Raw genomic sequence first — 288,358 nt, forward strand, 5'->3', positions numbered from 1 at the left:
GATGCCTCAAAGTTTTGGAGGATGGTACATATGTCTGACATCCATGTCCACTCCTGAGGTCTTGTGTGGAGTCTGAACTGAATACCGACAGCCTTGTTAGTGCGGTTAGTCAACAACTGCCCTCTTCTGCTCACAAATCCTTCCCAACATCTGCAGTGTAGAGTTCCAATGCGTGGGGATATCACACACCAGTCTGAGCAGGAAGCTGCAAATGCTGCTGAAGCACGGCAAGAGCGGCAGAAGCTGTTGCTGACTCTCTAAAATGCGTGCACAGGTGGCGTACTTTAACAAGCAGATCTGGTAGCTCTGGGTAGGTTTTGAGACACCACTGAACCATGAGGTTAAGCACATGGGCCAGGCATGGTACGTGTGTGAGCTTGCCTCGCCTCAGAGCCACCACCAAGTTCTGGCCATTGTCACACATGACCATGCCTGGCTGTAGGTTCAGCGGTGTCGGCCACAGATCTGGCTGCTCTTTCAGAGCTGTCCACAACTCTTCAGCATTGCAGCATTGTGCGGATTGTCACCTAAGCATGTTAGCTTCAGTACAGCCTGTTGCCGCTTGGCTGAGGCAGTGCTTCCAGCTTGTGACTGATGTGGTCATTTCAGAGATGGAGACTGAACAGGAGGAGGATGAGGTGCAGGAGCTGTAGACTGTGGGGGCAACCCTGATTGACCAAGGGCCTGCAATCCTCAGTGTTGGGAGGATGTGTTCCATCCCAAGGTCCGACTGGGTCCCGGTTTCCACTATGTTAACTGTTATGACCTGGTGGTCAGGACAATAATGGACCTGGTGGTTAAGAGTACACAGAATGACCTGGTAGTTACTGATAATTAAGGACGAGCTCTGCGACGTGGGAACTCTGCTGACCGCAATCCCTGATCCTATCACACACACTAGAAATAGCCGTGGATTGCTCCTAACGCTCCCTATGCAACTCGGCACAGCCTAAGAAACTAGCTAGCCCTGAAGATAGAAAAATAAAGCCTACCTTGCCTCAGAGAAATTCCCCAAAGGAAAAGGCAGCCCCCCACATATAATGACTGTGAGTAAAGATGAAAATACAAACACAGAGATGAAATAGATTTAGCAAAGTGAGGCCCGACTTACTGAACAGACCGAGGATAGGAAAGGTAGCTTTGCGGTCAGCACAAAAACCTACAAAAAGACCACGCAGAGGGCGCAAAAAGACCCTCCGCACCGACTCACGGTGCGGAGGCGCTCCCTCTGCGTCCCAGAGCTTCCAGCAAGCAAGACAACAACAAAATAGCAAGCTGGACAGAAAAATAGCAAACCAGAGAAAAACAAGCAGGACTTAGCTTCTACTGGGAAGACAGGTCACAAGAACGATCCAGGAGTGAACAAGACCAATACTGGAACACTGACAGGTGGCATGGAGCAAAGATCTAAGTGGAGTTAAATAGAGCAGCCAGCTAACGAATTAACCTCGTCACCTGTGAAAGGAAACTCAGAAACACCCACAGCCTGATCTAATAGAAGGGTGTCACTACTAGGCTTGCCTGGATGCTGTGCATCTCCATTGTGTGAACAGCGCCACATACAAGTCTTTTATGTGCAGCATTGTGCCAAGCAGCCACCCCCTCCATTAGTTTGGTAGGTTGAGAGTGGCTGCCTCATCGGTTATGCTGCACCTGTGTAGTCTCCATCTTAACCACATGGGTCCACTGCATCCTGACGTACTGCACATTTTTTTGGAATGTCCTAAATTAGGAACATTTTGGAAAGAGGCATCCTCTTTTATTAATCAGCTACTAAAGCGAGACAGAACTATAACTCCCCAAATGGTCCTTCTTTCATTAGCTATGGATTGTCTCAGGCACGTTGGGTCCTAGTGCCCTCTGTGCATTAAACTGGACACTTCCTGGTCCTGCCTCAGTCACTGCCTGCAAACTTCATGGGTAAGTAGGGAATGAAATTTATGAGATTGTCTCAGCACAGGATCTTTTTTTTAACAAATCCAATTGTGGAACTTATTATTGAAAGATCTTTTAATTAAAATGTACTTTGTTGGTGGAAAACCCATTTAATCTTGCAGAGAAAACTTCAGCTTCTGAGAAGACCTTTTTGGCGTCTGGAGGAGAATATCAGTGATATCTTTGTGTTCACACTTTGTAACCTGGATTCTGCACAGGGATCACCAGTAATGGAGGAATTCTTTATACTGAGCGCACACACATGAGCGACTCCTGTGAGTCTGGTATCGGGCACACTACTACATTACCAGGACACATCCTTCCATATTACAGTCAATATATTCACATTTTTCTCAAGCTTAAAGGAGTTGGCCATAGTGATGGGTGCTGGCGACCCAGTGAGAGCTGCTTGCAGTCTCATGGGGACAAAAACAGCTGTTGTCCGTGACTGATGAAACTGAATGTTAGACATCCATACTGAATAATTGTGCTATTGGCTGACTGTAGGTGGACGGGGTTTCATCCACATTTGATTCTGTTGATTTTACCATAATTTGTATACACAGGTTAGCATATAATAAATTGGGATCCGTTTGGAATCCAAATGATCCATCTCTCCAAAAAATGGCCAGACTGCCCAATACTAGTTGTCCAATACTTCACAAGTCTCTGTCATGAGAACCACCTGCCCCAGAGAAGCTCCTGTGGACTTACCTTGCTTCCTCTCATCCCTCTGTTATCTGAGCTGCTGTCCTGGTCACTTGGACTCTGTGTTCTGACTTCCTGTGATGTCACATCTCCTTATCTCTGAGTTCCAGGGTCTGGAGTCTATTGTGACATCACAATGACGTGACATCATACCGTGTTGTGTGGTTCCATCCGCCAGCTCCTGTGCAGTATGTACACCCCTGCTATATACCTATATAATATATATATACACCCTGCTGTATACCCATTTAATGTACAGTATATATATGTACACCCCTGCTATATACCATAGTAATATATACACACCATTCTGTATACCCCTATAATGTGTACATACTCTATATGTACACCCCTGCTATATACCTGAGTAATATATACACACCCTGCTGCATACCACTATATTGTACAGTACATATATGTACACCCCTGCTATATACCTGACTAATATATACATACCCTGCTGTATACCCATATAATGTGCAGTACATACAGTATATGTACACCCCTGCTATATACCTATAATATATATATATTTACACCCTGCTGTATACCCATGTAATCTACAGTATATATATGTACACCCCTGCTATATACCTATATAATATATATACACCCTGCTGTATACCCATGTAATGTACAGTATATATATGTACACCCCTGCTATATACCTGAGTAATATACACACCCTGCTATATACCACTATAATGTACAGTATATATATGTACACCCCCTGCTATATACCTGAGTAATATATACAGACCCTGCTGTATACCCCTATAATGTACAGTATATATATGTACACCTCCTGCTATATACCTGAGTAATATATATACACCCTGTTGTATACCCCTATAAGGTATATATATGTACACCTCCTGCTGTATACATGTGTAATATATACACCCTGCTGTATACCCCTATACTGTGTGTATATATACGTATGCCCCATGCAATATATACACACTCTGCTGTATATCCCTATAAATATATATATATGAGTGATGAGTGTCGGCGACCAAGTAACAGCCGCTTGCAGTCTCATGGGAATTAAAATGGCTGTTGTCGGCAGCTGATAACACTGACTTCCAGAAACCCACACTGCCCATCACTAGTTGTCCAATACGTCACCAGTCCCTGTCATGAGAACCACCTGCCCCAGAGAAGCTCCTGTGGACTTACCTTGCTTCCTCTCATTCCTCTGTTACCTGAGCTGCTGTCCTGGTCACTTGGACTCTGTGTTCTGGATTCCTGTGATGTCACATCTCCTTATCTCTGTGTTCTGGTCTCTGGAGTCTATTGTGACCTCACAGTGACGTGACATCATGCCGTGTTGTGTGTGGGGTTCCATCCACCAGCTCCTGTGCAGTATGTACACCCCTGCTATATACCTATATAATATATATACACCCTGCTATATACCCATATAATGTACAATATACAGTGGCGTATCTAGGGGGGGGGGCAGCCGGGGCATTTGCCCCGGGCGCAGCCGGCAGGGGGGCGCAGTCGGGCCGCCTAATTCGGCAGTCTGCAGTGTCTCCCCCGGCGGCGGTATTCTGCCGCCCCCCCGCACTGGGAATCAGCTGTTCTGTGCCGACTGTCAAGCTGACAGCCGGCACAGAGAAGCTGCAGAGTGCCGGCTCCCAGTGTGTGCAGAGGGGGAGGGGAGCCCCTGCAGAGTGGCTGCGGCGGGCAGGGAGAAATCCCTGCAGCTCCACTGCCCAGCCGCACGATCTGTCTTCTTCCTGCTTCCTCTCACACAGACGGATGACGTCATCATTCAGCGGCCGGCTGTGTCAGAGGAAGGCGATGGAGCTGCTGCGCAGAGCGCAAGGAGAGATGAGAGGAGTGTGTGTATGTGTGTGTGAATGTGAGTGTGTATGTGTGTGAATGTATGAATGTGTGTGTGAATGTATGTGTGTGAGTGTGTGTATTGTGTGTGTGTGTGTATGTGAGTGTGTGCGTATGTGTGTGTCTCAGTATTGTGTGTGTGTGTGTGTGTGTGTGTATCGCGCTGCAGGGGAATGTGCAGAGAAGTGAATGGTGTGTGTGGGGGGGGGAGGAGAGGGCAATGATGGGGCTGACGGGGGGCATATGCCCTTGGAGAGGGGGGGGTGCCAAAATGAATTCTTGCCCCGGGTGCCAGAAACGCTAGATACACCTCTGACAATATATATACTGTATGTAGACCCCTGCTAAATACCTATATAATATATATATACACCCTGCTGTATAACCATGTAACGCACAGAATATATATGCACACCCCTACTATATACAGTACCTGTGTATTATATTCAATTCAATTCAATGAATCTTTAATGGCAGGACCAAATAATAATAAATAATAATAATTTTTATTTATATAGCGCCAACATATTCCGCAGTACTTTACAATTAAGCTGGGACATGTACAGACAATAAATTCAGTACAAGTTAAGACAATTTAAACAGTGACATTAGGGGTGAGGTCCCTACTCGCAAGCTTACAATCTACAAGGAAATGGGGGGACACAATAGGTGAAAAGTGCTTGTTATTTCAGGTCTGGCAATTATAATAAATAGGGATTTTCATATAAAGCTGCATGATCCGGTCATCAGCCCGTGTGTTTAAGTGCAATAGCCAAGTATCAAGTGCAGTTATCGAGTGCATGGAGGGTGTGGAGACAGATGAATAGTAGGGGGCAGATTCACATGCAGATAATATTTGGAAGGAGGGAACAGGGCAAAGTTAGTTTACTGAGTAGTTGATGTGGTAGGCTTGTTTGAAGAGATAGGTTTTTAAAGTGCGCTTGAATAGGTCGGGCCTAGGTATCGGTCTGATCGTCTGGGGAAGTGCATTCCAGAGAGCTGGCGCAGCACGAGAGAAGTCTTGGAGATGGAGGTGCGAGGTTCGGATTACCGGGGATGTTAGTCTTAGGTCATTTGTAGAACGGAGGGCACGTGTAGGGCGATAGATGGAGATGAGAGAGGAGATATAAGGTGGTGCAGAACTGTGGAGAGCTTTGTGGGTGAGAGAGATGAGTTTATACTGGACCCTGTAGCGAATAGGTAGCCAGTGTAATGACTGGCACAAGATGGAGGCATCGGTGAAGCGGCTGGACAGAAATATGACCCTGGCTGCCGCTTTCAAGATGGATTGGAGAGGAGAAAGTTTGGAAAGAGGGAGACCGATCAGAAGACAGTTGCAGTAGTCCAGACGAGAATGAATAAGAGCAACAGTAAGAGTCTTAGCAGTTTCAAAGGTGAGAAAAGGTCGGATTCTGGAGATGTTTTTAAGATGCAGGTGACAGGAATGAGTGATCAGGTATAGGGAGATATAGGGAGTAAAGGAAAGTTTGGTGTCAAATATGACCCCAAGACAGCGGGCATGCTGCTTGGGAGTTATGGTTGAACCCTCCAGGGTAATTTCGATGTTGGGTAGAGTGAGGTTAGGAGAAGGGAGAAAAACAAGTAGTTCAGTTTTGGAGAGATTTAGTTTCAGATAGAGGGAGGACATGATGTTAGAGATAGCAGACAGACAATCCTTGGTATTTTGAATTAGGGTAGGGGTGATGTCGGGGGAAGAAGTGTATAATTGGGTGTCATCAGCATAGAGATGATACTGGAACCAAAATCTGCTGATTGTTTGTCCAATAGGGGCCGTGTAAAGAGAGAAGAGGAGGGAGCCTAGGACTGAGCCTTGCGGAACTCCGATAGTAAGGGGACGAGGAGAGGAAGAGGAGCCGGCAAAAGATACAGTGAAGGAGCGGTCAGAGAGGTAGGAGGAGAACCAGGAGAGGGCTGTGTCCTTGAGACCTATGGAGCGGAGCATAGTGAGAAGGAGCTAGTGTCCTAGGAAGGCGCTTCAGTACTGTTAAGTCCTGAGTCTGTTGGGGAATTGAACACAGGAGCGGCACTCCCGTGCCCTGCTCGAGTGCCGCTCCTACGTCCAATTCCCCAACAGACTCAGGACTTAACAGTACTCCGGGTTCAGCAATCACACTTGGGGCTAGGAGATCCATCATCCCCCGTCACCCTAGTGCATCATGCCATACTTCGCACAGGTGTGCCTTGTCTCCAGGACATTTCAGGTCCATCACATTTAGTCCTGCCATACCATTGAGGGTGTGTGGACCCGCTACCTTCCCCCTTTTCTAGTGCACCTTATTGAATATAACACGGAGGTACTACAGCTCCAGGACTTAACAGGCACATTATATGTGATACAACGCTACCCCTGCCAACTCAAATATTTGCCATCTGCCTTCAATACTATGCACTTTATCATTTTGATACTGAAGCGCCTTCCTAGGACACCATAGTGACAGGATTTACATTAGAAAGATTACCCTCCTGCTTTCCTTTTCTGCCATTTGTGTACGCATTTCTGGAAACCAAATAACCCCATGAATAAGACCCTGGTGGGTCGAAACGTTGGGCCCGGTCTAATTTGAATATGTTTTGCTTCTACTTATCCTATGGCAACCCCTTTTGTAATAAATTTGTTGAACACATTTTGCATTACATCGAGTCTGAGTGTGCGGTAATTTTTTGGATATATGACTTTTCGGGCCTCCGGGCCTGTCTTACTAGCACCTCGAATTGTTTTGATCAGAGTGCATACCATTATTCTCCCTACAGTGTAGGCACAGTCTGTCTTCTCTGGGCATGCAGCTCTGTCTGAGCCGGCCGACCTCGATGGCCAGATTGTGGGCACTGAGTCTATACCGGCTTAGGATCTGGCGGTCTCTGGGATCTGAGAGTTTCTCCAGATATGGAGCCAGTCTGTAGTCTCTCTGTAGACTCTGGTACACGGTTCAGTTTCTGTGAGCTGCTGATCTCGTTCCACCAGATACTGACGTACCTCTCTTGCCCCTCCTCTTCCATCTTCCTGATTGTGACTTTTGTCAGGTTGTTTTGGTTGACGGTTCGGTTAGGTTGGGTTTGGGTGAGTTGTTTTGGGGGTCCTGGTTTGTGGGGACCACCTATATGTAGCATGGCTTTATGGTGATGGGAGCTTGGGTTCCTAATCTGTAGGTGACCTTGGAAGGATAGCACCCTCTTCAGGACTGCTAGGTTCAGTGAGAATCTGCCCAGCTCAGCCCGACAGGCACTGTATATACCGGAGCGTGCGGGGAGCGGAACGTGGACAACGGCCGTTTCATGCTGAGTGCACTTCAACGGGTCCAGGTGCATGATTATCATTTGTCATTTCCTTTTAAAGGTTTTAGACTTGTGTACAGAAATATTCATCAGTGAAGATAATAAAACATTAACAAATGTGCATATTAAAACAAGTAATCATCATTTAAATGCAGACCAATAACCTTAATTAACATTTTTATACGTTTTATAAAAATACTGATAAGTCTAGTCTGTCTTTCAGACCAGTCGGACCTTGGGTGTTAGTTTTTATTATCTATCTGGCTTCATTTTGCATTAGCAATCCATTATGATCACCTCCTTGCGGAGGGTATTTTACAATTTCCAGACCCGCAAATGTTAATAAATCAGGATTGGAATTGTGACATGGTCGACAGCTCAAATACATGGATGCAGTCGAAAATTATGTCCAAGGCAGCACACTATAAGTCCGTCTGCATCATTACAGTCAAAGGCCAAGCGCAACTGTCCGAAAACAGTAATTAGACCTACCGGTAACTGTATTTCCAGAATCCATCCTGACAGCACCATTGGAGGATGCCCTTCTTACCCTCAGTAGGACAGGAACAACAAACGGTTAAAAGGACCCTCCCCACTCCACCCACCAGTGATTTTCTAAGTACCACATCTGGAAGGATGCAAAAAGAGAGTTTATTAACAGTCATAAACCAATGTTACATCACATTAGTCAATAATACAAACTTGCAGTGGGAGGGAACTAGTACTGCTGTCAGGATGGATTCCTGGAAATACAATTACCGGTAGGTCTAATTACCGTTTTCGAGTTCACCACCTGACAGCACCATTGGAGGAATACCAAAAGGATGGTAAACTAGGGTGGGACTACTGCATGCAATACTTTTCTACCAAAAGCTAACTGATCTGATGAGACATCTAATTTATAGTGTCAGGCAAAGGTAGAAAGACTGGTCCAAGTCGCCGCCCTACAAATTTGCTCTGCTGAGGCTCCCCCCTTCTCTGCCCATGATGTAGAGATAGCTCGAGTTGACTGGGCTCTAAGAATATCCGGGGGATCTTTCCCTTGGTCTGTGCTCAGGAAGGATATAATGGAACTAGAGAGAGTACAAAGGAGGGCAACAAAATTAATAAAAGGGATGGGAGAACTACAATACCCAGATAGATTAGCGAAATTAGGATTATTTAGTCTAGAAAAAAGACGACTGAGGGGCGATCTAATAACCATGTATAAGTATATAAGGGGACAATACAAATATCTCGCTGAGGATCTGTTTATACCAAGGAAGGTGACGGGCACAAGGGGGCATTCTTTGCGTCTGGAGGAGAGAAGGTTTTTCCACCAACATAGAAGAGGATTCTTTACTGTTAGGGCAGTGAGAATCTGGAATTGCTTGCCTGAGGAGGTGGTGATGGCGAACTCAGTCGAGGGGTTCAAGAGAGGCCTGGATGTCTTCCTGGAGCAGAACAATATTGTATCATACAATTATTAGGTTCTGTAGAAGGACGTAGATCTGGGTATTTATTATGATGGAATATAGGCTGAACTGGATGGACAAATGTCTTTTTTCGGCCTTACTAACTATGTTACTATGTTACTATGTTACTATGTATACGCTAGGTTTATCATGGTTTTGATCCACTTAGCAATGGTTGATTTTGCTGCCTTACAACCTCTATTTGGACCCCCATACTGTATGAACACGTTAGTGTCCCGTCTCTAACCTTCCGTCGCCTCCAGGTATTCTAGAACAGTCTCCCTAACGTCAAGGTTATGGTAGACCCCTTCCTTTGTGCTTCTAGGGTGTTGGCAGAATGAGGGAAGGATTATCTCCTGATTTATATTTGTTGAGGACACTACCTTGGGGAGGAAGGCTGTTTTAAAGGGAACCTGTCACCCCAAAATTCGCGGGTGAGGTAAGCCCACCGGCATCAGGGGCTTATCTGCAGCATTCTGTAATGCCTCAGGTGTTCTGGTGAGCTCGTTAACTGCTTCGTTACTTAACTCCGCCTGATGCTGCTATCCCTGCTCCTTGTCAATGGTGGGTCTTTTTTGCCCCCTTTGCGTGGTTTTTGCTTTAGGGTTTTTTGTAGACTGCAAAGTTCGCTTTACTATCCTCGCTCTGTCTAAGATTATCGGGCCCCACTTTGCTGAATCTATTTCATCCCTACGTTTTGTCTTTTCATCTTACTCACAGTCATTATATGTGGGGGGCTGCCTTTTCCTTTGGGGTATTTCTCTGGGGGCAAGTCAGGCCTATTTTTCTATCTTCAGGCTAGCTAGTTTCTTAGGCTGTGCCGAGTTGCATAGGTATTTGCTAGGCGCAATCCACAGCCGCTATTAGTTGTGTTTAGGATAGGATCAGGTGTGCAGTCTACAGAGTTTCCACGTCTCAGAGCTCGTTCTTTTGTTTTTTGGGTATTTGTCAGATCACTGTGTGCGCTCGGATCGCTAGGCACACTGTGTCTCTGGATTGCCTTCATTACACCTTTCATTAGCAGACATAACAGTACAAGGAGCCGTCTAATGATTCTCAATAGAGGGAAAGAAAAAGTTCTGACACCATTTTTTTTTTTCTCTGCTCTGTGTTCACTTTTTTTTTTTTTTCCCCCTAGACATTTGGGTGATTCTGGACACAGGTGTGGACATGGATATTCAGAGTCTGTGCTCTTCAATGGATAATCTCGTTATAAATGTACAAAAGATTCAAGATACTATTGATCAGAAATCTATGTTAGAAACTTAGTTCTATCTCCAAAAAACAAATCAGGAATAGGAATTCTTGGTTCTAAGTTTCAAAAATAATTGTAAGCTATTTCTGGCCTTGAAACCTCATTCTTCTGGTAATCCTATTCAACAGGTTTTGATTATTATTTCTTTTTTGCGCGGCGACCCTCAAGACTGGGCATTTTCTCTTGCGCCAGGAGACCCTGCATTGAGTAGTGTCGATGCGTTTTTCCTGGCGCTCGGATTACTGTACGATGAGCCTAATTCAGTGGATCAGGCTGAGAAAAATTTGCTGGCTTTGTGCCAGGGTCAGGATGATATAGAAGTATATTGTCAGAAATTTAGGAAATGGTCAGTACTCACTCAGTGGAATGAATCTGCGCTGGCAGCTTTGTTCAGAAAGGGTCTCTCTGAGGCTCTTAAGGATGTCATGGTGGGATTTCCTATGCCTGCTGGTTTGAATGAGTCTTTGTCTTTGGCCATTCAGATCGGTCGACGCTTGCGCGAGCGTAAATCTGTGCACCATTTGGCGGTATTGCCTGAGGGTAAACCTGAGCCTATGCAGTGCAATAGGACTATGACCAGAGTTGAACGGCAAGAATACAGACGTCTGAACGGGCTGTGTTTCTACTGTGGTGATTCCACTCATGCTATTTCTGATTGTCCTAAGCGCACTAAGCGGTCCGCTAGGTCTGCCGTCATTGGTACTGTACAGTCCAAATTCCTTCTGTCCATTACCCTGATATGCTCTTTGTCGTCGTTTTCTGTCATGGCGTTTGTGGATTCAGGCGCTGCCCTGAATCTGATGGATTTGGATTATGCTAAACGTTGTGGGTTTTTCTTGGAGCCTTTGCGGTGTCCTATTCCATTGAGAGGAATTGATGCTACACCTTTGGCCAAGAATAAACCTCAGTACTGGGCCCAGCTGACCATGTGCATGGCTCCTGCACATCAGGAAGTTATTCGCTTTCTGGTGTTGCATAATCTGCATGATGTGGTCGTGTTGGGGTTGCCATGGCTACAAACCCATAATCCAGTATTGGATTGGAATTCCATGTCGGTGTCCAGCTGGGGTTGTCAGGGGGTACATGGTGATGTTCCATTTTTGTCGATTTCGTCATCCACCCCTTCTGAGGTCCCAGAGTTCTTGTCTGATTATCAGGATGTATTTGAAGAGCCCAAGTCCGATGCCCTACCTCCGCATAGGGATTGTGATTGTGCTATCAATTTGATTCCAGGTAGTAAATTCCCTAAAGGTCGATTATTTAATTTATCCGTGCCCGAACACGCCGCTATGCGCAGTTATGTGAAGGAATCCCTGGAGAAGGGACATATTCGCCCATCGTCATCACCACTGGGAGCAGGGTTCTTCTTTGTAGCCAAGAAGGATGGTTCGCTGAGACCGTGTATTGATTACCGCCTTCTTAATAAGATCACTGTTAAATTTCAGTATCCCTTGCCATTGTTATCTGACTTGTTTGCTCGGATTAAGGGGGCTAGTTGGTTCACTAAGATAGATCTTCGTGGTGCGTATAATCTGGTGAGAATCAGGCAAGGAGATGAATGGAAAACTGCATTCAATACGCCCGAGGGTCATTTTGAGTATCTAGTGATGCCGTTCGGACTTGCCAATGCTCCATCTGTGTTTCAGTCTTTTATGCATGACATCTTTCGTGAGTATCTGGATAAATTCCTGATTGTTTACTTGGATGACATTTTGATCTTCTCAGATGATTGGGAGTCTCATGTGAAGCAGGTCAGAATGGTTTTTCAGGTCCTGCGTGCTAATTCTTTGTTTGTGAAGGGATCAAAGTGTCTCTTCGGTGTGCAGAAAGTTTCATTTTTGGGGTTCATCTTTACCCCTTCTACTATCGAGATGGATCCAGTTAAGGTCCAAGCCATCCAGGATTGGATTCAGCCGACATCTCTGAAAAGTCTGCAAAAGTTCCTGGGCTTTGCTAATTTTTATCGTCGCTTCATCTGTAATTTTTCTAGCATTGCCAAACCATTGACCGATTTGACCAAGAAGGGTGCTGATTTGGTTAATTGGTCTTCTGCTGCTGTGGAAGCTTTTCAGGAGTTGAAGCGTCGTTTTTGTTCTGCCCCTGTGTTGTGTCAGCCAGATGTTTCTCTTCCGTTCCAGGTCGAGGTTGATGCTTCTGAGATTGGAGCAGGGGCGGTTTTGTCACAGAGAGGTTCTGATTGCTCAGTGACGAAACCATGTGCTTTCTTTTCCAGGAAGTTTTCGCCCGCTGAGCGTAATTATGATGTGGGCAACCGAGAGTTGCTGGCCATGAAGTGGGCATTCGAGGAATGGCGCCATTGGCTTGAAGGAGCCAAGCATCGTGTGGTGGTATTGACTGATCATAAGAACTTGACTTATCTCGAGTCTGCCAAGAACTTGAATCCTAGACAGGCCCGTTGGTCGTTATTTTTTGCCCGCTTCGACTTTGTGATTTCGTACCTTCCGGGCTCTAAAAATGTGAAGGCGGATGCTCTGTCTAGGAGTTTTGTGCCCGACTCTCCGGGTTTATCTGAGCCAGCGGGTATCCTCAAGGAAGGAGTCATTGTGTCTGCCATCTCCCCTGATTTGCGGCGGGTGCTGCAAAAATTTCAGGCGAATAAACCTGATCGTTGTCCAGCGGAGAAACTGTTCGTCCCTGATAGGTGGACTAATAAACTTATCTCTGAACTTCATTGTTCGGTATTGGCTGGTCACCCTGGAATCTTTGGTACCAGAGAGTTAGTGGCTAGATCCTTCTGGTGGCCATCTCTGTCACGGGATGTACGTACTTTTGTGCAGTCCTGTGGGATTTGTGCTAGGGCTAAGCCCTGCTGTTCTCGTGCCAGTGGGTTGCTTTTGCCCTTGCCGGTCCCAAAGAGGCCTTGGACACATATTTCGATGGATTTCATTTCTGACCTTCCCGTTTCTCAAAAGATGTCAGTCATTTGGGTGGTCTGTGATCGCTTTTCTAAAATGGTCCATCTGGTGCCCTTGGCTAAATTGCCTTCCTCCTCTGATTTGGTGCCTTTGTTCTTTCAGCATGTGGTTCGGTTGCATGGCATTCCTGAGAATATTGTTTCTGACAGAGGTTCCCAGTTTGTTTCAAGGTTTTGGCGAGCCTTTTGTGGTAGGATGGGCATTGACCTATCCTTTTCCTCGGCTTTCCATCCTCAGACTAATGGCCAGACCGAACGAACCAATCAGACCTTGGAAACATATCTGAGATGTTTTGTTTCTGCTGACCAGGATGATTGGGTGTCCTTTTTGCCGTTGGCTGAGTTCGCCCTTAATGATCGGGCCAGCTCGGCTACCTTGGTTTCTCCATTTTTTTGCAATTCTGGGTTCCATCCTCGTTTCTCTTCAGGACAGGTTGAGTCTTCGGACTGTCCTGGTGTGGATTCTGTGGTGGACAGGTTGCAGCAGATCTGGACTCAGGTAGTGGACAATTTGACCTTGTCCCAGGAAAAGGCTCAACTTTTCGCTAATCGCAGACGCCGTGTGGGTCCCCGACTTCGTGTTGGGAATCTGGTTTGGTTATCTTCTCGTCATATTCCTATGAAGGTTTCCTCTCCTAAATTTAAACCTCGTTTTATTGGTCCGTATAGGATTTCTGAGGTTCTCAATCCTGTGTCTTTTCGTTTGACCCTCCCAGACTCCTTTTCCATACATAATGTATTCCATAGGTCGTTGTTGTGGAGATACGTGGCACCTATGGTTCCATCTGTTGAGCCTCCTGCCCCGGTTTTGGTGGAGGGGGAATTGGAGTATATTGTGGAGAAGATTTTGGATTCTCATGTTTCTAGACGGAAACTCCAGTATCTGGTTAAATGGAAGGGTTATGCTCAGGAAGATAATTCCTGGGTTTTTGCCTCTGATGTTCATGCTCCCGATCTTGTTCGTGCCTTTCATGCGGCTCATCCTGGTCGGCCTGGGGGCTCTGGTGAGGGTTCGGTGACCCCTCCTCAAGGGGGGGGTACTGTTGTGAATTCTGTGGCTGAATTCACTCCTGTGGTCACAAGTGGTACTGCAGCTTCTGAGCTTCCTTCCTCAGGTGTTCTGGTGAGCTCGTTAACTGCTTCGTTACTTAACTCCGCCTGATGCTGCTATCCCTGCTCCTTGTCAATGTTCCAGTGTTGGATCTGAGCTTCTCCTGATTGTTCCTGTGACCTGCTGCTCTGTATAGCTAAGTGCTTTTTTGCTATTTTGTTGCTTTTTTTCTGTCCAGCTTGTCTTTTGTTTTGCTGGTAGCTCTGAGAAGCAAAGGGTGTACCGCCGTGCCGTTAGTTCGGCACAGTGGGTCTTTTTTGCCCCCTTTGCGTGGTTTTTGCTTTAGGGTTTTTTGTAGACTGCAAAGTTCGCTTTACTATCCTCGCTCTGTCTAAGATTATCGGGCCCCACTTTGCTGAATCTATTTCATCCCTACGTTTTGTCTTTTCATCTTACTCACAGTCATTATATGTGGGGGGCTGCCTTTTCCTTTGGGGTATTTCTCTGGGGGCAAGTCAGGCCTATTTTTCTATCTTCAGGCTAGCTAGTTTCTTAGGCTGTGCCGAGTTGCATAGGTATTTGCTAGGCGCAATTCACAGCCGCTATTAGTTGTGTTTAGGATAGGATCAGGTGTGCAGTCTACAGAGTTTCCACGTCTCAGAGCTCGTTCTTTTGTTTTTTGGGTATTTGTCAGATCACTGTGTGCGCTCGGATCGCTAGGCACACTGTGTCTCTGGATTGCCTTCATTGCACCTTTCATTAGCAGACATAACAGCCCAGAATCCTCATTGCCTCTCTTATGGAGGGAATACTCTTTCTGAATTGGTATGCGCCTGATCAAAGCCTTCTGTCTGTCTTCTGGTAAAAAAGATGATCTGGCATTGGAATCTAATATGACCCCCAAAAATTTCATTCTGGAATTTGGGACCAGGCATGATTTCTTCCAATTCACAATCCACCCCAGGTCCTGTAGAATGGAGAGTGTGAAGCTGCAGTCTATTTTGAGAAGTTTCTCTGATCTCACCATTATCAGAAAGTTGTCCAGATATGGCACTATGGCAATATTCTGGTTCCTTAGATAGGCTACTATCTTTGACATTAGTTTGGTAAATATTCTGGGTGCTGAAGCAATACCGAAGGTGAGACATCTGAACTGGAAGTGATACATTACTCCTTTGTTCATCAGGGTGAATCTCAGAAACCTTTGGTAGGAAGCGTGTATTTGGACATGGTAGTATGCATTGCTTAGATCTAAGGTGCACATCACCATATCTTTGTCTATGAGAGGCGTTGTGGACATTATAGATTCCATCCTGAATCTTTTGTAACTTACCCACCTGTTCAAAGGTATTAAATTTATGATTGTTCGGGAGTCTCCCGAAGGTTTTTTTTTTTATTGAGAGCAAGTGAGAATAATGGCCCTTGCTTCTTTCCCAGATGGGTAACAGGATGATTGCCTCTAACTCTAACAACTCCTGGATGTTTGTCCATGTAGAGGAGTCTAAGAGCGGACAGGGTCTGGTTACTATGAATCTTTCTGGGGGATGGTTGGAGAACTCTAGTTTGTACCCCTGAGCAATTACCTGCAGAATCCAAGGATTTGGGGATATTTTCTGCCAACCCCCTAGAAATTTCTGTAACCAACCTCCCACCTTGATGTCATTTATTTGGCTTTGCTGCACCTGTACTTGGGAAAATGGAGTCTCTACCCTTTCCACCCTTGGAATAAGACCACCTCCCTGATTTCCCTTTCCCTTTGTAGCCTGTCTTCTGACTCGGTCGGGATCTACGAAAGGGCTGGAATTTTTTTGTGTTCTCCTCAGGGAACCCTTTCTTTTTATCTGAGGCTTTTTTTTAAATGTCATCTAGAATAGGCTCAAATACTTTATTCCCTGAGAATGGGATTCCGCACAGTTTATTTTTTGATTGGATATCCCCTGACCAAGTTTTTAGCCAGATAGCCCTTCTGGCCGCCTTGGACAAAGACTCGCTTCTGGCGGCAAAGTGTACAGCTTCTGCTGACGAGTCCGCCATAAAGCCTGTTGCGAGTTTAAGTAACGGAAGAGATTTGAGAATAACATCTCTGGAAGTCTTAGCTTTGAGATGTTCCTCGAAATCTTCTATCCATAAGTGCATGGACCGGGCTACTGATGTTGCCGCTATATTGGCCGGTATTATTGCTGCTGAGGATTCCCAAGTTCTCCTGAGCAGTCCATCTGCTTTGCGATCCATTGGATCCTTTAAAGTGGAGGAATCTTCAAATGGAATTGATGTCTTCTTTGCCAATGGAACATCAATCTTGGGAACTTCATCCCACACTTTAATATCCTCCGGATTATAAGGTAAACGGAGTCTGAAGTCTCAAGATACTACTAGTCTCTTCTTACTGCCATTCTTCCAGAATCATGGAACGAATATGATTGTTGTCTGGAAATACTTTTGTGACTTGAGCATGTAAACTGCCAAACATTTCATCCTGGATCGAGGTTTCCTCTGGCGTGTCCTGCAACTGCATGGTGTTACGAACTGCATGAAGAAGCTCATCTCTATCTGCCGCCGAGAAGAGATATCTTTTCCCTCTGCCCAACAATTCGTCTCTCTTTGACTGACTTGTCTGGGGAAGATTCAGGCTTGAGATGGATGCCTGAACCTCCTGACGAATCATTGTTCTCATACTGGTTAATAACGTAGTCTGTTCATCACCCACAATCTTAGATGTGCACGACTTGCATAGTGGCTTTCGCCAATTTTTCGGTAATTTAGCAGCACAAAAAGGGCATTTACTTTTCCCGGATAATTCTGCCGCTTCCTGACCCTGACACAGGGCCAACAGGGTTTTTTCTGCATGATCCACAGAATTAGGCTCGTCATACAATAATCCGAGCGCTTGAAAAAATGCGTCTACATTCAGCAATGCCGGATCCCCTGATTCAAGGGAGAATGCCCAGTCCTGAGGGTCACCACGCAGCAGAGAGATGACAATTTTAACCTGCTGAATGGGATCACCAGAGGAACGGGGTTTCAAAGCAAAAAACAATTTGCAGTTATTTTTAAAGTTCAAAAACTTGGATCTGTCCCCAAATAACAAATCAGGAGTAGGAATTTTAGGCTCTAAAGCCAGAGTCTGGACAACATAATCTTGGATACTCTGTACTCTTGCAGCAAGTTGATCCACACGAGAAAACAAACCCTGAACATCCATGCCAGCGCCAAAATCTTGCACTACCCAGAGATTAAGAGGAAAAAAAAAGACAAAACAAACTGCAGAGAAAAAAAAAATTGCTCAAAACTTCTTTTTTTTCCCCTTCTTTTCAGATGCATTTAATTGATTTCTGGCCACTTGTACTGTTACCACAGAGTTTACAAAAATCTCCACACCCGACTAAAGGTGTGGAGGGTAAATCTGCTTCCCAGAGCTTCCAGCTTAACTGAATAAATCCATACTGACAAGCTGGACAAAAAACATAGAATGTACAGAACAATTAAGTCCACAGCATGTGGACAGAAAAGAGCAAAGGAAGGACTTATCTTTGCTGAACTGGTCAGGATATCAGGGAAATCCAAGCAGAGATGTGAATCCAACCAGGAACCATTGACAAGTGGCACAAGCTGAAGGAAAGAGCCAGGCTAAATAGCCGAGCAGAATAGACAATCAGTGGAAGCAGCTGCTGACTGCTAAATCCAAGGAGCAGCCATTCCACTTAAAACCACCAGAGGGAGCCCAAGAGCAGAACTTACAAAAGTGCCACTTAGAACCACCGGAGGGAGCCCAAGAGCGGAATTCACAACACCATCCCAACCGCCCCACCCACCAAAAGAACTGCTGCATTAGGCTCTGGGGCCTTGGCAGGGGGGTTCCTCTGCTTCTTCAGACAGTTGGTGCTGATATGATCAGTCCGCTTGCAGAAAAAACACTGGCGAGGGTCGGTGGTATGTCTGATGTTGTTGGCAACGGGGACAGGGCCTCTGGTGTGTTGGCTGGCAGGGGAACTGACGTTGGTTGAGGGCTTACCCCCTCTCCAGCTGGCGGTGACTGGCTTCCGCACTTCCGATCTACGGTTGGCCTCATAGCCATCATCAATCTGCGCTGCTTTAGTTACATCTTTGAGCTCTCTGTCCATCACAAACTGTCGCACCTCAGCTGGGCAAAGATGTAAGAACTGGTCTTTTGATCATCAGGTCCCGCAGCTGTGCAAAGGTGGTCACTGACAGTCCTTGGGTCCACTGGTCAAAGTGGGTCCCGAGTCCATGCAGCACATCGCTGTAGCTTTCTTGTGGGCCACGTTGGAGGTTCCGTAACTTTCTACGCTAAACCTCAGGTGTAAGCTGGTACTTGGTTATCAGGGCCTGCTTGATAGCCTCATAGTCACCATCTTGTTCTTGAGGGATAGCAGCAAACTCCTCCAGAGCTTTGCCTCTTAGCCCTGGGGTCAGGTATTGGGCGCATTGGTCCCCAGGCAGCCGGTGCTGTCTGCAGGCTTTCTCAAATGCCTGCAGAAAAGTTACCAAGTCCCTGTCCTTTTCCATCACAGGAAAGTGCTCTGGCTAGAGTTTGGGGGTCTGAGCGCTGTTGGGCTTGCTGCAGGACTGGGATGACCTCTGCACCTGGAGTTGGGCTAACTGAAACTGGTAATCCCGCTCCGCTTGCTGCTCGGCTCTCTCCTGGTATTGCTGGATCAGCTGTAGACATCCATCCCGGTCATCAGCTGGAAGTTGTTCTAAGGCCGCCTGCAGGTTGGGGTCCAATCTGCCCTGGTTGCAAGTAGGGCTGGCATTAAGTGGTAGCATTTTCACTGGTGCTGGCTTCTGCGGCCACTTGACTCTGAGACCTGGATTGGTCTGCTTCAAAGTACACCAGTTCAGTGGCCATTTGAGCCTTGGTTTTGCCCATGGCATCAATCTGCATCAACCCGCTAAGGGCAATAAAAGTGTCCTTCTTTTGCTGGGTGTACAAGCTTTCTCCTTTTGCGGCCAACATTGCCAAATTTAAGATAGGATAGAAAAACAAAGAAAAAGGGAGGGGGTAATCGCAAGTACACACGGAATCGTCTCAGGACTAGTAAACAGTGAGCTGTTCTCCCAAACTTTTTGGCGCCAAGTCCTCACAAGAACTGTGCAAGTTTTTAGTGAGAGGAATGATCACTCAAACCAGATCACTAATGCTCTATGATCCCACCACTGTGACACCAATATGTCACGGTTCACACCGTGCTGTACACAATATGTCACGAATCCCAGCAATATGTCAGGGATCCCAGGGAGGATACCTTTATTGGCCCCACTACTCACACCAATTTGCCACGAACCACTGATTCCTTCTGAAGGGGATTTATCTATATCCCACTTCTGACACCAAAAAAGATTGCCTTGTGCAGGCATGTACTACGGAGGACAGAGAATGAACTTCAATCCAATATTGCAGCCAGCATGCAGCCAGCGGGTAAGGAAAGGGTGAATCAAACACCTGAAAACCCCGCCTCCATGGCTGAAGATTGTTCCCTCCAAATTCAGGTGACAGTGTCCCTTTAACGTGGAAAAGAGAACACTTACAGGTCATTATGTCATGGTATCATCTTGGCTGGCCTGTGGCTTAGGAGGATAAATACATCCAGATGCATAGAACAGCTTTGCCGAGCTGTGGTTAGCTCGCTTTCTGGGCCATGACTAACTTCAACAGGGGTAAAGATATGCCCTATTGTTGTGACATCACTAAGTGGGCTGAGTAATGATATGCACTCTTTTCCCAGTTATTTAAGTTTTTGGAAGCCCCCAGACAAAGGCATTCCTGGTCAAGGGGAGGGGAAAACGAGTGGCTTTAAGGGATTGGTCACCTGCAGTTTAAAAGCCAACCCTGCTCACACATTAGTATCAAGTTGCACAGCATCACTGCCATTGGGCTTTGTTTGTGGTATGAGCTAATGCAGGGGGCGAGAAAGGGGGGTCGAAGCTGCATAGTGTGCGTAGAAAGCCATGTAACCTTCTGAAACTAAACACACAATATGACATTTTTCAACAATGGTGTCCTCCTTGGTCATCTTCCATTAAGTCCACTTTGGCTCATACAACATCGGATTATGCCATCAGGCACTGATGTTCTTTGAGCTTGAAGTTTGCATTTAATCTGTTTAGAAGTTTTTCTGGGTTCTTTTATTACCATTCGTATTTTCCTCCTGCGGTCACGTCCAGGGAGGTTGGCTACAGTTCCATGGATCTTAAGTTTCTGAATAATATGTGCAACCGTACTCACAGGAACATCAAGCTGCTTGGAGATGGTATTATAACTTTTACCTTTAACATGTTTGTCTATAGCGTGTTCCAAATTATTATGCAAATTGGATTTAAGTGTAATAAAGATTTCATTGTTTTGTTGTTCAAATAAACTCATGGATGGTGTTGTGTCTCTGGGCTCAATGGATTGCTGAAATCAGTCTTAAACACATGTGATAATTAGTTTTCCAGGTGATTCTAATTAAAGGAAAACTACTTAAAAATGATGTTCCACAATATTAAGCAGGCCACAGTTTTCAAGTAACATGGGAAAGAAAAAGGATTTTTCTGATGCCGAAAAGCATCAAATAGTGCAATGCCTTGGCCAAGGGATGAAAACATTAGATATTTCACGAAAACGTAAGAGTGATCATCATACTGTGAAGAGATTTGTGACTGAAACAGAGCACAGACAGAGTTCATGCAGATAAAGACATAATGAGGAAGGTTTCTGCGAGACAAATTCATTGGATTAACCCCTTTACCCCCTAGGGTGGTTTGCACGTTAATGACCAAGCCAATTTTTACAATTCTGATCTCTGTCCTTTTATGAGGTTATAACTCTGGAACGCTTCAACGGATCCTGATGATTCTGAGATTCTTTTCTCGTGACATATTGTGCTTCATGATAGTGGTAAAATTTATTTGATATTGCCTGCATTTATTTGTGAAAAAATAGAAATTTGGCAAAAATTTTGAAAATTTCACAATTTTACAACTTTGAATTTTTATGCCCTTAAATCACAGAGATATGTCACACAAAAAACGTAATAAGTAACATTTCCCACATATCTACTTTACATCAGCACAATTTTGGAACCAAATTTTTTTTTTGTTAGGGAGTTATAAGGGTTAAATTGACAAGCAATTTCTCATTTTTGCAACACCATTTGTTTTAGGGACTACATCACATTTGAAGTCACTTTGAGGGGTCTATATGATAGAAAATACCCAAGTGTGACACCATTCTAAAAACTGTACCCCTCAAGGTGCTCAAAACCACATTCAAGAAGTTTATTAACCCTTCAGGTATTTTATAGGAAGTTTTGGAATGTTTTTAAAAAAATTAACATTTAACTTTTTTTCACAAAAAGTTTCCTTCAGTTCTGATTTGTTTAATTTTACCAAGGGTAACAGGAGAAAATGGACCCCAAAAGTTGTTGTACAATTTGTTCTGAGTATGCTGATACCCCATATGTGGGGGTAAACCACTGCGATTGGTGGAGCAGCTTAACATACTTTTTTTTGCAAAAAAAACGTATTAACTAAATACCCTGTTTTTGATTTTTTGACTAGCACTTGCTTATTTACTGTGACTTTTTTACAACAGAGTATTTTTTGACCTCTCTGTGCGCTTTTGTGTCATCAAGTTCTTTGGTGGTGTGAACAGGTTTCTACAGACTTGTTCACTGTGCAAGTAGCCCATGTGTTTTTCGTTTTTTAATTGTTCTCTTGTTTCTACAAGACTGGGGAGTCCACCACTCCTCTGTGGGTCATTTGCATTGTAGCTGTTCCATCCTGCATGTTCTACATGGATATTTTTTTTCTCTCTCTGAACCCTGCTCATACAGGTACTATACAGATGATCAGGTTTTTAAATACATCAGATAGGGATTATATACATTAAATAGGACTGCTCTATTATCGGTATACCTTGGCGATTGGTGGAGCAGCTTAACATACTTTTTTTTTTTGCAAAAAAACGTATTAACTAAATACCCTGTTTTTCATTTTTTGACTAGCACTTGCTTATTTACTGTGACTTTTTTACAACAGAGTACTTTTTTACCTCTCTGTGTGCTTTTGTGTCATCTTGTTTGAAATAAAGGACTAAGGTTTCTGTCACTGGAATTTGAGGTGTTGCTGCATTTTTTTCTTCTTTCCATTGGATTTCTTCATGTGCATTTCATGGCATGCACCTTCAATACCGCGACCAGGATTCCTGCATTGTTGCCTGTGATTCAGAGTCCACGTTACCATACCAGTGAGTAAAGCATGCCACTCAGTGCCGTTCGTATTTCCTTTTATTTTTTCCATGGTTATTTATATCCGTGTTTTTGATTGCGTGTTATTCCACTTTTTGTTCGGCGGTATGATAATAAAGCGTCGCTTTTTGCCTCATTTTTTTTTTTTTTTTACGGTGATCACTGAAGGGGTTAACTAGTGGGACAGTTTTATAGGTCGGGTCGTTACAGAAACGGCGATACTAAATATGTGTACTTTTATTGTTTTTTTATTTAGATAAAGAAATGTATTTATTGGAACAATAATTATTTTTTTCATTATTTAGGAATTTTTAATTTTTTTTACACATATAAATATTTTTTTTTTAACTTTTTTACTTTGTCCCAGGGGGGACATCACAGTATAGTGTCAGATCGCTGATCTGACACTTTGCAATGCAATGTGTCAGATCAGCGATCAGACAGGCAGTGCTCCAGGCTTGCCGACATCTGCTCTGAGCATGTGCTTGCAAGCCACCTACCTGCGGGTCCCGGAAGGAGCCGTGCGGCCATTTTGGATCTGGGGCCTGCAGGGAGGAGGACGTAGAAGACCCTCTGAACAACGCAATCGCATTGCGTTGCTCCGAGGGTCTCAGGGAAGCACGCAGGGAGCCCCCTCTCTGTGCGATGCTTCCCTATGCCGACGGAACGCTTTGATCATGTTTGATCACAGTGCTTCAGGGGTTAATGTTCCGGGAGCGGTCCGTGAGAACTCCTGGCACATAGTGCCTAATGTCAGCTGTAATAATCAGCCGACATCCGGCGTGCGCGGCCTATCACCTATGATGTACTATTCCGTCCATGGGAAGTAGGGCCCGGGTCACATGGATGGAATAGTACATCTAATGGCAGAAAGGGATTAGTGTGGTTCCTAAACCTACTATTCGACCACTCCTAGACAGTGTTTACAAGCAGAAACGGTTGCATTGGGTTCAGACATACATGAAGACTAATTTTCAAACAGTCTTGTTTACTGATGAGTGTCGAGCAACCATGGATGGTCCAGATGGATGGAGTAGCGGATGGTTGGTGGATGGCCACCATGTCCCAACAAGGCTGCGATGTCAGCAAGGAGGTGGAGTCATGTTTTGGGCTGGAATCATGGGGAAACAGCTGGTAGGGCCCCTTAAGGTTCCTGAAGGTGTGAAACTGTCCTCTGTAAAGTATATAGAGTTTCTGACTGACAATTTTCTTCCATCGTATAAAAAGTAGAAACATGCCTTCAGGAGCAAAATCATCTTCATGCATGACAATGCACCATCTCATGCTGCAAAGAATACCTCTGAGTCATTGGCTGCTATGGGTATAAATGGAGATAAGCTCATGGTGTGGCCTCCATCTTCCCCTGACCTCAACCCTATAGAGAACCTTTGGAGTATCATCAAGCAAAAGATCTATGAGGGTTGGAGGCAGTTCACATCAAAACAGCAACTCTGGGAGGCTATTCTGACTTCATGCAAAGAAATACAAGCAGAAACTCTCCAAAAACTCACAAGTTCAATGGATGCAAGAATTGTGAAGGTGATATCAAAGAAGGGGTCCTATGTTAACATGCAACTTGGCCTGTTAGGATGTTTTGGAGTTAAATAGCTTTTTTGCTCAGTGAATGTGACCTCCTAACGCTGTAAATTCCACAAATGAGCATTTTCAGTTCTTTAAAACATATCAAATGTTTAGAAATTCTCCTGTGCCTAATAATTTGGAACAGTGTATTTTGAGTTTTTATTCTTTTTGGAGATTATACTGTTATCATTGGGAGGTTTCTTCAATAAAATTTGATGTATACTCTAACGGGTGATGACTTTTTTAAGACTGACTGTCATTTGCAGGGACCATGTAGGAAAATCCGAGAAAAATATAATTTGCATAATAATTTGGAACACGTTGTATAATTTTCTTTCTAATTTTCTGAGACAACTCTTTCCTTCACTTCCTCTGGTCCATGTTGAGTTTGGTATACACCATGTCACCAAACAGCACAGTGAGTATCTGTAGCCCTATATATAGTCCCACTCTCTGATTCCAAGATTGTAGACACCAGTGATGCTAGTTAGTGGACTTTCATTTACTCATTTTCATAGATTTTTTAGTTATTACTTTTGTCAGATTCAAGTTATTTCTGTGACCATTGTGGGTTTCTCTGTCATTAACCCCTTTCTGCCATTGGACGTACTATTCCGTCCATGTGGGGTGGGCCTTAATTCCCATGGCCGGGTGTCAGCTGCCTATCGCAGCTCACATCCGGCGCTATGTGCCAGGAGCAGTCACAAACTGCTCCCGGCACATTAACCCCCGGCACACGCGATCAAACATGATCACGGTGTGCCGGCGGTATAGGGAAGCGTCGCGCAGGGAGGGGGCTCCCTGCGGGCTTCCCTGAGACCCCCGCAGCAACGCGATGTGATCGTGTTGCTGCGAGGGTCTCTTACCTTCTTCCTCGCTGCAGGCCCCGTATCCAAGATGGCCACGGCATCCGGGTCCTGCAGGGAGGGAGGTGGCTTACCAAGTGCCTGCTCAGAGCAGGCGCTTGGTAAGCCTGGAGTGCTCTAAGTCATATCGCTGATCTGACAGAGTGCTGTGCAATCTGTCAGATCAACGATCTGTGATGTCCACCCTGGGACAAAGTAAAAAAGTTTTTTTTTTAAATTTCCACATGTGTAAAAAATAAATAAATTCCTAAATAAAGGAAAAAAATATATATATATTATTCCCATAAATACATTTCTTTTTCTAAAATAAAAAAAAACAATAAAAGTACACATATTTAGTATCGCCGCGTCCGTAACGACCTAACCTATAAAACTGTCCCACTAGTTAACCCCTTCAGTAAACAAAAGAAATTCATGAATAGCTGGTTTTTGGTCATTCTGCCTCACAAAAATCGGAATGAAAAGCGATCAAAATATGTCACGTACCCGGAAATGTTACCAATAAAAACATCAACTTGTCCCGCAAAAAACAAGACCTCACATGCCTCTGTGCACCCAAATATGGAAAAATTATAGCTCTCAAAATGTGGTAACGCAAAAAATATTTTTTGCAATAAAAAGGGTCTTTCAGTGTGTGGCGGCTGCCAATCATAAAAATCCGTTAAAAGACCTGCTATAAAAGTAAATCAAACCCCCCTCCACCACCCCCTTAGCTAGGGAAAAATTTAAAAATAAAAGAAATGTATTTATTTCCATTTTCCCATTAGGGTTAGGTTTAGGGCTAGGGTTAGGGCTAGGGTTAGGGCTAGGGTTGGGGTTAGGGCTAGGATTAGGGCTAGGGTTAGGGTTAGGGCTAGGGTTAGGGCAAGGGCTAGGGTTAGGGCTAGGGTTAGGGCTAGGGTTAGGGTTGGGGCTAGGGTTAAAGCTACAGTTAGGGTTGGGGCTAAAGTTAGGGTTAGGGTTTGGATTACATTTACGGTTGGGAATAGGGTTGGGATTAGGGTTAGGGGTGTGTCTGGGTTAGAGGTGTGGTTAGGGTTACCATTGGGATTAGGGTTAGGGGTGTGTTTGGATTAGGGGTTCAGTTATAATTGGGGGGTTTCCACTGTTTAGGCACATCAGGGGCTCTCCAAACGCGACATGGCGTCCGATCTCAATTCCAGCCAATTCTGCGTTGAAAAAGTGAAACAGTGCTCCTTCCCTTCCGAGCTCTCCCGTGTGCCCAAAAAGGGGTTTACCCCAACATATGGGGTATCAGCGTACTCAGGACAAATTGGACAACAACTTTTGGGGTCCAATTTCTCCTGTTACCCTTGGGAAAATACAAAACTGGGGGCTAAAAAAATACTTTTTGTGGGAAAAAAAAAGATTTTTATTTTCACGGCTCTGCGTTATAAACTGTAGTGGAACACTTGGGGGCTCAAAGTTCTCACTTGCGCCCAAACGGTGGTTCCCCCCACATATGGGGTATCAGCGCACTCAGGACAAATTGGACAACAACTTTTGGGGTCTAATTTCTCCTGTTACCCTCGGGAAAATTCAAAACTGGGGGCTAAAAAATGATTTTTTTACAGCTCTGCATTATAAACTTCTGTGAAGCCCTTGGTGGGTCAAATTGCTCACCACACATCTAGATAAGTTCCTTAGGGGGTCTACTTTCCAAAATGGTGTCACTTGTGGGGGGTTTCAATGTTTAGGCACATCAGTGGCTCTCCAAACGCAACATGGCGTCCCATCTCAATTCCTGTCAATTTTGCATTGAAAAGTCAAGCGGCGCTCCTTCCCTTCCAAGCTCCCTTATGCGCCCATACAGTGGTTTACCCCCACATATGGGGTATCAGCGTACTCAGGACAAATTGTACAACAACTTTTAGGGTCCAATTTCTTTTCTTACCCTTGTGAAAATAAAAAATTGGGGGCGAAACGATAATTTTTGTGAAAAAATATGATTTTTTATTTTTACGGTTCTGCATTATAAACTTCTGTGAAGCACTTGGTGGGTCAAAGTGCTCACCACACCTCTAGATAAGTTCCTTAGGGGGTCTACTTTCCAAAATGGTGTCACTTGTGGGGGGTTTCAATGTTTAGGCACATCAGTGGCTCTCCAAACGCAACATGGCGTCCCATCTCAATTCCTGTCAATTTTGCATTGAAAAGTCAAACGGCGCTCCTTCCCTTCCGAGCTCTCCCATGCGCCCAAACAGTGGTTTACCCCCACATATGGGGTATCAGCGTACTCAAGACAAATTGTACAACAACGTTTGGGGTCCAATTTCTTTTCTTACCCTTGTGAAAATAAAAAATTGGGGGCGAAACGATAATTTTTGTGAAAAAATATGATTTTTTATTTTTACTGTTCTGCATTATAAACTTCTGTGAAGCACTTGGTGGGTCAAAGTGCTCACCACACCTCTAGATAAGTTCCTTAGGGGGTCTACTTTCCAAAATGGTGTCATTTGTGGGGGGTTTCAATGTTTAGGCACATCAGTGGCTCTCCAAACGCAACATGGCGTCCCATCTCAATTCCTGTCAATTTTGCATTGAAAAGTCAAACGGTGCTCCTTCCCTTCCGAGCTCTCCCATGCGCCCAAACAGTGGTTTACCCCCACATATGGGGTATCAGCGTACTCAAGACAAATTGTACAACAACTTTTGTGGTCCATTTTCTCCTGTTACCCTTGGTAAAATAAAACAAATTGGAGCTGAATTAAATTTTTTGTGAAAAAAAGTTAAATGTTCATTTTTATTTAAACATTCCAAAAATTCCTGTGAAACACCTGAAGGGTTAATAAACTTCTTGAATGTGGTTTTGAGCACCTTGAGAGGTGCAGTTTTTAGAATGGTGTCACACTTGGGTATTTTCTATCATATAGACCACTCAAAATGACTTCAAATGAGATGTGGTCCCTAAAAAAAAATGGTGTTGTAAAAATGAGAAATTGCTGGTCAACTTTTAACCCTTATAACTCCCTAACAAAAAAAAATTTTGGTTCCAAAATTGTGCTGCTGTAAAGTAGACATGTGGGAAATGTTACTTATTAAGTATTTTGTGTGACATATCTCTGTGATTTAATTGCATAAAAATTCAGTTGGAAAATTGCGAAATTTTTTAAATTTTCGCCAAATTTCCATTTTTTTCACAAATAAACGCAGGTAATATCAAAGAAATTTTACCACTATCATGAAGAACGATATGTCACGAGAAAACAGTGTCAGAATCACTGGGATCCGTTGAAGCGTTCCAGAGTTATAACCTCATAAAGGGACAGTGGTCAGAATTGTAAAAATTGGCCTGGTCACTAACGTGCAAACCACCCTTATTGGTAAAGGGGTTAAATAAGGGGTACCAACAATTTTGACCACGTGTGTAAGTGGGTATAGGTGTCTACATCTTACTAGGTATAGGAAAAATCAGCCGCACTCAAATGGTTGAAAGTTCAGCAAACTGTGTAGTTTCTTTATTAACATATACAATAAACATCACCAGGTGCTTTTTTAGGAGGTAAATGGGTGGCGGACTATTCAATTCGGGTAACGTTTCGACCCCAGCGGGTCTTTATCAAAACCTCACTGTAAAACAGATACAAACATATAAGTGAACTGTACATATATACATGTAATATATTAAAAAGAACCGAAAAAAAGGGAAAACAAGAAAAACAATAACAAAAACAACAATAACATCAGGTCCAAAATTCATAATGGTACTAATTGACAGCTGTAACAACAGTACTCTGTCCCATACAATTACAAGAACATGCTGTGGAGACCCTATCATAGGGGTGGGGAGTCCCCAATTTTTGCAGGTAGGAGCAAGGCTATTCCGGAGGAACAGTCACATAGAGCACATATACAAGTCTAAAACAGGAAAACCAGGTGCAGCGATCCGGTCGCTAATGAAATGCACTGACCTTATGCCAAAGAGGTAGAGGAGAGGAGAAAAAGCCGAGTTCCCATAGGGCTAAGGGGAAGTAGAGAGAAGGGAGTTATTGTTTTTCGTGTTTTCCCTTTTTTTCGGTTCTTTTTAATATATTACATGTATATATGTACAGTTCACTTATATGTTTGTATCTGTTTTACAGTGAGGTTTTGATAAAGACCCGCTGGGGTCGAAACGTTACCCGAATTGAATAGTCCGCCACCCATTTACCTCCTAAAAAAGCACCTGGTGGTGATGTTTATTGTATATGTTAATAAAGAAACTACACAGTTTGCTGAACTTTCAACCATTTGAGTGCGGCTGATTTTTCCTATACTTGGACTATTTTGTTCATGCCTGCACCAACCCAGTGACAGTGTGCACATCTTTTTCCTGGATTTGCATGATCTCGTTGATGATTGCACCTGTCTTCCAATGTCTACTCAAACATTCGCATTTGACGATGTAACAGCTTCAACTATTCTCTCCAAAATCACTAAGTCTGGTGATTTCTTACGGACACCAGCGCAGGATATTAGAAGCAAGGACAATGAAAGAGAACGCAGAAGATTGATGTCTTACAATCTTCATTCTATCATCTTGGCAGAATACTACAAACTGGGCCATATTCCGAGGGGTTTGCGATGTAATCTGCTTTTCAAAAACCTGACCGGCACATCCAAACATAGACTCAGTGTGAACAGGTGCTGAACCTAGAGTCGCTAACTCGTATGTAGTTAAGTAAATAAGGCAGCACACTGCAGCGCTAGAACATGCGAACTTGAAATACGAAATTTGAACTGCATTACTGCACTAGAAATATGAAAAATGAGAGCGTTCAGCGCATAAAAATGGCCAATTTTATGTGTACCTGGTAGCCCCTTTACGGCATCTCTCTTATACCAGGTCCTACACTTGCCTTACCTTGCTGAGAGTAAACGTCTCCATCTGAATGGGTACATGTGAAACCTCTTCTTAGACTAAAATTCTCTTTCTCTATGGAGGGGTATTGGACCTGCTGTAATTAAAACACCTGTGGCTAGGAGGCGGAGTGCACGATCAGAAGGCTAGAGAATACATTTCAAAAACCTGACCGGCACATCCAAACATAGACTCAGTGTGAACAGGTGCTGAACCTAGAGTCGCCAACTCGTATGTAGTTAAGTAAATAAGGCAGCACACTGCAGCGCTAGAACATGCGAACTTGAAATACGAAATTTGAACTGCATTACTGCACTAGAAATAGGAAAAATGAGAGCGTTTAGCGCATAAAAATGGCCAATTTTATGTGTACCTGGTAGCCCCTTTACGGCATCTCTCTTATACCAGGTCCTACGCTTGCCTTACCTTGCTGAGAATAAACGTCTCCATCTGAATGGGTACATGTGAAACCTCTTCTTAGACTAAAATTCTCTTTCCCTATGGAGGGGTATTGGACCTGCTGTAATTAAAACACCTGTGGCTAGGAGGCGGAGTGCACGATCAGAAGGCTAGAGAATACATTTCAAAAACCTGACCGGCACATCCAAACATAGACTCAGTGTGAACAGGTGCTGAACCTAGAGTCGCCAACTCATATGTAGTTAAGTAAATAAGGCAGCACACTGCAGCGCTAGAACATGCGAACTTGAAATACGAAATTTGAACTGCATTACTGCACTAGAAATATGAAAAATGAGAGCGTTTAGCACATAAAAATGGCCAATTTTATGTGTACCTGGTAGCCCCTTTACGGCATCTCTCTTATACCAGGTCCTACACTTGCCTTACCTCGCTGAGAATAAACATCTCCATCTGAATGGGTACATGTGAAACCTCTTCTTAGACTAAAATTCTCCTTCTCTATGGAGGGGTATTGGACCTGCTGTAATTAAAACATCTGTGGCTAGAAGGCAGAGTGCACGATCAGAAGGCTAGAGAATACATTTCAAAAACCTGACCGGCACATCCAAACATAGACTCAGTGTGAACAGGTGCTGAAACTAGAGTCGCCAACTCGTATGTAGTTAAGTAAATAAGGCAGCACACTGCAGCGCTAGAACATGCAAACTTGAAATACAAAATTTGAACTGCATTACTGCACTAGAAATATGGAAAATTAGAGCGTTTAGCGCATAAAAATGGCCAAGTTTATGTGTACCTGGTAGCCCCTTTACGGCATCTCTCTTATACCAGGTCAAGTTCGCATGTTCTAGCACTGCAGTGTGCTGCCTTATTTACTTAACCTCATACGAGTTGGCGACTCTAGGTTCAGCACCTGTTCACACTGAGTCTATGTTTGGATGTGCCGGTCAGGTTTTTGAAATGTATTCTCTAGCCTTCTGATCGTGCACTCCGCCTCCTAGCCACAGGTGTTTTAATTACAGCAGGTCCAATACCCCTCCATAGAGAAAGAGAATTTTAGTCTAAGAAGAGGTTTCACATGTACCCATTCAGATGGAGACGTTTATTCTCAGCGAGGTAAGGCAAGCGTAGGACCTGGTATAAGAGAGATGCCGTAAAGGGGCTACCAGGTACACATAAAATTGGCCATTTTTATGCGCTAAACGCTCTCATTTTTCATATTTCTAGCGCAGTAATGCAGTTCAAATTTCGTATTTCAAGTTCGCATGTTCTAGCGCTGCAGTGTGCTGCCTTATTTACTTAACTGCGATGTAATCTGCGTCCAACACTTTTTTCGGACAGACCCGCTTATTGTGAGAAGTACAAGCAGATCTTAAATAAGTGTTCCTTGGACATAATTCTCCTGACTATAGAAACCCTCCATACGGCCATAGAAGAAACAGAAGCCAAAGTTAAATCCATTGAAGAACAACTTTGCTCAACTACCTCTTCCTTGGATTGGCAGAACTTAAAGTCTAAAATTGACAAAATTATTGAAGACAACCGCAGATCATTACAAGAAAAGAAAAGGAGTAAATTCTATAGGGACTCAGAAGACTACAGACTGGAACGTGTTTACAGATGGAACGAATCAACAAATTATGGACGAGGACAATTCTCTACAAGTCGCCCTGGCTCATTCAGTTCAGACAGCAGTGGTTCTTCCCACAATTACTATCAGAGACATTTTTTAGGCAAGGCACTTCCTCCGAGGGGCAACTCACGACAACAAGGAGGAGACCAACCAGGAGATCGTACCGTAAATTCAACAGATCGCATGGTGACGAGGTCGCAGGTAGGGATACCAAATCCGTCATAAACATCTCCTCTTATACCCTGAGCCCCTCTGAGCTTTCTGTTTTACAATGTGGTCTTTCTTTTTGCCCAACCCCCCCATGGGATAGCTTTAAACTTGAGCAGGACCTCCAACATTTTTTTCGCAATATTAGATTAAAAACACACTTTGGCCTACAGAATGATCGTGTCCGGGATAGACCTCCCTTTAACTCAGGGAGCCCCATCCCCAAATTATCCATCTCATCCTTAGGTTTATTTAACAAGAGCTCGTTCCATCCGCCACGTACATACCATGCAGCAAAAACTTGTATTGATTTAATACATAGAGATGTACAAAATATTCTCGTTAAACAACAACAAAAGGGGTTGTTCCCAACTAAAAACAACGTTACACCCTTAGAAAGACAAGCCTTAGAATCTCTACGCCATAACAAAAATATAGTAATCAAGCTGGCAGACAAGGGTGGGGCCATAGTCATCATGAATAAAAACGATTACCTGAGAGAAATCAACAATCAATTGGCAGACTCATCTACTTATCTAAAAATCTCCCATGATCCCACCCCTGTGATTAGGTCCAAGATCAACACTATTCTCAGTAAGTACCTCGCCCTTGAATGCATTGACCAAAAAACAGCTACCTTTCTATCTAACCCACACCCCACAATACCCGTCTTTTATGTTCTCCCCAAAATTCATAAATCCCTCACAAATCTCCCGGGCCGCCCCATAGTCACATCAACAGACTCCATCCTAGCACCTCTGTCCATTTTTTTTTAGGAAAGTATTTGACCCCATTGGTTAAAAATACGAAATCTTTTATCCCGGATACAGGCCACTTTATCAGGACAATCAAGCAGTTTTCCACGGTCACATCAAATTGCCTTTTGACTACTCTTGATGTCAAGAGTTTATACACATCCATCAAGCACAAACTAGGCTTTGAGGCGGTTGATAACCTACTACAGACCCTAGATCTTAGCCCACAATCCCAGCAGTTTATTTTAGACCTTCTCTCTGTAGTCCTCAAGGACAATTTTTTTATGTTTGGGGATCAGTTCTACCTTCAAACCTGTGGGACTGCCATGGGCTCTAATGTGGCGCCAGCATACGCGAACATCTATATGGACACATTTGAGAACAAACACATTTACAACAACACACTGTTCCGGAAACACTCTAAATGCTGGCTCCGATACATTGATGATGTGTTCTGCCTATGGGATGGAACACCAGATACTTTTTCTTCTTCTGTTTCACAGATCAACAGCATCAGACCAGAGCTGCAGTTCACCCCTAGCTGTGACACCCAGAAAATCCCATTTTTGGACACCTTGGTGACCAAAAATGACAAAGGGGGTTTGGACACGGATATTTTTGTAAAACCCACTAACTCTAATAATTTACTTCTTTTCACAAGCTGTCGTCCTAGATCTACCCGTGAGAGTCTCCCACGCTCCCAATTCCTGAGGGTCACCAACATTGTCTCTGATACAGACTTGGTTGGTTCACGGTTGGACGACATGGCCCAAAAATTCAGGAGCAGGAAATACCCAGAAAAAATTCTTACAATGGAAAAACAGAGGGCACTTGAAAGCCCTCCTTGCATATCCCGCGTTTCTAAACCCGAACGGGTTCCTTTCGTATATACACATCACCCGATCATGCCACTGATCTATAAAACCATCAACAAGCACTGGCCTCTCCTTTCAGAAGCCTACCCACAAATAGCATCCTTCCAAACACCTGCACTGATGTGCAAACGCAGACCTAGGAACTACAAAGACTCCCTGGTCAGGGCCGACATTGGCAGTCTCACTAAACAACCTAAACAACAATTCCTGAACTCGCAGCGAATGGGTACATTCCCATGCTTGAATTGCGCATGTTGTGCCAATGTAATTAGATCCAGTGAATTCCTACATCCGCACACAGGCAAGAGATTTAAGATTAATGGATTTTATACTTGTGAAACCAACTTTGTGGTGTACCTTATTAAATGCCCGTGTGGCCTCCTGTATATAGGGGAGTCCACACAGCATGTGCGGGACAGAATTTCGAGCCACAAATCTACAATTAGACTGAAAAAAACTTGGCTCCCACTCCCACACCACTTTGCTCTGGCCAACCACTCCGTTTCCCAACTCCGCTACCAGGTGATAGAAAGGGTAGAAAAACCCAGACGTGGGGGTGATCACGTTAAACTTCTGAAGGAAAGAGAATCCTTTTGGATTTATACGCTACAGACTATGGCCCCCAAAGGCCTCAACAGGGAATTAGATTTGATCTTTTAGTTGAGTGGATTGTTCTATACATAACTTTGATATGTTGTAACTATATCTGCCGCAGGTTCTCCAGGTTCTCCGGTCAAGGTCGCCCCCATTTCTAACCTATGTCATTCTTTTTGTCTCCACCCTTCCTTCCCATATCAGACCTCTTGAGCAAGCATTATAAGAAAAATATGTATTTGGTTTTCTTTTCCTCTATTCGGCTGATCTGGGTAAGTCCCCTTTATTTTCTCTTTTTAGTTTTTTCATTTTTTAAAAAAAACTTTTTTCCTAATTTTTCCTTTTTTCTTTTCTTTTTTTTATTTTTATTTTTTTACTTTTTATTTGCTTTTTTGACATCCCTTTTTTCATTATTTGTGTACTTGTTTTTTTCTTTTATTTTTTCCTTTTTGTTTTTTTTTCTTGTAGCGCTCTTGTTTTTCCTCGTTTGTGATTTCTCCTCTTTTTCCTTTTTTTCTTAGTATATTCTTTCCAGTTTTGGTTTAGTCGTTTTTTATTCCTTTATTCTTAGTTTAATTTTTTTATTTTTTCATCTTCTATTTTATTTTACTTTATTTTATTCTATTTTATTACTTTTTGAGTTTTTTATTTTTTTATTTTTTTTAAAAAATTTTTTATTTTTGTACAACTCTCTATTTTTTCCTCCCAACTAGAGGGAGTATATACCCCCATTTTAGCTTGCTTACCGAGATTAGGCATAACTCTGCTTACTTTAAGCATACATGACTTCCTCTCTTCTCTTTTTCTTCATTACTATTTTTTATTCTTTTATTCATATCTTTTTATTTTTTCCTTTTTCATCTTCTTTCGCTGTCTCTGTGACACTTCCATCTATACCTCCAATACACATACACCCGGTTCCCAGCCTCTTGCTCTCATGTTCTCTCTGTTTTCTCTTTATACACACTCCCTAACTTCTCCCTTTACATACATGCTCCCTTAGCCCTCCACGCTGGTTACTTAGACTCCACTCTTACCTGCAGTAGCTTTAGCCAGAGGCTCTGCATATCTCCCTGAGCACACTACGCAGGCGCCGTACTATCACGCTGTTGGCGTCTACTCTGCAGCCACAGCGCAGACTCAGTCTGAATACACAGCGTTCCTAGCCTCTTTCCCAATCTGAGCCACTGCGCAGACCCGAATATGACCATATGGGTCCTGTGTATAAATACTCGCAGCCTTACACATTTGCTCCTACATCACCCACCAAGCGGACGCGCTTCCACACAACTCCACCAGAGCTGGTAATTATTAAGTCTTTCTCCTCTTGCTTACAGTGGCTTACTTGTTTTACTGGTCATTTGCTTATTCCCTGTTGTTTTCTCTCCCTTCTCTCTACTGCCCTATGGGAACTCGGCTTTTTCTCCTCTCCTCTACCTCTTTGGCATAAGGTCAGTGCATTTCATTAGCGACCGGATCGCTGCACCTGGTTTTCCTGTTTTAGACTTGTATATGTGCTCTATGTGACTATGTGTCTCCGGAATAGCCTTGCTCCTACCTGCAAAAATTGAGGACTCCCCACCCCTATGATAGGGTCTCCACAGCATGTTCTTGTAATTGTATGGGACAGAGTACTGTTGTTACAGCTGTCAATTAGTACCATTATGAATTTTGGACTTGATGTTATTGTTGTTTTTGTTATTGTTTTTCTTGTTTTCCCTTTTTTTCGGTTCTTTTTAATATATTACATGTATATATGTACAGTTCACTTATATGTTTGTATCTGTTTTACAGTGAGGTTTTGATAAAGACCCGCTGGGGTCGAAACGTTACCCGAATTGAATAGTCCGCCACCCATTTACCTCCTAAAAAAGCACCTGGTGGTGATGTTTATTGTATACGTTAATAAAGAAACTACACAGTTTGCTGAACTTTCAACCATTTGAGTGCGGCTGATTTTTCCCATACTTGGACTATTTTGTTCATGCCTGCACCAACCCAGTGACAGTGTGCACATCTTTTTCCTGGATTTACATCTTACTAGGAACTTTCTATTGGATTCAGGGCAGGTGATAAGCTGGGCCATTTTATCAGCTTTATTTTTGTAACCTGAAACCAATGGAAAGTTTCCTTGACTGTGTGTTTGAGATCATTGTCTTGCTGAAGTGTTCACTCTTGTTTCAACTTCTTCATCCTGGTAGATGGCAGTAGATTTTTATCAAGAATGTCTTGGTGCCTCAGTCTCGCTTTTAGTTTGTGTCAAAATCAGTGTCTTTCATAATTACCCTAATTTGTGACCCTATGAAAATTCCTTCCTTGATCTTGGCCTCGCTTATTTGTGGAAACTTTATCCTGAAGTATGCTAAATCCTCACCATCACGATACATCACCTTCACCAAGTCTAACTTTTATGTGGAGTGGTGGAAGGAAAACTTTTTCTGTATCTACCAGAGCCTGATGCAGGACATTCTTTCTTCCTGGATTCAAACTTTTTCTTGGTGGTCACTGTTTTTTGTTAAATGGTTATGCGGTCTCTTCTGTCTCTGCTGTCCCATTTGTAGAGATAACAACAAAACTTTGCATAGCCGAGCTGCAACCCAAAGCAACAAGGCTACAAATATTCCACTCATAGATTTTGTAATGTATTTTTGACAGCACAAAGCGCATTATTTTTATATGTTCTTTCAGACTTACTGCATAAGTAAGAGAAACAGATGGATTGTTGTTGCTATTATGCAGAAGTACCGCTTTTAACCCCTTAGGGACCGCCGATACACCTTTTAACGGCGGCCGCTAAGGGTACTTAAACCACAGCGCCGTTAATTAACGGCGCTGTGGAAAATGTGAATAGCGCCCCCCAGAGGCCGATTTTCTCCGGGGTCTCGGCTGCTGGGGGTAGCCGAGACCCCAGAGAACATGATTCGGGGGGGTTTTAACCCACCCCGCATTTGCGACTGCCGGTAATTAACCGTTTACCGGCGATCGCAAAAAAAAAACAAAAAAAAAACGCGATCTCTTTTTAATTTCTCTGTCCTCCGATGTGATCGCACATCGGAGGACAGAGAAAAGGGGTCCCAGGTGGCCCCCCAATACTCACCTATCTCCCCCGATGCGCCTCGTGTCTCCCGGTGGGCGCCGCCATCTTCAAAATGACGGGCGCATGCGCAGTGCGCCCGCCGGCCGGCCCCGCGGGAATCTTTGGGGTCTCGGCTGCCGGGGGTAGCCGAGACCCCAAAGAGCATGATCGGGGTCGGTTTTACCGACCCCTGTTTTGCGGTCGCCGGTAATTAACTGTTTACCGGCGACCGCAAAAAAAAAAAAAAAAAGTAAAGTGTAATTCTCTGTCCTCTGATGTGATCGCACATCAGAGGACAGAGAAATAGGGGGATTCGGGGACCCTACAATACTCACCTGTGTCCCTGGATCCTGTTGCTGCTCCTCCTGGCCGCCAGCAGAAGAAAATGGCGGGCGCATGCGCAGTGCGCCCGCCATCTGTCTCCATCTGCCGGCCGGAAGGAGAACAGCAGTTGGGGCTAAAATTAGGGTTAGGGGTAGGGTTAGGGGTAGGGTTAGGGGTAGGGGTAGGGTTAGGGGTAGGGTTAGGGGTAGGGGTAGGGTTAGGGGTAGGGTTAGGGTTAGGGCTAGGGTTAGGGCTAGGGCTAGGGTTAGGGTTAGGGCTAGGGTTGGGGCTAAATTTAGGGTTAGGGTTGGGGCTAAATTTAGGGTTAGGGTTGGGGCTAAATTTAGGGTTAGGCTTCTTTCACACTTACGTCGGTACGGGGCCGTCGCAATGCGTCGGCCCGACATACGGACGCACGTTGTGAAAATTGTGCACAACGTGGGCAGCAGCTGTAGTTTTTCAACGCATCCGCTGCCCAATCTATGTCCTGGGGAGGAGGGGGCGGAGTTACGGCTATGCATGCGCGGTCAGAAATGGCGGATGCGACGTACAAAAAAACGTTTCATTGAACGTTTTTTTGTGCCGACGGTCCGCCAAAACACAACTGATCCAGTGCACGACGGACGCGACGTGTGGCCATCCGTCACGATCCGTCGGCAATACAAGTCTATGGGCAAAAAACGCATCCTGCGGGCACATTTGCAGGATCCGTTTCTTGTCCAAAACGACGGATTGCGACGGAATGCCAAACGACGCAAGTGTGAAAGTAGCCTTAGGGCTAGGGTTAGGATTGGGGCTAAAGTTAGGGCTAGGGTTGGGGCTAAAGTTAGGGTTAGAGCTGGGATTAGGGTTAGGGTTTGGATTAGGGTTGGTATTAGGATTAGGGTTGGCATTAGGGTTACGCTTGGGATTAGGGTTAGGTTTGGGATTAGGGTTAAGGTTAGGGTTGTGATTAGGGGTGTATTGGGATTAGGGTTAGGTTTGAGGTTAGGGTTGAGATTAGGATTAGGGGTGTGTTGGATTTAGGGTTTTGATTAGGGTTATGGTTAGGGTTGACATTAGGGTTATTTTGGGGTAAGGGTTGTGATTATGGTTAGGGTTAGTGATTAGGATTATGGATCAGGTTGGGATTAGGGTTAGGGGTGTGTTGGGGTTAGGGTTGGAGCTAGAATTGGGGGGTTTCCACTGTTTAGGTACATCAGGGGGTCTCCAAACACGACAGCCAATTTTGCGCTCAAAAAGTCAAATGGTGCTCCCTCCCTTCTGAGCTCTGCCGTGCGCCCAAACAGTGGGTTACCCCCACATATGGGGCATCAGCGTTCTCTGGATAAATTGGACAACAACTTCTGGGGTCCAATTTCTCTTGTTACCCTTGTGAAAATAAAAACTTGGGGGCTACAATATCTTTTTTGTGAAAAAAAAAATATTTTTTATTTTCACGACTCTGCATTCTAAACTTCTGTGAAGCACTTGGGCATTCAAAGTTCTCACCACACATCTAGATAAGTTCCTTGGGGGTCTAGTTTCCAAAATTGGGTCACTTGTGGAGGGTTTCTACTGGTTAGGTACATCAGGGGCTCTGCAAACGCAACATAATACCCGCAGACCATTCTATCAAAGTCTGCATTCCAAAACGGCGCTCCTTCCTTCCGAGCTCTGCCGTGCGCCCAAACAGTGGTTTACCCCCACATATGGGGTACCAGCATACTCAGGACAAATTGGACAACAACTTTTGGTGTCCAATTTCTCTTGTTACCCTTGTGAAAATAAAAACTTGGGGGCTAAAATATCTTTTTTGTGGAAAAAAAAATATATTTTTTATTTTCACGGCTCTGCATTATAAACTTCGGTGAAGCACTTGGGCATTCAAGGTTCTCACCACACATCTAGATAAGTTCCATGGGGGGTCTAGTTTCCAAAATGGGGTCACTTGTGGGGGATTTCTACTGTTTAGGCACATCAGGGGCTCTCCAAACGCGACATGGCGTCCGATCTCAATTCCAGCCAATTCTACATTGAAAAAGTAAAACGGCACTCTTTCTCTCCCAAGCTCTGCGGTGCGCCCAAACAGTGGTTTACCCCCACATATTGGGTATCGACGTACTCAGGAGAAATTGCACAACAACTTTAGTGGTCTAATTTCTCCCGTTACCCTTGTGAAAATAAAAATTTGTGGGCAAAAAGATCATTTTTGTATCAAAAATGCAATTTTTTTTTTTTACGGCTCTACGTTATAAACTTCTGTGAAGCACATGAGGGTTCAAAGTGCTCGCCACACATCTAGATAAGTTCCTTAAGGGGTCTAGTTTCCAAAATGGTGTCACTTGTGGGGGGTTTCCTCTATTTAGGCACATCAGGGGCTCTCCAAACGCGACATGGCGTCCAATCTCAATTCCAGCCAATCTACATTGAAAAAGTAAAACGGCACTCCTTCTCTTCCAAGCTCTGCGGTGCGCCCTAACAGTGGTTTACCCCCACATATTGGGTATCAGCATACTCAGGAGAAATTGCACAACAACTTTTGTGGTCTAATTTCTCCTGTTACCCTTGTGAAAATAAAAATTTGTGGGCAAAAAGATCATTTTTGTAGAAAAAATGCGATTTTTTTTTTCACGGCTCTACATTATAAACTTCTGTGAAGCACATGGGGGTTCAAAGTGCTCACCACACATCTAGATATGTTCCTTAAGGGGTCTGGTTTCCAAAATGGGGTCACTTGGGGGTTTCCACTGTTTAGGCACATCAGAGGCTCTCCAAACGCGACATGGCATCCAATCTCAATTCCAGCCAATTCTACATTGAAAAAGTAAAACGGCGTTCCTTTACTTCCATGCTCTGTGGTGCGCCCAAACAGTGGTTTACCCTCACATATGGGGTATCGACGTATTCAGGAGAATTCGCACAACAACTTTTGTGGTCTAATTTCTCCTGTTACCCTTGTGAAAATAAGAATTTGTGGGCAAAAAGATCATTTTTGTGTAAACAAAAGCGATTTTTTATTTTCACGGCTCTACGTTATAAACTTCTGTGAAGCACTTGGGGGTTCAAAGTGCTCACCACACATCTAGATAAGTTCCTTAAGGGGTCTATTTTCCAAAATGGTGTCACTTGTGGGGAGTTTCCACTGTTTAGGCACACCAGGGGCTCTCTAAACGTGACATGGCGTCCGATCTCAATTCCAGCCAATTCTGCATTGAAAAAGTCAAACGGCACTCCTTCTCTTCTAAGTTCTGCGGTGCGCCCAAAAAGTGGTTTACCCCCACATATGGGGTATTGGCGTATTCAGGAGAAATTGCATAACAAAATTTATGGTTACATTTCTGTTTTTACACTTGTGAAAATAAAAAAATGGTTCTGAATTACCGTAAGATGTTTGCAAAAAAAAGTTAAATGTTCATTTTTTCCTTCCACATTGTTTCAGTTCCTGTGAAGCACGTAAAGGGTTAATAAACTTCTTGAATGTGGTTTTGAGAACCTTGAGGGGTGTAGTTTTTAGAATGGTGTCACACTTCATTATTTTCTATCATATAGACCCCTCAAAATGACTTCAAATGTGATGTGGTCCCTAAAAAAAATGGTGTTGTAAAAATGAGAAATTGCTGGTCAACTTTTAACCCTTATAACTCCCTAACAAAAAAAAATTTTGTTTCCAAAATTGTGCTGATGTATAGTAGACATGTGGGAAATGTTATTTATTAACTATTTTTCATGACATATCTCTCTGATTTAAGCGCATAAAAATACAAAGTTTGAAAATTGCAAAATTTTAAAAATTTTCACCATATTTCCGTTTTTTCATAAATAATCGCAAGTAATATCAAAGAAGTGTTACGACTAACATGAAGTACAATATGTCACGAAAAAACAATCTCAGAATCAGCGGGATCCGTTGAAGCGTTCCAGAGTTATAACCTCATAAAGTGACAGTGGTCAGAATTGCAAAAATTGGCCTGGTCATTAAGTACCAAATTGGCTCTGTCACTAAGGGGTTAAACTGGCTATCGAAGAGTCTATAAAAAGCCTCTATTCTTGAAGTCTACGCTCTTGTCCCATTAAATGTAGCAGAGAGTTCACATTAATGCGGGTAATTAGGTCCCCTTCCATTGCAAATAAGGCCAGTTGCCCACAATCCAGATGTAGCAGAACTTTAGACGCAGTATATGTTCACTGCATTCAATGCACAGCCGTCTATTGATCGCAGGTGATTCCGCATCTGTTCACTAAACTATGCAGATTCACCAAGTCCAATACACTCTATTGATGTAATTTTTCTTGCGGAGACTAGCATTTCTGCAAGAGAAACTGACATGCTGCAGTCTGGAAAGACACGCAGCTTGTCATTCTCGGGAGTGATCTGCAGGTGTCTGTGGATGCATAGTGGACAAGGGATTCCTTGAAATCCCATCCACTATGCTGTAACATCTGGCCGCTGCAGGTTTGACACTGCATAAGTACTTTGCGTCAAACCCGCAGCAACTCCGGTTTGTGGGCACATACCCTAAGTGTTCAAGCTCCTGCTGCCTATTGTGATGCAGTGACCCATGTTACAGCAAGGGGGCGCTGTGTGTGCTCTTCAGGATGCACTTGGAGGCATAATTATGATGGTGAATTAGGGACTGGCATTATTGTAAATGGACCGTATGTGTCGCAGAGGTGCTCTGCGCTGTAAGCCCAAAATGATATGGTTATGCTGGGACTTATAGTTCCACAAGTGTTTGTTGTGTTTCCTTATAACGGGGCTTTATAGGGTTAGCTGGTGAGCTGGGCAGGACTGACTAACCAGGACTGGCGCATAGCAAATGTGGTGCCAATATTCAAAAAGGGCTCTAAAAGTGAACCTGGAAATTATAGGCCAGTAAGTCTAACCTCTATTGTTGGTAAAATATTTGAAGGGTTTCTGAGGGATGTTATTCTGGATTATCTCAATGAGAATAACTGTTTAACTCCATATCAGCATGGGTTTATGAGAAATCGCTCCTGTCAAACCAATCTAATCAGTTTTTATGAAGAGGTAAGCTATAGGCTGGACCACGGTGAGTCATTGGACGTGGTATATCTCGATTTTTCCAAAGCGTTTGATACCGTGCCGCACAAGAGGTTGGTACACAAAATGAGAATGCTTGGTCTGGGGGAAAATGTGTGTAAATGGGTTAGTAACTGGCTTAGTGATAGAAAGCAGAGGGTGGTTATAAATGGTATAGTCTCTAACTGGGTCGCTGTGACCAGTGGGGTACCGCAGGGGTCAGTATTGGGACCTGTTCTCTTCAACATATTCATTAATGATCTGGTAGAAGGTTTACACAGTAAAATATCGATATTTGCAGATGATACAAAACTATGTAAAGCAGTTAATACAAGAGAAGATAGTATTCTGCTACAGATGGATCTGGATAAGTTGGAAACTTGGGCTGAAAGGTGGCAGATGAGGTTTAACAATGATAAATGTAAGGTTATACACATGGGAAGAGGGAATCAATATCACCATTACACACTGAACGGGAAACCACTGGGTAAATCTGACAGGGAGAAGGACTTGGGGATCCTAGTTAATGATAAACTTACCTCGAACAAAGACTCGAACAAAGACGACCCAGGAAAACATACTCAGAAGGGAGGTAAGAACATTTCTAAAACAATCCACAGTGAGGAGATTGGAACAAAACAAAATCCTCTAAACTGCATGCTCGCAAACGCCAGAAGCCTGACAAACAAGATGGAAGAACTAGAAGCAGAAATATCTACAGGTAACTTTGACATAGTGGGAATATCCGAGACATGGTTAGATGAAAGCTATGACTGGGCAGTTAACTTACAGGGTTACAGTCTGTTTAGAAAGGATCGTAAAAATCGGAGAGGAGGAGGGGTTTGTCTCTATGTAAAGTCTTGTCTAAAGTCCACTTTAAGGGAGGATATTAGCGAAGGGAATGAGGATGTCGAGTCCATATGGGTTGAAATTCATGGAGGGAAAAATGGTAACAAAATTCTCATTGGGGTCTGTTACAAACCCCCAAATATAACAGAAACCATGGAAAGTCTACTTCTAAAGCAGATAGATGAAGCTGCAACCCATAATGAGGTCCTGGTTATGGGGGACTTTAACTACCCGGATATTAACTGGGAAACAGAAACCTGTGAAACCCATAAAGGCAACAGGTTTCTGCTAATAACCAAGAAAAATTATCTTTCACAATTGGTGCAGAATCCAACCAGAGGAGCAGCACTTTTAGACCTAATACTATCTAATAGACCTGACAGAATAACAAATCTGCAGGTGGTCAGGCATCTAGGAAACAGCGACCACAATATTGTACAGTTTCACCTGTCTTTCACTAGGGGGACTTGTCAGGGAGTCACAAAAACATTGAACTTTAGGAAGGCAAAGTTTGAACAGCTTAGAGATGCCCTTAATCTGGTAGACTGGGACAATATCCTCAGAAATGAGAATACAGATAATAAATGGGAAATGTTTAAGAACATCCTAAATAGGCAGTGTAAGCGGTTTATACCTTGTGGGAATAAAAGGACTAGAAATAGGAAAAACCCAATGTGGCTAAACAAAGAAGTAAGACAGGCAATTAACAGTAAAAAGAAAGCATTTGCACTACTAAAGCAGGATGGCACCATTGAAGCTCTAAAAAACTATAGGGAGAAAAATACTTTATCTAAAAAACTAATTAAAGCTGCCAAAAAGGAAACAGAGAAGCACATTGCTAAGGAGAGTAAAACTAATCCCAAACTGTTCTTCAACTATATCAATAGTAAAAGAATAAAAACTGAAAATGTAGGCCCCTTAAAAAATAGTGAGGAAAGAATGGTTGTAGATGACAAGGAAAAAGCTAACATATTAAACACCTTCTTCTCCACGGTATTCACGGTGGAAAATGAAATGCTAGGTGAAATCCCAAGAAACAATGAAAACCCTATATTAAGGGTCACCAATCTAACCCAAGAAGAGGTGCGAAACCGGCTAAATAAGATTAAAATAGATAAATCTCCGGGTCCGGATGGCATACACCCACGAGTACTAAGAGAACTAAGTAATGTAATAGATAAACCATTATTTCTTATTTTTAGGGACTCTATAGCGACAGGGTCTGTTCCACAGGACTGGCGCATAGCAAATGTGGTGCCAATATTCAAAAAGGGCTCTAAAAGTGAACCTGGAAATTATAGGCCAGTAAGTCTAACCTCTATTGTTGGTAAAATATTTGAAGGGTTTCTGAGGGATGTTATTCTGGATTATCTCAATGAGAATAACTGTTTAACTCCATATCAGCATGGGTTTATGAGAAATCGCTCCTGTCAAACCAATCTAATCAGTTTTTATGAAGAGGTAAGCTATAGACTGGACCACGGTGAGTCATTGGACGTGGTATATCTCGATTTTTCCAAAGCGTTTGATACCGTGCCGCACAAGAGGTTGGTACACAAAATGAGAATGCTTGGTCTGGGGGAAAATGTGTGTAAATGGGTTAGTAACTGGCTTAGTGATAGAAAGCAGAGGGTGGTTATAAATGGTATAGTCTCTAACTGGGTCGCTGTGGCCAGTGGGGTACCGCAGGGGTCGGTATTGGGACCTGTTCTCTTCAACATATTCATTAATGATCTGGTAGAAGGTTTACACAGTAAAATATCGATATTTGCAGATGATACAAAACTATGTAAAGCAGTTAATACAAGAGAAGATAGTATTCTGCTACAGATGGATCTGGATAAGTTGGAAACTTGGGCTGAAAGGTGGCAGATGAGGTTTAACAATGATAAATGTAAGGTTATACACATGGGAAGAGGGAATCAATATCACCATTACACACTGAACGGGAAACCACTGGGTAAATCTGACAGGGAGAAGGACTTGGGGATCCTAGTTAATGATAAACTTACCTGGAGCAGCCAGTGCCAGGCAGCAGCTGCCAAGGCAAACAGGATCATGGGGTGCATTAAAAGAGGTCTGGATACACATGATGAGAGCATTATACTGCCTCTGTACAAATCCCTAGTTAGACCGCACATGGAGTACTGTGTCCAGTTTTGGGCACCGGTGCTCAGGAAGGATATAATGGAACTAGAGAGAGTACAAAGGAGGGCAACAAAATTAATAAAGGGGATGGGAGAACTACAATACCCAGATAGATTAGCGAAATTAGGATTATTTAGTCTAGAAAAAAGACGACTGAGGGGCGATCTAATAACCATGTATAAGTATATAAGGGGACAATACAAATATCTCGCTGAGGATCTGTTTATACCAAGGAAGGTGACGGGCACAAGGGGGCATTCTTTGCGTCTGGAGGAGAGAAGGTTTTTCCACCAACATAGAAGAGGATTCTTTACTGTTAGGGCAGTGAGAATCTGGAATTGCTTGCCTGAGGAGGTGGTGATGGCGAACTCAGTCGAGGGGTTCAAGAGAGGCCTGGATGTCTTCCTGGAGCAGAACAATATTGTATCATACAATTATTAGGTTCTGTAGAAGGACGTAGATCTGGGTATTTATTATGATGGAATATAGGCTGAACTGGATGGACAAATGTCTTTTTTCGGCCTTACTAACTATGTTACTATGTTACTATGTTACCTGGAGCAGCCAGTGCCAGGCAGCAGCTGCCAAGGCAAACAGGATCATGGGGTGCATTAAAAGAGGTCTGGATACACATGATGAGAGCATTATACTGCCTCTGTACAAATCCCTAGTTAGACCGCACATGGAGTACTGTGTCCAGTTTTGGGCACCGGTGCTCAGGAAGGATATAATGGAACTAGAGAGAGTACAAAGGAGGGCAACAAAATTAATAAAGGAGATGGGAGAACTACAATACCCAGATAGATTAGCGAAATTAGGATTATTTAGTCTAGAAAAAAGACAACTGAGGGGCGATCTAATAACCATGTATAAGTATATAAGGGGACAATACAAATATCTCGCTGAGGATCTGTTTATACCAAGGAAGGTGACGGGCACAAGGGGGCATTCTTTGCGTCTGGAGGAGAGAAGGTTTTTCCACCAACATAGAAGAGGATTCTTTACTGTTAGGGCAGTGAGAATCTGGAATTGCTTGCCTGAGGAGGTGGTGATGGCAAACTCAGTCGAGGGGTTCAAGAGAGGCCTGGATGTCTTCCTGGAGCAGAACAATATTGTATCATACAATTATTAGGTTCTGTAGAAGGACGTAGATCTGGGGATTTATTATGATGGAATATAGGCTGAACTGGATGGACAAATGTCTTTTTTCGGCCTTACTAACTATGTTACTATGTTATTATGTTACTATGTTAACCACACACACACCACCCACCTATGGGGTGGTTACAGCTACATAATGTGCCCAGGGTTTGGTCACATGGTTGAGAGTGCATGGCGTGTGTTTTGGAATGTCCTGGAATGGAATGGATTCCTGGAAGCACCTTCTGAGGCTATGGACTGAATGGTCAGTGTTTTGGAATGTGCTGGACTGGACTGGATTTTTCAAAGAACATGGTGAGACCATGGACTGAAGGCCGTTGTGTTGGAAGTGCCTGAGCCTGGACTTCCTGAATAGCACACGGAGAGGCACTATCTGCAGAAGCTGGGGAAGCTACAGTTCCTACTGCAGGTCTGGACTATCTGAGGTGCCCTGGTCACAAGGACAGTGACCCCAGTAAGGCAGCTTTTCCCCTGGGAACCAGGACTGACAGGAGTCAGTGTGTGGAGCCAGAGCTCCTGTAAGGTAACTCCAGATAAAGGGGGTTACGGGCAGAGACATATCTGCCATTGCAACAGACTGTCAATGGTCAATGTGTTCCGTTTATGTAAATAATGAACTGTTCGTGGTGCAGTTAATGAAGTCTAGTAGATCGGATAGACTGTTTATGTGGAGAAACCATGCCTGAGTGCTTTAATTCCATGCCAAGCGAGTGTCCCCCAACGCACTCATGTAGCGCCATCTCACATTATGGAGAAAATAATTGCTGAAGGAATGTTTGGATTTTTCACTCAATATCTTGCTTTACTTGTTTTATCAGCAATCTTTGTCAAACAGAAAGAGTAATCTGTAGAATGTTTTTTTGGAAAGGAAATAACCTTTCTTCACCAATGGTGTTATGCTTCTTTGTTGTGATTTTCAAGTCACTTTGTCATAAATATAGAAAAAGTTGTTAGGGAACGCAAGATAATGAAGCTTTTTAGTATGTAAGCCGTGAAACCCTAAAGTGCACAAATACCCAGAAAACCCAGAACTCTGTTACAAAAGGATGAAAACAAACCGACTTCATGAAAACAGTGCAAAGTTATAACAATCCCAGCACCTAAGAAGCTAAAGTAATTTATGAAGAAACAATGTAAGCTAGATTTATTGGAAAAAAACTAAATGATTTAAAATTGGTGCTCAATGGGAAAATTCTGAATGCATATTTGGAATCAGTGCACAAAAATGCTTTAAGAACAACCAACTGTTCCCATGGTATTTAACAAAATCTTTGTTGATCAGTGTCATAGTGGAGATTAAAGCTGGAACAGGTTCTAACATGATTCTTCTTTGCAGGATTTTTTGACTTGATAAAAACCTGACATGTATATCGTGGTGTGAGAACTTTTTATACAGTATCATATATACAGCGTCTTGGGAAAGTATGTGGCTCCCTGGAACTTTTCAGCCTTTTCCCACATATCCTGCTTCAAACATAAAGATAACAAATATACATTTTTGGTGAAGAATCAAAAACAAGTGGAACACAATTGTGAAGTTGAACGAAATGTATTGGTTATTTTAAATTTTTGTGGAAGATCAAAAACTGAAAAGTGGGGCGTGCAATATTATTTGGCCCCTTTAACTTAATACTTTGTTGCGCCACCTTTTGTTGCGATTACAGCTGCCAGTCGCTTGGGGTATGTCTCTACCAGTTTTGTACATCAAAATGAGCGAAAAAATGGATAATTACACAGGTCTTCAAAAAAAAATTTTTTTTCAAGAGTTGTTTTGGTTATTCCACGCAATCTTTATGTTTTTAAGTGCGCTGAATCCGAAAATGACCTCCGTTTTGTCATAGGACATCAAGTTTTCTGACAATTTAAGTAACTATGTTAAATAAGACAATACCTCAAAATAAGTGAAGACTCATAAAATTAATTTTTTATTACAAATGTTTCATGAAAATCATTTTTTAACTGCATTGAGGTCACTAACACACATTAAAATTGATTCTTCTTCCCTGTGAAGCTTCTCTTGGTACATTTACGCTTGTGAGTAGCATCTGGAAAGTCTCTCTGAAGCGTCCAACAGTAGTCTGCCATCATTGTAATGCTCCATCTTCCCTGGTATCTTCTTTCCATCTCTTCAATGTCCTGGTGGAATCGTTCACCTTGCTCTTCACTAACAGCTCCCAAATTTTCATTTAAGTTGTCAAGGTGAGAATGGAGGAAATGCACTTTCAAACTCATCAGGCAACCTAAAGCTTGACATGCTTTTAGCATTCGTCCGACGATTTTTTTGTAGTCAGGGTCTTTGTTATTGTCTAAAAATTTCTCTACGGCCTCTTTAAATGCAAACCACACTTCTTTTTGAGGATGCGTCATGGTATTGATAAACTCTTGATCAGGTATAAGTCTTCTAATGTCTGGTCCGACGAACACACCTTCCTTCAATTTTGCCTCCGAGAGGCCTGGAAACTTGGTGACCAAGTATTTGAAGCATTCTCCATCTTTTGGAAGTGATTTTACGAATTGCGTCATCAATCCCAACTTTATGTGGAGAGGTGGTAGAAGAACTTTATGGGGAGGAACCAATGTTTCTCGGAGGACATTTTTTTTCACCAACTGTGAGCACCCTCGGCTGCCAATTCTTCTTGGTCCTGTGATTTTGTCGGTCTAGACTGTCCCATAGACACAGAAAACAAGGGTATTTGGTATACCCAGCTTGTTGCCCGAGCAGCATGCACAAGACTTTCAAATCCCCGCACTCTTGCCAACCGTGGTCTTCATATTTAAGTTTACGAAGAACCAATTCCAAGTTCTCGTATGTTTCCTTGAGGTGCACAGAATGACCTACAGGGATGGAAGCATAAAACCGCCGTTGTGGAGTAAAACTGCTTTGAGACTTCTTTTTGAAGAATCTATGAAAAGACGCCATTGCGCTGAATCATATTGGATTTTGAATTGACGCATCAAACCTTCGACATCGATGCAATAAACCAGTTTATCTTCCTAGGAAAAGTAAGGAACGAACTCGTTTTCATGATGTCTGAACCATGAAAAAGACACTCCTGGCAACAATAAATTCTTGCTTTTGAGCCTTGATCCGAGTAACTCAGCAGCATCTTTGGGAAGATTCAAGTCTCTTACCAAATTATTCATCTCCACCTGGGAAAATTATTTTGGTCTTGTATCATCTTCAAAGTCAGAACTTGATTCATCATCTGGTTCAGGTATGACTCCACCTTCATCGGAGCTAGTTATCTCTTCCAAGGTAGCAGGGGCCTTGGTACTGGTATATCTGTGCCATAGGGGTGGGATGAATTGCTGAGTGAATATTGGGGTATGAAATGGAATGCTTCTATTTTGAATTATACCCTTTCACATCGCATGAACAAAAGTAACAATTGTCACCATGGTTCTTTTGCTCTCGCCATACCATAGGAATCTCATAAGGAAAGCTTTTTTCTTACCCATGAACCATTTTCGGAGGTCCTCAACACACCGTTTGCACACTTTATGAGGCGCCCCAGCTTTATCTTGATCTCCAAGCTTTAGTCCGAAATAAGCGAAGTATACTTTTTTCACAAAGTTTGTAATATTCAGCTGTTGCTTCAACACTGTATATTCAGCACAAATGTAACAGAAACTGTCAGGCGATTTAATACACTTCCGCTGAGCCATAATGCTAATTTTGGAAAACACGGTTGAATATGATGAGATAACACGAACTGAGATGAAAAAGTGTGAACAGGCGAGAACCAATATAACACAATTGAATCAAGCCCGGGCATGTCAGAGCCTGTTCGTTCAGTTTGCAACATGTTGATGCTGGTTTCATTAGCTCACTCTGAAAGTTCTTTTCTTTGAAAGTTATATTTTTTGGGCATTGTATATCTTCAATGCATTGGTGTGAATTAATTAATAGTAATTTTGACTTTCAAAACCCTAAGATAAAAAAAACTACCAAAAGTTGAGAAAAATATACTAAATTTGAAGAGAATTTTGCATTTTGTGGCAAATCCTGACGTCCAGGATTTTTTTCAATATTTTTTTCATTTTCAGCACACCAAAATACATGGAAATTAGATGAAAATAATCAAACAACTTTTTAGTCGCAGACCTGTGTTATGTTAATGATTATGCAAATTATGAAAATAATTTAAAATAACATTTTCAAAACATCTCTATTCAGTATAGAGTATGAACGCTAGGCACAGAAAGACGCGTACTTTCATGCCTTAGCATGCTTTTAATGAGGATAATAATGGTTGTCTGAAGAATGTTCTGCCACGCTGAATGCACTTGAGCATGGAAATTGCCAAGATCCACTGTTGGCAACTGCATTTGCAATTGGTGAACAATGACATCCAAGGTGTGCTTGGTGATACACAAGTCTGGAGATTCTGTAGGCCATGGTAGAATGTTTAGATCAGGCAAGCTACTCGAAGCAGCAAGAGCAACCTTGCATTGTTTTGTTGAAAACTGGCTCCTGGGATACTTTTAAGAAACACGACTTTCACGACCAAGTCAATCTAATGCTGCACTGTCAGCGTACCTGGAAAGAAGAATATAGGGGTCAGACTACCGCACATTATGCCAGTCCACACCATAATTTAATGAGTAAGACTGTATATTTCTGTTATGGTCTGGTGATTAAGGAGCGACATGCGACTAGCTCTGAGCAGGTGGTAACTATACTGACCGCAGTTCCTGATCTTAACACAAACACTAGCAGTAGCCGTGGGATGTTCCTGTCACTCCCTGGACATCTCGTCACAGCCGGAGAACTAGCTACCCCTAAAGGTAGAAACAGGAAAGCTATCTTGCCTCAGAGAAAATCCCCAAAGGAAAGGACAGCCCCCCTCAAATAATGACTGTGAGAGGAGAAGGAAATGACATACGTAGTATGAAACAAGATTTAGCACAGGAGGCCACTTCTAGCTAGATAGAAATAGTATAGGACAGAACACTGTGCGGTCAGTAATAAAAACTAGAAAAAGTCCACCGCAGAGAAATGCAAAAATCTCCACACCTGACTAAAGGTGTGGAGGGCAAACTCTGCTGCCCAGAGCTTCCAGCTTAGCTGAATAGATATATACTGATAAGCTGGACAAATGAGCAAAAACATAGAAAGTGCTGAACAACAAAGTCCACAACAAGTGAACTGCAAAAGGACAAGCAAGGACTTAGCTTTGCTGAAATGGTCAGAGTGTCAGGGAAATCCTAAGAGCAATGACTCCAGGCTGGAACAATTGACAACTGGCATTGAATGAGGGAAAAGGCCAGACTAATATAGCCGAGCCAGAAAGATGATCAGTGAAAACAGCTGCTGAAGCTAAATCCAAGAAGCAGGGAGCCCAAGAGCAGAACTCACAAAAATGCTACTTACAACCACCGGAGGGAGCCCAAGAGCGGAATTCACAACATATTTCCTTGTGAAGGCACCTTTATGGGGTATTACAGGTGGACTTGTCAAATTTGAACAATAGTGTGTAATGATCAATTCTGTACTGCCAGTGAAATTAGATGACACCTATGAAGCGATGGCCGGGGGACCACCACGGTGCAGGAAGACTACTGTACACAAGATGAGGTGCAAACAACAAAGGGTAGATTTATTGCAAGGCAGGGAATGAAGTGAATGAGGAAGATGTAAACAGGGGAATACAATGGTAAAAGACAATTTACAAGAGTTATAAACTTTATCTTTTCCGTAAAATAGGACGGTGCTCCAACTATTACAGACTCAAAAAATATGTCTAACAAGCAAATGTTAACAATAAACAAGTGATCATGCTACTCTACGTATAACCTCCCTGGCCTTTACTAAGCAGGCCACACAGCTCCCGTGTACTGACTATTGAAGCCTACACTAGGACCTAACAGGTGCACCAAACAGGAACAAACTCACGGTGATGTTTGAGAATCAGGTCCAGTCCCAGGGGGCCCCCAGCAGTCTAATACGGTGGTGCGCACGGCTTGCTGCCAGCTCCGTGAAACGTGGTCTTCTCCTTGCTTCTGGATCCTAGGGATGCTCCTGGAAACTGTAAATTCCTTTCTCTGTATCTTTGCGGCTCTCTTGCAGCTATATCAGGACACAGTTCTTCTCTCTTTCAGCTATCAGCACAAAAAGTCCTCTCTGCAGCAGCCTCTGCTCACACACTGCTCCAGCTCCACACCTGCACTCTGCACAGACTAGTTCATTACACCGACTATTGCAGGGGAGAAGCAGAACATTCCATCACGTCAGACAAGGGGGTGCAGCCTCTTAAAGTGACAGCGTGTTCCTTACTGTCCATAACAGCACCACCCTCTTACACATACAAAGTCTAAGGTGTCAAACAGTGTCATTACAAACCATCAGAAGGTGTTTACACATATTTTCCACTGATCTCATGCCACTGCAATGAAAGGCTGGAATGGAGGTCTATACACTTCAATGATGTCCCACTTTTGTCTTTGATGCAGTGATATCCAGATATTGTGGATATTCTGGAGATCATATGGGCAACAACATGAAAAATCTTCATCAAAAACATAAAAGTGTCTCAGGATTTGTATTTTAACACGACAAATTCAGACTGCACGTCACTCAAGCTACTATGAGCAGCGTTCATGGCCTAAATGTGCTACCATTGCCTGTATCGTCTCTGGACTTGTCTCCCATTGAGGACATCTTAGACATTATTGGCTGGCAATTGCAAATAGAGATGTCAACAGCTGATCTTGATGATTTATGTGCCTAATTTCATTCAACGTGGCAGAACATTCCTCTGACAACCACTTATAACCTCATTGAAAACATGACAACACATGTAAGTGTTTTTTTATCTGCGCATGGTGATCATACTTATTACTGAATAATTTGAGATATTTAAAAAAAATTATACTTTTTCATCATTTGAATATTAATATCATGTCTATTAATCCTGTGATTCATTCCATGTCTTTTAATTTTCCATGACTGTCCCAGCCATACCTTTCTCCTCAGTGCTGTGCCTTCTCTTGCCCTTCACAAAGAAAATGTCACTTCAGCGCTTGGGAACTTAAACCTGTGCTCTTTGCATAATGTTAGGGCTAGTGGAACGCACCAAATAATAAGACAGATAGAGTAAGGTGCGTTCGCAGCCCGGGGTCCACCGTGCAGAGATGGAACCTGCTGCCAAGTAATGATGGACAATATGGCGGTACAATGTGAATACACACACGGGTTAACTTTACCCTGTGTGAAGGAAGCGGACCCTGTTGCGTCACAGGGCCACGGTACCACACCAAGAGCGCAAGCAAGGAGTCTCAGAACTCAATCCCAAGACACAGGATTTGAGTTCATATAGACCTCATGCGCTCGACACCGCAACTGGGGTGTCCGAGTGACAGAAATAATAATAATAAAGATGGACGAGAGTGCGTGGGGTGCCGCACTGGCGGACGCCACTAACCACCCAGACTTGGGTCAGGAAAGCGCTGTGAAAGCGCATGGCGCCGCACTGGTGGTCACAGCAATTAGACACTGTATTGTGTGTTACGTGCTGATGGCTAAGTCGGGAGCTAGATAGCAATCATCCACCTTCCGCGAGCAGTCATACAATAGGGAGAGGATGTTAAAGAACCACTTTCACTCACAACACACATACAGTTAGGTCCATATATATTTGGACAGAGACAACATTTTTCCAATTTTGGTTATAGACATTACCACAATGAATTTTAAACAAAACAATTCAGATGCATGCATATTGTGGCCAGTTTTGACTCTTGGGTTTCCTATTTTTTTATTATTGGATTTTGAGTCGCCATATACAGTGGGGCAAAAAAGTATTTAGTCAGTCAGCAATAGTGCAAGTTCCACCACTTAAAAAGATGAGAGGCGTCTGTAATTTACAACATAGGTAGACCTCAACTATGGGAGACAAACTGAGAAAAAAAAATCCAGAAAATCACATTGTCTGTTTTTTTAACAATTTATTTGCATATTATGGTGGAAAATAAGTATTTGGTCAGAAACAAACAATCAAGATTTCTGGCTCTCACAGACCTGTAACTTCTTCTTTAAGAGTCTCCTCTTTCCTCCACTCATTACCTGTAGTAATGGCACCTGTTTAAACTTGTTATCAGTATAAAAAGACACCTGTGCACACCCTCAAACAGTCTGACTCCAAACTCCACTATGGTGAAGACCAAAGAGCTGTCAAAGGACACCAGAAACAAAATTGTAGCCCTGCACCAGGCTGGGAAGACTGAATCTGTAATAGTCAACCAGCTTGGAGTGAAGAAATCAACAGTGGGAGCAATAATTAGAAAATGGAAGACATACAAGACCACTGATAATCTCCCTCGATCTGGGGCTCCACGCAAAATCCCACCCCGTGGGGTCAGAATGATCACAAGAACGGTGAGCAAAAATCCCAGAACCACGCGGGGGGACCTAGTGAATGAACTGCAAAGAGTTGGGACCAATGTAACAAGGCCTACCATAAGTAACACACTACGCCACCATGGACTCAGATCCTGCAGTGCCAGACGTGTCCCACTGCTTAAGCCAGTACATGTCCGGGCCCATCTGAAGTTTGCTAGAGAGCATTTGGATGATCCAGAGGAGTTTTGGGAGAATGTCCTATGGTCTGATGAAACCAAACTGGAACTGTTTGGTAGAAACACAACTTGTCGTGTTTGGAGGAAAAAGAATACTGAGTTGCATCCATCAAACACCATACCTACTGTAAAGCATGGTGGTGGAAACATCATGCTTTGGGGCTGTTTCTCTGCAAAGGGGCCAGGACGACTGATCCGGGTACATGAAAGAATGAATGGGGCCATGTATCGTGAGATTTTGAGTGCAAACCTCCTTCCATCAGCAAGGGCATTGAAGATGAAACGTGGCTGGGTCTTTCAACATGACAATGATCCAAAGCACACCGCCAGGGCAACGAAGGAGTGGCTTCGTAAGAAGCATTTCAAGGTCCTGGAGGGGCCTAGCCAGTCTCCAGATCTCAACCCTATAGAAAACCTTTGGAGGGAGTTGAAAGTCCGTGTTGCCAAGCGAAAAGCCAAAAACATCACTGCTCTAGAGGAGATCTGCATGGAGGAATGGGCCAACATACCAACAACAGTGTGTGGCAACCTTGTGAAGACTTACAGAAAACGTTTGACCTCTGTCATTGCCAACAAAGGATATATTACGAAGTATTGAGATGAAATTTTGTTTCTGACCAAATACTTATTTTCCACCATAATATGCAAATAAAATGTTAAAAAAACAGACAATGTGATTTTCTGGATTTTTTTTTCTCAGTTTGTCTCCCATAGTTGAGGTCTACCTATGATGTAAATTACAGACGCCTCTCATCTTTTTAAGTGGTGGAACTTGCACTATTGCTGACTGACTAAATACTTTTTTGCCCCACTGTATGTGCGCATTGTACTTTTTACTGACGCCTTTTTTGTCACAATTCAGATGCAGTTGAAGTTCAGACTTTCAGCTTTGATTTGAGGGTATTCACATTAAAATTGGATGAAGGGTTTAGGAGTTTCAGCTCCTTAACATGTGCCACCCTGTTTTAAAGGGACCAAAAGTAATTGGACAAATTCAATAATTTTAAATAAAATGTTCATTTTTAGTACTTGGTTAAAAACCCTTTGTTGGCAATGACTGCCTGAAGTCTTGAACTCATGGATATCATTAGACGCTGTGTTTCCTCCTTTTTGATGCTCTGCCAGGCCTTCACTGCGGTGCTTTTCTGTTGCTGTTTGTTTGTGGGACTTTCTGTCTGAAGTTTAGTCTTTAATAAGTGAAATGCATGCTCAATTGGGTTGAGATCAGGTGACTTACTTGCCATTCAAGAATATTCCACTTCTTTGCTTTAATAAACTCCTGGGTTGCTTTGACTTTATGTTTTGGGTCATTGTCCATCTGTAGTATGAAACGACGACCAGTCAGTTTTGCTTCTTTTGGCTGGATCTGAGCACACAGTATGGCTATGAATACCTCAGAATTCATTCGGCTGCTTCTGTCCTGTGTCACATCATCAATAAACACTAGTGACCCAGTGCCACTGGCAGCCATGCATGCCCAAGCCATCACACTGCCTCTGCGTGTTTTACAGATGGTGTGGTATGTTTTGGATCATGAGCTGTACCACGCCTTCACCATACTTTTCTCTTTCCATCATTCTGGTAGAAGTTGATCTTGGTTTCATCTGTACAAAGAATGTTCTTCCAGAACTGTGCTGGCTTTTTTAGATTTTTTTTAGCAAAGTCCATTCTAGCCTTTTTATTCTTGATGCTTATGAGTGGCTTGCACCTTGCAATGAACCCTCTATATTTACTTTCATGCAGTCTTCTCTTTATGGTAGATTTGGATATTGATACGCCTACCTCCTGGAGAGTGTTGTTCACTTGGTTGGCTGTTGTGAAGGGGTTTCTCTTCACCATGGAGATTATTCTGCGATCATCCACCACTGTTATCTTCCGTGGGCGCCCAGGTCTTTTTGCATTGATGAGTTCACCAGTGCTTTCTTTCTTTCTCAGGATGTACCAAACTGTAGATTTTGCCACTCCTAATATTGTAGCAATTTCTCGGATGTTTTTTTCTGTTTTTGCAGCTTAAGGATGGCTTGTTTCACCTGCATGGAGAGCTCCTATGACCGCATGTTTACTTCACAGCAAAACCTTCCAAATGCAAGCACCACACCTCAAATCAACTCCAGGCCTTTTATCTGCTTAATTCAGAATGACATAACGAAGGGATTGCCCACACCTGTCCATGAAATAGCCTTGGAGTCAATTGTCCAATTACTTTTGGTCCCTTTAAAAACAGGGTGGCACATGTTAAGGAGCTGAAACTCCTAAACCCTTCATCCAATTTTAATGCGGATACCCTCAAATGAAAGCTGAAAGTCTGAACTTCAACTGCATCTGACTAGTTTTGTTTAAAATTCTTTGTGGTAATGTCTATAAACAAAATAAGAAAAATGTTGTCTCTGTCCAAATATATATGGACCTAACTGTACGTTTACAAATGTACACTAGCGCATGGCCGTGCGGTCATGCGAAGCTTATATAGCTGCAACACGTTCAGGACCTTCCAATAAAGGGCCAATGGGAAGCTGCCACAGAAGTTTAGCACCTTCAAGACCTTCCTGGAGGACCAATGGGAACCGCTGCAGCATCTGAGCATGTGACCCTCGATCTCCAACGGGAGATCTCACCCTGGGCATGCTCAGAAGGGAAAAAGCAGGACTTAGTCCCAAAAGCGTCTGCTCACCGCTGCCCAGCACTGGTTTTAATGGCAGAAGCAGGAAAAGCAGCAGTAACCCTATGCACAGAGTGAGACTGAGCAAGATGCTGGGAACGATGTCTCCACTGAGCAGACTCCACTGCGGCTAGAGAAGAATGGGAGACCGCAGCAGAGATGGTTCGAGATTCCCCCTGTGCAGAGGTGGGAACTCGATACCTAACATTACCCCCCCTCCTAGGGCCCCCCTCCCTGGACTTCGCTACTCTCGAAGGCAGCAATGAGCTGTGGAGCTCGAATGTATTCAGCAGGCTCCCAGGACCTGTCCTCTGGGCCATAACCCTTCCAATCCACCAAATAGAATTTTTTGCCTTGCACCCCAAAATAGCGTTCACCTCGTAATCGTCCGTAGACGAACCCGATGTCCCGGCAGATGACTCGGAAAACCGGGACATGTATACGGGTTTCAAGAAAGACACATGAAAGGTGTCGGTGATACCCAAGCATGGAGGAAGGGCCAGACGGTAGACCACAGGGTCAACCTGTTCGAGGACCTTGAAGGGACCCAAGTAGCGAGGTGCAAACTTAGTGGACTCAACACGCAGCCTGATGTTATGGGCGGAGAGCCACACTAAGTTGCCAGGAACAAAGGTCAGAACGGGACACCGATGAGCATCGGCGGAGGACCTCATTCTCTCCTTGGAGGCCCGAATGGCATCCTGAGTGCGGTCTCAAATGTCCCGTGCCTCCACAGCCCAGTCTGCCACCCTGGAGTCGGCGGAAGACACAGGCATGGGCACAGGGACACGCGGATGTTGGCCGTAATTTAGGAGGAATGGAGTCTGACCGGTGGAGTCGGCTATGCCGTTGTTAAGCGCAAACTCTGCCCATGGTAGCAAGGATGCCCAGTCATCCTGCCTGGCAGAAACAAAATGTCGTAAATATGTGACCAAGGTCTGGTTGGCCCTCTCTACCAACCCATTCGTCTCGGGATGATATGCCGAAGAGAGATTCAACTCAATACTGAGTAGACAACAAAGCTCTCTCCAGAATCGAGATGCAAACTGGGGACCCCGGTCACTAACAATTTTTCTGGCATACCGTGTAGGCAAAAAATATGTTTGATGAACAACATAGCCAGACCCCGTGCAGAAGGTAGCCGTGGAAGAGGCACCAAGTGCACCATTTTGGAAAAATGGTCGGTAATCACCCAGATAATGGTGCAGTTAAGAGACTTGGGTAAGCCCACTATAAAGTCCATCTCGACCATCTCCCAGGGTCTGTCCGCCACCGGCAGAGGGTAAAGCAAACCAGCTGGCCGTTGCTGAGGGGACTTGTTCTTAGTGCAAAAGACACACGCCGAACATATTCTGTGACATCACGAGCCATATGCGGCCACCAGTATGTCCTCGTCAGTAACTTAGATGTTCTTTTGGAACCAAAATGTCCACCCACCCTGGACAAGTGTGCCCAAGAGAGAACCTCCGGTCGCAAACTGGATGGTACAAAAGTCTTGCCCAGAGGAACAGACTCTAGCGAAACCGGGGCCACAGTTCTCAAGCTCTCGGTGGGGACAATAAGCCGAGGCTCCTCTTCCTCCTCCACAGATGACACAACAGAGCGTGAGAGAGTGTCGGCCCAAATGTTCTTCTCCCCAGAAAGAAAATGGAGGGTGAAATGAAACTGGGAGAAGAACAAGGACCATCTGGCCTGGCAAGAATTTAACCGCTGGGCTGTCTGCAGGTACACCAAATTTTTATGATCTGTGAAGACTTGGAAGGGAAAACTTGCTCCCTCCAAGAGATGTCTCCACTCCGAGAAAGCCAACTTCATGGCCAGCAACTCCCTGTCCCCGATAGAATAATTCCCCTCTGCTGGTGAGAAGGTCTTAGAAAAGAAGAAGCAAGGATGCTTCCGACATTGAGCATCCTTTTGGAAGAGGACTGCTCCAGCACCAACAGATCCTGTTCGAGGACCTTGAAGGGACCCAAGTAGCGAGGTGCAAACTTAGTGGACTCAACACGCAGCCTGATGTTACGGGCGGAGAGCCACACTAAGTTGCCAGGAACAAAGGTCGGAGCGGGACACCGAAGAGCATCGGCGGAGGACCTCATTCTCTCCTTGGAGGCCCGAATGGCATCCTGAGTGCGGTCCCAAATGTCCCGTGCCTCCACAGCCCAGTCTGCCACCCTGGAGTCGGCGGAAGACACAGGCATGGACACAGGGACACGCGGATGCTGGCCGTAATTTAGGAGGAATGGAGTCTGACCGGTGGAGTCGGCTACGGTGTTGTTAAGCGCAAACTCTGCCCACGGTTGCAAGGATGCCCAGTCATCCTGCCTGGCAGAAACAAAATGTCGTAAATATGTGACCAAGGTCTGGTTGGCCCTCTCTACCAACCCATTCGTCTCGGGATGATATGCCGAAGAGAGATTCAACTCAATACTGAGTAGACGACAAAGCTCTCTCCAGAATCGAGATGCAAACTGGGGACCCCGGTCACTAACAATTTTTCTGGCATACCGTGTAGGCAAAAAATATGTTTGATGAACAACACAGCCAGAGCCCGTACAGAAGGTAGCCGTGCAAGAGGCACCAAGTTCACCATTTTGGAAAAATGGTCGGTGATCACCCAGATAATGGTGCAGTTACGAGACTTGGGTAAGCCCACTACAAAGTCCATCCCGACCATCTCCCAGGGCCTGTCCGCCACCGGCAGAGGGTAAAGCAAACCAGCTGGCCGTTGCTGAGGGGACTTGTTCTTGGCGCAAGAGACACACGCCCGAACATATTCTGTGACATCACGAGCCATATGCGGCCACCAGTATGTCCTCGTCAGTAACTTAGATGTCCTTTTGGAACCAAAATGTCCACCCACCCTGGACAAGTGTGCCCAAGAGAGAACCTCTGGTGAGAAGGTCTTAGAAAAGAAGAACCAATGATGCTTCCGACCTTGAGCATCCTTTTGGAAGAGGACTGCTCCAGCACCAACAGATGAGGCATCCACTTCCATGATAAATGGCTTATCTACATCGGGGCGATGTAGGATGGGAGCGCTAGCGAAGTGTGACTTTATGGAGCTAAAGGCCTTGGAGACCTCCTCAGACCACAATTTGGGATTTGCCCCCTTCTTGGTGAGGGCATCCAAGGGAGCTACCAAAGTTGAGAAGTGCGGAATGAACTGGCGATAATAATTAATGAACCCCATAAAGCGCTGCACCGCTTTAAGAGAATGGGGTTCCTGCCAGTCCATCACAGCCTGTAGTTTGGCAGGATCCTGGGCAGAGATGATATAGCCTAGGAAAGGTAAGGACTCCTGCTCGAACATACACTTCTCAAAACTGGGCATAGAGGGAGTTTGCCCGTAGGAGGTCAAAGACTTTGCAAACATCTCTCCGGTGGGAGTCAATATCTGGAGAGTAGATGAGAATATCATCCAGATAGACTACAACCGAGGTGGAGAGCATATCCTGGAAGATGTCGTTCACAAAGTCTTGGAAAACGGCTGGGGCATTACAGAGCCCGAAGGGCATCACCAGATATTCATAGTGCCCATCCCTGGTGTTAAAAGCTGTCTTCCATTCGTCCCCCTCACGGATGCGAATCAGTTTGTAAGCACCCCGCAGATCTAATTTAGTAAATACACTTGCTCCCTGAAGCCTACCATAGAGCTCAGATATCAAGGGCAAAGGATATTTATTCTTAACGGTGATGGCGTTAAGACCCCTGTAGTCTATGCATGGACGCAATTCCCCATTCTTCTTCTGCACGAAGAAGAACCCTGCCCCAGCAGGTGACACTGTCTTCCTAATGAATCCTCTTGCCAGATTTTCCTGGATGTACTGTGACATTGCCTCCATCTCCGGGAGAGATAACAGATAAACTCGACCCCGGGGAGGCTCAGCACCAGGCAAGAGATCAATAGGACAATCATAGAGGCAATGGGGCAGAAGGGTCTCTGCCGCCTTTTTGGAGAACACGTCTGCATAAGACCAATATTGCTTGAGGAGAGAGGATAGATCTGCGGGTACCTCTGCAGTAGCAACCTGAACGCACTCCCTCTGACACCTACACCCACAAGATTCACCCCATCCCAGAATTCTGCCTGAGGACCACTCGATATGAGGAGAGTGATACAGTAGCCAAGGTATTCCCAACAGGACCTCATCAATTCCCTCAGGAATGACGAGCAGAGATATAATCTCCTGATGGGATGGCGACATGGACAGAGTAAAAGGGATGGTCTGGTGTGTTATCTGTGAGGGCAGAGCCATTCACTACTCGTACCATTACTGGTTGTGCTAGTATAACCAGGGGTATTGCGTGACGTTGGGCGAAGGCAGAAGACATAAAATTGCCCTCCGCCCCAGAATCCACGCAGAGCTCTACCGAGTGGGAGGATGAGCCTATAATAATTGTCCCCTTAAAGGACAATTTGAAGGCAAACGTCGCCGTGTCTAGAGTACCTCCACCCACTACCACAAGACGCTGACATTTCCTCGACCGCTGGGGACATCTGGTGGCAAGATGTCCTGACTGCTGGCAAACATGACAGACCTTGAGTGCACAAGCGGTCCGGGACTTAGATCCCGCTCGTGACACTTCCATGGCCTCATGGGACTCAGGAACCAGGACCCGAGATTCCAGAGGTTTGGCGAAGGTAGGAGCCAGCCGAAACCTCTGCCTACACTGGGCTCGTTCTAACCTCCGCTCGTTAAAACGGAGGTCAATACGAGTAGAGACAGTTATTAACTCCTCCAGTGTGGCAGGAATCTCCCTAGTGGCCAGAGCGTCCTTCACGTGATCAGCCAGCCCCTTCCAAAATATGGGGATAAGGGCTTTATCCGACCAGTCCAGCTCAGAAGGTAAAGTGTGGAAGTGGACGGCAAAATGGCTGACCAAGGACTCACCCTGAGTTAATGCCAGCAGTTGGAGCGCAGTATCATGGGTGACTTGAGGTCCTAAAAAGACCTGTTTCAGAGTGCTCAGGAACAGCGGAGCACTTTGCACCACATGATCGCCACGCTCCCACAACGGCGTAGCCCATTCCAATGTCCGACAAGAGAGACACAATAAATCCCACCTTAGCCCGCTCTGTGGGAAAACGTGCAGCCAGGAGATCGAGGTGAATAGAGCACTGACTCACGAATCCCCTACAAGATTTGCTATCTCCAGAAAATTTTTCTGGCAGCGGGAGGCGAGATAATGTCGGAACAGGGGTGGCAGTGGACAAGGTTGCTGCAGCCACCCTAGCAGCCTGTACAGCAACTGCGGTAACATCCACAGCTGAGGTTAGGCTCTCGAGAGCCGCCAACCTACCCTCCAGCTGCTGGATATACCGCAAGGATTGCTGTATGTCCGTCATTACTAGCCAGACCCTGGCGCTAGTGTAATGTTAGGGCTAGCAGAACACTTTGTAAGAAGGAACATAAACCAGCTCACCCGTGATACTGCAACCAAACCTCGGGAGCACGGACTCGCTGTGTCCAGGCGTACAAGATCCAAGAAAAGAAAGGAATGTCCATGATTAAGGGAGCCTAGTCTCCAGAAACGCGTTGAGATTCTTACCCATATGGTTGTGCTGAAGTCTGTATCCTCCATGTTTAAAGTTTGTTAATAAAGAAAACGCTTTTTTATGGACTCGGTGAAGCTGGACATTCCTTTCTTTTCTTGGATCTAGCAGAACACACCAAATTATAAGACAGATAGAGTAAGGTGCGTTTGCAGCCCGGGGTCCACCGTGCAGAGATGGAACCTGCTGCCAAGTAATGACGGACTATATGGCGGTACAATGTGAATACACACACGGGTTAACTTCACCCTGTGTGAAGGAAGCGAACCCTGTTGCGTCACAGGGCCGCGGTACCGCACCAAGAGCGCAAGCAAGGAGTCTCGGAACTCGATCCCAAGACACAGGATTTGAGTTCATATAGACCTCATTCGCTCGACACCGCAACTGGGGTGTCAGAGTGACAGAAATAATAATAATAATGATGCACGAGAGTGCGTTCGGTGCCGTACTGGCGGACGCCACTAACCACCCAGACTTGGGTCAGGAAAGCGCTGTGAAAGCGCACGGCGCTGCACTGGCGGTCACAGCAGTTAGACGCTGTATTGTGTGTTACGTGCTGATGGCTAAGTCGGGCGCTAGATAGCAATCATCCACCTTCCGCGAGCAGTCATACAATAGGGAGGGGATTTTAAAGAACGACTTTCACTCACAACACACATATGTTTACAAATGTACACTAGCGCATGGCCGTGCAGTCATGCGAAGCTTATATAGCTGCAGCACGTTCAGGACTTTCCAATAAAGGGCCAATGGGAAGCTGCCACAGAAGTTTAGCACCTTCAAGACCTTCCTGGAGGACCAATGGGAACCGCTGCAGCATCTGAGCATGTGACCCTCGATCTCCAACGGGAGATCTCACCCTGGGCATGCTCAGAAGGGAAAAAGCAGGACTTAGTCCCAAAAGCATCTGCTCGCCGCTGCCCAGCACTGGCTTCAATGGCAGAAGCAGGAAAAGCAGCAGTAACCCTATGCACAGAGAAAGACTGAGCAAGACACTGGGAACGATGTCTCCGCTGAGCAGACTCCACTGCGGCTGGAGAAGAATGCGAGACCGCAGCAGAGATGGTTCGAGATTCCCCCTGTGCAGAGGTGGGAACTCGATACCTAACACACCATGCTGTGATTTTCTGTCTGGATTTGGGGTGGAAAAATCCACAAAAAGCACGGTAGTGGATGAGACTTGAGAAAATATCATCCACACATAAATAGACATTCAATGCAGATTTTAAATGTGCAACAAGTCAATTCTCTCTACAGACCAAGCTTGGATTTGCAACAAATTGAGCTCAACAAGAATCTTAAAATTTGCATCAAACTCTAACAGATGACTTCTGAGACCTCCACGAACTTGGTGTACTTCCATGACAATCCTACAAAACCAACCCCTATGCCTAGATCCCCTCCCATCCTAGCATCCATTCCAAAATTACAGCAAAATATACAAAACAACTACAGTTGTGTGAAAAGTGTTTGCCCCTTCCTGATTTCCTATTCTTTTTCATGTTTGTCACGCTTAAATATTTTAGATCACCAAATAAATTTAAATATTAGACAAAGATAACACAAGTAAATACAAAATGCAGCTTTCAAATGAAGGTCTTTATTATTAAGGGAAAAAGAAATGCTAACCTACAGGGCCCTGCATGAAAAGTGATTGCCCACCCATCCTTAAAACTCAACCCCTTTCTGCCATCGGACGTACTATCCTGTCCATGTGACCTGGGACCTAATTCCCATGCCCGGGATAGTAAGTCATACACGATCAGCCACGCTCACGGGGAGGGGGGGGGAATGCCACTGATCGCGGCAGGGTATCAGCTGATTATCACAGCTGACACCCAGCACTATGTGCCAGGAGTGGTGACTGGCTCCCGACACTTTAACCCCCAGAACACTGCGATCAAACAAGATCACAGCGTTTGGGTGGCAAAGTGAAGCATCGCGCAGGGAGGGGGCTCCCTGCATGCTTCCCTGAGACCCTCAGAACAACACGATCTGATTGCTTTGTTCCGATGGTCTCCTCCCTGTAGGCCCCTGGATCCAAGATGGCTGCGGGGTCCTCCCGGGTCCTGCAGGGAGGTGGTTTGTCAGTGCCTTGCACAGTGCTCTACAAAGTGTCAGATCAGTGATCTGACACAATATAGTTATGTGCCACACTGGGAAAATGTAACAAAGTAAAAAAAAAAATAATGTGTAAAAACATTTTTTTTAAAATTCCTAACTAAAGAAAAAATATATATATTTCTCCAAAAAAATACATTTTTTTATGTAAATAAAAATACAATAAATGTACACATATGTAGTATCGCTCCGTCCGTAACGACCCGACCTATAAAACTGTCCCACTAGTTAATCCCCTCAGTCAACACCGTAAAAAATAAAAATAAAAACGAAGGCAAAAAACAATGCTTTATCATCATACCGACAAACATAAAGTGTAATAACACGCAATCAAAAAGACGGATATAAATAAACATGGTACCGCTGAAAACGTCATCTTGTCTTGCAGAAAAGGAGGCGCCATAAAGCGTAATCTGCAAAAAAATAAAAAAGTTATATCTCTCAGAATAAATCGATGCAAAGATAATTATTTTTTATATAAAATAGTTGTTATTGTATAAAATCGCCAAAGCATAAAAAAAGATATAAATGAGGTATCGCTGTAATCATACTGACCCGAAGAATTAAACTGCTTTATCAATTTTACCACACGCAGAACGGTATAAATGCCCCACCCAAAAAAAATTCATGACTTGCTGTTTTTTTTATTGTGGCTCACAAAAATTGTATGAAAAAGCGATCAAAAAATGTCACGTGGCTGAAAATGGTACTAATAAAAATGACAACTTGTCCCGCAAAAACAAGACCTCACATGACTCTGTGGGCCAAAATATGGAAAAATTATAGGTCTCAAAATGTGGTGATGCAAAAAACTATTTTTTCAGTAAAATGCATCATTTAGTGTGTGACAGCTGCCAAACAAAAACCCGCTATAAGAACCAGCTAGCAATAGTAAGTCAAACCTCCCTTCATCACCCCCTTAGTTAGGGAAAAATAATAAAATAAAAAAAATATTTATTTCTATTTTCCCATTAGGGTAAGGCTTCTTTTACACATCCGGTTGTTTTGCGGCCCCAATAAATTTCTATGGGGCCACAAAAACAGGCAGCAATAATTTCACAGGGCGCCGTGTGCTGTATGGCCATATGGGCCGTATTTACAGCCGTGAAAAAAGATCGAGCCTGCTCACTCTTTTCCGGGCTTGCGAACATGGCCCCCATTGAAAATCAATGGAACTGCAAAAACAACGGAAGCTTGTTTTTGCAGTGCACCGTGACTTCCGATTTTGGGAACATCTTTTTTTTCCAATACTATTTCCATAGTATTGGAAACCTGAAAAACGGTGATCTGCACAATTTTTGCGGTCCGTTATTGTGGCAGACTGTGAAAATTGCGGCGATACAGCCCGCAAAAAAGGCCCGCAATAACGGGCTGCAAAAACCCAGTTTGTGTAAAAGAAGCCTTAGGGTTAGGGTTGGGGGGGCTAAAGTTAAAGTTAGTGTTGGGGCTAAAGTTAGGGTTGCGGCTTAAGTTAGGGTTAGGGTTGTGTTATGATCAGGTGGCCTTGGAGCAGCATAAAATTACCTTTGCTGGAGCAGTGGTAACTTTACTGACCGCAAACCCTGATCCTATCACCGCAAATAGAAGTAGCCGTGGGGTGTGCCTAACCAGACCTAGACACCTCGACACAGCCAAAGAACTAAATACCCCTAAAGATGGAAATAGGAAAACTCTCTTGCCTCAGAGAAAATCCCCAAAGGATAGATAGCCCCCCACAAATAATGACTGTGAGTAGGAGAGGAAAAGACACACACAGACTGAAAACAGGGATAAGCAAAGGAGGCCACTTCTACCTAGATAGGAACGGAAAGTACAAGATACTATGCGGTCAGCATAAAACACTACAAAAAATCCACAGCAGAAAAATACAAAAACTCCACCACCTAACTAAAGATGTGGAGGGTATATCTGCGACTCCAGCTAGACTGAGAAAAACATCAGGCACAGTCTAGCAGGAACAAAAATAGAAACAAGATCAGCACAAAAAGTAAACACAAAGCCATGTGTCAAAAAAAGTGAAACAAGCACTTATCTTTGCTGAGATGGCAGCAAGCAGGAGAGGCCAGGCAGAGGACCAACACCTCCAAAGGAACATTGATTACTGGCAAGGACTAATGAATCCTGCACAGCTAAATACCTCAGTCCGAATTGCAATTAGCAGAAACACCTGTCCAAGACTGCTGCTCACGAATAACTGCATTACCATCAACAACCACCGGAGGGAGCCCAAGAGCAGAATTCACAACAGGGTTGGAGCTAAAGATGGGTGTTAGGGTTTGGATTATGTTTACGGTTGGGATTAGGGTTGGGATTATAGTTAGGGGTGTGTCAGGGTTAGGGGTGTGATTAGGCTTATGGTTAAGGTTGGGATTAGGGTTAGGGATGTGTTTGGGTTAGGGGTGTGGTTAGAGTTGGGATTAGGGCTAGGGGTATGTTCCAGTTAGGGTTGGAGTTAGAATTAGGAGGGTTTCCACTGTTTAGGCACATCAGGGGCTCTCCAAACGCGACATGGCGTCCAATCTCAATTCCAGCCAATTCTGCGTTGAAAAAGTAAAACAATGCTCCTTCCGAGCTCTGCCATGTGACCAAACAGTAGATTACCCCCACATATAGGGTATCAGCGAACTCAGGACAAATTGGAAAACAACCTTTGCAGTCCAATTTCTCCTGTTACCCTTGGGAAAAGAAAAATTGGGGGGCTAAAATTCATTTTTGTGGGGAAAAAAAATGATTTTTTATTTTCACGGCTCTGCCTTATAAACTGTAGTGGAACACTTGGCAGTTCAAAGTTCTCACAACACATCTTGATAAGTTCCTTGGGGGGTCTAGTTTGCAATATGGGGACACTTGTTGGGGGTTTCTATTGTTTAGGCACATTAGGAGCTCTGCAAATGCAACGTGATGCCATAGACCATTTCATCTAAGTTTGCATTCCAAACGGCGCGCCTTCCCTTCCAAGCTCTGCTATGACCCCGAACTGTGGTTCCCCCCCCCACCACATATTGGGTTTCAGCGTGCTCAGGAAAAATTGGACAACAACTCTCTGGGTCCAATTTCTCCTGTTACCCTTGGAAAAATAAAAAATTGGGGGCAAAATATCATTTTTGTGAAAAAAATATGATTTTTATTTTTTACGTCTCTACATTGTAAACTTCTGTGAAACACTTGGGGGTTCAAAGTGCTCACCACACATCTAAATTTTGGAAGTCCTTTGAGCAGCAAGGTGGATTGCAGCTGAGGGGAAACAGAAAAAAAAAATCTTTAAATCTCCAGCTTAGCGAGTGTGAGCGAGCTGAGTGTGAACTGAGCGTAAGTGTGAACGGCGGTAAGTGTGACTTGTGATTCAGTGAGGAGGTATTTGGAAAGCCTTTAACAAATACCTGTGCGAATTGGTGTGAGTTGCTGAATTGGGAGTAGCTATATTCACAAGGGGTTAACTTAGGGTGGGGGCTCATAATTAAGGGTTTATAAGGGGCAGCTGGATGGGACTCAAGTCCTTTTTGGAAGTGCTTTGAGCAGCAAGGTGGATTGCAGCTGAGGGGAAAAAGAAAAAAAAAATCTTTAAATCTCCAGCTTAGCGAGTATGAGCGAGCTGAGTGTGAGCTGAGCGTAAGTGTGAACGGCGGTAAATGTGACTTGTGATTCAGTGACTTTGGATTCAGGGAGTTTCCAAGGGAGGAATTGCTGTCTGTATTTTATTAATACTTTGTATTTATTTTTATTTAAAGCTTTTGTCTGGTGCAATCCCCATTAGGAAATGTGCTCCACTATTGTTAATGTCATCCAGTGCACATCTTGCCACATGTATGCAGTCCTTGATCAGTCGGTCGAGGGTGCATACTGCTGTGCGAGATGTGAGCACGTTGTGCATTTGGAAGCCCAGATTCTGGATCTAAATGTGCAGCTGGTAACACTGAGATTCATAGACAATATGGAGAGGAGTCTTCTGCTCACTGAGCAGAAGCTCAATGGGATAGATGAGGGGGGATGGTAGGACAGTGAAGTAGCAAGCTGGGTGACAGTTAGGAAGCGGGGTAGAGGGAAGCGTGCCAGGGAGGCTAGTCCTGATCTGGCACACCCCAATAAGTTTGCTAAGTTGGCAGATGAGGGGGGTGCCAGTACAGGGGTAGCACTGCTGCAGCCAGGCATGTCCTCTGAAAGCCGGAGGAGTGACTGCTCCAGTAAGGAGGGAAATAGGAGAGCAGGGCAGGCCAGACAGGTGCTGGTAGTGGGGGATTCAATTATTAGTGGAACAGATAGGGCAGTCTGTCACAAAGACAGGGATCGTCGAACGGTGTGCTGCCTACCTGGCGCTCGACACATCGCTGATCGGGTGGACAGATTACTGGGAGGGGCTGGTGAGGACCCAGCAGTCATGGTGCACATTGGCACAAATGACAAAGTTAGAGGTAGGTGGAAGGTCCTTAAAGATGATTTCAGGGAATTAGGCTGCAAGCTGAAAGCAAGGACCTCCAACGTGGTATTTTCCAAAATACTGCCTGTACCACATGCCACGCCAGAGAGGCAACGGGAGATTATGGAGGTTAATAAGTGGCTCAAGAATTGGTGTAGGAAGGAGGGGTTTGGGTTCCTGCAGAACTGGGCTGACTTCTCAGTTGGCTACAGGCTCTACACTAGGGACGGGCTGCACCTCAATGGGGAGGGTGCAGCTGTGTTGGGGGAGAAAATGGTTAGAAGGTTGGAGGAGTGTTTAAACTAGGAATTGGGAGGGATGGTATTCAATTTATAGGATGGGAAGATAGTGCAGATAGAGACCTGGGCACAAATAAGGAATATGGGGGTGGCGGTGGCATGGGGGGTTGGGTTAGAACAGTTAATAATTTAAGAAAGAATAGAGGTGCAGAGAGATACATAAAATGTATGTTTACTAATGCTAGAAGCCTCGCCAACAAAATTGACGAATTAGAATTAATGTTGTTGGAGCATAATTATGACATGGTGGGGATATCTGAAACGTGGCTGGATAAGAGCCATGACTGGGCTGTTAACTTACAGGGTTATAGTCTGTTCAGAAATGGCCGAATGGATAAGCGAGGGGGAGGGGTGTGTCTGTATGTAAAATCGTCCTTAAAACCCATTCAGCGTGATAATATAGGTGAATTTAATGAAAATGTAGAGTCCCTGTGGGTGGAGATAAGGGGAGGGGGAAAAAATAATAAATTACTGATAGGGGTTTGTTATAAATCTCCAAAAATAATGGAAGCAATGGAGAATATCCTCGTAGAGCAAATAGATGAAGCTGCAACTCAAGGAGAAGTCATTATTATGGGGAACTTCAACTACCCTGAAATACATTGGGGAACAGAATCCTGCAGTTCCAGCAAAGGTAATCGGTTTTTGACAACTATGAGAGACAATTACCTTTTACAACTGTTTCAGGACCCAACAAGAAGGGGGGCACTGCTAGACCTAATATTAACCAACAGGCCAGACCGCATATCAAATATAAGGGTTGGGGGTCACTTGGGGAATAGTGAACATAAAATAATAAGTTTTCATGTATCCTTTAATAAGATGTGTAGTAGAGGGGTTACATGGACACTAAACTTCAGGAGGGCAAATTTCCAACGGATGAGAGAGGATCTTGGTGCAATTAACTGGGACGATATCCTGAGACATAAAAATGCACAAAGAAAATGGGAGACGTTTATTAGCATCCTGGATAGGACCTGTGCACAGTATAAATGGGAATAAACACACCAGAAATAGGAGGAAACCAATATGGCTAAATAGAGCTGTAAGGTGCGCAATAAGTGACAAAAAGAAAGCATTTAGAGAATTAAAGGAAGTAGGTAGTGATGAGGCATTAAATAAATACAGAAAATTAAATAAAGTCTGTAAAAGGCAAATCAAGGCAACAAAGATTGAGACAGAGAGACTCATTGCCAGAGAGAGTAAAAATAATCCCAAAATATTCTTTAACTATGTAAATAGTAAGAAACTAAAAAATTATAGTGTTGGCCCCCTTAAAAATAGTCTGGGTGAAATGGTGGATGAGGATGAGGAAAAAGACAATATGCTAAATGACTTTTTTTCATCAGTATTTACAACAGAAAATCCCATGGCAGACAATATGATCAGTGATAACAAAAATTCCACATTAAATGTCACCTGCTTAACCCAGCAGGAAGTACGGCAGCATCTACAAATCACTAAAATTGACAAATCTCCGGGCCCGGATGAGATACACCCCCGAGTACTGCAGGAATTAAGTACAGTCATTGATAGACAATTATTTTTAATCTTCAAAGAGTCCATAATAACAAGGTCTGTGCCACAGGACTGGCGTATAGCAAATGTGGTGCCAATATTCAAAAAGGGGACAAAAACTGAACTTGGTAATTATAGGCCAGTAAGCTTAACCTCTACTGTGGGTAAAATCCTGGAGGGCATTCTAAGGGATGCTATACTGGATCTGAAGAGGAATAACCTCATGACCCAGTATCAGCACGGGTTTACTAGGGACCGTTCATGTCAGACTAATTTGATCAGCTTCTATAAAGAGGTAAGTTCCGGACTGGACCAAGGGAACCCAGTAGATGTAGTGTATATGGACTTTTCAAAAGCTTTTGATACGGTGCCACACAAAAGGTTGATACATAAAATGAGAATAATGGGGATAGGGGAAAATATGTGTAAGTGGGTTGAGAGCTGGCTCAGGGATAGGAAACAAAGGATGGTTATTAATGGAACACACTCGGACTCGGTCGCGGTTAGCAGTGGGGTACCACATGGGTCAGTATTGGGCCCTCTTCTTTTTAACATATTTATTAATGACCTTGTAGGGGGCATTCAGAGTAGAATTTCAATATTTGCAGATGACACTAAACTCTGCAGGCTAATTAATACAGGGGAGGACAAGTTTATATTACAGGATGATTTATGTAAACTAGAAGCTTGGGCTGATAAATGGCAAATGAGCTTTAATGGGGATAAATGTAAGGTCATGCACTTGGGTAGAAGTAATAAGATGTATAACTATGTGCTTAATTCTAAAACTCTGGGCAAAACCGTCAATGAAAAAGACCTGGGTGTATGGGTGGATGACAAACTCATGTTCAGTGGCCAGTGTCAGGCAGCTGCTACAAAGGCAAATAAAATAATGGGATGCATTAAAAGAGGCATAGATACTCATGAGGAGAACATAATTTTACCTCTATACAAGTCACTAGTTCGACCACTTAGAATACTGTGTACAGTTCTGGTCTCCGGGGTATAAGAAAGACATAGCTGAACTGGAGCGGGTGCAGAGAAGAGCGACCAAGGTTATTAGAGGACTGGGGGTCTGCAATACCAAGATAGGTTATTACACTTGGGGCTATTTAGTTTGGAAAAACGAAGACTAAGGGGTGATTTTATTTTAATGTATAAATATATGAGGGGACAGTACAAAGACCTTTCTGATGATCTTTTTAATCATAGACCTGAGACACGGACAAGGGAGCATCCTCTACTTCTGGAGGAAAGAAGGTTTAAGCATAATAACAGACGTGGATTCTTTACTGTAAGAGCAGTGAGACTATGGAACTCTCTGCCGTATGATGTTGTAATAAGCGATTTGTTACTTAAATTTAAGAGGGGACTCGGTACCTTTCTGGAAAAGTATAATGTTACAGGGTATATAGATTCCTTGTTAGGGTGTTGATCCAGGGAACTAGTCTGATTGCCGTATGTGGAATCGGGAAGGACTTTTTTTCCCCAATGTGGAGCTTACTCTTTGCCACATGGGTTTATTTTGCCTTCCTCTGGATCAACATGTTAGGGCATGTTAGGTTAGGCTATGGGTTGAACTAGATGGACTTATAGTCTTCCTTCAACCTTAATAACTATGTAACTATGTAACTATGTAGATAAGTTCCTTAGGGGGGTCTACTTTCTAAAATGGTTTCACTTTTGTAGAGTTTCCTCTGTTTAGGCACATCAGGGGCTCTCCAAACGCAACATGATGTCCCATCTCAATTCCAGTCAGTTTTGCATTGAAAAGTCAAACGGCACTCCTTCCCTTCCGAGCTCTGCCATGCGCCCAAAGAGTGGTTTAGCTCCACATTTGGCATATCAGCATACTCAGGACAAATTGCACAACTACTTTTGGGGTCCAATTTCTCCTGTTACCCCTGGGAAGCTAAAAATTTGGGGGCGAAAAGATAATTTTTGTGAAATAATATGATTTTTTATTCTTACGGCTCTACATTATAAACTTCTGTGAAGCACTTGGGGCTTTGAAGTGCTCACCACACATCTAGATAAGTTCCTTAGGGAGTCTACTTTCCAAAATGGTCTCACATCTAGGGGTTTCCACTGTTTAGGCACATCAGGGGCTCTCCAAACACGACATGGCGTCCAATCTCAATTTTAGCCAATTTGCATTGAACAGTCAAACGGTGCTCCTTCCCTTCTGAGCTCTGCCATGTGCCAAAACAGGGGTTTACCCCAAAATATGGGGTATCGGCGTACTCAGGACAAATTGCACAACTACTTTTGTGGTCCAATTTATTTTATTACCCTTGTGAAAATAAAATTGGGGCAAAGGTAATGTTTGTGAAAAAATATGATTTTTTATTTTTACGGCTATACATTCTAAACTTCTGTGAAGCACTTGGGGGGTCAAAGTGCTCATCACACATCTGGATAAGTTCCTTAGAGGGTGTACTTTCCAAAATGGTGTCAATTGTGGGGGATTTCCATTGTGTATGGCACATTAGAGGCTCTCTGTTGTGAATTCTGTTTTCGAACTCCCTCCTGTGGTCATGAATGGTACTTCGGCGAGTTCTGCCCATGGACTCCCTCTGGTGGCTGTGAGTGGAGCTGCTGCTTCTGAGGTTCCTTCCACAGGTGACGTAGTTTATTCTTTGGCTGGCTGTTCTATTTAACTCCATTCAGATCGTTACTCCATGCCAGCTGTCAATGTTCTTGTACTGGTTCAGTTCGCTCTTGGATCTTTCTGGTGACCTGTCTACTCCAGCAGAAGCTAAGTCCCTGCTAGTTAATTATTTGTTCATTGTTTCCTTGTCCAGTTGGCTATCATGATTTTGCCTTGCTAGCTGGAAGCTCTGGGATGCAGAGTGGCACCTCAGCACCGTGAGTCAGTGCGGAGGTCTTTTTGCACACTCTGCGTGGTCTTTTGTAGTTTTTTGTGCTGACTGCAAAGATACCTTTCCTATCCTCAGTCTGTTTAGTAAGTCTGGCCTCCCTTTGCTGAAACCTGTTTCATTTCTGTGTTTGTGACTTTCATCTTAACTCACAGTCAATATATGTGGGGGGCTGCCTTTTCCTTTGGGGAATTTCTCTGAGGCAAGGTAGGCTTTATTTTCTATCTTTAGGGCTAGTTAGCTCTTAGGCTGTGAAGAGGCGTCTAGGTCGTGTTAGGTACGCTCCACGGCTATTTCTAGTTGTGTGATAGGATTAGGGGTTGCGGTCAGCAGAGCTCCCACTTCCCAGAGCTTGTCCTGTGTGAGTTTAACCATCAGGTCGTTCTGGGTGCTCCTAACCACCAGGTCCATAACAGCTCTCCAAACGCGACAAGGCGTCCAATCTCAATTCCAGCCAATTTTGCACTGAAAAGTCAAACGCCGCTCCTTCCCTTCCGAGCTCTGCCATGCGCCCAAACAGTGGTTCCCACCAAATATGGGGTATATGTGTACTCAGAACAAATTGTACAACAACTTTTGGGGTCCAATTTCTTCTGTTACCCTTGGTAAAATAAAACAAATTGGATCTGAAATAATTTTTTTGTGAAAAAAAGTTAAATGTTCATTTTTTTTTAAACATTCCAAAAATTCCTGTGAAGCACCTGAAATGTTGATAAACTTCGTGAATGTGGTTTGAGCACCTTGAGGGGTGCAGTTTTTAGAATGGTGTCACTTTGGGGAATTTTCTATCATATAGACCCCTCAAAGTGGCTTCAAATGTGATGTGGTCCCTAAAAAACAAAATGGTGTTGTAAAAATGAGAAATCGCTGGTCAATTATTAACCCTTATAACTTCCTAACAAAAAAATTTGGTTCCAAAATTGTGCTGATTTAAAGTAGACATGTGAGAAATGTTACTTATTAAGTATTTTATGTGACATATCTCTGTCATTTAAGGGCATGAAAATTCAAATTTGGAAATTTGCGAAATTTTCAAAATTTTCACCAAATTTCCATTTTTTTTAACAAATAAATGCAAGTTATATCAAGGAAATGTTACCACTGTCATGAAGAACAATATATCACAAGAAAATAGTTTATAAATCACCAGGATCCATGAAAGCATTCCAGAGTTATAATCTCATAAAGGGACAGTGGTCAGAATTGTAAAAATTGGCCCGGTCATTAACATGCAAACCACCCTTGGGGGTTAAGCGGTTAAATTAAGTGTTGATTATCACATCTTTGAGAAGCTGAGATAAAAATCCATAGCCACACCCAGCCCTGATTACCGCCACACGTGTTCTCAATCAAGAAATCACTTAAATAAGACTTCCCTGACAAAGTGAAGTAGACCAAAAGTTCCACAAAAGCTGGACATCATGCCACGATTTCAAAGAAATTCTGAAACAAATTAGAATAAAAGTAATTGAGATCTATCAGTCTGGAAAATGTTAGAAAGTTATTTCTAAAGGGGGCAAACACTTTTTTCACACATCTGTAAGTATAGGTAAGTTAATTACATTATTGGATAGTAAACTGCAGCTAAAGAATATGTTCACCAACAAGACTGTTCAACTGCCAGCACAAAAAGGCAAATACAGAGACAATTTAAATTGAATTTAAGTTTCTTACACTTCATTGTTGATGGAGGGGACGCCTGCATGAAAAAATGTGGCAGTGACAACAGTCTCAGATGCTTTCTCAGTGGAGCTGACTGGGCTGTGACTATGGGTGTACTTAGATTAGCAAAAAATAAAAACATAAAACTGTCCAGGTACCTGCTGCCGTAACCTGCCACTCTAGGCACTGAAGCGCTAGTGCCTAAAAACAAATAACAGGACAAGTAAAGTTCTATATTAATAAATGCAACCAGCGCCTACTTTCCTTACACTACTCTCTTCCTCTATATTCCCAAAAGTCAAGTCAGTGTGAGAATTTCTATACATGATATTTGCAAAGTCATTGCTCTATCTCTCAGATTATTATGCTGTGCATATCTAGAAGTTATATCTCTGGCACACACTCGTAAAACAAATATTAGCAAATAACCAAACAAAAATTGTTCAACCAACTGTGTAGAAATGTAATCAGGGATAGGTTTGTTGGCAAGGTAATTTAGAGGGATGAATGCCACATTATTAACAATGCGCTTTTATATCCACGTATCAGTATTAAAGACTTCTCAGTAAAAACTCTTACTAGACTCTCATTGGTTCTTTGACTCTCAGCCTTCACAGAATGATGCGGTCTCGTGCCTGGACCCTTGTGAAACACTTCGAGGGAGCCCCAAAATTATCAGACTTCAAATTAAAGGAGGCACAATTACCAAAGATAAAAAATGGAGGTAAGCATGACCATAATAAAATTTAATGCTTTGTATGTTAGAACTGTCAAAAGTGTAGCTGGTATGGAGATTACCGTCAGACCTTGTAACACAGATACTGAATGCCTAAAGGCATCTCACAAATATTACAAACGTTTGGTTACGAAACCCTAGCTTTCTTTTTTCTATACTGTTTTCTCACCTTTTACTGTAGAGGAACCCCTCAAAAATGTTTCCACTCCTGAGGAACCTCAAGTGTCATTCCTGCCTCTAGGAAGCTTAGTGTATGGGAGGGTATAACTTTCTAAAATTTTTCTTATCCAATGCTATAAAGATAGCTAATGAATAACATTGGTTTAAATGTAAATATCCAAATCATAGAAACATATAGGGAATTGCCACACCAATGAAACAATTAGGACTAAATATGGACTAATCGTCAGGTACCATAAGTATAAGAGAGGAGAAAAAATAACGATCAGAAGCAGTCCAAAAATTATGAACAAATAAACTTTATTATTAAGCAGTAAAAAAGGATTTTGCATCAACTGTGAATAACACATTAAAAACGCTAAGAACAGACAATAGCACAATGGACCAAAATACAGGCAGAAGAGAAATCACTTCCCAATTGAGTGCAATAGCACCAAGTAAATCATTCCTGCATAATATTAACACCTTTTAGACAGTATAATGTCATAGGGAAGTGAGTATATCTCACAAATCGTAATGCTGACATATGGTGTACACCTGTTTAATATGTACCATGGCATAGTCGTTGTAACATATAATAAAGTGCCATAGTGCTGAGGTATAAGGTATATACAGAGTCAGGGTAGTTTGAATGAAAAGTTCCATACAATTACCTATCAGGTAGCAGCAGTAGGGGTCCAGAGGGTACGTCCGTCCACCCCGATGCGCGTTTCGGTCAGCACCTTCGTGCCCCCTGACCGCCAATACGCCTTTTCAGGGCTGCAATTAAGGGTACTTAAACTGCAGCACTGTTTTTTAACAGAGCTGTGGAAAAAGTATATAGAGCCACCCAGAGTCGGAATTTCTCCAGGGTCTCGGCTGTCATAGGTAGCCGAGACCCCAGAAAACAATATTCGGGTCCGTTTTTACCAACCCCAGTGTTGCGATTGCCATTATTGATGGCATAACGGCGACCGCAAAAAAAGTCAGAACTTTTTCTTTAATTTCTCTCTCATCTGATGTGATCACATCACATCCTTGCCTGATCTTTCTCTACTCCCCCCTTCCCCCCCATTTCCCACCCCTCACCCCTTCTCCACCCTCTTCCCATTCTGCCACCGAACGCAGATCAGTATTAGATCTCTTGTTTTTTGGCAGGTGTTATTATTTTTCATGCGTTTTTCAGCCGCCGAGCGCTGATCAGTGACGAAAATCACTGATCAACGTCTGTGCTCACAGGTTTCCAGGAATTTTGTTTTTTATCTCTATCCACTCCCCCCACAGACTTTGCACCACGTCTGTATGTGCATCTTGCAGCCGCTGAGCGTTGATTAGTTCTCACTGTTTTCAATTTTTTTACACTATTCCCCAACACAGCCACCTATTCACCATCTCCGTGTTTGTGTCCTTCAGCCACTGAGCTGCTGATCAGACGTACACCACTGATTAGCATCTGTGCTCATTTTTGGCAAGGACTTTTTTTTCCTTCTGTATTTTTTCATCCTTTTTTTGCATTACATATGTGTGTGCACGTTCCACTGTCATTAATCACTGGTCAGTGACGAACATCATTGACAGGCCTCCGGTTGTTTTTTGGTGTAAAAAGAATACAAGTAAAAAATAATTTAGATTAGCGGATAAGATTAGTTAGCAACAGTAAAATCATACTGCAGTAATCCTTGTCTACTACAGTATTTTTAAATGAATTGAGTTTGTGTCTGCAAGGAAAAAAGAAACATCCTTGTATCCTACAGCCGTTGAGCGCTGATCACTGACGCAGTGATTAACCTCCTGTTATTTGAGTTTTGTTGTTCTTAAAGAGAATCAAAAAATAATTTAGATTAGGACAGTAAAATATACCATAGTAATCATTGACTACTACAGTATTTTTTAGTGAATTGACTTAGTGTCAGTTTGGAAACAGAAATCATCTGTGCGTCTTACAGCCGTTGAGCGCTGATCCTGATCACTGACATGCATCAATGATCAATCTTTGGTTATTGGAGGTTTTTTTTTTTTCTAAAAGAATCAAAAAATAATTTAGATTAGGGACAATAGAATGTACCACACTAATCGTCGACTACTACAGTAGTTGATTTTTACTGAATTGAGTTAGTGTCAGCACAGTAAAAAAGAATCTTCCGTGCGTCTTAGAGCCGTTGAGCACTCATCACTGATGCACATCAGTGATCAATCTCTGGAGTTTTTTTTTAAAGAGAATAAAAAAATAAACTAGATTAGGGACCGTAAAATATATCATAGTAAGCGTCAACTGCTACAGTATTTTTTAGTGAATTGAATCAGGTTTCGTGTCAGTTTCGAGTGGTCAGTAGCTTGTTTTTACTGACGTCCGTTTAGCAAGTTTGTTTTCCATTTGACTAAATTTTTGTATTTTTCTTTCTATAATCATTTCTTTTTTTTCTTTATAAATAAAAAAAAGTTTACACCAATCACTCATAAACACACCTGAATAAAATTTGGTACACACACACAAACACTACATTAGTGAAAAAATCTTGTCCCACTCATCCCAAACCCGTTATTCAACAAAGGAGGCATACTCTTTCCTTGCCTCCTACATTGACAGAGAGGGAGAGGATCCCACCTTTCTTTATTTTTACGACTCCTCTTCCTCTAGTAATACCAAACCACCACACAGACGCCCCAGGGCAGAAAATGAACCAGCGCCCACTGTTACTGACTCAATATGGGCCTCACCTTCCGAAAATTATGAGTCACAGAATCCTGATTCTGTTGCGCAATCAGGAATCCAATTTGACACCACTGGACTCACAGAAATTGACTTTTTCAGTCTTTTTCCATGAGGATTATGTAAATCTCATGGTGTCACAGTCCAATTTGTAAACACATTTGCCAACTGAACCCTTGTAGATGCCACATAAATTATGTCATGAAGTTTTAGGGACTGGCTCTTCATATGGGGATAGTGAAGAAGCCAGAAATTTGGCAATATTAAACTGTTGACGTTTTGTATAACGCTTCATTGTACCGCATTTGAGCCCATCCACAAATTCTTGCATTACAGTGCTAATGCACAATGTACTGCCAAGATGACCCCAAGTTTGACCCACTTTTCGAAGTTTGGCTGGTCATTGAGCACTTCAGCAACAAGTTTGCTGAGGTGTATAACCCCCAAAGGAACATCTGCGTGGATGAAATCCTCTCCCAAATCCATTTTAAGGAGAGGTTTAAATTCTGACAGTACCTTCCCAATAAGTGGGACAGGTATGGAATTATGCTGTACAAACTGTATGAGAGTACCTCAGGGTTTAGGATTTATTAAGGGAAGGACACCCGGAATCAACCCCCTGAATGCCCCCCTGTCCTGAGAGTGAGTTGGAAAATTGTGTGGGACTTGGTTCACCCACTACTGGATCAAAGTTTTCATCTCTATGTTGATAACATTTATACCAGCATCCAAACTGTTCAAGTCCCTCCCTGCGCCAGCTACCGCAGCCTGTGGTAGTGTCCGCAAAAATCAGAGAGGACTCCCTAGGATGCTAATCGGCCAGCTGCTCAGAAAGCGCATGAGCCGGTCCAAATGTAGCAACAACATGATGGTGGTCAAGGACAAGAGAGGGATGTCTTTTTCTTGACCACCATAAATGGTGATGGCAGCACCACCAGCACTGTAAGAAGTACCTCTACACAGATCATCAAACCACACTGTGTACTGGGGTACAACAAGAACATAGGGGGAGTTGATGTCTCTGATAAAGTCCTCCAGCTGTACAATGCCTTGAGAAAAACCAAGGTGTAGTACAACAAGATGGTCGAGCACATTGTACAGATTATACAATGCTTTGGTACTATCACGATGTGCAGGCCAGACCGGGACCTTCCTTCAGTTGCAGTAAGCAGTGATTAAGATTTGGATGTCAGGAAGGAGGGAGCCCCAGTACCTCCAGAACTGAAAGTGCACGTGTTGTACCAGGGCAACATTTCCCTGGTTAAGTCCTGATACTGCAAAAAGGAAAGATGCAAAAATGGTACAAAGTGTATTACAGAAAGGAGATATGAAAGGAGACCATTTATTAGTGTAACACCTGTCTTGACAAACCTGGTCCGTGTATGTAACAGTGTGTCCCTCCCCCGGCCTGTGTCCCTGGACTGCCATGTAATCAGGCTTGAGTTAACAACCAGTGGGGGGAGCCCTCCCCCATGGAAGGGTGGATCCCAGGACACAGAACAATAGACTCATGTGTTGGCTGATTCAGTTGTGGGGTGACTTGCAAAGGGCTGGGATCTTATGCTGAGGCGAGATCCTGGTGCCAGTGTGTGGAGGGTTAAAAGCTGCCACGTTGGACTGTGTTGTGGCCCTCATCTGCTGAATCCATTGAATTCACTCAAGGACTATTTCTATTTCCCTGGCGTCGGATTGCCGGGTGGCGCCCCCCAGATCTGCTCCCTTTGTGTGGACTCATTGTGGACTCATTGCGGACGCTACAGAATTACTTTCATTTGTGTTGTCCCTGTTCCCTGTTCCAATAAATCTTGTTTGATTGTTTATCGGCCTGGTGTCTCTTCCTGCTCTGTCGCATACCCTGTCACAGTGCATGTAAGAATGTTTCAGTCTACCTCTCACCCGTCGACTAATAAATTTACTTCTGAGTTACAAAACATACATATGCCAACCTGACGTTCACCACATGACTCAAATGCCAACCTGATGCATTGTTCACTACTCAAGTATGCCAACCTGACAAATACTACATAAATATAACTCATATATAGTGTTGAGCGATACCTTCCGATATCGGAAAGTATCGGTATCGGATAGGATCGGCCGATATTAAAAAAATATCGGATATCGCCGATACCGATACCCGATCCCAATGCAAGTCAATGGGACCAAAATATCGGAATTAAAATAAACCCTTTCTTGCCTTGTAGGTTCATTCTACATGAAGGAAAACAACTAAGAATAATGCCGGATGTATTTAGGGAGGTGGCGGAGACATTAAAGTCATAGAGGTTTATCCCAATCAAATAGAATAGCATGTTTTTTGTTTTTTTTTAAGACGTTCGGAGTGACAAAGATATTGACTATGTAAATTTTTTTTTTATTTTGTCAGATATTGATGTTTCACTATTCCACGCCCTTCCCCTTCTTTTTTTTCTTTTTTTTTTTCTTTTCCCACACTTTCATCTTCATCATCATCAGCATCTTTGACATCAACTTCTTCTTCACCTTATTCATCTTCTTCTTCATCCTTTACCTTTTTTTTTTTTTGATTACATTCTTCATATTCATTTTATTCAACTATTATTATTCTTCCTATTCTACATATTCTTTTTATTCCACTGTTATTATTCTTCCTATTCTACTTCTTCATCATATTCTCATTTGTGACAGGCATTCCCGTAGTTGTTATCTATAAAAGTTGGAAGATTACACCTTCTGTTCTGCCAGTCACAAAAGTTACATTTGTCCGCGTTCAGTTTGACCTGCAGCATCAGGCTTTATCCAGGGGCACCACGAGGAGGAACGGACTCACCCCCATACACTGCTTAGTCTTCTTCTGCATATAATTTAGATAATATCTTTTGCTCTGATATTAAGTCTTATGCTTAATGTTCTTCTGCTCTTTGTTCTGCAGCCTCTTGTTCTTCTGCTTCTCGGTCTTCCATGTCGTCGTCTCCAGGGTCGTCGTCTCCAGTGTCGTCATCTCCGCCGTCGTCGTCTCAGCCGTCGTCGTCTCCGACGTCGTCGTCTCCGCCGTCGTCGTCGTCGTCATCGGGGTGGTCTTCCGGGTCGTCGTCGTCGTCGTCATCGGGGTGGTCTTCCGGGTCGTCGACTTTAGGGTCTTCAACTTGGAAATGTAGCAGAAGGTACAAGAAGGCTGAGAAAATGCCAAGAACCAGCTGATGGAACTGGAACTCGGATGGCTACCCGAAGGTTCAAGAGCCTATGGAACTACCGAGGACCAGCTGACGTTACTGGAACCCGGTTACTAAGCAGGAGGTACCCGTGCTAAAAAGCACTACCAAGGACCGCCTGACGTTGGCGGAACTCGGATACCCAGAAGGAGGCACCTAAGCCAAAGGCTCTGCCCGGAACCAGCTGACGGTACTGGAACCAGGATGGGGAGCAGAAGGTCCAAGAGCCAATGGAACTACCGAGAACCAGCTGACGGTACTGGAACCCGGATGGGTAGCCGAAGATCCAAGAGCCAATGGAACTACCGAGGACCAGCTGACGTTACTGGAACCCGGTTACTAAGCAGGAGGTACCAGTGCCTGAAAGCACTACCAAGGACCACCTGACGTTGGTGGAACTTGGATACCCAGAAGGAGGCACCTAAGCCAAAGGCTCTGCCCGGAACCAGAAGGTACAAGAGCAAAAGACACTGCCGAGAACCAGCTGACGGTGCTGGAACCAGGTGGTGGACCTGAAGGCCCACAGGAGAGGAGAGAACAGCTAGGCCGCGAGGCAGCCGCAGTTACCGAACCCCAACAGTCCTACAGGGGGAGCTGGGCCTACTGGCACTACAGAACCAGCCTTGACTACCAGTTCACGCAGCCCACATAGGAAGCTCCTAAACTGGAGGCACCCTGGAGTTGACTAACCCGACCGCACCACGACGGGGCAAGCATAGGCGTCTCAGTCAGCTGGACACAACCCGGAAACAACTGACGGTGCTGAAACCAGGCTTGGCACGAGGGAGTACCTGTGTCAAAAACACTGCCGAGAACCAGCTGGCGTTGCTGGAACCCAGATGCGTTGCCCCAGTGTGCAAGAGCCAATGGCACCGAGGACCAGCTGGCGGTGCTGGAACCCGGTTACTAAGCTCTAGGTGCCCGCGCTTAAAAGCACTACCAAGGACCGCCTGGCGTTGGCGGAACTCGGATACCCAGGAGGAGGCACCTAAGCCAAAGGCTCGGCCTGGAACCAGCTGACGGTGCTGGAACCAGGAGGTGGACCCGAAGGCCCACAGGAGAGGAGAGAACAGCTAGGCCGCGAGGCAGCCGCAGTTACCGAACCCAACAGTCCTACAGGGGGAGCTGGGCCTACTGGCACTACAGAACCAGCCTTGACTACCAGTTCACGCAGCCCACATAGGAAGCTCCTAAACTGGAGGCACCCTGGAGTTGGCTAACCCGACCGCACCACGACGGGGCAAGCATAGGCGTCTCAGTGAACTTGACACAACCCAGAAACAGCTGACGGTGCTGAAACCAGGCTTGGCACGAGGGAGTACCTGTGACAAGAACACTGCCGAGAACCAGCTGGCGGTGCTGGAACCCAGATGCGTTGCCCCAGTGTGCAAGAGCCAGTGGCACCGAGGACCAGCTGGCGGTGCTGGAACCCGGTTACTAAGCTGTAGGTGCCCGCGCTTAAAAGCACTACCAAGGACCGCCTGGCGTTGGCGGAACTCGGATACCCAGGAGGAGGCACCTAAGCCAAAGGCTCGGCCTGGAACCAGCTGACGGTGCTGGAACCAGGAGGTGGACCCGAAGGCCCACAGGAGAGGAGAGAACAGCTAGGCCGCGAGGCAGCCGCAGTTACCGAACCCCAACAGTCCTACAGGGGGAGCTGGGCCTACTGGCACTACAGAACCAGCCTTGACTACCAGTTCACGCAGCCCACATAGGAAGCTCCTAAACTGGAGGCACCCTGGAGTTGGCTAACCCGACCGCACCACGACGGGGCAAGCATAGGCGTCTCAGTGAGCTTGACACAACCCGGAAACAGCTGACGGTGCTGAAACCAGGCTTGGCACGAGGGAGTACCTGTGACAAGAACACTGCTGAGAACCAGCTGGCGGTGCTGGAACCCGGATGCGTTGCCCCAGTGTGCAAGAGCCAATGGCACCGAGGACCAGCTGACGGTGCTGGAACCCGGTTACTAAGCTGTAGGTGCCCGCGCTTAAAAGCACTACCAAGGACCGCCTGGCGTTGGCGGAACTCGGATACCCAGGAGGAGGCACCTAAGGCAGAGGCTCGGCCCGGAACCAGCTGACAGTGCTGGAACCAGGTGGTGGACCCGAAGGTCCACAGGAGAGGAGAGAACAGCTAGGCCGCGAGGCAGCCGCAGTTACCGAACCCCAACAGTCCTACAGGGGGAGCTGGGCCTACTGGCACTACAGAACCAGCCTTGACTACCAGTTCACGCAGCCCACATAGGAAGCTCCTAAACTGGAGGCACCCTGGAGTTGGCTAACCCGACCGCACCACGACGGGGCAAGCATAGGCGTCTCAGTGAACTTGACACAACCCGGAAACAGCTGACGGTGCTGAAACCAGGCTTGGCATGAGGGAGTACCTGTGACAAGAACACTGCCGAGAACCAGCTGGCGATGCTGGAACCCAGATGCGTTGCCCCAGTGTGCAAGAGCCAATGGCACCGAGGACCAGCTGGCGGTGCTGGAACCCGGTTACTAAGCTGTAGGTGCCCGCGCTTAAAAGCACTACCAAGGACCGCCTGGCGTTGGCGGAACTCGGATACCCAGGAGGAGGCACCTAAGCCAAAGGCTCGGCCCGGAACCAGCTGACAGTGCTGGAACCAGGTGGTGGACCCGAAGGTCCACAGGAGAGGAGAGAACAGCTAGGCCGCGAGGCAGCCGCAGTTACCGAACCCCAACAGTCCTACAGGGGGAGCTGGGCCTAGTGGCACTACAGAACCAGCCTTGACTACCAGTTCACGCAGCCCACATAGGAAGCTCCAAAACTGGAGGCACCCTGGAGTTGGCTAACCCGACCGCACCACGACGGGGCAAGCATAGGCGTCTCAGTGAACTTGACACAATCCGGAAACAGCTGACGGTGCTGAAACCAGGCTTGGCACGAGGGAGTACCTGTGACAAGAACACTGCCGAGAACCAGCTGGCGGTGCTGGAACCCAGATGCGTTTCCCCAGTGTGCAAGAGCCAATGGCACTGAGGACCAGCTGGCGGTGCTGGAACCCGGTTACTAAGCTGTAGGTGCCCGCGCTTAAAAGCACTACCAAGGACCGCCTGGCGTTGGCGGAACTCGGATACCCAGGAGGAGGCACCTAAGCCAAAGGCTCAGCCTGGAACCAGCTGACGGTGCTGGAACCAGGAGGTGGACCCGAAGGCCCACAGGAGAGGAGAGAACAGCTAGGCCGCGAGGCAGCCGCAGTTACCGAACCCCAACAGTCCTACAGGGGGAGCTGGGCCTACTGGCACTACAGAACCAGCCTTGACTACCAGTTCACGCAGCCCACATAGGAAGCTCCTAAACTGGAGGCACCCTGGAGTAGGCTAACCCGACCGCACCACGACGGGGCAAGCATAGGCGTCTCAGTGAGCTTGACACAACCCGGAAACAGCTGACGGTGCTGAAACCAGGCTTGGCACGAGGGAGTACCTGTGACAAGAACACTGCTGAGAACCAGCTGGCGGTGCTGGAACCCGGATGCGTTGCCCCAGTGTGCAAGAGCCAATGGCACCGAGGACCAGCTGGCGGTGCTGGAACCCGGTTACTAAGCTGTAGGTGCCCGCGCTTAAAAGCACTACCAAGGACCGCCTGGCGTTGGCGGAACTCGGATACCCAGGAGGAGGCACCTAAGCCAAAGGCTCAGCCTGGAACCAGCTGACGGTGCTGGAACCAGGAGGTGGACCCGAAGGCCCACAGGAGAGGAGAGAACAGCTAGGCCGCGAGGCAGCCGCAGTTACCGAACCCCAACAGTCCTACAGGGGGAGCTGGGCCTACTGGCACTACAGAACCAGCCTTGACTACCAGTTCACGCAGCCCACATAGGAAGCTCCTAAACTGGAGGCACCCTGGAGTTGGCTAACCCGACCGCACCACGACGGGGCAAACATAGGCGTCTCAGTGAGCTTGACACAACCCGGAAACAGCTGACGGTGCTGAAACCAGGCTTGGCACGAGGGAGTACCCGTGACAAAAACACTGCCGAGAACCAGCTGGCGGAGCTGGAACCCAGATGCGTTGCCTATCAAAGATTGGCTTCCTACAGCCCCAACTAGCGATGTTGGAGCAAAGGGTAAGCAGGGGGAGCAGAGTGTAGGCCGAAGCCTGCACTGGAGTCAGCTTTGTGTCTGCATTGCGTTTGCAGGACACTTTGCCGGCTACACAGTGGGGGAACAGCAGGCGGTGCTGAACCCCACTAACACATTGGCTGGTGTTTTTCTCTGTGCAGCTAGCACTTCCGGGCAAAAACTAGTGTTGTTAGAACCCAGGGTCAGCAGGAGGAGGAGAGGAGCAGAGTGTAGGCCGAAGCCTAGTTGAACCAATTTCAAAGGTAACCTTTAACCCCCCTCAGGTGTTGCAAGGTACAAGAGCCACACCTCGTGCAGCATTAATGCTGCACAAGTAAAAGGTTGCTCTATTAATTTGTCTACTTGCACACGCTGAATGCAACACGTACACAATTTAGCCCATTCTACAGTCAAACTGTAGTTGAAGCGTGACTTGTATTTTTAAGGAGACGCAGCACAGGTGTCCCAAATAACGCCTTGGTGCTTGGCGCAGCTTCCTGAGCGTTGTTTTTTGCTGTACAGGAGTCTGCGCTCTTGTGTTATCCCTTGGCAATGCCCTGTTAGCGCTGCCCGTCTTATGACCTCATTTTATGTTGGCCGCTGCGGTTAACGATGGCCATAAATCCCAGACCCACAGTGCCTTTTCATAAAGTCACACTGCGGTGCTGGGATTCGTGGCCTTGAGCAGTAAATATTTTCGCCGCTCACACACGTCCTTACACCTGCTTCAGACTGGGCGGCCTCATCTGATCCCTTTTCACATGCCGCGGCCATGAGGCCGCACAGTCTGAAGAAGGCGGAAGGAGATGAGTGACGACAGGCGAACATATGCACTGCTCGTGCCCATAAACCACACCCTCGCTGACAAAATAAATATGACAACGAGGGGCGTTGTTTCTAGCAGGGTGGATGCACAGGCGCAGCCAGCTAACCATGATGTCAAAAGACGGGAAACGCTACCAAGGGGGGTGCTGCGTATCATTAGAATGGAAAGTCACACCTCAGGGACAGTGGAATGGTCTCAATGAGACACATTTTGTACGTGTTGAGTTCCACGTGGGCAAGTAGAAAAAGTCAGCCACCTTGTACAAATGCAGCAGTACTGCTGTACAAGGTGGCTATTATACATAGAAACACCTGGGGGTGGGGGGCAGGCTCCCTTTAATTTCAGTTCATGTGCCTGCGTGGCGTTTGCAGGTCACGTTGCAAGCTACACAGCAGGGGAACAGCTGGCGTTGCTGAACCCCACTGACACATTGACTGGTGTTTTTCTCTGTGCAGATCGCATGTCCGGGCAAAAACTGGCGGTGTTAGAGCCCAGGGTCAGCAGGAGGAGGAGAGGAGCAAAGTGTAGGCCGAAGCCTGCACTGGTGGCAGCTTTTGGTCGGTTGTGCCAGCGTGGCTTGTGCTGGACACGATGCAAGCTACACAGCAGGGGAACAGCTGGCGTTGCTGAACCCCACTGACACATTGACTGGTGTTTTTCTCTGTGCAGATCGCATTTCCGGGCAAAAACTAGCGTTGTTAGAGCCCAGGGTCAGCAGGAGGAGGAGAGGAGCAGAGTGTAGGCCGAAGCCTAGTTGAACCAATTTCAAAGGTAACCTTTAACCCCCCTCAGGTGTTGCAAGGTACAAGAGCCACACCTCGTGCAGCATTAATGCTGCACAAGTAAAAGGTTGCTCTCTTAATTTTGCTCCTTGCACACACTGAATAAAACGCGTACACTATTTAGCCCATTATACTGTAAAACAGTAGTGGAGGCGTTACTTGTCTTATTAAAGAAAAGCAGCACTGGTGTCGAAAATAACACCTTGGTGCATGGGCGCAGCTTCCTGAGCGATGTTATTTGCTGTACAGGAGTCTGCGCTCTTGTTATCCCTTGGCCATGCGCTGTGAGCGATGCCTGTCTTCTCACCTCATTTCATGTTGGCCGGTGCGGTTAGCGATGGACATGAAACCCAGACCCGCAGTGTCTTTTAATAAAGTCACACTGCAGAGCTGGGATTCGTGACCTTGCGCAGTAAATTTTGTCGCCTGTCCCTCATGTCCTTACACCTGCATCAGACTGGGCGGCCTCATCTGATCCCTTCTCGCATGCCGCGGCCATGAGGCTGCACATTCTGAAGAAGGCGGAAGGAGATGAGTAAAGACAGGCGAATATATCCACTGCTCGTGGCCATCAATCACACCCTCGCAGTCAAAATAAGTAAGACAACGAGGAGCGTGGTTTCAGGCAGGGCGGACGCACAGCCGCAGCCAGCCAAGCAAAGATGTCAGAAGACGGGCAGCGCTAACAAGGGGGGTGCTGCGTGTCATTAAAAAGGAAAGTCACACCTCAGGGACATTGTAATGGTCTGTAATGAGACACATTTTGTACGTGTTTAATTAAACGTGGGCAAGTAGACAAAGTCAGCCACCTTGTACAAATGCAGCAGTACTGCTGTACAAGGTGGCTGTTATACATAGAAACACCTTGGGGTGGGTGGCAGGGTCCCTTTAATTTCAGTTCATGTGCCTGCGTGGCGTTTGCAGGTCACGTTGCCGGCTACACAGCAGGGGAACAGCTGGCGTTGATGAACCCCACTAACACATTGGCTGGTGTTTTTCTCTGTGCAGCTAGCACTTCCGGGCAAAAACTAGCGGTGTTAGAGCCCAGGGTCAGCAGGAGGAGGAGATGAGCAGAGTGTAGGCCGAGGCCTGCACTGGTGGCAGCTTTTGGTCATTTGTGCCAGCGTGGCTTGTGCTGGACACGATGGCGGCTACACAGCAGGGGAACAACTGGCGTTGCTGAACCCCACTGACACATTGACTGGTGTTTTTCTCTGAAGCTCGCATGTCCGGGCAAAAACTGGCGGTGTTAGAGCCCAGGGTCAGCAGGAGGAGGAGAGGAGCAGAGTGTAGGCCGAAGCCTAGTTAAACCAATTTCAAAGGTTACCTTTAACCCCCCCTCAGGTGTTGCATGGTACAAGAGCCACACCTTGTGCAGCATTAATGCTGCACAAGTAAAAGGTTGCTCTATTTAATTTGCTCCTTGCACACGCTGAATAAAACACGTACACTATTTAGCCCATTATACTGTCAAACAGTAGTGGAGACGTGATGACTTGTCTTTTTAAGGAGATGCAGCACAGGTGTCAAAATTTACACCTAGGTGCTGGGCGCAGCTTCCTGAGCGTTGTTATTTGCTGTACAGGAGTCTGCGCTCTTGTTATCCCTTGGCCATGCGCTGTGAGCACTTCCTGTCTTCTGACCTCATTTCATGTTTGCCGTTGCGGTTAGCGGTGGACATGAATCCCAGACCCACAGTGTGTTTTGAAAAAATCACACTGCGGTGCTGGGATTCGTGCCCTTGTGCAGTTAATATGTTTGCCGCTCACACATGTCCTTACACCTGCTTCAGACTGGGCGGCATCATCTGATCCCTTATCGCATGCCGCGGCCATGAGGCCGCACAGTCTGAAGAAGGCGGAAGGAGATGACTTAAAACAGGCGAACATATGCACTGCACATGCCCATCAATAACACCCTCGCAGCCAAAATATATGAGACAACGAGGGGCGTTGTGTCAGGCAGGGCGGACGCACAGGCACAGGCAGCCAACCAATGATGTCAGAAGACGGGCAGCGCTAACAATGGGGGTGCTGCGTGTCATTAAAATGGAAAGTCACACCTCCGGGACATTGTAATGGTCTCTAATGAGACACATTTTTTACGTGTTGAGTTCCACGTGGGCAAGGAGAAAAAGTCATCCACCTTGTACAAATGCAGCAGTACTGCTGTACAAGGTGGCTGTTATACATAGAAACACCTGGGGGTGGGGGGCAGGCTCCCTTCAATTTCAGTTCATGTGCCTGCGTGGCGTTTGCAGGTCACGTTGCAAGCTACACAGCAGGGGAACAGCTGGCGTTGCTGAACCCCACTGACACATTGACTGGTGTTTTTCTCTGTGCAGCTCGCATGTCCGGGCAAAAACTGGCGGTGTTAGAGCCCAGGGTCAGCAGGAGGAGGAGAGGAGCAGAGTGTAGGCCGAAGCCTGCACTGGTGGCAGCTTTTGGTCGGTTGTGCCAGCGTGGCTTGTGCTGGACACGATGCAAGCTACACAGCAGGGGAACAGCTGGCGTTGCTGAACCCCACTGACACATTGACTGGTGTTTTTCTCTGTGCAGATCGCATTTCCGGGCAAAAACTAGCGTTGTTAGAGCCCAGGGTCAGCAGGAGGAGGAGAGGAGCAGAGTGTAGGCCGAAGCCTGCACTGGTGGCAGCTTTTGGTCGGTTGTGCCAGCGTGGCTTGTGCTGGACACGATGCAAGCTACACAGCAGGGGAACAGCTGGCGTTGCTGAACCCCACTGACACATTGACTGGTGTTTTTCTCTGTGCAGATCGCATTTCCGGGCAAAAACTAGCGTTGTTAGAGCCCAGGGTCAGCAGGAGGGGGAGAGGAGCAGAGTGTAGGCCGAAGCCTAGTTGAACCAATTTCAAAGGTAACCTTTAACCCCCCTCAGGTGTTGCAAGGTACAAGAGCCACACCTTGTGCAGCATTAATGCTGCACAAGTAAAAGGTTGCTCTATTTAATTTGCTCCTTGCACACGCTGAATAAAACACGTACACTATTTAGCCCATTATACTGTCAAACAGTAGTGGAGGCGTGACTTGTCTTTTGAAGGAAATGCAGCACAGGTGTCAAAATTTACACCTAGGTGCTGGGCGCAGCTTCCTGAGCGTTGTTATTTGCTGTACAGGAGTCTGCGCTATTGTGATCCCTTGGCCATGCGCTGTGAGCGCTTCCTGTCTTCTGACCTCATTTCATGTCGGCCGTTGCGGTTAGCGATGGACATGAATCCCAGACCCACAGTGTGTTTTCAAAAAATCACACTGCGTGGCTGGGATTCGTGGCCTTGTGCAGTAAATATGTTTGACGCTCACACATGTCCTTACACCTGCTTCAGACTGGGCGGCCTCATCTGATCCCTTATCGCCTGCCGCGGCCATGAGGACACCCAGTCTGAAGAAGGCGGAAGAAGATGAGTGAACACAGGCAAACATATGCACTGCACATGCCCGTCAATCACACCCTAGCTGTCCAAAAAAATAAGACACCGAGGGGCGTTGTTTCGAGCAGGGCAGACACACAGGCGCAGCCAGCTAACCAATGATGTCAAAAGACGGGCAGCGCTAACAAGGGTAGTGCTGCGTATCATTAGAAAGGAAAGTCACACCTCAGGGACAGTGGAATGGTCTCAATGAGACACAATTAGTACGTGTTTAATTAAACGTGGGCAAGGAGAAAAAGTCATCCACCTTGTACAAATGCAGCAGTACTGCTGTACAAGGTGGCTGTTATACATAGAAACACCTGGGGGTGGGGGGCAGGCTCTCTTCAATTTCAGTTCATGTGCCTGCGTGGCGTTTGCAGGTCACGTTGCAAGATACACAGCAGGGGAACAGCTGGCGTTGCTGAACCCCACTGACACATTGACTGGTGTTTTTCTCTGTGCAGATCGCATGTCCGGGCAAAAACTGGCGGTGTTAGAGCCCAGGGTCAGCAGGAGGAGGAGAGGAGCAGAGTGTAGGCCGAAGCCTAGTTGAACCAATTTCAAAGGTTACCTTTAACCCCCCCTCAGGTGTTGCAAGGTACAAGAGCCACACCTTGTGCAGCATTAATGCTGCACAAGTAAAAGGTTGCTCTATTTAGTTTGCACACGCTGAATCAAACACGTACACTATTTAGCCCATTATACTGTCAAACAGTTGTGGAGGCGTGACTTGTCTTTTTAAGGAGACGCAGCACAGGTGTCAAAATTTGCACCTAGGTACTGGGCGCAGATTCATGAGCGTTGTTATTAGCTGTACAGGAGTCTGCGCTATGTTGGCCGTTCGGTTCATGTTGGCCGTTGCGGTTAGCAATGAATATGAATCCCAGACCCGCAGTGTGTTTTCCAAAAAACACACTGCGTGGCTGGGATTCGTGGACTTTTGCAGTAAATAGGTTTGCCGCTCACACATGTCCTTACACCTGCTTCAGACTGGGCGGCCTCAGCTGGTCCCTTATCGCCTACCACGGCCAGGAGGCCGCACAGTCTGAAGAAGGCGGAAGGAGATGAGTTAAGACAGGCGAACATATGCACTGCTCGTGCCCATAAACCACACCCTCGCTGACAAAATAAATATGCCAACGAGGGGCGTTGTTTCTAGCAGGGCGGATGCACAGGCGCAGCCAGCTAACCATGATGTCAAAAGACGGGAAACGCTACCAAGGGGGGTGCTGCGTATCATTAGAAAGGAAAGTCACACCTCAGGGACAGTGGAATGGTCTCAATGAGACACATTTTGTACGTGTTGAGTTCCACGTGGGCAAGGATAAAAAGTCAGCCACCTTGTACAAATGCAGCAGTACTGCTGTACTAGGTGGCTGTTATACATAGAAACACCTGGGGGGGTGGGGCCAGGTTCCCTTTAATTTCAGTTCATGTGCCTGCGTGGCGTTTGCAGGTCACGTTGCCGGCTACACAGCAGGGGAACAGCTGGCGTTGCTGAACCCCACTAACACATTGGCTGGTGTTTTTCTCTGTGCAGCTAGCACTTCCGGGCAAGAACTAGCGGTGTTTGAGCCCAGGGTCAGCAGGAGGAGGAGGAGAGGAGCAAAGTGTAGGCCGAAGCCTGCACTGGTGGCAGCTTTTGGTCGGTTGTGCCAGCGTGGCTTGTGCTGGACACGATGCCGGCTACACAGCGGGGGAACAGCTGGCGGTGCTGAACCCCACTAACACATTGGCTGGTGTTTTTCTCTGTGCAGCTAGCATTTACGGGCAAAAACTAGCGGTGTTTGAGCCCAGGGTCAGCAGGAGGAGGAGGAGAGGAGCAGAGTGTAGACCGAAGCCTGCACTGGTGGCAGCTTTTGTTCTGTTGTGCCAGCGTGGCTTGTGCTGGACACGTTGCCGACTACACAGCAGGGGAACAGCTGGCGGTGCTGAACCCCACTGACACATCACCTAGTGTTTTTTCTGTGTAGACAACACTTCCAGGTGGCAACTGACAGTGTTGAAACCCAGGGAATCAAAGAGGAGCAGAGTGTAGGCCGAAGCCTGCAGTGGAGCAAGTTGAAAGGGAACCTTTAACCCCCCCCCCTCAGGCATTTGTTGCTGAAAGAGCCATCTTGTACAGCAGTAATACTGCACATGGAAAATGGTGGCTCCGAAAATTATGCTCCTTGCAAACGCTGAAGTACACACTCATATAATGTGTCCCCTCACACCGTCAAACCATCCCGGAAGTGGGACTTTCCTTTGTAATGTGACACAGCACAGCCGTCATTCCAACCCCCTTGGTGCCGGGCGCCACCTCCTCAACGTTGTTTGGTTCTGTCACGGAGCCCGCGCTGTAATGTTATCCCTTGGCCATGCACAGTTAGCGGTGCCCGTCTTCTGACATCATGTAGGTGTCAGGCTGGCAGTGCCTGTGCGTCCAAGCTGCCCGAGATCCAACCTTGCAGTGTAATCTAATGTAGTCCCACTGCGGGCCAGGGATCCATGGGCATGCGCAGTGCATATCATCGCCTCTCACTCACCTCCTTCCTGCTTCTTCAGACTGTGCGGCGTCACGGCCGTGGCATGCTATTAGGGATCAGCTGACGCCGCCTAGTCTGAAGAAGCGTGAAGAAGGGGAGTGAGAGGCTAGTATATGCACTGCGCATGGCCATGGATTCCAGGCCCACTGTGGGATCACATTAGACGACACTGCGAGGTGTGATTTCGGGCAGCGTGGACGCACAGGCGCAGCCAGGACGACAACAAATGATGTCAGAGGACGGGCAGCACAAACTGTGCATGGCCAAGGGATAACATAACAGCGCAGGGTCCATGATGGAATCAAACAACGCTAAGGAGGCAGCGCACGGTGCCAAGGGGGTAGCAATGACGGCTGTGCTGCGTCACATTACAAAGGAAAGTCCCACCTCCGGGACGGTTGGACGGTGTGAGGGGACACATTACATGAGTGTGTAGTTCAGCGTTTGCAAGGAGCATAATTTCAAGAGCGACCTCTCCCTTGTGCAGTATTAGTGCTGCACATGGTGGCTCTTTCAGTAACAAACGCCTAGGGGTGGGGGACAGGTCCCCTTACATTTTAGTTGTGCCAGCGTGGCGGTCACATGACACGTTGCCGGATACACAGCTGGGGATCAGCTGATGTTACTGAACCCCAATAACAGAGGAGCGACTGTTGACTGTGCAGACAGCACTTCCAGGCACCAACTGGCGGTGTTAGAGCCCAGGGACAGCAGGAGGAGCAGATTGGAGGTATTGCCGCACACACAGCTGGGGATCAGCTGACGTTACTGAACCCCAATAACAGAGGAGCGACTGTTGACTGTGCACACAGCACTTCCAGGCACCAACTGGCGGTGTTAGAGCCCAGGGACAGCAGGAGGAGCAGAGGAACAGAGTGTAGGCCGAAGCCTGATTGGAGCAAGTTGAAAGGGAACCTTTAACCCCCCCCCCCCAAGACGTTTGTAGCTGAAAGAGCCATCTTGTGCAGCACTAAGGATGCAAAAGGAAAAGGTGGTCCTTTTAATTATGCTCCTTGCAAACACCGAAGTAAACACTAAAAATGTGTCCCCTTATACCGTTAAACCGTCCCGGAGGTGCGAATTTCCTTCGTAATGGGACACAGCACAGCTGTCATTCCTATCCCCTTGGTGCCGTGCGCTGCCTCCTCAGCGTTGTTTTAAGCTGTCACGGAGCCTGCACTGTTCTGTTAGCCCTTGGCCATGCCCAATTAGCGCTGCCTGTCTTCTGACATAATTTGGTGTCAGGCTGTCAGTGCCTGTGCGTCCACGCTGCTCCAGATCCCACCTCGCAGTCTCGTCTAACGTAATCCCACTGCGGGCCTTGGAACCATGGGCATGCACAGTGCATATCCTCGACTCTCACTCCCCTCCTTCCCTCTTCTTCAGACTGTGCGGTGTCACGGCCGTGGCATGCTATTAGGGATCAGCTGACGGCGCACAGTCTAAAGAAGGCGGAGGGAAGTGAGCGAGAGCCCGAGGGGAAGATATGCACTGTGCATGCCCATGGATCCCAGGCCCGCAGTGTGACTCAATCAGAAGACACTGCGAGGCGGGATCTCGGGCAGCGCGGCCGCACAGGCGCAGCCAGCCTGACACCAAATTATGTCAGAAGACAGGCAGCGCAAATAGGGCATGCCCAAGGGATAACAGAACAGCGCAGGCTCCGTGACAGCTTAAAACAACGCTGAGGAGGCAGCGCATGGCACCAAGGGGGTAGGAATGACGGCTGTGCTGCGTCACATTACGAAGGAAAGTCCCAGCTCCGGGACAGTATAACGGTATCAGTGAACACATTTTATAAGTGTTAAGTTCTGCGTGTGCAAGGAGCTAAAAAAAAGAGCTACCTTTTCCTTGTGCAGCATTACTGCTGCACAAGATGGCTCTTTCAGTAACAAACGACGGGGGGGGGGGGGGACAGGTTCCCTTACATTTAGGTTGTTGTGCCAGCGTGGCGGTCGCAGGACACATTGCCGGCTACACAGCTGGGGATCAGCTGACGTTACTGAAACCCAATAACACTGGGTCGTATGTTTTTACTGTGCAGCCTGCACTTCTGAGCTGCAACTGGCGGTGTTGGAGCCCAGGAATAGCAGTTCAGGTGGTAGAAAGATGAACACAGCAGGAGACCTGGATGACACCCAATTACTTAATCAGGCAGAGGAGTGGCAAATTCCTGCGAGATCCAGGCCTGGTTCATTTTCAGGAAAGTAAGCCGGTCAACGTTATCGGAGGATAGTCGCATGCGACGGTCTGTTAGTACACCACCTGCGGCACTAAAGACACGTTCCGATAAGACACTAGCCGCAGGGCAAGCCAGCACCTCCAATGCATACTGGCTTAGCTCTGGCCATGTATCCAGCTTAGAGACCCAAAACTTGAACGGGGAAGAGCCATCTGGGAGTACAGTAAGAGGGCAAGCCATGTAGTCTGTCACCATCTGACGGAACCGTTGCCTCCTGCTGACTGGAGCCGCCGGTGATGGTGTAGACATTTGGGGCGGGCACACAAAAGTGTGCCAGAGTTGTGCCATACTGGGCTTGCCTTGGGCAGAGGCACTGCTTCTGCTCCCTCTTTGGGCAGAGCCTCCCCCACTGCCTCGACGCACTGAGCTGCTTTGTAAAGCACTAGCAGCACTCCTCTCAGTTGGACAGGAGAAGATGATGGAATTCACCAGTGTGTCGTGGTACTCCCGCAATTTACGCTCGCGGGTCAACGCAGGGATGAGGTTTTGGACGTTGTCCCGGTAGCGAGGATCGAGGAGGGTGAACACCCAATAATCAGGCATGTTGAGAATGTGGTCGATGCGGCGGTCGTTTCTCAGGCACTGCAGCATGAAATCCACCATGTGCTGCAGAGTGCCAACTGGCCCAGAAACGCTGTCCCCTGCTTGAGACATGATCTCTGCCCGCTCGTCATCACCCCACCCTCGCTGTACACACTGACCACTGGACAATTGTGTCGCTCCCTCCTCTGGACGGAGCTCTTCCTCCTCCATTGACTCCTCCTCATCCTCCTCACAAATTGGCCCCTGCGTACCCCTTTGTGAGGAACCACGTGGCGCTGACTCTCCAGAAGCTGATGGAAAAGGTGACTCCTCATCCTCCACCTCTTCCACAACATCATCCCTTAACCCTTGCAAAGTTTGCTGAAGCAGGCAGATAAGGGGGACAGTCATGCTGACTAGTGCATCATCTGCACTTGCCATCCGCGTGGAATAATCAAAAGGACGCAAAACCTGGCAGACGTCCTTCATAGTGGCCCACTCTGTGGTTGTGAAGTCTGATCGGCGCTGACTGCGACTTCTTTGCGCCTGATGCAGCTGGTACTCCATAACTGCTTGCTGCTGCTCACACAACCGCTCCAACATATGTAACGTGGAATTCCACTGGGTAGGTAGGTCACATATGATGCGGTGTTCCGGAAGGCGGAATCGGCGCTGCAGAGCAGCAATGCGGGATCTGGCCAAGCTGGAACGCCGCAAGTGAGCACACTCTAGGCGGACCTTGTGCAGCAGGGCATCAAGATCCGGATAGTCCCTCAGAAAACTCTGCACAACCAAATTGAGCACATGTGCCAGACATGGGATGTGAGTGAGGTTGCCAAGGGCCAAAGCTGCCACCAGATTTCGGCCATTGTCACACACTACCATGCCTGGCTGGAGATTCGCTGGCAGTTACCACACATCGCTCTCCTGCTTGATGGCATTCCAGAGCTCCTGCGCTGTGTGGTTTCGATGCCCCAATGAAACTAGTTTCAAGACGGCCTGCTGACGTTTGGCCACGGCTGTGCTCATGTCGGTCATAGGTAAACGTTCACGGGTCCATGTGGAGGTGGACTGTGACGGATCCTGCAGAGAGGAATCTGAGGAACTGGTGTAAGAGGAGGAGTCGATGCGTACAGACTGGATTCCTGCAATCCTTGGAGTGGGCAGGACACGTCCTGCGCCACTCGCACGATCTGTACCTGGCTCAACAACATTAACCCAATGGGCAGTGAGGGAAACATATCGCCCCTGTCCATGCTGACTGGTCCACGCATCGGTGGTGAGGTGGACCTTGCTACTGACGGCGTTCAGTAGCGCATGTTTTATGTTTGCCTCAACATGCCTGTGCAGGGCAGGGACAGCCTGCCTGCTGAAGTAAAAGCGGCTGGGCACCTTGTATTGTGGGACTGCCAATGCCATCAAGTCACGGAAGCTGTCAGTCTCCACCAGCCTGAACGAGAGCATTTCCAGGGACAACAGTTTGGCAATGCCTGCATTCAGAGCCTGTGCTCAGGGGTGGTTGGCCGAGAATGCCCGCCTTTTCTCCCATGCCTGTACTACCGATGGCTGTAGAGTAGACTGGGAGTGTGAGGATGACTGGGAAGGTGGTGCTGTGGGTGGAATTACACAAGGTCTCTGGACAACAGTGCCAGAGGTTCTTCCATGGCGATCCTGGGAGGAAGCCAAACCAGCTGTGCGTGAGCTGGAGGAAGAGGCAACACGAGCTGAAGAGGTGGTAGCTGCCGCTGTTGGTTGGCGTACATCTTCAGTCTGTTTCTGTAACTCCACCGCGTGCCTGGTCCGCACATGTTTCCACATATTTGTGGTATTGAGGTTGCTGACATTTTTCCCTCTTTTTACTTTCTGATGACACAGCTTGCATTTGACAAAACAAATGTCATCTGCAACTGTGTCAAAAAAGGACCAGGCACTGCAAGTCTTGGGAGCGCCCTTTTTGGCTTTGGAAAGAGACAGGCTCCTAACGGGTGCCAAAGTGGAGGCTACAGGCTCCGCAGTCTTCCCCCTCCCTCTCCCTCTTTGGCCCGTAAGGGGAAGCTCTTCCTCAGAGCTGCTCCCACCACCTTCCTGTTCCTCACGCCACGATGGGTCAAGGACCTCATCATCTCCACTACCCTCTGCCACCAACTGCTCCTCCTGGGTAGTCTCGGCAGCACAGTACGCATCAGAAAGCGGCACCTGAGTTTCATCATCAGATGCGTACTGCGCTGTGGTCACCGGAGGCACTGGCCCACCTGCCTCTTCAGAGTCAGAGAGAAAAAGCTGTTGGGCATCACTGCACACTGCCTCTTCTTCCATTTCTCCAATGCTGCTTGGCTGGCCCCCTGTTTCCAAGCCAAGAGATTCAGAGAACAGAAGTAGAGACGGCTCCTGTCCTGGGCTCTCTGACTGCCTGGCCAATTTGGCAGGTGGTGAAGAGACAGATGGCTGCTCTCCAGTGCTCTGTGCCTGAGAGGATGTGGCACTAACTGAAGTCGATGCCGAGGCGTTAGCTGCCATCCACCCGACAACGGCTTCAATTTGGTCTTCACGCAGCAGCGGTGCACGGCGCTCTCCGACAAAGCTGCGCATGAAGGACTGTTCCCTGCTGAAACTGAGTGACGACGAGTCACCGGCGCCCGCAGCAGGCACAGAATCACCACGTCCTCTCCCTGCTCCTCTCCCTGCTCCGCGCCCACGCCCACGTGCCTTACTCCCTGTCCTCTTCATCTTGGTTGACAGATAAAGATAAGCAGAAAAGTACTAAGGCCTTAGTGTGCTCATTCCTGAAATGCTCCTCCTAACAGGTGTAAGAAACACTAATGTTGTAAAGTGTGGACTAAACTTTATTATTTTTCAAATGTGGCCTACACAAGTGTTAAGTTGTGTTTGGTGAACTTTACTTTTTTTTTGTGCAGATCGGGCTACAGAGCTAGTTTAAATCACACGGAGACCGTGCAGACAGCCGTAAACGGCGCTGCAAGGCCAAAAAACCCTCCTCTAGGTTATCCTATGTAGTGTTTTTCCACTATTTAGCTGGAGACGGGTGGAAAGACACTAATAGGAATTTTTTTTAAAAATTTTTAAACAGGCTGCACTATTTGAAAAAAAGGAAATTGTTTTTCAAGGTATGAGGCAGTAACGCACCCTGAGCTGAATCCAACCTGCTATAGCTGCACACAGACTACAGGGCGAGCTGCGCTCACACAGAGACCGTGCAGACAGCCGTAAACGGCGCTGCAAGGCCCAATAAACCCCTCTAGGTTATCCTATGTAGTGTTTTTCCACTATTTAGCTGGAGACGGGTGGAAAGACACTAATAGGAATTTTTTTTTTTTTAATTTTAAACAGGCTGCACTATTTGAAAAAAAGGAAAATTTTTCTCAAGGTATGAGCCAGTAACGAACCCTGAGCTGAATCCAACCAGCTATGGCTGCACACAGACTACAGGGCGAGCTGGGCTCCCACGGAGACCGTGCAGACAGCCGTAAACGGCGCTGCAAGGCCCAAAAACCCCCCTCTAGGTTATCCTATGTAGTGTTTTTCCACAATTTAGCTGGAGACGGGTGGAAAAACACTAATTGGGATTTTTTTTTTAAATTTTTAAACAGGCTGCACTATTTGAAAAAAAGGAAAATTTTTCTCAAGGTATGAGCCAGTAACAAACCCTGAGCTGAATCCAACCGGCTATGGCTGCACACAGACTACAGGGCGAGCTGGGCTCACACGGAGACCGTGCAGACAGCCGTAAACGGCGCTGCAAGGCCCAAAAACCCCCCTCTAGGTTATCCTATGTAGTGTTTTTCCACAATTTAGCTGGAGACGGGTGGAAAAACACTAATAGGAAATTTGAGAAAAAATGTGCAGCAGGCTGCACTATGAGCAAAAAAGGACAACTGTGTGAGGCAGTGTGAACCCCCCCTGAGCTGAATACAACCGGGTATATGGCTGCACACAGACTACAGAGTGAGCTGCACACACACACACACACAGAGACCTTGCAGAACGCTGTTAAAACAGCGCTGCAAGGCAAGAGCAAGGTGAACAGTGAAGAACACACAGTGTTTTGCTAAATTAGCCTTTGGAAAGGAAAATAAAGCAATTAGCTAGCTCAACTGGCCCTCAGTTAGAACACAGCGTCCTGTCCCTAACTGAAATCACAGCAGAGTGAGCGCAAAATGGCGGCAGCGTTTTTTATAGTGCAGAGTGACATCATTTCAGCAGCCAATCACAGCCTTGCTAGTACTTACATGCCCACCATGCTAAACAGGATGTGCCCACACTTCCAATCATTCCTCATTGGCTGCTGCGTTCAGTTTGAATTCTGGGAACTTCCGATTCCGGTATCCGATACGCGGGAAGTATCGGAATTCGGTATCGGAATTCCGATACCGCAAATATCGGCCGATACCCGATACTTGCGGTATCGGAATGCTCACCACTACTCATATATGACACTACATTAAAAAATTCACATATCAGGAAAACACTAGATCAGTCCTAATATAGGGTCACTAGTGGGTGAGTTTCCACTTTTTAGGCACATCAGGACTCTCCAAACGCTTCATGACACCTGCAGGGAATTCAATCAAAGTCTGCATTCCAAAATGTCACTCCTTCCCTTCCACGCCCTGCCGTGTGCCTGAACAGTGGTTTTCCTCCACATACTCAGAAGAAATTGCACAACAGATTTTGGGGGCCATTTTCTCCTGTTACCCTTGTGAAAATAAAAAAATGGGGTATAAAGATAATTTTTATTGAATTTTTTTTATTATTATTTTCACCACTCAATTCTATCATTTTCTGTGAGGCACCTGGGGTTCAATGTGCTCACCACACATTTGGATAAATTCCTTTGGTGGCCTAGTTTACAAAATGGGGTCACTTGTAGGGGGCGTTTCCACTATTTAGGCACCTCAGGGGCTCTCCAAACGCGACATGGTGTTCGTTCTCAATTCAAGCCAATTTTGCGTTGAAAAAGTAAAACGCTGCTCCTTCCCTTCCGAGCCCTACTGTGCACCCAAACTGTGGTTTTCCCTCGCATATGGAGTATCAGCATACTCGATAGAAATTAAACAACAACATTTTGGATCCAATTTCTTCTATTACCCTTATGAAAATAAAAATTTTGGGGATAAAAGATCATTTTTGTGGAAAAAATTTGATTTTTTTGTTTTCACGGCTCTACGTTATAAACTTCTGTGAAGCACCTGGGGTTCAAAATGCACACCACACATCTAGATAAGTTCCTTTGGGGATCTAGTTTCCAAAATGGGGTCACTTATGGGCACTTATTATGGCACTGTGTAGGCACATCAGGAGATCTCTAAACACGACATGGCATGGTTTATGGAGTCTATATAAACCAGCCTTGACGTTTTACCTAAAGTAGGCTTCTCGTGCCTACCTCAAATGCAACTGAATGATTAGAAACTTGCATTCCTTTCTTAGTGTTCATACTTTTAGTTGAAGTGAATATGACAGCTGATACATGCTTCCCAATCTATCTATGTACAGTTGTGAACAAACGTTTTTAAGCCCCAACAGAATTTTTGCTTTCTTGGCCTATTTTCAGAGAATATGAATGATAGCACCAACACTTTTTCTCCACACATGGTTAGTGGTTGGGTAAAGCCAAACTACTGTGTTTTCTCTTTTTAACTCATAATAACAACCTAAAACATCCAAATGACCCTGATCAAAAGTTCACATACCCCATTTCTTAATATTGTGTATTGCCCCCTCTAACATTAATGACAGCTTGATGTCTTTTTTGGTAGTCGTGGATAAGGTTCTTTATTTTCTCAGATGGTAAAGCTGGCCACTCTTCTTGGCAAAAAGCCTCCAGTTCCTGTAAATTCCTGGGCTGTCTAGCATGAACTGCACACTTGAGATCGCCCCAGGGTGGCTCAATGATATTGAGGTCAGGAGAATGAGATGGCCATTCCAGAACCTTCACTTTGTTCTGCTGTAGCCAATAATAGGTCGACTTGGCATTGTGTTTTGGATCGTTGTCATGTTGGAACATCCAAGCACATCCCATCCGTAGCTTACAGGCTGATGATTGTAAATTTACTTCCTGTGGTTGCTGATAACATGCTGCTTTCATCTTTCCTTCAACTTTGACCGATTTTCCTGTGCCTTTGTAGATCATACATCCAAAAAAACATCAGCGATCCACCTCAGTGCTTTACAGTAGGAATAGTGTTCCTTTCATGATAGGCCTTGTTGCCTCTCTCCAAATGAAACGTTTATGGTTGTGGCCAAAAAGTTCAATTTTGGTTTCATCACTCCAAATGACCTAGTTCCATAAGTTTTGAGGCTTGTCTCTGTGCTGTTTTGCCTATTGTAAGCGAGATACTTTGTGGCATTTGCGCACTAATGGCTTTCTTCTGGCCACTTGACCACGCAACCCATTTTTCTTCAAGTGCCTCCTTATTGTCCATCTTGAAACCGTCACACCGCTAGGTTTCAAAGAGTCCTGTATTTCAGCTCATGTTATTTGTGGGTTTTTCTTTGCATCCCGAACAATTTTCCTGGCAGTTGTGGACGTAATTTTTGTTGGTCTACCTGACCGTAGTTTTGTTGTTACAGAGCCCCTGATTTTCCATTTGTTAATTACAGTTTGAACACTGCTGACTGGCATTATGAATTCCTTGGATATCTTTTTGTATTCCTTTCCTGTTTTATATAGTTCAACTACCTTTTCCCATAGATCCATTTACAATTCTTTTGCTTTCCCCATAACTCACAATCCAGAAATGTCAATGGCTGGATGAAAGATGCAAGAGTCTGTCTGGATCCCAGAAACTCAATCAGCTTTTATGCACACACACTGAGCAAGCAAACAGGTCACATGTGTTAGGGGTCGAGTTCCTGCCTCTGCACAGGGGGAATCTCAAGCCATCTCCGCTGCGGTCTCCCATTCTTCTCCTGCCATAGTGGAGCCTGCTCAGCGGAGGCGTCGGTCCCAGCATCATGCTCAGTCTGACACTGTGCGAAGGGTTACTGCTGTCCTTCCAGCTTCTGCCATTGTAGCCAGTACTGGTCAGCAGCGAGCAGACGTCTTTGGGACTAATCACTACTTTTCCTCTTCTGAGCATGCCCAGGGTAAGATCTCTCATTGGAGATCAATGGTCACATGCTCAGGTACTGAAGCAAATCCTATTGGTCCTCTAGGAAGGTCCTGAAGGTGTTCAACGTCTGTGGCAGTCTCTCATTGGTCCTTCTAGGAAGGTCCTGTACGTGCTGCAGCTATAAGAGGTGCGCATGACCGCACGGCCATGCGCTAGTATCAATTTATGTATGAGCTCAGCGCCAGTGTTGGCATGTTTGTATGCAGTCAGGGCCTGAAATAGGCCCCTAGAATGCTGGCACCTCCGGCGAGGAGTTTCGTGTGTATTCAGGGACCCGGCTGAAATAAGCCCCTAGAATGCTGGCACCTCCGGCAAGGAGTTTCTTGTTTGCATTTGACTGTATGACCACCATCTACTCTACTAAGTAGCTGTGTGCCTCTGTGAGCCAAACAGGACACAGAGTTATCTGTGCTAAGAGACTCTGTGAAGTAACAGAGTCTGTTTATACTACTATATTGTACCGCCATATCTAGCTGCAGGTGCTTTCCTGCACGGTGGATCCCTGGTTGCGAACGCACCAACTTCTTCTAATAAACATATATTCGGTGTGTTACGCCAACCCTAACAACAGGTGAGGATGTTACCTTTAGTAGCTATTCAAATTCATTTGTGTCAACTTCTGTGCATGATATCAGGCCAAAATCACCAGGGTATTTACATTTTTGATCAGGGTCATTTGGATGTTTTGGGTTGTCATTATGATTTAGAAAAAGAAAACACAGTACTTTGACAATAAATGGCTTCACCCAACTACTAACCATGACTGGAGAAAAAGTTTTGGTGTTATAATTCATATTCTCTGAAAAAAGGCCAAGAAATCAAAAATTCTGCCGGGGTATGTAAACTTTTGAGCACAACTGTATAAGGCTAGGTTCACATTGTGTTAGTGTTATCCGTTTAACGGATGCGCTAATGCTGATGGCCAAAATCTCTTATTATACAATCGAGCTAACACATGCGCTAATGCATGGTACCATTGCATTAGCATGCGTTAGCAATAGAGGTCTATGCACAGTGAATGCGTCCATTTGCTGTGCTTTAGTCCTATCATACCGGAAAATGCGGTAAACCGCATTCGAGGGTGCATCACAAAGTAACGCATCATCGCTAATGCATGCCGATTTTGACATGCGTTAGGATGTGTTAAGACAATGTAAGTCCATGGGCACGTTAACGGATCCGTTACATTGCGTTAGCGCCGCTAAGCAACGGATCCATTAAACGGATCGCCCTAACGCAATGTGAACCTACCCTAAGGCACTGGCTGCAGCATTTCAGAGAAAAATATACTTTAAATGCCGCCCAGAGCATGTAAGCAGAGACCTGTCAATCTAGGACAGTGGGTGGGGAAAAGCAACTGGGGGACCCACCTATCTGACTAGTCTGCAGAGTGGCTTGATCCCCAGAGGCTATTAAAGTATTTTTTTTCCCTGAAACACTGCAGTGTTTCAGAGTCAAACATGCCTAGCTGAGATAATGAAGCCAATGCCTGATACATGCTGCCCAAAGATTGGGCTATTTATTTCAATGTGAACCAGTACGTTAGCAATTTTAAAGTTCAAATAGTACTACTAATAAATTGTTTTAAGAGGGCTTGACCAGTTGTAGTCAGTAAATCCAGCTGGTCAGTGCCCCAGAGTCCAATCCTATACTTTCTGGTTGTTCGGTTTCAGATTGCACCATGGGACATTGTTTCTCTGGGCTGGAAGAGGGAGTAGAAAGTAACTTCCATCTAGAGGGCTCCTCACATCCTCTTCCAGGGACGCCAAGGGAGATCTTACCGCAGATGATTTGGTTCCTATTCTTTTAACAGTCCCCACTCCACCATAGCTGGATCCACCCTGGAAGCTGATGCTGGCTTGCTTTTCAAGGGATTATCTCTTTTAGGTTTGTGAATCTCGGGCTATTGGATTATCCTTCTTTGGGTCTTGCAGTCTGAGAGAAATCCATGGCTTTAGTATACTTACGGGAATTCAGTTTTGTAGAAAAGAAAACAAAAAAGCAGTTAACCGCTTCTGACCTTCTTCAGATATTGTTTTTATATTATTTATTAGATATAAGTAACATCTAATAAAAAGTGTAAGAAAAAAAGTCTTCTTTTGTCGCTAAAATTTCAGTTGGGTGGCTAGGGAAATGGGAGCTCTCAGAAACAAGTCTGCCTCAGCCGACATCCAGCTCACACCTTCTCAGAGGACATTTTTCATCACAATAATCACAAGCTGCATATTGCTTGAGCAACAATGAGCAGCCTGCATGGCCTATATGTGCTACAATAGCCTTCAGCATCTCTGGACTTGTCTCCTATCAAGGACATATGGGACATTAATTTTCAACAATTGCAAAGAGATCTGTCAGCAGCAGATCTTGATGATTTGACCAAGTACTTTGCATTCTTCAGACAACCATTAACCCAATTAATAGCATGCTAAGGTGTGTAAGTGCATATCTTTCTGAGTGTGCTGCTTATAATCAATACGGAATAAATCAGATATTTTGAAAAATGTTTCCTTATTTTATCCTTATTTTTATATTTTATGTGCTTGACTTTTGCTTACTGGTGTTGCAATTTCAGTGCTAAGGAGTGTATGTATCAGAGGGTTTGATATTGAGCAGAGAAAATAAAATTACAGACTGCAAGGTCATTACAGGGATTGTTCAGGTTTGGCACAAAAGACTGAAGTCACTCTGTAACAGCAGACTTGTAAACCCTCACAGTGTGCATAACGCACGCTGTGAGGAGTTCACATTTCTGGGAGCAGGTGGTCAAGTGACCGCACGTATGTGAAATGCATAATCCTAGTCACATTCCAACAAGATGTGCGAAAACTCACTCAACACAAGTGAATCGAGCGAGGCCGTGCACATCTAGTCAGAATGTGGCTGGAAGTATGCAGATCGGATACTTACAGTCACATGACCGACCGGTCTCGCCGACGGCACTAGAGAATTCTGACAGGGCGTACTATGCACAATGTGAGGATTCATATGTGACTGTAGACTTTCATGTCAAAACCGGACATCCCCATTATCAAAAGGTAACCATTAACATATGCAGCATTTGTAAACATCATCCTTTCCATGTTAATAGTGTCCATAGCCATGAAATACCAACATCTTAACAATTCCTTGGCATCATAGTATCTTCTGGCCACACAATGCATCACCTGAAAAACAATTATGGGTCAATATTAGTCAGAATACACATTAGGATGGACTGTGTAACATAACTCTTGTTTTTCCAGGGTAGTGGTGCACGTTAGGTCCAATATGCAGTAAATGTGAACAACACTTTAATAGTCATGTAGTACATAAGCTAGTTTAAACACAGAACATACTTTAGATACATAGTATAGATTCTTATGAAATGATGGAAAGCATTTAAGTATAAGAATTGTATAAAGGGAACTAGTCAGCCAGATAAGACCCCGAAACTGCTACCATTTCTCCACTCCATGCTATTTCTGCAATCTAACAAGCCCCTTTTTGTACTTTTCTATAGCTACAGTAAACATTTTAAAAATCAAATTTAATTCTACACTCGCATTATGCAAATGTCTTTGGACTTTTGATCCCCTTGGACATCCCCTGCTTGTAAGCATGCCCTCTGTGCACGATATACATAATCTTCAAGAGTGACATTACCATTGACTCCTTGTAAATTGCATGCATGCACACGTTATATTTGCCTTCCCCATAATGCACAATGAAGCTGGGTGTCTACTCCCCAGCTTCATAGGCATACTGTGCATGCCCAGGGTGGCCGGCTGTCACATGCATGCACAAGATTTCCAGGGAGCTGACAGTGAATTTATGCAAATTGTGGATGTGAGGGGTGATTTTCAGATGGGCAGCAGGACTAGTTTGGGGGAATCAGTGCCTTGACGGACTAGTTCTGAGACATTCGCATAACAATAGTATATAATTTATTTATTTATTTTACTCACTTATATAGTGCCATTAATTCCACACCGCCTTACACACATTATCATCACTGTCCCCATTGGGGCTCACAATCTACATTCCCTATCAGTATGTCTTTAAAGTGTGGGAAGAAACCGGAGAACCCGGAGGAAACCCACGCAAACACGGGGAGAACATACAGGCTTCTTCCAGATGTTGTCCTTGGCGGGATTTGGACCCAGGACCCAGCGCTGCAAGGCTGCAGTGCTAACCACTAGTGATGAGCGAGTATACTCGTTGCTCGGGTTTTCCCGAGCATGCTCGGGTGATCTCCAAGTATTTATGAGTGCTCGGAGATTTAGCTTTTGTTGACGTAGCTGAATGACTTACAGCTACTATCCAGCCTGAGTACATGTGGGGGTTGCCTGGATGCTAGGGAATCCCCTCATTTATTCAAGCTGGCTAGCAGCTGTAAATCATGCAGCTGCGTCAACAAAAACTAAATCTCCGAGCACTAACAAATACACGGAGACCACCCAAGCGTGCTCTGGAAAACCAGAGCAATGAGTACACTCACTCTTCTCTACTAACCACTGAGCCACCTTGATATTAAAAGATGGTGGTGTATTAAGGCAGATGACAGGTTGCATTTAAATAGTACACAGTGGGGCAGGTTCACATGACAGTATAACAAATCGTTAATATTTCCATCCAGAAAAGTGAGATGATTTTTTTTCTCACTTGTCATCCGTGTGCTGTCCGTATACAATCCGTTTTTATACTCAGAAGCTATTATCATTTACAGGACCATTTACAATTTCTTATGTTACACGCCGTATTTGTAATGTATCCTTAAGGATCGGATGTTATACTGTGGCTCCTTATGGTATCCAATCAATAGACTTGAATGGGCGAGTCTCATCCGATCTACAGAAGAAACTATGGCACGTTGTGATTTTTTTTCACACGCAGATTCGGTCAGTGAAAAAAAAAATGCTCAATAATCTTAATATTTGAATGCTATATGCAAATTAATATTGTGAATTTCTGCTCTACAGAGGTTTTGGTGGAATCTGAGTGTTTCAGTGTGGATCCGTACATGAGGTATAAATAAAATCCATTTATTCACTATTACTAACAATGTGTTGTGAAGTTCATGCATTCATCACTGAGCTAACCTTGTTAAATACAGTATATAGGCACAAAAGTGCATAAAGCAGAACCAAAATCACTCTTTTTCCAAATGTCCCATGTTAAGGATTCATCTAATTTTTTGTGCAGGTATGGTGCTCATACTCAATACTAAATAAATTGAGGTTTTTTTTACTTTGTTTCTATTTTTTTTTCATAATTTGCATATCATTATCATATCATTGTCTATTGAACCAGTAGTTTTCGTCATTTGCATATCACTATAATTATATATCATGTCACATTTTATAGAACCTGTGATTTTCATAATTCCTCAACTTTTACTTCTGTGTCTTGCAATTTCAATGTTTAGAAGTGTTTATGAATACTGTTATTATTACTATTATTATTATTATTATTTATTATTATAGCGCTATTTATTCCATGGCGCTTCACATGTGAGGAGGGGTATACATAATATAAACAAGTACAATAATCTTAAATAGTAATGAGCGAGTGTACTCGTTGCTTGGGTTTTCCGGAGCACGCTCGGGTGTCCTCCGAGAATTTGCTATTGTTCGGAGATTAAGTTTTCATCGCCTCAGCTGAATGATTTGCCTGGTTGCTAGGGAATCCTCACATGTAATCAAGCTGGCTAGTAGCTGTAAATCATTCAGCTGCCATGATGAAAACTAAATCTCCGAGCAGTGATAAATGCTCGGAGGTCACCCGAGCATGCTCTGGAAAACTAGAGGAACAAGTATACTCGCTCACCACTAATCTTAAACAATGCAGGTCACAACTGGTACAGGAGGAGAGAGGACCCTGCCCGCGAGGGCTCATAATCTACAAGGGATGGGTGAGGATACAGTAGGCGAGGGTAGAGCTGGTCGTGCAGCGGTTTGGTCGATTGGTGGTTACTGCAGGTTGTAGGCTTGTCGGAAGAGGTGGGTCTTCAGGCTCTTTTTGAAGGTTTCGATGGTAGGTGAGAGTCTGATGTGTTGTGGTAGAGGGTTCCAGAGTAGGGGTGATGCGCGAGAGAAATCTTGTATGCGATTGTGGGAAGAGGAGATAAGAGGGGAGTAGAGAAGGAGATCTTGTGAGGATCGGAGGTTGCGTGCAGGAAAGTACCGGGAGACGAGGTTACAGATGTATGGAGGAGACAGGTTGTGGATGGCTTTGTATGTCATGGTTAGGGTTTTGTACTGGAGTCTCTGGGTAATGGGGAGCCAGTGAAGGGACTGACAGAGGGGAGAGGCCGGGGAATAATGGGGGGACAGGTGGATTAGTCGGGCAGCAGAGTTTAGAATAGATTCAGAACAGTTCAAAGCAAAGGCTGTGCTAATGAATATGGTGCAAGCTCGAAACATCAGTCAGAAAAATGCTGGAGAAAATAAGAAAATGAGTTGTTCTGATGCCATGCAAACTTTTTTTGACCCAGGAGCTAAAGTGGCACACAGGTTTCATGAATATGAGCTTTTGGCTCAGCTTTTTAATGTGTAACATATATAAACACATTGACAAATACGCCCCTTTGTGATTTTTAGCTGCATCTTTTGAACAAAATAATTAAAAATCCTTGTTAAATACAATGCAAATATTGGACGGTGACATAACAACATACAAAAAAGGGATAAAATGTGTGATTGAATCATTATACAGCTCTGAAAAAAATTAAGAGATCATCACATGAAAACCCTGTCATGGGCAGCCCAATCTCCAGACCTGAACCCCATTGAAAACTTCTGGAATGTAATCAAGAGGATGATGGAAAGTCACAAGCCATCAACCAAAGAGGAACTGCTTACATTTTTGCGCCAGAAGCAGTGTGAAAGACTGGTGGAAAGCATGCCAAGACGCATGAAAGCTGTGATTAAATATCATGGTTATTCCACAAAATATTGATTTCTGAACTCTTCCTGAGATAAAACATTAGTATTGTTGTTTCTGAGTCTATGTTCACACTTTGCGGATTTTGCTGCGGATCCGCAGCGGATTTGACCGCTGCGGATCCGCAGAAGTTTCCTATGAGTTTATAGTACAATGTAAACCTATGGGAAACAAAAAACGCTGTGCACATGCTGCGGAAAAAACCGTGCGGAAACGCTGCGGATTACATTCCGCAGCATGTCACTTCTTTTCTGCGGATTTTCACCTGCTCCAATAGGAAACTGCAGATGAAAATCCGCATAAGAAACCGCAGTAAAAACCGCGATAAATCCGCAGTAAAAACTGCGACGGTTTTTCACTGCGGATTTTGGAATTCCGCTGCGGAAAAATCCGTAGCAAAATCCGCAAAGTGTGAGCATAGCCTAAATGGTTATGAACTTGTTTTTTTTGCATTATTTGAGGTTGGGAAGCACTGCATTTTTTTGTTATTTTGACCATTTCTGATTTTCAGAAAATAAATACAAAATGTATTGATTGGAACTTCGGAGACATGTTGTCAGTAGTTTATAGAATAAAAGAGCAATTTACATTTTACTGAAAAGTATACCTATAAATAGAGAAATCAGACAAACCGAACATTGTGTAGTGGTCTCTTAATTTTTGCCAGAGCTGTATTTAGGCTAGGTTCAGATTGCGTTAGAGCAATCCTTTTAGCGCATAGCGCTAGCGGATTCCGCTAACGCAATGTCTTTTTCAAGGTCGCGATCTGCAAGAGCGGGGAACGGACCTCGGGCACGCCTCGGAAGCTGCAAGCAGCCTCCGAGGCGCATCACAAAACACGGGCTAGCGATGCGCGTTAACATTGCTGCCAATGGGAGCGCTAACGGACGTGTTGCACGGCGTTAATTTCGCCGTGCAACGCTGTCCGTTAGCGCGGTCCCATTAACGCAATGGGAACCTAGCCTTACACTAAAGCCTAGGCCGTCAATCCATGCTGTTCTCTGCAAGGGAAGATCCTTCCTGACCAATACGCAAAGAAAAAATAAATATAGCAAGGGACTTGTTGGAAGTTACACATAATGAACTAATAGTCGTGGCTGCGTTATGGGTGCTAGCTGTAATTTTTCTTCCATTTCCAATACAAATATTGACGCAAGCTCCCTCAGATGCTGCATTACCAACATATTACTCAAAGCTTCTGGTGAGAATATTTAGATGGCACCATGCAGTGGCATTGGGTTTTATGTGGAGTATTTATCCCATAATCTTTTTAACCTCAGTTTGTATTGACCAGTGTTGCCCTTCTTTCATTAAATGGTTCCAGACTGCCAATATGTGCTGCGCTGCTCTGCGGTGACATTCCCTATGGAGAAAGCAAAGATGGTTTATTACTAGTGATGAGCGAGCGTCCTCAGATAAAGTGTTATCTGAGCATGCTCAGGTGACTTCGGCATGGTCGAATAATATGCTCGAGTCCCTGCGGCTTTATGTCTTGAGGCTGTACATCAGCCACAGAGGGATTACCTAGCAAACAGACAATCCCTGCATGTCTTACAGCTGTCAAACAGCCGCGAGACATGCAGTCGCAATGACTCTAATGTATGTTTCAAGATACTCGGTTGGCACCTGAGCATGCTCAGATAAGTCCACGCTCGCTCATCACTATTTATTACCCTCTGTATACCTTTTCTATCGAGGTATATACAGTGCTAAATAAGAGCTGTGTACACTAATAGGAAGTTCTGGCAGCGGTTCCTCCTCTATACACAGAGATTATGGCTATGTTCACACTCTGCAGATTCCACTGCGGATTTTTCCGCAGCAGAATTGCAAAATCCGCAGTGAAAACCCATCGCGGTTTTTACTGCGGATTTATCGCGGTTTTTACTGCGTTTTCTTCTGCGGATTTTCATCTGCAGTTTTCTATTGGAGCAGGTGAAAATCCGCAGAAAAGAAGTGACATGCTGCGGAATGTAATCCGCAGCGTTTCCGCGCGGATTTTTCTGCAGCATGTGCACAGCGTTTTTTGTTTCCCATAGGTTTACATTGAAATGTAAACTCATGGGAAACTGCTGCGGATCCGCAGCGGTCAAATCCGCTGCGGATCCGCAGCAAAATCCGCAAAGTGTGAATATAGCCTAAATGATCGCTTGTATAGAGAGGGAGCAGTCGCTGATGGGTCATAGGAGCAGGTTGCATTTACCTTGTAGCTGAGGCTAATATACAAGTTACAAGGGAAAGAAGATAAAACAAACAATATTTCAATACTTAAATGCCCCCAAAAGATATTTATGACTTTATAGGGTGGGGCAAAATGTAAAACAATAAAAAAAAACTATTAAATATCTGGGAAAATAAATAATAAAAAGAAGCAACTGTTAATCCAAATAGCTGTTTCTCTCCCAAGCCCTGTATAAAAAAAAGTGCCAGATATATACAAATATGTGCCACAGAATAGGGAGTACATTTTTTATATATATTTTTAATGGTCATGGGTGGTCATTTAAAAAAAATGGGAAAAATAGAATTTTTTTTCCACTGATATCACCACCCAAAAAAAGGAGAACAATGACATATGATATAAAAATTAAGGCGAATGTAACGATGCAGAAGGTGCTTGTATAACCAAGTGAGAACTTTGTTATAGCTCTATAGCTCCGCAGTTTAGCATGTATGGGGAAAAAACAGTGCCTGGTTAGGAATGGGAGTAAATGGTCCAGCCTTGAACTGGCTAAAATGCATTTTGAGGTTTGATCAACTGTATCCTTTTTTTTTTTTGTTTCAAAAGGCCATACAGTAAGAGAATGATGAAGGAGGGAGATGTTATGATTGGGACTCAGGTTGCAAGGTAAGTGATAGATTTGTTTATTTCTTCAGTGCGGAGATTGCTCAGAAAACGTGTATGAACTAGAGACATCTCTAAAGAAATCTTTATATTTTGCAGGAGAAATGTCTTCTGCCAAGGAACTCTTGTCCTTCAACTCTTCAAATACGCAGGGTATGTGCACACGTTGCAGATTGTGCTGCAGATCCGCAGCAGATTGGCCGCTGCGGATTCGCAGCAATTTTCCATGCGGTTTACAGTACCATGTAAACCTATGGAAAACAGAAACCGCTGTGCCCATGCTGCAGAAAAAGCCGTGCGGAAACGCTGCGTTGTATTTTCTGCAGCATATCAATTCTTTGTGCGGATTCTGCAGCGTTCTACATCTGCTCCTCAATAGGAATCCGCAGGTGTAAAACCGCAGGTGGAATCCGCACAAAAAATGCAGGAGATTTGCGGTAGTTCCATTGTAAATCCGTAGGTAAAACGCAGTGTGTTTTACCTGCGGATTTTGCAAAAATGGCATGGAAAAATCCGCACACGAATCCACAACATGTGTACATAGCCTTAGTCTTTTTAAGCAATGGTTTCTATGGCTTTGATTTTTTGGGGGGCAATTTGTTCTGTTGCTCCCAAAGTTAAAATAAGTTTAGAGAAACTTATCTATACATGCTACTATTAATCCAATCAGATGACCTATACAGAATTTTGCCTGCCTATAACTATGCAACTGTAACTTGCAAATTGCTTTTTAACCCCTTTACCCCCAAGGGTGGTTTGCACGTCAATGACCAGGCCAATTTTTACAATTCTGACCACTGTCCCTTTATGAGGTTATAACTCTGAAACGCTTCAACGGATCCTGGTGATTCTGACATTGTTTTCTCGTGACATATTGTACTTCATGATAGTGGTAAAATTTCTTTGATAGTACCTGCGTTTATTTGTGAAAAAAACGGAAATTTGGCGAAAATTTTGAAAATTTTGCAATTTTCAAACTTTGAATTTTTATGCAATTAAATTACAGAGATATGTCACACAAAATACTTAATAAGTAACATTTCCCACATGTCTCCTTTACATCAGCATAATTTTGGAACCAATATTTTTTTTTGTTAGGGAGTTATAAGGGTTAAAAGTTGACCAGCAATTTCTCATTTTTACAACACCATTTTTTTTTAGGGACCACGTCTCATTTGAAGTCATTTTGAGGGGTCTATATGATAGAAAATGCCCAAGTGTGACACCATTCTAAAAACTGCACCCCTCAAGGTGCTCAAAACCACATTCAAGAAGTTTATTAACCCTTCAGGTGTTTAATAGGAATTTTTGGAATGTTTAAATAAAAATGAACATTTAACTTTTTTACACAAAAAATTTACTTCAGCTCCAATTTGTTTTATTTTACCAAGGGTAACAGGAGAAATTGGACCCAAAAAGTTGTTGTCCAATTTGTCCTGAGTACGCTGATACCCCATATGTGGCAGTAAACCACTGTTTGGGCGCATGGGAGAGCTCGGAAGGGAAGGAGCGCTATTTGACTTTTCAATGCAAAATTGACAGGAATTGAGATGGGACGCCATGTTGCGTTTGGAGAGCCACTGATGTGCCTAAACATTGAAACCCCCCACAAGTGACACCATTTTGGAAAGTAGACCCCCTAAGGAACTTATCTGGATGTGTGGTGAGCACTTTGACCCACCAAGTGCTTCACAGAAGTTTATAATGCAGAACCGTAAAAATAAAAAATCATATTTTTTCACAAAAATTATATTTTTGCCCCCAATTTTTTTTTTTTCCAAGGGTAAGAGAAGAAATTGGACCTCAAAAGTTGTTGTCCAATTTGTCCCGAGTACGCTGATACCCCATATGTGGCAGTAAACCACTGTTTGGGCGCATGGGAGAGCTCGGAAGGGAAGGAGCGCCGTTTGACTTTTCAATGCAAAATTGACAGGAATTGAGATGGGACGCCATGTTGCGTTTGGAGAGCCACTGATGTGCCTAAACATTGAAACCCCCCACAAGTGACACCATTTTGGAAAGTAGACCCCCTAAGGAACTTATCTGGATGTGTGGTGAGCACTTTGACCCACCAAGGGCTTCACAGAAGTTTATAATGCAGAGCCATAAAAATAAAACAAAATTTTTTTCCCACAAAAATTATTTTTTAGCCCCCAGTTTTGTATTTTCCCTAGGGTAACAGGAGAAATTGGACCCCAAAAGTTGTTGTCCAATTTGTCCTGAGTACGCTGATACCCCATATGTTGGGGTAAACCCCTGTTTGGGCACACAGGAGAGCTCGGAAGGGAAGGAGCACTGTTTTACTTTTTCAACGCAGAATTGGCTGGAATTGAGATCGGACGCCATGTCGTGTTTGGAGAGCCCCTGATGTGCCGAAACAGTGGAAACCCCCCAATTATAACTGAAACCCTAATCTAAACACACCCCTAACCCTAATTCCAACGGTAACCCTAACCACACCTCTAACCCTGACACACCCCTAACCCTAATCCCAACCCTATTCCCAACTGTAAATGTAATCTAAACCCTAACCCTAACTTTAGCCCCAACCCTAACTGTAGCCCCAACCCTAACCCTAACCCTAGCCCTAACCCTAGCCCTAACCCTAACCCTAACCCTAGCCCTAACCCTAACCCTAGCCCTAACCCTAGCCCTAACCCTAGCCCTAACCCTAGCCCTAACCCTAACCCTAGCCCTAACCCTAGCCCTAGCCCTAACCCTAGCCCTAACCCTAGCCCTAACCCTAGCCCTAACCCTAGCCCTAATGGGAAAATGGAAATAAATACATTTTTTTTTATTTTTCCCTAACTAAGGGGGTGATGAAGGGGGGTTTGATTTACTTTTATAGCGAGTTTTTTAGCGGATTTTTATGATTGGCAGCCGTCACACACTGAAAGACCCTTTTTATTGCAAAAAATATTTTTTGCAATACCACATTTTGAGAGCTATAATTTTTCCATATTTTGGTCCACAGAGTCATGTGAGGTCTTGTTTTTTGCGGGACGAGTTGACGTTTTTATTGAAAACATTTTTGGGCACGTGACATTTTTTGATCGCTTTTTATTCCGATTTTTGTGAGGAAGAATGACCAAAAGCCAGCTATTCATGAATTTCTATTGGGGGAGGCGTTTATACCGTTCCGCGTTTGGTAAAATTGATAAATCAGTTTTATTCTTCGGGTCAGTACGATTACAGCGATACCTCATTTATATCATTTTTTTATGGTTTGGCGCTTTTATACGATAAAAACTATTTTACAGAAAAAATAATTATTTTTGCATCGCTTTATTCTCAGGACTATAACTTTTTTATTTTTTTGCTGATGATGCTGTATGGCGGCTCTTTTTTTGCGGGACAATATGATGCTTTCAGCGGTACCATGATTATTTATATCTGTCCTTTTGATCGCGTGTTATTCCACTTTTTGTTCGGCGGTATGATAATAAAGCGTTGTTTTTTGCCTCGTTTTTTTTTTTTTTTTCTTACGGTGTTTACTGAAGGGGTTAACTAGTGGGACAGTTTTATAGGTCGGGTCGTTACGGACGCGGCGATACTAAATATGTGTACTTTTATTGGTTTTTTTTTTATTTAGATGAAGAAATTTATTTATGGGAATAATATTTTTTTTTTTTTTCATTATTTTGGAATATTTTTTTTAATTTTTTTTACACATTTGGAAAAATTTTTTTTTACTTTTTTACTTTGTCCCAGGGGGGACATCACAGATCAGTGATCTGACAGTTTGCACAGCACTCTGTCAGATCACTGATCTGACATGCAGCGCTGCAGCCTTCACAGTGCCTGCTCCGAGCAGGCTCTGTGAAGCCACCTCCCTCCCTGCAGGACCCGGATCCGCGGCCATCTTGGATCCGGGGCTGGAGGGAGCAGGGAGGGAGGTGTGTTATGGCTGGCAATCAGGCAACACAGCGTGCAGTAATCAGCGCACATACAGAGATCTGGCAATAACCAAAAACAATAGGACGAGCTCTGAGACGTGGAATCTCTGTAGACTGCAGTACCTGATCTATCCTCACACAACTATAAGCAGCAGTGGATTGCGCCTATCACTACCTATGCAACTCGGCACTGCCTGAGGAGCTGACTAGCCTGAAGATAGAAATACAAGCCTGACTTACCTCAGAGAAATACCCCAAAGGAATAGGCAGCCCCCCACATATAATGACTGTTAGCAAGATGAAAAGACAAACGTAGGAATGAAATAGATTCAGCAAAGTGAGGCCCGATATTCTAGACAGAGCGAGGATAGCAAAGAGAACTATGCAGTCTACAAAAAACCCTAAAATGAAAACCACGCAAAGGGGCAAAAAGACCCACCGTGCCGAACTAACAGCACGGCGGTGCACCCCTTTGCTTCTCAGAGCTTCCAGCAAAAGTTAATAGCAAGCTGGACAGAAAAAACAGAAAACAAACTAGAAGCACTTATCTAGCAGAGCAGCAGGCCCAAGGAAAGATGCAGTAGCTCAGATCCAACACTGGAACATTGACAAGGAGCAAGGAAGACAGACTCAGGTGGAGCTAAATAGCAAGGCAGCCAACGAGCTCACCAAAACACCTGAGGGAGGAAGCCCAGAGACTGCAATACCACTTGTGACCACAGAAGTGAACTCAGCCACAGAATTCACAACAGTACCCCCCCCTTGAGGAGGGGTCACCGAACCCTCACCAGAACCCCCAGGCCGACCAGGATGAGCCACATGAAAGGCACGAACAAGATCTGGGGCATGGACATCAGAGGCAAAAACCCAGGAATTATCTTCCTGAGCATAACCCTTCCATTTGACCAGATACTGGAGTTTCCGTCTAGAGACACGAGAATCCAAAATCTTCTCCACAATATACTCCAATTCCCCCTCCACCAAAACAGGGGCAGGAGGCTCCACAGATGGAACCATAGGTGCCACGTATCTCCTCAACAACGACCTATGGAATACATTATGTATGGAAAAGGAGTCTGGGAGGATCAGACGAAAAGACACCGGATTGAGAATCTCAGAAATCCTATACAGACCAATAAAACGAGGTTTAAATTTAGGAGAGGAAACCTTCATAGGAATATGACGAGAAGATAACCAAACCAGATCCCCAACACGAAGTCGGGGTCCCACACGGCGTCTGCGATTAGCGAAAAGCTGAGCCTTCTCCTGGGACAAGGTCAAATTGTCCACTACCTGAGTCCAGATCTGCTGCAACCTGTCCACCACAGAATCCACACCAGGACAGTCCGAAGACTCAACCTGTCCTGAAGAGAAACGAGGATGGAACCCAGAATTGCAGAAAAATGGAGAGACCAAGGTAGCCGAGCTGGCCCGATTATTAAGGGCGAACTCAGCCAACGGCAAAAATGACACCCAATCATCCTGGTCAGCGGAAACAAAACATCTCAGATATGTTTCCAAGGTCTGATTGGTTCGTTCGGTCTGGCCATTAGTCTGAGGATGGAAGGCCGAGGAGAAAGATAGGTCAATGCCCATCCTACCACAAAAGGCTCGCCAGAACCTCGAGACAAACTGGGAACCTCTGTCAGAAACAATATTCTCAGGAATGCCATGTAAACGAACCACATGCTGGAAGAACAAAGGCACCAAATCAGAGGAGGAAGGCAATTTAACCAAGGGCACCAGATGGACCATTTTAGAAAAGCGATCACAGACCACCCAAATGACCGACATTTTTTGAGAAACGGGAAGGTCAGAAATGAAATCCATCGAAATATGTGTCCAAGGCCTCTTCGGGACCGGCAAGGGCAAAAGCAACCCACTGGCACGTGAACAGCAGGGCTTAGCCCTAGCACAAATTCCACAGGACTGCACAAAAGCACGCACATCCCGTGACAGAGATGGCCACCAGAAGGATCTAGCAACCAACTCCCTGGTACCAAAGATTCCTGGATGACCGGCCAGCACCGAACAATGAAGTTCAGAGATAACTTTACTAGTCCACCTATCAGGGACGAACAGTTTCTCGGCCGGACAACGATCAGGTTTATTAGCCTGAAATTTCTGCAACACTCTCCGCAAATCAGGGGAGATGGCAGACACAATGGCTCCTTCCTTGAGGATACTCGCCGGCTCAGATAACCCCGGAGAGTCGGGCACAAAACTCCTAGACAGAGCATCCGCCTTCACATTTTTAGAGCCCGGAAGGTATGAAATCACAAAATCAAAACGAGCAAAAAATAACGACCAACGGGCCTGTCTAGGATTCAAGCGCTTGGCAGACTCAAGATAAGTAAGGTTCTTATGATCAGTCAAAACCACCACGCGATGCTTAGCACCCTCAAGCCAATGACGCCACTCCTCGAATGCCCACTTCATGGCCAGCAACTCTCGGTTGCCCACATCATAATTACGCTCAGCAGCAGAAAATTTCCTGGAAAAGAAAGCACATGGTTTGAACACTGAGCAACCAGAACCTCTCTGTGACAAAACCGCCCCTGCACCAATCTCAGAAGCATCAACCTCGACCTGGAACGGAAGAGAAACATCAGGTTGACACAACACAGGGGCACAGCAAAAACGACGCTTCAACTCCTGAAAAGCTTCCACGGCAGCAGAAGACCAATTAACCAAATCAGCACCCTTCTTGGTCAAATCGGTCAATGGTCTAGCAATGCTAGAAAAATTACAGATGAAGCGACGATAAAAATTAGCAAAGCCCAGGAATTTCTGCAGACTTTTTAGAGATGTCGGCTGAGTCCAATCCTGGATGGCCTGAACCTTAACCGGATCCATCTCGATAGTAGAAGGGGAAAAGATGAACCCCAAAAATGAAACTTTCTGCACACCGAAGAGACACTTTGATCCCTTCACGAACAAGGAATTAGCACGCAGTACCTGGAAAACCATTCTGACTTGCTTCACATGAGACTCCCAATCATCTGAGAAGATCAAAATGTCATCCAAGTAAACAATCAAGAATTTATCCAGATACTCACGGAAAATGTCATGCATAAAAGACTGAAAAACTGATGGAGCATTGGCAAGTCCGAACGGCATCACCAGATACTCAAAATGACCCTCGGGCGTATTAAATGCCGTTTTCCATTCATCTCCCTGCCTGATTCTCACCAGATTATACGCACCACGAAGATCAATCTTAGTAAACCAACTAGCCCCCTTAATCCGAGCAAACAAGTCAGAAATCAATGGCAAGGGATACTGAAACTTAACAGTGGTCTTATTAAGAAGGCGGTAATCAATACACGGTCTTAGCGAACCATCCTTCTTGGCTACAAAAAAGAACCCTGCTCCCAATGGTGACGACGATGGGCGAATATGTCCCTTCTCCAGGGACTCCTTCACATAACTGCGCATAGCGGTGTGTTCAGGTACGGACAAATTAAATAAACGACCCTTAGGGAATTTACTACCAGGAATCAAATCGATAGCACAATCACAATTCCTATGCGGAGGTAGGGCATCAGACTTGGACTCTTCAAATACATCCTGAAAGTCCGACAAGAACTCTGGGATGTCAGAAGGAATGGATGACGAAATAGACAAAAATGGAACATCACCATGTACCCCCTGACAACCCCAGCTGGTTACCGACATAGAGTTCCAATCCAATACTGGATTATGGGTTTGTAGCCATGGCAACCCCAACACGACCACATCATGCAAATTATGCAGTACCAGAAAGCGAATAACTTCCTGATGTGCAGGAGCAATGCACATGGTCAGCTGGGCCCAGTACTGAGGCTTATTCTTGGCCAAAGGTGTAGCATCAATTCCTCTCAACGGAATAGGACACCGCAAAGGCTCCAAGAAAAATCCACAACGTTTAGCATAATCCAAATCCATCAGATTCAGGGCAGCGCCTGAATCCACAAACGCCATGACAGAATACGATGACAAAGAACACATTAAGGTAATGGACAAAAGGAATTTGGACTGTACAGTACCAATAACGGCAGAGCTATCGAACCGCCTAGTGCGTTTAGGACAATTAGAAATAGCATGAGTAGAATCACCACAATAGAAACACAGTCTGTTCAGACGTCTGTGTTCTTGCCGTTCTACTTTAGTCATAGTCCTGTCGCACTGCATAGGCTCAGGTTTACTCTCAGACAATACCGCCAGATGGTGCACAGATTTACGCTCGCGCAAGCGACGACCGATCTGAATGGCCAAGGACATAGACTCATTCAAACCAGCAGGCATAGGAAATCCCACCATTACATCCTTAAGAGCTTCAGAGAGACCCTTTCTGAACAAAGCCGCTAGTGCAGATTCATTCCACAGAGTGAGTACTGACCACTTCCTAAATTTCTGACAATATACTTCTACATCATCCTGACCCTGGCATAAAGCCAGCAGATTTTTCTCAGCCTGATCCACTGAATTAGGCTCATCGTAAAGCAATCCCAGCGCCTGGAAAAATGCATCAACATTACTCAATGCAGAATCTCCTGGTGCAAGAGAAAACGCCCAGTCCTGTGGGTCGCCGCGCAAAAAAGAAATAATAATCAAAACCTGTTGAATAGGATTACCAGAAGAATGAGGTTTCAAGGCCAAAAATAGCTTACAATTATTTCTGAAGCTCAGGAACTTAGTTCTGTCACCAAAAAACAAATCAGGAATCGGAATTCTTGGTTCTAGCATCGATTTCTGATCAATAGTATCTTGAATCTTTTGTACATTTACAACGAGATTATCCATTGAGGAGCACAGAGCCTGAATATCCATGTCCACAGCTGTGTCCTGAAGCACTCTAATGTCTAGGGGAAAAAAAAGACTTAAGACAGAGCTAAGAAAAAAAAATGATGTCAGGATTTCTTTTTTCCCTCTATTGGGAATCATTGGTGTGGCTCCTTGTACTGTTATGGCTGGCAATCAGGCAACACAGCGTGCAGTAATCAGCGCACATACAGAGATCTGGCAATAACCAAAAACAATAGGACGAGCTCTGAGACGTGGAATCTCTGTAGACTGCAGTACCTGATCTATCCTCACACAACTATAAGCAGCAGTGGATTGCGCCTATCACTACCTATGCAACTCGGCACTGCCTGAGGAGCTGACTAGCCTGAAGATAGAAATACAAGCCTGACTTACCTCAGAGAAATACCCCAAAGGAATAGGCAGCCCCCCACATATAATGACTGTTAGCAAGATGAAAAGACAAACGTAGGAATGAAATAGATTCAGCAAAGTGAGGCCCGATATTCTAGACAGAGCGAGGATAGCAAAGAGAACTATGCAGTCTACAAAAAACCCTAAAATGAAAACCACGCAAAGGGGCAAAAAGACCCACCGTGCCGAACTAACAGCACGGCGGTGCACCCCTTTGCTTCTCAGAGCTTCCAGCAAAAGTTAATAGCAAGCTGGACAGAAAAAACAGAAAACAAACTAGAAGCACTTATCTAGCAGAGCAGCAGGCCCAAGGAAAGATGCAGTAGCTCAGATCCAACACTGGAACATTGACAAGGAGCAAGGAAGACAGACTCAGGTGGAGCTAAATAGCAAGGCAGCCAACGAGCTCACCAAAACACCTGAGGGAGGAAGCCCAGAGACTGCAATACCACTTGTGACCACAGAAGTGAACTCAGCCACAGAATTCACAACAGAGGTGAGACCCTCGCAGCAACACGATCACATCGCGTTGCTCCGGGGGTCTCAGGGAAGCCCGCAGGGAGCCCCCTCCCTGCGCGGTGCTTCCCTGCACCGCCGGCACATCGCGATCATCTTTGATCGCGGTGTGCCAAGGGTTAATGTGCCGGGGGCGGTCCGTGACTGCTCCTGGCACATAGTGCCGGATGTCAGCTGCGATAAGCAGCTGACACCCGGCCGCGATCGGCCGTGCTCCCCCCGTGAGCGTGGCCGATCGGCTATGACGTACTATCCCGTCCAGGGTCAGATAAGCCCAGGGCACCTCGACGGGATAGTACGTCTAAGGTCACAGAGGGGTTAAAGAAGCCCCCTGTGCTATTACTATACAAATAGCAACCACTATTTTCAACTGTTTCTGGATTATCAGGATGTGAAAACAGATAACAAAACACAGACTCAGACCAAGATTTATTGTGTGGAGGGATGAGCAGGGCCTGCTTTTGGGGCAGGCGGACAAAGCAGACGCCTGGGGCCCCATCTACAAAGGGGGCCCCCTGCATCTGCAGCCCCTTTATGAAGTACCCAAAGGGTGTACAGCAGAGAATAATGCTGTGCATTGCTCTGTAGTCCTGAAGCGTCTCTTGCAAACCCCCCTTGACTGTGGTCACGGAGGAGCTCTGTGCTGATTGCTGTAGGCTCAGGTTTCACAGTCACATACAGCAGGGATCAGCATAGGCTCTGATCACAGTCACTAAATCACTGCTTGTAATCTGACAGGGCGACCTTCTGTCACTACAGTCTGGATGACACACATATATAGTACAGGTGTCCATATGAATCAGCGTTTTTGGTGCTTTTTTTTTTTTTTGCAGCCAAATCCTGCTCTCTTGGCAGTAAAAACACTGCTTTCACAACACCCATTTTTTAGGGTATGTGCAGTCGATACGGAAATGGCAGCCCTTTGGATGCAGCGGACATGTGCTGCGCCCAAAGTGCTGCTGGCTTTTGAACACAGGTGATTCCGCATGTGTCCATTGAACCGTGCAGAATCACAGCATCCTATACATTGCACGGGTAAGATTTCTCTTGCGGAGACTCGCATCTAAGTAAGATAAATTGACTTGCTGGGGTCTGGAGAGACGCGTCGCATGTCTGTCTCTGCGGGTGAGGTGCGGGTGTCAGTGCACGCATAGTAGAGATGGAATGTCTTGAAATCCCATCCACTATACTGTAACATCTGGCCGCTGTGGGTTGGACGCTGCACAAGTACACAGCAGCCGACCCCCAGAGTTTATTGATTGTGGGCACATACCCTTAGAGTCTTTGCTTGTTTTTTTTTTCACAGTATGCATTTTGTCTACAGTGCATGTTTAATAAAGTTAGCTTCATTCCCCAAAAACGCAGCTAAAAACAACGTTGCGACATAATTTTTCCAAAAAATGAAAAAAAATTGCTGAAAGAAGTGATATGCTGCAGATTTAAAAAAACGCTGCATTTGTGAAATTCAGTCTGGAGAAAATATAAGGGTGTGCAGGAGATTTCTGAAAATCTCAGTTTTTGCTTGTGCTGTAAAATGCTGTAAACTTCTTATATGCAGAAAAAACTGCAAAAATTCTGCATATGAACATGGCCAAAAGCAGCTTTTAAAGTGCCAGCAAAACATAGGAGATTTCCGAAATCTCTTGCATGCGCTTATTTTTTTTCTGACTGGATTTCAGAACTGTAGCACTCTGTAAATCTGTAGCAGGTCAGTTCTTTCAGTGTGTTTTCACCCGTAGAAAGCAATGAAAGAATAAAAAAGCTGCAGATATTACAACCGCATTTTTCGCTGCAATTTTTAAAGTGGTTTTGGTGAATTAAACTATTAGTTCTCATTCACATGTTCAGTATTTGGTCAGTATTTGTAATGCAGAAACAGCAGTGGAACAGTGAGAACCACGTCACCACTTCTGTATTTCTCACCCTCCTGGTTTTGGCTTACACATACTGATGTGAAATACTGACCAAATACTCAACATGTGAACGTGGCCTTAAACATACTGTAGACAAAGCAAACATCCTCACTCCAAAAAAAAGCTGAAAAAAGTGTGAAGAACACCACAAAACAAGCTGAAAAACTGGTTTTCATTGCAACATTTTTACTGCTGAAAGAAAAGGTTTTGGCTACTGAATAAAATGCTGCATGTGAGCATAGTCTTACTCTGAAATGCTATGGCTATCTCTGGTGTTACATAGGGCTGCAGGTGACATCTACTACACTATCTGTTCTCAGACAGTTATCACTGGTATCTGTGGTGTTACATAGGACTGCAGGTGACATCTAATACATTATCTGTACTCAGAGAGTTATCACTGGTATCTGTGGTGTTACATAGGACTGCAGGTGACATCTAATACATTATCTGTACTCAGAGAGTTATCACTGTGTTATCTGCAGTGTTAAAAAAAAGATGGGGTTGGGGTCTACTCTTTGTTTAGGACAGGCTGAAGCGAAAAGCCCCACCCTCCCCCACAGGCGGCGTACGTGGAAGCCGGCATGACAGGGGGTTTGGAGGAAGGGAAAGGGGGTGAGGTTATCATGGGTGGAAGGAATATGGATGAGAAGGGGTTTATAGGGATTCTAGGGGTGGGGCTTAGTCACGTCCCGCTCAGGAGGCATTGGAGCAGTCCCATCCTCCCGCCCTTTTGTCATTTGTTGTTTAGGGTGGTTTTGATTGAATGTTTTTCGATCATAGTGGCTTTAGGCGGTGGGAGGGGTCCTTGGAGTTGGTGCTAAATTGGCCTGGGGGATCCGTCGGGATATGGATTCTTCCGTTAGTATAAATTTTGGTTTCGGGTCTGGTGATTTGGGGGAATTTGGCAACGGTGGGCCAGATTCCCAAGTTGTAAGTGGACAATGGTAACCCTTAGGGGGATTTTGTGCTCTCGTGCCAGTGGGGTAACGGCTGAGAGTAAATTATGGTTGGTTTATGTCCACTAATTTTCTCGTATGGTTAACACCAGATTGTGAACTTCAAGGACCCTTCCCAGCTAATATTACTGTTATGTGTTTTGTACATTTATAATAAAGGCCACTGTGGCCAATTTTATCCAGTTCTGGAGTTCTGTCGTTATTTGGTTGGTGGGAGCTCCGATTAAGGGCTTGGGGTTTGGCGATTTAAGAATGTAACCCTTATCTTGTCATCGACAATACCAATATCATGAGGCTTGGGCCCCCAATCTTTTCTGACCCCAGCAATGCCCCTGCATACAGCTAATAGTGGCAAACCAGTTGGCCGATATAAGGCCCCTAAATATGGGGGCCACAGTGCGAGCACTGGCTCCAGGTCCTTCCACCAACTGTATCCGCATCCTGCTCATATAACGTAACCTAAATGTTTGTGTGATTTTACGATGTTAGCATTTGGGGCCCCACTTTAAACTTCTACCTAGGGCCCTACTTTGTCTAAAACCGGCCCTGGGGATGAGCATTGGTTAGTATGTCTTTTCTATTTCACTACTGATCTTAGTATGTCTTTTCTATCTCACCACTGGTCTGCTCCAGATACTGCCCTCTGCAGCAGGAACAGGAACAGGTGCAGGCGCAGTCTATCATAAGAACATATTGTATGTGCGCACATCATTGTTATCGCCATCATGTGACGGGGTCCCCGATAGGCGGTATTAGTGATGCGCTTCCTGTAAGTGCAGCGCCCCAGAGTCCTGGTCGTTGCAGTAATGTCGTTCTTACACCAGTGGGAGCGATGTTATGTCTGATGGCACCAAAGGAGTTCACCCTGCCAGATATCACAGCCACACACACACTTCACACGCCGGTCCACCAGGGGGAGCTAAGGGTTCTATCTACTAGGCCACTCCTCACAAAGGGTAAAACTGGTGGGTTGGTTAGGAAGTCAGACAGAATGTAACTGGAGGTAGAAGGAGATAGTCAGTCTGTCAGTGAGAGTCGGAAGGAGAGGGAGAGAAGCAGACTGGGCTCGGCCCAGGGAATTCCTGTCAGGCAGACAGAGGAAAAAGGAAAGAACATCAGCGGCTCAGTAGGAAAGAAGGACACGGAGCTGCGCCTGCAACCCATGCGGCAGCCTCCTAAGAGAGGACAAGAAAGGGAGTGTGCCATAGTGAGTGAGCACAGAAGTCATAGCAACAGGAGTGAAACATCAGTGGGAGACCAACTAGAAGCAGGCTGCCTCCATCTGAAGCGCAGATCCGGTGGCCGGAACCCCGAGGGAGTAATAGACTCTACGCTTTACTTCAGAGACCGGCAGGGCAGTCGATTCCAAGTTGGCTGTCCAACCTAAACACCTAAGCAGACAAGGTGGCAACGCAGAGGAGGGGCGACACTAGGGTCCCTATAAAATAGCCTCAGGCCACCATCGTCATACGGGTATGTCCTATGCATCTGGGGGACAGAGAGAGAGAAGTAACAACAGTGAGGACCTTATGGTAGCTAATGCAAATAGGGACCTACTACGTTACTGCGCACAAGGGGAAGGCTACTGATTTCCACCTGGATAAGGGGACTCTGGAATTGCCATCAGACCGGCCGGACTCTGCCTACCTTGTCATCTGGCACTCTGGACTGTGGATGCTGAAGCCTTCAGTAAAGGTAAAGAGAGTGCACCCATTGTGTCCTCGTTATTCACCGCACCATCCACCATCACCATCTACACTTTTGGGAAGCCCTGGGGACATACTTCACCTGTGGGAAGGTATACCATCTAGCTGCCATTCCATCACTCCAGCGGACCCCTAAGCAGCGTCGGTCACCCTGACCGAATACCACAAGTGGCATCACAAACACTACCGTTATCTACTAATTCTGCCTTTTATTGGGCGCCCCTCATAGGGCCACGGTCTGGGTCGGGCCACCGTGACATACTCGCTGAGGGAACTGAAGGACCCGGTACCGAGTACCCCATTGCCCTTACGTGGGGGTGATCCATAAGCGTGAGAAAAATGCCCCTGTTAAATCCAGATTACACCCGTGGCTGTTGCGGGCACATGTCAGCTGCATAGATCAGCTGTTATGTGCCTGGAAAGGTGCGGGTTCAGCGCCGGAGCCAGCACCAAACATGGGGAGTCAGACATACTATTACGCCACATGATCTTAAAGAGGTTAAATACTGAGGTAGAAACACCAAAATTTAAAAAGCGGGAACTGTTCACCTGAGCGTGAACGATTAGTTAAAATTTGTAAAAAGACTAATATTGGTGTAAATATGAAAAAAATATAATAACATGTAAAACATGACAAGAAGGAAAACAAGCAAGTTTAAAGTCAATATTTACAAATTGCAGTAAAATATATATAAAATAGAGCAGGTAATGACCAGAGATAAGCAAATATTTCAATGTTCAGTTCGGATTATGATCGCCGAATTTCGAATATTCGCCAATTAATTTGACGAATATTCGACAAACATAACCGAATGTCATTTAAGTCAATGGGAGGCAAAAACAAACGCATCCCCAATGCCTTATAACGGCCCCAAATGCTGCCAAAACAAATCAAATGAAAGACAGACACAAGAAAGTGGCCTTGATTCACCCACAGTACAAATTGTAGCATGGCACTGCAGCAATCAGCCAAGCATGAGGTATCGGGTAGGGTTGAGCGACCTTGACCTTTTTAGAGTCGAGTCGGGTTTCGCGAAACCCGACTATCTCAAAAGTCGAGTCGAGTGGAATCGGCCGATTATCGCGAAAAGTCGGGGGTCGACCGAAAAACACGAAACCCAATGCAAGTCAATGGGGGAGCATAGTCGGCATTGAGTGGAGGCCAGGAAAACATGTACAGAGCCCATTTTAATGGCAAAAACATCCATTCTTGTTACTGAAGCTTGTCAATCTTAATTTACCTTATAATAATAGTAAGGCATTGGAAATCGGGGGTCATTTGGCTAAAGTTGTGGGGGGTAGGGCTGGTTCAAGTAATTAGTGGGCCCAGGAAATCTGGACCACGTCACGGCAGTGGAACAGGGAGAGGTAAGTATTTCAACTTTGCAAGTGCTGTGATCCTGAGCAAGCAGGGAGGGCCCACTCGTTGGCATTGGCACTGGCACAGGGCCCCTCAAAGTACAGCGGTGTGTTTGCACGGCGGGGGCGCCTCCCACCTCCAGCAACACTTTTGCGTACTATGAGGGGCCCTGTGCCAGTGACGTCGCCAACAAGTATTCCTCCCCCCACCTGATGAAGGAACCTGCACCTTCATCTGCACCTTCCTCTTTGTCCCCGTGTAAGGTGGTATGGTATGCGGGAAGGGGGACCTGACTTTCAGTAGGGTCACAATCTTGCAGTGTAGCGTGCACGGGGAATGTTGTGTTATGGGTCAATGTACCAGCAGACTCATCTATCACAGGCTGGGCAATGGGCAGGATGAGGGGGAAACAGATATGGGCCCAAATTATAAAGTGGGCTAAATGCAGTTCAAAATTGGTAACAGGACTAACCAGGGGGCATTGTTTTGTTCAGTGGAGGACAACTGGAATGAGAGGCTGACACAGAGAGTAGGCCCAAATCAGTAAGTATTGTAAATGCAGTTCAAAATTGGCAACAGTAGTAAACAAGCGGCACAGCTTTGTTCACTGTAGGAGAACAGCAAGGAGCGGCAGACACAGATAGAAGGCCCCAACCCAACTAGTAGGCCCACTGCAGTTTTAAAATTCCGATAGGCTGAAAACCAGATAATTGTAGGTTATTTTTTGTAAAGAGGACAGCTGTATTGAGTGGCGCAGCCAGACACTACAAGTAGGCCTTAAACCACAAAGTTGGCTCGACGCTGGTTAAAAAAAAGGTTACATGGGTACACGGTCTGCATTGTTGTGCTCAGTGGAGGACAATTGGAAGGAGGGACCGCAGAAAGACTTTGTAGGCGTAAAATTACAAAATAGGCTCTATGCAGCTTCGATTATGTGGCAACCTGGAGAACACCTTGGAGCGGCAGACACCGTCTCTACGACCCAGACCCAACTTGTAGGCCTAATGTAGTGTTGTTTTCAACAACTACTAAACGAGAGCCAGAAGATCGAAGCAATGGAGAGGAAACCTGGGGAACACCTTGGAGTGGAACGCACCGTCTCTACACCCCATACCCAACTTGTAGGCCTAATGCAGTGTTGTTTTCAACAACTACTAAACGAGAGCCAGAAGATCGAAGCAATGGAGAGGAAACCTGGGGAACACCTTGGAGTGGAAGACACCGTCTCTACACCCCATACCCAACTTGTAGGCCTAATGCAGTGTTGTTTTCAACAACTACTAAACGAGAGCCAGAAGATCGAAGCAATGGAGACTGGAGAGGAAACCTGGGGAACACCTTGGAGTGGAACACACCGTCTCTACACCCCAAACCCAACTAGTAGGCCTAATGCAGTGTTGTTTTCAACAACTACTAAATGAGAGCCAGAAGATCGAAGCAATGGAGATGAAACCTGGGGAACACCTTGGAGTGGAAGACACCGTCTCTACACCCCAGACCCAACTTGTAGGCCTAATGCAGTGTTGTTTTCAACAACTACTAAACGAGAGCCAGAAGATCAAAGCAATGGAGAGGAAACCTGGGGAACACCTTGGAGCGGAAGACACCGTTAGTAGGCCCTAGCGATGTTGTAGCCCCAATGCAGTTGTCAAATTCCTATAGGCTGAAAACCAGACTATTGACGCTCAGCTTTTTTAAAAGGAGGACAGCTGTATTGAGTGGCGCAGACAGACACAGGTAGTAGGCCTTAAACCAAAAATTTGGCTCAATGCAGTTTCAAAAAGGTTCCTGGGGTACACGGGCAGCAGTGGTCTGGTCAGTGGAGGACTAGTGGAAGGAGGGACCGCAGACAGGCGTAGTAGGCCTAACATAACAAAAGTGGTCTGTAGGCACTTTAAAATTGGTTCCAGGGGTACACGGGCAGCAGTGGTCTGGTCAGTGGAGGACTAGTGGAAGGAGGGACCGCAGACAGGCGTAGTAGGCCTAACATAACAAAATTCGGCTGTAGGCACTTTAAAATTGGTTCCTGGGGTACACGGGCAGCAGTGGTCTGGTCAGTGGAGGAATAGTGGAAGGAGGGACCGCAGACAGGCGTAGTAGGCCTAACATAACAAAATTCGGCTGTAGGCACTTTAAAATTGGTTCCAGGGGTACACGGGCAGCAGTGGTCTGGTCAGTGGAGGACTAGTGGAAGGAGGGACCGCAGACAGGCGTAGTAGGCCTAACATAACAAAAGTGGGCTGTAGACACTTGGAAATCTCTTACAGGGGTACACAGGCAGCATTGGTGTTGTCAGCGGAGGCCGATTGTAATGAGTGTCTGCCAGTTAGTACTCCCAAAAAATAAATAGATGTTAATGTCTCGCATTACAACAAAACGAAAACACAAAAGGGTGGAATCATTAGGTACAGGGGTGGGGTCCTCTGCTGAGTTTCAGACCTATTAATTTGGCGCTAAGTATTTACTTGGGTAAATATAGGACACTGCCCCTGAATATGTTAAGTACCATCATACACGTCAACACAATGGTATTGTCAGTGCCAGGCATTGAAGGATGTCAGCGCATAGACTAAACATTGGTGGAACTGTGAGAGATAATTGTGCAAGTGGTAGAGCAATGTTTGAGCTGGGGGGGGGAACTCTCTTGTGGCCGGCGGTACAGGCCCAGGGCCCCTCATGTTACAACAGTGTGTCTGACGTTGGGTGCGCACCACCACCGCCAGAGACACTTTATTGTACTATGAGGGACCCAGTGGCAGTGCCGTCGACCAAAAGCGGGCACACCCACCTCTTCAAACAAACGGCACTCTCACGGGTGCTTGCGCCAAGTGGCGAGACCACGGCCCCGTGGGGGGAGTTTGGCCATTTAGGGAGGTGTAAACATGTCGTATGCTGGACAAACAGCTGCTGTAAATTACGAGATTGGAAAAGTCAGTCAGAGTAGTCCACAAGCAAGACCTTTTCATAGGAGAGCTAGGTGTCAGCTGGGCAAGGTGGGGCAAAAGAATTTGAAATCCAGTTGTGGTTCATTTTAATGAAAGTTAGATCATCAACATTTTGGGTAGCCAGACGAGTCCTTTTTTCGGTTAATATTGAACCGGCAGCACTGAATACTCTTTCTTATAGGACACTAGCTGCCGGGCAAGCAAGCTCCTGCAATGCATATTCTGCCAATTCTGGCCAGGTGTCTAATTTGGATGCCCAGTAATCAAATGGGAATAACGGTTGAGGGAGAACATTGATAAGGGATGAAAAATAGTTTGTAACCATACTGGACAAATGTTGTCTCCTGTCACTTTGAATTGATGCTGCAGTACCTGTCCTGTCTGCGGTCATAGCAAAATCACTCCACAACCTGGTCAGAAAACCCCTCTGTCCAACGCCACTTCTGATTTGTGCACCTCTAACACCTCTGGCCTGCTGCCCCCTGCAGCTCGTGTGATAACGATCACCTGTGCTGTGTGCTGGGAATGCCTGAATCAAACGGTCAACAAGAGTTGATTGTTTGGTTGCTAATATTTGTTCCAGATTCTCATGTGGCATAATATTTTGCAATTTGCCTTTATAGCGAGGATCAAGGAGGCAGGCCAACCAGTAATCGTCATCGGCCATCATTTTACAAATGCGTGTGTCCCTTTTAAGGATACGTAAGGCATAATCCGCCATGTGGGCCAAAGTTCCAGTTGTCAAATCTGCGGTTGTGCTGGGTTGAGGTGCAGTTTCAGGCAATTCTAAGTCACTTGTCTGCCTAAAAAAAACCTGACCCTGGCCTTGCAATGCCACCAGTTGCTATTGGCCCCGGAGAAGCTTCCTCATTACAAAAATAATCATCCCCATCATCCTCCTCGTCCTCCTCCTGTTCGCCCGCTACCTTGTCCTGTACACTGCCCTGACCAGACAATGGCTGACTGTCATCAAGGCTTTCCTCTTCCTCTGCTGCAGACGCCTGCTCCTTTATGTGCGTCAAATTTGCATCAGCAGACGCATTAGGGGGATGCTCATGCTTATTATGGCGTTGTCTGCACTAACCAGCCGTGTGCATTCCTCAAAACACTGAAGGACTTGACACATGTCTTATATCTTTGACTACTGCACACCTGACAACTCCATGTCTGCCATCCTACTGCCTGCCCGTGTATGTGTATCCTCCCACAAATACATAACAGCACGCCTCTGTTCGCACAGTCTCTGAAGCATGTGCAGTGTTGAGTTCCACCTTGTTGCAACGTCTATGATTAGGCGATGCGGGGGAAGGTTCAAAGACCGCTGATAGGTCTGCATACGGCTGGAGTGTATGGGAGAATGGCGGATATGCGAGCAAAGTCCGTGCACTTTGAGGAGCAGGTCGGATAACCCCGGATAACTTTTCAGGAAGCACTGCACCACCAGGTTTAAGGTGTGAGCCAGGCAAGGAATGTGTTTCAGTTGGGAAAGGGAGATGGCAGCCATGAAATTCCTTCCGTTATCACTCACTACCTTGCCTGCCTCAAGATCTACAGTGCCCAGCCACGACTGCGTTTCTTTCTGCAAGAACTCGGACAGAACTTCCGCGTTGTGTCTGTTGTGCAACAGTGGCAGCTGCGGATGGAGTGGTTGGGCGACTGCGGTCTGTGGACGAGCTCTCGCTTCTGCAGGAGGACGAGGAGGAGGAGGGGGTGCGAATGGCTACAGCCAACTGTTTCCTAGACCGTGGGCTAGGCAGAACTGTCCCAAATATGCTGTCTTCTGTGGACCCTGCATCCAACACATTCAACCAGTGTGCCGTGATGGACACGTACCGTCCCTGGCCATGCCTACTGGTCCATGCATCTGTTGTCAGGTGCACCTTTGTACTCACAGATTGCCTGAGTGCATGGACGATGCGCTCTTTAACATACTGGTGGAGGGCTGGGATGGCTTTTCTCGAAAAGAAGTGTCGACTGAGTAGCTCGTAGCGTGGTACAGCGTAGTCCATCAGGGCTTTGAAAGCTTCGCTTTCAACTAACCGGTAGGGCATCATCTCTAACGAGATTAGTCTAGCTATGTGGGCGTTCAAACCCTGTGTACCCGGATGCGAGGCTAAGTACTTCCTTTTTCTAACGAGAGTCTCATGTAGGGTGAGCTGGACTGGAGAGCTGGAGATCGTGGAACTAGCGGAGGTGCCGGTGGACATGGCAGACTGAGAGACGGTTGGAGACGGTATTGTTGCCGACGGTGCCCTAGATGCAGTGTTTCCTACTACGAAACTGGTGATTCCCTGAGCCTGACTGCTTTGGCCTGGCAAAGAAACCTGCACAGATACTGCAGGTGGTGCGGAAAATGGTGGCCATACAGTGACGGAAGGGATGTAGCGTTGCTGACTAGCTTCATTGGCCGAGGGTGCTACAACCTTAAGGGACGTTTGGTAGTTAGTCCAGGCTTGCAAATGCATGGTGGTTAAATGTCTATGCATGCAACTTGTATTTAGACTTTTCAGATTCTGACCTCTGCTTAAGGTAGTTGAACATTTTTGACAGATGACTTTGCGCTGATCAATTGGATGTTGTTTAAAAAAATGCCAGACTGCACTCTTTCTAGCATCGGATCCCTTTTCAGGCATTGCAGACTGAGGTTTAACCGGATGGCCACGCTGTCCTCCAACAGGTTTTGGCTTTGCCACGCGTTTTGGGCCAGATACGGGCCCGGCCAATGGATCCTGTTGCGATGTTGATGCCTGCTGCGGCCCCTCCTCCTCCGCTTCAGAACTACTGCCGCCTGCACCCTGTTCCCCCAATGGCTGCCAATCGGGGTCAACAACTGGGTCATCTATAACATCCTCTTCTATCTCGTGTGCAACTTCGTCTTTGTAACCGTGTAAGTCGGTGGTAGAGTGTTCGTGACGGGGCAACATAGTCTCATCAGGGTCTGATTCTGGATCAGTACCCTGCGAGGGCAATGTTGTGGTCTGAGTCAAAGGACCAGCATAGTAGTCTGGCTGTGGCTGTGCATCGGTGCACTCCATGTCAGATTCAACTTGTAATGGGCATGGCCTGTTAACTGTTTCACTTTCTAAGCCAGGGACGGTATGTGTAAAGAGCTCCATGGAGTAACCTGTTGTGTCGCCTGCTGCATCCTTCTCTGTTGTTGTTTTTGCTGAAGAGGACAAGGAAGCGACTTGTCCCTGACCGTGAACATCCACTAACGACGCGCTGCTTTTACATTTACCAGTTTCAGAAGAGGAGGCAAAAGAGCTAGAGGCTGAGTCAGCAAGGTAAGCGAAAACTTGCTCTTGCTGCTTCGGCTTTAAAAGCGGTTTTCCTACTCCCAGAAAAGGGAGCGTTCGAGGCCTTGTGTAGCCAGATGACGAACCTGGCTCCACAGCTCGAGACTTAGGTGCTATATTGTTTTTCCCACGACCACCTGATGCTCCACCACCACTACCATCATTACCAGCTGGCAATGAATGCCCTCGGCCACGACCTCTTCCACCAGACTTCCTCATTGTTTTAAAAACGTAGCCAAAGTAACGGTATTTGTTACTGTCAAACAACTTACAAGGTGAACCCTAACTTCTGTATGATTTAGATATCCCTTTATAGGTGGGTGAGACCGCAAGGAAAATCAGGCACAATGTTACACACTCGGTTTTCTGTGGCACCAAATGAGAGAGATGCCACACACGCAGGAATGTCCCTCAAGCACAAGTGGCAATATTAATCTCCCACTGTTTCTTTTTTTTCAGGGAGAATTTAAAAACCAAATTAAAAAAAAAAATAGGCTTTCTATGGCCCACTATTTGAGAGAGATGGCACCCTCAGGACTGGCACACAAGCACAAAGGCCAATATTAATCTCCCACTGTTTTTTTTTGCCAGGGAAAATTTATAAACCCAATAAAAAAAAAATACACTAGGCTTTCTATGGCCCACTATTTGAGAGAGATGGCACACTCAGGACTGGCACACAAGCACAAAGGCCAGTATTAATCTCCCACTGTTTTTTTTTTTTCAGGGAGAATTTATAAACCCAATAAAAAAAAACACACTAGGCTTTCTATGGCCGACTATTTGAGAGAGATGGCACACTCAGGACTGGCACACAAGCACAAAGGCCAATATTAATCTCCCACTGTTTTTTTTTGGTCAGGGAGAATTTATAAACCAAATTAAAAAAAAAAAGGCTTTCTATGGCCCACTATTTGAGAGAGATGGCACACACAGGACTGGCACACAAGCACAAAGGCCAATATTAATCTCCCACTGTTTTTTTTTGTCAGGGAGAATTTATAAACCCAATAAAAAAAAACACTAGGCTTTCTATGGCCCACTATTTGAGAGAGATGGCACACTCAGGACTGGCACACAAGCACAAAGGCCAATATTAATCTCCCACTGTTTTTTTTGGGTCAGGGAGAATTTATAAACCCAATAAAAAAAAAATACACTAGGCTTTCTATGGCCCACTATTTGAGAGAGATGGCACACTCAGGACTGGCACACAAGCACAAAGGCCAGTATTAATCTCCCACTGTTTTTCTTTGGTCAGGGAGAATTTATAAACCAAATAAAAAAAAAAATAGGCTTTCTATGGCCCACTATTTGAGAGAGATGGCACACACAAGACTGGCACACAAGCACAAAGGCCAATATTAATCTCCCACTGTTTTTTTTTTTTTCAGGGAGAATTTAATAACCAAAAACAGGCACTAGGCTTTCTGTGGCCCACTATTTGAGAGAGATGGCACACACACGACTGGCACTCTAGCAGAAATGCCAATCTTAATCTCCCACTGCTTTTTTTGGTTAGGGAGAATTGCCAAGAAATCGGGGCCACTATTACACACTAGGCTTTCTGTGCCCCCAAATTGGAGAGAGATGGCACACACAGGACTGGCACTCTAGCAGAAATGCCAATCTTAATCTCCCACAACTTTTTTTTTTAGGGAGAATTTAAAAAAAAAAAAAAAAAAAAGGGACTGTCCTACAATTACTATCTCCCTGCAGTAATCTCAGCCAGGTATGGCAGGCAGCAATAATAAGGAGTGGACTGCTGCACAAATTAAATCAAAAGTGTGGACAAACAAAAAAGATAGCTGTGCAGAAAGGAAGGAACAACAGGATTTGTGCTTTGAAAAAAGCAGTTGGTTTGCACAGCGGTGTACACACAGCAATGCAGCTATCAGGGAGCCTTCTAGGGCAGCCCAATGTGCTACAGCGCTGAGGAAAAAAAATGTAGCTTCCACTGTCCCTGCAAACAAAAGGTGGTGTTGGACAGTGGAAATCGCTACAGCACAAGCGGTTTGGTGGTTAATGGACCCTGCCTAACGCTATCCCTGCTTCTGACGAAGCGGCAGCAACCTCTCCCTATGCTCAGATCAGAAGCAGTAAGATGGCGGTCGGCGGGAACGCCTCTTTATAGCCCCTGTGACACCGCAGACAGCAAGCCAATCACTGCAATGCCCTTCTCTAAGATGGTGGGGACCAGGACCTATGTCATCACGCTGCCCACACTCTGCGTCCACCTTCATTGGCTGAGAAATGGCGCTTTTAGCGTCATTGTAACGCGACTTTGGCGCGAAAGTCGCGTACCGCATGGCCGACCCCAAACAAGGGTCGGGTTTCATGAAACCCGACTGTGCCAAAAGTCGGCGACTTTTGAAAATGAACGATCCATTTCGCTCAACCCTAGTATCGGGGTCTGGGACAGCATTTATAGCTTTCAATTAAACTTCAGAATAAGAAGAGGTGGGTGAGGGGCCCTGATACCACATGCAACACCTCTACCTGCTGAGCCACTCTCAGGTGGCACAAATATCAGTTTTGTAGACTACCATTGTCAGAAAAAAGTAAGGACTGCAACACGGGTAGTTGAGTCCAAGGTGGTAGAGGCCTGATGAAAGAGACACAACCAGGAGTCTACACTTTTTCAAAAATTAGTGGCATACACTATAAAAGTGGCATCAATTTCACCACAGTAGAAATAGTATAATAGGAACTGACAGGCCTTCCACTACGCCCAATACAGCAGATGGACACCCAACCAGGAGTGTTCACATTTCCAAAAAATAATGGCAGACAATACCAAAGTGGCATACATTTCACCACAGTGAAATAGTATAATAGGGAGCAACAGATCTTCCACTATGCAGGATCCAGAAGATGGACACCTAACCAGGAGTGTTCACATTTCAAAAATTATTGGCAAACAATACTAAAGTGGCATCAATTTCACCACAGTAGAAATAGTATGATAGGGACCGACAGGTCTTCCACTACATTCAGGCTCGGACTGGCCCATAGGGCAAAAGGTGGACCCTTGTGAAGATCTGGGCTCCCAACCTCACTGTATGGACAGTACTTGGCATAATTCACTTGGTACACTCTGCAGAAAAAGGCAACATTTCTTCATTCATTAACCAAACTACCCAGTTTATTTTTACATAGAGATAATGGTAAATTTGTGAACGAGGGTAGTGTAATATTTGCATGCAGGTGAATAGTGGGCCCCCCAAAGTCAATGTTACTGATGGGCCTTTGGAACCCCAGTCTGACACTGACTACATCCAATCCAGCAGATGGACACCCAACCAGGACTGTTCACATTTCCAAAAATTATTGGAAGACAATACCAGAGGCATCAATTTCACTACAGTAGAAATAGTATAAAAGGGACTGACAGGTCTTCCACTACACCCAATCCAGCAGATGGACACCCAACCAGGAGTTTTCACGTTTTAAAAAATGAGGGCCTGACACCACCGAAGTGGAATAAATGTCACAAGAATAGAAATTATATAATTGGGACCATCACATCTTCCAATACAGCTAACTCAGCAGCAGGGCCGGTTTTAGGCAAAGTGGGGCCCTAAGTAAAAGTTTAAATTGGGGCCCCAAATGCTAATATATTGCACATCACACAGAAGCATTTCTGTTGTATTTATATGCGCTGAGTTCAGGCCGATAAATGAGTATGATCGACAATATTGAAGTCGTTCAACACTTGTTTCCAAGCCTCTTTACACCAACGGAGAAAGAATGATGGGGATAGAACAATCACTATTAGATCAATCTTTCCCCATTCAGTATCATGTTATCAGCAGCACATCTACAGTTTGCACTGGCAATGTGCTGCTGAGAACAATGATTTCTGTTCCGGCATAAACAATATAATCATTCGATGAATATGCAACATTTTGCTTATTTAGTATAATACACCCCATAGGCCTCCATATATTATAATGTGCATCACAGTCCTCTATATTGTAAAATGCACACCACATAGTCCTCCATCTATATATATATATATAATTGTCTAAGGGTTTTTCCGTCTGTCTTTCTTTCTGTCTGTCTGTCTTTCTGTCTGTCTGTCCTGGAAATCCCGCCTCTCTGATTGGTCGAGGCCGACGGACACAGTGTCGACGTAAAAATCCTGCGTCTCTGATTGGTCGAGGCCGCCAGACCTCGACCAATCAGCGACGGGCACAGCGACGATGATGTCATAAAGGACGTAGACATCCCGTGTCTCTGATTGGTCGAGGCCGCCAGACCTTATATAGAATATAATGCAACCCACTTATATAGTATAATGTAGTCCCTTCATAGAATACAATGTAACCCTCCTCATATAGTATAATGCAGCCCCCATAGAATATAATGTAGACCCCTCATAGAGTATAATGAAGCCCCCATAGAATATAATCCAGCCATCCCATAGAATATAATGCAGCCCCCCAGAGAATACAATGTAGCCCCCTCTTATAGTATAACTAGATTGTGGCCCAATTCTAACGCATTGGGTATCCTAGAATATGCATGTCCCCGTAGTATATGGACAATGATGATTCCAGAATTCACGGCAGATTGTGCCCGTCGCTGATTGGTCGAGGCAACCTTTGACATCGTTGCCATGGCAACCATTATGACATCTACGTCAATACTGTGCCCGTCGCTGAATCAGAAACCTGGGATTTCTACGTCCTTTATGACATCATCGTCGCTGTGCCCGTTGCTGATTGGTCGAGGTCTGGCGGCCTCGACCAATCAGAGACGCAGGATTTTTACGTCGACACTGTGCCTGTCGCTGATTGGTCGAGGCCTGGCGGCCTCGACCAATCAGAGAGGCGGTATTTCCAGGACAGACAGACAGACAGACAGAAAGACAGACAAACAGAAAGACAGACAGACGGAAAAACCCTTAGACAATTATATATATAGATGTAGCCCCCTCACAGAGTATGATGAGATCCTCCCTTATAGAATATAATACAGCCCCCAAAGAAAATATTGCAGCCCCCATAGAATCCCCATAGAATATAATACAGCCCACCTCCCCATAGAATATAATGCAGCACCATCAAAGTGTATGATGCAATCCTCCCTCCTAAAATATAACACTGGGGAACAATTTGAAAAAAAAATTCTGTTGAGTTAGGTTTTTGAGCTGATTTATACTAAAATTGGCATGCTGATTCCAAAAATGTAGTCAGTTTTTTTCTAGCACGTCAAGTTTTTCCTACACAACTTACCTGCCAGAGAAGCACAATTGCAATCGATTACAATTCGACTCATATAGAGCTACGTGGCAACTTGTAAGAGTAGTCACAACTGAGACAGTGTGGTGAGAGGTGTGTGCAGCTCCCTATACATCATAATTATCAATATCTTTACACAAAAAATTTATCATAGTAGGAATAAATAGGATTTGTGATAGCTTTTCTCTTTACATTGGGCGCTTAGTTGTAATTTATATATCTTTTATGATTTTTTTCTTTGTTAGTTTTCAAAGCTTGTAACTTTCCATCTCAGTGTTTTATTTACATATGGACATATTTCCTTTGTTTCAGATCATGTCTGCTCCTTCTTCCTCTCGTCGCAAATGCCTATTTGTACTATTTTAAAAAAAACAACACTTTTTAGGTACAGTAGTTTACATATTTTTGAGAAGACAAAAATCCTATAGTTCAAAAACTTGACGTGATAGAGAAAAACTGAGATCATTTCTGGATTCAGCATCCAAAAATTAGTTAAGAACAGTTGTCTGACCTAACTCCTAAAAAATTGTGTTCCCCAGTGTACAGCCTCCCCATAGATTATAATGTAGCCACCCATAGAATATAATGCAGCCCCATCAAAGTTTATGATGCAATCCCCCCTCATAGAATATGATACAGCCCCTCCATAGAATATAATGCAGCCCCCATAGAATATAATATAGCAAAAGAATGGCCCCGCAGTCCAATACTCACTCACTTACAGGTCCTTCTAAAAAAATTAGCATATAGTGTTAAATTTCATTATTTACCATAATGTAATGATTACAATTAAACTTTCATATATTATAGATTCATTATCCACCAACTGAAATTTGTCAGGTCTTTTATTGTTTTAATACTGATGATTTTGGCATACAACTCCTGATAACCCAAAAAACCTGTCTCAATAAATTAGCATATTTCACTCATCCAATCAAATAAAAGTGTTTTTAAATAACAAACAAAAAAACCATCAAATAATAATGTTCAGTTATGCACTCAATACTTGGTCGGGAATCCTTTGGCAGAAATGACTGCTTCAATGCGGCGTGGCATGGAGGCAATCAGCCTGTGACACTGCTGAGATGTTATGGAGGCCCAGGATGCTTCAATAGCGGCCTTAAGCTCAACCAGAGTGTTGGGTCTTGCGTCTCTCAACTTTCTCTTCACAATATCCCACAGATTCTCTATGGGGTTCAGGTCAGGAGAGTTGGCAGGCCAATTGAGCACAGTAACACCATGGTCAGTAAACCATTTACCAGTGGTTTTGGCACTGTGAGCAGGTGCCAGGTTGTGCTGAAAAATGAAATCTTCATCTCCATAAAGCATTTCAGCCGATGGAAGCATGAAGTGCTCCAAAATCTCCTGATAGCTAGCTGCATTGACCCTGCCCTTGATGAAACACAGTGGACCAACACCAGCAGCTGACATGGCACCCCACACCATCACTGACTGTGGGTACTTGACACTGGACTTCAGGCATTTTGGCATTTCCTTCTCCCCAGTCTTCCTCCAGACTCTGGCACCTTGATTTCCGAATGACATGCAAAATTTGCTTTCATCAGAAAAAAGTACTTGGGACCACTTAGCAACAGTCCAGTGCTGCTTCTCTGTAGCCCAGGTCAGGCGCCTCTGCCGCTGTTTATGGTTCAAAAGTGGCTTTACCTGGGGAATGCGGCACCTGTAGCCCATTTCCTGCACACGCCTGTGCACGGTGGCTCTGGATGTTTCCACACCAGACTCAGTCCACTGCTTCCTCAGGTTCCCCAAGGTCTGGAATCGGTCCTTCTCCACAATCTTCCTCAGGGTCCGGTCTCCTCTTCTCGTTGTACAGCGTTTTCTGCCACATTGTTTCCTTCCAACAGACTTACCATTGAGGTGCCTTGATACAGCACTCTGGGAACAGCCTATTTGTTGAGAAATTTCTTTCTGGGTCTTACCCTCTTGCTTGAGGGTGTCAATGATGGCCTTCTTGACATCTGTCAGGTCGCTAGTCTTACCCATGATGGGGGTTTTGAGTAATGAACCCGGCAGGGAGTTTATAAAAGCCTCAGGTATCTTTTGCATGTAACATAGTAACATAGTAACATAGTTAGTAAGGCCGAAAAAAGACATTTGTCCATCCAGTTCAGCCTATATTCCATCATAATAAATCCCCAGATCTACGTCCTTCTACAGAACCTAATAATTGTATGATACAATATTGTTCTGCTCCAGGAAGACATCCAGGCCTCTCTTGAACCCCTCGACTGAGTTCGCCATCACCACCTCCTCAGGCAAGCAATTCCAGATTCTCACTGCCCTAACAGTAAAGAATCCTCTTCTATGTTGGTGGAAAAACCTTCTCTCCTCCAGACGCAAAGAATGCCCCCTTGTGCCCGTCACCTTCCTTGGTATAAACAGATCCTCAGCGAGATATTTGTATTGTCCCCTTATATACTTATACATGGTTATTAGATCGCCCCTCAGTCGTCTTTTTTCTAGACTAAATAATCCTAATTTCGCTAATCTATCTGGGTATTGTAGTTCTCCCATCCCCTTTATTAATTTTGATGCCCTCCTTTGTACTCTCTCTAGTTCCATTATATCCTTCCTGAGCACCGGTGCCCAAAACTGGACACAGTACTCCATGTGCGGTCTAACTAGGGATTTGTACAGAGGCAGTATAATGCTCTCATCATGTGTATCCAGACCTCTTTTAATGCACCCCATGATCCTGTTTGCCTTGGCAGCTGCTGCCTGGCACTGGCTGCTCCAGGTAAGTTTATCATTAACTAGGATCCCCAAGTCCTTCTCCCTGTCAGATTTACCCAGTGGTTTCCCGTTCAGTGTGTAATGGTGATATTGATTCCCTCTTCCCATGTGTATAACCTTACATTTATCATTGTTAAACCTCATCTGCCACCTTTCAGCCCAAGTTTCCAACTTATCCAGATCCATCTGTAGCAGAATACTATCTTCTCTTGTATTAACTGCTTTACATAGTTTTGTATCATCTGCAAATATCGATATTTTACTGTGTAAACCTTCTACCAGATCATTAATGAATATGTTGAAGAGAACAGGTCCCAATACTGACCCCTGCGGTACCCCACTGGTCACAGCGACCCAGTTAGAGACTATACCATTTATAACCACCCTCTGCTTTCTATCACTAAGCCAGTTACTAACCCATTTACACACATTTTCCCCCAGACCAAGCATTCTCATTTTGTGTACCAACCTCTTGTGCGGCACGGTATCAAACGCTTTGGAAAAATCGAGATATACCACGTCCAATGACTCACCGTGGTCCAGTCTATAGCTTACCTCTTCATAAAAACTGATTAGATTGGTTTGACAGGAGCGATTTCTCATAAACCCATGCTGATATGGAGTTAAACAGTTATTCTCATTGAGATAATCCAGAATAACATCCCTCAGAAACCCTTCAAATATTTTACCAACAATAGAGGTTAGACTTACTGGCCTATAATTTCCAGGTTCACTTTTAGAGCCCTTTTTGAATATTGGCACCACATTTGCTATGCGCCAGTCCTGCGGAACAGACCCTGTCGCTATAGAGTCACTAAAAATAAGAAATAATGGTTTATCTATTACATTACTTAGTTCTCTTAGTACTCGTGGGTGTATGCCATCCGGACCCGGAGATTTATCTATTTTAATCTTATTTAGCCGGTTTCGCACCTCTTCTTGGGTTAGATTGGTGACCCTTAATATAGGGTTTTCATTGTTTCTTGGGATTTCACCTAGCATTTCATTTTCCACCGTGAATACCGTGGAGAAGAAGGTGTTTAATATGTTAGCTTTTTCCTCGTCATCTACAACCATTCTTTCCTCACTATTTTTTAAGGGGCCTACATTTTCAGTTTTTATTCTTTTATTATTGATATAGTTGAAGAACAGTTTGGGATTAGTTTTACTCTCCTTAGCAATGTGCTTCTCTGTTTCCTTTTTGGCAGCTTTAATTAGTATTTTAGATAAAGTATTTTTCTCCCTATAGTTTTTTAGAGCTTCAATGGTGCTATCCTGCTTTAGTAGTGCAAATGCTTTCTTTTTACTGTTAATTGCCTGTCTTACTTCTTTGTTTAGCCACATTGGGTTTTTCCTATTTCTAGTCCTTTTATTCCCACAAGGTATAAACCGCTTACACTGCCTATTTAGGATGTTCTTAAACATTTCCCATTTATTATCTGTATTCTCATTTCTGAGGATATTGTCCCAGTCTACCAGATTAAGGGCATCTCTAAGCTGTTCAAACTTTGCCTTCCTAAAGTTCAATGTTTTTGTGACACCCTGACAAGTCCCCCTAGTGAAAGACAGGTGAAACTGCACAATATTGTGGTCGCTATTTCCTAAATGCCCAACCACCTGCAGATTTGTTATTCTGTCAGGTCTATTAGATAGTATTAGGTCTAAAAGTGCTGCTCCTCTGGTTGGATTCTGCACCATTTGTGAAAGATAATTTTTCTTGGTTATTAGCAGAAACCTGTTGCCTTTATAATAATAATAATTTTATTTATATAGCGCCAACATATTCCGCAGCGCTTTACAAATTATAGAGGGGACTTGTACAGACAATAAACATTACATCATAACAGAAATACAGTTCAAAACAGATACCAGGAGGAGTGAGGGCCCTGCTCGCAAGCTTACAAACTATGGGGAAAAGGGGAGACACGAGAGGTGGATGGTAACAATTGCTTTAGTTATTCGGACCAGCTATAGTGTAAGGCTCAGGTGTTCATGTAAAGCTGCATGAACCAGTTACCTGCCTAAGTATGTAGCAGTACAGACACAGAGGGCTAATACTGCATAAAGTGTATGAGAACATGATGCGAGGAACCTTTTTTTTTTTTTTTTTTTATTATAAATAGGCCACACAGGGATCGTTAGGTTAATGCATTGAGGCGGTAGGCCAGTCTGAACAAATGAGTTTTTAGGGCACGCTTAAAACTGTGGGGATTGGGGATTAATCGTATTAACCTAGGTAGTGCATTCCAAAGAATCGGCGCAGCACGTGTAAAGTCTTGGAGACGGGAGTGGGAGGTTCTGATTATTGAGGATGCTAACCTGAGGTCATTAGCGGAGCGGAGGGCACGGGTAGGGTGGTAGACTGATACCAGGGAGGAGATGTAGGGTGGTGCTGAGCCATGGAGTGCTTTGTGGATGAGGGTAGTAGTTTTGTACTGGATTCTGGAGTGGATGGGTAGCCAGTGTAATGACTGGCACAGGGTAGAGGCATTGGTGTAACGGTTGGTGAGGAATATGATCCTGGCTGCAGCATTCAGGACAGATTGGAGCGGGGAGAGTTTTGCAAGAGGGAGACCGATTAGTAGAGTTACAATAGTCCAGACGAGAATGAATAAGTGAAACAGTCAGAGTTTTTGCAGAGTCGAAATTAAGAAAAGGGCGAATTCTAGAAATGTTTTTGAGATGCAGGTAAGAAGAGCGAGCCAGTGATCGGATGTAGGGGGTGAATGAAAGGTCAGAATCAAGGATGACCCCAAGGCAGCGGGCATGTTGCTTTGGAGTAATGGTGGAACCGCACACGGAGATGGCAATGTCAGGCAAAGGTAGGTTAGTAGAGGGAGAGAACACGAGGAGTTCAGTTTTTGACAGGTTTAGTTTCAGATAGAGGGAGGACATGATGTTAGAGACAGCGGTAAGACAATCACTGGTGTTTTCTAAAAAGGTCGGTGTGATATCGGGAGCAGAAGTGTATAATTGGGTGTCGTCAGCATAGAGATGGTACTGGAAACCAAATCTACTGATTGTTTGTCCAATAGGGGCAGTATACAACGAGAAGAGTAGGGGGCCTAGGACTGATCCTTGAGGAACCCCAACAGTAAGGGGAAGGTGAGAGGAGGAGGAACCAGCAAAACATACAGTGAAGGATCGGTCAGAGAGATAGGAGGAGAACCAGGAGAGAACGGTGTCCTTGAGGCCGATGGAGCGGAGCATAGTGAGGAGGAGCTGATGATCCACAGTGTCAAATGCTGCAGAGAGATCCAAGAGAATTAGCATGGAGTAGTGACCATTAGATTTAGCTGTTAGTAGGTCATTAGAGACTTTAATGAGGGCAGTTTCAGTAGAGTGTAAAGAGCGGAAGCCAGATTGAAGAGGGTCGAGAAGAGAGTTATCTGAGAGATAGCGGGTAAGACGGGAGTGGACCAGGCGTTCGAGGAGTTTAGAGATGAAGGGAAGATTAGAGACAGGTCTATAATTAGCGGCACAGTTTTGATCGAGGGATGGTTTTTTAAGTAATGGATGTATGATGGCATGCTTAAATGAGGAGGGAAAAATACCGGAAGTGAGGGAAAGGTTGAATATTTTTGTTAGGTGAGAGGTGATAGCCGGGGAAAGGGACTGGAGGAGATGTGACGGAATGGGGTCACTGGTGCAAGTGGTCGGGCGCGAAGATGCAAGGAGCCTGCTTACTTCTTCTTCTGTAACTGCTTCAAAGTCAGAGAGTGAACTAGATGCAGTGGGGGAGGGAGGACAGTGCATGGTATGAAGAGATTGGGAGATGATTTCCTGTCGAATGTGGTCAATTTTTTCTTTGAAGTAATTGGCCAGATCGTCAGCACGGAGATCCGTGGTTGGGGCCTGCTCTCTTGGGTTGAGTAGGGACTGGAACGTGTCAAAGAGACGTTTAGGGTTATTGGACAGGGAGGTGATGAGGGTGTTGAAGTAAGTTTGTTTGGAGAGGTGAAGGGCAGAATTGTATGTCTTTAGCATGAACTTATAATGGATGAAATCTTCGGGTAGATTAGATTTTCTCCACAGACGTTCTGCGCACCTGGAGCACCGCTGCAGGAAACGTGTTTGCAGCGTGTGCCACGGTTGTTGCCGTCTGTGCCGAGTTGTTTTATGTATAGGAGGAGCAGCTTCATCCAGAGCACTTTGCAGGGTTTCATTGTAATGCTTCAATGCAGAATCAGGACATGAGATGGAGGAAATAGGGGCCAATGAGAACTGCAAGTTCATCATAAGTTTCTGGGTGTTAATGGCCTGTATGTTTCTATAGGTGTGGAAAGTGGGGGTGACCTGAGCGGGATGGCAGTTCTTATGGGTTTCACAGGTTTCTGTTTCCCAGTTAATATCCGGGTAGTTAAAGTCCCCCATAACCAGGACCTCATTATGGGTTGCAGCTTCATCTATCTGCTTTAGAAGTAAACTTTCCATGCTTTCTGTTATATTTGGAGGTTTGTAACAGACCCCAATGAGAATTTTGTTACCATTTTTCCCTCCATGAATTTCAACCCATATGGACTCGACATCCTCATTCCCTTCGCTAATATCCTCCCTTAAAGTGGACTTTAGACAAGACTTTACATAGAGACAAACCCCTCCTCCTCTCCGATTTTTACGATCCTTTCTAAACAGACTGTAACCCTGTAAGTTAACTGCCAAGTCATAGCTTTCATCTAACCATGTCTCCGTTATTCCCACTATGTCAAAGTTACCTGTAGATATTTCTGCTTCTAGTTCTTCCATCTTGTTTGTCAGGCTTCTGGCGTTTGCGAGCATGCAGTTTAGAGGATTTTGTTTTGTTCCAATCTCCTCACTGTGGATTGTTTTAGAAATGTTCTTACCTCCCTTCTGAGTATGTTTTCCTGGGTCGTCTTTGTTCGAGTCTAATGTTTTTCTTCCCGTCCCCTCTTCTTCTAGTTTAACGCCCTCCTGATGAGTGTAGCGAGTCTTCTGGCGAATGTGTGTTTAGAGTTAATTAGTTGATTCAGACGATTAGGGTAATAGGTCGTTTAGAGAACCTTTTCTTGATATGCTAATTTATTGAGACAGGTTTTTTGGGTTATCAGGAGTTGTATGCCAAAATCATCAGTATTAAAACAATAAAAGACCTGACAAATTTCAGTTGGTGGATAATGAATCTATAATATATGAAAGTTTAATTGTAATCATTACATTATGGTAAATAATGAACTTTAACACTATATGCTAATTTTTTGAGAAGGACCTGTATATATTTAAAAAGAAGAAAAAACAACACACAATCCTCACATCTCCTTATGCCCCACACTGCTCCAGGCTCGGCTCGGGTCTCAGCGGCGGCATACAGTGGGTGCGTGATGAAGTGACGTCATCCGCATAGGCAGAGGGGAATGATGGGAGAGGGAGCATCATTTGACGCTCTCTTGGATGTAGACCAATCATGACTTTTCACATTTCCACCAATTTGTGTTAACATCAGCAGCAGCAACCACAACAGGTACAGAAGGCAGAATAAAGATATCACAGAGTGCAGTTATGTGACATTAACCCCTTCATGATCCGGGATATTTTCATTTTTTTGTTTTTGTTTTTCGCTCCCATCCTTCCCAGAGCCATAATGTTTTTATCTTTCCATCAATATGGCCATGTGAGGATTTATTTTTTGCGGGAGGAGTTGTACTTTTGAATGACATCATTGATATTAGCATGTCATGTACAGTACTATAAAAAGGAAAAAAGTTGTTTTTGTTTGGCTTTTTTGCTAGGTTCACTAAATGCAAAAAAAATGACCTGCTATTTTGATTATCCAGGTTATTATGAGCTCATAGACACCAAACATGTCTAAGCTATTTTTTATCTAAGTGTTAGGATTCCCTTCCGAGCCCCGATGGGTTCCAAAACAGTGCCCCCCCCAACATATATGGGGTATCAGCATACTTAGGACACACTGGTCAACAGATTTTGGGGAAAAAAAGGGAAGAAGCCAGCACTGCTTGTGGTCAGAACACAATAACTGAAGTGCAATTGCACATAAATTCTAACTGTATTTCAAATATGAGACATTTAGCAAACATTTGATCAATTCTTTGAGCTACCCCGCCACTTCACGGCATTCTCATTATGGGGCAGTCCTAATCTACGTATTTTATTTACGTTGTGCCATTATGGCCTCCTGAATGTATAAAGAGTATAAAAAAAAAAAAGGACCACATTAAATGCGAACTGTACCTGGAGCATTTTCTGAATCACTCCCTTGGTGCCAGGAAAGGCAAGCGCAGGTGAAGGCCGATCAGGTCCAGTGCGGACATTTCAGATCTGGCTTCCACACTGCCAAACCCGCACCAAAGATGAAGGGTGAGACAGGCTGAGACACAGGTGCACAATTAACTAGAGCCTGAGGCAGGGCAGGGCTGCTATGTGTGTGCACAGCAGCCTATCAATCACAGTGAACACAAAGAATGGCGCACATAACCCAGCGTGCGCGGCAACAGTGGTGGTCAGCCACATACCAATGCAAAGCAAAAAAAAGGGAAGAAGCCAGCAGTGCTTATGGTCAGAACGCAATAACTGAAGAGCAATTGCACATAAATTCTAACTGTATTTCAAATATGAGACATTTAGCAAACAATTGATCAATTCTTTGAGCTACCCCGCCACTTCACGGCATTCTCATAATGAGGCAGTCCTAATCTACGTTTTTTAGTTACGTTGTGCCATTATGGCCTCCTGAATGTATAAAGAGTATAAAAAAAAAAAGGACCACATTAAATGCGAACTGTACCTGGAGCATTTTCAGAATCACTCCCTTGGTGCCAGGAAAGGCAAGCGCAGGTAAAGGCCGATCAGGTCCAGTGCGGACATTTCAGATCTGGCTTCCACACTGCCAAACCCGCACCAAAGATGAAGAGTGAGACAGGCTGAGATTGTGATTGATCTAGGCTGCTGTACACACATACAGCAGCCCTGCCCTGCCCCGGGCTCTGTTTTAATTAGTGCATCTGTGCCTGGGCCTGTCTCTCTCTTCATCCATGGTGCTGGTCTGGCATTGTGGAGGTCAGATCTGAAATGTCCATGTTTGGACCTGGTCGACCGTTATTGTCGCTTACCCTTTCTGGCGCCATGGGAGTGATTCGGAAAAGCTACAGGTACGGTTTGCATTCAATATGGTCCCGCTTTTAACACATTTAGGAGGCCTTAAAAAAAAAAAACGTACAGTGGGACTAACGTGGTCTTTCTCCTAACATATTAAGGAGGCCGTAATGGCACAGCGAATATAAAAATCGTAGAGCAGGACTGCCCCAAGAGAATGTCGTGACGTGGCGGGGTGGCTCAAAGAATTGATCAATTGTTTGCTAAATGTCTCATTTTGATATACAGTCAGAAATTAATATGTGCATTTGCACTTTTTGTATTGCGTTCTGACCACAAGCAGCGCTGGCTTCTCCCCTTTTGTTTTGTAACAGATTTTGGGGTCCAATGTCTCCTGATACCCTTGAGAAAATAAAAAAATTGCAGGCTAAAAAATCATTTTTGAGGGGAAAAAAAAGGATTTTTTATTTTCACGCTCTACGTTATAAGCTTCCTTGAAGCACCTGGGGGTTTAAAGTGCTCACCACACATCTATATAAGTTCCGTTAGGGGTCTAGTTTCCAAAATGGTGTCACTTGTGGGGGGTTTCCACTGTTTAGGCACATCAGGGGCTCTCCAAACGCAACATGGCGTCCGATCTCAATTCCAGCCAATTCTACATTGAAAAAGTAAAACGGCACTCATTCTCTTCCAAGCTCTGCGGTGCGCCCAAACAGTGGTTTACCCCCCATATGGGGTATTGACTTACTCAGGAGAAATTGCACAACAACTTTTGGGGTCTAATTTCTCTTGTTACCCTTGTGAAAATAAAAATTTGGGGGCAAAAAGATCATTTTTGTAGAAAAAATGTGATTTTTTTTTTTTTTTTTCACGGCTCTACGTTATAAACTTCTATGAAGCACCTGGGGGTTTAACGTGCTCACCACACATCTAGATAAGTTCCTAAAGGGGTCTAGTTTCCAAAATGGGGTCACTTGTCGGGGGTTTCCACTGTTTAGGCACATCAGGGGCTCTCCAAACGCGGCATGGCGTTCGATCTCAATTCCAGCCAATTCTAAATTGAAAAAGTAAAACGGCACTCCTTCTCTTCCAAGCTCTGCGGTGCGCCCAAACAGTGGTTTACCCCCACATATGGGGTATTTACGTACTCAGGAGAAATTGCACAACAACTTTTGTGGTCTAATTTCTCCTGTTACCCTTTTGAAAATAAGAATTTGTGGGCAAAATATTATTTTTGTGTAAACAAATGCGATTTTTTATTTTCACGGCTCTACGTTATAAACTTCTGTGAAGCACTTGGGGGTTCAAAGTGCTCACCACACATCTAGATAAGTTCCTTAAGGGGTCTAGTTTCCAAAATGGTGTCACTTGTGGGGGGTTTCCACTGTTTAGGCACATCAGGGGCTCTCTAAACGTGACATGGCGTCCGATCTCAATTCCAGCCAATTCTGCATTGAAAAAGTCAAATGGCGCTCCTTCTCTTCCAAGCTCTGCGGTGCGCCCAAACAGTGGTTTACCCCCACATATGGGGTATAGACGTATTCAGGAGAAATTGCACAACAAAATTTATGGTTAAATTTCTGTTTTTACACTTTTGAAAATTAAAAAAGATGGTTCTGAAGTAAAATGTTTGCAAAAAAAAAGTTAAATGTTTATTTTTTCCTTCCACATTGTTTCAGTTACTGTGAAGCACGTAAAGGGTTAATAAACTTCTTAAATGTGGTTTTGAGCACCTTGAGGGGTGCAGTTGTAAGAATGGTGTCACCTTTTGGTATTTTCTATCATATAGACCCCTCAAAATGACTTCAAATGTGATGTGGTCCCTAAAAACAATGGTGTTGTAAAAATGAGATATTGCTGGTCAACTTTTAACCCTTATAACTCCCTAACAAAAAAAAATGTTTTCAAAATTGTGCTGATGTAAAGTAGACATGTGGGAAATGTTATTCTTTAACTATTTTTTGTGACATATCTCTCTGATTTAAGGGCATAAAAATACAAATTTTGAAAATTGCTAAATTTTAAAAATTTTCGCCATATTTCCATTTTTTTCATAAATAATCGCAAGCAATATCGAAGAAATGTTACCACTAACATGAAGTACAATATGTCATGAAAAAACAATCTCAGAATCAGCGGGATCCGTTAAAGCGTTCCAGAGTTATAACCTCATAAAGTGGCAGTGGTCAGAATTGTAAAAATTGGCTCGGTCATTAAGTACCAAATTGGCTCTGTCACTAAGGGGTTAAACGGGTTGTAAAAATTTGTGATGAGTTGCAATCATTCTTTGTGCTTTGACAAAGAACAGTTGCATCCATTCAAAACGCATCACTTTTTGCATTTCTGCTTTGTATCAGAATGATATTTTTTAACCTATGATGGAATAAAGCTTAAAGAAATTTTACCAGGAGCTGGAAATATTTTTTTTTTCTATTTTTTCTCATTGTCACACAAATATTCGGATCGTGATTTCCCTGCACACTGGACTATGACAATTGGTGAGCTGGCATTATTTTTTCTACTTATTCTATGTGATTCCAGACTTCTGGATTCTCACAGTGTGCACTGCACTCTGTCAGAATTCTCTGGTGCCAGTGCTTTGCATACATGTGGTCACGTGACGTGCCGACTAGACATGCCTGGCCTCACTCAATGAAAATGAATTGAGGGAGTTTGGACAAGTCTAGTCGGAATGTGGCCAGAAGTATAGAAATCGTACACTTGTGCCAGGGAGAATCCTAAAAGTGTGCAGTGTATGTGCTGTGAGAATTTAGAAGCCTGCTGTCACCTAGCTTTTCATCTCAAACCTGGATGCACCCTTTAATTATTGGTCTACTATTCTTTCTAGAACAAACACTTTTTAAGTCCTGGCTAACCCTTTTAAATACTGGTTGAACATAAAAACATGATTATAGATCCATTAATTTCAATAAATGTGATAGACAAGAAATACATTAATAATTATAATTTTGTTTCCATAGAGTTTTGGAAAGTAATAATACCACTTTCCCGGCCGGCAGCTATGTTCTTTCAAACGCTGGTTGGACAACTCATTCAATCTCTCAAGGCAAAGATCTGACTCCATTATTAGCAAATTGGCCTGACCACATTCCCAAGTCTCTGGCTCTTGGAACAATTGGAATGCCAGGGTGAGTATCCATTATAGGGTCTCTGTCAGCACAGAATGACCGTTCAAACCAAGTACTACAGGAGCTTAGTGAATTAAGGTGTTGCCATACATTTATATACACCTTCCTACCTGAATGTTTTCCCTAAATTTCGCCCTCCCCCCCTCCTTGATTATCAGCTTTGGCTTCATAGATCAAGAAAAGGGAGGAGATAGATGGAAACCAAGCCGGTGGGAAGGAGTATATAAATGATTGACCCCACTGTGATGCACCGATAAGTATTTGGTTTGAACAGTCATTCTGTGCTGATACAGTCCCTTTAATCTAATCCATTCACCTATAATATGGAGCCATTTATTAAGCAGGCGAAAATTTGCATTGTACTTCTACTGCATCTGAGTTTCTACTTAATTGATACAGTGTACTAAAAGGTAAAGATCGAATGTTCTCTTGGCTTGCTAAGCTTGATCCCCTTTTGCTCCTTAAATAGTATAGACAACGAATAAAAGAAATATAAGTCAGGATAAATGCTAATACGCCAGTAATGAATGCTAATAATTGAATAATTATTGTGTTTTACAGTTTAACAGCATATTTTGGCTTAAAAGAGATCTGCTTTGCAAAAAAAGGTGAAATTGTTTTGGTTAATGGAGCTGCTGGGGCTGTTGGATCATTAGTTGGGCAGATCGCAAAAATTATTGTGAGTACAATCACTATGAAGACAAAAAAAATGTTGCCTTCATATTTTTCTTAATATTCTATTTTACATAGTTTATAATATTTTTAGTAGCTTGAGGTAAAGACTAGCATTTCTTAGTACACTTTTTGCAGGCTTTGATATCCTCGTTATTTTTCTATGACTTTCTGTGCACACCTTAGGGCCACCCTGGCACACAAACCAGAAAAGCCCATGAAAACTAACGACCCTCTAATTTCCCAGAAATATATCTGTGTACAACTTCAGTTTTAGCAAGTTTTGTTTTGCTTTGTAAAGCCCCTCAATCATCATTGACCGAAATATATATATATCTATATATATAATTGTCTAAGGGTTTTTCCGTCTGTCTGTCTGTCTTTCTGTCTGTTTGTCTGTCTGTCCTGGAAATCCCGCGTCTCTGATTGGTCGAGGCCGCCAGGCCTCGACCAATCAGCGACGAGCACAGTATCGACGTAGAAATCCCGCGTCTCTGATTCAGCGACGGGCACAGTATCGACGTAGATGTCATAATGGTTGCCATGGCGACGATGATGTCATAAAGGTTGCCTCAACCAATCAGCGACGGGCACAGTCTGCCGTGAATTCTGGAATCATCATTGTCCATATACTACGGGGCCATGCATATTCTAGAATACCCGATGCGTTAGAATCGGGCCACAATCTAGTATATATATAATTGTCTAAGGGTTTTTCCGTCTGTCTGTCTTTCTGTCCTGGAAATCCCGCGTCTCTGATTGGTCGAGGCCGCCAGGCCTCGACCAATCAGCAACGGGCACAGCGACGATGATGTCATAAAGGACGTAGAAATCCCACGTTTCTGATTCAGCGACGGGCACAGTATCGACGTAGATGTCATAATGGTTGCTTCGACCAATCAGCGACAGGCACAGTCTGCTGCGAATTCTGGAATCATCATTGTCCATATACTACGGGGACATGCATATTCTAGAAAACCCGATGCGTTAGAATCGGGCCACAATCTAGTCTATATATATAATTGTCTAAGGGTTTTTCCGTCTGTCTGTCTTTCTGTCTGTCTGTCTGTCTTTCTGTCTGTCTGTCTGTCCTGGAAATCCCGCGTCTCTGAATGGTCGACGCCGCCAGGCCTCGACCAATCAGCAACGGGCACAGCGACGATGATGTCATAAAGGACGTAGACATCCCGCGTCTGATTGGTCGAGGCCGCCAGGCCTCAACCAATCAGCAACGGGCACAGCGACGATGATGTCATAATGGTTGCCATGGCGACGATGATGTCATAAAGGTTGCCTCGACCAATCAGCGACGGGCACAGTCTGCCGCGAATTCTGGAATTGTGGCCCGATTCTAACGCATCAGGTATTCTAGAATATGCATGTCCCCGTAGTATATGGACAATGACGATTCCAGGATTCGCGGCAGACTGTGCCCGTCGCTGATTGGCCGAGGCAACCTTTATGACATCATCGTCGCCATGGCAACCATTACGACATCATCATCGCTGTGCCCGTTGCTGATTGGTTGAGGCCTGGCGGCCTCGACCAATCAGACGCGGGATGTCTACGTCCTTTATGACATCATCGTCGCTGTGCCCGTTGCTGATTGGTCGAGGCCCGGCAGCCTCGACCAATCAGAGACGCGGGATTTCTACGTTGATGCTGTGCCGGTCTCTGATTGGTCGAGGCCTGGCGGCCTCGACCAATCAGAGACGCGGGATTTCCAGGACAGAAAGACAGACAGACAGACAGACGGAAAAACCCTTAGACAAATAAATATATAGAGAATATATACTGTATATTTACAATAGATCATAGTGAATATGAAAAAACTGGAGTTGAACAGACAGCAAGAAATTATCTATAAAGGATTCAATTGTTCCCTTAAAGGGACACTGTCACCTGAATTTGGAGGGAACAATCTTCAGCCATGGAGGCGGGGTTTTGGGGTTTTTGATTCACCCTTTCCTTACCCGCTGGCTGCATGCTGGCTGCAATATTGGATTGAAGTTCATTCTCTGTCCTCCATAGTACACGCCTGCGCAAGGCAAGATTACCTTATGCAGGCATGTACTACAGAGGACAGAGAATGAACTTCAATCCAATATTGCAGCCAGCGTGCAGCCAGCGGGTAAGGAAAGGGTGAATCAAAAACCCCAAAACCCCGCCTCCATGGCTGAAGATTGTTCCCTCCAAATTCAGGTGACAGTGTCCCTTTAAAGCAACCATTGTATAAAAAAAAAATGCCACACGCTATCTTCTGATGCTAAAAGCCATCGGGTCCCAGTGTGGCTGTCCTTTACAACTGAAGAAGAGACCATAAATGAGAAGGGTATCTATCATTCAGTGATATCTATTGGATATCGTAACAACCAAGTAAAGGGGTTTGACAGCGCCGCAGTCCCGAGAACTTTTATGCATGTAAAAAACAAACACAGATAGTTCTCCTCTTCTCTAGGTTCAGCAAAGGCTCTAAGTAATTGTTCTGGTCTCTGTGTTTTAGCTGCAGTGATGTCACGACCATAGCGCACATCAATGCTGCAGCCAATCACTGAGCATGCTGGACATTTTATAACAGCAAGAATAACAGTACTTACATTGGACTTCCAAGAAAAACCTTATAAAATATAACCTTTATTAGGTTAATGCTAAAATTGTTCATTCAAAACCAAACAAAAATGTAAATAAAGTGTGCATGTAAAAAGTGAACCAGTGCATGATACTAGAGCTATATACAGAAAGTGATAGAGGGGTTCTCTATCCCTATTGTAAGCTAATACACCCCTTCCTATCTGCGGAGGTTGGCACCCTATAAAGATATGTGATAATGGCATCCCCGCTCGTACGTCATCTGTCCCTGGGCTACCTGATAATACTTTGGGAAAAGACAGAGATCAATGTTCCCTAGTTCATTATATAATACATGATACTGGCCCAGGGCCACCACCACCACCTTCAACCTCTTCACCACCTGGCTTCTTCATTTCCTTTCTGCTGACATCCCCACTATCGCCATGGCTTCTATCTCTCTCTTCCTCCTTTGGCCTTGCTCAATGGTCTTCCACAGCCACTCACAAAGATGGCTACAAACTGAATCTCATCTAAACCCTGCTCTGTTCCCTATTTAACTTCTTTAACTAACTTCTCCCTCTTTATGACCACATTCTACTTACATTTCCTTCCCTCTCTCCAGGTGCACAATCCCACTCCACAAACTTGTACACCCTTGCAGAAATCTCAAATACCTCGACCGACTCTCACTCTCTGAATCCCTTCCGTCTCCCTCTTACAGACATAAGTTTCTTACACAATGCAGATGCTGCTGATGATTTATATAACACCACAACAGCTGCAGCTATCGATTGCCCTCCTCATACATACCAAAACTTGCACAATCAAAAGGTAACCCTGGCACACCAGCCTAACTAAAGAACTGAGGCGGGCTTCCAGGGTTGCTGAGCAAACATGGAAAACATCTCACTCCAATGAGCACTTCATCGCATTCTGACCATCCCTCACTACTTTCAAGTCCATGTTCAGTGCAGCAAAACAAAAATACTTCATATGTCTAATATCTTCCCCGACTCACAACCCTAAAAAAGTTGTTCAACACTTTCAGTTCTCTCCTCTGTCCGCTAGTGCCTTCTCCCTCTTATATCAGCTGAAGATTTTGCCACATTCATCAAGCAAATCAATAACATTGTAGAAAGCTTTAGCCTACAGCCCCTCCTCATAACTACTCAGCCACTCTCCTCCAAAACCAGCTTCTCCAACATTACAGAAGATCAACTTTCCTATTTACTCTCCAAATCACATCTTACCATCTGTGAACTTGACCCAATCCCCACCCTAACCCATCTCTTCAACCTGTCATTAACAACTGGTGTCTTCCCCTCAATCTTCAAACGTGTCTTGATCACCCCCATCCTCAAAAAGCTCATCCTTGACAAAGCCTCTCTGTCTAGCTATTGCTTCATATGAATCCTCCCTTATGACTCAAAACTACTGGAAAAACACGTCCATTTTGAACTGTCCTCCCACCTTTCCTCCTGCTCCCCCTTTGACTACTTACAATCTGGCTTCCGACCACTTCATTCCACTGAAACTGTGACTAAAGTATCCAACGACCTATTAACTGCCAAATCCATGCGACACTACTCTGTTTTGGGTTGTCATTACGATTTAAAAAAAGAGAAACACACTAGTTTGACAGCAAATTGCTTCGCCCAACCACTAACCACGAGTGGATAAAAAGTTTTGGTGTTATAATTTATATTCTCTGAAAAAAAGCCAAGAAAGCAAAAATCCTGCTGGGGTATGTAAACTTTTGAGCACAACTGTATATAATATGCAGCACTCACACACGAAAAATAGAATATATATCGCTCACTATATGGACATATATCACATACGAAACTCACACATTGGATATATACCAAACACTGATATCACTAAGGGTATGCTTCCACTGTCAGTATTGGCAGCGCTTTGGAAGCAGAACATGTCCGCTCCGTCTAAAGCGCTGACGACTTTTGTACGCGCGGTGATTCCGCATGTGTTCATTGAACTATGCGGAATCATCGCATCCTATACATTGGTCTGTGATATTTATCTTTCGGAGACAATGCGTTTCCACAAGATAAGTGACATGCTGCGGTCTAGAAAGACACGCCGCATGTGCGTATATGCAGGGAAGCTGCGGGTGTCCCTGCACACATAGTGGAGATGGGATTTCATAAAATCCCATCCACTATGTGGTAACATCTGGCCGCTGCAGATTGGACACTGCAGCTGTACGCAGTGTCCAAGCGTTTACTGACCGAGGAAATATACCCTAATACATTAGACATATGATACACACATATCAAACATATAGACAGGCTATGGTCATCTGTGACTGACACTCCATTCCATCGGTAAGCTAAAGGACTACAAAACTGTGAACCTCTTTCCCATTAGGCTTTGCCCACAATCTCCACATTTTAGGTTGTTTACACCCTCACATCCTGATTCACTGCAGTCTAGCTGAGCTCCCCAACCCCTTAGGGCCACTATGTCCCCAGTATGCCTACTCTGCATGCTGCTGACTGCATATGCAGTACCTGAGTACACTGATGGGCTTGTAGTGAATGTGCTGAGCAAACATCTCCCCACAAAATTCAAGGAACTGTAAAAAAAATTATGAGATTTACCAAATGCAGCCCACTGTGCAGTCGGGCAGTACAGCCCACTGAAAAATTGCCCAGCAGAGAGCCAGTTAGAATGCCACTTCAGGCCTGACCCTTCTGCATTTATACCTCCTCAACCCCTAAGAACAAATTTCTATGTGGTAGTAGATTTCTTCAAAACAGTTGTATTAACCATACACTGCTAAAAAAACAAAGGGAACACTTAAACCACACAATGTAACTCCAAATTAATCACACATCTGTGAAATCAACCTGTCCAGTTATGAAGCAACACTGATTGTGAATCAACTTCTCCTGATGTTGTCCAAATGGAACAGACAAGTAGAAATTTTAGGCAATTGGCAAGATAACCCCTATAAAGAAGTGCTCTCCAAGGGGTAACCACAGACTATTTCCGTGTTCTCATCCTTTTTCGCCGTTGTTTTGGTCACTTTTGCATTTTGTCATTGCTCTCACCCCTAGATGTACAGTATCATAGGAAGAAGTTGCTCAGGTAATGAAGCTCATTAATGATGGCACGTCAATTTGAGCTGTGGCAAGAGGGGTAGCTGTGTCTGTCAGCACAGTGTCAAAAGCATGGAGCAGATATCAGGCGACAGGCCAGTACACCAGGAGACATGGAGGAGGCTGTAGGAGAGCATCAACTCAGCAGCAGGACTGCTACCTCCCCCTTTGTGCAAGGAGGAATAGAAGGATCAGTGCCAGAACCCTGCAAAATGTCCTCCAGCAGGCCAAAAACATACATGTGTCTGCTCAACCTGTCAGAAACAGACTCCATGAGGGTGGTATGAGGGCCCAATGTTCAAAAGGGGATGTGGTGCTTACAGCCCAACACCGTGCAGGGAGATTGGCACTTGCCAGAGAACGCAAACATTGGCAGATTAGACAGTGGTGCCCTGTGCACTTCACGGATGAGAGCAGGTGCACACTGAGCACATGTGACAGATGTGACAGAGTCTGGAGACGCCATGGAGAATGTTCTGCTGCCTACAACATCCTCCAGCATGACCAGTTTGGCAGTGGGTCAGTAATAGTGTGGGGAGGCATTTCTTTGGAAGACCACACAGCCCTCCTTGTGCTAGCCAGAGGTCCCCTGACTGCCATTATGCCCAGGCATTGGAGGGTGATCATACAGGCACGTGGAGGCCACACACACATTTCTTATTGTTCTGAACACATTCCACTATGTAATGAATAAAGATTTGCAGCTGGAATATTTTATTCAGCGATATCTAGGATGTGGTATTTTAGTGTTCCCCTTTTTTTGAGCAGTGTATATGTCCAGTAAACTATTTACCGTAGTTTAGAAACCCCTTTCTTATATACCCTATTAATAATCTTTATATAGCGCTATCATATTCCGCAGCTCTTTACAGTTTGCACACATTATCATCACTGTCCCCGATGGAGCTCACAATCTAATTTGGAATGTAGGAGGAAACCGGAGTACCCAGAGAAAACCCACGCAAACACGGGGAGAACATACAGACTCCTTGCAGATGTTATCCTTGATGGGATTTGAACCCAGGATTCCAGCACCGCAAGGCTGCAGTGATAACCACTGAGCCACCGTGCTGCCTGATTATTCTGGTTTATCAGGGAGGTCCTCGCAGCTAATGCTATGTGATGCCATGGGAAAAAATCGTGAAACAATGATGTAATCAAGTAATATCCTAATCTCTTTAGTATATATTTTTAAGATGGCAGTATAAAACAGTAAGTTTGTGGAAATTTCACTCAAAAAGTTATAAACAACACAACAGTACCACTTTAATACATTACAGTTATGTATTGTAAAATATCTGGACAGATTTGAGAATATGTTGTTGCTTCTAAATCCTTATTTTAGATTTTGGGGGGATTTTGCCAAGCTTCTGAGTTTGGGAGGATAGAGCAATTTGAGCACGGCTCCTACCATCTCAGTGGCTCTTCGGTAAAAGATGCAATGACTATATTCACTTTATCAAACGCTATCATTGGTTAATAGTCTTACCAGCTGACATATGCTATTTATCTCAGGGTTGTAAGGTGGTTGGTTCAGCTGGCTCAGATGACAAAGTTCAATATCTGAAAGATATTGGGTTTGATGAAGCCTTCAACTACAAGACCGTGGGCTCGCTGGAGGAGGCGTTAAAGAAGGCATCCCCTGAGGGCTATGACTGCTTCTTTGAGAATGTAAGAATGTTATTATCATTATTAGTATTATTATTATTAGTTGAATAATTTAGAAACACAGCGATGATTTTCCAAATTGTAGGACAGCCCAACTAAAGCATTCATAACATCCTGATGCACATTCTCATAAAATACAAGTAACTATAAAATATTATATATTTTTTAAAGATAATCTGCCAGCCGCTTTTTTGCTATGGAATTTGAAAGCAGCACGGGGAAGGTGCAGAGACCCTGATTCTAGTTATGTATGACTTAGGCCGGGATCATACATGCGAGAAACACGTCCGTGTCTCGCATGTGAAATCCAAGCTCAGGCGCCCGCACTTGGAAGAGGAGCGTGCGGCTCCATGTGTTGCTATGCGGCTGCACGCTCCGCTCCACAGTGCTGGCGCCAGAGCTTGGATTTCACATGCGAGACACGGACGTGTTTCTCGCATGTGTGATCCCGGCCTTACTGAGCTGCTTAGTGTCGTTTTGGTAGAATCTCTGTTTTCTCTGCTGTAGATGTAGCAGTGCTCAGAATGCTGGGCTGTGTTTGTACATTCTCAGCAAACTGCCATGTCAGTGGCATGCTGGAGATATGTAGATTAGCCTATCCTGCTGATAAAACACTAACCTTACATTATGCTGCGCTCAAGTATCCTAAAATGGGGAAAGAAAGTTTTGAAAAATGTGAAAAAAATAAATAAAAAACACCAATTCAAATCACCCCTTTAAAATATTTATGCATAATGAGGCGATCAAAGTATTGCATGTACCCAAAAATGGTGTTAATATAAATGTCTGCTCAGGGCACAAAAAATAAGCCCCAGATCCAGAAAAATGGAAACATTATGGGTTTTGGAAAATGGCAAAAACACAAAAACTATTTTTGATGTAAATTTCTGATTTTTTTTTTTTACCACTTAAATAAAAAATAAACTATACATCTTTGATATTTGCATACTCGTACTGGGAAATCATATTGCCTGGTCAGTTTCACAATATAGTGAACATGGTATATAAAAACTCAAAAAACAATTGTGGAATGCACTTTTTTGCAATTTCACCACACTTAAAGTTTTTTTTCCCGCTTTCCAGTACACTATGAGGTAAAATTAATGATGACATTCAAAAGAACAACTCATTCTGCAAATAACAAGCCCACATACGCCTATGTGGACACACAAATATAAAATGTTATGGCTCTTGGAAGAAGGCAAGGGAAAAACAAAAACGGAAAATGGCCCAGGGTGAAGGAGTAAAACCAGTTTTTGTGGAATGTATTGTGCTATAATTAAATATACTATACTTCTGTATTTACTTTACATCAGCGTCAGCAAATTTCTGCACATTTTCTACTCGTTAAAGAATGATTGACAATACCCTGTTATAAAACAGACTAATTAAAAATGTTCAGAAATGTAATGTGAATAGATGAGCCTTCCTGACAGTGGCATAAGTAGAGTCTGATGGGCCCGAGTGCAAGTTTTGGACAGGGAGCCCCCATCCTGATATTTATACACCCTCTATCCTGCTATATATGTACTTCATCCTCGCTCCATCATGTTATGTGAAAATGTTTGCCCCCTTCCTGATTTTCTATTCCTTTTAATGTTTGGCACACATACATTTATAGATCACTAAACAAATTTAAATATTAGACAAAGATAACACCAGTAAACACAAAATGCAGTTTTTTAAATGAAGGTCTTTATTATTAAGGGAAATGGGAAAACCAAACCTACAGGGCCCTGTGTGAAAAAGTATTTGCCCTCTTATCCTAATAAATGGCTGGGGCACCCTTAGCAGCGACACCCGCAATGAAGCGGTTGCGAAACAGGCAATGAGTCTTTTACAACGCTCTGGAGGAATTTTGGCCCACTCATCTTTGCAGAATTGTTGTAATTGAGCCACATTGAAGAGTTGGCCGGACATTCTCCTTCAGGATTTTTTTGTTAGACCGCAGAATTAATGGTTCCATTTACTATAGCAAGTCTTCCAGGTCCTGAAGCAGCAAAATAGCCCCAGATCATCACAGTACCACCATCATATTTTACTGTTGGTATGATGTTCCTTTCCTGAAATGCTGTGTTACTTCTACATCAAATTTAATGGGATATACACCTTCCAAAAAGTTAATCTTTTGTCTCACCATTCCACAGAGTATTCCCCCAAAAGTCTTTGGGATCATCAAGATGTTTTCTGGCAAAACTGAGATGAGCCTTTATGCTCTTATTGCTCAGCAGTGGTTTTCATCTTGGAACTCTGCTATGCAAGCCATTTTTGCCCAGTCTCTTTCTTATTGTGGAGTCATGAACACAGACCTTAACTGAGGCAAGTGAGGCCTGCAGTTCTTTGGATGTTATTATGGGGTATTTTGTGACCTTTAGTGTTAGTCTTCGCTGCATTTTTGGGGTAATTTTGGTTGTCCGGCAACTCCTGGGAAGGTTCACCACTGTTCAATGTTTTGACAATTTGTGGATAATGACTATCACTGTAGTTCACTGGAGTCCCAAAGCTTGAGAAATGGCTTTATACATTTTTCTAGAATGATAGATTTCAATGACTTGATTTCGAAATTTTTCCAGATTTTTGGGGGGATCGCGGCAGGATGTCTAGCTTTTGAGGGTCCTTTGGTATACTTCACTTTGACAGGCAGGTCCAATATAAAAGGCATCTGTCACCTCAAATTGGCGGGCTATGTAAATGCGCTGTGGTCGGTCAGATGGGCAGTGGTTCGCCTTCTTTCCTCCTTCCCATCCTTCCACACTGTCCGCAGTATTTTCGGGAATTTGAGTAAGTGTCCTCCATAGTTTGCGCGTTCGCAATGCAATCTCGCCTTGCGCACGCGTAGTATGCTTTGCCCATCTGTGTGCAAAGCCCAAAAGCATTACTCAGCTTCCTAAAGTTAATTTATGTTTTAAGTGGGGGAGATAGCTTTTTCACACAGGGCCCTGTAGGTTTGGATTTCTTCTTCCCTTAGTAACAAAGATCTTCATTTAAAAACTACATTTTGTGTTTACTTGTGTTATCTTTGTCTAATATTTAAATTTGCTTTGTGATCTGAAGCATCTAAGTGTGACAAACATGCAAAAGAATAGGAAATCAGGAGGGGGGCAAACACTTTTTCACACAACTGTATAACCATGCTATTGAAGAACTTGTGTGTCTCTGCCTTTTATCTGCTTTAGGTTGGAGGACATTTTGCAGATGTAGCCTTACTTCAGATGAGAAAATATGGAAGAATCGCTGTTTGTGGAGCTATTGCTTTGTACAATCATACAACACCTAAAAAAGGTAATTATAATATTTAGAAGCAAAATTCTATCACCTGATATCATTATTTTAACAATCTTTGCCTAGGGGACATTAAGTCTATCTACAGACATGGAAATAGGAATACCTCTATACAACAATTTAGAATTAACATAAATATTGCCTCTATAGTGTCCTTGTTATTCCACCCAAATACTAAAGTAAAAGCATAGTCTTTCTACCATCATCCCCCCACACTTTAAAACTGCTTCTGGTGTACATAGCAATCCTCTAATGCAGTGGTCCCCAACTCCAGGCCTCGAGGGCCGCCAACAGGTTTTCAGGATTCAGGAATCCAACCCCTGTGCAATACTAAGGAAATCCTGAAAACCTGCACTGTTGGTGGCCCTCGAGGCCTGGAGTTGGGGACCACTGCTCTAATGTCTATGAATTGTCACCATTTTTCCATTCACTCTAATTTGAAGGGACACTTACTCTTGATCTGTGTTCTCATTTCCTTGCCCTCATTACCCAGAATGCAATGTGCCACTTATTTTCCAAAGGCTTTCCTGCCCCAAACTGTCCCCCTCCTTCTCTCTGTTATACCTGTATGCAATTTGGCAGACTTGAGAGAAGGAGCAGAAAGACAAAGAGCTGCCCCTGTAATCCCTCTCAGCACCTCTATTGATTGAATCAGCCACCATCTACCGGGAAAGATGCAGGCTCGGTGTGTGATCCCGCATCAAAGTCAGGGCGCTGGCGAGTGACGTACCAGTACATCTTATTTTGGCTACGGGGTTTAAATACCACTTGGTGTACCCAGAAACACTGACATGTTTCAAACACGATCCAGCATTCAAAGAAGTTCTCGGTCTTGAGCAAGTCACCTGTATTGAGCGAGCCAAGTGCAGCGCCCCAGAGACCTGGTCGTTGCAGTATGGCCCCAAGGCAAGTAGCGGTACGTCCGATGGCACTAAGGAGTTCTCCTGACCAGGTATCACCAGAACACATTACACTTCACACTCCGGCCACTAGGGGGAGAAAAAGGCTTTTTTTTTGGGCCACTCCCCACACTGGTAAAACTAGGGGCTGGGGAGGAAGTTAGTGAGAAGCTGACTGGGTTGGAACCAGGCAACATCCCGTGGCAGGGGGTGTTGCAGGGAGAAGACACAGGGGGCTCCCTGTCAGGCGTGGGAACCTGGCAGGCGCCTAGCGAACAGAACAGAACGTTACGGAACCGCGCCTGCACACCTTGCGGCGGTATCCTAAGAAAGAGACAAGAGGGGAAGAATATTGTGGAACAGTGTAAACGAGATCAGCACAAAGGAGAGCCAGTAAGAGTCGTGCCGAGAGAGGAAGGCAACATCTTACTGAGGCGTGTAGTCGGTGGCCGGATCACCGTAGGAGTAACTGACTTCAGGCCTTACTTCAAATTCTGCTGGACAGTTGATTATAGGTTGGCTGTCTACCTTAAACACCTATGAAGACATAGGGGGCAACATTGGGAGAGGGGCGTCTCTAGGGTCCCGGAAGACCTCCAAGCCTTCCCGTCAAACGGGTGGCGTCCTAGCCAAAATATACCTGGGGGACGTTAGAAACTAACAACATCTGAGAGAAAGAAAGCTGTAGAGAACGAACAAATGAACGCGAACAGCAGTTGTGAGGACTATTCCGAATGCTCAGCAGGGTAGGACTACAACACACAGGCGCTATTGGTAGGCAACGATTTCCATCTGCGAGGGAAACTCTGGATGTGCCCATCGGACCGGCCGGTCTCTGATAGCCCGGTTGAACGTGCTCTGGACTGAGGATATTGAAGCCTTCAGTAAAGAGGTAAAGAGACTGTAACCTTGTGTCCTCGTTATTGCCTGCACCTCACACTATCACCATCCACCTTACTGGGAAGCTCTGGGGATTTACTTCACCTGTGGGAAGGTATACCATCCGGCTGCTATTTCATCACCCCAGCGGACCCCACAGCAGCGTCGGTCACCCTGACCGAACACCACAGGTGGCGTCACGAACCCCTGACAGACTATACTAGCACTTTCATTGGACGCCCCTTAGCAGGGTCACGACCGGGTCCAGCCACCGTGACAGCCCAGAGCCGAGCAGAAAGGACCGGTACCGAGGCACTTGTGGCCCTGTGTCTGGGGGCGCTCCACAAGCATGTCTAGTCGGAATGTGGCCAGAAATAAGCAAATTACACACAACCACCCACTCTCGCCAGCAACACTGGAGAATTGTGACAGAGTGGGGATCGCAGGCTGTAAGGATTCAGAAGTCTGCAGGCACACAGAGTAACAGCAGACTTTTATCAGAAGGACAGGATGCACATTCTGAAGTTTTGTGCCTTTTTTAACAAGATTCAATGTAAATTTATAAGATTCCGGAAACTTCTAGAAAATTTTTACTCACACAATATTTACAAGGTAAAATTTTAACCCCTTCCCAGCATATGACGTACATGTCAGGAAGCAATTGCTGACATATGATGTACATTTATGTCATGGTGACCATGCAGACACAGGAGGTTGGTATAAATTACAGCTAAGCTCCATAGCACAGCCAATGTTGGAGCTAGCACCTAGCTGTTTAACCCCCTTGATACCATGGTCAATGGCAATATATGCTTCTAGGTCATTACAGGAGGGGGCGCCCTCTTTCAACCCATTGGCTACCTGCAACCTGATGCCTATGGCTGTTATGGTAGGCAGCGGCCTTGGTCTCTGGGTCTGCCAGCTACTGTCTCCATTAATCAGGGTCTAATTGGCTGTGTGTCAGTGCAAGGGCTAGAAGTCTTTCAAGTTTCATAGCATATAATAAACTGAAATTAAATATGTAATAAATAAACACAAATCACTGAAAATGTCAAATTATCCTGCAAAAAAAATAAGTCTTCACAGAGCTTTGTCGCCAGAAAACAGATAATGTATGCCTCTCAGAATATGGCTATGCATAAATGTAACACCACAGGTAACCGATTGTTACAGTGATGTTGCCATCCTTTTGGGGAGGGAGATATCATGCTTGGAGGCAAGGTGGATTCCCTTTACCAGGTAATGCACCCACATGCAACACATTCTGAATCCAGCCCAGAAGGCAGAGCTCTGAACCCGGATTCAGGGAAGCTTCCCCAGCTTTAAGTGTTCTGGCCTGGAGGAGGAGTCAGTTCAGTCTGGAGAGACAGTGGAGGAGGAAGGAGTGAGAGCAGAGAGTGGAGCCATGCAGCCAGGACTGAGCTGCAGCTCCTGGAAAGGAAGTAAACCTGAAGTGTTGGATTGCAGTGAAGCATCAGAGGATAGAAGCACAGTAGAAGGAAAGGGGCTCAGAGGGGAACTGTGACCGGGCACCCTCAGAGCCGAAGCGCAGGAAGCGGGCACCCGGAGCCGGAGGCTGTGTTGTACTCCAGGTCGCACGGCAGAACCGGAGGGCATAGGACTTTATGTAATTTGGCTGCATCCTCACCTGAAGGTGCAGCAGTACTCTAAGATCCTGGGTCGTGATAGCGACCCTATAAAAAGGCTCACACTGCACATCATACAGGTAACTGTCCCAATACAGGAGAGAGAGGGCTTTGTACAGAAGCCACAGGCAGCAAGGACCTCGCATACGAGCGTGAGAAGGTACACTTACGGACCTCACCTGGGAGAGGGATCACCTTTGCCTCCAGGTCGGCTGGACCATATCATCACCTGTTCCTTGTACCCTGGACTGTGGCCTGCTACCACCAGTAAACCAGGTAAAGACGTTCCAACTCTGTGTCCTCCGTTTATTTGCCATCAGCTACCGCACCATCCTTGCCATACACCTTGGGAGCACTGGGGACCCCGCTTCACCAGTGGGAAGCATCACCATCTTTGCTGCAGTAACATCACCCCAGAGGACCCCTTTAAGCAGCATCGGTCCCCTCTGACCAAGAACCACAGGTGGCGTCACAAACTCAAACTTTATTACAATTCCCCTTAAAAGACCGTTCCCCTTTTAATTGAGCACCCAGGTCCACGGACTGGGTGGCAGCCACCGTGACCTGGTACCGAGTAACCCCACTGCCCTGGCGGATGACTCATAAACAAATAATTTTTTTATGTTTTTAGATGGTAAAAAGTAAAATGTAAAAAAAACTTTATAAATTTAGTACAGCTGTAAATGTACTGAAACAGAGACTAAAGTTGTCATGTCACTTATGCTGCAAGGTGAGCAGCAATGAGGCGCCTGAACACAATTCCAGCAAAATCCGGGCTTTAAAAGCCAGGTGGACTCCTTAAAAAATTAGGTTTCGGGAAAATGCCTTGAATAATTGCTTCTAAATTCCTAAAACAACGAAAGGATGGTAGGAAAATGATAAATGTTTTGTGTAGTATGATTGTTTTAAGGGCATAAAATAAAAATATTGAATATTATCCTAAATTTACTACTGACATATAGTACCATGTGCCACAAAAAATACATTATTAGAATCACCAGGTAGAAGCATTCTAAAATTATTACCACATACCAGCGACAAATGCCAGATTTTGATAAAATGGCGCTCGTACAATAAAAACTGATATCCGAATGAGCCCTAAGAAGTAAATTTAGGAATGATATGAACTAATGGACTTGATTTGCTGCAGGAGAATATGTCCATCTTCCCTTAATCTTCCAAGAACTGCGGATGGAAGGCTTCACAGTGCAACGCTGGATGAACAGATATAATGAAGGTTTGGAGAAACTGATGCAATGGGTTGTTGAGGTAACTTTTCTACTCTAATGCTTTTGGTATGGAGACACATTAAAGGGAACCTGTCACCAGAAACAATACTATTAACCTGCAGATATAGGGTTAATCTGCAGGTTAACAGCGCTATGATGCTGTCCGGCCTGTGCACGGATGCAGCGGAGAGAAAATGATCTTTATTCTCTCCACCAGCATTCGGTTTCAGTCACGGGGGCGTCATTGGATGCCAAGTTCTGGTAAAAACAACAAGCTTCTTTATTCAAGGTTTCTTTAAAAAACAAAGAAGTGTCCAAAAAATATGATAGAAAATGGTGGAGCTATGTCAATGATGAAATGATGGGGGGAAAGATGGATATTGTTACCAGACGATATTCGAACATCACACACGTTCTTGGTATTCACAACCGGGTCGCCCCCGTGACTGAAACTGAATGCTGGCAGGGAGAATAAAGTTCATTTTCTCCTCGATGCGTGCAGGCATCAGGCAGCATAATCATGTTAATAACCTCCAGATTAAAGGGAACCTGTCACCCCGAAAATCGCGGGTGAGGTAATCCCACCGGCATCAGGGGCTTATCTGCAGCATTCTGTAATGCTGTAGATAAGCCCCCGATGTTACCTGAAAAAGGAGAAAAAGACGTTATATTATACTCACCCAGGGGCGGTCCCGCTGCTGGTCAGGTCGGATGGGCGTCTCCGGTCCGCTCCGGCGCCTCCCATCTTCTTTCCATGACATGCTCTTCTGATCTTCAGCCACAGCTCCGGCGCAGGCGTACTTTGCTCTGCCCTGTTGAGGGCAGACAAAGTACTGCAGTGCGCAGGCCCTCTGACCTTTCCAAAGTACGCCTGCCCCGGAGCCGTGGCTGAAGATCAGAAGAGGACGTCATGGAAAGAAGATAGGAGGCGCCGCAGCGGACCGGAGACGCCCATCCGACCTGACCAGCAGCGGGACCGCCCCTGGGTAAGTATAATATAACGTCTTTTTCTCCTTTTTCAGGTAACATCGGGGGCTTATCTACAGCATTACAGAATGCTGCAGATAATTCCCTGATGCCGGTGGGATTACCTCACCCGCGATTTTCGGGGTGACAGGTTCCCTTTAACTGCATATTTGCAGGTTAAGGCTGCCGTCACACTAGCAGTATTTGTTCAGTATTTTACATCAGTATTTGTAAGCCAAAACCAGGAGTGGAACAAATAGAGGAAAAGTATAATAGAAACATATGCACCACTTCTGTATTTATCACCCACTCCTGGTTTTGGCTTACAAATACTGATGTAAAATACTGACCAAATACTGCTAGTGTGACGGCAGCCTAATAGTGTTATTTCTGGTGACAGGTTCCCTTTAAATCTCTTCAGCTTTGTATTATAGAGCTATGCATGTGCTATCTGGTTCATACATACAGATTATAGTGTACAGGTTGTATGCCTATGTATGAAGAATGTGAGAAGCTAAGTCTGATGAAGCGTACCAATATTTGTTTTTTGTTGGATTCATTTAGGATTTGATAGATAAGACAGCAGTCTATCTATAACTCAATATGGAACCTGAAATATACAAAGGTTTAGTAGAGGGCTCATCCACCTTTGTGGAAGACCTACCACGGTTTTGTAAAAAACAGAACTGTAATATAACAGTGTGCAGGAGCTCTTAGTATATAAATCATCAGGGAAGTATTTGGCATTCATATTGCCCTGAGTACTTTAAATGGCCTCGCCCCTACTGTTAAGTCAGACTAAGGCCTGTTTCACACGTCAGTGGCTCCGGTACGTGTGGTGATCGTTTCCTCACGTACCGGAGACACTGACTCACGTAGACACATCAAAATAAATGTGTCTGTGCACATGTCAGCGTGCTTTCACGGACCGTGTGTCCGTGTGCAAAACACGGAGACATGTCCGCGTTTCTCCGGCAGCTTGGTCCGCAAAGCGTCCCGCACACGGAGAACAGTGTGCACTCTCCTCCATGTGCACGTACCGCCGCAGGAGAAACAGCGCTTTTGGTACTGAAGCCGGCATTCATTCCTTCTCCCTAGCAGCGTTCGCTAGAGAGAAGGAATGAAAAATCAAGGTTTTTTTTTTTTGTTAAAAATAAAGTTTGGGGTCACCTACCGCCTCCCACCCACTGTGCACCCGCCCGCTTGCAGAGAAATACTCACCCAGCTCCCGTGATGCATCCTCTCAGCACCGGCAGCCTGTCCTGTGTGAGCGGTCACGTGGTACCACTCATTACAGTGATGAATATGCGGCTCCACCCCTATGGGAGGTGAAGCCGCATATTCATCACTGTAATGAGCGGTACCACGTGACCGCTCACACAGGACAAGCTGCCGGCGCTGAGAGGAGGCATCGCAGGAGCTGGGTGAGTATTTCTCTGCTAGGGGGCGGGCGCGCGGAGGGTGGGAGGCAGGAGATGACCCCAAACTTTAATTTTAACAAAAAAACCCTGATTTTTCATCCCTTCTCTCCTGCAAGCGCTGCTTTCAGCCGAGCAGGACAGAAGGGATGAATGCCGACTTCAGCACCACATGCAGGGGACAGCACTGTCTCTCCTGCATGGTCCGTGTGGTCCTCAGGCAGCACATGGGCGGCACACGGCTGTCGCACGTCTGCCACACTGATGTGCCATGTGAGCACACGGACATGGATAACTCCGATACCGATTTCTCCGGTACCGGAATTATCTGGACGGGTGAGACTGGCCTAAGGGCAGGATCACACTGCCATATAATCTCTCATTCGAGAGAATCGGGCCAATTATGCAAATGATACTCAGAAGAAACTGATCAGAGTGTGATCACAGTGTGATCCGATTTGCTTGGATGAGGAGAAGATGGAGAAGAAAAAATTTCTTCATCTTCTCCATTCAGTCAGACCATGACTGCACTCAGATGTCATCCGATGTTTTCCACAGACTCATTGACTTGCAAGGCCAAGTGCAATCTGAATATCAGCTCAAACTCCGGCATGCAGCTATTTTTTTTCTTTGCAAACAAATATGCACAGCCCCATAAAATATTATTGGTCCAAGTGTAATCTGATGTTTTGTCGGATTGCACTCAGGCCAAACATATGGTCATGTTCACCTGCCCTAAGAAAATGTGCACACAACATCTATTTCAAGCAGATATGCTGTGTAACTCGCCTGAAAAAAGCGCTAAATAAGAATGAAGTCATTGCTGTTCATATATTTGGTCTTTTAAGCTTCCTTTACCTGCTTCAGGTAGAAGAAAAAGTTAAATCATTAACAAAGAAGTAAATCATTAACAAAAGATTATAAATCAATTTCTCAATGTCTATACCGCAGCTATGAGGCATAAAGTGGTTTAACCGTTCAATTACATGAATGCCGGTAGTAGTAGATACAAATCGTCCAGGGGGTGACAGATTCCCATTGACAACAGTATTATTATCAGCCATTAGACTGCGGATCATACAGGAGCCACAGTACTAATTAGACACAGGCAGTAGTACTATTAAATATTTAATGAATAACTTAATTTTTGGGAGATATCTTATATGTTTTAGGTCCATTAATTATGAGTAGATTGGAGAGGGTCTTTGTCCTGGTTGCGCAAAACGGTTTTCAGCTAGGAGGCCAGACTATGACTTTCTACTGTATCAGCGCTGCACTGTGCAGTCTCCTGACTTCTGAGCTGCGTCCTTATCGGAGGTCTTTTGAGCTTTTGGTGGGGTGTTAGGACTAAGTTCCCCATTAATGTGCTCAGAATTATTGGACCTGAAACATAAAAAATAATCACTGCAGCCGATAATCGGAAATTAATTATTGATCTGATATCATGCACTGTTATGTCCTTATATTTGCCAGTCCCTTGTCTTGAATGACAGCGCACAATTAGAAAGTGCACGCGTTGTCTATGACCACTTCGTGTTCTCCACTTGTGATGTGAATTGATGCTGGAGCAGCACAGCTGCGCACTCCAAGGGTCAATGCGGGTGTGCACAAAATATGGCTGTGGGCACGTTCTTACACTAGGTCACTGCCTGTCTGCAGCTGCCACTCGATGCTCTAAAAGAGTAGTAAGCAAACGGTTTCAGTGAGGAGGAGCGGGCCTTGTGTCTTGCGAAGTCTGCTCACTTCAACACCCGTCCTCTTCACTGATGCCAGTCGAGTGGCGGCCAAAGACGGGCAAGAACCAATCATCAGATCGAGCATGCAGCCACATTGTGTGTGTCCACACTGACACATGGAGAAAACTGCTGCACTCCTCCAGTGTCAGACTTGGAAACCCATTTTATGCAGTGCTCGCTCATACCAAAGGAGCGCTGTCAATAATAACAAGGGATTGGTCACGCAAAGGGTGCATCTTAGTGCCCTCCTTTGTAAATTAAATATTAAATAGGTAATTATTTTCCCTTAAACCTGTGTAAATGTAAGTGTAGTGTGTTAATATACTCACCGATTGCTGTCTTCTTCAATATCCAGCACCACGCTGCTCCTCTTGAAGGTGAAGGTGAAGCCACATCCTGTCTAGAAAGGCTATTAAACGACTGCTGATCGGCTTCATATAGCAAATCGGTGGTCATTTAACATCTTCACATTTTGGCTGCCATCACACTAGCAGTATTTGGTCAGTATTTTACATCAGTATTTGTAAGCCAAATCCAGGAGTGGAACAATTAGAGGAAAAGTATAATAGAAACATGTGCACCATTTCTGTATTTATCACCCACTCCTGGTTTTGGCTGAGAAATACTGATGTAAAATACCGACCATATACTGCTAGTGTGACGGCAGCCTTTCCGTTTTCATTGTTTCCTCTTCTTCTTCCAAGAGCAATAATTTTTTTTATTTTTCCGTCAATAAAGAATATTTTTTGTGGGCCAAATTGTTCTTTTGAATGACACCATTTTTGGGGGAAAAAAATCCAACTGCAGTGAAATTGCAAAAAAAGTGCAACTCCACAATTGTCCTTTTGGTTTTTCTATTCATCATGTTCACTTTTTAGTAAAACATACCTGCCAATATGATTCTCCTCGTCAGTACGAGTGCGCAGGTACCAAACAAGTATTAGGTTTTTTGTATTTAATTAGTAAAAAACAAGTCAGAAATTTGCATGAAAAAAAAAATCTGCTTTTGTCACCACTTTCTGGGACGGTGGTGGACCATCCAATTATTGTTTAGTTTATCCTTCATTCTCTATCTGCGATGTAGGATAACAACTATTTTGGCACTTATATAAATATCTTTGTGTTTGTCTATGGGGGTATTTTTAATTAGAAATAATAAAAGTGGTTTTCTTTTTTGAGCCCTCAGCTGACATTTTTACTGATACCATTTCAGGGTAGATACAATGTTTTGATTGTCTTGTATTGCATTTTATTGCAATGTTTTAGCTACCAAAAAAACGTAATTTTGGCATTTTGATTTTTTTTCCTCCTTATGCCATTTACCGAGCGGATTAATGTATTTTATATTTTGAAAGATTGGACATATCTGATTGCGGCAATACCAAATATGTGTACTTTTTGAATTTTTGATGGGGCAAAATGGGGGTGATTTTAGCTTTTGTGGGGTGTTTTGTTTATTTTAAAAACTAGTAGTTGGCCCACTTAGCATATTATCAATAGTGTTGAGCATTCCGATACTGCAAGTATCAGGTATCGGCCGATATTTGCTGTACCGGAATTCCGATACCGAGTTCCGATATTTTTGTGATATCGGAAATCGGAATCGTAAGTTCCTAGTCATCTTCAGCGTGTGCGGTGCGTATGGTTCCCAGAGTCTGGAGGAGAGGAAACTCTCCTTCAGGCCCTGGGATCCATATTCATGTAAAAAATAAAGAATAAAAATAAAAAATATGGATATACTCACCCCTCCGACGAACCCTGGCTGTCACCGCTGCAAGCGTCTGCCTCCGTTCCTGAGAATTGCAGAGAGTGAAGGACCTTCGATGATGACGCGGTCACGTGAGCGGTCAGGTGACCAGTCACCTGACCATGACGTCATCGAAGGTCCTTCACTCTCTGCATTCTTATGAATGGATGCAGACGCTTGCAGCGGTGACAGCCAGGGTTCGTCAGAGGGGTGAGTATAGCCATATTTTTTCTTTTTATTCTTTATTGTTTACATTAATATGGATCCCAGGGCCTGAAGGAGAGTTTCCTCTCTTTCAGACCCTGGGAACCATCCAGGATACATTCCTATATTTGTGTCCCATTGACTTGCATTGGTATCGGGTATCGGCGATATCTGATATTTTTTGGATATCGGCCGATACCATCCGATACTTTCAAATATCGGAAGGTATCGCTCAACACTAATTATCAATCATAGATAGATAGATAGATAGATAGATAATCAGAAAAAATGCTGCCAAATTTTCTTTAGCTAGATAGATAGATATTTTTTTTTAATTTTGTTCCAGGCACTGCCCCTGCAACCCGCTGCCCTAGGCACTGGAACCGCAGTGCGTAAGGGAAAATAAGGGCCTGTGAATGACACAGTATTACTAGTTGATGTGCTATATATAATGTGTTGTTTCCTATTCTTTCAGATCTATTCATACATTGTATTATATGTTCCTTTTTCTTTTAGTATCCTTATTGTTATTGTTGTCATATTCAATAATTTATTCATTTTTCCACAGGGGAAATTAAAGTACCATGAGCACATTACAATGGGATTTGACAACATGCCCTCTGCTTTTATTGGAATGCTTAAAGGGGAGAACACTGGAAAAGCCATCATAACTGCCAAATAATTTAAGTTGCCTTGATTTCAACTGAAAGTCAAAATAAAAGAGCTGAACTGTTAATCTGATGCTTTACTAATAATTTGAGCATCTGAAAACTAGTTTGGACAAAACTTAAATCAGTTCTTCATAGCAACCAAGAATACAGTTGTCCATTTTCTATTACACTGAATATAAATAAAAAATGATCTTGTTGTCTTTAGTTTTTGTTCTTTAACCCCTTCACCCCAAAGCCTGTTTTCACCTAAGTGACAGGGCCAATTTTTACAATTCTGACCACTGTCACTTTATGAGGTCATAACTCTGAAATGCTTCAACGGATCCTGGTGATTCTGACACTGTTTTCTCGTGACATATTGTACTTCATGATAGTGGTAAAACTTCTTCGATATGACTTGCATTTATTTGTGAAAAAAACAAAAATTTGTCGGAAATTATGAAAATTTAGCAATTTTCAAACTCTTAGTTTTTATGCCCTTAAATTAGAGAGTTATATCACATAATATAGTTAATAAACAACATTTCCCACATGTCTGCTTTACATTAGCACAATTTTAGAAACATAATTTTTTTTTGTTAGGGAGTTATAAGGGTTAAAAGTTGACCAGCGATTTCTCATTTTTGCAACAAAATTTGCAAAACCATTTTTTTACGGACCACCTCACACTTGAAGTGACTTTGAGGGGTCTATATGACAGAAAATGCCAAAAAGTGACACCATTCTAAAAACTGCACCCCTCAAGGTACTCAAAACCACATTCAAAAAGTTTATTAACCCTTCAGGTGCTTCACAGGAATTTTTTGAATGTTTAAAAAAATTGAACATTTAACTTTTTTTTCACAAAATGTTTACTTCAGGTCCAATTTGTTTCATTTTACCAAGGGTAACAGGAGAAATTGGACCACAAAAGTCGTTGTACAATTTGTCCTGAGTACGTCGATACCCCATATGTGGGGGTAAACCACTGTTTGGGCACATGGCAGAGCTCGGAAGGGAAGGAGCGCCATTTGACTTTTCAATGCAAGATTTGCTGGAATTGAGATCGGAGCCCATGTCACGATTGGAGAGCCCCTGATGTGCCTAAACAGTGGAAACCCCCACAAGTGACACCATTTTGGAAAGTAGACCCCCTAAGGAACTAATCTAGATGTGTGGTGAGCACTTTGAACCTCCAAGTGCTTCACAGAAGTTTATAATGTAGAGCCGTAAAAAAAATTTCATATTAATTTTCACAAAAAATGATCTTTTTGCCCCAAATTTTTTATTTTCCCAAGGGTAACAGGATAAATTGGACCCCAAAAGTTGTTGTGCAATTTGTCCTGAGTACGCCGATACTTCATATATGGGGATAAACCACTGTTTGAGCGCATGGCAGAGCTCGGAAGGGAAGGAGTGCCATTTGACTTTTCAATGCAAAATTGGCTGGAATTGAAATCGGACGCCATGTCGCATTTGGAGAGCCCCTGACGTGCCTTAACAGTGGAAACCCCCCACAAGTGACCCCATTTTGGAAAGAAGACCCCCCAAGGAACTTATCTAGATGTGAGGTGATCACTTTTAACCCCCAATTGTTTCACTAAAGTTTAGAATGTAGCATTGTGAAAATTAAAAAATCATTTTTTCTTTCCACAAAATGATGTTTTAGCCCGCAATTTTTTTTTCCCCAAGGGTAACAGGAGAAATTGGACCACAAATGTTATTGTCCAATTTGTCCTGAGTACGCTGATACCCCACATGTGGGGGGGAACCACCGTTTGAGTGCATGGCAGAGCTCGGAAGGGAAGGAGCACCGTTTGAAATGCAGACTTAGATGGAATGGACTGCAGGTGTCATGTTGCATTTGCAGATCCCCTGATGTACCTAAACAGTAGAAACCCACCACAAGTGACCCCATATTGGAAACTAGACCCCCCAAGGAATTTATCTAGATGTGTTGTGAGAGCTTTGAACCAACAAGTGTTTCACTACAGTTTATAACGCAGAGCCGTGAAAATAAAAAATATTTTTTTTTCCACGAAAATGATATTTTAGCCCCCACGTTTTTATTTTCCCAAGGGTAACAGGACAAATTAGACCCCAAAAGTTGTTGTACAACTTGTGCTGAGAACGCTGATACCCCATATGTTGGGGGGAACCACTGTTTGGGTGCACGGCAGAGCTCGGAAGGGAAGGAGCGCCGTTTGAAATGCAGACTTAGATGGATTGGTCTGCAGGCGTCATGTTGCATTTGCAGAGCCCCTGATGTACCTAAACAGTAGAAACCCCCCACAAGTGACCCCATATTGGAAACTAGACCCCCCAGGGAACTCATCTAGATGTGTTGTGAGAGCTTTGAACCAACAAGTGTTTCACTACAGTTTATAACGCAGAGCCGTGAAAATAAAAAATATTTTTTTTTCCACGAAAATGATATTTTATCCCCTATGTTTTTATTTTCCCAAGGGTAACAGGACAAATTGGACCTCAAAAGTTGTTGTCCAACTTGTCCTGAGAACGCTGATACCCCATATGTTGGGGGGAACCACTGTTTGGGCGCACAGGAGAACTCGGAAGGGAAGGAGCACTGTTTTACTTTTTCAAAGCAGAATTGGCTGGAATTGAGATCGGACGCCATGTCGCGTTTGGAGAGCCCCTGATGTGCCTAAACAGTGGAAACCCCCAACTATAACTGAAACCCTAACCCTAACCCTAGCCCTAACCCTAGCCCTAACCCTAGCCCTAACCCTAATGGGAAAATGGAAATAAATACATTTTTTTACATTTTATTATTTTTCCCTAACTAAGGGGGTGATGAAGGGGGGTTTGATTTACTTTTATAGCGTTTTTTGGCGGATTTTTAGGGTTGGCAGCTGTCACACACTAAAAGACGCTTTTTATTGCAAAAAATAGTTTTTGCATCACCACATTTTGAGAGCTATAATTTATCCATATTTTGGCCCACAGAGTCATGTGAGACCTTGTTTTTTGCGGGACGAGTTGACGTTTTTATTGCTAACATTTTCGGGCAGATGACATTTTTTGATCGCTTTTTATTCCGATTTTTGGGAGGCGGAATGAACAAAAACCAGCAATTCCTGAATTTCTTTTAGGGGGGGCGTTTATACCGTTCCACGTGTGGTAAAATGAATAAAGCAGTTTTATTCTTCAGGTCAGTACGATTACAGCGATACCTCATTTATGTAATTTTTTTTATGTTTTGGCGCTTTTACACAATAAAAACTATTTTATATAAAAAAATAATTGTTTTTGCATCGCATTATTCTGAGAGCTATAACTTTTTTATTTTTCTGCTGATGATGCTGTATGGCGGCTTTTTTTTTGCGGAACAAGATGACGTTTTCAGCGGTACCATGGTTATTTATATCCGTCGTTTTGATCGCGTGTTATTCCACTTTTTGTTCGCCTGTATGATAATAAAGCAATGTTTTTTGCCTTTTTTTTTTTATTTTGCGGTGTTCACTGAAGGGGTTAACTAGTGGGATAGTTTTATAGAGCGGGTCGTTACGGACGCGGCGATACCAAATATGTGTACATTTATTGTTTTTTTTTAATTTACATAAATAAATGGATTTATTGGGAAATGTTTTTTTTTTTTTTTTTATTTGGGGATTTTTTATTTTTTTTTTACACATTCTATTTCTACCATTGTCCCAGGGTGGGACATCTCTGTATTAGATCAGATCGTTGATCTGACACTGTGCATAGCACACTGTCAGATCAACGATCTGACAGGCAGTTTAGCTGGGTTTCCGGCGCCTGCTCTCAGCAGGCGCCGGCTAGCCAGGTCATTTCATGACCCGGAAGGAGTCTGGCGGCCATCTTGGATCCGGGGACTCCTTCCGGGTCACCGGAGCAACGCGATCTCATTGCGTTGCTCCGGTGGGAGAGCGCAGGGAGCCCCCGTCCCTGCGCGATCCCCCTCTATGCCGCTGTCACTACTGACAGCGGCATCAGAGGGGTTAAATGCCTGCGATCGGCGATAGCGCCGATCGTGGGCATTGCTGCGTGGTGTCAGCTGTCATATACAGCTGACACCCGCACCCGATCACCGCGGCGCTCAGCGCGAGACCGTGGTGATCAGTGCGCCGTACTAGTACTGCTGCTGGCACAAATGCAGTGCCGGCAGCGCAGTACTAGTACGGCGCATGGCGCAAAGGGGTTAAAAGAGTTGTCCACTGGTCAGATAACCCCTTCTGAATCCCTATGTTTCCCCCTTGTAAAATAATAAGACTAAGGCCGGGATCACACATGCGAGAAACACGTCCGTGTCTCGCATGTGAAATCCAAGCTCTGGTGCCGGCACTTGGGAGCGGAGCGTGCGGCTCCATGTGTTGCTATGTGGCTGCACGCTCCGCTCCACAGTGCCAGCGCCAGAGCTTGGATTTCACATGCGAGACATGGACGTGTTTCTCGCATGTGTGATCCCGGCCTTATACCCACCTCTGGTGCCGGTGCTGTTCCAGCGGTGTTGGCACTAGCTCTCCCTGGGATCGTGTGACATTATTATACCAAGTCATCCCTATGGCTAATCAGAACTGGCTTAACTCTCCTACCTTCGAAGAAATCACAGACATCTGGAGGAAATAATTTCACGTGAGCCACGGGAGAGCCAATACTGGCACCACTGGAACAGCGCCCGCTACCGAGATCAGCAGAAGTGTTATTGTTTTAAGAGAAGGAAACATAAGGATTGAGAAGTGATTGTCCGAGTAGTGGACAACCTCTTCATGTGTTTTACATTATTTGTTTTTTTTTCTTTACCTATAATAAAAGATAGTCATTTCATACATTTTAATTTCTTAAATAAAGCACAGAAACATACAATAATGGTAATTTTTGTAGTTTTTTTTAAGTAATCACATTATAGTTACCCTCAGTCCTACATGTTTGAGGTTTGACCTATTAAACCCATTAAATGAAACCTAGCGGGGGCAATAAAAAAAAGAAATACAGACATCACACACATTATTTTGAAATAGTCAATGAAGGTGTTCATACACATAAATATTATTGTACACTGAGTGCAAACACAGAAAAATTCACATATTTATTAGATAGCAGGGGCATTGCTAAAGGGTTTAAAAAATCAAGGGTTCAAATCTTAGGACATTTATCCAACTCAAAGGAATAAAAATACCATGATAATTAAAGGTTTATATTACCACACTATAACTACATACCATCACTTCGTAATGACTAAATAATACTACCTTAATGAATTTAAAATCATGGTAAAAAAACATCATTAACATTAACAACTGTGGAAGTTCATTAATCTATTTATTAACAGTGTTTCCCTCGGACTTTATAGTCCAAGAATGTAATCAAGTGGTCAATATCACGTATTTCAAACGGCACCCAGTCCTAAGTCAGACTGCAGTCTGAAGAAACACAGCTCCTGTGACCTGTGACAGAACACCAATGTGTACGGAAAGTGTTCAGACCCCTTTAAATTTTCCACTCTTTGTTTCATTGCAGCCATTTGGTAAGTTCAAAAAAGTTCATTTTTTTTCTCATTAATGTACACTCTGTCCCCCATCTTCACTGAAAAAAAAACAGAAATCTAGTAAATTTTTCAAATTTATTAAAAAATAAATATTGAAATATCACATGGTCATAAGTATTCAGACCCTTTGCTCAGTATTGTGTAGAAGCACCCTTTTGAGCTAGTACAGCCATGAGTCGTCTTGGGAATGATGCAACAAGTAATTCACACCTGGTTTTGGGGATTCTCTTCCATTCTTCCTTGCAGATCCTCTCCAGCTCCATCAGGTTGGATGGTGAACATTGGTGGACAGCCATTTTCAGGTCTCTCCAGAGATCCCCAATTGGGTTTAGGTCAGGACTCTGGCTGGGCCAGTCAAGAATGGTCACAGAATTGTTCAAATTTCACTCTTTTGTTATTTTAGCTGTGTGCTTAGGGTCATTGTCTTGTTGGAAGGTGAACCTTCGGCCAAGTCTGAGGTCCAGAGCACTCTGGCAGAGGTTTTCATACAGGATATCTCTGTACTTGGTCGCATTCATGTTTCCTTCAATGACAACCAATCCTCTTGTCCCTGCAGCTAAGCACCCCCATAGCATGATGCTGACACCACCATGATTGACTGTTGGGATTGTATTGGGCAGGTGATGAGCAGTGCCTGGTTTTCTCCACACATACCGCTTAGAATTGTCACCAAAAACTTTATCTTCATTGAGTCAGACCAGAGAATCATTTCTCACAGTCTGGGAGTCCTTCATGTGTTTTTTGGCAAACTCTATGTGGGCTTTCATATGTCTTGCACTGAGGAGAGGCTTCCATCAGGCCACTCTGCCATAAAGGCCCGACTGGTGGAGGGCTGCAGTGATAGTTGATTTTGTTGAACTTTCTCCCACCTCCCTACTGCATCTCTGGAGCTGAGCTTATGCCCATGTGATATTTCAGTTTTTCTTTTTCATTAAATTTGCAAAAATGTCTACATTTCTGCTTTTTTCAGTCAAGATGAGGTGCAGAGTGTACATTAATGTGAAAAAAAAATGAACTTTTTTCAATTTACCAAATGACTGCAATGAAACAAAGTTAAAAATTTAAAGGGGTCTTAATACTTTCTGTACCCACTGTATATGTCCAGTATGTGAGTCCTGCATATGATATATATCCAATGGCTGAGTGCTATAGATGATATATGCCCCGTGTGTGAGAGCTACATATTATATATGTCCAGAGTGTGACAGCTACATATCATATACAGTCATGGCCAAAAATATTAACACCCCTGCAATTCTGTCAGATAATACTCAGTTTCTTCCTGAAAATGATTGCAATCACAAATTCTTTGGTATTATTATCTTCATTTAATTTGTCTTAAATGAAAAAAACACAAAAGAGAATGAAACAAAAAGCAAAACATTGATCATTTCACACAAAACTCCAAAAATGGGCCAGACAAAAGTATTGGCACCCTCAGCCTAATACTTGGTTGCACAACCTTTAGCCAAAATAACTGCGACCAACCGCTTCCGGTAACCATCAATGAGTTTCTTACAATGCTCTGCTGGAATTTTAGACCATTCTTCTTTGGCAAACTGCTCCAGGTCCCTGATATTTGAAGGATGCCTTCTCCAAACTGCCATTTTTAGATCTCTCCACAGGTGTTCTATGGGATTCAGGTCTGGACTCATTGCTGGCCACATTAGAAGTCTCCAGCGCTTTCTCTCAAACCATTTTCTAGTGCTTTTTGAAGTGTGTTTTGGGTCATTGTCCTGCTGGAAGACCCATGACCTCTGAGGGAGACCCAGCTTTCTCACACTAGGCCCTACATTATGCTGCAAAATTTGTTGGTAGTCTTCAGACTTCATAATGCCATGCACACGGTCAAACAGTCCAGTGCCAGAGGCACCAAAGCAACCCCAAAACATCAGGGAACCTCTGCCATGTTTGACTATAGGGACCGTGTTCTTTTCTTTGAATGCCTCTTTTTTCTCCTGTAAACTCTATGTTGATGCCTTTGCCCTAAAAGCTCTACTTTTGTCTCATCTGACCAGAGAACATTCTTCCAAAACGTTTTAGGCTTTTTCAAGTACGTTTTGGCAAACTCCAGCCTGGCCTTTTTATGTCTCGGGGTAAGAAGTGGGGTCTTCATGGGTCTCCTACCATACAGTCCCTTTTCATTCAGATGCCGATGGATAGTACGGGTTGACAATGTTGTACCCTCGGACTGCAGGGCAGCTTGAACTTGTTTGGATGTTAGTCTAGGTTCTTTATCCAACATCCGCACAATCTTGGGTTGAAATCTCTTGTCAATTTTTCTTTTTCGTCCACATCTAGGGAGGTTAGCCACAGTGCCATGGGCTTTAAACTTCTTGATGACACTGCGCACGGTAGACACAGGAACATTCAGGTCTTTGGAGATCGACTTGTAGCCTTGAGATTGCTCATGCTTCTTCACAATTTGATTTCTCAAGTCCTCGGACAGTTTTTTGGTCTTCTTTCTTTTCTCCATGCTCAATGTGGTACACACAAGGACACAGGACAGAGGTTGAGTCAACTTTAATCCATGTCAACTGGCTGCAAGTGTGATTTATGTTCTGTTTGATGAATCCTGTCATAAATCACACTCTGTGAGTATCTCCAGGCTCTTTATTCACATCATGTCTCAACCTCCATTACATGAATTCCTAGTGCAACAACATCCAACAAGTTCCAAACAAAGAATATAGAACACACATTAAAGTAGTGAGACCCCTAGAGGCCACATGAACATATAACATATTGCTACATCCTTTCTCTTTTAACTAGAGGAACAATAAAAGATACTAAACTAATGTATACTATGACAAAGTTAGAAATTAACCTAGTACGTCCAGTTAGATATAATCTTTGAGGTGCGTCGGCTTTTTGCTAATTCTGCCAGCTCTGGTAATATAAGATGTGTCACTTTCTACATCTGGTACATCTGGTAGTTCTTCTGATATTGTCTGTCTCTGGCCAGAGTCCTCACCCTGATGGTCAGCTGTCACTGTTTTTGCCTGACTTGTACTTGCTGCCTCGTTGTCTTGGGTGTCTGGATACTGTTCAAAAGGCCATGAATCATCTCTTTCTTGCGTTTTCCTCAAATATCTTCGATTCCTCCTTAGTCTTCTTCCGTCGTCTGTTAGAATTTCATAAGACCGAGGTCCCAGTTTCTGGACAACCTTTGCCTTTTGCCAGTGTTTGTCAAATGTGGTGCTTGGCTGCAGCCGAATGTTGTCATTTCTCTGGAGCTCAGGCAGATCCTTTGCAGATTTATTGCAATAGAAAGCTTGCCTAGCTTGATTCTTCTGTAATTTAGCTTTGATGTTTCCCAGCAGCTTTGGCTCTAACAGATGACACGCAGTTGGTACTAGTGTCTTTGTACGCCTACTCATGAGCCTCTGTGCCGGACTGCTGTCTAGGCCTTGGGTGGGTGTGTTTCTATGATCCAGTATAGACAGATATACATCAGCACCCACCTGGTTTGCTTTCTGCATGAGTCTTTTGGCCGTTTTTACTGCTGACTCTGCTTTCCCATTACTCTGAGGATATCTTGGAGAAGACGTCTGGTGTTCAAATTCCCATTTCTTACTGAAAGTTTTGAATTCTTCCGACGTAAACTGTGCCGCATTGTCAGAGAAAACGATATCTGGAATGCCATACCTGGCAAAATGGGCCTTGAGTTTTTTAATCACTGTTCTCGCCCTTGTGTCCTGCACCAAATCAACCTCCCAGAAGTTAGAGAAATAGTCCACTGTAATCAGGTATTCTTTGTCATTCCATGTGAACAAGTCTGTTCCTATTTTTGACCAAGGCCTATGTGGAATTTCATGAGGTTGCAATGTCTCCTTTGGTTGCTTATCATTGCAGGATGCACATATTTCACATTGTGCTATGTAATTTTTTATGTGGTCATTCATTCCTGGCCAATAAACTGATTCTCGTGCACGACGTAGGCATCCTTCCATGCCTAAGTGAGAAGAGTGCAATGTCTTCAATATGCCTCTTCTGAGAACTTCAGGTATAACAGCCCTGTCTCCTTTAAAGATGATTCCTTGCTGCACTGACAATTCATCTCTTATGTGGAAGAATGGTGAGACTTCCCTCGAAGCATGCTGCTTGTATTTTGGCCAGCCCTGCAAGATGACAGTCTTTAAACTCTGGAGACTTTTATCCTTCTCTGTAAAAGTCTGGATTTGCTTGACCTTTTCTTTTGACACTGCAAGGTAGTTACACATATTGATGGTTTCAATGTCTTCCTCCTCATCATTTGTGATAGGAAGGTAAGCTCTGCTTAGCGTATCTGCAATCAGTAAGTCTCTTCCTGGACAGTACCCGATGTCAACATCATATTTCTGAAGTCGCAACAGCATGCGCTGTAGTCTCTTTGGGGCATTTAGTAATGGTTTCTTTGTAATGCTCTCCAATGGTTTGTGATCCAACTGCACTGTTACCCGTCGACCATAGGTGTACTGGTGAAACTTCTCCATCCCAAATACCACAGCCAGTAGTTCCTTCTCAATCTGTGCATATCCCTGCTCTGTTGTAAGGGCTCTGCTTGCAAATGTAATTGGCTGTTTGTTCTGCATTAATGTGGCTCCAAGGCCTTTTTCCGAAGCATCACATTGTACCACCACTTCTCGATCTGGATCAAAATACTTTAGGGTTGCTGTATCTGCAATGGCATTCTTTACTGCTCGGAAAGCAGTCTCCTGGCTTTCTGTCCATTCCTAGTGCACATCTTTGTGGGTTAGCTGTCTCAGTGGCTCACACATGTCTGACAGATGTCTGCAAAATTTTGAGAGATAATTCACCATGCCCAAAAATCGTTGTACTCCAGAAACATCAGTAGGGGTAGGCAAATTTTGTATTGCTCTCACCTTTTCAGGATCCACTTTGACCCCAGTTGAAGTCAGTCGATGACCAATATAGGCCACTTCTGTCATTTTCAATATGAATTTGTCCAAATTCAGCTTTATGTTTTTTTCTCTGCATCTGTCCAAAAATTGTATCATCTTCTGATCGTGATCCTTGATTGCAGATTCCATATTTTCACCTTCTCCCACTACTAGGATATCATCCGCTATTGTCTTCACTCCAGTAAGTCCTTCCAAAGCCTGCATCAATTTCTGCTGGAATATCTCTGGAGCAGGTTTTAGTCCCATGGGCATTTTCAGCCATTTAAAGCGTCCAAATGGTGAAGAAAATGTTGTCAATAAACTTGAATCTTCAGTCAGGGCCACATGCCAGAATCCATTTTTTACATCACATACAGAAAATATTTTAGCCTTTGATAAATCTGGTAGAACATCATCTAATGTTGGCATTGGGTAATGATTTCGTTTCAGCGCCTTGTTGAGTGGCTTAGGATCAATACATATTCTTAACTTGCCCGATGGTTTCTTTACTATGACCAAACTGCTGATCCAATCTGTGCTCTTATGGACTGGTGCTATCATGCCTCTTCTCTGTAGATCTTGCAGTTCTACTTTCGGCGGTTGCATTAAAGCTACAGGCACTCTTCTTGTAGGTAATCTGGTGGGCTGCACTGTGTTGTCAATTTCTAGCCTATATTTACCTTCAAAGCATCCATCACCTTCAAATACATCAGCATACTCTGCCTTTATTTTCTGCATGTCCAAGTTGTGCTCTGCATTTAGTTTTGGATTTTTTATATCCTGGGCAACTTCAACAGACATAATGTTCTGAGACTGTACCTTTATTAAGTCCATTGCCTGAACTGCTTTTACTCCCAGTAATGGTACATGGTTACCACCCCGTAACACAGTAAATTCAACTCTATAACTCTTTCTGTTGCATGGGTTTCATATTTTTAACTTACATGTCCCCATTGGTTTCAGAACACTTTTGTTGTACATCACCAGTACCTTGTCAGTTGGCTCAATAGAAACCTGTTTGTTTAGCAGATCAAATGAAATTACATTGCAGCTTGCTCCACAATCCAGCTGAAATCTAATGGGCTTCTCATCCAACAAGAATGTTGCATAAAGCTGCTTGGCATCCTTCACTACTGACTGCCTGACTACATTGACTTTCTCTGTTGTAGACTGCATTTGTAGCCATGTAATGTCCTCTGCACTGTCAGTGTCTGGTGTCACAGTGTGGAGCTGTCTGTACTGTTTGCCTCTTCCTTGCCTGCAGACAGCAGAGGAATGATTCTTCTTGCCACATGACCTGCAGGTTTCCCCATATGCTGGACACTTGGTTTTGTCTCTTTCATGTCTTTTCCCACAATACTTGCAGTGGACAGTGTTTATAGGGTAGTCTGGTCCTGTCTTTCCTTTCATAGATACTGCATAGCATGTACCTTGTCATCATCATTCTCACTGGTGCCTGCCATCATCTTCAGGCTGTGCTTTGTGAGCTCAGCAGCCCTGCAGATTTGCATACATTTCTCTAAAGTCATGCCTTCCTCTCTCAGTAATCTTTCTTTGAGATGACTGTCCTTTATGCCACACACTATTCTGTCCTTGATTAGACTGTCCCTGATCTCTCCAAAGCCACATGTTTCTGCAAGCTCTGTCTCAGCTCTGTCAGATATCTGTCCACATTTTCACCATCCTCCTGATGTCTTGTGAAAAACTTATATCTTTCCACTGTCTCATTCTTCTTTGGGTCACAGTGTTTATCAAATGCCTGCACAATGTCTGCTAGGAGGAGGTTGTCTGTGTCTGGGAGCAAGGTGTGGGCTAATTCTCTGCCATTTTCCCCAATTAGGTAATAAAACAGCTTTACTTTCCGTTTGTCATCAGTGGGGCCCACAGTCAGATCCACATACAGTGTAAACTCTTCCTTCCAATGTCTCCAAGTCTGGGACAGATTACATGAAGTGACATCCAGTCTCTGAGGGGGCTTCAGACCAGTCTCCATTTTTCTGTACTGTCAGGGAATCTGTACTTACAGTTGCAGTGATCAGTGCAGTTCCAGCCTCATATAAGCTCTAAGAATTTGCAGGTTCTGTGCCCGGCTGCCACCATGTTCTGTTTGATGAATCCTGTCATAAATCACACTCTGTGAGTATCTCCAGGCTCTTTATTCACATCATGTCTCAACCTCCATTACATGAATTCCTAGTGCAACAACATCCAACAAGACCACCCCCGGGTTAGCCCCCCCTTATTGAGAATTTGGGTAAAACATGATTCTATTCGTTAGATCTTTGTTAGATCCAGTTTGATCAACCAAAACTAACGTTAGATCTCCCCTACAAAATTAGATATTTACGATCTATTTCAGGGGGGGCTAACCCGTAGCTAACCCCCCCTACTTTGAAATTTGCTGTTTTTTGGATGGATTCTGATAGATATTCGTTAGATCCGGTTTGATCAGCAAAAATTAACGTTAGATCTCCTTTCATTCCCGAGATATTGGGGGTGTCAGGTGGGGGGTTAGCTACGGGTTAGCCCCCCCTACTTTGAAATTTGCCGTTTTTTGGATGGATTCTAATAGATATTCGTTAGATCCGGTTTGATCAGCAAAAATTAACGTTAGATTTCCTTTCATTCCCGAGATATTGGGGGTGTCAGGTGGGGGGTTAGCTACGGGTTAGCCCCCCCTACTTTGAAATTTGCCGTTTTTTGGATGGATTCTAATAGATATTCGTTAGATCCGGTTTGATCAGCAAAAATTAACGTTAGATCTCCTTTCATTCCCGAGATATTGGGGGTGTCAGGTGGGGGGTTAGCTACGGGTTAGCCCCCCCTACTTTGAAATTTGCCGTTTTTTGGATGGATTCTAATAGATATTCGTTAGATCCGGTTTGATCAGCAAAAATTAACGTTAGATATCCTTTCATTCCCGAGATATTGGGGGTGTCAGGTGGGGGGTTAGCTACGGGTTAGCCCCCCCTACTTTGAAATTTGCCGTTTTTTGGATGGATTCTAATAGATATTCGTTAGATCCGGTTTGATCAGCAAAAATTAACGTTAGATCTCCTTTCATTCCCGAGATATTGGGGGTGTCAGGTGGGGGGTTAGCTACGGGTTAGCCCCCCCTACTTTGAAATTTGCCGTTTTTTGGATGGATTCTAATAGATATTCGTTAGATCCGGTTTGATCAGCAAAAATTAACGTTAGATCTCCTTTCATTCCCAAGATATTGAGGGTGTCAGGTGGGGGGTTAGCTACGGGTTAGCCCCCCCTACTTTGAAATTTGCCGTTTTTTGGATGGATTCTAATAGATATTCGTTAGATCCGGTTTGATCAGCAAAAATTAACGTTAGATCTCCTTTCATTCCCGAGATATTGGGGGTGTCAGGTGGGGGTTAGCTACGGGTTAGCCCCCCCTACTTTGAAATTTGCCGTTTTTTGGATGGATTCTAATAGATATTCGTTAGATCTGGTTTGATCAGCAAAAATTAACGTTAGATCTCCTTTCATTCCCGAGATATTGGGGGTGTCAGGTGGGGGGTTAGCTACGAGTTAGCCCCCCCTATTTTGAAATTTGCAATTTTTTGGATTGATTCTGATAGATAATCATTAGATCCAGTTTGATCAGCAAAAATTAATGTTAGCTCTCCTTTCATTCCCGAGATATTGGGGGTGTCAGGTGGGGGGTTAGCTACGGGTTAGCCCCCCCTACTTTGAAATTTGCCATTTTTTGGATGGATTCTAATAGATATTCGTTAGATCCGGTTTGATCAGCAGCAATTAACGTTAGATCTCCTTTCATTCCCAAGATATTGGGGGTGTCAGGAGGGGTTAGCTACGGGTTAGCCCCCCCTACTTTGAAATTTGCCATTTTTTGGATGGATTACATACCCCCGCAGTATTTTTGCTTTCTTGGCCCTTTTTCAGAGAATATGAATAATAACACCAAAACTTTTTCTCATCTCATGGTTAGTGGTTGGGTGAAGCCATTTATTGTCAAACTACTGTGTTTTCACTTTTTAAATCATAATGACAACCCAAAACATTCAAATGACCCTGATCAAAAGTTCACATACCCCATTTGTACCGTGTATTGCCCCTTCTAACATCAATGACAGCTTTAACCCCTTCCCGACCCATGACGCCACGTAGGCGTCATGAAAGTCGGTGCCATTCCGACCCATGACGCCTATGCGGCGTCATGGAAAGATCGCGTCCCTGCAGGCCGGGTGAAAGGGTTAACTCCCATTTCACCCGATCTGCAGGGACAGGGGGAGTGGTAGTTTAGCCCAGGGGGGGTGGCTTCACCCCCTCGTGGCTACGATCGCTCTGATTGGCTGTTGAAAGTGAAACTGCCAATCAGAGCGATTTGTAATATTTCACCCATTATAACGGGTGAAATATTACAATCCAGCCATGGCCGATGCTGAAATATCATCGGCCATGGCTGGAAATACTAGTGTGCCCCCACCCCACCCCTCCGATCGCCCCCCCACCCCCCCGATCTGGCCGGTACACTGCTCCGGCTCCCCTCCGCCCTGTGCTCCGCTCCCCCCCGTGCTCGTGTCCGCTCGCCCCGTGCTCCAATCACCCCCCCGTGCTCCAATCACCCCCCCTGCACTCCGATCCACCCCCCCCCCGTGCTCCGTTCCACCCCCCCGTGCTCCGTTCCAGCCCCCCCGTGCTCCGTTCCACGCCCCCCGCGCTCCGTTCCACCCCTCCCGCGCTCCGATTCCCCCCCCCGTGCTCCGATCCCCCCCCCCGTGGTCCCCCCCCACCCTATCATACTTACCGATCCAGCCGGGGTCCCGTCCGTCTTCTCCCGGGCGCCGCCATCTTCCAAAATGGCGGGCGCATGCGCAGTGCGCCCGCCGAATCTGCCGGCCGGCAGATTCGTTCCAAAGTGCATTTTGATCACTGAGATATAATCTATCTCAGTGATCAAAATAAAAAAAATAATAAATGACCCCCCCCCTTTGTCACCCCCATAGGTAGGGACAATAAAAAAATAAAGAATTTTTTTTTTTCCCACTAATGTTAGAATAGGGTTAGGGTTAGGGGTAGGGGTAGGGTTAGGGTTAGGGGTAGGGTTAGGGGTAGGGTTAGGGTTAGGGGTAGGGGTAGGGTTAGGGTTAGGGGTAGGGTTAGGGTTAGGGGTAGGGCTAGGGTTAGGGCTAGGGTTAGGGTTAGGGTTAGGAATGTGCACACGTATTCTGGTCCTCTGCGGATTTTTCCGCTGCGGATTTGATAAATCCGCAGTGCTAAACCGCTGCGGATTTATGGCGGATTTACCGCGTTTTTTTCTGCGCATTTCACTGCGGTTTTACAATTGCGATTTTCTATTGGAGCAGTTGTAAAACCGCTGCGGAATCCGCAGAAAGAAGTGACATGCTGCGGAATGTAAACCGCTGCGTTTCCGTGCAGTTTTTCCGCAGCATGTGTACAGCGATTTTTGTTTCCCGTAGGTTTACATTGAACTGTACACTCATGGGAAACTGCTGCGGATCCGCAGCGTTTTCCGCAGCGTGTGCACATACCTTTAGAATTAGGCTATGTGCACACGGTGCGGATTTGGCTGCGGATTCGCAGCAGTGTTCCATCAGGTTTACAGTACCATGTAAACATATGAAAAACCAAATCCGCTGTGCCCATGGTGCGGAAAATACCGCGCGGGAACGCTGCGTTGTATTTTCCGCAGCATGTCAATTCTTTGTGCGGATTCCGCAGCGTTTTACACCTGTTCCTCAATAGGAATCCGCAGGTGAAATCCGCACAAAAAACACTGGAAATCCGCGGAAAATCCGCAGGTAAAACGCAGTGCCTTTTACCCGCAGATTTTTCAAAAATGGTGCGGAAATATCTCACACGAATCCGCAACGTGGGCACATAGCCTTAGGGCTAGGGTTGGAATTAGGGTTGTGGTTAGGGTTAGGGGTGTGTTGGGGTTAGTGTTGTGGTTAGGGGTGTGTTGGGGTTAGGGTTGTGATTAGGGTTATGGCTACAGTTGGGATTAGGGTTAGGGGTGTGTTGGGGTTAGTGTTGGAGTTAGAATTGAGGGGTTACCACTGTTTAGGCACATCAGGGGTCTCCAAACGCAACATGGCGCCACCATTGATTCCAGCCAATCTCGTATTCAAAAAGTCAAATGGTGCTCCCTCACTTCCGAGCCCTGACGTGTGCCCAAACAGTGGTTTACCCCCACATATGGGGTACCAGCATACTCAGGACAAACTGCGCAACAATTACTGGGGTCCAATTTCTCCTGTTACCCTTGTGAAAATAAAAAAATGCTTGCTAAAACATAATTTTTGAGGAAAGAAAAATGATTTTTTATTTTCACGGCTCTGCGTTGTAAACGTCTGTGAAGCACTTGGAGGTTCAAAGTGCTCACCACATATCTAGATAAGTTCCTTGGGGGGTCTAGTTTCTAAAATGGGGTCACTTGTGGGGGGTTTCTACTGTTTAGGCACACCAGGGGCTCTGCAAACGCAACGTGACACCCGCAGACCATTCCATCAAAGTCTGCATTTCAAAAGTGACTACTTCCCTTCTGAGCCCCGACGTGTGCCCAAACAGTGGTTTACCCCCACATATGGGGTATCAGCGTACTCAGGAGAAACTGGTCAACAACTTTTGGGGTCCAATTTCTCCTGTAACCCTTGGGAAAATAAAATATTCTGGGCTAAATAATTATTTTTGAGGAAAGAAAACGTATTTATTATTTTCACGGCTCTGCATTATAAACTTCTATGAAGCACTTGGGGGTTCAAAGTGCTCATCACACATCTAGATAAGTTCCTTTCAGGGTCTAGTTTCCAAAATGGGGTCACTTGTGGGGGGTTTCTACTGTTTAGGCACATCAGGGGCTCTGCAAACGCAACGTGACGCCCGCAGAGCATTCCATCAAAGTCTGCATTTCAAAACGTCACTACTTCAATTCCAAGCCCCGGCATGTGCCCAAACAGTAGTTTACCCCCACATATGGGGTATCACCGTACTCAGGAGAAACTGGACAACAAATATTGGGGTCAAATTTCTCCTGTTACCCTTGGGAAAATTAAAAAATTCTGGGCTAAATAATTATTTTTGAGGAAAGAAAACGTATTTATTATTTTCACGGCTCTGCATTATAAACTTCTATGAAGCACTTGGGGGTTCAAAGTGCTCACCACACATCTAGATAAGTTCCTTTGGGGGTCTAGTTTCCAAAATGGGGTCACTTGTGGGGGGTTTCTACTGTTAAGCCACATCAGGGGCTCTGCAAACGCAACGTGACGCCCACAGAGCATTCCATCAAAGTCTGCATTTCAAAACGTCACTACTTCACTTCCGAGCCCCGGCATGTGCCCAAACAGTGATTTACCCCCACATATGGGGTATCAGCGTACTCAGGAGAAACTGGAAAACAACTTTTGGGGTCAAATTTCTCCTGTTACCCTTGGGAAAATAAAAAATTGCAGGCTAAAAGATCATTTTTGAGAAAATAATTTTTTTTTTTATTTTCATGGCTCTGCGTTATAAACTTCTGTGAAGCACTTGGGGGTTCAAAGTCCTCACCACACATCTAGATTAGTTCCTTTGGGGGTCTAGTTTCTAAAATGGTGTCATTTCTGGGGGATCTCCAATGTTTAGGCACACAGGGGCTCTCCAAACGTGACATGGTGTCCGCTAATGATTGGAGCTAATTTTCCATTTAAAAAGCCAAATGGCGTGCCATCCCTTCCGAGCCCTGCCGTGCGCCCAAACAGTGGTTTACCCCCACATATGGGGTATCAGCGTACTCAGGACAAACTGGACAACAATATTTGCGGTCCAATTTCTCCTATTATCCTTGGCAAAATAGGAAATTCCAGGCTAAAAAATCATTTTTGAGGAAAGAAAAATTATTTTTTATTTTCATGGCTCTGCGTTATAAACTTCTGTGAAGCACCTGGGGGTTTAAAGTGCTCAATATGCATCTAGATAAGTTCCTTGGGGGGTCTAGTTTCCAAAATGGGGTCACTTGTGCAGGAGCTCCAATGTTTAGGCACACAGGGGCTCTCCAAACGCGACATGGTGTCCGCTAACAATTGGAGCTAATTTTCCATTCAAAAAGTCAAATGGCGCGCCTTCTCTTCCGAGCCCTGCCGAGTGCCCAAACAGTGGTTTACCCCCACATATGAGGTATCGGCGTACTCGGGAGAAATTGCCCAACAAATTTTATGATCCATTTTATCCTACTGCCCATGTGAAAATGAAAAAATTGAGGCGAAAAGAATTTTTTTGTGAAAAAAAATTACTTTTTCATTTTTACAGATCAATTTGTGAAGCACCTGAGGGTTTAAAGTGCTCACTAGGCATCTAAATTAGTTCCTTGGGGGGTCTAGTTTCCAAAATGGGGTCACTTGTGGGGGAGCGCCAATGTTTAGGCACACAGGAGCTATCCAAACGCGACATGGTGTCCGCTAACGATGGAAATAATTTTTCATTCAAAAAGTCAAATGGCGCTCCTTCCCTTCCGAGCCTTACCATGTGCCCAAACAGTGGTTTACCTCCACATGTGAGGTATTGGTGTACTCAGGAGAAATTGCCCAACTCATTTTAGGATCCATTTTATCCTGTTGCCCACGTGAAAATGAAAAAATTGAGGCTAAAAGAATTTTTTTGTGAAAAAAAAGTACTTTTTCATTTTTACGGATCAATTTGTGAAGCACCTGGGGGTTCAAAGTGCTCACTATGCATCTAGATAAGTTCCTTGGGGCGTCTAGTTTCCAAAATGGGGTCACTTGTGGGGGAGCTCCAATTTTTAGGCACACGGGGGCTCTCCAAACGTGACATGGTGTCCGCTAAAGAGTGGAGCCAATTTTTGATTCAAAAAGTCAAATGGCGCTCCTTCCCTTCCAAGCCCTGCCATGCGCCAAAACAGTGGTTTACCCCCACATATGAGGTATCAGCGTACTCAGGACAAATTGGACAACAACTTTCATGGTTCAGTTTCTCCTTTTACCATTGGGAAAATAAAAAAATTGTTGCTAAAAGATAATTTTTGTGACTAAAAAGTTAAATGTTCATTTTTTCCTTCCATGTTGCTTCTGCTGCTGTGAAGCACCTGAAGGGTTAATAAACTTCTTGAATGTGGTTTTGAGTACCTTGAGGGGTGCAGTTTTTAGAATGGTGTCACTTTTGGGTATTTTCAGCCATATAGACCCCTCAAACTGACTTCAAATGTGAGGTGGTCCCTAAAAAAAATGGTTTTGTAAATTTCGTTGTAAAAATGACAAATCGCTGGTCGAATTTTAACCCTTATAACTTCCTAACAAAAAAAAATTTTGTTTCCAAAATTGTGCTGATGTAAAGTAAACATGTGGGAAATGTTATTTATTAACTATTTTGTGTCACATATCTCTCTGGTTTAACAGAATAAAAATTCAAAATGTGAAAATTGCGAAATTTTCAAAATTTTCGCCAAATTTCCGTGTTTATCACAAATAAACGCAGAATTTATTGACCTAAATTTACCACTAACATGAAGCCCAATATGTCACGAAAAAACAATCTCAGAACCGCTAGGATCCGTTGAAGCGTTCCTGAGTTATTACCTCATAAAGGGACACTGGTCAGAATTGCAAAAAACGGCAAGGTCTTTAAGGTCAAAATAGGCTGGGTCTTGAAGGGGTTAAAGGGAAGGTGCCATCAAAAAAAAAATTTTTTCAGAAATTGTAAAAATTTAAAGAATTAATAATTAAATTTTCTTAAAAAATATTATCATTTGTTTATAATTTAGTAAAATATGAAAAATAATTTGAAAAGTTTTGGAATTTACACTTTTAAACACTAGGGGGAGCAGCTGCTGAAATTTCAGAAAAACCTAGTGTACAACTAGCTCACATTACAGCACTGCAGTAATTATGGGCGGAGTCTGCTGACGTGTGTGATGTCTCCTCTCTTTCTGGGTGTTTGCTAAGGGATTAGAGAGGATGATATTCAGGAACCCAGTGAGCAGCCATTTTGTTGGTGACTGCAGAGTATGGCTGCCGTCACACTAGCAGTATTTGATCAGTATTTTACCTCAGTATTTGTAAGCCAAAACCAGGAGTGGAACAAATAAAGGAAAAGTATAATAGAAACATATGCACCACTTCTGTATTTATCACCCACTCCTGGTTTTGGCTTGCAAATACTGAGGTAAAATACTGACCAAATACTGAGTGTGGACGGCAGCCTTAGGCTACTTTCACACTAGCGGTGTTGGCTGTACGTTGCAATGCGTCGTTCAGGAGAAAAAAACACATCCTGCAAAGTTGTCTGCAGGATGCGTTTTTTCCCCATAGACTAACATTACCGACGCATTGCGACATATTGCCACATGTCGCAACTGTCGTGCGACGGTTGTGTCATGTTTTGGTGGACCGCCGCCACAAAAAAAGTTACATGTAACGTTTGTTTGTGCGTCGAGTCCGCCATTTTCGACCGCACATGCGCGGCCGAAACTCCGCCCCATCCTCCCCAGACCTTACAATGGGGCAGCGGAAGTGTCGTAAGACTGCTTCCGTTGCCCATGTCGGACATTTGTTTCACAGCATGCGTTGGTACGTCGGCCCGACGCACTGCGACGGGCCCGCACCGACGCTAGTGTGAAAGCAGCCTTATACTGACAAGTAGACAGTCACCGAGGATGGCAGACAGCAAGGATTCTGGGAGATATGTGGTGGAGGGAGCAGGGTGACAGCAGCACAGAGTATTTCAGGAGAGCAGTGTGCTGGTCTATAGGGGCCCCCTGTTCGGTGTGCAGAGCAGCCAGGGATTGTACATAGAGCGCTGTCTTTTATACACATGGATGGACCGTCTGCTCCACAGAAATCCAGGAAACATTTCTGCTGATTGATGGCCTGTTCTGATCCAGACATTGCATGCAAAGACCCCATTCCCCTCCTCAGATCCTGTCTTCTCCATCCTGTCCTGGCGATGTGTGAAAGCGAGGTGACAGGCGCAGTACAGGGTTACACTGGGAAGCAGGGGGGAAATGTAGCCATACAGTAACGATAAAAATGAGACCCCTCTCTTCAGCTGCCTCACCAGCCCTCCCCTGACTGCACCTAACGTAGGTCCTGTTGCCCCCTCTATGATCCCAGACCCGTGTGCAGGTGATCAGCCAGAACCACCATAGAACGGGTCCGCTTTCTGAATATAATACCACCATATAGATCACACATAATACTGTTATATAGTTCTCACATAATACCTCCATATAGATCACACATACCACCACATAGATCACACATAATGCCGCCAGTGTTCTCACATACCACCATATGCTTCTCACATAATACCGCCATATAGATCACCCATAATGCCGCCACATAGATCTCTCATGTATTGTAAATAAAGACTCGGCCAGAATAAAGTCCTTTATTAATCTTTTTTAAACCATACCGAATGCATAATCCTCGACTCCCTCATCTCCCACAACAAAAATAATAAACCACAATGGGGAAAGACACGCAGGGGGGAGAGGAGTGCATAGGAGAGGATTAGATACTGACTGCTGAGCCGTGTATCTAATCCTGTCCTGTGTGATACTGTGCTGTGTCGTGTATCTAATCCTATCTTGTGTGATACTGTACACAGGACAGGATTAGCTACACAGGACTAGATTAGCTACACAGGACAGAGGTAGTAATGGTAGATGGTATATAGAGGCAGGCAGCAGTGGTAGATGGTATATAGAGGCAGGCAGCAGTGGTAGGTGGTATACATAGGCAGGTAGCGGTGGTATACAGAGGCAGGTAGCGGTGGTATACAGAAGCAGGTAGCGGTGGTATACAGTGGCAGGTAGCGGTGGTATACAGAGGCAGGTAGCAGTGGTATACAGAGGCAGGTAGCGGTGGTAGGTGGTATATAGAGGCTGATAGCAGTGGTAGGTGGTATATAGGGGCTGGTAGCAGTGGTAGTTGGTATATAGGGGCTGGTAGCAGTGGTAGGTGGTATATAGGGGCTGGTAGCAGTGGTAGGTGGTATATAGGGGCTGGTAGCAGTAATAGGTGGTATATAGGGGCTGGTAACAGTGGTATATAGGGGCTGGTAGCAGTGGTAGGTGGTATATAGGGGCTGGTAGCAGTGGTAGGTGGTATATAGAAGCTGGTAGCAGTGGTATATAGGGGCTGGTAGCAGTGGTAGGTGGTATATAGGGGCTGGTAGCAGTGGTATATAGGGGCTGGTAGCAGTGGTATATAGGGGGCTGGTAGCAGTGGTAGGTGGTATATAGGGGCTGGTAGCAGTGGTAGGTGGTATATAGGGGCTGGTAGCAGTGGTATATAGGGGCTGGTAGCAGTGGTAGGTGGTATATAGGGGCTGGTAGCAGTAGTAGGTGGTATATAGGGGCTGGCAGCAGTGGTATATGGGGGCTGGTAGCAGTGGTAGGTGGTATATAGGGGCTGGTAGCAGTGGTATATAGGGGCTGGTAGCAGTGGTAGGTGGTATATAGGGGCTGGTAGCAGTGGTAGGTGGTATATAGGGGCTGGTAGCAGTGGAATATAGGGGCTGGTAGCAGTGGTAGGTGGTATATAGGGGCTGGTAGCAGTGGTAGATGGTATATAGGAGCTGGTAGCAGTGGTATATAGGGGCTGGTAGCAGTGGTATATAGGGGCTGGTAGCAGTGGTAGGTGGTATATAGGGGCTGGTAGCAGTGGTATATAGGGGCTGGTAGCAGTGGTAGGTGGTATATAGGGGCTGGTAGCAGTGGTATATAGGGGCTGGTAGCAGTGGTAGGTGGTATATAGGGGCTGGTAGCAGTGGTAGGTGGTATATAGGGGCTGGTAGCAGTGGTATATAGGGGCTGGTAGCAGTGGTATATAGGGGCTGGTAGCAGTGGCAGGTGGTATATAGGGGCTGGTAGCAGTGGTAGGTGGTATATAGGGGCTGGTAGCAGTGGTAGGTGGTATATAGGGGCTGGTAGCAGTGGTAGGTGGTATATAGGAGCAGGTAGCAGTGGTATATAGGGGCAGGTAGCAGTGGCATATAGGGGCAGGTAGCAGTGGTATATAGGGGCTGGTAGCAGTGGTATATAGGGGCTGTAGCAGTGGTATATAGGGGCTGGTAGCAGTGGTATATAGGGGCTGATAGCAGTGGTAGATGCATAAGAAAATAAAAACTCTGTACTTATCTTTAGTCCTCTCCCAGGAAGTGCTGAATCATGTTCAGGGCAGAGCAGTGTGACGATGTCCCTGCTGTACTCTGAACAGGTCGGCAGTGAGCAGTGATTGCAGCCTGTACTGTAATACTAAGTACAGGCTGCAATCACAGCTCCTCGCTGCAGATACTCACCCCTACCCTCGCTTCCCAGCAGCAGCTTCTCCCTGGCAGCTCCTGCCATCCCACACACTGAGCTGTGTGTGCGATGGCAGAGGAAAATAAACAACAAAATGGCCGCGATCTCCTTTCACAGCTGTGACGTAGCAGCTCAGTGGGCGTGCCCAAGTCACAGCTGAGAGGCAGGAGAAGCAGCCTCAATGAAAGAGATGCGGTCGGGTCCGACCGTTGGCTCCTATGCCCATGGCTGTCGTAAGTGAGGTGTGCAAGTGTCGTGCCCAGACACTTACACCCCCACTAATGAAAATGGCGGCATCCAGTGGTAAAAGTAAAAATGAATAAATAAAAAAGTATGAAATTAGTACATTTACTTTTGTATTAAAAATAATTGATTATATAATCAATAATTATTAATACAAAAACTAAAATCACGGCACCCTCCCTTTAAGTCTTTTGTGGTAGTTGTGGGTAAGGTTCTTTATTTTCTCAGTTGGTAAAGCTGCCCACTCTTCTTAGGCCAGGTTCACATTGCGTTAAAGCAGCTTGTTCAACAAATAGCATTGATGGGCTGCATTAACGCTATAGCATATACGCCATCGTGTTATGCTATACCGCTAGCGCAGATGATTCATCTGTGCTAGCGGTGACAGAGCCTCAGACGCTGCAGCCGCGTCCAAGGCTCCGTCACTGAATGATGGCACATCGTTAGCGCTTGCCGATTATGGCATGCGTTGGCGATGCACCCGATATTAAGGGTTAAAGGCAGCATTAACAGACTGCGTTATACCGCGTTATGCCGCGGTGTAACGCAGTCCATCTTACGGACTGCCATAACGCAATGTGAACCCAGCCTTAGCAAAATGCCTCCAGTTCCTGTAAATTCCTGAGCTGCCTAGCATGAACTGTGCACCTGAGATCTCCCCAGAGTGTCTCAATGATATTGAGGTTAGGAGACTGATATGGCCACTCAACCACTCACCCAACCACTAACCATGAGTGGAGAAAAAGTTTTGGTTTTTCAGATTCTCTGAAAAAGGGCCAAGAAAGCAAAAAATTCTGGGTATGTAAACTTTTGAGCACAACTGTATATGTAATCTGCATATTTGTTGCCATAAAAGTAAGAGGGTCCAAACACATTTCTTGCACAATGGCTCCAAGCTGTCAGTATCCTCCCCTGCCCAGAAGTACAAGGTGTTTAGTGCTCAGAGACATGGCTAAAAGAAGGAAGGATGAAACTCAACTGGGTAAAGAAATATCTGAAAACAGATTTTTCAAAGGTTTTATAGACTGATGACATGAGAGCAACTACTGATGAGCCAGATGGGTAGGCCAATGGTTGGGTTAGTACCAGACATAGAGCTCCACTTCAAGTCAGAACACCAGCAAAGTGCAGGTGGGGTACTGCTGGAGCATCCGCTACGACCGTGGGGTACTCGGGCCGGGTCCGGTGGTACTTAAAGTGTGGTCACAGAAGCAGTGACTCAGCCTGTGGCCCTGGGCGTCCAACAAAAGTGTAGAAGGGAAGCGGAAAATAAAGTCTATGGGGAACAATTCGTGATGCCACCTGTGGTGTTCGGCCAGGAGGGCCAACACTGCTTAAAAGGACCGCTGGGGCAGATGGTAACTCAGCAAGGAAAGTTCTGCTCTCTACAGGTGGAGCTGGGGCCCCAGGTCTACCAGTGCCATTGCTAGGGGATGACAGAATTGTGGGGTGCAGGACTGAGGGTATAGGAAATTATTGGAGGACACAGGGTTTGCAGTTTCCTTTACCTTTGACTGGTGAATTGCAGGTGCAGTCCAGGGCACAGGTTACAGGTGTTGATGGGTTCCAGGCAGCCTGGAGGTAACTTGGGATCCACCTAGCCAGGTGGGTTCGGAGGCCTCCCTTCTGTGCTGAATTCTCTGTCCCTTGCTGCCTGAAGCCTTACACAAGTTCCTCTCAGTGTCTGTTACTCCTAACCCATATGGTTGACAGCATGAGCTTTTCATGTCCACTGTCTTCTCACAGGCAGCCCCAGGCTCCTGACCTGCTGTGATGCCTCCAGGTGTCCTGCTGTGATGCCTCCAGGTGTCAGATGGGCCAGGATACCTGCAATCTCCTGCCCTCTGGTTCTAGTTGCCGGGCTTTTAGTTCCCATGCAACCACGGACTCTGGTGTCCGGTTTCTATTGTGCTTAATCCTGGGAAAAACTTAGGCACAGCTCCACTCACAGTCTCTCTCCTGACCATCTTCCTCTCCCTTCAGTCTCACTCAGAACTAAATAACCCCACCTACAGACCAGAACTTATAGGGATGTTCCCCTGAAACCGGGCTTAGAGCTTCCCCTTCTGGTCTGGAGTCAGGAAGGTATTGTATGACTGTACACCCCCCCATGAGGCAGGCAATGCTATTGTGGCAACCGGACTCCTGGGGTGCCACACTGCCATGGGCTGGTATGAAAGATAGGATAGTTGGAAATGGTGGAAATTGACTCAAAATCAACTCCTAAACTTACGGCCATTATTTATAAGATATTTTCTTCTAGCAGTGGTATAAGAAAAAATCTGCATCTTTCAAGAAAACCATGATATTTATACTGGATACTACTCCATCTAATACATTGAAGTCCTCCACTGCTTGATGTGAGATAGCGCTCCCTGAGTGTGTTGGGGGGATACTTGCTTGGCAATGGGATTAAGGCACACAGGAATGGTTTCTCACGAAAATAGTCTATTTGGTTTATGTACTCAGCATAAACCACGTACATATCATGACCACCAGTCTGTTCATGTAGCAGACAAACTTCTCTGCCGTTTCTTACAACCCCCTTGTCTGAGGTTACCTTCCAGGAGCTCAGCTCCACATGCTGACTCCTTGTCAGTCCTGGCTTCCAGGGAAATTGCCTTACTAGGATCACTGTCCCGTATGATGACTTGCTCCCCAACGTTCCACCCAACAGCTCCAGACCCTTAGAAGGATGGTAGCTTTCCCAACACAGTTAGCCATCAGAGGCTTTGAAGGTACATGGTCTCACCATGTGCTATTCAGAAAGTCTGTCATCTTGCAGGACCTTCCAACACAGACTATCCGGATACATCGCCTTACCATGCATTCTTCAAGAATCCGATCCACTTGCAGGACTTTCCAACACAGAGACCATGTGACCACACCACAGTCTCATTACATCGCATGAGACACACCCCTTTATGGGAGGTACAGTACAGACCAAAAGTTTGGACACACCTCATTTAAAGATTTTTCTGTATTTTCAGGACTATGAAAATTGTACATTCACACTGAAGGCATCAAAACTATGAATTAACACATGTGGAATTATTTACTTAACAAAAAAGTGTGAAACAACTGAAATTATGTCTTATATTCTAGGTTCTTCAAAGTGAACCTTTTGCTTTGATGACTGCTTTGCACACTCTTGGCATTCTCTTGATGAGCTTCAAGAGGTAGTCACCTGGAATGGTTTTCACTTCACAGGTGTGCCCTGTCAGGTTTAATAAGTGGGATTTCTTGCCTTATAAATGGGGTTGGGACCATCAGTTGTGCTACTCATTTTGTGCTACTCAGCACAGCACCCCACCCATGAAGCAAGCTACACCGCCTGTTTACCTAACTACTATTTTGTAACGGCACCTAGCCCAGGAAATCCTTTTGGGCCTAATAGAATTTGGTGCTACTCAGCAGTGTACTTCACCCATGAAGCAAGCTACACCGCCTGTTTACCTAAGTACTATTTTTTAATGGCATCTAGCCCAGGAAATCCTTTTGGGCCTAGTAGAATTTAGTGCTACTCAGCAGCGTACCCCACCCATGATGCAAGCTACACCGCCTGTTTACCTAAGTACTATTTTTTAATGGCATTTGGCCCAGGAAATCCTTTTGGGCCTAGTAGCAATTTCTGCTACTCAGCAGAGTACCCCACCCATTAAGCAAGCTACACCGCCTTCTTTCTTTCTCAATCTAAGCTCTCGGCTCTGGAGTGTCCACTCCCCCTCCAGCTCTCTCCTTCTCACAGGTGGACTACTGCATGTTTGCACACTGTGGCGAATCTTTTGGGCCCAGGCATAAGAAGTCGTCGAGGTAATGGATAATATGTGCCGCCTTACAAACGTCCATGACGACACATTCAAGGAAGCAACTAAATGCCTCAAATAGTGAGCAGGATATGGAGCACCCCAAGGGCAAACAGCGATCTATGTAGTATGCTCCTTCACAGAAGCAGCCCAATGGGAGGACACTATTCGGAGGCACAGGCAGTAACCGGAACGCCCCCTCAATGTCTGTTTTAGCCATTAGGGTGCCCCTTACCAACTTCTTGACCCGCCTGATTGCCTCGTCAAAGGAGGTACAGTACATAGTACTGTACTTGGTTCCGCGTCGATGTTGTCGTTTACTGACCTGCCCCATGGATATGACAAATGGTGGATTAGTCTGAATGTATTGGGTTCATTTTTTGGCACAACTCCCAACGGGGGTACCACTATATCTTCTAAGGAAAGTGTTCTGAATGGACTCGCCGCCATTCTACCTAAAGATATTTATTTTTTTATTTTTTTTTTCAAGACGTCTGGGTGTTGGTAGAGTGATTTTAGATTTTTACTCCAGTCTTTCTTGATTTTAGAAGGGCATGACATGCATATATCTGTGTCTCCTCCTCCTTTTACTCCCCCACCTCTTTTCTTTTCGCATGATTATATGTAGTTGTGACTTTTCCATGTGTTTGTTGTGTCTTCTGAGCAGTTTGTCAGCTTTTAGACACCTTTTAAGGTGTTTTCTATGTGTTTGTATGTGTTTGTGTTTGCCTGCCATTGGTTTCAATGGGGTTCGACGGTGTTCGTCGAACACGTCCTTGTTTGACGAACCGAACCCGAACACTAGGGAGGTGGCTCAACACTAGTGAAGTACCTGTGGGCTCAATACACATCTAGATAAGTTTCGTAAGGGTCTAGTTTCCAAACTTGTGTCACTTGTGGGAGGTTTCCACTGTCTAGGCACATGAGGGGTTCTCAAAACATGACATGGCATCCGCTAATTTTGCCAGCAAATTTTACATTCAAAAAGTGAAATGGCACTCCTTCCTATCCAAGCGCTGTTGTGTGCCCAAACAGTAGATTTGCCCCACATATGCTCAGAAGAAATTGCACAACAAATTGTATGGTCCATTTTCTCCTGTTACCCCTGCAAAAGAAAAAAAATAATAGGTCTAAAGGAAATTTTTTGTGAAAGAAAAGTAAATGTTTATTTTTTCCTTCCACATTCCAAAAATTTTTGAGAAGCACCTGAAGGGTTAATAAACTTCTTGAATGTGGTTTTTAGTATCTTGAGGGGTGCAGTTTTTAGAATGGTGTCACTTTTGAGCATTTTCTGTCATACAGTTATATGAAAAAGTTTGGGCACCCCTATTAATCTTAATGTTTAATACAAATTGTTTTTTTTTTGCAACAGCTATTTCAGTTTCATATATCTAATAACTGTTGGACACAGTAATGTTTCTGTCTTGAAATGAGGTTTATTGTACTAACAGAAAATGTGCAATCTGCATTCATGAAAAATTTGAAAGGTGCATAAGTATGGGCACCCTTATCATTTTCTTGTTTTAAATACTCCTACCTACATTTTACATTACACATTTTACTGACTTACTAAAGCACTTTTTTTGGTTTTCTAACCTCATTGAGCTTTGAACTTCATAGCCAGGTGTATGCAATCATGAGAAAAGCTACTTAAAGTGGCCACTTGCAAGTTGTTCTCCTCTTTGAATCTCCTCTGAAGAGTGGCATCATGGGCTCCTCAAAACAACAGTCTAATGATCTGAAAACAAAGATTATTCAACATAGTTGTTCAGGGGAAAAATACAAAAAGCTGTCTCAGAGATTTAACCTGTCAATTTCCACTGTGAGGAACATAGTAAGGAAATGGAAGAATACAGGTACAGTTCTTGTTAAGGCCAGAAGTGGCAGGCCAAGAAAAACATCAGAAAGGCTTTGGGGCTGTGTGGCCAATGCCGGCACCGGGAATCTTGTTAAAGTTGAGGGACGCATGGATTCCTCTCAGTATCAGCAGATTCTTGACAATATTGGTCATGAATCAGTGACAAAGTTGAAGTTACGCAGGGGATGGATCTTTCAGCAAGACAATGATCCAAAACACCACTCCAAATCTACTCAGACATTCATGCAGAGGAACAATTACACTGTTCTGGAATGGCCATCCCAGTCCCCAGACCTGAATATCATTGAACATCTGTGGGATCATTTGAAGAGGGCTGTCCATGCTCGGCGACCATCAAACTTAACTGAACTGGAATTTTTTTGTAAAGAGGAATGGTCAAAAATACCTTCATCCAGGATCCAGGAACTCATTAAAAGCTACAGGAAGCGACTAGAGGCTGTTATTTTTGCAAAAGGAGGATCTACTAAATATTAATGTCACTTTTCTGGTGGGGTGCCCATACTTATGCACCTGTCAAATTTTGTTTGAATGCAGATTGCACATTTTCTGTTAGTACAATAAACCTCATTTCAAGGCAGAAACATTACTGTGTCCAACAGTTATTAGATATATGAAACTGAAATAGCTGTTGCAAAAAAAACAATTTTTATAAAACATTAAGCTTAAGATTAATAGGGGTGCCCAAACTTTTTCATCTAACTGTATAGGCCCCTCAAAGTCACTTCAAATGGGAGGTGGTCAGTAAAAAAATGGTTTTGCAAATTTTGTTGTAAAAGGGAGAAATCGCAGGTCAAATTTGAACCCTTATAGCTTCCTAAAAAAAAAAACATGTTTCAAAAATTGTGCTGATGTAAAGTAGACATGTGGGAAATGTTATTTATTAACTAATTTTTGCTATATGACTCTCTGATTTAAGGGCATAAAAATTAAAAGTTTGAAAATTGCAAAATGTTCTACATTGTCACCAAATTTCCATTTTTTTTGACAAATAAACCCAAGCAATATCAAATAGATTTTACCTCTATCGTAAAGTACAATATTCAGAGTCAGTGGGAGTTATGACCTCATAAAGTGATGCTGATTAGAATTGTAAAAATTGGCTTGGTTAGAAAGGTGAAAACAGGCTTCGGGGTGAAGGGGTTAAAAAGGGAGATTTACGGTGAAAGAAAACAGAACACCTCTCTGAACAGTGTATGAGAATCTGTGGTTGGTGCTGACTTAAAAAATTGATTGTCAACAGATTAAGAAACTCACAGACTCCATGGATGGAAGACTTATGACTAGTGTTGAGCGATACTTTCCGATATCGGAAAGTATCGGTATCGGATTGGATCGGTCGATATTCAAAAAATAACGGATATCGCCGATACCGATACCCGATCCCAATGCAAGTCAATGGGACCAAAATATCGGAATTAAAATAAACCCTTTCTTTCCTTGTAGGTTCATTCTACATGAAGGAAAACAACTAATAATAATGCAGGATGTATTTGGGGAGGTGGCGGAGACATTAAAGGCATAGAGGTTTAGCCCAATCAAATAGAATAGCAGGAATTTTAATTTTTTTTCAAGACGTTCGGAGTTACAAAGATATTGACTATGTTAATATTTTTTTTATTTTGTCAGATATTGATGTTTCACTATTCCACGCCCTTCCCCTTTATTTTTTTTAACTTTTCCCACACTTTCATCATCATCAGCAGCATCTTTGACATCAACTTCTTCTTCACCTTATTCATCTTCTTCTTCATCTTCTACATATTTTTTTTTTATGACATTCTTCATATTCATTTTCTTCAACTATTATTATTCTTCCTATTCTACTTCTTCATCATATTCTCATTTGTGACAGGCATTCCAGTAGTAGTTATCTATAAAAGTTTGAAGATTACACCTTCCGTTCTACCTGTCACAAAAGTTACATTTGTCCGCGTTCAGTTTGGCCTGCAGCATCAGGCTTTATCCAGGGGCACCACGAGGAGGAACGGACTCACCCCCATACACTGCTTAGTCTTCTTCTGCATATAATTTAGATAATATCTTTTGCTCTGATATTAAGTGTTATGCTTAATGTTCTTCTGCTCTTTGTTCTGCAGCCTCTTGTTCTTCTGCTTCTCGGTCTTTCATGTTGTCGTCTCCAGGGTCGTCGTCTCCAGGGTCGTCGTCTCCGCCGTCGTCGTCTCCGCCGTCGTCCTCGTCGTCGTCATCGGGGTCGTCATCTCCAGGGTCGTCGTCATCTCAGTGGTTGTCGTCTCTGGTGTCGTCGTCATCTTAGGGGTGGTCTTCCGGGTCGTCGTCTTTAGGGTCTTGAACTTGGAAATGTAGCAGAAGGTACAAGAAGGCTGAGAAAATGCCGAGAACCAGCTGATGGAACTGGAACTCGGATGGCTACCCGAAGGTCCAAGAGCCAATGGAACTACCGAGGACCAGCTGACGTTACTGGAACCCGGTTACTAAGCAGGAGGTACCCGTGCTAAAAAGCACTACCAAGGACAGCCTGACGTTGGCGGAACTCGGATACCCAGAAGGAGGCACCTAAGCCAAAGGCTCTGCCCGGAACCAGCTGACGTTACTGGAACCAGGATGGGGAGCAGAAGGTACAAGAGCAAAAGACACTGCCGAGAACCAGCTGATGGTACTGGAACCCGGATGGGTAGCCGAAGGTCCAAGAGCCAATGGAACTACCGAGGACCAGCTGACGTTACTGGAAGCCGGTTACTAAGCAGGAGGTACCCGTGCCTGAAAGCACTACCAAGGACCACCTGACGTTAGTGGAACTCGGATACCCAGAAGGAGGCACCTAAGCCAAAGGCTCTGCCCGGAACCAGCTGACGGTACTGGAACCAGGATGGGGAGCAGAAGGTACAAGAGCAAAAGACACTGCCGAGAACCAGCTGACGGTGCTGGAACCCGGATGCATTGGCCAACTGTGCAAGAGCCAATGGCACGACCGAGGACCAGCTGACGGTGCTGGAACCCGGCTACTAAGCTGTAGGTACCCGCGCTTAAAAGCACTACCAAGGACCACCTGGCGTTGGCGGAACTCGGATACCCAGGAGGAGGCACCTAAGCCAAAGGCTCTGCCCGGAACCAGCTGACGGTGCTGGAACCAGGATGTGGACCAGAAGGTCCACAGGAGAGGAGAGAACAGCTAGGCCGCGAGGCAGCCGCAGTTACCGAACACCAACAGTCCTACAGGGGGAGCTTGGCCTACTGGCAGTACAGAACCAGCCTTGACTACCAATTCACACAGCCCACATAGGAAGCTCCTAAACTGGAGGCACCATGGAGTTGGCTAACCCGACCGCAACACGACGGGACAACGTATAGGCGTCTAAGTGACCTTGACACTACCCGGAACCAGCTGACGGTGCTGGAACCAGGCAGGGCACGAGGGAGTACCCATGACAAAGACACTGCCGAGAACCAGCTGACGGTGCTGGAACCCGTATGCGTTGCCCCAGTGTGGAAGAGCCAATGGCACCAAGGACCAGCTGACGGAGCTGGAACCCGGTTACTAAGCTGTAGGTACCCGCGCTTAAAAGCACTACCAAGGACCACCTGGCATTGGCGGAACTCGGATACCCAGGAGGAGGCACCTAAGCCAAAGGCTCTGCCCGGAACCAGCTGACGGTGCTGGAACCAGGATGTGGACCAGAAGGTCCACAGGAGAGGAGAGAACAGCTAGGCCGCGAGGCAGCCGCAGTTACCGAACACCAACAGTCCTACAGAGGGAGCTGGGCCTACTGGCACTACAGAACCAGCCTTGACTACCAATTCACGCAGCCCACATAGGAAGCTCCTAAACTGGAGGCACCATGGAGTTGGCTAACCCGACCGCAACACGACGGGACAACGTATTGGCGTCTAAGTGACCTTGACACTACCCGGAACCAGCTGACGGTGCTGGAACTAGGCTGGGCACAAGGAAGTACCCGTGACAAAGACACTGCCGAGAACCAGCTGACGGTGCTGGAATACGGATGCGTTGCCTATTCAAGATTGTCTTCCTAGAGCCCCAACTAGCGTTGTTGGAGCAAAGGGTAAGCAGGGGGAGCAGAGTGTAGGCCGAAGCCTAATTGAACCAATTTCAAAGGTAACCTTTAACCCACCCTCAGGTGTTAAAATGTAGAAGAGCCACACCTTGTGCAGCAGTAATGCTCCACAAGTGAAAGGTTGCTCTTTAAATTTTGCTATTTGCACACGCTGAATGAAACACGTACACAATTTTGCCCATTATACCGTAAAACTGTATTGGAGGCGTGACTTGTCTTAGTAAGGAGACGCAGCACAGGTGTACAAAATAACGCCTTGGTGCTGGGCGCATCCTCCTGAGCGTCGTTATTTGCTGTACAGGAGTCTGCACTCTTGTGTTATCCCTTGGCCATGCCCTGTTAGCGCTGCCCGTCTTATGACCTCATTTCATGTTGGCCGCTGCGGTTAACGATGGGCATGAAGTCACAGTGCAGGGCTGGGATTCGTGGCCTTGTTGCAGTAAATATGTTCGCCGCTTACACATGTCCTTACATCTGCTTCAGACTGGGCGACCTCAGCTGATCCCTTATCGCATGCCACGGCCATGAGGCCGCACAGTCTGAAGAAGGCGGAAGGAGGTGAGTGAAGACAGGCGAACATATGCACTGCTCATGCCCATCAATCACACCCTCGCAGTCAAAATAAGTAAGACAATGAGGGGCATTGTGTCGGGCAGGGCAGACGCACAGGCACAGGCAGCTGTTATGACCTGGTGGTCAGGACAATAATGGACCTGGTGGTTAAGAGCACACGGAATGACCTGATAGTTACTGATAATAAGGACGAGCTCTGGGATGTGGAAACTCTGCTGACCGCAATCCCTAATCCTATCAAACACACTAGAAATAGCCGTGGATTGCGCCTAACGCTCCCTATGCAACTCGGCACAGCCTAAGAAACTAGCTAGCCCTGAAGATAGAAAAATAAAGCCTACCTTGCCTCAGAGAAATTCCCCAAAGGAAAAGGCAGCCCCCCACATATAATGACTGTGAGTAAGATGAAAATACAAACACAGAGATGAAATAGATTTAGCAAAGTGAGGCCCGACTTACTGAACAGACCGAGGATAGGAAAGGTTACTTTGCGGTCAGCACAAAAACCTACAAAAAGACCACGCAGAGGACGCAAAAAGACCCTCCGCACCGACTCACGGTGCGGAGGCGCTCCCTCTGCGTCCCAGAGCTTCCAGCAAGCAAGACAACAATAAAAATTGCAAGCTGGACAGAAAAATAGCAAACGAAAGAAATACAAGCTGGAACTTAGCTTCTGCTGGGAAGACAGGACACAAGAACGATCCAGGAGTGAACTAAACCAATACTGGAACATAGACAGGTGGCCTGGAGCAAAGATATAAGTGGAGTTAAATAGAGCAGCCAGCTAACAAATTAACCTCGTCACCTGAGGAAGAAAACTCAGAAACACCCACCAGAGGAAGTCCATGGACAGAACCAGCCGAAGTACCATTCATGACCACAGGAGGGAGCCCGACAACAGAATTCACAACAGGCAGCTAACCAACGATGTCAGAAGACGGGCAGCGCTACCAAGGGGGGTGCTGCGTATCATTAGAAAGGAAAGTCACACCTCAGGGACAGTGTAATGGTCTCAATGAGACACATTTTGTACGTGTTGAGTTCCACGTGGGCAAGGAGAAAAAGGCAGCCACCTTGTACAAATGCAGCATTACTGCTGTACAAGGTAGCTGTTATGCATAGAAACACCTGGGGGGGGGGCAGGGTCCCTTTATTTTCAGTTCAGGTGCCTGCGTGGTGTTTGCAGGTCACGTTGCCGGCTACACAGCAGGGAGACAGCTGGCGTTGCTGAACCCCACTGACACATTGGCTGGTGTTTTTCTCTGTGCAGCTAGCACATCCGGGCTTAAACTGGCGGTGTTAGAGCCCAGGGTCAGCAGGAGGAGGAGAGGAGCAGAGTGTAGGCCGAAGCCTGCACTGGTGGCAGCTTTAAGTCTTTTGTGCCAGCGTGGCTTGTGCTGGACACATTGCCGGCTACACAGCAGGGGAACAGCTGGCGGTGCTGATCCCCACTGACACATTGGCTGGTGTTTTTCTCTGTGCAGCTAGCACTTCTGGGCAAAAACTGGTGGTGTTAGAGCCCAGGGGCAGCAGGAGGAGGAGGAGAGGAGCAGAGTTTAGGCCGAAGCCTAGTAGAACCAAATTCAAAGGTAACCTTTACCCCCCCTCAGGTGTTACAAAGTACAAGAGCCACACCTTGTGCAGCATTAATGCTGCACAAGTCAAAGATTGCTCTATTAATTTTGCTCCTTGCACACGCTGAATGAAACCCGTACACTATTTAGCCCATTATACGGTCAAACTGTAGTGGAGGCGTGAATTGTCTTTTTAAGGAGACGCAGCACAGGTGTCAAAATTTACACCTAGGTGCTGGGCGCATCCTCCTGAGCGTTGTTATTTGCTGTACAGGAGTCTGCGCTCTTGTGTTATCCTTTGGCAATGCCCTGTAAGCACTGCACGTCTTCTGACCTCATTTCATGTTGGCCGGTGCGGTTAGCGATGAGCATGAATCCCAGACGTGCAGTGTCTTTTCATAACATCACACTGCGGTGCTGAGATTCGTGGCCTTGCGCAGTAAATATGTTCGCCGCTCACACATGTCCTTACACCTGCTTCAGACTGGACGGCCTCAGCTGATTCCTTATCGCATTCCACGGCCATGAGGCCGCACAGTCTGAAGAAGGCGGAAGGAGGTGACTGAAGACAGGCGAACATATGCACTGCTACCTCAGGTACAGTGTAATGGTCTCAATGAGACACATTTTGTACGTGTTGAGTTTCACGTGGGCAAGGAGAAAAAGGCAGCCACCTTGTAGAAATGCAGCATTACTGCTGTACAAGGTGGCTGTTATACATAGAAACACCTGTGGTGGGGGCAGGGTCCCTTTAATTTCAGTTCAGGTGCCAGCGTGGCGTTTGCAGGTCACGTTGCCGGCTACACAGCAGGGGAACAGCTGGCGTTGCTGAACCTCACTGACACATTGGCTCGTGTTTTTCTCTGTGCAGCTAGCACTTCCGGGCTTAAACTGGCGGTGTTAGAGCCCAGGGTCAGCAGGAGGAGGAGAGGAGCAGAGTGTAGGCCGAAGCGTGCACTGGTGGCAGCTTTAAGTCTTTTGTGCCAGCGGGGCTTGTGCTGGACACATTGCCGGCTACACAGCAGGGGAACAGCTGGCGTTGCTGAACCCCACTGACATTGGCTCGTGTTTTTCTCTGTGCAGCTAGCACTTCCGGGCTTAAACTGGCGGTGTTAGAGCCCAGGGTCAGCAGGAGGAGGAGAGGAGCAGAGTGTAGGCCGAAGCCTGCACTGGTGGCAGCTTTAGGTCTGTTGTGCCAGCGTGGCTTGTGCTGGACACATTGCCGGCTACACAGCAGGGGAACAGCTGGCGTTGCGGAACCCCAATGACACATTGGCGGGTGTTTTTCTCTGTGCAGCTAGCACTTCCGGGCTTAAACTGGCGGTGTTAGAGCCCAGGGGCAGCAGGAGGAGGAGAGGAGCAGAGTGTAGGCCGAAGCCTGCACTGGTGGCAGCTTTAGGTCTGTTGTGCCAGCGTGGCTTGTGCTGGACACATTGCCGGCTACACAGCAGGGGAACAGCTGGCGTTGCGGAACCCCACTGACACATTGGCCCGTGTTTTTCTCTGTGCAGCTAGCACTTCCGGGCTTAAACTGGCGGTGTTAGAGCCCAGGGGCAGCAGGAGGAGGAGAGGAGCAGAGTGTAGGCCTAAGCCTAGTAGAACCAATTTCAAAGGTAACCTTTAACCCCCACCCTCAGGTGTTGCAAAGTACAAGAGCCACACCTTCTGCAGCATTAATGCTGCACAAGTGAATGGTTGCTCTATGAATTTTGCTCCTTGCACACGCTGAATGAAACACGTACACAATTTTGCCCATTATACAGTCAAACTGTAGTGGAGGCGTAATTTGTCATTTTAAGGAGACGCAGCACAGGTGTCAAAATTTACACCTAGGTGCTGGGCGCAGCTTCCTGAGCGTTGTTATTTGCTGTACAGGAGTCTGCGCTCTTGTTATCCCTTGGCCCAGCGCTGTGAGCGCTGCCTGTCTTCTCACCTCATTTCATGTCGGCCGGTGCAGTTAGCGATGGCCATGAATCCCAGACCCACAGTCTGAAGAAGGCGGAAGGAGATAAGTGAAGACAGGCGAACATATGCACTGCTCGTGCCCATCAATCACACCCTCGCTGTCAAAATAAGTTAGACAACGAGGGGCGTTGTGTCGGGCATGGCGGATGTACAGGCGCAGCCAGCCAACCAATGATGTCAGAAGACGGGCAGCGCTACCAAGGGTTGTGCTGCGTATCATTAGAAAGGAAGGTCACACCTCAGGGACAGTGTAATGGTCTCAATGAGACACATTTTGTACGTGTTGAGTTCCACGTGGGCAAGGAGAAAAAGGCAGCCACCTTGTACAAATGCAGCATTACTGCTGTACAAGGTGGCTGTTATACATAGAAACACCTGTGGGGGGGGGCAGAGTCCCTTTAATTTCAGTTCAGGTGCCTGCGTGGCGTTTGCAGGACACGTTGCCGGCTACACAGCAGGGGAACAGCTGGCGTTGCGGAACCCCACAGACACATTGGCTGGTGTTTTTCTCTGTGCAACTAGCACTTCCGGGCTTAAACTGGCGGTGTTAGAGCCCAGGGTCAGCAGGAGGAGGAGAGGAGCAGAGTGTAGGCCGAAGCCTGCACTGTTGGCAGCTTTAAGTCTTTTGTGCCAGCGTGGCCTGTGCTGGACACATTGCCGGCTACACAGCAGGGGAACAGCTGGCGTTGCTGAACCCCACTGACATATTGGCGGGTGTTTTTCTCTGTGCAGCTAGCACTTCCGGGCTTAAACTGGCGGTGTTAGAGCCCAGGGTCAGCAGGAGGAGGAGAGGAGCAGAGTGTAGGCCGAAGCCTCACTGGTGGCAGCTTTAAATCTTTTGTGCCAGCGTGGCTTGTGCTGGACACATTGCCGGCTACACAGCAGGGGAACAGCTGGCGTTGCGGAACCCCACTGACACATTGGCCCGTGTTTTTCTCTGTGCAGCTAGCACTTCCGGGCTTAAACTGGCGGTGTTAGAGCCCAGGGGCAGCAGGAGGAGGAGAAAAGCGGAGTGTAGGCCTAAGCCTAGTAGAACCAATTTCAAAGGTAACCTTTAACCCCCACCCTCAGGTGTTACAAAGTACAAGAGCCACACCTTCTGCAGCATTAATGCTGCACAAGTGAAAGGTTGCTCTATGAATTTTGCTCCTTGCACGCGCTGAATGAAACACGTACACAATTTTGCCCATTATACAGTCAAACTGTAGTGGAGGCGTGATTTGTCATTTTAAGGAGACGCAGCACAGGTGTCAAAATTTACACCTAGGTGCTGGGCGCAGCTTCCTGAGCGTTGATATTTGCTGTACAGGAGTCTGCGCTCTTGTTATCCCTTGGCCCAGCGCTGTGAGCGCTGCCTGTCTTCTCACCTCATTTCATGTCGGCCGGTGCGGTTAGCGATGGCCATGAATCCCAGACCCACAGTGTGTTTTCAAAAATTCACACTGCGGGGCTGGGATTCATGGCCTTGTGCAGTAAATATGTTCGCCGCTCACACATGTCCTTACACCTGCTTCAGACTGGGCAGCCTCAGCTGATCCCTTATCGCAGGCCACGTCCATGAGGCCGCACAGTCTGAAGAAGGCGGAAGGAGATGAGTGAAGACAGGCGAACATATGCACTGCTCGTGCCCCTCAATCACACCCTCAATGTCAAAATAAATAAGACACCGAGGGGTGTTGTGTCGGGCATGGCGGACGCACAGGCGCAGCCAGCCAACCAATGATGTCAGAAGACGGGCAGCGCTACCAAGGGGGGTGCTGCGTATCATTAGAAAGGAAAGTCACACCTCAGGGACAGTGTAATGGTCTCAATGAGACACATTTTGTACGTGTTCATTTCCACGTGGGCAAGGAGAAAAAGGCAGCCACCTTGTACAAATGCAGCATTACTGCTGTACAAGGTGGCTGTTATACATAGAAACACCAGTGGGGGGGGCAGGGTCCCTTTAATTTCAGTTCAGGTGCCAGCGTGGCGTTTGCAGGACACGTTGCCGGCTACACAGCAGGGGAACAGCTGGCGTTGCTGAACCCCACTGACACATTGGCTGGTGTTTTTCTCTGTGCAGCTAGCACATCCGGGCTAAAACTGGCGGTGTTAGAGCCCAGGGTCAGCAGGAGGAGGAAAGTGGCAGAGTGTAGGCCGAAGCCTGCACTGGTGGCAGCTTTAGGTCTGTTGTGCCAGCGTGGCTTGTGCTGGACACGTTGCCGGCTACACAGCAGGGGAACAGCTGGCGTTGCGGAACCCCAATGACACATTGGCGGGTGTTTTTCTCTGTGCAGCTAGCACTTCCGGGCTTAAACTGGCGGTGTTAGAGCCCAGGGGCAGCAGGAGGAGGAGAGGAGCAGAGTGTAGGCCGAAGCCTGCACTGGTGGCAGCTTTAGGTCTGTTGTGCCAGCGTGGCTTGTGCTGGACACATTGCCGGCTACACAGCAGGGGAACAGCTGGCGTTGCGGAACCCCACTGACACATTGGCGGGTGTTTTTCTCTGTGCAGCTAGCACTTCCGGGCAAAAATTGGTGGTGTTAGAGCCCAGGGGCAGCAGGAGGAGGATAGTGTAGGCCGAAGCCTAATTGAACCGATTTCCAAGGTAACCTTTACCCCCACTCAGGTGATACAAAGTACAAGAGCCACACCTTGTGCAGCATTAATGCAGCACAAGTCAAAGGTTGCTCTATGAATTTTTCTACTTGCACACGCTGAATGAAACCCGTACACAATTTAGCCCATTATACAGTGAAACTGTAGTGGAGGCGTGAATTGTCTTGTTAAGGAGACGCAGCACAGGTGTAAAAATTTACACCTAGGTGCTGGGCGCATCCTCCTGAGCGTCGTTATTTGCTGTACAGGAGTCTGCGCTCTTGTTATCCCTTGGCCATGCGCTGTTAGCGCTGCCTGTCTTCTGACCTCATTCCATGTCGGCCGGTGCGGTTAGCGATGGCCATGAATCCCAGACCCACAGTGTGTTTTCAAAAATTCACACTGCGGGGCTGGGATTCATGGCCTTGTGCAGTAAATATGTTCGCCGCTCACACATGTCCTTACACCTGCTTCAGACTGGGCAGCCTCAGCTGATCCCTTATCGCACGCCACGTCCATGAGGCCGCACAGTCTGAAGAAGGCGGAAGGAGATGAGTGAAGACAGGCGAACATATGCACTGCTCGTGCCCCTCAATCACACCCTCAATGTCAAAATAAATAAGACACCGAGGGGTGTTGTGTCGGGCATGGCGGACGCACAGGCGCAGCCAGCCAACCAATGATGTCAGAAGACGGGCAGCGCTACCAAGGGGGGTGCTGCGTATCATTAGAAAGGAAAGTCACACCTCAGGGACAGTGTAATGGTCTCAATGAGACACATTTTGTACGTGTTCATTTCCACGTGGGCAAGGAGAAAAAGGCAGCCACCTTGTACAAATGCAGCATTACTGCTGTACAAGGTGGCTGTTATACATAGAAACACCAGTGGGGGGGGCAGGGTCCCTTTAATTTCAGTTCAGGTGCCAGCGTGGCGTTTGCAGGACACGTTGCCGGCTACACAGCAGGGGAACAGCTGGCGTTGCTGAACCCCACTGACACATTGGCTGGTGTTTTTCTCTGTGCAGCTAGCACATCCGGGCTAAAACTGGCGGTGTTAGAGCCCAGGGTCAGCAGGAGGAGGAAAGTGGCAGAGTGTAGGCCGAAGCCTGCACTGGTGGCAGCTTTAGGTCTGTTGTGCCAGCGTGGCTTGTGCTGGACACGTTGCCGGCTACACAGCAGGGGAACAGCTGGCGTTGCGGAACCCCAATGACACATTGGCGGGTGTTTTTCTCTGTGCAGCTAGCACTTCCGGGCTTAAACTGGCGGTGTTAGAGCCCAGGGGCAGCAGGAGGAGGAGAGGAACAGAGTGTAGGCCGAAGCCTGCACTGGTGGCAGCTTTAGGTCTGTTGTGCCAGCGTGGCTTGTGCTGGACACATTGCCGGCTACACAGCAGGGGAACAGCTGGCGTTGCGGAACCCCACTGACACATTGGCGGGTGTTTTTCTCTGTGCAGCTAGCACTTCCGGGCAAAAATTGGTGGTGTTAGAGCCCAGGGGCAGCAGGAGGAGGATAGTGTAGGCCGAAGCCTAATTGAACCGATTTCCAAGGTAACCTTTACCCCCACTCAGGTGATACAAAGTACAAGAGCCACACCTTGTGCAGCATTAATGCTGCACAAGTCAAAGGTTGCTCTATGAATTTTTCTACTTGCACACGCTGAATGAAACCCGTACACAATTTAGCCCATTATACAGTGAAACTGTAGTGGAGGCGTGAATTGTCTTGTTAAGGAGACGCAGCACAGGTGTAAAAATTTACACCTAGGTGCTGGGCGCATCCTCCTGAGCGATGTTATTTGCTGTACAGGAGTCTGCGCTCTTGTTATCCCTTGGCCATGCGCTGTTAGCGCTGCCTGTCTTCTGACCTCATTCCATGTCGGCCGGTGCGGTTAGCGATGACCATGAATCCCAGACCCACAGTGTGTTTTCAAAAATTCACACTGCGGGGCTGGGATTCATGGCCTTGTGCAGTAAATATGTTCGCCGCTCACACATGTCCTTACACCTGCTTCAGACTGGGCAGCCTCAGCTGATCCCTTATCGCACGCCACGTCCATGAGGCCGCACAGTCTGAAGAAGGCGGAAGGAGATGAGTGAAGACAGGCGAACATATGCACTGCACATGCCCATCAATCACACCCTCGATGTCAAAATAAATAAGACACCGAGGGGCGTTGTGTCGAGCAGGGCAGACGCACAGGCGCAGCCAGCCAACGAATGATATCAGAAGACGGGCAGCGCTACCAAGGGGGGTGCTGCGTATCATTAGAAAGGAAAGTCACACCTCAGGGACAGTGTAATGGTCTCTAATGAAACACATTTTGTACGTGTTGAGTTCCACGTGGGCAAGGAGAAAAAGGCAGCCACCTTGCATTACTGCTGTACAAGGTGGCTGTTATACATAGAAACACCTGGGGGTGGGGGCCAGGCTCCCTTTAATTTCAGTTCAGGTGCCTGCGTGGCGTTTGCAGGTCACGTTACCGGCTACATAGCAGGGGAACAGATGGCGATGCGGAACCCCACAGACACATCGGCTGGTGTTTTTCTCTGTGCAGCTAGCACTTCCGGGCTAAAACTGGCGGTGTTAGAGCCCAGGGTCAGCAGGAGGAGGAAAGTGGCAGAGTGTAGGCCGAAGCCTGCACTGGTGGCAGCTTTAGGTCTGTTGTGCCAGCATGGCTTGTGCTGGACACGTTGCCGGCTACACAGCAGGGGAACAGCTGGCGTTGCGGAACCCCAATGACACATTGGTGGGTGTTTTTCTCTGTGCAGCTGGCACTTCCGGGCTTAAACTGGCAGTGTTAGAGCCCAGGGGCAGCAGGAGGAGGAGAGGAGCAGAGTGTAGGCCGAAGCCTGCACTGGTGGCAGCTTTAGGTCTGTTGTGCCAGCGTGGCTTGTGCTGGACACATTGCCGACTACACAGCAGGGGAACAGCTGGCGTTGCGGAACCCCACTGACACATTGGCTGGTGTTTTTCTCTGTGCAGCTAGCACTTCCGGGCAAAAACTGGCAGTGTTAGAGCCCAGGGTCTGCAGTAGGAGCAGAGTGTAGGCCGAAGACTGCACTGGAGCAAGTTGAAAGGGAACCTTTAACCCCCCCCCAGGCATTTGTTGCTGAAATTGCCATCTTGTACAGCAGTAATACTGCAAAAGGAAAAAGGTGGCTCTTTAAATAATGCTCCTTGAAAACGCTGAACTACACACTCATATAATGTGTCCCCTCACACCGTTAAACCGTCCCGGAGGTGGGACTTTCCTTTGTAATGTGACACAGCACAGCCGTCATTCAAACCCCCTTGGTGCCGTGCGCCGCCTCCTCAGCGTTGTTTGATTCTGTCACAGAGCCTGCGCTGTAATGTTATCCCTTGGCCATGCACACTTAGCGGTGCCCGTCTTCTGACATCATTTAGGTGTCAGGCTGGCAGTGCCTGTGCGTCCAAGCTGCCCGAGATCCAACCTCGCAGTGTCATCTAATGTAATCCCACTGCGGGCCTGGGATCCATGGGCATGCGCAGTGCATATCATTGCCTCTCACTCCCCTCCTTCCTGCTTCTTCAGACTGTGCGGCGTCACGGCCGTGGCATGCTATTAGGGATCAGCTGACGCCGCCTAGTCTGAAGAAGCGGGAAGAAGGCGAGTGAGAGGCGAGTATATGCACTGCGCATGGCCATGGACCCCCAGCCCACTGTGGGATCACATTATATGACACTGCGAGGTGGGATTTCGGGCAGCGTGGACGCACAGGCGCAGCCAGGCCGACAACAAATGATGTCAGAGGACGGGCAGCGCAAACTGTGCATGGCCAAGGGAGAACATAACAGCGCAGGGTCCGTGACAGAATCAAACAACGCTAAGGAGGCGGCGCACGGAGCCAAGGGGGTAGGAATGACGGCTGTGCTGCATCACATTACAAAGGAAAGTCCCACCTCCGGGAAGGTTTGACGGTGTGAGGGGACACATTACATGAGTGTGTAGTTCAGCGTTTCCAAGGAGCATAATTTAAAGAGCCACCTTTTCCTTGTGCAGTATTAGTGCTGCACAAGGTGGCTCTTTCAGTAACAAACGCCTAGGGGGGGGGGGAGACAGGTTCCCTTACATTTTAATTGTGCCAGCGTAGCGGTCGCATGACACGTTGCTGGATACACAGCAGGGGAGCAGCAGGCGTGACTGAACCCCACTAACACATTGGCGAGGTGTTTGGCTCTGTGCAAACAGCACTTCCAGGCATCAACCAGCAGTGTTGGAGCCCAGGGACAGCAGGAGGAGCAGAGTGTAGGCCGAAGCCTGCACTGTAGGCATATAAATGTCTGTTAGTGTGCCAGCGTGGCGGTCGCATGACACGTTGCCGGCTACACAGCTGGGGATCAGCTGACGTTACTGAACCCCAATCACAGAGGAGCGACTGTTGACTGTGCAGACAGCACTTCCAGGCACCAACTGGCAGTGTTAGAGCCCAGGGACAGCAGGAGGAGCAGATTGGAGGTATTGCCGCACACACAGCTGGGGATCAGTTGACGTTACTGAACCCCAATAACAGAGGAGCGACTGTTGACTGTGCGGACAGCACTTCCAGGCACCAACTGGCGGTGTTAGAGCCCAGGGCAGCACAAGTAGCAGAGGAACAGAGTGTAGGCCGAAGCCTGATTGTAGCAAGTTGAAAGGTAACCTTTAACCCCCCCCCCTTCCAAGGCGTTTGTAGCTGAAAGAGCCATCTTGTGCAGCACTAAGGATGCAAAAGGAAAAGGTGGCTCTTTTAATTATGCTCCTTGCAAACACAGAAGTAAACACTTATAAAATGTGTCCCCTGATACCGTAAAACCGTCCCGGAGGTGGGAATTTCCTTCGTAATTGGACGCAGCACAGCTGTCATTCATATCCCCTTGGTGCCGTGCGCCGCATCATCAGCGTTGTTTTAAGCTGTCACGGAGCCTGCGCTGTTCTGTTATCCCTTGGCCACGCACTTAGCGGTGCCCGTCTTCTGACATCATTTAGGTGTCAGGCTGGCAGTTCCTGTGCGTCCACGCTGCCCGAGATCCAACTTCGCAGTGTCGTCTAATGTAATCCCACTGCGGGCCTGGGATCCATGGGCATGCGCAGTGCATATCCTCGCCTCTCAATCCCCTCCTTCCCTCTTCTTCAGACTGTGTGGCGTCACGGCCGTGGCATGCTATTAGGGATCAGCTGACGGCGCACAGTCTGAAGAAGGCGGAGGGAGAGGAGCGAGAGCCTGAGGGGAAGATATGCCCATGGATCCCAGGCCCACAGTGTGATGAAATCAGAAGACACTGCGAGGCGGGATCTCGGGCAGAGGGGCCACACAGGCGCAGGCAGCCTGACACCAAATTATGTCAGGAGACAGGCAGCGCAAATTGGGCATGGCCAAGGGATAACAGAACAGCGCAGGCTCCGGGATAGCTTAAAACAATGCTGAGGAGGCAGCGCACGGCACCAAGGGGGTAGGAATGACGGCTGTGCTGCGTCATATTACGAAGGAAAGTCCCACCTCTGGGACGGTATAACGGTACCAGTGAACCCATTTTATAAGTGTTAAGTTCTGCATGTGCAAGGAGCTAAACAAAAAGAGCTAAATTTTCCTTGTGCAGCATTACTGCTGCACAAGGTGGCTCTTTCAGTAACAAACGCCGGGGGGGGGCAGGTTCCCTTACATTTATGTTGTTGTGCCAGCGTGGCGGTCGCAGGACACATTGCCGGCTACACAGCTGGGAATCAGCTGACGTTACTGAAACCCAATAACACTGGGTCGTATGTTTTGACTGTGCAGCCTGCACTTCTGAGCCGCAACTGGCGTTGTTGGAGCCCAGGAATTACAGTTCAGGTGGTAGAAAGTTGAACACATCAGGAGACCTGGATGACACCCAATTACTTAATCAGGCAGAGGAGTGGCAAATTCCTGCGAGATCCAGGCCTGGTTCATTTTCAGAAAAGTAAGCCGGTCAACGTTATCGGAGGATAGTCGCATGCGACGGTCTGTTAGTACACCACCTGCGGCACTAAAGACACGTTCCGATAAGACACTAGCCGCAGGGCAAGCCAGCACCTCCAATGCATACTGGCTTAGCTCTGGCCAGGTATCCAGCTTAGAGACGCAAAACTTGAAAGGGGAAGAGCTGTCTGGGAGTACAGTAAGAGGGCAAGACATGTAGTCTGTCACCATCTGACGGAACCGTTCCCTCCTGCTGACTGGAGCCACCGGTGATGGTGTAGACATTTGTGGCGGGCACACAAAAGTTTGCCACAGTTGGGCCATACTGGTCTTGCCTTGGGCAGAGGCACTGCTTCTGCTCCCTCTTTGTGCAGAGCCTCCTCCACTGCCTCGACGCACTGAGCTGCTTTGTAAAGCACTAGCAGCACTCCTCTCAGTTGGACTGGAGAAAATGATGGAATTCACCAGTGTGTCGTGGTACTCCTGCATTTTAGGCTCCCGGGTCAACGCTGGGATGAGGTTTTGGACGTTGTCCCGGTAGCGAGGATCGAGGAGGGTGTACACCCAATAATCAGGCATGTTGAGAATGTGGTCGATGCGGCGGTCGTCTCTCAAGCACTGCAACATGAAATCAACCATGTGCTGCAGACTGCCAACTGGCCCAGAAACGCTGTCCCCTGCTTGAGACATGATCTCTGCCCGCTCTTCATCACCCCACCCTCGCTGTACACACTGACCACTGGACAATTGTGTAACTCCCTCCTCTGGACGGAGCTCTTCCTCCTCCATTGACTCCTCCTCTGTTGTGAATTCTGTGGCTGAGTTCACTTCTGTGGTCACAAGTGGTATTGCAGTCTCTGGGCTTCCTCCCTCAGGTGTTTTGGTGAGCTCGTTGGCTGCCTTGCTATTTAGCTCCACCTGAGTCTGTCTTCCTTGCTCCTTGTCAATGTTCCAGTGTTGGATCTGAGCTACTGCATCTTTCCTTGGGCCTGCTGCTCTGCTAGATAAGTGCTTCTAGTTTGTTTTCTGTTTTTTCTGTCCAGCTTGCTATTAACTTTTGCTGGAAGCTCTGAGAAGCAAAGGGGTGCACCGCCGTGCTGTTAGTTCGGCACGGTGGGTCTTTTTGCCCCTTTGCGTGGTTTTCGTTTTAGGGTTTTTGTAGACTGCATAGTTCTCTTTGCTATCCTCGCTCTGTCTAGAATATCGGGCCTCACTTTGCTGAATCTATTTCATTTCTACGTTTGTCTTTTCATCTTGCTAACAGTCATTATATGTGGGGGGCTGCCTATTCCTTTGGGGTATTTCTCTGAGGTAAGTCAGGCTTGTATTTCTATCTTCAGGCTAGTCAGCTCCTCAGGCAGTGCCGAGTTGCATAGGTAGTTGATAGGCGCAATCCACTGCTGCTTATAGTTGTGTGAGGATAGATCAGGTACTGCAGTCTACAGAGATTCCACGTCTCAGAGCTCGTCCTATTGTTTTTGGTTATTGCCAGATCTCTGTATGTGCGCTGATTACTGCACGCTGTGTTGCCTGATTGCCAGCCATAACAGTACAAGGAGCCCTCCAATGATTTCCAATAGAGGGAAAAAAGAAATCCTGACATCATTTTTTTTTCTTAGCTCTGTCTTCAGTCTTTTTTTTCCCCTAGACATTAGAGTGCTTCAGGACACAGCTGTGGACATGGATATTCAGGCTCTGTGCTCCTCAATGGATAATCTCGTTGTAAATGTACAAAAGATTCAAGATACTATTGATCAGAAATCGATGCTAGAACCAAGAATTCCGATTCCTGATTTGTCTTTTGGTGACAGAACTAAGTTCCTGAGCTTCAGAAATAATTGTAAGCTATTTTTGGCCTTGAAACCTCATTCTTCTGGTAATCCTATTCAACAGGTTTTGATTATTATTTCTTTTTTGCGCGGCGACCCACAGGACTGGGCGTTTTCTCTTGCACCAGGAGATTCTGCATTGAGTAATGTTGATGCATTTTTCCAGGCGCTGGGATTGCTTTACGATGAGCCTAATTCAGTGGATCAAGCTGAGAAAAATCTGCTGGCTTTATGCCAGGGTCAGGATGATGTAGAAGTATATTGTCAGAAATTTAGGAAATGGTCAGTACTCACTCTGTGGAATGAATCTGCACTAGCGGCTTTGTTCAGAAAGGGTCTCTCTGAAGCTCTTAAGGATGTAATGGTGGGATTTCCTATGCCTGCTGGTTTGAATGAGTCTATGTCCTTGGCCATTCAGATCGGTCGTCGCTTGCGCGAGCGTAAATCTGTGCACCATCTGGCGGTATTGTCTGAGAGTAAGCCTGAGCCTATGCAGTGCGACAGGACTATGACTAAAGTAGAACGGCACGAACACAGACGTCTGAACAGACTGTGTTTCTATTGTGGTGATTCTACTCATGCTATTTCTAATTGTCCTAAACGCACTAGGCGGTTCGATAGCTCTGCCGTTATTGGTACTGTACAGTCCAAATTCCTTTTGTCCATAACCTTAATGTGCTCTTTGTCATCATATTCTGTCATGGCGTTTGTGGATTCAGGCGCTGCCCTGAATCTGATGGATTTGGATTATGCTAAACGTTGTGGATTTTTCTTGGAGCCTTTGCGGTGTCCTATTCCGTTGAGAGGAATTGATGCTACACCTTTGGCCAAGAATAAGCCTCAGTACTGGGCCCAGCTGACCATGTGCATGGCTCCTGCACATCAGGAAGTTATTCGCTTTTTGGTACTGCATAATTTGCATGATGTGGTCGTGTTGGGGTTGCCATGGCTACAAACCCATAATCCAGTATTGGATTGGAACTCTATGTCGGTAACCAGCTGGGGTTGTCAGGGAGTACATGGTGATGTTCCATTTTTGTCTATTTCGTCATCCATTCCTTCTGACATCCCAGAGTTCTTGTCGGACTTTCAGGATGTATTTGAAGAGTCCAAGTCTGATGCCCTACCTCCGCATAGGAATTGTGATTGTGCTATCGATTTGATTCCTGGTAGTAAATTCCCTAAGGGTCGTTTATTTAATTTGTCCGTACCTGAACACACCGCTATGCGCAGTTATGTGAAGGAGTCCCTGGAGAAGGGACATATTCGCCCATCGTCGTCACCATTGGGAGCAGGGTTCTTTTTTGTAGCCAAGAAGGATGGTTCGCTAAGACCGTGTATTGATTACCGCCTTCTTAATAAGATCACTGTTAAGTTTCAGTATCCCTTGCCATTGATTTCTGACTTGTTTGCTCGGATTAAGGGGGCTAGTTGGTTTACTAAGATTGATCTTCGTGGTGCGTATAATCTGGTGAGAATCAGGCAGGGAGATGAATGGAAAACGGCATTTAATACGCCCGAGGGTCATTTTGAGTATCTGGTGATGCCGTTCGGACTTGCCAATGCTCCATCTGTTTTTCAGTCTTTTATGCATGACATTTTCCGTGAGTATCTGGATAAATTCTTGATTGTTTACTTGGATGACATTTTGATCTTCTCAGATGATTGGGAGTCTCATGTGAAGCAAGTCAGAATGGTTTTCCAGGTACTGCGTGCTAATTCCTTGTTCGTGAAGGGATCAAAGTGTCTCTTCGGTGTGCAGAAAGTTTCATTTTTGGGGTTCATCTTTTCCCCTTCTACTATCGAGATGGATCCGGTTAAGGTTCAGGCCATCCAGGATTGGACTCAGCCGACATCTCTAAAAAGTCTGCAGAAATTCCTGGGCTTTGCTAATTTTTATCGTCGCTTCATCTGTAATTTTTCTAGCATTGCCAGACCATTGACCGATTTGACCAAGAAGGGTGCTGATTTGGTTAATTGGTCTTCTGCTGCCGTGGAAGCTTTTCAGGAGTTGAAGCGTCGTTTTTGCTGTGCCCCTGTGTTGTGTCAACCTGATGTTTCTCTTCCGTTCCAGGTCGAGGTTGATGCTTCTGAGATTGGTGCAGGGGCGGTTTTGTCACAGAGAGGTTCTGGTTGCTCAGTGTTCAAACCATGTGCTTTCTTTTCCAGGAAATTTTCTGCTGCTGAGCGTAATTATGATGTGGGCAACCGAGAGTTGCTGGCCATGAAGTGGGCATTCGAGGAGTGGCGTCATTGGCTTGAGGGTGCTAAGCATCGCGTGGTGGTTTTGACTGATCATAAGAACCTTACTTATCTTGAGTCTGCCAAGCGCTTGAATCCTAGACAGGCCCGTTGGTCGTTATTTTTTGCTCGTTTTGATTTTGTGATTTCATACCTTCCGGGCTCTAAAAATGTGAAGGCGGATGCTCTGTCTAGGAGTTTTGTGCCCGACTCTCCGGGGTTATCTGAGCCGGCGAGTATCCTCAAGGAAGGAGTCATTGTGTCTGCCATCTCCCCTGATTTGCGGAGAGTGTTGCAGAAATTTCAGGCTAATAAACCTGATCGTTGTCCGGCCGAGAAACTGTTCGTCCCTGATAGGTGGACTAGTAAAGTTATCTCTGAACTTCATTGTTCGGTGCTGGCCGGTCATCCAGGAATCTTTGGTACCAGGGAGTTGGTTGCTAGATCCTTCTGGTGGCCATCTCTGTCACGGGATGTGCGTGCTTTTGTGCAGTCCTGTGGAATTTGTGCTAGGGCTAAGCCCTGCTGTTCACGTGCCAGTGGGTTGCTTTTGCCCTTGCCAGTCCCGAAGAGGCCTTGGACACATATTTCGATGGATTTCATTTCTGACCTTCCCGTTTCTCAAAAAATGTCGGTCATTTGGGTGGTCTGTGATCGCTTTTCTAAAATGGTCCATCTGGTGCCCTTGGTTAAATTGCCTTCCTCCTCTGATTTGGTGCCTTTGTTCTTCCAGCATGTGGTTCGTTTACATGGCATTCCTGAGAATATTGTTTCTGACAGAGGTTCCCAGTTTGTCTCGAGGTTCTGGCGAGCCTTTTGTGGTAGGATGGGCATTGACCTATCTTTTTCCTCGGCCTTCCATCCTCAGACTAATGGCCAGACCGAACGAACCAATCAGACCTTGGAAACATATCTGAGATGTTTTGTTTCCGCTGACCAGGATGATTGGGTGTCATTTTTGCCGTTGGCTGAGTTCGCCCTTAATAATCGCGCCAGCTCGGCTACCTTGGTCTCTCCATTTTTCTGCAATTCTGGGTTCCATCCTCGTTTCTCTTCAGGACAGGTTGAGTCTTCGGACTGTCCTGGTGTGGATTATGTGGTGGACAGGTTGCAGCAGATCTGGACTCAGGTAGTGGACAATTTGACCTTGTCCCAGGAGAAGGCTCAGCTTTTCGCTAATCGCAGACGCCGTGTGGGACCCCGACTTCGTGTTGGGGATCTGGTTTGGTTATCTTCTCGTCATATTCCTATGAAGGTTTCCTCTCCTAAATTTAAACCTCGTTTTATTGGTCCGTATAGGATTTCTGAGATTCTCAATCCGGTGTCTTTTCGTCTGACCCTCCCAGACTCCTTTTCCATACATAATGTATTCCATAGGTCGTTGTTGAGGAGATACGTGGCACCTATGGTTCCATCTGTGGAGCCTCCTGCCCCTGTTTTGGTGGAGGGGGAATTGGAGTATATTGTGGAGAAGATTTTGGATTCTCGTGTCTCTAGACGGAAACTCCAGTATCTGGTCAAATGGAAGGGTTATGCTCAGGAAGATAATTCCTGGGTTTTTGCCTCTGATGTCCATGCCCCAGATCTTGTTCGTGCCTTTCATGTGGCTCATCCTGGTCGGCCTGGGGGTTCTGGTGAGGGTTCGGTGACCCCTCCTCAAGGGGGGGGTACTGTTGTGAATTCTGTGGCTGAGTTCACTTCTGTGGTCACAAGTGGTATTGCAGTCTCTGGGCTTCCTCCCTCAGGTGTTTTGGTGAGCTCGTTGGCTGCCTTGCTATTTAGCTCCACCTGAGTCTGTCTTCCTTGCTCCTTGTCAATGTTCCAGTGTTGGATCTGAGCTACTGCATCTTTCCTTGGGCCTGCTGCTCTGCTAGATAAGTGCTTCTAGTTTGTTTTCTGTTTTTTCTGTCCAGCTTGCTATTAACTTTTGCTGGAAGCTCTGAGAAGCAAAGGGGTGCACCGCCGTGCTGTTAGTTCGGCACGGTGGGTCTTTTTGCCCCTTTGCGTGGTTTTCGTTTTAGGGTTTTTTGTAGACTGCATAGTTCTCTTTGCTATCCTCGCTCTGTCTAGAATATCGGGCCTCACTTTGCTGAATCTATTTCATTTCTACATTTGTCTTTTCATCTTGCTAACAGTCATTATATGTGGGGGGCTGCCTATTCCTTTGGGGTATTTCTCTGAGGTAAGTCAGGCTTGTATTTCTATCTTCAGGCTAGTCAGCTCCTCAGGCAGTGCCGAGTTGCATAGGTAGTTGATAGGTGCAATCCACTGCTGCTTATAGTTGTGTGAGGATAGATCAGGTACTGCAGTCTACAGAGATTCCACGTCTCAGAGCTCGTCCTATTGTTTTTGGTTATTGCCAGATCTCTGTATGTGCGCTGATTACTGCACGCTGTGTTGCCTGATTGCCAGCCATAACACTCCTCATCCTCCTCACAAAGTGTCCCCTGCCGACCCCTTTGTGAGGAACCACGTGGTGCTGACTGTCCAGAAGCTGATGGAAAAGGTGACTCCTCATCCTCCACCTCTTTCACAACATCATCCCTTATCCCTTGCAGGGTTTGTTGAAGCAGGCAGATAAGGGGGACAGTCATGCTGACTAGTGCATCATCTGCACTTGCCATCCACGTGGAATAATCGAAAGGACGCAAAACCTGGCAGACGTCCTTCATAGTGGCCCACTCTGTGGTTGTGAAGTCTGATTGGCGCTGACTGCGACTTCTTTGCGCCTGATGCAGCTGGTACTCCATTACTGCTTGCTGCTGCTCACACAACCGCTCCAACATATGTAACGTGGAATTCCACCTGGTAGGTAGGTCACATATGATGCGATGTTCCGGAAGGCGAAATCGGCGCTGCAGAGCAGCAATGCGGGATCTTGCCAAGCTGGAACGCTGCAAGTGAGCACACTCTAGGCAGGCCTTGTGCAGAAGTGCATCAAGATCCGGATAGTCCCTCAGAAAACTCTGCACAACCAAATTGAGCACATGTGCCAGACATGGGATGTGAGTGAGGTTGCCAATGGCCAAAGCTGCCACCAGATTTCGGCCATTGTCACACACTACCATGTCTGGCTGGAGATTCGCTGGCACAAACCACACATCGCTCTCCTGCTTGATGGCATTCCAGAGCTCCTGCGCTGTGTCGCTTCGATTCCCCAAAGAAACTAATTTCAAGACGGCCTGTTGACGTTTGGCCACAGCTGTGCTCATGTCAGTCGTAACAGGTAAACGTTCACGGGTCCATGTGGAGGTGGACTGTGACAGCTCCTGCAGCGATGACTCTGAGGAACTTGTGTATGAAGAGGAGTCAATGCGTACAGACTGGATTCCTGCAATCCTTGGAGTGGGCAGGACACGTCCTGCACCACTTGCACGGTCTGTACCCGGCTCAACAACATTAACCCAATGGGCAGTGACGGAAAGGTATCGCCCCTGTCCATGTTGACTGGTCCACGCATCGGTGGTGAGGTGGACCTTGCTACTGACGGCGTACAGTAGCGTATGTTTTATGTGTCCCTCCACATGCTTGTGCAGGGCAGGGACGGCCTGCCTGCTGAAGTAAAAGCGGCTGGGCACCTTGTACTGTGGGACTGCCAATGCCATCAAGTCACGGAAGCTGTCAGTCTCCACCAGCCTGAATGAGAGCATTTCCAGCGACAGAAGTTTTGCAATGCCTGCATTCAGAGCCTGTGTTCGGGGGTGGTTTGCCGAGAATGCCCGCCTTTTCTCCCATGCCTGTACTACCGATGGCTGTAGACTAGGCTGGGAGTGTGAGGATGACTGGGAACATGGTGCTGTGGGTGGAATTACACTAGGTCTCTGGACAACAGTGCCAGAGGTTCTTCCATGGCGATCCTGGGAGGAAGCCGAACCAGCTGTGCGTGAGCTGGAGGAAGAGGCAACACGAGCTGAAGAGGTGGTAGCTTCTGCTGTTGGTTGGCCTAGGTCTTCAGTGTGTTTTTGTAACTCCACCGCGTGCCTGGTACGCACATGTTTCCACATATTTGTGGTATTGAGGTTGCTGACACTTTTCCCTCTTTTGACTTTCTGATGACACAGCTTGCATTTGACAAAACAAATGTCATCTGCAACTGTGTCAAAAAAGGACCAAGTCTTGGGAGCGCCCTTTTTGGCTTGTGGAAGAGAAAGGCTCCTAACGGGTACCAAAGTGGAGACTACAGGCTCCGCAGTCTTCCCCCTCCCTCTCCCTCTTTGGCCCGTTTGGGGAATCTCTTCCTCAGAGCTGCTCCCACCACCTTCCTGTTCCTCACGCCACGATGGGTCAAGGACCTCATCATCTCCACTACCCTCTGCCACCAACTGCTCCTCCTGGGTAGTCTCGGCAGCACAGTACGCACCAGGAAGCGGCACCTGAGTTTCATCATCAGATGCGTACTGTGCTGTGGTCACCGGAGGCACTGGCCCAACCGCCTCTTCAGAGTCAGAGAGACAAAGCTGTTGGGCATCACTGCACACTGCCTCTTCTTCCATTTCTCCAATGCTGCTTGGCTGGCCCCCTGTTTCCAAGCCAAGAGATTCAGAGAACAGAAGTAGAGATGGCTCCTGTCCTGGGCTCTCTGACTGCCTGGCCAATTTGGCAGGTGGTGAAGAGACAGATGGCTGCTCTCCAGTGGTCTGTGCCTGAGAGGATGTGGCACTAATTGAAGTCGATGCCGATGCGTTAGCTGCCATCCATCCGACAACGGCTTCAATTTGATCTTCACGCAGCAGCGGTGCACGGCGCTCTCCGACAAAGCTGCGCATGAAGGACTGTTCCCTGCTGAAACTGGGTGATGATGAGTCACCGGTGCCCGCAGCAGGCACAGAATCACCACGTCCTCTCCCTGCTCCTCTCCCTGCTCCGCGCTCACGCCCACGCGCCTTACTTCCTGCCCTCTTCATCTTGGTTGACAGATAAAGATAAGCAGAAAAGTACTAAGGCCTTAGTGTGCTTATTCCTGAAATGCTCCTCCTAACAGGTGTAAGAAACACTAATGTTGTAAAGTGTGGACTAGACTTTATTATTGATAAAATGTGGCCTACACAAGTGTTAAGTGGTGTTTGGTGAACTTTACTTTTTTTTTGGTGCAGATCGGGCTACAGAGCGAGTTTAACTCACACGGGGACCGTGCAGACAGCCGCTAACTGCGCTGCAAGGCCCAAAAACACTCCTCTAGGTAATCCTATGTAGTGTTTTTCCACTATTTAGCTGGAGACAGGTGGAAAGACACTAATAGGAAATTTTTAAAAAAAATTTCAACAGGCTGCGCTACTTGAAAAAAAGACAAGTTATTTAACGGTATGAGGCAGTGACAAAGCCTGAGCTGAATACAACCGGCTGTGGCTGCACACAGACTAAAGGACGAGCTGCGCTCACACGGAGACCGTGCAGACAGCCGTAAACGGCGCTGCAAGGCCCAAAAACCCTCCTCTAGGTTATCCTATGTAGTGTTTTTCCGCAATTTAGCTGGAGACGGGTGGAAAGACACGAATAGGAAATTTTTAAAAAAAATTTCAACAGGCTGCACTACTTGAAAAAAAGGACAAGTTATTTAACGGTATGAGGCAGTGACAAACCCTGAGCTGAATACAACCGGCTGTGGCTGCACATAGACTACAGGACGAGCTGCGCTCACACGGAGACCGTGCAGACAGCCGTAAACGGCGCTGCAAGGCCCCAAAACCCTCCTCTAGGTTATCCTATGTAGTGTTTTTCCACAATTTAGTTGGAGATGGGTGGAAAGACACGAATAGGAAATTTTAAAAAAAAATTTCAACAGGCTGCACTCATTGAAAAAAAGGACAAGTTATTTTACGGTATGAGGCAGTGACAAACCCTGAGCTGAATACAACCAGCTGTGGCTGCACACAGACTGCAGGGCGAGCTGCGCTCACACGGAGACCGTGCAGACAGATGTAAACGGCGCTGCAAGGCCCAAAAACCCTCCTCTAGGTTATCCTATGTAGTGTTTTTCCACAATTTAGTTGGAGACGGGTGGAAAGACACGAATAGGAAATTTTAAAAAAAAATTTCAACAGGCTGCACTACTTGAAAAAAAGGACAAGTTATTTAACGGTATGAGGCAGTGACAAACCCTGAGCTGAATACAACCGGCTGTGGCTGCACACAGACTACAGGACGAGCTGCGCTCACACGGAGACCGTGCAGACAGCCGTAAACGGCGCTGCAAGGCCCAAAAACCCTCCTCTAGGTTATCCTATGTAGTGTTTTTCCACAATTTAGTTGGAGACGGGTGGAAAGACACGAATAGGAAATTTTTTAAAAAATTTTCAACAGGCTGTACTACTTGTAAAAAAGGACAAGTTATTTAACGGTATGAGGCAGTGACAAACCCTGAGCTGAATACAACCAGCTGTGGCTGCACACAGACTACAGGGCGAGCTGCGCTCACACGGAGACCGTGCAGACAGCCGTAAACGGCGCTGCAAGGCCAAAAAACCCTCCTCTAGGTTATCCTATGTAGTGTTTTTCCACTATTTAGCTGGAGACGGGTGGAAAGACACTAATAGGAAATTTTTTAAAAAATTTTCAACAGGCTGCACTATTTGAAAAATAGGACAAGTTATTTAACAGTATGAGGCAGTGACAAACCCTGAGCTGAATACAACCGGCTGTGGCTGCACACAGACTACAGGGCGAGCTGCGCTCACACGGAGACCGTGCAGACAGCCGTAAACGGCGCTGCAAGGCCCAAAAACCCTCCTCTAGGTTATCCTATGTAATGTTTTTCCACTATTTAGCTGGAGACGGGTGGAAAGACACTAATAGGAAATTTTAGAAAAAATGTGCAGAAGGCTGCACTATGAGCAAAAAAAGGACTATGGATAGAACTGTATGAGGCAGTGTGAACCCCCCTGAGCTGAATACAACCAGGTATATGGCTGCACACAGACTACAGAGTGAGCTGCACACACACACACAGAGACCTTGCAGAACGCTGTTAAAACAGCGCTGCAAGGCAAGAGCAAGGTTTACACACAGCGTTTGCTAAATTAGCCTTTGAAAAGCAAAATGAAGCAATTAGCTATCTCAACTGGCCCTCAGTTAGAACACAGCGTCCTGTCCCTAACTGAAATCACAGCAGAGTGAGCGCAAAATGGCGGCAGCGTTTTTTATAGTGCATGGTGACATCATTTCAGCAGCCAATCACAGCCTTGCCAGTAGTTACATGCCCACCATGCTAAACAGGATGTGCCCACACTTCCATTCATTCCTCATTGGCTGCTGCATGCAGTTTGAATTCTGGGAACTTCCGATTCCGGTATCCGATACGCGGTGAGTATCGGAAATCGGTATCGGAATTCCGATACCGCAAATATCGGCCGATACCCGATACTTGCGGTATCGGAATGCTCAACACTACTTATGACTCTTATTGAAAAGAAGAGTGGCTATATTGGTTACTGATCTCTCTCTCTCTCTCTCTCTCTCTCTCTATATATATATATTGGGTTTTTTTTAAAAATGTCAGAAATGTGTTTTTGTACATTTTGAATTGTTTGGTTATAGTTCTCACTTTAATAGATAAAAATAAACAGCTGAGATGCGAAAATTTTCATTTTTCATTTAGTTCTATAATTACTTTTCACACAAACAGTTGCCCAATAATTCTTCACATATACAAATTCTCATAAGGCCTTTTTCACATGTCCACTTAAAAAAACATACATGTGAGACGTCCATTTTGACTATCTGTGTGGTTTTCTGTTGGCTGTCCATGTGTACAAGCATGTCATCCGTGGGACCATCCGTGTAGCATCTGTGTGACATCCCTACAACACTTACCAAAATGGAATGCGGATAAGAAATTACAGAGTTTTATGTGTTAAATATGTGCAAAGATGTAGATAGATAGATAGACAGATAGATATCCATGAGATACGTTAAATAATTAGTACTTGGTGTGTGTAGCTTACTGTACATGTAGTAACCTAATAAATAAAAGAAAATAATTATATTACCCATTTTTGGTAACCAGCAAAGGTAAAGCAAACAACTGTGAGCTGATATTTTTAGGCTGTTAAGGTCCCTGGTAATTGGGCCTTTCCCAGCCTAAAAATACCAGCCCGCAGTCACTCCAGAAGTGGAGCAGTACATAAGAAGCTCTAATTCTGGTGCTTCACCTTCACTCTTCCCGATTGCCCTGGTAGGTTGGCAATCAAGGTTGGCTTGGGGTTTATGTCAGCTGTGAAATGTACACAAACACAGCTGGCATCAAGCCCTGGTTTAACCCCTTAGTGACAAAGCCAATTTGGTACTTAATGACCAGGCCAATTTTTACAATTCTGACCACTGTCACTTTATGAGGTTATAACGCTATAACGAATCCATCTGATTCTGAGATTGTTTTTTCGTGACATATTGTACTTCATGATAGTGGTAACATTTCTTCGATATTATTTGCGATTATTTATGAAAAAAACGAAAATATGGCGAACATTTTTAACATTTTGCAATTTTCTAACCTTGTATTTTTATGCCCTTAAATCAGAGAGATATGTCACACAAAATAGTTAATAAATAAAATTTCCCACATGTCTACTTTACATCAGCACAATTTTGGAAATAAAATTTTTTTTTGTTAGGGAGTAAAAAGGGTAAAAAGTTTACCAGCAATTTCTCATTTTTACAACACCATTTTTTTTAGGGACCACATCACATTTGAAGTCATTTTGAGGGGTCTATATGATAGAAAATAACCAAGTGTGACACCATTCTAAAAACTGCACCCCTCAAGGTTCTCAAAACCACATTCAAGAAATTTATTAACCCTTTATGTGCTTCACAGGAACTGAAACAATGTGGAAGGAAAAAATGAACATTTAACTTTTTTTTGCAAACATTTTAATTCAGAACCATTTTTTTTTTATTTTCACAAGTGTAAAAACAGAAATTGAACCATACATTTTGTTGTGCAATTTCTCCTGAAAACGCCGATAACACATATGTGGGGGTTAACCACTGTTTCGGCGCACCGCAGAACTTGGAAGTGTAGGAGCGCCGTTTGACTTTTTCAATGCAGAATTGGCTGGAATTGAGATTGGTTGCCATGTCACGTTTAGAGAGCCCCTGATGTGCCTAAACAGTAGAAACACTCCACAAGTGACCCCATTTTGGAAACTAGACCCCTTAAGGAACTTATCTAGATGTGTGGTGAGCACTTTGAGCCCCCAAGTGCTTCACAGAAGTTTATAACGTAGAGCCGTGAAAATAAAAAATCGCATTTGTTTACACAAAAATGATCTTTTCGCCCACAAATTCTTATTTTCACAAGGGTAACAGGAGAAATTAGACCAAAAAAGTTGTTGTGCAATTTCTCCTGAGTACATCGATACCCCATATGTGGGGGTAAAGCACTGTTTGGGCGCACCGCAGAGCTTGGAAGAGAAGGAGTGCCGTTACACTTTTTCAATGTAGAATTGGCTGGAATTGAGATCGGACACCATGTTGCATTTGGAGAGCCCCTGATGTGCCTAAAAAGTGGAAACCCCCCACAAGTGACACCATTTTGGAAACTAGACCACTTAAGGAACTTATCTAGATGTGTGGTGAGCACTTTGAACCCCCAAGTGTTTCACTACACTAATGCCCAAGTGCTTCACAGAAGTTTAGAATGCAGAGTCGTGAAAATAAAAAAAAAATTTTTTCCACAAAAAAGATTTTTTAGCCCCCAAGTTTTTATTTTCACAAGGGTAACAAGAGAAATTGGACCCCAAAAGTTGTTGTCAAATTTGTCTTGAGTATGCTGGTACCCCATATGTGGGGGTAAACCACTGTTTGGGCGCGCGGCAGAGCTCAGAAGGGAAGGAGCGACGTTTTGGAATGCAGACTTTGATAGAATGGTCTGTGGGCGTTATGTTGCGTTTGCAGAGCCCCTGATGTACCTAAACAGTAGGACCCCCCAAGTGACCACATTTTGGAAATTAGATCCCCCGAGGAACTTATATAGATGTGTGGTGAGAACTTTGAATGCCCAAGTGCTTCACGGAAATTTATAATGCAGAGTCGTGAAAATAAAAAACATTTTTTTTTTCCACAAAAAAGCTTTTGTAGCCCCCAAGTTTTTATTTTCACAAGGGTAACAGAAGAAATTGGACCACTAAAGTTGTTGTCCAATTTATCCGAAGTACGCTGATGCCCCATATGTGGGGGTAACCCACTGTTTGGGCGCACGGCAGAGCTCAGAAGGGAGGGAGCACCATTTGACTTTTGGAGCGCAAAATTGGCTGTCGTGTTTGGAGACCCCCGGATGTTCCAAAACAGTGGACACCCCCCAATTCTAACTCCATCCCTAACCCCAACACATCTCTAACCCTAATCCCAACCCGATCCATAATCCTAATCACAACCCTAACAATAATCACAACCCTAACCCCAAAACAACCCTAATCTCAACCCTAACCATAACCCTAATCAAAGCCCTAAATCCAACACACCCCTAATCCTAATCTCAACCCTAACCTCAATCCTAACCCTAATCCCAATACACCCCTAAATCCAACACACCCCTAATCCTAATCTCAACCCTAACCTCAATCCTAACCCTGATCCCAATACACCCCTAATCCCAACTCTAACCTTAACCCAAATCCCAAACCTAACCCTAATCCCAAGCGTAACCCTTATGCCAACCCCAACCCTAATACCAACCCTAATCCAAACCCTAACCCTAATCCCAACTCTAACCTTAATTTTAGCCGCAACCCTAGCCCTAACTTTAGCCCCAACCCTAGCCCTAACCCTAACCCTAAATTTAGCCCCAACCCTAACCCTAGCTCTAACTTTAGCTCTAACCCTAACCCTAGCCCTAACTTTAGCCCCAACCCTAACCCTAGCCCTAAGGCTACTTTCACACTTGCGTCGTTTGGCATTCGTCGCAATCCGTCGTTTTGGACAAAAAACGGATCCTGCAAATGTGCCCGCAGGATGCGTTTTTTGCCCATAGACTTGTATTGCCGACGGATCGCGATGGATGGCCACACGTTGCGTCCGTCGTGTACTGGATCAGTTGTGTTTTGGCTGACCGTCGGCACAAAAAAGCGTTCAATATAACGATTTTTTGTACATCACGTCCGCCATTTCCGACCGAGCATGTGTGGCCGTAACTCCGCCCTCTCCTCCCCAGGACATAGACTGGGCAGCGGATGCGTTGAAAAACTGTATCCGCTGCCCACGTTGTGAACAATTTTCACAACGTGCGTCGGTATGTCGGGCCGACGCATTGCGATGGCCCCGTATCGACCCAAGTGTGAAATAAGCCTAACCCTAAATTTAGCCCAACCCTAACCCTAACCCTAAATTTAGCCCCAAACCTAACCCTAACCCTAAATTTAGCCCCAACCCTAACCCTAAATTTAGCCCCAACTCTAAATTTAGCCCCAACCCTAACCCTAACCCTAATTTTAGCCCCAACTGCTCTTCTCCTGCCGGCCGGCAGATGGCAACAGATGGCGGGCGCACTGCGCATGCGCCCGCCATTTTCTTTCCAGATGAAGACACCGTTGGGCAGGAGAGGATGCAGGAGGACCCAGGGACAGTGGTAAGTATATTAGGGTCCCCGAATCCCCCTATTTCTCTGTCCTCTGATGTGCGATCACATCAGAGGACAGAAAATTACACATCGCTTTTTTTGTTTTTTGCGATCGCCGGTAAACAGTTAATTACCGGCAATCGCAAAACAGGGGTCGGTAAAATCCGACCCCGATCATGTTCTTTGGGGTCTCGGCTACCCCCGGCAGCCGAGACCCCAAAGATCCTCCCGGTGCCGGCCGGCGGGCGCCCGCCATTATTTTTGCCAGAAAAAGAGGCGGCGCCCATCGGGAGCCACGAGGAGCAGCGGGGGAGACAGGTGAGAATCGGGGGGCTATCTAGGACCCCATTTCTCTATCCTCTGATGTGCGATCACATCGGAGGACAGAGAAATTAAAAGGGAAATCGCGTTTTTTTTCTTTTGATCGCCGGTAAACGGTTAATTACTGGCGATCGCAACTCGGGGGTTGGTAACAAACCCCCGAATCATGTTCTCTGGGGTCTTGGCTACCCTCGGCAACCAAGACCCCAGAGAAAATCCGACTCTGGGGGGGCGCTATTCACTTTTTCCACAGCGCCGTTAACGGCGCTGTGATTTAAGTACCCTTAAATGCCGCCATTAAAAGGCGTATCGGCGGTCGTTAAGGGGTTAAGCAATAGAGAGGTGTCTATCAGTCACCCTCATTGTTAATCCAGTAACAAAATAAAAGCATCGGCGCATGTGACGGACGCCACCCGTTGTGGAAACACTGATGTGTGAAGGGGGACTAAGAAAGACAAAACCTCACTTTAACAATCTTCAGGTAATATTCAGGTTTTTTAACCCTTTGGATTGACTGACAGCACCGTAATTGTTCAATATTAAAATGAATCATAAAAAATGCAAATTGTTTAATAATTGTTCACACCGTGTATGAGAACACACAGAGCACGATAGGAGTGGAGATCAATGTTGTTTAATTTTGGCAAAGATATGGGACCACAAATGCTTTTATAGACAAATAATTTAACATGACAAATTTGTTCCTGTTTAATAGACGTGCGCCTTTTTATTAAATGCTAACACAAAGAACTACATATTTGTTATATAAAAATCTACTGGCTTCTTTGATATTCAAAATGTCTTTATTTATTTGAAACAGCAATAGATCACATTCTAGAACCTTAGGTCATGAACTGTTTTGCGTAGGAAGTCAACATTACCTCCTTGGAATTTATACACCTAAAGAGGAACAACATATCGTTAAAATTAAATTGTATTTGCACATATTAATAATTGTAGATTATATGTTACATGTAAAGCATGGCTAATAAGAACATTCTATATAATCAAGTATTTCATTGTATTTTGGATCCATATCACATACATTTTGAATACAGTTAGCATGCAATACCTCCACGTGCATTTCATTTTAAATGAAGACACACAGAGGATCTTTTGTTTTAGGTAAGGATGAGGTTAAGGCCACAGTCACACATTCAGCATTTGGTCAGTATTTTACATCAGCATTTGTAGTATTTGTATTTGTAAGCCACAATCAGGAGTGGAACAGTCAGAGGAAAAGTATAATAGAAGCACGTCACCACTTCTGCATTTATCACCCACTCCTGGTTTTGGCTAACAGATACTGTTGGAAAATACTGATCAAATACTGATAGTGTGACCGTGGCGTAAATGTTATATTTCTGGCTCAAGGCTACACTCTCAATTCACTTTTCTGGGAGTAGTGAAGTAAGAGAGTAACACATGCGTGCTCATATCTCAATTCACAGCATTGAAAAACAGGGCCCCATTCGCAAGTTAGCTGTGGGTCCCAGAGATCAAACATTTATGGCTTATCCAGAGAATATGTCTTAAAGGGAAACTGTCATGTGAAAAAACGCTATTAACCTGTTGATGTGGGGATACCTTGCAGTTTAATAGCATTTTAAAGCCACCTGGCTGCAGTACTGAAAGCCCAGCTACAGGGAGGAAATCAACTTAAATTCCTCCCGGCAACTTCTGGCTTTGATAGTGAGTGGCGGCTATAAGCTCGCTCCAACATTGCCGGACATCCGGCTCTGTACTGATACACTGCTGTGCCGAGTGGCAGTCATTGTTGCGGTGTGGTTACAGGTAAAACTACAAGATGGAAATACCCCTTTTAGGGTCCATATTTCAGCCCCTTAAAAGGGTTGTGACAAAATAAGACCTGACTATGCTTTTAATATCTATATGGCTGATGGAAACATCCTTTCTGTGTGACAACTACTTTACTAAACGCCTCCTCACTACACTACTGCAGTTCTAATGATTGGTGTGGGTTCCAGCGGCTGAACCTACAACAATTAGACATCAATCACCTATCCTTTGGATGGATGATGAATGGCCTTTCTAGGACAACCCCTGTAATGCCGGCTGTATCATCAAAAAGTACCCACACACAGATGTCTGCATGTGTCCAAAAGCTTAATTCATAAGTTATGTGTAAAATCACATAAGATGATAATTATCAATTGGATTTAGAAAGGAGTAAATTGATTTGTAGCATCTTGGGAGTCCTGTGAACTGACTCCTACCTGTCGGCATCCCCGGAGTCTTTTCGGATTAGTAGGCCCGGCAAGCTTCATGTAGATGTCAAACTGCAACTATGACGTTGTACATGGTCTACAAATCAGAAGAGACACCGGGGATTCGGGAAGCAAGGAGTCAGATCACAATGCTTTTGTCTGGTGGCCAAGGAATACTTATGGAACTTCTAGACCAGTGTCCTTTGAATTGATTCGTTCATCTCTAATTGGAATGCCAGAGAACACAGTTTTTTACAGTTTACTATACAGCTATTCACAAGTCATAACAACAGCAAAGATCCCTACTTGGTGAATTGGAATTTACAAAGATTGTCCAGGCTTGGGATGAAAGTCTGCAGTCACTCTATGTGACTACAGACTTCTGAATCCAGACCACGTGCGGCATGGATTGTCCAGTTATGCTTGCTAGAAAGGGCAGTTAAGTTGAGCGGACTGAGAGAGGATTCGCACATCTAGTTGAAATGTAACTGGAAGTACGCAAATCACATACTTGCAGTCACGTGACGGCCCACTCTCACAGGCAATACCAGAAAATCCTGACTGCAAGTGACTTCAGACTTTAATCCCAAGTCAGTTTTTTTAACTTAGAGCATAATACAAATTTATTGTCACACACCTGTTGCATATTTCTGAAGAAACAAAAAGCTGGTACTCCAGATATCTCATATCGCTCTACAAATTCCTAAAAGAAAGATATACATTATATTATAAAAAAATGTTATTGCAGCCTTCATAAAAATTAATTTGATCTAATTTTAATCTTTGCCACTTACGTCTGATTTACGAACATCAATTTTAACAAAAACTATGTCTGGCATCTCACTGCTCATGGACTGTAAAAAAAAAAAAGTGAACTATTAGTAAAATTCAAATTAATAACAGAATAATAAAAAAAAAGCAAATTAAAAATATCTTGTGGAAGTGGCTTGAAATGTAAGCGAGATGTAGCAATTAAGAGCTATAAGTGTAAGGAGATGGACATATTGCCTATGTTCCCCCTTGAAGATACAAGGGTTGCTGTGTTGCATAATGAGAACTCTGATGTGCAACAATGATATTGATAATGTAAATTGCTTGACAGTAGGGGTAGCAAGAGTTAATGTTTGGAACTATCCAGAGTGTGAGGGGATAAGCTAAATGGAAAGTGACAGTTTCCTGTTGAGATGTCAGATAGGGCCTGGAGTGTGTAGAGAAGAGATATAAGGTCTGATGGGAACAGTGCCACATTTAATCAGTGCCCCAAGAAGTGAAAGGAGACTTAGTGAAAGAGAAAGCATGATCCAGAGCAGAAACAAGAAAGAGTGACTGAGAGGCAGAGTAATTTATTGGAAAGTGACCAGGCTGGAGTTCCAAAGCTTAAGTAGAAGGGAAGAAAAGTACCGACCATATTTGCACCATGGTTCCCAGAGGGGAAAGAAGACATGGAATGGCAGGTTTAGAGTAGGACTCTTGCTAGCTGCACTGTACTGGCGTACTGGGTTGTGGTAAAGTAGTAAGGAATAGTGGATACAGAGACCAAGTAAAGAGAGAAAAGAGAAATGAATTGAATTTGTGTGAGGAAACTGTTACGCATTGTCGAGGAAACATTTGAGAAGATACATGTACTCGCTATCTACTGTATATAAACCTCACCAAGGTAATGTTCAGTAAAAAGTGTATTTTGAACTGGTAGTCTTCTTCCTTGAACTATCAAACATCTGGTCCTGGCCAACCAGCAACATTGGTTACATGCGGCCTGCGGCGGGTAGCGCCCTCACAGCACAATTTCACAGCTGCATGGGCAGCATCAATAGTAAAAAGTTGGTCACACAGAGGATTAATGGCAGCACTACCAGACTACCTTACACCGCGTTATGCCATGGTGTAAGGCAGTCCGGTTAATGCTATGTGGGTGCTGAGTGGGGGGGAGTAGGGAGGGGGCACTGACTGCAGGGGAGGAGGGAGGGGCCAATTCGCGGCCGGACTGTGCCCGTCGCTGATTGGCTGCGGCAGACAGACAGACAAACAGATGGTATTGACCCTTAGACAATTATATAGTAGATAGGGGGCTGTATGGAGGCTTATGGTATATACTGGAGACGATTTGAAGTCTCATGCTATATATAGGATACTATTTGGTGCTCATACTGTACAGTATATAGTGGCTATGTGGGAGCTCATTCTGTATATAGGGGGTTATGTGGGGGATCATACTGTATATAGGAGGCTATGGGTATCAGCAGGGTAAGTAGTTCATGTACAATGGAAATAGATGGGAATGGTGCAGGACACGTCAAAAGTCATATTAATCTTTAAAATAAACTCTACTGGTGAGTTGTGGCTAGAGAAGTTGCCATGGCTGTCTGGGCAGATGGAAAAGTGAACAACTCAATCATTTAGAATGTCCCGTTAGCCACTATGTAAAACTGTACTATAATCTCTTAATAAGTTTTGCAGAACTGGAATCTTGTCCAGCACTGAAAAAATAGCTTTGAGTACTTAACAAGATCACCGTTTTTTAACATTTTTTTTATTATCCTTTCAACTAAGATTCAGTGTATGTGTACAGTTAGGGCCAGAAATATTTGGACAGTGACACAAGTTTTGTTATTTTAGCTGTTTACAAAAACATGTTCAGAAATACAATTATATATATAACATGGGCTGTAAGTGCACACTCCCAGCTGCAATATGATAGTTTCCACATCCAAATCGGAGAAAGGGTTTAGGAATCATAGCTCTGTAATGCATAGCGTCCTCTTTTTCAAGGGACCAAAAGTAATTGGACAATGGACTCTAAGGGCTGCAATTAACTCTGAAGGTGTCTCCCTCGTTAACCTGTAATCAATGAAGTAGTTAAAAGGTCAGGGGTGGATTCCAGGTGTGTGGTTTTGCATTTGAAAGCTGTTGCTGTGAGCAGACAACATGCGGTCAAAGGAACTCTCAATTGACGTGAAGCAGAACATCCTGAGGCTGAAAAAAAAGAAAAAATCCATCAGAGAGATAGCAGACATGCTTGGAGTAGCAAAATCAACAGTTGGGTACATTCTGAGAAAAAAGGAATTGACTGGTGAGCTTGGGAACTCAAAAAGGCCTGGGCGTCCACGGATGACAACAGTGGTGGATGATCACCGCATACTTAATTTGGTGAAGAAGAACCCGTTCACAACATCAACTGAAGTCCAGAACACTCTCAGTGAAGTAGGTGTATCTGTCTGTAAGTCAACAGTAAAGAGAAGACTCCATGACAGTAAATACAAAGGGTTCACATCTAGATGCAAACCATTCATCAATACCAAAAATAGACAGGCCAGAGTTAAATTTGCAGAAAAACACCTCAAGAAGCCAGCTCAGTTCTGGAAAAGTATTCTATGGACAGATGAGACAAAGATCAACCTGTACCAGAATGATGGGAAGAAAAAAGTTTGGAGAAGAAAGGGAACGGCACATGATCCAAGGCACCCCACATCCTCTGTAAAACATGGTGGAGGCAACGTGATGGCATGGGCATGCATGGCTTTCAATGGCACTGGGTCACTTGTGTTTATTGATGACATAAAAGCAGACAAGAGTAGCCGGATGAATTCTGAAGTGTACCAGGATATACTTTCAGCCCAGATTCAGCCAAATGTTACAAAGTTGATTGGACGGCGCTTCATAGTACAGATGGACAATGACCCCAAGCATACAGCCAAAGCTACCCAGGAGTTCATGAGTGCCAAAAAGTGGCACATTCTGCAATGGCCAAGTCAATCTCCAGATCTAAACCCAATTGAGCATGCATTTCACTTGCTCAAATCCAGACTTAAGACGGAAAGACCCACAAACAAGCAAGACCTGAAGGCTGCGGCTGTAAAGGCCTGGCAAAGCATTAAGGAGGAAACCCAGCGTTTGGTGATGTCCATGGGTTCCAGACTTAAGGCAGTGATTGCCTCCAAAGGATTTGCAACAAAATATTGAAAATAAAAATATTTTGTTTGGGTTATGTTTATTTGTCCAATTACTTTTGACCTCCTAAAATGTGGAGTGTTTGTAAAGAAATGTGTACAATTCCTACATTTTCTATCAGATATTTTTGTTCAACCCTTCAAATTAAACGTTACAATCTGCACTTGAATTCTGTTGTAGAGGTTTCATTCCAAATCCAATGTGGTGGCATGCAGAGCCCAACTCGCGAAAATTGTGTCACTGTCCAAATATTTCTGGCCCTAACTGTACATCTTGAGAGTTCAACGTTTATTCATTAGGTGAATCCTTAGACCCACATTCGCAGCGCAGACACCAGCTATCTGTGCCACAATACCAATATGAGCCACCGGCCAATCGGAGGCGAAAGCTGACGTTACTTGCCAGGCCGCTGCGGGCAGAGTGTGATATCACTGCCATGCGCTACTCAGGCTGCAGAGGAGAATGGGATGCTATCCGTCAGTGAAGCAGAGGTCAGGTGAATAGGATTTTTTTTTAATGTGAAGCATGGCATAATTGGTGAAATTACTGCATGATGGAGAACAGGATGGGCACATTACTATAAGATATTGGCGATGATGGGATATTACTATAAGATGGATTCATTACTACAAGATACTGACCAAGATGGGGACATTACTATAAAATGGGCACATTACTACAAGAGGGAGAGCAGGATGGGTGACATTACTACAAGATGAGAAACAGGATGGGAACATGACTACAAGAAGAGGAAACTACTACAAGATGGGAACATTACTATAAGATGTTGGTCAGAATTAGTATAAGGTGCTAATTGTTAGACATAATTACTGTATGTGACCAATTAATGGACACGAAAAGGAAATGCAAATTGTCAAAATTAAAAAAGAAAATAAAGTATGAAAAAAATGTTGTCACTAAAAATGCTGTATATGTATGAACTAAAGCAAACAAAGAAAGTGCACGTTAGTTATCGCTGCACCAGTAATGAACCAAGCTATAAAACTTTACAATAACCCAGAAGATGAGTGCCATTTAAAAGAATAGAATAAAAAAACAAGCCAAAAATATTTTAAAAATGATCAACTGTGTAGAAAAAATAATTATATATCACTAAAAATATAATCTCTTCCTTTAAAGAATTCACATTTTTTTCTAAGTGCAGCCCATTTACCCAGCCAAGTTTGAGACCACTACTTTTGTAACATACAGTGTACGTGTGCATGTTGTATCCACACTTATGAATATCAGAACTACAGATGAAAGTTTGTCGGTAGTGATTTTTTAAGGGACTTATCCATGTTTGAAGTGTCTTTAGGGGTCCCATATACTGGGAAACCCCAAAAAGTTATACCAATTTAAAAAGAGCACCCCCTGACATATTGAAAACTGCTGTCAGGTAGTTTATTAACCCTTCAGGTGATTTTCAGTAATTAATGCAAAGTCGCATAACAGAAAAGAAAAATTATATTTTTATGACCTAAATGCCTCTAACTTCTGAACAGGTCACTATAGCCGGCAGACTCTATCACCGCTATTTGGTCGTGAATTGCCATTGCAAACATGAGGACCACACATTCATGATCTGAGTGCACCAATTGGGATAAAGAGGAGCCCCCACACTCTGTTAACTATTTATAATGATGTAGTCAATTTTGACAGCAGCATCAAAGGGGTTAAACAGATTTGGATGGTGCAAACACTGATCATGGCTGATGCAGCAAGTTGTCAACTAGTGTACAGCCGACAGCTAATGGATTGTCACCTGTATGGGGAGGCTATTCTCTTATATCGCAGGTCAGTTAAAAGACGTATTGGTGGTCATTTAGGGGTTCAACGCTAATGTGCAGGGGACAGAACAAGTCACTGTGATTTACTTATACCATCATACATTTATTATTCCAAATCTTTTCACTTGCCTCCAAACATGGTGTTGTTAATCTGCATGGTCCACAATTTCCAGAGGAAAAGGCAACAACTACAAGCTTCCTCCCAGATTTTCTCAATACTTCTTGAAGCTCACACTATTTAAAAGGAGAACAAAATGAATAAAACACATGGACCCTGAGGCTTAGTTTGTCTCTGAAATACTAAAGACGTAATTAGTATCAAACAACTCTTATATCTCTTTCACAATATTAGTCCATTTTGATTGATGCATTATAATTTAGATATGATGATATATATATACAGTATACACCAAGAAGATAAAGTAAATTCATGGAATTGTAACAAGTATAAGATCGATAGACATGTTAATCATATGCAAATGGTCAAAAATTGAAATCAAAATTTTAAAACATTTTGATTAATTCAGAATGTAGTAATAGTGAAACGCATAGAAATGCACGCACTTACATGCCTTGGCAAGCACTCAGTTAGGTTTTAATGGTTGCCTGAGGAATGTTCTGGGATTAGCCATGCAAATAATCAAGATCCACTGCTGGCCACACCCTTTGCAGTTGCCAACCAAAGATGTCCTATATGTATTTTCGATAGGAATTGCCAGCAGAGGATCTCGATGATTTTTGTGCCCAAGTGCATTCAGAACATTTCTCAAACAACATTAATTATCTCATTGATATATTGCCAAGTCATGTGTGTACTTTTATACATGGCGCTCATACTCGATACTGAATACACTGAGATGTTTTGAAAATGTTGCTTTCATTTACTTACAAATCATTAACATGTTTTTCAGTCCTTCAGTCCTGTGATTTCCATAATTGCAATTTCACTGTGGAGGATTGTACATACATATATACAGTTCTGTGCAAACGTTTTAGGCAGGTGTAAAAAAAATTCTGAAAGTGAGAAGTGTTAATAGTTTATTTTTATCAATTAAAAAAAACATAAAGTCAGTGAACAAAAGAGAATCAATGATGCACTTCCCACCTAAGTGTGTTAAATGCCACAGTCAGCAATTGACAGCTGCTTTTAACTTGCTAACATGCGGGGGAAATTTTGGATCCACCCGCGGCTGTTAGAAGCACTTGATGGCTGATTAAATGTGAGGAAAGAAGCGGGCTCAGCGTTTGAGCCCACATTTAAGGAAGGGAAACGGCCGACGACATAAATATGCGTTACCTGTCATGAGGATTTTTGCTTGTTCATCAGATGTTTGCCAGTCTGTTTAGGCAGGCCAATCAGGAATGAGCATTGCTGTGAACATTTGTTCCTGATTGCCCAGGAATTGCAGTATTGGACAGTTAGATTTCAATATGCTTTACCCCTTGTACTCATGGGAAATGATGCCAGGAGTGTTTGGCTCAGGGCCAGTGTCAGCACCCGGGCAAGTGCCGGAGCCCTGAGCAGGCGGGGGAAACTCAATCGCCGTCGGGGACACTGGAGCGCTATGGGGGCCTGGTACCAGCACCCGTGAGTGCCCCCCGCCTGTTCAGGACCCTGGTGCTTGTAATTCATACCTCTCCCCGATCCTGCGCTGCAGCGTCTTCCGTGTCTACTGACTCAACAGTGCAGAGAGCCGGAAGACAGCGCTGCTGAGGAGTCCGGAGTAGAGCAGCAGCCAGCGAGGAGAGGTTTTTTTTTGTATTTGAAGCATTATATGGGACCATCATATACTGGAGAATCATATGGTGGATCACATGGGGACCCATCATATACTGGAGCATCATATAGGGCCCATTATATATGGGGCAAATCATATACTGGAGGATGATAAGGGGCCATCATATACTGGAGGATAATATGGAGCCATCATACAGGTCCTTCTCAAAAAATTAGCATATAGTGTTAAATTTCATTATTTACCATAATGCAATGATTACAATTAAACTTTCATATATTATAGATTCATTATCCACCAACTGAAATTTGTCAGGTCTTTTATTGTTTTAATACTGATGATTTTGGCATACAACTCCTGATAACCCAAAAAACCTGTCTCAATAAATTAGCATATCAAGAAAAGGTTCTCTAAACGACCTATTACCCTAATCTTCTGAATCAACTAATTAACTCTAAACACATGCAAAAGATACCTGAGGCTTATATAAACTCCCTGCCTGGTTCATTACTCAAAACCCCCATCATGGGTAAGACTAGCGACCTGACAGATGTCAAGAAGGCCATCATTGACACCCTCAAGCAAGAGGGTAAGACCCAGAAAGAAATTTCTCAACAAATAGGCTGTTCCCAGAGTGCTGTATCAAGGCACCTCAATGGTAAGTCTGTTGGAAGGAAACAATGTGGCAGAAAACGCTGTACAACGAGAAGAGGAGACCGGACCCTGAGGAAGATTGTGGAGAAGGACCGATTCCAGACCTTGGGGAACCTGAGGAAGCAGTGGACTGAGTCTGGTGTGGAAACATCCAGAGCCACCGTGCACAGGCGTGTGCAGGAAATGGGCTATAGGTGCCGCATTCCCCAGGTAAAGCCACTTTTGAACCATAAACAGCGGCGGAAGCGCCTGACCTGGGCTACAGAGAAGCAGCACTGGACTGTTGCTAAGTGGTCCCAAGTACTTTTTTCTGATGAAAGCAAATTTTGCATGTCATTCGGAAATCAAGGTGCCAGAGTCTGGAGGAAGACTGGGGAGAAGGAAATGCCAAAATGCCTGAAGTCCAGTGTCAAGTACCCACAGTCAGTGATGGTGTGGGGTGCCATGTCAGCTGCTGGTGTTGGTCCACTGTGTTTCATCAAGGGCAGGGTCAATGCTTTATGGTGATGAAGATTTCATTTTTTCAGCACGACCTGGCACCTGCTCACAGTGCCAAAACCACTGGTAAATGGTTTACTGACCATGGTATTACTGTGCTCAATTGGCCTGCCAACTCTCCTGACCTGAACCCCATAGAGAATCTGTGGGATATTGTGAAGAGAAAGTTGAGAGACGCAAGACCCAACACTCTGGATGAGCTTAAGGCCGCTATTGAAGCATCCTGGGCCTCCATAACATCTCAGCAGTGTCACAGGCTGATTGCCTCCATGCCACGCCGCATTGAAGCAGTCATTTCTGCCAAAGGATTCCCGACCAAGTATTGAGTGCATAACTGAACATTATTATTTGATGGTTTTTTTGTTTGTTATTAAAAAACACTTTTATTTGATTGGATGGGTGAAATATGCTAATTTATTGAGACAGGTTTTTTGGGTTATCAGGAGTTGTATGCCAAAATCATCAGTATTAAAACAATAAAAGACCTGACAAATTTCAGTTGGTGGATAATGAATCTATAATATATGAAAGTTTAATTGTAATCATTACATTATGGTAAATAATGAAATTTAACACTATATGCTAATTTTTTGAGAAGGACCTGTATACTGGAACACTATATGGGGCCGTCATATACTGGAGCATCATATGGGGCTGATTATGTATGGATCATCATATGCATTTCATTATGTGTGGAGCATTATATGGGGCCCATTATGTGTGTATCCTTATATGGGGCTCATTATATATGGTGCAATACATGGGGTCTATTATACTGTAGGAAACACTATGTGGGGCATAAAATACTGTTTGGAGCATTATATGGGGCTCATCATACTGTATGCAGCATTATATGCGGCTTATTATACTGTATGGAGCATTATATGAGGTCCATTATTATGTATGAAGCAATATATAGGGCTCATTATTCTGTATGGAGCATTATATGGGGTCCATTATTCTGTATAGAGTACTATGTGGTGCCCATAATACCGTATGGAGGACTGTCCGGTTTCTGAGCTACTGTAGAATTTACAATAGATATCTTTGGCATTGTACTACACCTATATTTCTCTGCCGTATCTGTGCATCATGAATTGTGGTATGTGTTAAAGGGGCCCACTGATACTAGAGTATTTCGCCCGGAGCCCATGAAAACCTGGAACCGGCTCTGATCTGGCTGTAGCATATTCCCCCTCTCCATCCAGAACATATCCGTGCTTGTCGAGCCAATTGTGCATATGTATAGAAGTATGGAAAGAATAGCGATTGGCCAAATGGACTGATAGTCTTAAGCTGGCCATGCATATCATGAAGCCTTTGGCTAAATGCTTTGATGGACAGCTGTCTCTCCTGAACTCTAATTAAAAATAAAAGAGGTAATGCCTTTTTTGAGTTTTATAACCTACTGGATAATAAAAACTTCAAATGTCAACCTCTTTAAGACCCATTTATACTGCCCCATCCTGGCCATTAAAGAACTGCCCTACAAACAAGCACACTGCGCACTCCTAGAGTAAAGAATCTTTATTTTGCGTATTATTGTTTTGACTTTCCCAAGCCATGGTGTCTGGTGTAGAAGAATGCCTAGATATGGCTGTGTGATGCAACGTCAGATGGGGAAATAATGGAGAAGGACGTTGTGCAGCTTCTGGTGAAAATGCATCTTGTAGAATTGTGCATACGCAAAATAAAGATTCATTTATGTGCATCACTTGGGGAGTGTGCAGGGAACTTGATCATATGTACTGAAGGGTCCACCTTGGTCTACTTGCACCTCCACTCTAAATAATTCTTAATTAACTTCTTAACGACCAGACGTATTTCAGCTTTTTCCCAGAGCCAGAACTTATTTATTTTTTGGTCAGTATAGGCATGTGAGGGCTTGTTTTTGCAGGGCAGGTTGTACTTTTGAACTACATCATTGGTTTTAACATATCGTGTACTGAAAAATGGAAAAAAAAATTCCAAGTACAGTGAAATTGCAAAGAAAAGTGCAATTCCACAGATGTTTTTTTTTCTTTACCATTTTTACTAAATGCTAAAACTGATTCTACAGGTCATTGTGAGTTCACAGACACCAAACATGTCTAGGTTCTTTTTTATTTAATTAATGAAAAAAAATTTTTGCAAAGAAATTAAAATAAAACGGCGCCATTTTCCAAGACCTATAGCGTCTTCATTTTACATGATCTAAGACCTATTTTTGGTGTGCCGAGCTGACATTTTTATTGATACCATTTTGGTGTAGATGTGATCGACTGTCATTGCAATTTATTGCAATGTAGCATCAACCAAAAAAACGGAATTCAGAGGTTTCTCATTTTTTTCTCGTTACGCCGTTTGGCAACTGGGTTAATTCTTTTTTTAAATTGATAGATCAGTTGATTCTGAACACGGCGATATCAAATATGTGCATATTTGATTTTTTATTGTTTGTTTTTTAATGGAGCAAAAGGGAGGTGATTTAAACTTTTATTTTTTTTATTGTTTTTATATTTTTAAAAACTTTTTTTACTTTTTGCATGCTTCAATAGTCTCCATGGGAGACTAGAAGCTGCAGTACTTTGATCACCTCTGCTACACACAGGCGATGATCAGATCAACTGTGTGTAGCAGAAATGCTTACTTGCCATGAGCGCCAACCACGGAGCAAATGCGATTTGCGATGTGCTGCCGGTAAGCGCAAGTTAAATGTCGCTGTCAGAAATTGACAGCGGCATTTACCTTGTTAACAGCCACGAGTGGATCGCGATTCCAACCACAGCTGTTGTGGGCACACGTCATCTGTATAAATCAGCTGTCATGTGCCCAGAAAGGTGTCGGCTTAGCACCGGAGCCTGCACCAAACAGTGGGAGTCCCACAGAGTACTATTAAGCCCGATGTCAGAAAGGGGTTAAAACATTCTCTGGCTCTCATCATTCTGGCATTTGGCAAATATTAATAATTATTGTAATCCTAATTGACCTAAAACGCAAATGGTTCAGTCTGATTTCATGTCAGATATTGAGAAAAACATGCATATGTGTCTTTTTATATAGTGTATGTAAACTTCTAGTTTCAACTGTAGTATGAAAGTACCATTAGCCAGTATGTCTTTGTATGCCCATGTGTGATGTTAGACAGTTATTACGAAAGAAATGTATGATTTTTATATCAACAGTAAGTGCATTTTAATCTAAGGCCCCATAATCAGAATTTGTGAGTTTTATTATGGCAGATTTTCTGTAGCATTTATGTACCTATTAACTAAACAAGACTACTTGCATTTTTTCATTGCTTTTTTTAGTTTGTTTTTACTTTTTTTTATTGCTTTTGATCTTGCTTTTTTGTCTCTTTTTCTTATGCCATATTTTAAATAAAGCTGCTTTTTTATGCTTCCAGGTATTTGACTTTGACAAAAATGTATTCCTATATTTATGAGTGGATTAAATGTGTTTTTTAACCTGCAAATTTTCTACATCTTAGGCCGGTTTCACACGTCAGTGGCTACGGTACGTGAGGTGACAGTTTCCTCACGTACCGGAGACACTGACTCACGTAGACACATTGAAATCAATGTGTCTCTGCACATGTCAGCGTGTTTTCACAGACCGTGTGTCCGTGTGCAAAACACGGAGACATGTCAGTGTTCGTGCGATCCCTGTCCCCATCCCCCTCCCACCCGCCCGCTGTTAATAAAATACTCACCTGGCTCCCTCGCAGCGTCCTCTCAGCGCCAGCTTCTCCTGTATGAGCGGTCACGTGGTGCTGCCGATTACAGTCATGAATATGTGGCTCCACCTCCCATAGGGGTGGAGCCGCATATTCATGACTGTAATGGGCGGCACCACGTGACCGCTCATACAGGAGAAGGTGCGTCGCGGAGAGGACACTTCGAGGGAGCCGGGTGAGTATTTTAGTAACAGCGGCTGGGTGCACAGGGGGTGGGAGGGGAATGGGGACAGGGATCTTTATTTTAAACATGAAAAAAAAAAAGGATTTTTCATATCTTCTCTCTAGCGAACGCTGCTGGAGAGAAGATATGAATGGCGGCTTCAGCACCAGATGCAGGGGACAGCGCTTACTTGTAGCACTGTCTCCTGCTCGGTCCATGTGGTACCCAGTTGGCACACGGGCGGCACACGACTGCCGCACGTGTGCCACACTGATGTTCACGGTAAGCACACGGACACGGATAATTCCGGTACCGATTTTTCCGGTACCGGAATTATCTGGACGTGTGAGACTGGCCTTAAGCAGTTCTAAGGGAAAAATTTGCACATCAAAATCCGCGTTCCCCTGGAAAGAAATTGACATGTTACATATTTCAAAAATCAGTTTATGCGGAGTTAGAAAAAAGCACAGTGGGCGTCAAATTTCTGTAAATCCCATCCAAGTTGTTGGAACTGTAAGACACTGCGCTTTTGCTCAGCATAACTATCAAAACCTCACTAAAAATTCATGAAGGGAACTTCTCATTGTCTTTTAGACGTCTGAGTACCACTTCAATCAAGTGCCAATCTGTCCGGTCAGTGAAAAATAAGTGTGACATTCACCAATGTGCCTTTATTTTTCTTTCAGAACTCTACTTACAGTAGTTAAAGATATGACAATATGTGATTATTTCCTGTATGTATGCTTGTATTCTATATCTGTGCTAGAGACTTTGGAGTCTATTGACTTTCATAGGAAATAAGCTGCAGTACTTGGCAGTGGCTGCTAAACAAAGGACAGAGTTGCTATTTTCTGCCCCTACACTGCTTATATTTGTCAATCCCCAGAACAGATATTAGGTGATCAATGGGGTTATCGGGTGTCAGACCACCACTGATCTCATATTAATGGCTAATGACGGGTAATAGCACTTTAATCCTTTCAGTGGTGATTACGCTATTTTAAATATGCCATTTTAAAAGGTTACACTGATTTCATGGACAAGATGAAACAAGACTATACGTTTATTGGATAGACTATTGTTTTATTCAAGTAGCTGCTAAGACATACCTAGATTCTTTCCTCATGATGTAGGCAATGTCATTTCATAAGGTTTTACGTGCCTCACAGTCACAACTAAAACTGCATTAATCCGTCCAGAAGAAGTTTGTGTTGGCAAAATACTACGTACCCCACCTAGACCGCACCCTTTCTTGTTGGACATATTTAATAATTACAATGATTTTCTATCTTTGCTTCTATGAAAACATGGCCCTACAGATAATCTGCATTGCGGTAAATTCAGTGACATTGTAAATGAATGTGAAATGACACTTCTGACTCAGTGTAACACTGCAGGAGTGCTGATGTAAAAATGCTAGCTATCAGGGAAGGATACCCATAGTAAAGGTACCGTCACACTCAGCAACTTTACAACGAGAACGACAGCGATCCGTGACGTTGCATCGTCCTGGATAGCGATCTCGTTGTGTTTGACACACAGCAGCGATCTGGATCCCACTGTGCCATCGCTGGTCGTAGCTAGAAGTCCGGAACTTAATTTGGTCGTCAGGTCGGCGTGTATCGTCATGTTTGACATCAAAAGCAACGATGCCAGCAACGTTTTACATGGAGCTAACAACCAGCGAGAACGATAAGTGAGTCGCCGTTACGTCACTGGATCGCTCCTGCATCGTTCTGGAGCTGCTGCGTTTGACGTCTCTACAGCGACCTAAATAGCGACGCTCCAGCGATCGGCTCGTTGTCTATATCGCTGTAGCGTCGCTGAGTGTGACGGTACCTTAAGGCTTGATTATTCTGACAATGGAAGATAATACAGTGTAATGTAAATAGTGAAATGAGTCATTTACAAAGATTAAAGGCCCATTCACACACGCAATTTATCTCCCAGAAAACAATGTCTATGGACAATGTAGCTAGTGATCTGTGCTCGTGTATGTAGGTGAATGTATCTCCTGACAACTGTGGGATGTACTGCTGACAACTAATGATGTTTTTGTTAACATCAATGATGAGAACGACAGCATTCTGTCATTGGTCACTGAATAATGTTTACACAGGACAATTATCGGGATTGAATGTTCATAGAAACAGTCCTTCAGGTGATTATTACTTTTGTGCAATTGGGCTCTAAACCTGGATCTATAGATAAGAATAATCTGAGCCACACCAGCTGAATACTGGATGTGCATGTTTGCAGCACAATTCTCCCCTAACCTATGCCTGACCCTTTTGTTCACAGAAGGAGAGCCTGGCAGCAGTTTACCCTCTTCTCCTCATTCAGACTACTGACCTAGATGTCCACCAAAAGAACGATTACCCAATTCTTGTTTGAAGGATTTTAATCCATTCTTCCTTGGAAAATACTTCCAGTTCTGTAAGATTCCTGGGTCGTCTCGCATGAACTGCCATTTTGAAGTTTAGCCACAGATTTTCAATCATGTTTAAATCAGGGGACAATGAGGGCCACTGGAAAACCTTCAGATTGTGCCTTTTAGGCTGCCGTCACACTAGCAGTCTTGGGTCAGTATTTTACATCAGTATTTGTAAGCCAAAACCAGGAGTGGAACAATTAGAGGAAAAGTATAATAGAAACATATGCACCACTTCTGCATTTATCACCCACTCCTGGTTTTGGATTCCAAATACTGATGTAAAATACTGACCAAATACTGTTAGTGTGAGGGCAGCCTCAAGGTAATCTATTGTGGATTTTGATGTGTGTTTAGGATCATTATTAGAAATGAGCGAGCACTAAAATTCTCGGGTGCTCAACGCTCAAACAGAGCAATTCCTAATACTCGAATGATCTTTTCTAGTAGCGAGTATAATGGGAGACAATGGGAAATCCAAGCTTTTTTCAGGCAGACCCTACAAAGAGGTCTGGGGGGCAGTGAAAATGTTCAAATTAATGGGAAAAATACTGAATGGAAAATCATAAGAAAAAGCCCTGACTATAAAAACACTTTTTATTATTAAAACCAAAGGCAAACTAAAGTGACAACAAAAAACACACAAGTGCTCAAAACCTACCCACAAAACTAATGGGGAATACTAGACGACCCTAGCTCAGATGCCTATAATTGCCCCTTCCTAACTGCGGAGGTTGGCACCCTAGGGGGAACGTTATAGCGCCCCCGCTCCACGATGGCTCACCCTAGAAGCCCTACTATACCCTACTACCGCTATTGAGAACCACTACCCATAAACTAAAGGGTCCTATACCACTAGACAAGGAGCCAACTGTGCTAGGGAGAACCTAGATCCCCATAAAATATAAAAACACACAAATGTATGAACACATGGCATAGAGATGGTGACTCATCTGAGTATACTGGAGTTACTGTATAAAACTACATACAGAGCGGTATCTTTTTATCTGAGTCACCATCTCTATGCCATGTGTTCATACATTTGTGTGTTTATATATTTTATGGGGATCTAGGTTCTCCCTAGCACAGTTGGCTCCTTGTCTAGTGGTAGAGGACCCTTTAGTTTATGGGTAGTGGTTCTCAATAGCGGTAGTAGGGTATAGTAGGGCTTCTAGGGTGAGCCATCGTGGAGCGGGGGCGCCATAACGTTCCCCCCTAGGGTGCCAACCTCCGCAGTTAGGAAGGGGCAATTATAGGCATCTGAGCTAGGGTCGTCTAGTATTCCCCATTAGTTTTGTGGGTAGGTTTTGAGCACTTGTGTGTTTTTTGTTGTCACTTTAGTTTGCCTTTGGTTTTAATAATAAAAAGTGTTTTTATAGTCAGGGCTTTTTCTTATGATTTTGGATATAGCTTCCCTACTTTATTATTTACTTTGAAAAATACTGAATGGAAGGAGACTAGCATGGGTAAGACCCCTAGAAGCATCTCTGACTCCCAGATCTCTGCTGAGAACAATGGTGTCACACTTTAAAGAGTGGCAATTAAACAACCAAGTGGATGCAAAATTGCATTTTACAGGAAAAAAATGTTAAGAAACATATTTTCCTGTATAATAACTTGAATAAAAGGACAAATTTAAAAAGGATTAAAAAATGTATAACTTATGTAAGCTAAAATTGTTTTTTATTAAAAAAAATAGGACATTTCAGTTTCATTTATGAAGCAAGACCTGCCAAAATTAGGACTCAGATACACCTTGTGTTAGACAAAAATGAGGGCCTCATATACATTCTATTAAAATTTCCATGTGTTGGTTCTTCCAGACTCTTAACGGTTATGCACTTTTGAAGGTTTTATACTAATGAAATGTACTCCAGACCATGGAATAGTCTATGGGTGAGCAATCTAATACCGATATAGCGATAACATTTAAAACAAGTTATTTTAGGGTTACTTACCAAAGAGATATACCCAGGAATGCGTTATACTGTGTGGATGAGCAATATAATAACGATAAATTTTTTGCAACGTTTTTAGAGGTTTTTATAGCAACGAAATATACCCAAGAACATTGTTGGGTTTTTGCTCATTTTGTTTCTTGTAGGTTTTATATGCTTTATGGCCAAAGTGAACATGCATTTAAGTGCTGCATGTACACCAACTCAAACCAAGCTCAATATTTTTTTCTCTGTATTTTTGCATTCTGTGCAAGCCGAGGTGTGGCCTCCCTCTCCTGAGCTGGAAATTATATTTAAACACTTCCCCAGATTGGTGTTCATAGGTGGGGACCCGGTCCTTTAGGCTTCCCTTATTCACACATTGAGGTCAACTCTGACACATGGTAAGGTTTTTAACCCCTTCACCATGAAGCCTGTTTTCAACTTCCTGACCAGGCCATTTTTTTCAACTCTGACCACTGTCAATTTATGAGGTCATAACTCTGAAGCGCTTCAACGGATCCTAGTGATTCGAAGACTGTTTTCTCTTGACACATTGTACTTTATGATAGTGGTAAAATTTCTTCGATATGACTTGCATTTATTTGTGAAAAAACGGAAATTTGGCCAAAATTTTGAAAAATTCACAATTTTCAAATTTTTTGTTTTTATGCCCTTAAATTAGAGAGATATGTCACACAAAATACTTAATAAGTAAAATTTCCACATGTCTACTTTACATCAGCACAATTTTGGAAACAATTTTTTTTGTTAGGAAGTTATAAGGCTTAAGAGTTGCCAAGTGATTTTTCATTTTTACAACAAAATTTGCATAACCATTTTTATTAGGGACCACCTCACACTTGAAGTGACTTTGAGGGCCCTATATGACAGAAAATGCCCAAAAGTTACACCATTCTAAAAACTCCATCCCTCAAGGTACTCAAAACCACATTCAAGAAGTTTATTAACCCTTCAGGTGCTTCACAGGAATTTTTGGAATGTTTAAAAAAATGAACATTTAACTTTTTTTCACAAAAAATTTAATTCAGATCCAATTTGTTTTATTTTAGCAAGGGTAATAGGAGAAATTGGACCCCAAATGTTGTTGTGCAATTTGTACTGAGTACGTTGATACCCCATAAGTGTGGGCAAACTACTGTTTGAGTGCATAGCAGAGCTTGGAAGGGAAGGAGCACCATTTGACTTTTTCAACGCAGAATTGACTGGAATTGAGATCAGACGCCATGTAGCGTTTGGAAAACCCCTGATGTGCCTAAACAGTGGAAACCCCCCTCTAGTGACCCCATTTTGGAAACTAGACCACCCAAGGAACTTATCTAGATGAGTGGTGAGCACTTTGAATCCCCAATTGTTTCGCTAAAGTTTATAATGTAGAGCCGTAAAAATTAAAAAATAATTTTTTTCCACAAAAATGATTTCTTCGCCCCCCAATTTTTATTTTTACAAGGGTAACAGTATAAATTGGACTGCAAAAGTTGTTGTGCAATTTGTCCTGAGTATGCTGATACCTCATATGTAAAGGGTAAACCACTGTTTAGGTGCACGGCAGAGCTCGGAAGGGAAGTAGCGCCATTTTACTTTTTCAATATAGAATTGGCTGGAATTGAGATTGAACGACATGTCGCGTTTGGAGAGACCCTGATGTGCCTAAACAGTGGAAACCCCCCAATTCTAACTCCAACCCTAACCCCAACACACCCCTAAACCTAATCCCAACCCTAACCCTAATCCAAACCCTAACCCTAACTTTAGCCCCAAACCTAACCCTAACTTTAGCCCCAAACCGTAACCCTAACTTTAGCCCCAACCCTAACCCTAAATTTAGCCCTAACGCTAACTCTAGCCCTAATGGGAAAATGGAAATAAATACTTTTTTTATTATTATTTTCCCTAACTAAGGAGGTGATAAAGGGGGGTTTGATTTACTATTTATAGCAGGTTTTTAAAGCTGGTTTTTATGTTTGGCAGCTGTCACACACTAAAAGACGCTTTTTATTGCAAAAAATAGTTTTTGCATCATCACATTTTGAGAGCTATAATTTATCCATATTTTTTGCCCACAGAGTCATGTGAGGTCTTGTTTTTTATGGGACGAGTTGACGTTTTTATTGGTGCCATTTTCAGACACATGACATTTTTTGATCACTTTTTATTCCGATTTGTGAGAGGCAGAATGAACAAAAAACAGCAATTCAGGAATTTCTTTTTTTTATATATAATTTTGTTTCTATACCTTTCCGGGTGTGATAAAATTCATAAGGCAGCTTTATTCTTTGGGTCAATACGATTACAGCGAAACCTCACTTGAAATTTATTTTCATGTTTTGGCGCTTTTAAACAATAAAAACTATTTTAGAACAAAATAATTATTTTTGAATTGCTTTATCCTGAGAGCTATAACTTTTTTATTTTTCTGCTGATGGAGCTGTCTGGTGGCTTGTTTTTTGTGGGACAAGATGACATTTTTAGCGGTACCACTTTTATTTACACCTGTCTTTTTGATCATGTTTTATTGCACTTTTTGTTCAGCAGTATGATGATAAAGCATTGCGTTTTGCCTCGCTTTTTATTTATTTTTTTACGGTGTTCACTGAAGGGGTTAAATAGTGGGACAGTTTTATAGAGCGGGATTTATTAGAAAAAAACATATATATATTGTTTTCTTGCTGATCTGTCATTTTGCATAGCACTGTGTCAGATCAGCGATTTGACAGGCAGTGTAGGCGGTTTGCCAGCAGGCGATGACAAGCCACCTCACTGAAGGACCCAGAAGGGCCCCATGGCCATTTTGGAGCCGGAGGTCTTCAGGGTGACCACTGGAACAACGCGATCGCTCCCTGCGCGATTATTCTCTATGCCGCTGTCACTACTGACAGTGGCATCAGAGGGGTTAAATGCCCACATAGCACATACAGCTGACACCCGCACACGATCGCCGCAGTGCTCACCGTGAGATCGCGCAATCATGTCGCCGTACTAATACTGTACATTGCGGGAACTCAGTTCCCGCAGAGCAGTACTAGTACGGCGCATGTCGGGAAGGGGTTAAGGTCGCCTCCAACTCAAAAATATTGCCAGAATTTGTTCCTTTCTCAGCCTACAATCTACCAAAACTCTTGTGCATGCTCTCATCATCTCCTGCCTCGATTACTGCAACACCCTCCTCTGTGGCCTCCCAGCTAACTCTCTTGTACCACTCCAGTCTTTCCTCAACTCTGCTGCCTGGCTAATCCACCTCTCTCCTCACTACTCCCCTGCTTGTCCCCTCTGCAAATCCCTCCACTGGCTCCCAATTCCCCAACGAATCCAGTTCAAACTACTAACACTGATCTACAAAGCCATTCACAACCTGTCCCCTCCTTATATCTCTGAACTAATCTCCCAATATCTTCCCTAACGTAATCTTTGATCCTCCCAAGACCTCCTACTCTCCTCCACACTTATTCGTTCCTCACACAACCGCCTCCAAGATTTCTCCCGAATATCCCCCATCCTCTGGAATTCCATGCCTCAACACGTACGATTATCCACCACCCTCGGATCCTTCAGACAGAACATGAAAACCCATCTCTTCAGGAAAGCCTACAGCCTACAATAACCAAGCCAATGCCGCCAGAGCCACTGCCTCACTGCCGCCAGAGCCGCCGCCTCACTGCCGCCAGAGCCGCTGTCTCACTGCCGCCAGAGCCGCCGCCTCACTGCTGCCAGAACCGCCGCCTCACCGCCACCAGAGCTGCCACCTCATCGCCGACAGAGCCTCACCCCTACCTTCTGTCTCTTCCCCACTATGCCATAGAATGTAAGTCCGCAAGGACAGGGTCCTCTCCCCTCTGTACCAGTCTGTCACTGTAAACCTGTTTACTGTAAACGATATCTATAACCCTGTATGTAACCCCTTTCTCATGTACAGCACCATGTTATTAATGGTGCTATATAAATAAATAATAATAATAATATTAGATAGCGTAGGACCCATCCCAATCTGGGTCACCTTGTTGACGGTGGGATGGCTTTTATGCTATTTTTGATCAAAAACAGTATTACTACGAACTCTTGGTTATTTAAATGTACTTTTGCTTTTACTTATTTAGTTACAGCAGGATTTTTGCTCATTTTGTTTTTGTAGGTTTTGTAGGCATTACAGTGTTGCACAGGCAATCTCCGCATACTTATTGGCTCTGTGATGACTTGAGTTTTCCATAAAGCACTGCCCATTACATGCCGAGAAACAAGTGCATCTGAGCACTGTGATATTCAAGTGATAACCGAGTATCACCGAGCACGTTCGCTCATTCCTAATCATTATCCATTTGTAGAAGCCATCGTCTTTCCAACTTCAGATTTTTTTGTGTTATGTTTGTATCAAGAATTTGTTGAAAATTCATTAAATCTATTCTTCTCTCTACCCTTGAAATGTTCCCCATGCCATTGGCTGCAACACAACCTCAAATCATGATTGATCCACCTCCATGCTTAATGGTTGGTGAAATGTTCTTCTCCTGAAATTCTGCGCCTTTTTTTCTTCACACATACCTTTGATCATTGTGGCCAAAGAGTTCTGTTTTAACCTCATCTTTCCAAAGGACTTGTTTTCAAAATGCTTCAGGCATGTTTAGACATTCTTTTGAATACTTATGATGCTGAATTTTATGGTAAGGACACAGGAGAAGTTTTCTTCTGATGACTCTTCCATGATGGCTGTATTTTGCAGGTGCCTCTGAACATTAGAACAATGTACCTCAACTCCAGAGTCTGGAAAATCTTTCTGAAGGTCTTTTGAAGTCAAGCTGGGGTTCTGATTCGCCTCTCTAGCATCTCCAATGGATTGTATATGCTCCAGCATCTCTGTTGTGAATTCTGCTTTTGGGCTCCTTCCGGTGGTTGTAGGTGGTAATGCAGTTGTCCCTGGGTTGCAGTCCTGGTCAGGTGTATCTGCTCATTGCAGTTCTGACTGGGGTATTTAGGTGTGCAGGATTAATTAGTCCTTGCCAGTTGTCCATGGTTGTTGGGAGGTGTTGGACCTCTGTCTGGTTCCTCCTGCCTTGCTGCCAAATCAGCAAAGATAAGTGTCTGGTTTTGTTTATGTGGCACACATGCTGTGTGCTTGAGAATTTAGTGCTATTCATTTGTTTTTCCTTGTCCAGCTTAGATTGTGTCAGTATTTTCTCAGTCTTGTTGGATTCTCAGGAGTTGCAGATATATGTTCCACGTCTTTAGTTAGATGGTGGAATTTTTTGTATTATCTGCTGTGGATATTTTTGGAAGGGTTTTAATACTGACCGCTTAGTATTCTGTCCTATCCTTTCCTATTTAGCTAGAGTGGCCTCTTTTGCTAAATCATGTTTTCTGCCTGCATGTGTCTTTCCTCTCTTACTCACAGTCAATATTTGTGGGGGGCTGCCTATCCTTTGGGGTTCTGCTCTGAGGCAAGGTAGAATTCCTATTTCCATCTATAGGGGTATTTAGTCCTCCGGCTGTGTCGAGGTGTCTAGGGTTTGTTAGGCACACCCCACGGCTACTTCTAGTTGCGGTGTTAGTTTAGGTTTTGCGGTCAGTACAGTTTCCACCTACTCCAGAGAAAGTTTCATGCGGCTCCAAGGTCACCGGATCATAACACATCTCCTATGTGATGTTTAGGCTCCAGCCTCAACTTCTCTAATGTGATGTACAGTGGGGTAAAAAAGTATTTAGTCAGTCAGCAATAGTGCAAGTTCCACCACTTAAAAAGATGAGAGGCGTCTGTAATTTACATCATAGGTAGACCTCAACTATGAGAGACAAACTGAGAAAAAAAATCCAGAAAATCACATTGTCTGTTTTTTTAACATTTTATTTGCATATTATGGTGGAAAATAAGTATTTGGTCAGAAACAAAATTTCATCTCAATACTTTGTAATATATCCTTTGTTGGCAATGACGAGGTCAAACGTTTTCTGTAAGTCTTCACAAGGTTGCCACACACTGTTGTTGGTATGTTGGCCCATTCCTCCATGCAGATCTCCTCTAGGGCAGTGATGTTTTGGCTTTTCGCTTGGCAACATGGACTTTCAACTCCCTCCAAAGGTTTTCTATAGGGTTGAGATCTGGAGACTGGCTAGGCCACTCCAGGACCTTGAAATGCTTCTTACGAAGCCACTCCTTCATTGCCCTGGCGGTGTGCTTTGGATCATTGTCATGTTGAAAGACCCATCCATGTTTCATCTTCAATGCCCTTGCTGATGGAAGGAGGTTTGCACTCAAAATCTCACGATACATGGCCCCATTCATTCTTTCATGTACCCGGATCAGTCGTCCTGGCCCCTTTGCAGAGAAACAGCCCCAAAGCATGATGTTTCCACCACCATGCTTTACAGTAGGTATGGTGTTTGATGGATGCAACTCAGTATTCTTTTTCCTCCAAACACGACAAGTTGTGTTTCTACCAAACAGTTCCAGTTTGGTTTCATCAGACCATAGGACATTCTCCCAAAACTCCTCTGGATCATCCAAATGCTCTCTAGCAAACTTCAGATGGGCCTGGACATGTACTGGCTTAAGCAGTGGGACACGTCTGGCACTGCAGGATCTGAGTCCATGGTGGCGTAGTGTGTTACTTATGGTAGGACTTGTTGCATTGGTCCCAGCTCTCTGCAGTTCATTCACTAGGTCCCCCCGCGTGGTTCTGGGATTTTTGCTCACCGTTCTTGTGATCATTCTGACCCCACGGGGTGGGATTTTGCGTGGAGCCCCAGATCGAGGGAGATTATCAGTGGTCTTGTATGTCTTCCATTTTCTAATTATTGCTCCCACTGTTGATTTCTTCACTCCAAGCTGGTTGGCTATTGCAGATTCAGTCTTCCCAGCCTGGTGCAGGGCTACAATTTTGTTTCTGGTGTCCTTTGACAGCTCTTTGGTCTTCACCATAGTGGAGTTTGGAGTCAGACTGTTTGAGGGTGTGCACAGGTGTCTTTTTATACTGATAACAAGTTTAAACAGGTGCCATTACTACAGGTAATGAGTGGAGGAAAGAGGAGACTCTTAAAGAAGAAGTTACAGGTCTGTGAGAGCCAGAAATCTTGATTGTTTGTTTCTGACCAAATACTTATTTTCCACCAAAATATGCAAATAAATTGTTAAAAAAACAGACAATGTGATTTTCTGGATTTTTTTTCTCAGTTTGTCTCCCATAGTTGAGGTCTACCTATGATGTAAATTACAGACGCCTCTCATCTTTTTAAGTGGTGGAACTTGCACTATTGCTGACTGACTAAATACTTTTTTGCCCCACTGTATATGATCAAGCCCCAGTCTTCCCTATTTGATCTATATATGTGTCAGCTCCAGCTTCTCCTGTGTGATGTATATGCTCCAGTCCCAGTCTCTCCAATGTGTTGTATATGTACCAGCCCCAGCATCTCCAATGTATTATATATGCTCAAGCTCCAGTGTCTCCTCTATGTAATATATATGCTCCAGCATCTCCTATGTGATGTATATGCTCCAGCAACAAGCCTACAACCTGCAGCAACCACCAATCCACCAAACCACTGCACGACCAGCTCTGCCCTCACCTATTGTATCCTCACCCATCCCTTGTAGATTGTGAGCCCTTGCGGGCAGGGTCCTCTCTCCTCCTGTACCATTCTTGACTTGTATTGTTTAAGATTAGTGTACTTATTTTTATTATGTATACCCCTCCTCACATGTAAAGCGCCATGCAATAAATGGCGCTATAATAATTATCTTTACTACATGTCTACTATATATATATGTCTCAGCAGATTCCGTGACTCCTATGTGATGTATACAGCAGTTACTGTGTCTCCTGTGATGTATATACAGTAGTCACATTGTTTCCTGATATACATGCTCCAGCCCCAGTCTCTGCATTGTGATGTATATGTACCGGCCCCAGCGTTTCAAATGTGATGTCTATGCTCCAGCCCCAGTGTTTCCAATGTGATGTCTATGCTCCAGCCCCAGTGTCTCCCTTGTGATACATATGCACTAGCATCTTCTATTTGATGTATATTCTCTAGTCCCACCATCTGCTATGTGGTGTATATGCTCCAGCCTCAGGGTCTCCTTTTTGATGTATTTGCTCCAGTTGCAGTCTCTCCTATGTGATTTACTGTACTTCAGCACCTCCTATGTTATGTATATTCTTCAGCCCCAGTGTCTATTATGTGATGTATATGCCTCAGCCCTGATGTCTTCAATGATGCATAACAGCAGTTTTGGTGTCTCCTATGTGATATATTTACCGAAATATCAGTGTGTCCTATGTGATGTATATAAAGCAATCTCAGTGTATCATGTCCTGTATACAGCAGTCTCAGTGTTTCCTATGTGATGTATATACTGCAGATTTGGTGTCTCCTATGTGATGTTTACAACAGTTTCTGTGTCTATACAATGAATTCAGCAGTCTCAGTGTGTTCTATATGATGTATATACATCAGTCTTGATGTGCCCTATAAGATACATATGCACAAGCCATGGTGTCTCTTTTGATGTATATTCAGCAGTCTCTTTGTCTCCTATGTGATGTTGACATAGCAGTGTCAGAGACTCCTATGTGATGTATATACTCCAACCCTACCATCTCCTATGTGATTTATATGCTCCAGCCCCAGTGTCTCCTATGTAATGTATATGTAACAGCCCCAATGTCTCGTATGTGAGGTAAATACTCCAGCCCCAGCATCTCCTTTGTCATGTATATGCTCAAACTTCAAGTTTTCCTATGTGATGCATATGCACCAGCTCCATCATCTTCTATGTGATGTATATGTTCTATCCCCAGTCTCTCATACGTAATGTATATGATCCAACCAATCCCAGTGTCGCCTATGTGATGTATATGCTAGAGCCCCACCATCTCATTTGTGATATATATGCTCCAGCCCCAGTGTCTCCTATGTGATGTATATGCTCCAGCCCCAGCGCCTCCCTTGTAATGTACAGTATATCGTCTAGCTCCAGTCTCTCCTATGTGATATTTATGCAACAGCCCCATTGTCTCCTATGTGATGTATATGCTCCAGACCCAGCATCTTCCTTGTGATGTATATGCTCCAGCCCCAGTCTCTTCTGTATGATTTATAAGTACCATCCCCAACATCTCCTTTGTGATGTATATATTCCAGCCCTAGTGTCTCCTATGTGATGTATATACTCCAGCATATCCTATGAGGTAAATATGCTCCAGCCCCAGCATCTCCCTTGTGATGTATATGCTTCAGTCCCAGTCTCTTCTTCGTGATGTGTATGCAACAGCCCCAGCATCTCCTATGTTATGTATATGATTGGGACCCAGCATCTTCCTTGTGATGTATATGCGCCAGCCCCAGTCTCTCCTGTGTGATTTATAAGTACCATCACCAGCATCTCCTTTGTGATGTATATACTCCAGCCCTAGTGTCTCCTATATAATGTATATGTTCCAGCATCTCCTATGAGATGAATATGCTCCAGCCTCATGGTTTCCTATGTAATGTATATACTCCAGCCCCAGTGTTTCCTACGTGATGTATATGCTCCAGCACCATCATCTCCTATGAGGTGAACATGCTCCAGCCCCAGTGTATACTATGTAATGTATATGCCTCAGCTCCGATGTCTTTAATGATGCATACACAGCAATTTTTTCTCCTATGTGATGTATTTACAGAAGTACTGGTGTATCTATGTGATGTGATGTGTATACAGCAATCTCGGTGTATCTCATGTCATTTATAACGCAGTCTCAGCGTTTCCTATGTGATGCATATACTGCAGTCTCAGTGCATATAACGATATAAAGATGAACCTTTTCATAGGGAAACAAAGTTAAAGGCATTGTCCCACCAACAAAGTACATTTGAATTAATAGTTCTCAGAATATTGGAATGATATAATATGTTATGTAAGAGCAGTAAAAAGCACATGGCCCAATGGACTAATTTAAATAAGTAATAAAAAATAAAAAACCTTGAATAATGCAGATAATAAAGTTTGATAAAAGTCTCCCCCAAAACACAGTAAGACACTCCCACAGTGAATTCCTTCACAGTACCCTCCATATGCATGGTATGATGACCCTACTATAACCCCATCTCCTCACCCACCTGGCAACTCACCCACCTGGCAAAGTATGGTGACCCTATCACAGTATGATTCCCTAACTGTAATCCCCACCACAGCACTCCACACAGTATAATAGACCCCACAAAGTTCTCCATACAGTATAATGGGCACAACATAGTACTCCATCTATATATATAATTGTCTAAGGATTTTTCCGTCTGTCTGTCTTTCTGTCTGTCTGTCTGTCTTTCTGTCTGTCTGTCTGTCTGTCCTGGAAATCCCGGCTCTCTGATTGGTCGAGGCCGCCAGGCCTCGACCAATCAGAGACCGGCACAGCAGCGACGTAGAAATCCCGCGTCTCTGATTGGTCGAGGCCGCCAGGCCTCGACCAATCAGCAACGGGCACAGCGACGATGATGTCATAAAGGACGTAGACATCCCGCGTCTCTGATTGGTCGAGGCCGCCAGGCCTCGACCAATCAGCGACGGGCACAGTATCGACGTAGATGTCATAATGGTTGCCATGGCGACGATGATGTCATAAAGGTTGCCTCGACCAATCAGCGACGGACACAGTCTGCCGCGAATTCTGGAATCATCATTGTCCATATACTACGGGGACATGCATATTCTAGAATACCCGCCAGGCCTCGACCAAGCAGCGATGGGCACAGCATGGTGACGATGATGTCATAAAGGTTGCCTCGACCAATCAGCGACGGGCACAGTCTGCCGCGAATTCGCTTCGACCAATCAGCGACGGGCACAGTATCGACGTAGATGTCATAATGGTTGCCATGGCGACAATGATGTAATAAAGGTTGCCTCGACCAATCAGCGACGGGCACAGTCTGCCGCAAATTCTGGAATCATCATTGTCCATATACTAAGGGGACATGCATATTCTAGAATACCAGATGCGTTAGAATCGGGCCACAATCTAGTACTGTATAATGGGCCCTGCATTGCTTTCCATACAGTATAATGGACCTACATACTCCTCCATACAGTATAAAGGGCCCACATTGCTTACTATACAGTATTTTGGCACCACATAGTGCTCCATACATTATAATGGGCCCACATAGTTTCCTATACAGTAAAATGGCCCCACAAATAGCTCCATACAGTAAAATGGTCCCACATAGTGCTCCATACAGTATAATGGCCCAACATATTGCTCCATACAGTATAATGGCCCCACATATTGCTCCATATATTATAATGGCCCCACATACTCCTCCATACAGTATAATGGCCCCGGATACTCCTTTATACAGAATAATGGACGCCTGGCATCGTGGGCCAAATATAGTCTCCCTGAGGGCTAGATTTGGCCCATGGGCCAGAGTTTGACATGTGTGTCCTAGACCCAATGCTTCCATGCCTGATTTGATTTCTTCTTCTTTTTCAATAGTAAATTATGTCTATTACCCCCCTACTCGGTATTTTTGTTCAATATAAATCACATGTGATGAGAATAACCTTTATGGAAATCAATCTAAAGGAAGCCTTACCTGTCTAGAGAGATTCAACATGCTCACTAAAGCGCCTATACATTGGCCATGTAATATTACCCATAGGGAAACATTTACAATCACGTATAACTACATATACCACAAACTGTGTCCAGTTTGTTAGAAACTGATTTATGGTATATGAAACATTTCTATGAAACAGCGCTTGTTCGTGGTCTGGGTCAGGGAAGGCAGGAGACTGAAACAGTCCTCTCAGTCTGATATAGGAGGTAGACAGGGAATAGGGAGGAATGGCAGGAGAGCTTTAAGTACAAGCCTTTGGATTGAAAAGGTTCAATGTGAGCTGAAACGTCGCCATGCCATGTGGGTCTGAATAAAACTTTTTTCATCTAAAGCCACATGGAGTGCTGCCTTCCTTTACCTTTTTTATGGACTTTTTGTGCACCCAAAGTTATAATATAGTGCTGTTCCATTTTCTCTATATATAGATAAGAGATAGATAGAAAAAGAGATAGATATGAGATAGATATATATGAGATAGATAGATATGATATAAAGAGATATGAGACAGATAGATGTGAGATAGATAGATAAGAGATAGGTAGATGATAGATATGAGATAAATAGATAATATACAGATATGCGATAGATAGATAGATAGATAGATAGATAGATAGATAGATAGATAGATAGATAGATAGATAGATAGATAGATATGAGATAGATAGATAGATATGAGATAGATAGATAGATAGATAGATAGATATGAGATAGAGATAGATAGATAGATAGATATGAGATAGATAGATAGATAGACGATAGATATGAGATAAATAGATAATAGATAGATATGAGATAGATATATAGATATGAGATAGATAGATAGATAGATAGATAGATGAGAGATAGATATGAGAGATAGATACATAGATAGATAGATAGATAGATAGATAGATAGATAGATAGATAGATAGATAGATATGGGATAGATAGATATGGGATAGATAGATAGATAGATAGATAGATAGATAGATAGATAGATAGATAATAGATAGATAGATAGATAGATAGATAGATAGATAGATAGATAGATAGATAGATATGGGATAGATAAATAGATAGATAATAGATAGATAGATATGGGATAGATAGATAGATAGATAGATAGATAGATAGATAGATAGATAGATAGATAGATAGATAGATATGGGATAGATAGATAGATATGGGATAGATAGATAGATAGATAATAGATAGATAGATAGATAGATAGATAGATAGATAGATATGAGATAGATAGATAGATAGATAGATAGATAGATATGAGATATATAGATAATTAAACTGCACGTGAATTGACTCTATTATGGTGTGCTGCTTCCATTTTTTGTGGATATATTTACTAGGATTGGTACATGCCTGGGAAGCTTTTGTACCCTGTGACTACTTTTGTGCTGCTTTTTAACTTTCTTTTTTTCTAGATAGATATACAGATAGACTGATACTGCTCAGAAGAATAGGACAAAATTTGACATCAACTTAATAATTGCTAAAGTATTAAAATAACACTGTAGACTAAAATAAATACAAAACACATTTACCTCCTCTTGTACCTCTAACAAAGGCATGATTTCCTTTTTTCCCGACTCGGTATAGAACTCTTCTCAATTCCTAATATGAAGATGCTGTAGCATGCTCTGGATGATTCTTGCTCTTTCCTGGTATTTGTGAAATCTCCAGTCACCCTCAGGGGAACAGCCCAGCCCATTATTACAAAGCACAATAAGATCAGTACTGAGCTCATCAATATTTGGGAGTGGCACAGATTAGTATGGGTGTTAAGATTCAAAGGTATATGCCACTGGCACTTATGCGCAAGACATTTGCTGTCTAGTATAAGCAAAATTACAAAGCCCCGTGTACACTATTTGCAGAGTGAGAACCCGTGTTTGACTGTAGATCACCACTTTGGTAGGAATACAAATGTCCAACCTAACTACCGTAATGCGATTAGAGTTGATCAAAAACGGTTGCCGGCACAGCCAAATAATTTTTTTGCACTTTTGCTACCCTTCCTTCCTCCAAGAATTGTACCCTCTTTATTTTTCTGTCGGCTTAGCAGTGTGAGGGCCTGTTTTTTGCGGGATGAATTGTAATTTTGAATGACACATTCAGATTACCATATATTGTACCCAAAGAATGAAAAAAAATACTGAAAGTGCAGTGTAAAGCTAAAGAAAACTCACAATTCTGTCATTTTTTATGGTGTTAAACGTTCAGCAAAAATTACTTTTACAGACACCAAATATGCTTATTTTTTATTTCTTCATTTTTAATAGGGGAAAAGCAAAGAATTATTGTTACATTTTAATTTTAGGTTCTTAAAAACTTTTTCTATTTTATTCCTCTTTATTTTGTAATCTATCTAGGTGACTTGAAATTGCCAGAATTTCTTCTGTACACTGCCATATGTCGGTATATAGACAAAACGACCTGCTGCAGCTTATCAATATTCCATAAGAGCAGACATCCGGTCTGATGAAAAAGCACAAGTTGCAGCAGGTTAGCAGCCATTTATAGGCTGCAGTGGTTTTATGACACAACAATGTCACGTCCTCAACTAGCAACAGCAGCATTGTCATCGTTGGAATGGTGTCCATGCTGGAGGTGAGTATACAGTGCTTATACTTTCTATAGGACCCAGAATTGATTAAGCAGGGGTTGTCCCAGAACTGATTAAAGGAAACCTGTCATCAGGATTGTGCTCAGTAAACTACAAACACTGTCAGATTGGCGCTGTGATACTGATTAAAATGACACCTTGGTTCATGAAATCCGTATTGTCGAATAGAGGAGATTACCTGAGGAGAGATGTTGGGTGCCAAAGAAGGATGTAAGTGGTCCAATCATGCTCAGAAAGACAAACCGTTATTATTATTGTGCCTTTTAATTTTAACTATTTTACCCTTTTTTGCCTCAGCGCTCCTAAAGACCGCGCCATCCTTTGTTTTCCCATTTCATATCCCTCTTTGAGGGTACACGGCAGGAACAGCTCCGGGGGCCGCAAATTCTCTTTTCCTCAGCCAAAGGACCTGCGGTCACGTGACTCCAGCAACGCCTCCCCGCGGTCACATGGTCTTACTCAGTGACAACAGTAGGAAGAATCGGTCAGTACGGAGTTTTGTCTCCCTCATCTCTGCGTTTTCACCGCAGTTATGCAGGGGTGCATAACCCCAGGAGGTTAGTGGCCCTTTGGCTTTCCCTAGCCATTAAAGTCTTTTTAACCAAAAGGTTCTTCTCATATGCGCTCCCAGTTTCTCTTTTTTTGCATAAGACTTTTAGGTTGTCAATGCACTGCTAAAGTCTGCCTGTGGCTTCCAGTAACCCTGTTACCTGTCTGCGGTCTGCGCAATATCAACTGTCTGCCTGCTGCTTCCAGTACCTCTGCTGTGTCCTACGTGCTTCACCCATCTGCTGTACCGCCGCCCCTGTCCTGTTTGCCTACTCGGACCATGGGTTTGGAGGATAAACCTCCTCTAGGTGAGTCTAACATTCAACCTGAATTATTTGTCTAACTTCTCTGTAACTAGCACAAGCATATCTAAAATACATGTGGGCCACATACCACATGTTTAATTTCACCCACACCTCACCCCTTAACAAAAATTAAAAAGTTAATGTCAGTATGATTGACCCCACTGAATATGAGTGCCCACACAACTACTGAGTTTGCACCAAGCGGAATGAAACAATGCTTGGTAATATACAATGTGATGAAGGAAGCCAAGCCCTTCTGTCACAATTCAGTGATGTCATAGCACCTGCAGGGCAAGGAGTCTCAGACTCACAGCCACTGCTGAATGGAGTATCATGGAGCCTTCTGCTCTCACATTTAAAATTAAATTTAATGGTATCGAAGTCCTCTGCATTCAGAGGTTGATCAAATGTTGTTGACTGGCATGGCAAGGGTCCGCTGCCAAGTGACATCATGGCCTACAGGCCCCATAGCAGTGCCATGGTCTCCCGTTATTGGCTGGACGTTACTGTCAACTTCAACCAAGTTTGCACACATATTCTTACTTGTTCTGGGTGTGTGTGTTAACTAGGCCTGTAAGCTTATTATTTGGTAACATACATTATCATAGTTCTCAGTTCCTTGCCCTAATTGTGCTACGTCCCACAATTTACTTGAGTAAGCTGGCCACAAATAGTATGGCACCTGTTTGGCAAATGTTTAAGAATAATTGTTTAAAAAATGTTAGCCTTCTTATCTGCTTGCCAGGGTGTGAGGCCATATTTTGGTCAGTTATGTTGGCCAGGACTGCCTGTATAATATCTGACGACCCTATTTTTGTCACACTTTGTATGTCCAATGACGAACTAAAGGATAACTAAGTTTTGAACTTTTGACTTTCAGACTCCATAACTCACCATACACTACTGCTTTGAACATGAGACTACCACCATTTTACAGACAATCATCTATCTATAAATTGACTTGCAACTATTTAGCATCTGATTAGCTATGCAGATTCATGTCATGTCAATGCATTGTTACTAGTGATGGGCGAGCACTAAAATGCTCGGGTGCTAAATTGGAACAACGAGCCCAATATAAGTCTATAGGAGACCCGAGTATATTTACCGCGATCCCCCCGGGGGTCCTTTTAAGGTCTAAAAACATCTGAAAATGATGGAAACACTGCTCAAATGACACTGGAACCTCATGGGGATCGCCCCTGGAAGCATTCCTGACTCCTAGTTCACAGCTTTAATCATTTTTTTCCGAGATTCATGCCATTTTTCCCGGTGCCACAAAAAACACATTCAAACGAAACCAAAATGGTAATATGTCAAGGTACATACTTTGCAGGTTAATGACTGTAAGGCTAAATATTTAACCCCAGACTGAAAATTTCCTCTCCCACTTAGGCTTAGTTCAGACGCTGCGTTTTTGAAGCGTTTTTCAACTTTAACATTGCTTTCAACCACTACAAATGCATTCACTGGGAAATGTCATTGTAACATTTAACAACCCTAGCTGTCCATGTGGTGTGTGACACATAAGCAGACCAATCTTGTTTCATTTATGAAGGAGGGAGTCTTAAAGTCACAGAGCCTATTTTTACTGGTGCATCAGGTGGCATTAATCTTCTTAAAGGGCCATTATGAAACAGTGGGTCTCCTTAGCTGTTGTAGCCTATGCTGTGAGCGGATGGGCTGCACAGAATTACAACGCACCACAATACCCCTGTCAAAAAATGTCCAGGGGGGACTCCTGAAAAAGTGTTGCATTGAATTCAAGGCCTGCCCTGATACCAATTCATATGCACCCCAATAAGCCTTTGAACCCACATAGTGGATGGGCCCATGAAAATCCACTGCACAATATGCATTTTGTACTCCGTACTCCGTACTCCTTTGTTTTACACATTGGCGGCAAGGCCAGCCCTGCTGCATAGTCAGTCATATGCACCCCATTAGGCCTTGGAACCCACATACTGGACGGGCCCAGGAAAATCCACTTCACAATATGCATTTTGTGCTCCATACTCCTTTGTTTTATACATTGGCAGGAAGGCGAGCCCTGCTGCATAGTCATATGCACCCAATTAGGCCTTGGAACCCACATACTGGATGTGCCCATGAAAATCCACTTCACAATATGCATTTGATACTCCTTGGTTTTACACATTGGCGGCAAGGCCGGCCCTGCTGCATAGTCAGTTATATGCACACCATTAGGCCTTCGAACCCACATACTGGATGGGCCCAGGAAAATCCACTTCACAATATGCATTTTTTGCTCCATACTCCTTTGTTTTATACATTGGCAGGAAGGCGAGCCCTGCTTCATAGTCATATGCACCCCATTAGGCCTTGGAACCCACATACTGGATGCGCCCATGAAAATCCACTTCACAATATGCATTGTGTGCTCCATACTCCTTTGTTTTATACATTGGCAGGAAGGAGAGCGCTGCTGCATAGTTATATGCACCCCATTAGGCCTTGGAACCCACATACTGGATGCGCCCATGAAAATCCACTTCACAATATGCATTGTGTGCTCCATACTCCTTTGTTTTATACATTGGCAGGAAGGCGAGCCCTGCTGCATAGTCAGTCATGTGCTCCCCCATTAGGCCTTGGAACCCACATAGTGGATTCGCCCATGAAAATCCACTTCACAATATGCATTCTGTGCTCCATACTCCTTTGTTTTATACATTGGCAGGAAGGCGAGCCCTGCTGCATAGTCACATGTAGCCCATTAGGCCTTGGAACCCACATAGTGGATGGCCCCAGGAAAATTCACTCGTATTTTTTAATGGTATGATGTTTCCCTCTTTGCACAATTATTTACAGGAGAATTTGGCAATTTTATTGGACATGTTTTTAACACTAAGGTTCAGATACTGCTTTAAAAAAGCTAATATTTGCAATACAAGGCAATTTTATTACAAACTACAAAATTCAAGGAATAGTATGATTGAATAGTGTGAGTGCATTCACTTTTGTATGTGTTAACATACACAGGATAATAAGTACATATAAGGATTAAATAAATATAGTGATTATGTATATATGAAGATTAACTACATACAGTATAGTTAGATCATCACCAAGAGCCTTTAAACATCATCTGTCTGGAATATCAGAGAAGCATCACCAAGACAGAGAACCCCTGGGAGATTACCTACACTGCATGAGCATCCCCCAATTATGTAGGTATCAGCACACTGTACATGTACAGGTACCCCAGTTTTGGCATCTGTCTTAGTCATGTTTCTCTGGTCTTATATAGTGAATAACACTATGTAGTAACTCTAGTTTCACCCACACCCTCAAGTGGCCACTTTTCAAGGTTGGATGAAAGTGAAATATCATGGAGTCATCAGACGAGGGGCCATAAACCCCTAAAAAATAAAAGTCACAAGAATTTAGATCAAACCACCACCGGCATAGTTTCAATAAACCTTAATGTTTTATACTATGACAAAGAGCAAACATATAGGGGCTTAGAACTGTTTATGAAGTGAATAAACAAACATTTATCAAGATTGTGTCACGATGAGCATTGTCTGTCACATCTCTAAATGTTTTACAAGAAATGCAGTTATGTGATTGCCTGAATGCATTCAGTATACAGTATTTCAATCTTGTTTACATATCGCCATTTGTGTATTCTCCATTTGTACATTTGAGGCAGACAAAGTTAAGGCTCGCAAGGAGAGAAACAAATATAGTGGACAAAGCTATATTTTTAAAGAACTACTGAGGCAAATTAACAGCATTGCTTTATCAAATTTTTATGAAGTGTATTGTGTCCAATGTTAGCAATCAGGCAACACAAAAAGGAGCTTTTCAAGTGAGCTCTTTAAGGTACACAAATGTTATGAAATGTTTTCCAATAAGGATGTGGTTTCACCAACGGAGGGTCCCTTTTGTAAAAATAGACTAGTGCCATCACAGCCCCCCTTGACCAAACTTCACCGGCCTATAACAGTACAAAGCACGTTCACCCTGGTGATCTAGTGGCAGTTAAACAAGAGTCATTGCAGGAGACAGCGTTAAGAAGTAGGCCCAATGTAATGTCATGCCGAATTCCCCAATGTAAAATCCTTTTTTTTTTAAATAAAAGAGTGGCATGACAGCCCCCTTGGCCAAAATACACCGTACAGTGAAAGTTGACCCTGGTGATCTAGTGGCAGGTACAGGACAGATTGCAGGAAGCCGAGTTAACAAGTAGGCCCAAAGAAATGTCATGCCCAATTCCCCAATGTGTTGTCCTTTTTGGACTTAAAAATATAGTGCCATCACAGCACACTTGCCCAAAATTCACCGGCCTATAACAGTACAGAGCACGTTCGCCCTGGTGATCTACTGGCAGGTACATTTTAGATTGCAGGAGACCAAGTTTAGAAATCGGCCCAATGTAATGTCATGCCCAATGCCCAAATGTAAAATCCTTTTTTTTTAAGTAATAGAGAGCCATCACAGGCCCCTTGGCCAACATGCACCGTACAGAGCACGTACGCCCTGGTGATCTACTGACAGGTACATTTTAGATTGCCGGAGACCAAGTTAAGAAATCGGCCCAATGTAATGTCATACCCAATTCCCCAATATAAACTCTTTTTTTTTTTTTAAAAAGAGTGCCATCACAGCACCCTTGGCCAAAATGCACCCTACAGACCACATTCACCCTGGTAATATTGTGGTTCTGGATGAGGAGGATGAGGATAAGGAGGAGGATAAAAAAAAAAACAGACCAAATCTGGAAGCGTATACCCATGTGTGGTTGTGAAGAGGTGCATGAGAATACACCTCCTCAAAATAGAGAATCTATTTGAGGTTATGTTTCGTGGTTTTCACTTGGTGGTGTACAGAAGTCTTTCCCAATCCAGGCCTTGTTCATTTTGATAAGAGTCAGCTCGTCAGCATTTTCAGTTGACAGGCGGATGCGCTTATCTGTTATCATTCCACCAGTGGCACTAAAAACCCTCTTTGACAGAACGCTAGCAGCAGGGCAGGCCAGTACCTCCAAGGCGTAGAGAGCCAGTTCATGGCACATATCCAGCTTGGATACCCAATAATTAAAAGGCACAGAGGAATCACGGAGGACGTTTGTACGATCTGCAAGGTACTCCCTTACCATCTTCCCAAACATTGCACTTCTTGTGACAGCACCCCTTGCCTCTGTGCCGCCACGATGGGAGGGTCTCAGAAAACTGTCCCAGAACTTGGCCATTGTTCCCCTGCCTGAGCTGGATTGTACTTCTGTCTCTCTCGCTTGCAGTCCTTGGTTGTACAACAAACTCTGATGTCTGCTGCCAGCGTTCTCACATGGGAATTTTCTAAGTAATTCTGCTACAAGCCCCCTGTGGAACTGCAACATTTTAGTACACCTCTCTGCCTCAGGCAGAAGAGATTGAAAGTTCTCCTTGTAGTGTGGGTCTAGAAGTGTCACCAACCAGTAATGAGTGTCACGCAAAAGTATTCACTTCCTCTTGGCTTTTTACCTATTTTGTTACATTACAACCTGTGTTTAAATATTTTTGTAATCCGATTGGTGTATGATGCATCAAAATAAGTGATGAGCGAACGCACTCGGATAAGGTGTTATTCGAGCATGCTTGGGTGTTAACCGAATGTCTTCGGCATGCTGAAATAATATGTTAGTGTCCCCTTGCATGCATGACTCGCGGCTGTACGACAACAGCAACACATTCATGGATAGTCAGTTTGTTAAGCTACGTTCAGACTAGCGTTGTGCTAGTCTGCGTCGGCGCCGCGTCGGGCGACGCAGCAGCGACGCACGCGTCATGCGCCCCTATGTTTAACATGGGGGACGCATGCGTTTTTGCTTGTTGCGTTTTGCGACGCGTGCGTCTTTTTTGCCGCAAGCGTCGGACCAAGAAAACGCAACAAGTTGCATTTTTCTTGCCTCCGATTTTCGGCAAAAATCGACGCACGCGTCGCAAAACGCAGCGTTTTTGCGTGCGTTTTGCCGCGTTTTTCGGTGCGTTGTGCGTCGCGTCGCCGACGCAGCGGCGCACAACGCTAGTCTGAACGTAGCCTTAGTCAAACCCTGCATGTATTGCGGCTGTTGAACAGCCTCGAGACATGCTGCCCATGGGAACTCAAACATATTATTCAAGAACGCAGAAGACAACCGGTTAGCATCTGAGCATGCTCGGATAATACCTTGTCCAATCATGTTCGCTCATTACTAATCAGAACTAAATAGTCTAAGTTGATGAACTGAGAAAAATATAGGCATAAATTACATTTATGGGGTCAAATAACTAAATAATGGCATGTGCATATATATTCACCCCTTTTACAATGAAGCCTCTAAAAATTTCTGGTGCAAGCAATTACCTTCATAAGTCACATGTTTAGTGAAAGGAAGTCCACCTGTGTGCAATCTAAGTGTTCCAAATAGTCGAGAGAGTACCACGCCCGAGAAGGGGAGGCAATCACATCCAACTTTTAAAACAGAGGGAGACATATTGGATCTACACTCTGGACACCCTCCACCCAAGGGGATTAAATCGTGAAATTGATTGGCTAATATGAGTATACCTTGTTTTTTCCTAGGCGAACTGACCCACTGCACTTATAGCCTCTACTGCGCGCACTATCTAGACGGTAAGATCCATACCCCCCGATTCCTTCACCAGTATTCTATATTTATTTGTCCTGCCCATTTTCACTAGTTTATTTTACTTTATACCCCTATTATAGTCTTAAAATTATCCCGTTTTTTTATTCAATTTTTTTTTTTTTTTTTTGATTAATCAAACTTTAGCTTCGTTCATTGGTCATCCCCATAGCCTTTATGTTTTTTTCTTTTTTCATTTTCTTTATTTCTTTTCTTTATTTTCTTTTATTATCCCTATTTCCTTTTTTTCAAGTTTGGACTCCTACCACTTATATGTATATGCATCTGTATTTATATCATGTATCTGCAATGTTATTGTAAATTTATACATCTTGTATTATCAATGCCTTATAGTTGTCCTCGAAGCACACTGACTGCTTCTTTTCCCCTGTGATCGCCAGCTCCAGGTGTCTGGACACTGACACTCGAGCCTACAAATCAGCATTGCGCATGCACGGGCGCCATCTTACTGTCCCGGCATCGCGTTAGCCCCCAGCATGCATTGCGCATGCGCGGGCGCCATCTTGGAGACCCTGCTTGAGCCCATTACCCATGCGCAAGCGCCATATTGCGGTCTCTGCCGCACAGACGCAGACTTCCTCCTCCATGGCAACACACGCGCCGGCTTCAGGGGACCTCCCTCCCCTTCCCCTCCCCTCCACATTATGCAGACGTGGACATCCCGGCCCGCATCCGGTCACCTGACCGGCGATAGCCTTATATAGCGCTGCCTTACCAGACATGGCAGCCACTCCTCAGCAAGGACACAGTTTGTGTCTGCTCCTATCACCTGGCTACCAACGCCGGTCCCTCCACAACCACGGACCGCTGATGTGAGACCTCTACCTTCATCCTACAGTTAAGTAATATGGGACCCTGAGTACTCTATTCTAATAGCTCCCCTATTATATTACAGCTGAATTGGTAATCACCACAGCTCCCATTCAAACTGAAACTGGGGACCCGTATTGTTGGACCGGTACTGGGCATACACACCAGCAGGTAGTACACCTACTATATACTCACATACCACGAGCCACCCCTATAACCCACTTACCCTAGATATCTATTTCCACAGTTACTCCTATGTACCCTTTCCACATATTGGGGACATCCAGTGTATTACAGGTTGATCATACAGGCAAGTATAGCATGGCTCCGCGATACTCCACCTGATATGGACTGAACAGACAAATTTACTCCCATATTTATGTATTTCTCTAGCCATATCTGCACGTACGTTACGTATCACAACGACTGGCCTGCTACACTATCTGTAGTAAGAACAATATACTGGCAAGTATACTGTAATCTGTCTTACTCACTATTTACCTATCAAGAACTTAACAGATAACGTATTACCGTATGTCCCTACAGCTATTTCCACATGTGTATTCCACTACACGGCAACCAACAGTTCATCAGACGGGTATTATTGGCAAATTAGAAGTATGTTGTAGCATATTTCTTTGTGCTCCTTACTATAAGACAGTACCATGGTCAATTGATATTTTTCCTTTCTTTTATTTGGCTCTCCATCATTCTCTCCAGCCCCCTTTATTTTGGCTGGCACCCTCAGCAACACTGCAGTACAGCCATACATTAGGAATCTCCCACCGGGGTATGCTACTATCCTATTATCTTACTCTAACGCACGATATATGCATCTCCTTGCCTCCCTATGCCTCTATTTGTCGTCCTGATATTATATGCGCCCTATGTACAAGCATTTGCTACTTGTGGTTTTTGACATGTTTTCCAGAGCTGTATATATGTAAATAATCTTGTAGATAGTCATTTGATTTCATTGTATATAGTTATTTATTGTCTTCTTTTATTTGTTTGTTCCAGCAATAGCGTGATCAAGGCCACGAGCTGGCCGAAACGTCGTTTATGCCTATCGCTACACCAATTTTCCTTTTTGCCACAATTGTTTGAATAAACTTTTTTCACCTGCATCAAAGCAAGCTTCTGAGTACGAGTGCAGTGATTATATATCGATATGCAATCTAAGTGTGACATGGTCTGCTAGTATATACATACCTTTTCTGAAAGGCCACAGAGGCTGCAACACCATTAAGCAAGAGACACCCTTAACCAAACAACACCATGTAGACCAGGGAGATCTCCACACAAGTCGGGGCCAAAGTTGTTGAGAAGTACAAGTCTGGGTTGGGTTATAAAAAAAATCCTAATCTCTGATGATCACCCAGAGCACCATCATATCCATTATCATCAAATGGAAAGAACATGGTACCACAACAAACTTATCAAGAGAGGACTGCCCACCCAAGCTCTCAGCCTGGGCAATGTGGGCATTAAACAGAGAGTCAGCACAAAGACCAAAGGTTATATGTCCATACGACCACAATAAGCCATATATTTCGTAGAGGTTGTCTTTATGGAAGAGGGGCAGGAAAAAGCCTTTACTTACACATAAAAATTGTAAGGCTCATGTTGAGTTTACCAAAAGACATATGGGAATTTCCCCAAATGTACAGAGGAAGGTGCTGTGGCCAGATGAGACCAAAATTGAAAATTTTGGCCACCAAGGTAAACACTGTTTCTGGAGCCAAACCAACACAACTCATCACTAGTGATGAGGGAATACATTCGACACTATTCATTACTCGCATGAATAGTATGGTATTCGGGCTATTTGTTACTTGGCAAGTAATTAGATATTCACCTCAATATATTTGAGTGACCCACGATGCATGTTTGGAGCTTAATTTGCAGCCAATGATCATGCTGGGCTGGCTTGCCAATCACAGTCACAGTGGTGACATTACTGTGATTGGCTGGTCTTACAGCATCATAGGGGCTACATAAAGGCTGCCGTACCATCTTGCGCACATTGCAGCCCGAAACAGCGTAGGGAGAGCATAGTTTGAGCATAGGGAGAATGAAAGTAGAGTAGAGAGTGATAGGAGGTTATAGTGAGCGTTATTCATTCCAAAAAGCTCTTTTAACAGCTGAAGATTGTGAAGAGATTACTTGTTTGTTAGGTGGGGATTTAAGTAGGGAGAGATTTAATAGTAGGGAGGGTGTTCTCATCATTGCAGGTACATTCTGCAGATCTCTGCTATTTTCAACTGTGTTGTATAATAGTATTAGGTACAGACTGTGGGAAATAGGGAGGGTTTCATCCAGTAACAAAATCTACAAATCAGATATTTGTAGAGGCAAATAATACTAGGTTGTAACAGCACATACAAAACCAATTTTTTGGGTGCTACATAATATTCCTGTGTAGTAGCCTATACACTTTATTTTAATCAAACTAATACCCCTCAGTGCCAGCATATAGAAACATACATTTTAAAATCTGATTGCTAAATAATAATCCTCGTCTATTGCTTAAATACCTAATATTTGTCTAGCAGTAGTGTGACTGGCGCAAAACCTCTTGAGCTATGGAAATGTCACTATTTTCCATTAATTTCCCTGAGTCAGGTGTTGGTATGTCTCATAAAGGCATTGTAAAAACATCCCTCAAAAAATATATTTATTTAAAAAATAGCGTGTCCTTATCTAGCAGTTGTGCGACTGGTGCAATCTGGGTAATCTTACGTGACAATTTAGCTGGGGCAATAATCATGCACTACACTATTGAAGTCTGTCAGAAAGGCGATATAAAAAAATCCTAAGTTTCAATTGGTTTAAAAAGCAGCATATCTTTATGTAGCAGTTGTGCGACTGGCGCAAACCCTGCAGAGATAAGTAAACGTGACTATTTACCTGTAATTTACGTCAATCTGCAGTTGCCGTGTATAATTAAGCTGCAATCTCCAAAAAAATAGCCACATATTGATAGATACAGTGAATTTGTACGGGTACTTGTGAAAAATAAAGCCAGTATATTTGGTTTCATAAGCATAAAGTATTCAAGATGAGAAAGGGTGATGTTAAGGGACGAGGATGTGGTGGTGCCGCCAAGGACATGTGACAGATCCAAAGGTGACTGTATCTTTTTGTATGATAATGTCAAAATTTCTTCCTGTCAATGCACTACACCCTAACAAAGCCAGACAAGTGCTAGGATGTTGTGGGTAGGATGGCAGACAAAGGCTCCGGTGTGTTGACAAAAGGCACCACAAAGTCTTCCACATCATCCAGTCTCAGTAGCCAAGAGGCTGGGCCTCTGAATCCTTAACCTGGTCCTTCTTCCTCCCACCATCAAGAGTCAAAGGAGACATATGACCCCAACGCTGGCCAGTCTGAGGAACTGTTTACCTTATCTTGTAATTTGTCAGGCCTCTTAACATGCACCAATGAATAGGGTCATGAGGAGGTGTGCAATGATGGTGTCACAGTTCCACCCCTCAGGGTGTCTGGGATGCAGTTGATGACAGCTCAACTGTCCAATGTGGTATAGGGGTGTGCCGAAGCTGTCAGTACTTTGATTGCCAGGTTTTCCTTCTAATCTGGTGCAGGGGTGTGCTGAGCTGTCAGTGTGTTAATTGGCAGCTTGACTATCCAATCTGAAACTGTGAGGCGTTGGCTGTCTCAAGTGTTCATTATTCCACTTAATGGCCATGCTTCTTAACTGAACTGAGTTTTCCAGAACACTGCCAGACGTACATTTATCTTGTGAGGTTTGTGCTGTGCTTTCTGTGCCTTGAGTTCTATATGTTTGATCTGTTGCCTGACTTTGGACTTTGTTCTGACTACACACCTGTTTAACCCCTTCAGCTCTCATCCGTTATCCTCCCAATACTCTGACTTCGGAACATTACCTGACTACGCTTTTGTCTCTCTCTTCTGTTTATGATGTACCCTACTGGCTTCTGACTTTGGACTCCTTGACCACTCTGATGGCTTGGCCGTGAGAAATGACTAGCGTCACATTACGTCTTGCCATTATATTTTTCTTTTTCACCAGCATGGATCCTGTTTACATGCTTTGTGACCAGGTGACGAATTTGATGCAGATGACTCAGGATCTGGCGAAGGATTGCCAGAGTCATCGCAATATCAGTTACAGGGTCAGATAAATAATTTGATGAAGACCTCCCAAAGCGCCTCATTGCCGGTAGTGGCTGTGACATTAGTACCCGCTGATGTACAGATGGTTTCTCCTGAAACTGTCATATCCCTCCCTGATAAATTTTCGGGAGAGAAAGTCCAGTTTAGGGTATTCAGGGAGAGCTGTAAGTTATTCAGTTCCAGTGGGTGGGAATAATCATGTCCCTGTGGGTCTGCTGCTAACTTTATTGATTCAGCACAGGTTCTGAAGTTAAGGTTGGGGACAGTTAGTTTAGAAAGACCCACTCAAATCATTGCCCTTGACAAGAAACCTTAAGCTCACAATTTGGTCAAGAGAGCAACAATGGATTTCAATCTCTAAGTGGGAGCACTCCACTCTGAATCCTTCTCCTGTTTTGTGTTGGATAATTTATTTGCTGGATTGGTACTTGGGTTTCCATGGTTGCAGACTCATAATCCAGTTATTGATTGGTGTCTGAAGGAGATTGTAAAATGGAGTCCTAGCTGTTCCAAAAAATGTCTAAAAAATGTATAAATATGGTCCACTAGTCTGGAGGGTCTTCTGGAGTGCCTGAAGGACTTTGGAGATATGTTCTCGGAAAAAAGGCGGAGATACTACCTCTCCATCGTCCCTATAATTGTGAAATGGACTTTATTCCTTGCGCCAAATTGCCAAAAGCTTGTCTTTACAATTTGATGGGGCCTGAGAGGGCCACCATGAAAGAATATGTTAACAAGAGTTTATAGAAGGGTCCTTCCTCCTCCTCTGTATCTGCTTGATTTTTTTTTTGTTAAAAGAAAAAGATGGGGGTCTCTGTCCTTGCCTTGATTTCCGAGAACTAAACAAGATCATGGTTAAAAATACCTACCCACTTCCACTCATCACTCACCTATATAATCAGCTTCTGGGGGCCAGGGTGTTTTCTAAACTTGATATTAGAGGGGCTTACAATTTGATACGCATCTGGAAAGGTGATGAGTGGAAAACGTTTTTAATGTCTGATGGTCTGTTTGAAAACCTTGTCATGCCTTTCGGATTATCTAATGCATCTGCTGTGTTTCAAAATTTTATTAATGATATTTTCTCTGATTGCATTGGAAGATTTGTTGTAATATACCTTGATGACATTCTAATTTTCTCGCCACTGGACACTCACCAGAAGCATGTCCGTGTGGTGTTACAGAGACTGAGGGAGAAATTTGTTTGCTAAATTAGAGAAATGTGTTCTTTCTGTTCTGGAAATCTCTTTCTTGGGGTTTATCTTGTCAGCAGAAGGGTTTAAGATGGACCCTGGGAAAGTGCAGGCTATAATTGATTGGGTTCAACCTCGTGATCCTAAGGCTTTGCAGCGTATTCTGGTATTCGCCAACTATTCTAGAAAAATTATCAAGGGGTTTTCACAAATTGCTATAAAACTTACTAACCTTACACGTAAGGGGGCGAATCTCAAGGCTTGGTTCCCGGGTGCTATCAAGGCTTTTGAAATACTAAAAGAGAGTTTTATGTCCACACCCATTCTGTTCCAACATGATCTCCAAGAACCATTCATTGTGGAGGTGGATGCTTTGGAGATCGGAGTGGAGGTAGTCTTATTGCAGGTGCCAAAAACTCTGACTAACCTACGTCCATGTGCTTTTCTTTCTAAAATATTTTCACTGGCAGAGAGAAATTATGATGTTGATAATCGGGAGTTACTTGCTATTAAATTGGCTTTTGAGGAATTGAAGCATTTTTTGGGGGGGCGGTTCATCCAGTTATGGTGATCACAAGAATTTAGCTTACATTGAATCGGCTAAAAGGTTAACTCCTAGACAGGCCAGATGGTCCCTGTTTTCCTCTCGATTTAATTTTTCTATTACAGTTAGGCCACGGTCTAAGAATGTGAAAGCTGATGCCTTATCTCATAGTCTAGATTCCATTTCTCCTCCAGAACCTCCATCCTCCATTATTCCTTAGGGTATTGTGGTGTCTATGGTAACCTCAGAGCTGGAAGAGGAGATTCGTAAAACACAGTCATTGGCTCCTTCTACTTCCCCATGGTCCAAATTATTTGTACCTGTGTACGTAAGATTGCGGGTGTTACAGGAATTTCATGATTCTGTTTTAAGTGGTTATCCTGGGGTTACTGCCACAAAGAAAGCCATCACTAGACTTTTTTGGTGGCCATCCATGCATAAGGATATTAAGGATTTTGTATCTGCTTGTGAAGTCAGCTCACGCGCCAAAGTCAGTCATAGCCGGCCAGCTGGGGAATTGGCTCCATTGCCTATTCCAGACAGACCATGGACTTATTTGTCCATGGATTTCATTACTGATTTGAATCTGTCTGATGGGAAGACTGCTATTTGGGTGGTAGTTGATCGATTCAGCAAACAAGCTAATTTTGTTCCTTTGTCAGGATTACCTAATGCAGAGACACCACTCCAGGTTGTTCATCTCTCATATTGTAAGATTACATGGGATTAAAAAGGTTTAAATGGGGGTGTTAAATCTAATTTCATGCCCCCCATATCCCGAGGTAACGTCATTGATGTATTTCACGATGCAGTTTCAAAGGACATTGAGGCAATTATATATTCAGAGCCCCTAAAAAATCTTTCAGCAAATGAACAAAAAGCACATCATGAAATGCAAAAATGGGATGACGTTATAATAAGAAGAGCAGACAAGGGAGGGAATTTAGTTATTTTGGATAAAAAAAT

At 44.6% G+C, this 288,358-nt stretch overlaps 2 protein-coding genes across 3 annotated transcripts; one reads left to right on the plus strand and one right to left on the minus strand.

Moving 5' to 3' along the window:
• Positions 1-35,660: 35,660 nt before the first annotated feature.
• Positions 35,661-177,800, plus strand: LOC138676828 (prostaglandin reductase 1-like). 2 transcript variants are annotated; one of them, XM_069766484.1, is made up of 10 exons: positions 35,661-35,813; positions 77,382-77,497; positions 110,073-110,118; positions 114,824-114,883; positions 154,723-154,890; positions 155,452-155,569; positions 162,771-162,926; positions 166,100-166,205; positions 170,780-170,898; positions 177,498-177,800. In XM_069766484.1, exons 1-10 carry the CDS (start codon positions 35,713-35,715, stop codon positions 177,609-177,611), a joined length of 1,104 nt encoding a protein of 367 aa, XP_069622585.1. In that variant the 5' UTR covers positions 35,661-35,712; the 3' UTR covers positions 177,612-177,800. The 2 variants fall into 2 exon arrangements, with proteins under 2 accessions (XP_069622585.1, XP_069622592.1); XM_069766491.1 differs by lacking the exon at positions 35,661-35,813 and adding an exon at positions 35,937-35,960.
• A 62,663-nt stretch (positions 177,801-240,463) lies between these two features.
• On the minus strand, positions 240,464-272,254 carry LOC138676842 (thioredoxin-like). Its single transcript, XM_069766501.1, has 5 exons — positions 272,097-272,254; positions 247,941-248,045; positions 242,868-242,927; positions 242,711-242,776; positions 240,464-240,745 (listed from the first exon to the last, which is right to left on the minus strand). The coding sequence occupies exons 1-5, from the start codon at positions 272,121-272,123 to the stop codon at positions 240,680-240,682; spliced, it is 324 nt and encodes a 107-aa protein (XP_069622602.1). The 5' UTR covers positions 272,124-272,254; the 3' UTR covers positions 240,464-240,679.
• Positions 272,255-288,358: the final 16,104 nt, after the last annotated feature.

This window comes from Ranitomeya imitator, chromosome 1 (genome assembly GCF_032444005.1).
Source record: "Ranitomeya imitator isolate aRanImi1 chromosome 1, aRanImi1.pri, whole genome shotgun sequence".
NCBI classification, from domain to species: domain Eukaryota; kingdom Metazoa; phylum Chordata; class Amphibia; order Anura; family Dendrobatidae; genus Ranitomeya; species Ranitomeya imitator.

Bases quoted from the DNA above. Each gene is read 5' to 3' on its own strand.
- LOC138676828 (XM_069766484.1), top strand. From the start codon at position 35,713: ATGACCATATGGGTCCTGTGTATAAATACTCGCAGCCTTACACATTTG. The intron at 35,814-77,381 runs GTAATTATTAAG...TTTGACTCTCAG, and splicing joins ACACAACTCCACCAGAGCTG to CCTTCACAGAATGATGCGGT. The intron at 170,899-177,497 runs GTAACTTTTCTA...ATTTTTCCACAG, and splicing joins TGATGCAATGGGTTGTTGAG to GGGAAATTAAAGTACCATGA.
- LOC138676842 (XM_069766501.1), bottom strand. From the start codon at position 272,123: ATGCCTTTGTTAGAGGTACAAGAGGAG. The intron at 248,046-272,096 runs GTAAATGTGTTT...CCTTTTAAATAG, and splicing joins TGTTAGAGGTACAAGAGGAG to TGTGAGCTTCAAGAAGTATT. The intron at 242,928-247,940 runs GCAAGTGAAAAG...TTTTTTTTACAG, and splicing joins TAACAACACCATGTTTGGAG to TCCATGAGCAGTGAGATGCC.